General features: G+C 38.3%; 3 protein-coding genes, 1 long non-coding RNA gene and 1 other non-coding gene across 12 annotated transcripts; 3 read left to right on the top strand and 2 right to left on the bottom strand.

Moving 5' to 3' along the window:
* Positions 1 to 69,376: 69,376 nt before the first annotated feature.
* Positions 69,377 to 141,002, bottom strand: SS18 (SS18 subunit of BAF chromatin remodeling complex). 7 transcript variants are annotated; one of them, XM_043888958.1, is made up of 11 exons: positions 140,867 to 141,002; positions 137,599 to 137,675; positions 128,449 to 128,533; positions 106,867 to 107,020; positions 103,194 to 103,415; positions 89,478 to 89,645; positions 88,724 to 88,828; positions 85,795 to 85,887; positions 84,958 to 85,077; positions 80,425 to 80,558; positions 69,377 to 71,146 (listed from the first exon to the last, which is right to left on the bottom strand). In XM_043888958.1, exons 2-11 carry the CDS (start codon positions 137,673 to 137,675, stop codon positions 71,120 to 71,122), a joined length of 1,185 nt encoding a protein of 394 aa, XP_043744893.1. In that variant the 5' UTR covers positions 140,867 to 141,002; the 3' UTR covers positions 69,377 to 71,119. The 7 variants fall into 7 exon arrangements, with proteins under 7 accessions (XP_043744893.1, XP_043744895.1, XP_043744897.1 ...); XM_043888960.1 differs by having other exon boundaries at positions 140,953 to 140,989; XM_043888962.1 differs by lacking the exon at positions 140,867 to 141,002 and adding an exon at positions 140,624 to 140,727.
* Positions 93,643 to 93,749, top strand: LOC122685122. Its single transcript, XR_006338287.1, has one exon. It is a non-coding gene; the product is annotated as a U6 spliceosomal RNA (small nuclear RNA).
* An 11,997-nt stretch (positions 141,003 to 152,999) lies between the features above and the next one.
* Positions 153,000 to 173,770, top strand: PSMA8 (proteasome 20S subunit alpha 8). The gene is made up of 7 exons (XM_043889467.1): positions 153,000 to 153,170; positions 160,990 to 161,116; positions 162,679 to 162,803; positions 165,730 to 165,852; positions 170,913 to 171,032; positions 171,335 to 171,397; positions 173,358 to 173,770. The coding sequence occupies exons 1-7, from the start codon at positions 153,069 to 153,071 to the stop codon at positions 173,448 to 173,450; spliced, it is 753 nt and encodes a 250-aa protein (XP_043745402.1). The 5' UTR covers positions 153,000 to 153,068; the 3' UTR covers positions 173,451 to 173,770.
* A 4,338-nt stretch (positions 173,771 to 178,108) lies between these two features.
* Positions 178,109 to 195,208, bottom strand: LOC122685041. Its single transcript, XR_006338230.1, has 4 exons — positions 195,034 to 195,208; positions 181,840 to 181,963; positions 181,508 to 181,698; positions 178,109 to 180,631 (listed from the first exon to the last, which is right to left on the bottom strand). It is a non-coding gene; the product is annotated as an uncharacterized LOC122685041 (long non-coding RNA).
* A 548-nt stretch (positions 195,209 to 195,756) lies between these two features.
* Positions 195,757 to 285,254, top strand: TAF4B (TATA-box binding protein associated factor 4b). 2 transcript variants are annotated; one of them, XM_043889394.1, is made up of 16 exons: positions 196,127 to 196,215; positions 199,197 to 199,298; positions 205,218 to 205,363; positions 206,918 to 207,025; positions 212,846 to 213,007; positions 213,110 to 213,232; positions 215,948 to 216,037; positions 218,531 to 219,148; positions 225,542 to 225,677; positions 226,380 to 226,482; positions 239,136 to 239,305; positions 242,871 to 243,001; positions 247,611 to 247,736; positions 252,536 to 252,592; positions 262,444 to 262,554; positions 283,401 to 285,254. In XM_043889394.1, the coding sequence occupies exons 3-16, from the start codon at positions 205,253 to 205,255 to the stop codon at positions 283,566 to 283,568; spliced, it is 2,214 nt and encodes a 737-aa protein (XP_043745329.1). In that variant the 5' UTR covers positions 196,127 to 196,215; positions 199,197 to 199,298; positions 205,218 to 205,252; the 3' UTR covers positions 283,569 to 285,254. The 2 variants fall into 2 exon arrangements, with proteins under 2 accessions (XP_043745328.1, XP_043745329.1); XM_043889393.1 differs by lacking the exon at positions 199,197 to 199,298 and having other exon boundaries at positions 195,757 to 196,215.
* The last annotated feature ends 3,104 nt before the right edge of the window (positions 285,255 to 288,358 follow it).

Genomic DNA, 288,358 nt, shown 5'->3' with positions numbered 1-288,358 from the left:
CTGAAGTTCCCTCGATCTCCACACAATAACCTAATCAACTAGAACACACGGGTTAAATGGAGTCCACCCTATGGCGAGCCCAGATGATTAAACCCACTCGCAGGGAATTGCTCCCTTCAGGATACCTAGTGGTGAGCCATATTAAAATGCAGCCATGAAAATACCTCACTTTTAAGAGCACTTTTAACCTTCCCACTCACTTTCACAACTATTTATCTTACTGACTTCTGCACAAGGACCCTGGGAGGTAAGTAAAGTTATTGCTATTATCCCATTTCAATAGTTAAGGCAAGGGAGGCAGTAGGGTTTCACTGAGGTCCCCCAGTTAGTTATGGGAAAGACAGACTAAGAGCTCAGTACTGGTTAAAATAGACCCAGGCTGAGAAGATATCAGATGACTGACCTAAAAATTATAGTAGCATCTTCCTTATCCTCAGCTTCTCATTTAAGCTTCATATGAGCCTGAGTAAGTGGGAGAACTCAGCATTTGGCCCTAACTGAAAGTCAGGGTTCTGAAATTCATCTCAGCCTGGAAACACAGGAATATCAGAAATCTACATGCACACTGCCACAGTCAGTAAACTGAAGAAATATACCCCTTACTAAATTCATACTGATTCCTCTCAAAGCTAATTCATACTAGTTTCAGTCAGGGCATATTTTCTCAATCAGAAAATATTAAAAGTAGTAATGTGTGGGTCAGTTGGAAATTTGGGGAAAAAAATTTAGCCTTAAAAAAAGGCCCCCAGATACTAAAGGTTTAGAAATCACTTCAGACTATTTCTTTGCTGACCCTCCACTCAAAATTCACCAGCTCTGATTTCCATTCCTTCAGGGGCCCAATCTCCGCTTTAAAATGATAGTAAGCTAATATGATAATATAATATGTATTAATAATTTAATGCTTACCCTTGCTAGGTAATATATGTGCATTTTAAAATGGGTCTTTTTAGACAACACACTTTAATCCGAAGCAAACTTCCAAACCCATTGCTCTCTAGCTCTGACCTCTCACCTGAGTTCCAGACCTGTATATTCTTAGCTTACTAAACATCTCCACTCGAATATCCCAGAGGCATCAAACTCAATACGTCCAAAACTGATCCTCTATTTCCCTTCTTCATCTCAGTCAGTGACAATACCAACCATCCATTTATCAAACAAAAACCTGGGAGTTTTTCTAGGTTCTTTACTACCCCACCCCCAGTTTATAGCTGGATCAAGCCATGTAACTCAGCATTTCCCAAATTGTGTTCTCCGAATATTCTTTCAATAGTCAAAGTAGTTTCCTTGGCTAAACAAGTTTGGAAAACACTGAATCAAAGTTAAACCTTTATTATAAGATTTAAGAGTTTCTAATACATTGCCTTACATTACAAATATTCAAAAGGAAAACATACCACCTACTATTTACCAAACTCATTTGCCCAAGGAAACATTTTCCTTGCATAATTATCTTGCAGGATCTGTGTTTTATAGAATACATTTTGAGAAATACCATGATAAGATAAATTCAAACTGTGTTTTATTACCATGAACTGTCTCATGCAATGTCTGTGACATACATGAGTAATGTACATATTTTTTAAAAAACTGAAATACTAAGTAATTACATGATTTGAAAGCCAAAACTGTGAAAGAAAATATCTTTCCAAATATTTATTTGGAAATCCTAGCCAAAATAGCACCAATATTTTGAGGGCACTTCATGAAATGTGTTTGTACATAGGAATGGGAGAAAGTACAAATAGATGGATGCTCAACACAGGAAAATAGGAGTTGTCTCTGGGCTATGTTGTTTTAAAGAGGAAGAGGGACTTCCCTGGTGATCCAGTGGTTAAGATTATCCTTTCCATGTAGAGGGCAGGGGTTCAATCCATGATTGGGGAACTAAGATCTCACACGCTGTGGAGGCAAAAAAAAAAAAAGTGAAGAGGAAGAGAGGGAGGTTGTCAAGGCATATTTTGCACCTGTCTGTATGGTTTGTTATAGCAAGCATATGTTACAGCTGTAATTTGTTTTCCTGAAACATCAATATAGAAAAAAAAACAAATTAAATGCCTGGGATAGTAAGAACTATTTTTAAACATCGATCTGAAAGAATAAAAATGGAAGAAGAGCCAAGACGCTTCTTAAAAAGTAAAATAACTTGTGAGAAGTTGAAACACCAATTATTGTAATGGCTTTAGAGTCTTTGTCATTTTTAAAATGAGAGTGGCATGATTACACAGACAGACAAATGAGTGAAATCGAAAATAAATTCCACAAATAGAATCAAGGAGGTATGAAATTCAGTGTAGAGTTAGGGTGGTATTTCAAAGCAGAAAAGAAAGATAAACTCAGTAAATTTTATTAAAACAAAAGATTGGCTATTTCTCAAATAAGTATGCCTGTATTCCTAACTTTTTATACCAAAATAAATTCCAGATGGATCAAATATTTAAAAGTTGTACGCAAAACCATGAAAATAACAGAAGACAATATGTGTAACTATTTTTATAAACCTGGTTTATATTCTCTAAAGCAAAAATCATGGTAAGGTTAAAATACAAATAATACATAGAGGAAAATGCAACATATATGACAGAGGGTTAACATCTTAATGCACATAAGTCCCCTTTCAAATCAGAGAGAAAATGATGACTATCAACAGACCCCAAAATTATAAGCCCCAATTCTTAAACTTAATTTTAATTAAAATTAAAGTTAAAATCAGAAGTCACAAGCCTTTCATAGCAGGAATACTGGGAGAATATTGAGAAAACAAATTACTGAGCAGGGCTGTAGCATTTTTTTAAAAGATAAGGAAGAAACTGCAGGAAATTTAAAACTCAGATACTTATATTTAAAACTTAGATGATTATATTTAAAACTCAGGTACTTATATTTAAAACTCGGATAAAGATAAGGAAGAAACTGCAGGATATTTAAAACTCAAAGAAATTAAGACTAAAAATACTACCCAGGTTGGAGTGAAGGTTCTTTCTTATCATCTTAATGCTTAATCAGTGTCTTTTCATTGTAAAATTGAACCCTGGATAGGTCATTTGCAAGAAGCTCTCCTATGAGGGTCAAGTTTATAAGTAGTAGTTTATTATTTTATAATCTTTAATACAAAGATTAATATGTATGCTTATTTGCTTGTTATAGAAAACTTTATTCATTATTCGTTATATAAGAAATGAATTTAAGTTAATTTATCAATGTAATACTTAACCCACTGATATTTACTGACATTCTGAATAATTCAAATAAGAAGGAAGGGAAAAGGAAGGGAAGAAAAGAGGGAGGGAGGAGAAAGGGAAGAAAGGAGAGAAAGGGAGGGGGAAAAAAAGAAAAGTCTGTTTCAATCTTCCTAAAGTGAGAAAACCAGCTTTTTGTCTTCCTGTATAAATTCCAGTGCAAATAAAAAAGAATGGTAACTACAGTCAAAACAACACAAAATTTCAATTTTTTTCTCAACAGGCTTTAATACAAAAATTGGCAAATAGATATAGATATAGTATCAGTCAGGATTGCTTTTGGCTGAAAGCTACAGAAAATCTAACATTGTCTAAGCAATAAATAGATTTAATTACTTCAAAGGACAAGAAGTCTGTGACAGAAAATTCTAGGGATTGATTCACCCTCTCACTAATGTCTCTATGATTCTCTTGCAAAAACCACCTCCTTAAAAAAAATTCAAAGCAACTGGGAATCTGGGACACCCCTGTCAACCCCTAAAGGCTGAATCATATCCCTCCTTAAATCCCTAATGCACACATCTATCCTAGCACTTGTCACAGTGGTCTGTGATTCTCACTTTCCACTACTGTCTTTATGAAAGATAGGCAGAAAGGGGACTTCCATCTGATTTCTAGGACCAGACAAGTGTTGGGTACATGTGGAGGGCCTCAGTAACTGTTCTTTGGATGGATGAATACTAGAAACACCTTCTCAAGCAAGTGGAAAGAATTAAGGAGCCCATGCACTTTTCATCATCCCTCAGAAACTGCTTTGGACCTTGCAACTTAAGTGGGACAAAACAAAAGGGAACCATTCTGTAAAACAATAAGGGAATTGTGAAATTCTAAAGCCAAAAGCAATGGGATCTTTCAGAACATCAACTGGAAGCCCACACAATGAGACCAGAAAGGGCACAGAAACACTGGCCTTGCCAGGTAGAGTCTAGTAATAACCCTGAAAAATTAAACCCAAACTTGTCCTTGCTGCCAGCACTGCTTTTCACATGCAAGAGAATGTGTAAAACATTTAGGGGAATGCTTCATTCTCTTCCTTTGAGTTTCACAGGAAACCCTTTTCACCAAAATAAGACTGTCTTTTACCCTCTCCCTTCCTTTATAACCAGACCAGGGATCCCCTTACTGACCCTCTTGGAGAAAATTCTTAATCAATTCTCCATTATGAGAACTTTGCTCCTAAAGGTTTAGCACAGATTCAGACTTTGGAAATACAATAATCAGAGACTAGAGTCTGGCAAAGAGGGAGATCCTGCAAGGGTGGGAAAGATGAAAACAGAAATGAACATTGGTGCAAAATTTTTCTCACCGTGTTGTTCTAGTAAATCTTTGCCTTCTTGCAAGAGTTCCTCTAGGTACCCCCAGCAAACTGGATCTCTGTCCCACATTAGATTTTTGAAATAGTAATTCTCTCCAGCAACATACACCCATGGTTGTATGGGCACTAAACATTTCAGGCTTGAGTTGGCAAGCTCTTTTTCAGAGCAAATTTCTTATCTCAATGAAGTGGGGGTCACTTAACCTGGGAGACCCTCAGTATCTTCCTTCTGCATTTACAGCCCTCTTCACTAGAGTCTTACCTGGCCACAGGTAAGACTATTTCATGTCAGAGTTTGGCTTCAAGATGGTGAGTCTTGTGACTGGCAGCTCCCTTCCTCCTCAGTTAAATCTGGGAGGGTCCCTGGTGCCAGAGGTGAAACAATTCTCCCATGATTCTTGAGTCTCCTAAGTCAAGAAGCCAAGAGTCAAGACCTGAATCTGTCTTTCCTTTCCCAAGATCCCCCCAACCCTACTTTAGGTTTGTCATTATCAGCTGTGGTTCTCTACCAACTACCATGAAAATTTCACTTTCATGGAAAGAGAAAAGGAAAGAGGGGGGAACTTGTGTTTCTCAAATACTCGGCACTATCTTCAAAGTGTTGCACTTCCAAGCCTGAGCATGTTTTGCAAACAAGTCAGTCTCCCCCAGCTCACGGGCCCCAGGCTCCTGCAGTAAGCTGTGTGCCTGTTTGTGTGTTGTGTGTTGGGCCAGCTTTAAGAAACAGGAATTCCACCTGCTTTTCCAAAAAGCCCCAGAAGTATCCCATGGGAGTTATCTGTCGTCCCCATCAGGCTTGTCAGGAACTGTGGTGGAGCCATGAAGTTCAAGTCTTCTTCCCTTTCTAGAAGATTTTCCTGAATATCAAAAATTTAATCTCTTCTATGGATCCCATTAAGGCACCCTCCTTCTGTTTTACACTACCCACCCTCAACCCCTCCTCTCCTGCTTCCCGCTGCTACCTTTTCTGAGTCTGTCCCTGGGGATTAAAGTACTCTGTGACACTCTTAAACTCAATTTCTTCACAATCCACTTCAACCTCCATGGTTACTCCCAAGAGTCTCCCTCATTTTTGCCCACCCACTCCCTGCCCAGGTCATGGCATTTGCCTCAAAATAGTTACCCTCTAATTTGAGGGGGAAATCAACCTCCCACAAACTTCCTCAAGAGGCTTAGAAATCTTGGATCTGGTCCTACTAGTGGTAAGCACAAATTGTGGTTTATAACTCTTTATTTTTACAAACCCTTTATTATTTTTTTTATATTAACTGAATTTCTACATTGGTACCATATTCTTCCAAAGTGTTAGAAATTTAGTCTCACTCATTTTAGAACCCGCCTTGCTTCCCCAGGGTTGTGTTTAAATTCGAAGGAGGCCTCAGACAGTGCTAGCATGTTTAGTCCTCAGATGAAGCCATGAAGTGTCTGTTCTTCATTCTTTTGTGCCCTCCTTGGGCCCAATGGCTCTCTCCCCTGCTGCCATGGCACTCGCTGGGGCACAGGAACCCCTTATTTTTTAGGTATCACTCTGTGACTCAGAAACTTCTGCAAAGCTGTGCAGTCTCTGAAGACTGGCTGTCACCATCTCCCCTGGAATTGTCCAAACAGCAAGGCACTCAGCCCTTTCCTCCAGCACGCTTCACCATCTCAGCTCTCCTCCCTTCCCCAAGCAGTCCCTTTCATTCCCCAATCCAAGGAAATCGTCCTCTAGTCCAAGAGAAAACTCTACTCAAAACTCATTCTACCAAATCTTATCTGTATCCCAAATCTTCTGGGTTCTTTCCAGAGCTGAGATTTTAGAAACCAAAGCTACTACTTTCTCTTTCTCTTTGATACCTTGTCATATCCCTCCCTTTGGGCAATGACTCTAGAGGACTTAGTCAGGTAAGGCAGTACAGGAAAAGCAGAGAATCAAAGCAAGGGAGAATGAGAAAAAAACATCCGTTAATATTTTTAAATGCCATCACATTTGTATCTGCTTTTATTAATACCTGATTTGGGACTGTCTTGTTCTTAAATCTCAGGAGATATTAATTGAAAGCTGCCTTCCCTTCAGGCTCTCTTCCTTGTTCTCAGATCATGAGCCTTGCTCTTTGCTTATGCCCAGCCTGGAAGTCTTTTATACCTTCACCAAGAAGCCTGTACCCATTTTGATAGCAAACACCTCTCTCTCTGTTATTACACCAAGGCATTCTTCTGCCTACAGCTCCTGGACCACTTCACATTTCATTAGGCGCTTCATCAAGAAGGGAAGAAGTGGGGTAGCTCAGAATGACTGCCTTCATTTGCTGATTTCTTTGTTTTGCACCAGAAAGCATTTCTGCATCTCAGTTGGCTATTCAAGAGAAACCCCTCCTGTCAATTCCAATTCCACTCCATTTACTGGCAAACACAGTTGAATGAGCTGTTTAAGTGGAGTTGTTATGAAAAGAAATGAATTTGAATTTGCATTCCATATTCTTTCAATTATTTATGGGTTGGGGTAACCCATATCTGTGACTTTTCCCCTCTACCCTCCAGAATCATCCAGAGAAAGTAGTAGGAAAAGTAGCTCAGCACTTTTTGCAAGGCCTGACGGTGATTACTGCTTACTGTGCTGAACTGATCTTCATTAAAGACGCATGCCCTGGCTTCTTACGATAGCCTTCAGACCTGTGAAGGTCTCTGGGTCTAGGGGCACCGCTCTCTGGAACTAGAAGAGACCAAGCGTGATTTAAGAGGCCCCACCATATAACAGGTGTTCTACCCTCCTGAAATCCCGAGTATTAAAGTCACTTTTTCGGCTGCTTTCAGAAAAAGTCTTAATTATTCACTATTTGAGTGATTCTTTGCTGGGGTTGTTGCAGGCTCCTTAAAGGTCACTGTTAGAATGTACATTTGTGGCCTGCCTGCCAGGGGGCGTCTCCCCTAATTTTCTCTCATCAGCTTAACTAACCATCACCTAGGAAGGCTCAGAGAATCTAGCCTGCAAAGGAGACTTTTTGTAAAGAACCTCTGGACTATACCAGAACAGTGAAAGGACAGAGGTTGACTATCCATTATTCAGTCACCTAACTATTAAGTTCATGCACAGATTCCAGGAGAATGTACAAAACAGGTCCTTCTTTAGAAAACAAAGTGTCTGTCTCCTCAATTAAACCTAGGATGCTAAGCAAAAAGGGATCAAGGTAGTCACCCCCCCATTCCAGGACTGGACTTTGTTACTAAACCCATAGTGTTAAGCCAGTCATCTCCCCATTTACTCCATTCTTGTAACACTTATTTCCACCTAAGTTAACACAGCTGTTTTGGTGATTTTGTTATGCTGTTTCTTCTGGGTTTTTTTTTGTTTGTTTGTTTGTTTTTTTAATAAAGAAGGGCTATATTAGAAAATGAGGGTGGTGTATCTCTAAAAAACAAATACAAGGTTATAAAGAACTGACGTGGTATCTAAAAGTAGATTACAGAACAAAAGCCTAGAGACAATGAACATAAACAAAATTAAAGGGCAGCATTTGGAGGTCCTTTAATTGCATGGTAATTGGGAGTCAAAGCAGAATCTATTTAGAATCCACAAGGCCTATTAGGAGTCCAGAGGACCAATAGCAAGTCAACCAAAATTAGGAAAAGAAATCAGACTTTAATTGTAAACAGAAGACTAATCATTAGCTGTTCCCTTTCCCTGGAGTAGGTCATGGATAGCTGCCTGACATTTTACATTTTACTTTAAGTACAAAAAAAAATTACACAAGTGGCCTCCTCATTAGTAGGTTTTTCTGTGTTAGGAGTCATCAGAAATCCAGCTCAAGTCTAAGATTAGAAAACATCTTCCCAGTTTCTCTACAATAGCACACTCCTTAAATTGTCTCGTACCCACCCCAGGTCTGCAGGTGAACAGGGGAATCCACTTTGCATATGTGCATGACAGCTCACCTGTGGTTTCATGCCAAGTCACCACCTGATATGCAGACCAACTCCATGTACACTGAAAATATACTCAGTCAACCCAAAGACTCTTATAAATGTGTCTCACTGCTAAAAAGCAAAGAACCCTCTTCAATAGCTTCCAGGTTCATACAATACAGGACTTCCCTGGTGGCTCAGATGGTAAAGAATTTGCCTACAATGCAGGAGACCTGGGTTCAATCCCTGGGTCAGGAAGGGCCCCTGGAGAAGGCAATAGCAACCCACTCCAGTATTCTTGCCTGGAGAATTCCATGGACAGAGGAACCTGGTGGACTACAGTTCATGGGATCACAAAGAGTCAGACACCACTGAGCAACTAAGTACAGCACAGCATAGTTCATTAGAACAACCTGTTGTTGAGTTAGAAATGAAGTTATGACATTGTTGAAATAGCAGATTATGCTGGAAATTACCAACTACTAGTATATCGAAAACAGGGTCTTTCCCAGTGGCTCGGCAGTAAAGAATCCACCTGCAATGCAGGAGATGCAGGAGACGTAGGTTTGATTCCTGGGTCGGGACGATCCCCTGTAGAAGGGCATGACAACCCACTCCAGTACTCTTGCCAGGAAAGTCCTGTGGACAGAGGAGCCTGGTGGGCTACAGTCCACGGTGGGGCAGAGGGGGGGCAGGTGGCGGTCATAGAGAGTTGGACACAACTGAAGCGACTGAGCATACCTGTGTGCAATATAGGGAGAACTACCCCAATCTCTTGACCTTATTTGGTTTTACTTTAATATTCTACTGCTCCTTTGTCAGATCCATATACTAATCTGCTCTGTGTAGGTTCTAGGAACATTTCTATGGTGTTAAAAAATAGAACTAGGTCTACTTTTTAATTTTAGTTTACTAAATATTAAATTATTCATTAAGTGTTTTTTAAGCTTTTCAAGGGGGCCCACAAAATTCATATCCCACGGATTTTGTGTTACATAGTTTTAACAAGACTGAATCACCTCTTGGGTATAAGGTATCATGATGGGCACTGGAAAGACTACAAAAATGTATAAAGAGGCATAGGATTAATATAAGAAAACAATACCACAGGAGCTCAAAGGAAGAGAGATGGTTTCCAGCGAAATGATCAGGAAAGACTTCATGGAGGTGACAGAACAGGAACTAGACTGAGAAGAGTGAAAAGAGCTCCATTTGATAGCTGAGCAGATACTCTATTCATTTATTTAGTGGCTATTTCTTAAGCCATAACCTGTGCTGAAAATGTCATGAATGACAGTGCAGAGGCAGATACACTCAAGAATGCTGGCATAACTACTAGCAGACTGGCTAAATGAGGGCTGTGATGAGAGAGGCTGTCTCAAGGAAGTGACTAGACTTGAAGTGACTCATGAAGGGCCCTGAGTGCCAGCCTGAGGAGTCTGGGCTTCACTTCTGAATAATATGAAGCCATTAGATAATGACAATCAAGTAATCTAACCTCCTGGTTAGGTTTATAACTGGGAGAGGAACAGTAGTCTCAGGTTTAACTTAGGTAGAGAGAGGAGTCAAGGAAAGAAGGCAGAGGGTGCTAGAAATGTTTCTGGACATGAAGACATGAGAACTAGTGTTACCAACTTGGAAGTCATGAGGAGATGGTGTTTAAAGCCACCAATTTGCAAGAGATTATCTCGAGAGGACAACTGTGTAGACTAAAGTGACAAGAAAAGAAGATCAAAGAGACCACACTGGAAAACAGGAAACTGAAGGAGTAGACAGTGGTTAAAAAGAGGAGAAGTCGGGGGAAATGGTGTCTTGGGCATCCAGAAAGCAGAGTCTCATCAGACAGGGAGAGAACAACCCATCTTACGCTACAGAGAGGTCATCTAGGATAGAAACTGGAAATGAGCAATTGCGAGTACTTGATAAACCATATGTGAGCAGCTTTGTAGTTTTGTGGGAGCTGAAGTGAGAATATTATGAATTTTGAAGAGTGGGTGAAAGGGAGGAAGAGATAAAAACCAGGCAGAATACTCATTGAAGAAATAGGGCTATAATGGGCTCTAGCGAGAGACAGCAGTACCTTGGCCAAGGAAAGAATTATTTAAGATAGGGGAGATCTGGGAGCATTTATGTGTTTCTGGGAAGAAGCCAGAGAAAGGGAAAAACTAAAGATACAGGGAAAATCAAATCAACTGGTACAGTAAGAATGTATTGATAAAATCTAGGAAATACTTTAGAAGAAGCAATAAGAGAGCAAATGCCATGGTTTCCCAGGAGCCGTGATACCCACCACCCCAGAGTCAGGAACAACATCAACACATTGAGAAAAAAAAAAAAAAGACAAAGAGAAAAAAATGAAAAATTCTAATCAGGGCCAGGAGCATAAGACATGAAACACAGTTGTCCAACATTTGTGATGAGAATCCTCACCCACGGGGCCCTGAAGAACATTCTAGGATGACATCTCTGTACACGCCTTTTGCAGGCACCCCTTGAAAAGGGATTTCCCAGCTGGGGTTGGATGGATTTAGCCAAGTCTGTGGAAGTGACAAGAAGTAGGAGGAAGGTGCCTTTATCCCAGAAAAGCAATAAAGGGTAGGCTGCCTTGGTTTACCTACTTTTGGCCAAAGTGGTATAATTCTTGATGATATCTTAATTAAATAAAGGAGAATTAGTCAGTAAAATTTAGCACACTGCCTAAATGACTTCCAGTAAATTCCTCAAAAAGTAACCCCAAATCTCTCACAGAGAGATGCAGCAAGTTTACTGTTGAATTTCTAGGGTGAAAACTTTGAGGAAAACACAGGGCCCTACAAAATCTCCAGTTGCTCCCACTTTCCAAAGGACATCTTCCTACTGACCACTAACCAAGGTTAGTTATAAGAGATTCAGGCTGAGGAGGGGCCTGCAGGGAGGGCTACAAGCACTCCAAATTATCCCAGGGGCTCCTGGTCTTGCCTATTAGAAGGTTAACCCCAATTCCTGCAAATGAGCCAGATTTGAAAACAGGTGTTTAGGAGCAGAAGCAGCCCCAACGCCACGGCTCACAAAGCAGCCGGGCAAGTAGCAAGTTCAGTGCACCGTTCAAGGATAATAGGTTTACCGAGTGAAATAAAGGCTAAACTGGGGATGGGGAGAGCATTTTACCCTATTTGACCTCTTAGGAAAGTCACCCAGGGTGTCCTGGGCGGGAGCAGAGCAGATAGGAGGAAACTGTGGACACGGTGCTCCCTTCACCTCCCCTATGAGCTGGTGGCCCTTGTTACGGAAGTGAAAGAGAAAAGAGAAAATCCCCGTCACTTCCGCAGTTACTTTATTTGTCATCACTGTGTGTTTTGTGCTGCGTGCATGCTAAGTGCTTCAGTCGCATCGGACTTTGCGTGACGGTGTCAACTGCAGCCCGCCAGGCTCCTCTGTCCACGGGATTCTCCAGACAAGAACACTGGAGTGGGTTGCCATGCCCTCCTCCAGGGGATCTTCCTGACCCGGGGATCAAACCTGCGTCTCTTACGTCTCCTGCACTGGCAGGCCAGTTCTTTACCAATAGAGCCACAGGGGAAGCCCTTTTAAATACTGAAGTAGGTCAATATTTGTCAAGTTCTCCTGCTTGGCCTCCACTATTAGGACACATGGAGCTCACAAACACTACAGGGGCATCATCAACTCCTCCAAACCTCTCTCGGGCCACGTCTCTAAGGTCACCTTATGTCCCCCACAGACCACAGCTACACAGGGATTCACCCCAAAATCCTGACAGGTCTTTTCAACCAGAGGCTAGGAAGGAAGGATGTGAGTGGAATATACCACAACTTTGGAGGTCTAAAGTTCCAAAATTGCATGGCCTTGTTTATTTCACCAACCCCACATTTCTGCTTTTAAAAAATTAAGTCAATCTGTCTATGGAAAGAGAAAATTATATGGATTGTTAATTCTGTTTATGCCTTTTTGCATAAAGATCATTGAGTTTTCAGACCACTGGTTTTGCACATACATATACACATCACATTTTAGCAGCCTGCATGTGCTTCTTTGCAAATGTTAATGTCTCTTTGTTAATGGGAATTCTTGTAGTGGGTATATGCACTATATATGCACTATATATAATTTTTGAGCAATTTTTGCCTTACTTCCCGTTATTTTCTAAAATGTTTTCCCTACTTGCAAATAGAAGAGTTGTTTATTTTAGAAAGGAAAGGAAAGCACAAGGGAGAAAATAAAAATCATCCATAAGCCCCTTCCCCAGAACAAACACTCTCATTTTGGTGCACATACTTCTAATCTGGTTTTCTATGCATACATACACTTTTTTTCCTCCAAAATAGTATTATACTATGTATGTGCAAACAGTGGAAACAGTGTCAGGCTTTATTTTTGGGGGCTCCAAAATCACTGCAGATGGTGACTGCAGCCATGAAATTAAAAGACGCTTACTCCTTGGAAGGAAAATTATGACCAACCTGGATAGCATATTCGAAAGCAGAGACATTACTTTGCCAACAAAGGTCCATCTGGTCAAGGCTATGGTTTTTCCAGTGGTCAGGTATGGATGTGAGAGTTGGACGGTGAAGAAAGAATTGATGCTTTTGAACTGTGGCATTGGAGAAGACTCTTGAGAGTCCCTTGGACTGCAAGGAGATTCAACCAGTCCACCCTAAAGGAGATCAGTCCTGGGTGTTCATTGGAAAGACTGATGCTGAAGATGAAACTCCAATACTTTGGCCACCTGGTGCGAAAAGTTGACTCATTGGAAAAGATCCTGATGCTGGGAGGAATTGGGGGCAGGAGGAGAAGGGGACAACAGAGGATGAGATGGCTGGATGGCATCACCGACTCAATGGGCATGGGTTTGGGTAGCCTCCGGGAGTTGGTAATGGACAGGGAGGCCTGGCATGCTGCGATTCATGGGGTCGCAAAGAGTCAGACACGACTGAGCGACTGGATTGAACTGAACTGAACCATTTTATAGAGCTTTTGTTCATTTAACATGTAACATATTTTTCTAGGTATTAAATATTTTTAAAGCATAATTTTCAAGAGTTGCTTAATATACCATACTATGCATATACCCAAGGTTATTCAACCATCCCCTACTGTTGGATATTTAAGTTATTGCTAATATTTTGTTATTATTAGCCAAATTATGTTGAACATCCTCTTATCCTTGCTTAAATCTAAAATTATTTCCTTAGGGTAAAATTTTGTAAATTGAGTTGCTGAATCGTTGGAATTAGGCAATTATTAAGGCTTTCTATATATTGTAAAGTAGCTTCTCAAAGAGATTATATCAACTTACTTTCCTACCAGTGAGGTATAAAGTGCATTTCCCCCCATTTTCCAACACTAGATTGCCCACTATTTTGACCTTCTGTCTTCTTAGAATAGAACTTGTTCTGACCATTGTCTCTAAACCAGTAAATGAATGGCCTTAGACCTGTCAGGCAAAACTGGCCATCAACATAATAAATCTGATCACTGAACACTGTTCTAAGGTGTCTCTCATCCTCTCGCTTTCTATGGCTAATCTGTCCTTTTTCATCCACACAAAATGTTTCTGATCATCTATCTAAATGCTCTTAAGTAAAAATAAAGGCAATTTCAAACAGTTGGGGATAGAGATTCCAAATATGGTTCTATAAAATGTAATGAGGTTTTGAATTGTAAAACTCTCAGTTGAGGGGAGAGTTCTCGGCAACGACTGTGATACTAACAGGAAGATCTAAAAAGTAAACAGCTCAGATCCCTGAACGGACCTCTGAGGAATGAACACTAGGTAAAAGCTAGCAGGAGTGAACAGAACAATATCAGAGTAAATAGACTGTACCGATTCCAAGAGATAAGATTGATGAAATCCAGTGTGGCACTAATATATCCCACCCACATGGTTATATAAATAGGACTGTGGAACAGAGCTTATGGAAATGTGTGCCCTAGGAAAAAAAAAAAAGAAAGAAAAAAAAAAGTACTGGCTGTGTCAGGTCACGGCAGCGGGCTTGCTTTGTGTAATGAACAAACCGTCTTCCCCAAAGAATCCTCCTGAAGCTAGATTTTATATTACCTACCTCCTGGCAGGGTAATATAAAAATTGGATATATTGAAAATAATTTCTTTTAACTCGTAATGCTAGTACATACAAAGTTATGATCTACATCCAATTTCTCGTCTCAAACAGTTCAGAACTCAGTAATTAGTCTGAAAGGTGACTTCCAGAAACATTTGACAGAGAAACACATTATTTCTGTGGGTGGCTGCCACCTGGCCTCCATGTCTACTAAAGTAGTAAATGAGTCCCAGAATGCTTAGGAAAGCTGACACGCTGAACTAATCTTTAATTTATTGATTTGCTACCTCACTGCAAAAAAGTAGGATATCAATAAACGGCTTTAGTTAAGAAGTGAAGGTCCAAGAAGAAACGGTGAGGGTTTGCTGGAATACACGGAGTACAACAAGGTTTATAGAAAATGAAATCAAGGGCTTCTGGGAAAAAAATTGATGTCTGGTAAGGACACCAGAGTATCAAACAATATAAGCTTTAAGATCAACAACTTGAAGATCTATTTTATTATGTCCTTCCTTTTTTTGCTGTCTTCTTATTTGTACAAAATAAAAAGCAACAATAAACTGGAAGTTTTCAGATGAACTAATCTAAAAACAGTAAGTGGAATGAATAATTTAGAACTCTAGATCCAGCAAAATATGACTTCGTAACTTATGACTTTATGCTTAATTATAATGATCAATTAAAGAAATCTCTGTATGAAAATTAAAAATAGGGAATCCTAAAATGATAAAACTAAAAAGGAAAGTAAAAGAGAAAAGGCAATGATGTAAAATTAAAATAATCCTTAATTCTGAAGATGAAAATGGTCCCTGAACATATTTAAATTACTTCTTGCTCTTGTAGTCTTATATTACACTTTCATAAGAAGAAATTGTAAAATTTTCCTTTATACCAAGGGAAAATGTTGTTGGAACATATTTTCTGAGTATCTATAATATGACACATTAATAATTTAGAGATGTGCAAAATTATTTCTTTTTAATAAACATGGAAAGTTGATTTTGAATAAAATTTTAGGTAGATTTTATGTGTGTGGTATAATTTTTGAGAAGTTTTGATTAATGAAAAGCAGACTGACTCATGATGTCATACCTCAACATAGACATGAAAATTTTTTATATTCATTTCCAAAATTTTTTATAAACATTTGTTTTAATGTTTTTTGGGGCTTTCCTGGTGGCTCAGCAGAAAAGAATTTGCCTGCCAAAGCAAGAGATGCAGGTTCGATTCCTGGGTTAGGAAGATCCCTTGGAGAAGGAAATAGCAACCCACTCCAGTATTCTTACCTAGGAAATCCCCTGGACAGAGGAGCCTGGCAGGTTACAGTCCATGGGGTCACAAAAGAATTGAACACGACTTAGTGACTAAACAGTAACAAATTAATATTTATTACATAATTACCATGTGTGTGTGTGCTAAGTTGCTTTAATAGTGCATGACTCTGTGCGACTCCATGGACTGGAGCCCACTAGGCTCCTCTGTCCACTGGGATTCTTCAAGAAAGGATACTGCAGTGGGTTGCCATGCCCTCCTCCAGGGGATCTTCCCAACCCAGGGATCGAACTTGCATCTCTGTCTCCTGAATTTCCCAGGAGAAATTCGCCACTGGCGCCACCTGGGAAATCCCCATAGTTACCATAGGATTCATAAAACTGGGTACGTTTCTTTCACTTAACAGTATATCAGAAGCATTTTTAATGTTACTGCCTGAGAGGTACCAAATAGTCCTCCCAGTGTATCGTAATTTTTTATTGCTTTTTGTGGGACATTTGAATTACATTTATGTATTGTTATACTATAAAAGCCATGGTGATGAACATCTTTCATGCATAATGTTTTGATCGCCTATGTAGATTTATTGCAAAAATGGCAGCAGTCCTTCCCCTTCAGCGTCCAGGCCTCTCACCCTGTAACTGTGAGTGTCCTCCTGGTCTCCGAGCTCAGCTATGCAACTTGCTTGGCTAATGGGATATTAGCAATAATGAGCATCCAAGTGCTTTCACTTTCGAGCTTGGTCCCTTGCTCTCCCGGGAACTCTGTCAACATATCAACAAGCCCGAGCTAGCCTCCTGAATGATAAGACACAAGGCCCAGTTGCTCCCAACCCTTCTGCAGACCTGCCAACAACCAGACGTGTAAGTGAAGCCATCTTAGATCCCCCAGACACCAGCCAAATTTCCAACTAAACATAGAGATTTGAGCAAACTTTGCTGAAACCAGCAGAGTTGGCCCAGACAAGAAGTAATGCCAGTGATCCAAGAATCCAAGATCCAACTCTTTGTTAGTCAGATAGTTATTGGTTCAAATTAGTTTGTTTTGGAGTGGCTTGTTATACAGCCAATATCATTAATACAAATTTTATATATATATATTTCCTTATACTTCCCAGGTAGCGCTACTGGTAAAGAGTCCGCCTGTTCCATCCCTGGGTTGGGAAGATCCTTGCTACGATTTTCTTGAGACCCAGAACTCTGGTAAAGAGACATGTCCCAGGTCCCAAATCTGCTAGTTTGGTGGGAAGTTTCCTGTCCTTGGGTATCCACCCTTACTCTCAGGCCTGCTGAGGTCCACTCTAAAGCAGTGAAGCCACTCTATCTCTTCCTTTCTTTCACTCATTCACTCAAAACACATTTACTTAGAATTTATATATTAATGAAGCAGGTGTTGGGAGGCAGCAAGGAAATGGTTCCTACATTTAGGATGCTTATCTTCTAGAGGAAAGAATAAATATCTAAACACAGAGATTCTGGAAGCAATCTCTAGACTTTCTATAAATATATCCTAAAACATTCTGTTCACAGTCACCCAGCTGCTACCTTGATCCTAATTTAATATCTCTTGGTCTCAGTAGCACAGTTAAAGTGATATAGAATAAAAGTAATATTTATGTTGTTAACATGATGAAATGATAGTATTTTGGATATACTGAGTGAAATAAAATATATTATTAATTTCACTTGTCTCTTTTTAAGCGTGGTTCTTGAGAGTCCCTTGGACTGTAAGGATATCAAACCAGTCAATCCTAAAGGAAATCAGTCCTGAATATTCATTGGAAGGACTGATCTTGAAGCTGTAGCTTCAACACTTTGGCCACCTGATGCGAAGAACTGACTCACTGGAAAAGACCCTGATGCTGGGAAAGATTGAAGGCAGGAGGAGAAGGGGACAACAGAGGATGAGATGGTTGGATGGCATCACTGACTCGATGGACATGAGTCTGAGCAAGCTTCAGGAGTTGGTGATGGACAGGGAAGCCTGCCATGTTGCAGTCCATAGGGTCGCAAAGATTTGGACACGACTGAACAACTGAACTGAACTGATCAGTAAAATTTAATATATGGCTCACATTTGTATCTCACATCATATTTCTACTGGCCAGTGTTGCCCTAAATACTGTCAAAGTCTAGGTGAAAAGTATGCTAATTTAAACTATGTGTTAGTCACTCAGTTGTATCCGACTCTGCAATCCCATGGACTGTAGCCTGCCAGGCTCCTCCATCCATGGAATTCTCCAGGCAAGAATACTGGAGTGGGGTGCCATTCCCTTTTCCAAATTTAAACTGGAAAGTAAATAAATTAATTGAATGAGGTTAGCTGCTATTGGGCTTCCCTGGTGGCTCAGATGGTAAGGAACTTGCCTGCAATGCAGGACACCCAGGTTTGATCCCTGGGTCAGGAAGATTCCCTGGAGAAAGGAATGGCTACCTACTCCAGTATTCTTGCCTGGAGAATTCCATGGACAGAGGAGCCTGGCAAGTTACACAGTCCACAGGGTCACAAAGAGTCGGACATGACTGAGCAACTAACACACACAACTGCAATCTGGACAGGGGAGAAGATTCACATGAAATAACAAAATGGGGAGAATGTGGATTTGAAGTAGATACAGAGATTTGGAAGATTAGCTCACCATTTGGCTGGTGATACAGAATCATCAGAGATGCATGTAACCCTCAAGCCCCACATCCAATCCTCTCCCACCTCTGACCACATCCTAGCCAAGACTTGTCAACCCAATAACCAACTCTTCTCACCCACTAGAGGAAATAGTCTAATGGTAAGTACATTCTCCAGATTGGGAAAGGCTTAAATGAAATATAAATATAATGAAATAAATCAAATCCATAGTATTAATGATTTTGTGTTATATTCAGGAAAAGTTTTACCATTAGGACATTCAGTACATATCTGGTATTAAAGTATTTTAAAGAGAACTTGGTATATTGGGAATTCTGACAGGTTATTAAGCTTTGTGATTCCAACATAAAATGTATAAACACTTTTAGAATTGTTTTGAAAGGATTAAGAGAATTTTTCAAAACATACTAAATAATACCAGAATGGTTCAGAGAATTTCTTCATACTTCTCATTTGTTTTACCCTGCTTCCAAATTAATGTAATAGATTTACAAGAGGGAAGTGGGAAGTTTCCTCTTATTAAAGCCAATCATTTGCTCTGTGAGCATTCAAAATAAAATCTATTCAATAACTGGTGGATTTTTAAATGCTTAAGAATTTGATTAAACTAGATTTTTCAATAAGACTAGTTGCTTAAAGACTTCTAGGTTTTTCAACTTGAGTTAATGAAATAATACAAGAGTTATTTGTTCTTATTTTAATATATTTTTGTTTTTAAAAGCTTAACAAAATAGATTTATGTTTTTAAATTACTAAGTTAAAACTCAAGTATTATTAGTGGACATGAAAAGTCTGACTCAGGACATGAAAAAACCATGCACAGCAGCAAGAGAATATGTACAAAATTCTTGAGGGAAAATCAAGTTCATCCTTGAATAGAAATTATACTTGTTTACTGAGTAATATTTCCACTAAAGATTAAAAAACCAGTCTTCTCTTAGGTAAGAAATCTGTGTTAGATGTCACCTCAGACTTCATAAGTGCCTCAAAATGAAAGCAGTTGCCTGGTCATGCCCAGGAAATGGCTATGGGTTGCGGGCAAACCCTCTGTGAACATCTCTTCAACCAACAGGACCACGCTGGTTCAGGGATGCTGGGTGGCTTATACTGTGAAACATTCCACTTTTGGTAGAGGCCTTAAATAGTACCTTCATACTGCACAGAACTGGGAATAAAAGGACAATAAAAACAACATGAGGGAGCCTTTTTCTATCTCGTTATTATTAGGAGAACCAAAGTAGGACCTATCCCAGAAAAACGACTCATTTCTAATCATGGCAGTCCCTAAAATATCTTCTGTGTGCGCACCCTGGCCACCATGTCAAAATGTATGTTCACATGTGTCTCGTATTACTCTGATGCTCCATACTTCCAGAGGGAATCAGGAAATGATACTGAAAACAGTTTGGGAACAAAGAGCATTTACTTTATTTAAAAGGAAGTGAAGGGTTGGTTAAGGTTTTAAAGCAGAGAATCGATCTTTTCCAGTAGCTTTCATTCAGAGAGAACCTAGAGGCAAGAGGCCAGTTAGGAGGTATTGCAAGAGGGACTGAAGATCTGATCTAGTGTTGTGTATGTTGTAGGGTGACTGTCTCATCTATTGTCCTAACCAGGACAGTCTTCTGGGTAAAACAGGCTGCTAACAGAATGGGATGCTCAGGGTATAAATCCAAACCGTACTGAGAACAGTAGGGTATATGGTCACCCCAGCCAGTGGGAAGGTAAAGGAAGAAAGATGAGAGAGAAGCGTGTATATAAAAGCAAAAAGGGGGTTTCCTTAGTGGTCCAGTGGTTAAGATTCCACACTTCCAATAAGGGGACATGGGTTTGATCTCTGGTCAGGGAAATTCTGCATGCTTCAAGGTGTGGCCACCAAAAAAAAAAAAAGAAAAAAAAACAGCAAAAAAGAAAGTCAAATGTGACAGTGAGCTCTGGATAACTTGGGGAACACCTGGACCATTAACAAAAACAGGACACTCCTGGGTGCTGGATAGAGGGAGGAGGTAACCATGGTGGTGTAAAGCAAACCACAAATGCTGAATTAAAGCCTGACCAGGTGGGTTCATCTCCATAAGAAGAAAGGTAAAAGAAGACAGGAAGGAGTCTTGTAACTACAGTTATTGTCAGGGGAGAAAAGGAAGGTGAGCAGAGAAGGATAAGACAAAGCGGTCAGAGATACACAAGAGGAAAATTAGTCATGATCATTACAACCAAGGCTTTGAGCAAGTTTAGAGAAAACAGGAGAACAATGGTACCAGACATTATAGGAAACACAAGGTTGAGAAGAATTGAACCAAAAGCTACTGGATTAGGGATCACGGAGTTACCAGTGAATGTGAAAAGCATCTCTTTAAGGAAACGGGAACTACAGCCAGATTGCAAGAAAGTAAATACTGAGTGGTGATGAGAAAATAGAAACACAGAGGAGAGACTATTCTCTTTTAAATGTTTGATAGTGAAAGGAAGGAGGAAGACAGAAAGGTGCTGGGAGAGAATCCACCCTCTACAGAAACATAGTTTCAACAGCTAAATTCAGGTTCTCTCTCCAGGTAGACCTATTGTGAAAACCACCTGACTCCCTTGGGCTCTGCCTATTCATTTTGGAGAGAGCCCAACAAAGCCCATATAATAACCTACAGCATGTTCACTTCTGTTTGAAGTCTCTCAGTGACTGTAGATTCTGAATCAATTGTTTTGGTTGAATTCAAGTTAAGTGGTTCTTTATGTTACTGGAATTTTGTCAAAAATCTTATGTCTTATTCAAATTTCCATGTTATTGCTATCTAGAAGACTGTCAATTTAGGTTTATTCCGTCTTGTAAATATAATTTTAATTTGCAAGTTACCCAAGTAAAGCTTTACATTCACGTTAAAGGGAGAGTCAGGTGGGAAGAAAATAGAGAAGAATGGCAGCTCACTGCAACTTATTTTTTATATACTATATATATATATGAAATATATATATGTGAAAGTAAGCAAAAATCTCTCTAGATTTGCTCATTTAAAGACTGGGTCATTAATCAAGACAGTACCCCAAGAAAATTTAAATTTATTTACATTATTTATTGTCCTAAGTCCTGCCCACATATCCCCAATCTTTACCCCCTTTCCCTATTCCTTTCTAGCTCACAGTCACTTTCAGGTTACAGCTGAACATCACCTCCTCATGGCTGCCCTTCTCTGACTTAGGGTAACATGCCGTATGTCACTTTCCTAACCCTCAGCATTCTTTATTTGCATTGTTTTTTAACTAGCTGCCTTCCCACCTATCAAGAGTCCAAGAGGGTAGTCACCATGGCTGTCTTGGGTAAGCAGTGTCCACACTTTGCATAGTGCCTGGCAAACAGTAGGTGCCCAGTAATATTTCGCAAATGAATAAATGCATGAAGCTCTGAAAAAGTGATCGTGCAGACTTATGGTTGCTGAGAGGGGTAGGAAAGGGATGGACTGGGAGTTTGCAGTTGGTACATGCAATTACCAACTGAGGCACAGGGAAGCCCCCTAATACAGTTAGAAAGAATAAACAAGGTCCTACTGTATAACAGAGAATGATGTGCAATCTCCTGGGGTAAACCATATGAAAAAGAATATTTTTTAAAATGTGTGTATGTGTGTGTATGGAGTTGGTGACCAACAGGGAGGTCTGGCGTGCTACAGTCCATGGGGTCGCAAAGAGTCAGACATGACTGAGTGACTGAACTGAACTAATATATATAGCATTATGTTTTTAATTCATAGACTCAAAGATCATAGTACTTCCAAGCAGTAGTGACACTTAAAGATGATCTAGTTTAAACATCTGTTTTAAGCAATAGATCCTTTTTTAAAATACACACACCTGCAATCTTATAAAGGCTCTTATCTCAAAGTGAAGTAAAGGAGAACTGCTCCAGCTCTGGGTTGAGGGAACCAGAGCCCTGTCTGTTCTGCCTCTCATTTTCAAGGAAATACACCCCTACGTGCCTCACATAGCTCTGCAGAAACGGGGCTCCATAAAAACTTGGAGCTTCATAGACAGCAATTTGAAAACCACAGAACTAGATTAGTATCAATATATTAAAAGCACCTGGAAATCAGTAAGAAAAATGACAAATGCTAACTGATAGAAAAAAGGGTGTGAAGATTATGAAAAGGAAATTCACTGAAGAAGGTATACTATTGGCCAATAAAGACACATAAAGATGATGAACTTCTCTGCTAATTAGGAAAATGTAGGTTGAAACAGCAAAGAAAATGCAGATATTATCAAGAAGGTGAGAAATCACTGTTTAGAAGTGGAAATTGGGCAGCAATTCCAATTTTAAATTGTATTTACCATTAATTTACAAATGTTAGCTATTTAGACTACGTGGGCTGTTTTGGTTTTTTTTTTTTTTTTTTTTTGCTTCAGGACCTGCAAATGTTAGAGGCAAGTCCGCCAGCACATTGCTTGAATTTTTTTCTAACAACAATAATGTATCACTTTGGTCTTTTTTTGTGTGTGTCATTTTAAAACGACATTTTTAATTTTTAAAAAAGGAACTGATCTAGGTCACCTATTTAGTTTACGGATGAGAAGGCTGAGTTTCAGAATCACTGAGCACCTTGCTCAGGTTGCTCAGGAAGTCAGTGAGAAGTAACCAGGCCTCCGGATGAAGCTCTGCCCTCATCTGTTGACAAATGTCGCTTCCCAGTCACTCAGATCCTTTCTTGTCATTGCAGGCTATCCTGGATATCTTAATAGTCCTGATAAGGCCTAAGAGCTAAACAGCAACAAGGACCTGAAGAAACTGCGTTCAATTTGAGTATTTGAAACTTGGGGGGGAAATGTGTTTTTAGCACATAATTGTTGTCTAGGAAGCTAGTCTGCAATCAATATGTCAGAAGAGGTCATTTTGCACTTTCAGAATTAAAGATTTTTTTAGGAAAAAAAAAAAAACCTGACATGTCAGCTTCCCAACCCCCACACCCAACATTCTTTCAGCGCTCACCACTCCTCCAAGCTGCCTCTGGCTCTGACTTCTCTTCCTCTAACTCCCTTTTTCATTTGCACTTCATCTCCTCTGCTCCACCCTAGAGCCTGGAGCCCATCCTCATACTCAGAGAAGGCTTCGCATTACCAGATTTTCACATCTTTCTCCTTAAAATCCAGCTCCCCCTCCTATCTCTCATTCCCCCCTTCACACGCACAGACAGACACATGCTCACATCTGGGCTCAAGACTTTCAACCTCTCTCCCAGGTTCTCTGTACTCTACTCCTTTCTCTCAAAACACAAATCCTTTCAATTTCATCATACAAAACAATTTAGGGTCTCACCCACACCCCGGCTACTACCTTTGCACATCCAAGAGTCTGAAAGGACTGTCTTCTCTGGGACCCACAGTCGTATAAAAGAAAGAGAAGAGACTTTGTCACTTCAATTTTTTTCTTTCTGCATCAGTGGAAGGCAGTACTAGAGAGATTTCCTTTTCCACTGTATCACTTAGGATGATTTCAGCTATAAGTAATAGAAAACCCAGTTCAAACTGATTTAAATCAAAAAGGTTTACTGTGGTGCTGGAGAAGACTCTTGAGAGTTCCTTGGACAGCAAGGAGATCAAACCAGTCAATCCTAAAGGAAATCAACCCTGAATGTTCTTTGGAAGGACTGACACTGAAGCTGAAGCTCCAATACTTTGGCCACCTGATGTAAAGAGCCGACTCATTGGAAAACACCCTGATGCTGGGAAAGATTGAGGGCAGGAGGAGAAGGGGGAGGCAGAGGATGAGATGGTTAGCTGGCATCACTGACTCAACAGACATGAGTTTGAGCAAACTTTGGAGATAGTGAAGAACAGGGAAGCCTGGCATACTGTAGTCCATAGGGTCACAAAGAGTGAGACACGACTTAGCAATTCAACAACAACAATAAGAAGTCTAAGGTTTGGAGGTTTGGGACTGACTTCAAGGACAAAAACCCCTCCATCTTTTTTGCTTTGTCATCATCAGCTAACTGGCTTGATCCTGAGAGCTGTCTCCTTATGGTCACAGTATAGCTTCCATGGTTCCAGAAGTCAAATGTATGCTCAACAATGTCAGACTGAAAAGTGCATACATTTCCTCCCATAAGTCTCTTTTTTATCTGTAAAGAAATGTCATCCAGCATCTCATTGACTGGAACTAGTCAAATGTATTCCCCTAAAATACTTTGGCAAAGAGCTGAATCACGAAAATTGACTTAAACCAAACACGACTCAGTTTCTGGGACTGAGAAATGGCTCTTTTCCTGAGCATGTTTGTTTTGGTTGTCTATTACCATACAACAAATCATCCAAAACTTAGGAGTTTAAAGCAATTTACTATTATATCATTCACGGTTTTGTGAGCTGACTGGACTCATCTGGGTGTTTTGGGTTCTCGTGTGGCTGCAGTCAGGCTGGAGTCTCCTGAAGGCACCACGGGGTGCCTTCTCCACGATGGCTTCCCTGCTCACACATCTGGTCCTTCAAGATGCTTCCACATGCTTCTCTTTCTAGCAGAGCAGCCTAAACTTCTTACAGGGCAAACACAGATGACAGGAGGCAGAAACTGCAAGTCCTTTGTAATCCTTTGTAATCCTTAGGACTGTAGTCTAAGTCTGGAACTAACCATACTCTGTTACGTCACACGGTTCTGCCAAATTCTATGGATCAAACCAGCCCAGCCCTGATTCTAGAGAGTCCACTTCTCAAGGCAAGAGTGGCATTCATGTACAGGAAGGGAAGAATTCATGCCAGCCGTCTTTGGAGTCAAGCTACCAGAGGATTTCTGACCAACATTCAAATAGTATTGAGATTCGGTAGAAAAGGGAAAAGTGGGAAAATAGCTGTCGAGCAGGTAACCACTTTCTCCTTTTTTGGGGCAAATCGTCTCTGAGAAGAGGTGTATTTGTAATCCAGCCTAATCATGAGGCTCCATTATGAATCTCAAACCAGAGTGACCATCCATGAAATTACTACATAGAGTCCTTTGATGTGTCCAATTGTTCACTTGATTTTAACTACCATATTTTTTTAAATCATAAGATATTTTAGCTGTTAGAAATTCAGAAATCATTTCATCAACAAACCGTTTTGCAGGGATTCAAAGGAAATTATGTTATGCCTAAAGTAAAACAGAGACATAAATGGCAGCGCCAGCCTTGGGCATTTCTCAGTGCCACCAAGCCTTTGGCATTGCTCAGTCCTCCTTTCTGCCTCCACAATATAGAGTTCACACTGTCAGTTGTTTAGCAGAGTTGAAAGAGCCCTGGATTAGGAATTCAGAGTCCAAGTTCTATGTCTAGCTTTGTGTGACATAGACTGTTGGTGTTCCCCCAATATTCAGCCTCACATTTTCAATAGCAAAAGACCTCCCAATTTTATTTAGGGCATGTACTTTATTAGGGCTTCCCCAAGGCTCATCAGGTAAAGAATCCACCTGCAATACAGGAGACACAGGCGACACAGGCTCAATCCCTGGGTCAGGAAGATACCCTGGAGGAGGGCATGGCAACCCACTCAAGTATTCTTGCTGGGGAAATTCCATGGACAGAGGAAGCTGACAAGCTACAGTCCATGGGCTGGCAAAGAATCGGACATGACTGAAGCAACTAAGCATGCACACGTCCATGTATTTTACTAAAACACTGCATCTCCCAGACTTCCTTGGCAGTAGATGCGTTATGTAACAAAGTTCTGGCCAGTGAGATAAAAGGCACAGGTGCGTGCCTTCCAGGAAACCTCTTCACCATCTAGCCTTCACCCCTGGTCTTTGTCTTCCTCCTTCTTGCCCTTCCTCTGTTCTGATGCCTGACCCCACCATGCCAGCCAGAGCGCTGGCAGCCATTGGGACCACAAAGACAGGGGTCACACCCTAGGCAAGTGGAAGGAAACCAGGCTTCTGACAACTCTGCACAACCACCCACAAATGCTTTTACTTTCCTCCCCAAATTTACTTCCTGTCAGCTTCCACAGTCTCTAGGTACAGCTTTACTGCCCTCCCAGACACAGAACTGCTCACAACTCTGGCATCATCTTCAGCTCCCTTACTTCTGTCATCAGACAGCAAATCCTTCACCACGTCTTTCTGATTCATTCATCACTGCATGCTTTGGCTCTTCCCTCCTAGCCTGGATCTGCCTGAACGGCTATCTGATGGGTAGTGATAGTGACAGCAGCAACTAAGGCTCCTTGCCAACCTCATGAGACGATGCTTTGCTCACTGACTCAGCTGTATCCTCTGTTTTTGTCAGTCACTGTCCATTGTGTTCTCTGTGGGCACTGCATCTTTTAAGCAGAAAAGAAATGTCAGGGTAAGATCCTCCTCCAATGAATGTTCAGTGCTACCAAAGAGTCTGCCATTCACACAGTCAGTCAGTCAACTCTTATTACGTGTTTGTTTTGTATAAGGACCGGAGCTGGTGCCAGAGGGGGAGTAAAAGGATGACTGAGACATAGCCCCTGTCCTCAAGGATCACGGCTTCCAGAGGAGAAGGTAGTTTTGTATAAATAGAAACCAGAAACAAATAACTAGATGAAAATTTATTTTCCAGAAGAAAGTCCCAAAGCCAAGTTTCTGTTTGCCATTCAAGGAAGAACAATGCAAGCATCACCCAGAGTCTCTTAGGCCCAGTCTACACATTTGGAAGAGAGTCCCATAGAGCCCATGCAATAACCTACAGCATGATAACTTCTGTTGTAATCTCTCAGTGGTTGCAAAATGCCCATCTATCGTTTCAGCTAAGTGGGATTTTGGTGATTACATTCCTTCCAGCTCTAAATTTCTATGTTCTATGAAATACATAACTAATGACAGTTATGGTTACCCAGACACATATACACGAGTGCTTAGAGTGATACGAGTGTCTTGAGATGAGCAAGTTAATCTAGGAGGGTTTAACAGAGGAACTACCCACATAGGCATTCCAGTATGAATGAGAGCGCTTTCCTGTCAATAATACTTCCAAGTGAAGAGCAGCCACAATCAGAACCCTCACCTGTGCTTAATACAAAAGAGTTTCCACATATATGTTCTAGAAATGAGGCAAAACTATTTAACAAAATGCTATGGTTTCATTGCATATTTCTTTTTTATGTTCCTACTGTTTGTAAAATTGGATTAGAAACCACTAATAAAAAAAAAAAACCTATACAATAGGAGGATTTTGTAACAGATAAGAGAGCAAGAGACCTAGAAAACTAGAATGATGGAATTGATCAGAATATTGACCTCTGAGTTTCCGGATAGCTAAGGTAAGATGTGTTACATCCTGTGTTACGTCATTCTCATTAACTGATCATTTTTGAGAATTTGTTGTATAGATTTTTATGAAAGGGACATTGAACAATTTTCAAAGAATATATTCAAGAACAGGTTTTAAAATGCTTTAAATCAATGCTAAAAAAAAAAACCTCTGAAGCACAGATTATAGTCTGTTAGGACTACCTAATATAATGTTGCTGCTAACTACAGAACCCTATCTTCAGAAGGAGTAAAAATCCTGTCCTAGAGACTCTTTAGTAAAACTGAACATCTGAGGCTCAGCTGCCTACCTTGCTGAGCTGTCCCTTTGCACAGATATACTTCCGTGTGACTTGGAACTTTGCAACAGGACCACAAGGGGTTCTCTGACTTCTCAGGCAACACTTGCTGATCACCTGACCAAGGTAAGCTAGTCCAGTCCACCAAGTCCTAGCATACAGGATCACAAAGAATTCTCTGAAACAGCAGTGAGTTCATGCTGAACTCTGAGTGCCCTGAACTTCACTGAAAGCCGTTGGCAGCACTGGATAAGCTTCCCAAATGGACCAGGTGCATTTTCACAATGCCAAGCAACCAACTAGGGCTGCTGTTGCTTCTTTGTTTTCTTTCCAAAAATTCAAAAGCATGGATTCCTCCTGTCCACTGGATGGATGGTGGTTTGTCCCTTCGACATCTCAAGCTTGGTTCAATCCTGATCTCCAGATATCTGCCCAAGGGCTACCTAGCCTCTCATCCCTAAGAATGGAGCAGCAATGCTCAGCACCCATCATAATTCAAAGAACAGAGACTTTGGAGATCAAAAGTAGACTTCTGGAGTTAGGTGGAATTCCAACAACTGCTTTCTGAACTTGGTTACCCAAGAGCTTGTTGGAGTATCCAGAAGTCACTTTTTACTCTGAAATCTTCAGACTTGTCTAGATCCACAAGGCAGATGCTGATAGCTCCCCAGCAGGCTTTAAGCTTCTTTCCCTCAATCATTCTGGATCTCAAAGATCCCAAGTGCTGCCAGCAGAGGAGGGCAGGGTGGAAGTTCGGGAGAAGCCCCTGTACCTCTGCACATGCTCCTTCCACTTGGATGGACCTGCCTCTCTCTTGTTCTTCCATCAAAATCCTTTGTACCCTTCAAAACCCAGGTCAGGCCTTACCACTTCCGTAAATATTTCCCTGATGACTCCCTCTCTCCATGAGAATAAATCACTCCCAGCTCTGTACTATTTATCTGTATAGACTTTACTGTTGCCTGTATCATTTCATGTGTTTAGTTCTCATGTTCAACTCTAAACTCCACGAAGGCAGAAATTTTTTACCCCTCTTTGTAATTCTCAATACTAGCAGAGAGCTTGCAATTTTCTAGGAACTTAATGAGGGTTTGTTAATTGTCTGAGCAAGAGTTTTACCACTTCCCAGGTGGTGCTACTGGTAATGAATCCACCTCCCAATGCAGGAGACACAAGAGACTTGGGTTCAACCCCTGGGCCGGGAAGATCCCTTGGAGTAGGAAACGGCAACCCACTCCAGTATTCCTGCCTGGAAAATTCCATGGACAGAGAAGTCTAGTGGGTGACAGTCCATGGGGTTACAAAGAGTTAGACACAACTGAGAGGCTAACTTTCACACTTTTACTTTAACATCTTTGAAAAAAAATTACTTTCTTTAACATATTTGAAAAAAAATTATCTGAACCAGCAGGAAAAGCTTAAGGTACTTAACTACTTTAGGGGAAAAGAAAATCAACTAACCTAAATCCAAGGTGCAAGATTCAAATGCATACCTGCAAAGTGTGTTTTTCTGTTCTTGGAAATAAGAAAATATTCCCTCCTTAGCTGCAAATGGGAGAGGATAAGGGAAAGAGATCACAATAAGGGTGGAAGGTTGAAAAGAAAATTGCTAGAGCCAAGAGCACAGAGTCCACCCTCTCCTTCCTGTGTTTTCGGACCCCCAACTGACATCAGCCAACCCATCACCCAGGCATTCTCTGGGTTGGAGTGACTCTCATAAAGACACCAGAAGTTTCCCTACCCTCCTCTCCCCACCTACCCTCTCACACCACCCTCCTCCTCTGATGGCCCGGGATGTTAGTAAACTCTTCTCAGAATGAAGGGTGAACATCTTCACCTTCAGGGTGATGGCAGGAAGGGAAGACCCCCAGTAGGTAGGGACCATATGGAATCATTTGAAATCAGCCTCCCATCAGCACCCACAGTGGTGGGACACATCATTCCCATTACAACAGCCTTACAACTGTGCAGTGTTCTGAAATCTGGAACCATCCCACACCAACATCAGGCAACTCAGGTGCTGAGTTTCCCTTGGTCCCTGCAGGACTCTAGTTAAGTGATGTATGGCTTGAGGAGGGAGCCATTGTCTACATCTCCAGGCTACGTAGTTACTCCTGTGTTTGGGATTATGAAGAGTCTTTTAGAACCTATCATCTAGCTTCTAGCTAATACCCCAAGTGCTAACATTTTTAGTACTGGGGGCCACTTCAAAAATGTGCTTACAGTTAAAATCTAACCTAAAGTATACATTTTCTTACTTGGTGACTGAGGCGTGAAATGGAATCATGTGGGATAAGGAAGTGGCAGAGTAGAACAAAGAAACAATACAACAACACAGAAATCAGTGTTTTCTGAGCTCTGGGAAACACATGTTTGAGAAGGCGAATTCCCCAGGAAGTACTTGCTTCTGTGTTGTAGCTTGTTTTGTTTTTTTTTTTTCTTTTCTCCTCTACCACTTTTTCCTTGTCCCATGGGATTGGGTTTCATGGCTCAGTCACTGAAAAGAAAATGTATATTTTAATTTTGAAGTGAGAATTCTGAAATAGCTTTGAAGTGTGCGGTGATGCAACAAAGCTGAATCCCTAGGCCTGGCAGATCAGCCGCGGAGGTAAGACAATTGAAAAGGAAGTTGAGAGCTCAAAAAGTTGATTCAGCAAGAAACTAGGAAGACATTAGGTGGTAAGAAGTAAATAAGTGCCAAACTAACCTACTGTTGCTCAAAATCAGGTATATACTAGGAACACCAGAGAACAGCTTAAGTGCCTATGGAAGGCAACTGGTAGCAATTAACAGGAGAACAAAAGGTTTTTGGTTTTTTTTTTACATTGACTTTTCTGGAAAGAAGCATGGCGATGTCAAAGCCCAATTAAAAGAATTCTAATATTAATCACTTCACTTGTAAAGAAGAATAAATCCAAAGGAAAGGTGTATACAATAGGTGATTGTTGTTTTTTTAATCAGAAGTACAGCATTTTAAGAGTCCAGTCACATTTTTTAATGGCAAAGAGAATTACAATTGTTTTTCCAAGACAGTTATTCAATAATCTTACACTAACTGTTCACTGTTATAGAGAAAATCTTTGGAGAGAGGGAACTGATGGTCGTAGAGGGACAAGACCTGCAGAAGTTCCAACACAAAAATGCTCCTAACGTCCAGTTGATGGTTCTATCAAAGTCAACAGCCATCTGGGGCTTGAATGTCATTTGCTATTTGTGTTTCTGAAAGTTATTTATCATCATTTCTTTTTGTCTCTTAAAAAAATTTTTTTTTAATTTAGAAAGAAAAAGGTCAACTTTTTGGACCCTGGGAGATAAATTTCACCCTTTATGTTCATATGTTTTCCTTTCAATAACAGCATTTGTGTTACCCAACCAGCCTCCTTCTCAGCTCTATGATAAAAATCTATTATTCAAGGAGAGGCAGGATTCCTGAGACAGTCATCATGCTTCAGTTTATTTACTACACTACAGGGGAAAGAACACCAATCTCTCAAGTTTTTGCTGCACTTCTGAGGGGTCTCAAGATTCCAAAACTTCATTTGATGATTGTAAAAAGAATTCCTACAATGTTGTATGTGAAAATCGTGTTCATCTAATAGACCTGAATATTACAGTCACCAAAACAATGACACAACTGAAAAGAAGTCTTGGAATAAGTGACAAAGAATAAGAATTAAGAGAATAAAAGAATAAGAGACAAAGATAGCAATGGGCCAGCTGTTCCTCAAAAAAGGCCTTCAGTTGATTGCACATCTTTTTGGACTTTTTTAATAAACCAGTTCAATTATCTATTAAACCTCTCCTGAACCTTTCACTAGCAACTTTTCACTCCTCTCTTTACTTAAGAGAAAGTGAGATAAATAGCCCAAACAGGGCGGAAAAAATCTATAGTAGTGGTTGCTAAAATCAAGAACTTGGAGTTTTTCCCTTAAAAATGAATTACACAATAAAAAAAAAAAAAGAAGAAAAAACATGAATTATAAATTTTCCAAGTCATGACTTTGGCCTTTACCACTTTGATTTAAGAACAAAGTGTATAGAATTCTGAAGAATGTCCACACATGGTTCAGGGACCATATGCACAAATTCAGAGATTAAATCCCTTTACTGTTCCACATATCTGAGCTCACATAAGTCAATACATTTTGAGGCTATGAGTTTCAAGAGCAACAGGAATTTTCCAACTCCTTCATAGAGAATATTTTACACTTTTAAAAATACATAAGCAAATCCAAACTGAGAGACATTCTACAAAATAAACGATTTGTACTCTTCAATAATGTCAAGGTCATGATGAAGACAGACTGGAGACTGTTCCAGTTTGAAGGAAACTAAAGAGACTTGAAGCTGAATACAATGCATCATCTGAGGTTTTTGCTTGTTATAAAGAAAACTATTGGGAAAACCAGCAATTTGAAAAAGGTAGATAATGGGGACTTCCCAGCTGGCTCAGTGGTAAAGAATCCGCTTGCCAATGCAGGAGATATAGGAGATAACAGTTTGATCCCTGGGTTGAGAAGATCTCCTGGAGAAGGAAACGGCAACCCACTCCAGTATTCTTGCCTGGAAAATCCCATGGACAGAGGAGCCTGGTGGGCTACAGCCCAGAGGGTCGCAAAGAGTCACACATCACTGGGAGACGGAGCATGAGCTAGAGATTAGTTAATAGTACTATATCAATGCTAATTGTGTAAGAGAATGTCCTTACTTTAAGAAACATGCAACCATTTAAGAGTAGAGGAGCAAGGACTTCCCTGGTGGTCCAGTGGTTAAGACTCCACACTTCAGATTTCTTAACAAACTAGAAATAGAACTGCCATATGACCCAGCAATACCATTTCTGGGCATACACACCGAGGAAACCAGATCTGAAAGAGACACATGCACCCCAATGTTCATCGCAGCACTGTTTATAATAGCCAGGACATGGAAGCAACCTAGATGCCCATCAGCAGACGAATGGATAAGGAAGCTGTGGTACATATACACCATATTACTCAGCCATTAAAAAGAATTCATTTGAATCAGTTCTAATGAGATGGATGAAACTGGAGCCCATTATACAGAGTGAAGTAAGCCAGAAAGATAAAGACCATTACAGCATACTAACACATATCTATGGGATTTAGAAAGATGGTAATGATAACCCTATATGCAAAACAGAAAAAGAGACACAGAAGTACAGAACAGACTTTTGAACTCTGTGGGAGAAGGCGAGGATGGGATGTTTCGAGAGAACAGCATCGAAACATGTATATTATCTATGGTGAAACAGATCACCAGCCCAGGTTGGATGCATGAGACAAGTGCGTGGGGCTGGTGCACTGGGAAGACCCGAGGGATCGGGTGGAGAGGGAGGTGGGAGGGGGGATCGGGATGGGGAATACTTGTAAATCCATGGCTGATTCATGTCAATGTATGACAAAAACCACTACAATATTGTAAAGTAATTAGCCTCCAACTAATAAAAATAAATGGAAAAACAAAAAACAAAAAAAAGACTCCACACTTCTAATGCAAGAGGTGAGGTTTCCATCCCTGGATGGGGAGCTAAGATCCCACGTGCCACACGGCAAAAAATAAATAAATAAAAGATCATCATAGATCACTCATATTTTAAAAAAATTTGTAGAGTTCAAAATACAGTTCAGAAAAGCCTAATAAAATGCATATACATGTGTATATGTATATTATACACACATACCCACAGAACAGAGGCAGCATAAATAAAGCAAATGCAGTGTAGTGTAACAATGTGGAGACTGAGGGCATACAAGAATTCTTTGTACTATGCTACTAAATCCTCTGGAAATCTGAAACTATGTCAAAACGAAGAGCAAATACAAAATATTTTTAAATAAAAATATATAAGATTAAAATTTTTACTGCATTCACTCTTACACCACACTTACCCCTACTTAAAAAGAGAAACATATTAAGGGGTCAAAACTCCTACTAGGGTGTTTTACCCTAAAAATATATATGAAGGAGCACTACTTTAAGAAGGAAATATCTAACAAGTTTGAAAAAACAAAACAAAAAGCAGGGATCATTACATTCACAGCATGGTGTCTGGAAATACACTTTAGAATGTGGACAGGTTTCTTATGGGTTAGCAATAAATGTATTTTAAAAGTTGAGGCTTACTAATTTCAGAAAATGGAAGAATTAGTATCAAAGGCAAGAATTATCCTTTCCCCACATCAGTACCTTTTAAAAGAGGAAGATACCACCCGCTCCACTCATTGTCTACTATACTAAAGGTGGAGGAAGTTTGGGGAGAGGAATTTGATGGGAATGAAGTAGCAATACCCATCATTGATAAAAGTCCCTGCATAAAATGCCCTAAACTGGGTCCCAGGCTTGGGTTCACCAGGTGATTGCTTTAGTAAATGGTTTCTTAGAAACATGGAAGAGTTCGTCAACCTCCTTTGCACCAATCAGCGGATCCTTCCTTAGGAAGGATGGGGTTCACCTCCCCTTTATTTTAACTGATACAGAGAGAAGTATCAGTGCAGATGAAATGTAGTTGAAATAAGAAGTCTCATAGTGGTCCTAGACAGTCTATAAAATCCAGTGGCAAAAACAAGAAAAGCATTTGCCTCCTGTGTTATGTTTAATGTATTTAATATTAGTCATTTGGTCAGAAACTTAATGACTTTTCCAAATGTCCCTAGTTTTCAGATCAATGTCTAAAAGAGTGGGTTGCTCTCTTCACCTTCTTAGAGAAAGTTCAGGTTAAAATAAGAGAAATTCATCATAAAATACAAATAATATTGCTCTATTACTAATTCTTTCTTTCAATTTCAGTAAAATCTCAAACCAAAGTGCTTCATTTTCCAATCTAAACATTTTATCAATATATATTTTGCATTTAATTTCACGAGTATGGAAAGTCCTCAGCCAAAAATAAAAGCAAAGTTAAAGATTAATGAAAATACTGCCTTGTTTTAGCCTGACTTCAGTATCTCTAAAATCATGAGAATTATTGTGAATTGTCTAAATGTCTGGACACAGGCTTAAATTTTTAATACTCCCATCTAAAAACTATGAACCATTTTTCTTCTAATTTGACTTCATTTTCTTTGCTCAATGAGAACGCTACTCACATTCAATTTGAAGTTTATGGCTTCAGCTCTTTGAGTTATATAAGCCTCAAAAGGTCAGAGCACTTTTCTTAGAGCAGAAAGTAAGTTTTTTCACCCTCACATGACTCAAATATGGCTAAAGTGACCCAGCGGAAGCTTTAAAAAGACTCACATACCTGTTGGTTTGGAAAGTTTTAACCTAAGAGAATATAATCCATAACCTAAAAATGACTTTTCAATAGCATGTGTCAGGGAGGGGAAATTTCCTTCTCTACCCCTCTGGAGTTCTTGAGGCTGGACTAATAATAAAACTGATATAAGACAGATTAACAGGAGAAAAAGTAACAAATTTTAATTCATCCACATGTAGATCTCAAAGACACGGGACTTAAGAAGTGGTCATCACAGGCAGCTTTCATACCTTTTAGACAGAGAAGGAATAAACTTGTGAGGAACTGCCAAGACAAAGAAATTTAGGCTCTGAGTGCTCAGTTAGTGAAGAATCTGGAGCCTGGACTTGGGGGAGTAAGTTAAAGAAATCACAAGGTTTGTTTATAAACACCCTGTCTCTGGAGGTAAGGGTGTTCTTCCACCTCCAGACGCGTGAAGGGCACTTTTCACATGAGAGATATATATCCTCCTTTCATGAAGACAGAAAGGAGAGTCAGAGTGTCCCTTTTGAATTGGCTGTTACTTGAGTGGATTTAATTCAAAAATAACCAATGTGTGCTACATATATACAATGGAATATTCCTCAGCCATCAAAAGGAACAAATTTGAGTCCATTGTAGTGAGGTAGAGGAACCTAGAGCCTGTTATACAGAGTGAAGTAAGTCAGAAAGAAAAAAACAAATATAGGATATTAATGCATACATATGGAATCTAGAAAAATGGTATTGATGAACATATTTCCAGGGAAGGAATGGAGACACAGATGTAGTGAATGGACCTGTGGACACAGTGGGGTAAGGGGAGGGTGGGATGAATTGAGAAAGTACCACCGACATATGTACACTGCGTGCGTGCATACTAAGTCGCTGCAGTGTGTTGGACTCTGTGTGAGCCTATGGACTGTAACCTGCCAGGCTGCTCAGTCCATGGGATTCTCCAGGCAAGAATCCTGGATTGGGTTGCCATGCCCTCCTCCCGGGGTTCTTCCAGACCCAGGGATCAAACTACCATGTGTAAAACAGATAGCTAGTAGGAAGCTGCTGCATAGTGCAAGGAGCTCAGCCTGGTGCTCTGTGATGACCCACAGGGGCAGGATGGGGGTGCGACGGAGGCTCAAGCAGGAGGGTACATATATCATATATAGTTTTATATGTATATATAGTTATAACTGATTCTTGATGTTGTATGGCAGAAACCAACACAACATTATAAAGCAATTATCCTCCAGTTAAAACTTTTTAAAATAATAACAATAATAACCAATGCCATTATGGCATATTTGGGGCAGCCAAACATGTTTCATATTACCTTGATTACATGTTCTGTAGTAACATATACAATCGTTTATCGTTTTTTTTTGTTTTTGTTTTTTGCTGCAACTCACCACTTATGGGCTCTTAGTTCCCTAAGCAGGGATCAAACCTGGGCCCTCCACTGTGAAACTGTGGAGTCCTAACCACTGAACCACCAGGGAATTTCCAAAACTTACAAAGTTTTAAACTCACACATTTTAAGAATTTAATACAATTATTTTTGCTTGATTTTCAATACTTTTTCCAGAGGTAAAAAAGGAATTTATTAATGGATTAATAATGTTTTAGGTAAAACTATTCATTTGAACAAATAAGACTGATAGGCATAAAGCAACTATATATGTCTCCCACTGTCCTTCAATTTAATCCTATCCAAAGCTAGTTTCTCCTACCTCCTTAGATAAAAATTAGGGCAGTTTCAAGAGTTTTTCTGGATTTGCTTGGGTAAGAAACATTCCTCTCAAAAAAAAAAAAAAAAAAAAAGAAACATTCCTCTCATGACTCTGGTCCCCCAGTCTCAGTCCATTTATAAAATGTTCACTGATTGCTGTTGTTGTTTAGTCTCCAAGTCATGCATGTCCAATGCTTTTGCAACCCCATGGACTGTAGCCCACCAGGTTCCTCTGTCCATGGGATCTCCCAGGTAAGAATACTGGAGCGGGTTGCCATTTTATTCTCCAGAGGATCTTCCTGGCCCAGGGACTGAACCTGTGTCTCCTGCATTGGCAGATGTATTCTTTACCACTGAGACACCAGGGAAGTCCTCACTCTCTGCTGCTGCTTCTAAGTCACTTCAGTCGTGTCCAACTCTGTGTAACCCCAGAGAAGGCAGTCCACCAGGCTCCCACTCTCTGGTACTTGTTAAATTTTCAACTGTCCTTAAAGTTCTTCCCATGTGCAGCTGGGCCTGATTCAGGTTGAACACTGACAGTGACAAAGATGAGCGTGATGCTCTCACTTTTTCTCCACCAGCACCACCCCTTTCCTTTCACCATCCCCAACTCAGCTCTAGCCGGGCCCTCAGATCTCTCAGGGTTGGAGAGGAACGGAAGAGGAGGGTAAGAGCTACAATATGGTGTGGCACTGTCTTCTGAAGACCTGCATAGCTGACTCCCTCTCCTGGGCTCTTCAGTGCGTTCTTGGACAGCAGAGGACTTCTTAACTTGTAATCCCAACATGCTGGGAAAGGTGTCATCTTATACTGACAGCTTACACCTCCTCCCTCAACCGCCACCTGTCTGTGCTTCTCCAGGATCCTCTTGATGGACCCCTCCAGATGGACCTTGGGGCAGATCTCAGATGATCTATACCAGTTCTCTCTCTTTTGCTGCTCACAGAAACCAATGGCATTTGTTATTGCACAAATTCTGAGTGTATAGCCTATCCCCTACCCAGTAACCAATATTCCCCATTCTACCAAAGCAGGCAAGCAGTGCCAGACCTGAAGCAGTATCATTCCCTAGGCATGAGAGGGAGAGTCAACCCCTTCCTCCTCTCCCTTTGGAACTTCTTAACTTTCCCCCAAATTTCTTACATCCAACTCTCCTCTGAGTCTCTTCAACAATGCTTATAGGTTGGAGACAGGTGACCAGCTAAGGGTTACCAAACCATTTCTCAGACAACGTCTTCACAATTGCTTCCCTAGTAGTCTGGAACTCTGTGCACACCCATTGTTTTGGGACCTGAGCCAGAACTGATCACATTTTTAAACGTCTTGTTCTTAACACTGTTGCAACACCTGCCAAGAAGATTAAAACACCCTGGAATGTAACAAAGCCAGGACTGGAAAATGTGGTAGTAAGCATTCAATTTATACTGTTTTAAATCATAGTATCCGGTTGAGGAAAGATACATTCAGAACTTCATGCTATTTTCAGACCAGGGAATCCAGTGTTCCCAGATAACAAACCCAACTGGGACCATAGAGACAATGGAGAAGAGGTAGATGGCAGAGGCTGACTGATTATAAAAAATTTGATCCTGAAAGGGAATCTAGGCAGCAGGAAAGAAACTGTTAAAGATAAAGGAAATCAATCAGAAGCCAGTGGAAGACCCATTGGCACTCCTGGAGCACCTCAGGGAATGCCTGCCACTGACCCTGAGTCACTGGAAGGGAAGGCAATCCTGTTATATTTCATTTCCCAAAGTGTCCACAACACTAGGCATAAGCTTCCTACCTCTCACCTGGTCAAGGTTGCCTACCAGGTGTTTAATAACAAGACATAAAGGAGGATAAAAAGCCCGGAGGCAAGGCCACCTACTGGCTGTTTCCCTACAAGGTCAGTCGGTCAGCAGGAAAATCTGGACTAACCACCCATAGAGACTCTTGATTCCAGTGAGTAAGCCCTGGCTCCCATCAAGGGTCACCCAGCCAAGGAAATTAGGACCCAATCAGTGCACCCCATGTGAACAAGAGGGACACTGGGAAAGAGAACACCCTTGCTGTCCCCACATGGTGATGTAAATGGCAGATCCCAGCTACTACACTTGAATGCAGATGGTCCAAATAGACTAAGCACGATGGGGCTGGAGGCAGCCCTACTGACCCCAAGGAACCCCAGCTGATACTGGACATGAAGAAAGTCTGTCAAATTCTTAGTCGACACCAGTGCCACCTACTTGGTTTTGAACACCAGACTGAGCAAACTCAGTCATGATGGTTGTAAACCTACGGGGGTATCAGGGAAGGTCTAAGAGGAGGCATCCACAGAACCTTTAGAATGCCATCCTTTCCTGTATGTACAGGTCGGAGATTGGCATCCCCCTTAAACAAAGGGCACAGTATGATAATATTAATGGCTGAGGGCAAACCTCCATGGACAGAGCAAATCCATCTGCCCAGAGTAAACTCCAAGGTCAGGGCTCACAGGTAGGTGAGATGAGCTGCAAATGTTACTTCATGCAACTTTTTTTTTGTAATTTGAAGTAATTATTCAAATTACCTGTTTCACATGGGTGATTTGTAATAGGTTCTACCTTTACCATTTCACGTATGTTTTCAAGTGAGCAATCTATGTCTATACTCTACTCTATAGACATCGAGTGTGTGACAGTCTCTTACTAGCCTCTCGATGTCTATAGGTTTAGTGTAAAATAAAAATTCAATCCAGTAGATATTAAAGATCACATATATTAGCTTTATATGGTTTCTCTCTACAGTGGAGTCTTTTATTGAAATATAATTGATTATAACATGGCTCATTTTGGCTATACTACATAAAGAAGTATGTGCATGCATGCTAAGTCACTTCAGTCGTGTCCAGCTATGTTATCTATGGACAGTAGCCCACCAGGCTCCTCTGTCCTTAGGGATTCTCCAGGCATGAATACTGGAGTGAGTTGCCAGGCACTCCCCCAGGCATCTTCCCAACCCAGGGATCCAAGCCACATCTCTTAAGTCTCCTGCGTTGGCAGGCAGGTTGTTTATTACTAGTGCCACCTGGGAAGACCCACATAATGAGGTAACATTTGCATTTGCTTTATAATAAGAAGCCAATCCCATGATAGTCCATCAAACACCTGGACATTCACACCCACCAGACATGAGCATCTCTTTGTAGAGAGGACTTGTTTGGCACTGCCTCATGATACAGGGCCTAGTTGACCAGGGCCTTGTTACCTCAGGCCAGTCAGCCTGTTCTCTCTCCATTCTCCCCACAAAGAAATGCACTGGGGAATGAAGGGTGATATAGGACCTCAGTGCAGTCAGTGAAGACCGCCCCCCCCATATACACCAGTGGTCCCCAATCCCTACACCATGCTGGTTGCTCTACTGTCCACCAGGACCTGGTTCTGTATTAGACCCACATGAAGCTCTTCTTCCAAAAACCAACAAAACAACAATACGCCAGGGATATTCAGGCCTCAGCGCCAGGGCACACTCACTTCCAGGCAAAAGATGTAGATACCTTCATTTTTTTTTAGGAAAAATTTGACATGTGACCATTATTCCCTTGCTAATATTTGAGCCATGCATCCTAAATTGTCTAGAGTCCTTTGTCTTCAAAAGGTTAGACAGATGGTGTTTGCTCAGGGAGACTGAGGCCTGAGGACCACTAAACACGTCTGAAGGTGGCTGAGAAGGTCCGCTCCTCCACCCGCGGGTATAACGACACCCACACTCAGAAGGCTGGGACAAATTGAGGGCAAGAGGAGAAGAGGGCAACAGAGGATGAGATGGTGGGATGGCATCACTGACGGGATGGACGTGAGTCTGAGCAACCTCAGGGAGATAGTGATGGACAGAGAAGCCTGGGGAGCTGCAGTCCATGGGGTCCCAAAGAGTTGGACACGACTGAACAACGAACAACAGAAAATGCAGCTGCGTCCCTCAGCACCCCCTGAGAATGAGGAGCAGGACAAAAGGTAGAGGAGGGGTTTGTCTCCAGCAAAGCCCATTCACAGCTTCCAGGGACTCGAGTGGGAGTGATAAAGTCTAACCTTTCTCTTTTCCTTTGTGCTTAGCCTCTCTCACTGGCTCACGGGGCGCTGCGTGCTGAGGCCTCATACCTGGCACCTGACGTCAGAGCTCCTCTTGAAAATGGCTGCCCCGACACCTCACCTGGGCGGGCCGTGGGCAGAGACCGTGCCCACCACCCCGCAATCCGGGGTGGGGGTGGCGAGCCGTGTGCAGAAGCGCTGTGCCCGGCACTGCCGTCTGAAACCCGGGGCTGCGCACCCGGGCCTGCCTCGCGAGAACCGCGTCGCCCCACGAGATTCCCGTGAAGCAGCCTGTCCGCGCACCAGGACCCACGCCTGTCCACAAGAGCGTGTGCTCCCAGCAGGAGCCTACCTCTCTCCAATCTGCGAGGAAAGAATTCGGCATTTTTACCCTTTGCTTCTGAACCCAACTCTGTCTCGTTCCGCTGCCTCAAAGAACACGGGACAGGAGGACGCTCGTTGGGGAGCAACTCGAAAGGTTAGGTGACATTAATCATCAGCCCTCAGAATCAAACCAGTCTGGGGTCTTTGTGCTTTTCAGCACGTAACAGCATCCTCCACCTGGGTGGGGGGTCTTCGTTCCTGCAGAACAGCTCAAAGGTGTGTGTCAAGTTGTTCCTCTCTTGCGGAGGAACTAGATATCTGTTTTATCACCGAACTAGGTTCTCGACTGCTTTTCCTTTGTTTCTGCATTCACTCACTCTCCTAATTGCAACTGCTCCTGCCTGCTCTTTGGAACTCTGGAAAGGCCTAAGGGACTAAAATCTTTTTCTTACAAACATGAAGTGGGGGATCTAAGTGGGCTTTTATATTCAGGAAGGTTCCCCCAGTTTCAGTCACCTCCTCTTTGCTTTGATACTTCTCAATCCTGGGGAAAACAGAGGTGAGACAAGAAAAGGAATAAGGTTTTGGACAGAGAGGTTAATTATCAGCTCGGCAGAGGAACTCAGTTTTAGGGGAACTAGGTTTTGGTGGCAAGACACATACACAGCTGGGGAATGTTAAAGTTGGTAGTGTCAAACGTGACTATAAATATCAAGTTCAATTCTTTTCAAACTTTGGAAACACAGAATTCCAAAGAAATGCCTCAGGGTCCCCACCAGAAATAAAGGGACAACTGATAACGTGACTTCGGCACTTTCCTCTGCAGCTTTAAATGGAACAGCTTAAATTTAATGTTTAATTATGAGACTTCCACAAAATGTTTCATTTTTTTTTTTAAAGGGTCCTCATGCAGGAGCCTGGACTACCCTGTAGCTCAAATGATAAAGAATCTGCTTGCAATGCAGGACACTCCGGTTCAATCCCTGGGTCAGGAGGATCCCCTGGAGGAGGGACTGGCAACCCACTCCAGTATTCCTGCCTGGAAAGTTCCACGGACAGAGGAGCCTGGCGGGCTACAGTCCGTGGGGTTGCAAAGAGTCAGATGACCGAGCACGACAGCAAACAACTGGGAAACAAAAGCCTGCTAAAAAGCAGAGCACTTATTTACAAGAGCCACCAAATGGCCTTTGCTTTCTTATTGCATCACCATCGTGGTCTGCAGTACCAACTCCACACATGTTGGATGAGTTAGGCACTTGCCCAAGACAACACTAGAGAAGGCAATGGCAACCCACTCCAGTATTCTTGCCTGAAGAATCCCACGGACAGAGGAGCCTGGCATGGGGTCACAAGAGTTGGACATGACTTAGTGACTAAACCAACCACCACCCCAAGACAACACCACTGATCAGTGCTAAGCAGAGACTGGAACCGAGGTCCCCAGATTTGCAGCCCAGGATTATGACTGCTGTTGTCACACTACTTACAGTTCTTCTGGTCCTACGTTCAATAAATACTTGCTGAATAATTGCACTAATCTGCTCCATAGAAAAATCGATCTGCACTTCCAGGAAAATATATTCAGCCCCATTGTCATGGTTGGTCATGGCTTTTCCCCAGACTTAGCTTTGGGTTGATTTGGGACAGAGGGTTCCCTTGGTGGTGCAACTTGAAGAGGAGTAGCTATGGTGACACCATGGAGAACCCAATTCCAAGTCTTTTGATAGAGATTTCTGTTTATCGCAGACTTCTGTTCTTACAGTACAAAATTTTGCATCATCAGAAGTCCCTTTTTCTCATGCAAATGCTCCTGGGTAGACCAATTCATTGTCATTATCAAAATGAATTAGAACAGTGATTCAAAAAAATAGCGCACAGTTTTTATCTAGGGCTCTCCTTACAAAGTAACTTCTGAATCCGTCTTTCTGGAGTGAGGCCTGAATTTCTGCAGTTCAAACAAGCTCTCTGGTGCCTTGATCTGCCGCCCTAGGACCACGCTTTGAAATTAACCAGTCTCCAGAAAAGACTTGGAGGAAATAGAAGACAGGCATAAATCTAGAGGCAGAGCTTCTTCGTGAGTTCTAGATTCACAAAGGCCAGGTCTTGGGGGTTTCTAGCAGGGGAGATTCTAAACATTTTCCAAGAAGGACCTCAGTGTGGTCACAAAAGCACAGAAAAGGCAGGACACCGAAGACTGGCTAGAAGCTGCCTGGTTTGAAAAAGAAAGGAAAGCTGGGTTCAGCCAAGGGAATGGGTGAGTGTTAAAATGAGCCATCTCTATGCTTAGCACCCACCTGGGCAACCACGAGAGCCTGGCGTCCTGGATTGTTTAATAAGACCCACTTCCCAGGCTCCCTTGACTTTCAAGCTAACACCTCGCTGAGGTGACTAAGCGGTAAGCACGCACTGGAGTCGCACCTAGCTCCACCGCGGCAGCAATATTATCTGATTGGAGATGATCTTCATAAAGGCTGGGGGACAGGAGTATTGGCTAAGTTGGTTTCAGTGAGACTTTCACGAAGCTCCTTAAGCAGTTTGCCGCGTAGCAGGCAATATCCAGCCTTCCTCCCTCTGTGGCGTGATGCAGGGGCTTGGAGTTTCATTAGCCCCAGCTTAATTTTTACCAGATCCCTACTGAGCATACACAGAAGCAATTTTTTTAATTGGCTATTTTTTTTATATTTTGTACTTTTCTTTCTTCTTTTTTTTAAATTGAAGAAATACTATTGCACAAGGGAGATGAGTCATTGGTGAAGTTTGAAGTTTTATTTGTCAGAATTTTTTAAGGCATTATGGTAAAGCATATCTTCTCTTTTTTAGACCTATAAAATTTAAAAATATATATGTATCTTTTAAGGGTGGGGGATATCTTTGTATAACAAGATAAAGAAAAACTAGCTCTAAAATAATTTCCCAAACTGTGGCATATATAAAATTACATCATTCATTCCTTTGCCAAATAAGGTATAATTTTAATGTCTAGAAATGATAGCCACGTACTTTGTGCTTATCTTGAAAACATCTTTTCTCTAACTGAAAAAAAAAAAAAGAAACAGATTATCTTAATCATTTGTATCATTTGTCAGCTGCACACTGGAGGCAATTAATCTCGTTTTTAACTTTCTGAGTTTGTTGACACCACTTTGTTATCAGATAGCCCAGAAAAGGAAAATTTTCTTGTTGGTGTTCAGTCAGTACATTCTGCAGGGTCGTTTTCCTAGTTCTCATCTGCACTTCCCATGTTGAGGAGTGTTCCTACTTCTTTTCTAACATTGAAAACTTAATGTTATTTTAAAATGTCCCCTGTCACAGCCTAGATTCTCCAGAGAAACATATTCCTTTCCATAGAATGGGCATTTTTGCAACTTAATATCTTACATTTGATTACCATTGGTGCATATTTAAATATTGTCTTGCTCATCTTGTTTATTACATATATGTATTAAAAACTAATAAAAGCAAAATAAGACAAAAAATGAACATTTCATTTTGGCATCCTCCCTACTACAAAACCCTGCAGATGTTTGGCTGCCTGTGATATATTTTGGAGGATGGAATTTGCAACTGTTATAATTAAGCAATACCATTAAGTCACCCGAGAGTAAATTAGAAACTAAACTGGTGCTGTGTGCTCAGGAACCCAAGATTATGGGCTGAGATCTCTATTCAGTATCTGAAGTCAGCTCCCTTCAAATTGATTCTGAAATAAAAGGTGTTATTTCTATTCCCCACCTCCAAAATACGTAAGTGTATAAAACATGTCCCTAATATTGATTTGGCATGCCGGTTGTAATCTTAAATTGTAGGGGGGAAATGTTTTCGTAAATAGAGCTATTTCTGTTTTGCTACTACTGTTTCAGTTGTAATGGGCAAGAGAAATGTGTAGGTCTGGATTATTTCCAGGGATTTGGCCGAGATCCATGAACTCAGTTGTGGTTTAAAAAAATGGAAAGAAAGAAATCAAGAGAAAGAAAGGGGGAGAAAGGAATCTTAGCACATCCTGTTGCAGTTAGAATTAGATAAAGGTAATGTCATGTCTCAGAGTTTTCCCTACATAATACCATCTAGAAAGACACAATCAAATCCCAGCAACCCAAGATACAAATTGTCCATAATAGGAATAGAACATTGATACAATAGCTGTCATAAAAGGCAGCTTGAACAACCTATAAGCTGATACATTTAGAATCTTAACAACTAAAAACTTGTTAATAATTACCTAATAAAATTAAACTAGATAATCTTGAACACAGCACCAGGCTAAACTCCTCTTTAACAGCAATTTAAGTTGGTTAAACTAAGACATAAAGGTCCAATCCCTCGCTACTAGCTGCTCAAATTAATGGTCTTTGACACCAGCCCCTTGCTACTCTGGGTAATGCCCTTTGAAAGCCCTATTAAGAGCACAGGCTGGGAGTTTGTTGGAAATGCAGAATCTTGACCCCACCCAGGACCGAATCTACATTTTCACAAGATCTCCAGATGATTCATTCATATCTTTAAGGAGAGAAGCTCTGATCTTGGCTTCCTACCTGTTTTCAGGACCCAGGTCAGCCCAAATTCACAAAGGCTTTAGTCACAGGACAGGGGCAGCTTTCTTCTACTTCCCCACTTGTCAGTCATTTCCTTGACTTTCATGACGTGGCTGATCTCCCTAAAGCCACTGCATTTCAACAGTTTCCGAGAATTCTTTACAAATACCACTGGTGTAGAGGATTGGATCCCAGCTCTTCTTTTCAGTAGAGCCACTTTTACGGAGCTCCTCACAGACACGCTGACAAGATATTGATGCTATACATTTTCAGAGTAGTTCTCAAACTGATCTTTCCACACCTGAACTGTTGTTAGGATGGCTTGCTTTTCTCCCCAGACTTGACATATGCCTCCCCTGATCTAACAATCTGCTGCAACTTGGCAGCCTGAGTTTATCAAGTTTTCTATTCTTTCAGTTTTTCTTCTACAGATAGTACTCTGATTTTCTTCTTCATTCGTCTGGGATTAATCAGTTCTGAGGCTTCCCTCATGGCTCAGCAGTAAAGAATCTGCCCACAAAACAGGAGACACAATGTAAGAGAGACAGTTTGATCCCCGGGTCAGGGAGATCCCCTGGAAAATGGAATGGCAACCCCCGCCACTGTTCTTGCCTGGAGAATCCCATGGACAGAGGAGCCTGGCAGGCTACAATCCATAGTGTTGCAAAGAGTCTGACATGACTGAGCACATTGACCAGTACAGTAACCGGTTTTGATCTGATAGACTTGATGCAGAAGGAAGCTACTTGTAGAAGTAACACTTGTCCTTTTTAGATATGGCCTGTCAGGAATGTGTCCTTCCTAGGGTGATTCCAAAGGCTTTCTTTCATGGCCTTCTCAGGCTCCCACTTTTTCACTCTACCCTATCAACAGAGGTGGAACGGTGTTCACATTCTGTGTGATTTTGCTGCAAGACTGCAAAGGACATCAATACCTGAGGACATATATCTTCTAATGAACTTTAAGGAAAAGAAAAAAACAAAAATACAAACCTAGCTACATGAGGTCCATTGCACCATGTTCATACAGATACCAAATCATTTTATGGCAAAGTCCAATCAATCGCTATGGTAACTAGGGTATCAACCAAAAGGCCAAGATCTGCTTTGTCCTCCAGGCAGCCTCTAAAGATTCTTCTCCTCCTCCAGATAGACTTGCTTGTCAGTTGCCTCCACAATCATGTTCAATCCAAGATTTTGCTACATAGGGTTTGCTTTTATTTCTATTTGGCAATTTCAGTTCTGCTATGACTTCCACAAACTCAACATCATGAATCACTTGAGCAAATAATGAGCCAGTAAGCACAAATCCAAGGGAAATTTCTACAAAGCTGTCTTTTGACTCTTTTCACACGGACTGAAGTGTTTCTTGTCATGGGATAACAATCTGAGAAACAACATCTGGCCAGATCCACAACTTCGTTTCAAATTGCAAACTATTTTAATATGTTAGAATAAACATTCCTTTATGCAATCAGTATCTATTCAGTGCCTACTTAGATGCAAGAACAAAAGAACAAAGGAACAACTCTTACAGCCTAATGATTTTTTCCCCTTATTTCTTCAAGCCTGTGCTTCTCAAATCCATCAAAAGGGCCTCCTTAGTGAAAGGTCTCCATGGCTTCCCCTACTCCTAAACGGCTCACATCAACCCTGGGAGCACTATCAATTCAGAAGAGGCCTTGAACACTTTTCAACTCCCCATGGAGGCACTCTCCCAAGCATCCAGAAGAGAGAGCTCTTGATGGCAAATCAAACATAATTTGAGTTAATATGTTTCTTAGTCATCTCAGTTTAATTTTTGTCCTCCCCCCACACATGCACCATTTTTCATACTCCTTCCAATGGTAACAATTTCCCAGCCTCTTGAAACTCTATGTGCTCAGCACTGTGGGACCTAATCAGATTTTCTAAGCAGCTCCATGCTGTGCTCTCAGCACTCTGGGACAATGCAAGACAGCGCTGAAATAAACTGGGGGAAGTATGTTTTTCTTTCCCAATTCCCAAGTATGCAGTTGGTTCTCACCAAATTTGCTTCTGATATAGTAGCCAGGCATAAAACCTTGTGATCATATTGAGAATCACTGCCCCCAAGACGCATCCAAAGGTGAAGAGAGACTGCTGATACCAGGCGGGGATTTCACAAGACCAAGGAAGGGGCACTCAAGAGAGGCAGTCTCCACATCAGATGCTGGATTTGTGCATCATTGGCTGGGTGTGAGTGGAGAGATGTACATGAGCAAATAAAATCTCATTGTGTTGAAAACCCTACTGGTTTTGGCTACCTGCTCCAGTTTGGACTGTTTTCCCATTGAGATGTTCTTTAACTTGCAAGAGCTCTTCGTTCTATTTTCCTAAACATTCCTTGGTAAATTCTTCTCTTTTGCATGTGGCAAGTTTTTTTGTTTGTTTGTTTCCAAGGCTTTTCCTTCTAAGCCTTCCTGGAACTTCATACTACCTCTTTCAGGAAATACCATAAGAGAAAAGGCACAGAGAATTATAAAGTTTAGACCAATGCTGCCTGATTCTAAAACTAAAAACAAATAAGATTCAGCCATCACTGTCTTGGAAAATAAACCCTATTAATAATAATAGGATGCTTCTGGTACATCCCCTACTTTATACTTTGTAAATTAGTCTGCCATTCTCATCAGTCGCCCCTCAGCGTTGGCGAGAAGAGCACTGGCGCCCCAGGTAATATTTTTTTGGCAACCCCTCCCCAAAACAACAAAGCCAGTCCCCCACTGCTCTCTCCTCTCCAGTCCTCAGGTCGCCCCATGTCTCTAATTGGTATTCATCCAACGTGGAACAGTAGCTATCAGTACTTGATGATTAACAGCCTTGTGAGACCTTGTGCTAGCAGCAAGAGTTGGCTCTTGTAGCCACCATTTAAAAGGGACGCTCAAATGTGAGATTCTTGTTTCAAAGAGTTACAGATGGATGGCATTGTGTTTCCACCAGCTGAATGGGTCCTGGGAGTAAGGGATGTGTGGTGGAGGACATATACCAAAATCCCTCTGTGTTCCCTCCCGACTTTGCTATGTACTGGGCAACTTTTAAAGCTTGATCTGCTTCTACATCGCTCCAACATTAATAAATCACTGGACTGTTTAGTGTTGAGACACCCATTTGTATTTCAAAGGACCTTCTGATCTGTAGTCACTTTTCTCCTCCATGTTGATTTTTGTGCAATGCAACCCTCTTCACCCCCGCCACCCCCCACCAATCCGATTCAGGATTCCTCACTCTCTGCCTTTTGCCCCAACTTCACTGACTCATAGGAAACTGGATGATCATCTACATTTATACTAGAGAGCAACCCAGAGTTGCATACAGAATTCAACTTCTTTTCGGAATGATCCTAAAGGTCTCTAGTTACAAAGAGCTTTGCATGTCAAGATGATGATCCCACCATATGGGGCTCTTGGCTTTGCACTGGACCTGGGCACAAGGTTTCAGAAACAAGGTTTGGGTCTCATGGAACCACCAAGAATGTTTAGATGGCACCAGACTTCATAAGCCACAGAGCAAATTGTAAATACTTTGGGATACTGGTGCACATTTTATAAATAATTCTGGCAGAGCTTTAATTCTCTGGGACTTTAGGGGTTTGTTATATTCCATTTTTCATTATTTGTTCATTTCCATGTGGCCTTATTTCTGCAAACACAATTTCTTGAAAAATGGAATTAGGTCCAGATTTAGCAAATACAAAAGGATGATTTGTAACATTCCTCTCATAAACTGGTTCTAAGCAAAGGCAAAATGAACTCATTTATACTTAGTAGAACATAATTGTAAATTTACACATAAAAGTTGAAGGGAAAAATTGATATTCTGAATTTCACCAGTCTCTCCAGTTGCTTTCCTAACCTCTTCAGGGTGACGAGGCCTTTCTCGTTCCATCAGTATTATGCCCAGAACCCTACAGGGCCTGTGTACTGACCAGAGGAAGCAGTGATTCAGTGGCTCCGGAGATAAGTTCCTCTCAGTAGAACCATTTCTTTTCTGAGTGCTCCAGAGTGACCACTGTGCACTGGTTCTACAGTGTGTCTCAAGGAGAAAAGAAGTGGCTAATGTAAAAATAATATCTGAGCTATTCGTACGATTATGTTCTATCTGCCTGAAATCCTCTGAGCAGATGACATGACATGTGACTCACTCCCTCACCTCTTTCTGGTCACTTGGTTGCCACCTCCTAGAGAAGGACTTCCCTGACCACCTCTTTTACATTGCAACCCACCCATGCCCAAACCCGGATCCCCTCTCTCTGCTTTTTCTCCAGAGCCACTGTGCATGGACACAGACACAGACACACACACACCTCTAGGATGCCGGTGCCGTGAGAAAACAGATTTCGGGATGTTTGGTCACTCCTGTATTCCTAGTTCCTAGAATAGTGCCTTGCATAGGAGAAACACTCTGTAAATACTTGTCGAATAAACGAAGGTATACAAGTCCATAAACAATGCGCATTTAAACACCCTCTTGGCCACATTATCTGTGTAAAGTTCACTCTAGGATATTCACTTTTCCCTTAGACTCATTAGGACCAAGCGTACACCTAATATGCCTTTTAACCTGCTTTCACCTCTATAGAATCCCCCTCCTCCTCCCATAATTTCCTTTCTATTCTCCTTGAGCCTTGACTTCTTATTTGTCTTCACCAGAGATCTATAGTGTATTCATCTGTAGAACCCAGTGCCTGGAGAAGCTAATAAAACTGAGCTATCAGGGTTAAGAGGAGAAAAAGATAGAAAATTAGGATGCTCAGAAGCACATTAGCATAAACCAAGCAAAGAGGAGTCTGGATAACTGCCACAGAACAACAGAGATGTTCACATAATCTCCGAAATTTATATTTACTGGCTGTTCAGTGGGATTGATCAGAAAATGTTGGGGCTAGGACTCAAGTTGAGGTCCTTTTCCTCAAAGTCAAATACGGTTAACCTTTTTTTTTTTGTTTTGTTTTATGATATAAAGCTCTTGGTTTCCTTAATCCATTTTATGGATTGTAGATGTCATTCTCATCTAACAACTTAATTAATAACTTCCTTGTATAGCTCACTCTTGAAAGATGATTAGGAATCAAGAATATTTACTGAAGTAATTCATCTCCACGGTTCATGCTAGTTGCAAAAGAGTAAAGAAGGAAGAAAAGAATTAGAGGGTATACGGCTTCCTCAAATACCATGGCTAACGGGGGGAACACTGTACTCTCTGGAACTCAACAGGGCCATCACTTGCTGCTACTCTAGTTCTGAAAGAGCTGCTGAAGAGCTAGCTGCTAACGTCAGAGGTGTCATTCTTATCAAGCTTGCCAACAACGCACTGAAGCAAGAGGCAAGAAGACTGCCTTCCACCAAAGGTGAGCTATGGGGAGAAATGACCCCATGCTTCCTGGATGAAGGCAAAAATGATGGGAAGTATGAGTAAACACAACACAATGACAATATTTGGGCCCACTAATAATGTGGCCTAGAAGACTTTTTTATGATTCCTGTTTTGGGGAAACTGTTTTAAAATCTTTCACTGGCCAAGGCAGACCTGGTACTGTTAGCTAGACTGATTAATTTTACATCTGTTCTAACACAAATAGCCAACAGGCATATTATTTCCAGATTCCTAAAGGTTGGTGAATAGCAGTGGAATTAATTCTTGAGTACACATGAGAACATGCTCTCCCCCTACTTAAATACCATTGTGTTTTTTTCTTATAGACGACACACAGCAGAGCTTTGTTCCCAGTCCTCGAATTCTAAGAAAACCTGATCCTTTTGAAAATCTCAATTCAAAAGTTTTGGAGTTTCTATTGTACAATTGCTATAAAAATTGTGAAATTCATCAAAACTGTGATCCTGGATTTGATTTAGATAAAACTCCTAATAACAGAATTATTATAGCAAACTATGTGTTAAAGTTTGGTTTTCCTCATGGAATTTACTCTGAAACTATATTTTATATATATATTTATATATATAGCATGCATGCTAAGTTGCTTCAGTTGTGACCAAGTCTTTGCAACCCTGTGGACCTTAGCCACCAGGCTCCTCTGTCCATGGGATTCTCCAGGCAAGAAATACATACATATATATATATGTGTGTGTGTGTGTGTGTGTATATAATATTCATATATATGGGCTTCTCTGGTAGCTCAGGGGTGAAGAATCCACATGCCAATGCAGGAGACTCAAGTTCGATCCCTAGGTTGGGAAGATCCCCCAGAGAAGGGCATGGCAACCCACTCCAATATCTTGCCTGGAGAACCCCATGGACAGAGGAGCCTGGAGGGCTACAATCCATGGGGTCACAGAGAGTCAGACACAACTGAGCGACTAACACCTTCAGCTGGACAAACAGATGACACAGCAAAAACTCCCTTGAGAAATACTTGGGACTATTTGTGAAGTTTTATCACCTGACGTTCATCTATCCTTTCCCACTAATACACCTTTCCATCTCAAATGTGCAGACTAAAAGCAAGAATAACTTAAGATACAGGATTGTAACCCAGCAGAACTAACTGTAACCAAGGAGAGGGGCTTCATCTAGTACAAGAGACACAAGGGCTCTACACTTGAACTCCAACATCCTCAAGGGACTGCCTTCTACATCTCTCTGCATTGCCCTGCCGGTAAAATGGGGCTAATTCAGCTCATCTAGATAACCCAACAGACGTGAAAGTGAAAGTGTTAGCTGCTCAGTCGTGTCTGACTCTTTGTGATCCCATGAACTATAACCCACCAGGCTCCTCTGCCCACGAGATTCTCCAGGCAGGAATACTGAAGTGGGCTGCCATTTCCTTCTCCAGGGGATCTTCCCCGACTCAGGGATCAAACCCGGGTCTCCCACATTGCAGGCAGATTCTTTACCATCTGAGCCATCAGGGAAGCCCCACAAACATAAAGAGAAGATGAATTATTCAGGGTTCACTGAGCGCTTTCAATATGAAAAGCACGATGTATGTCACAGACAGAGGGCTCTGACTTCAGGGGAGGCAATCGGCAGCAGGCACAGATGAACTTTTAAAAAAACAAAGGCCCTATTCTCATGTAAATACTCCATAATAAAGGCTACGGAAAGGAAGCTGCAGGAAATATAAAATATAAACAGAATATTTTCCATGAGGAGTCAGCAGATTTTATCAAGTTAATAAATTATTACAATAGAGTATATAAAATCAAACTCATGCAGAATCAGACCAGAGACTATCACGTGTGGCTGCTGGGATCATCTGGTGGGAAAGATCCCATTGATTTTTGTAGAGCACTGGATCTGGGAGATTTTTAAATTAGGTAAAGATGATGACCTGGTTTGGGTGGGAAAAGCTTAGAGGTTCCCAAGGAAGAACACAGCCCAAGAAGTCGTCTCTGGAGGTGCAGTTATTTTTAACCTTTCAGACCTGCATGACATGAAAAGAATTCTGAAAACTGAATGCAAAAAGGAGACATTTTAAGAACTTCTATATCCACTTTTCCTTGTCATGACCTGGGCTAAGATTTAAAAAGGACGGGCAAAGTTTATTTACATTTAAATAGGGATTCAAGGAAGATGAAATTCAGCTTGATATTCTGTATTTACCAGTATATGAAGGAACAGAGCTGGGTGGATTTTCTCTTGGACAGTGATTGGGCTAAGAGAGCCCCGTAGGAAATAAAGGCCATGTGTAGTCGTTTCAGTTGTGTCCGACTCTTTTCGACCCCATGGACCATAGCCCGCCAGGCTCCTCTGTCCATGGGATCCTCCAGGCAAGAATACTGGAGTGGGTGACCATGCCCTCCTCCAGGGGATCTTCTCAACCCAAGGATCTAACCCACATCTCTTATCTCCTGCATTGGCAGGTGGGTTCTTTACCACTAGCATCACCTGGAAGCTACACTGAGATGGCTGAAGAATGTTTATTTTGAGACCACAGCAAAGTGCTGTCATCACCCACCATGATTTCCAACAGTAACTGGGGCCTGACACTGTCCAGGGTAGCCTCCCTTTCACTGCCTACGTGTTGCAGCTGCTCCAAAGCTTCCCACACTAGTCAAGTTCTCCACACCCCACGAGGATCCTGCCTACCCTCAGCAGCTAACTTGGATTGTTCTTAGAGAAGAATGCACTCACCAGGACCTGTCTCAATCTCTTCTCTTCCACCTCTCCTGACTTGCACTTCTGCATGTGTCCACACAACAGTGGATGCTGTGGGTGCCCAGATCCTCTTTACTGAAAGGTAATTTTGTCCCTTGGGCTTTCCATGTGACTCAGTTCAGTTCAGTTCAGTCACTCAATCGTGTCTGATTCTTTGTGACCCCATGGACTGCAGCATGCCAGGCCTCCCTGTCTATCACCAACTCCCAGAGTTATTCAAACCCATGTCCATTGAGTCGGTGATGCCATCCAACCATCTCATCCTCTGTCATCCCCTTCTCCCACCTTCAATCTTTCCCAGCATCAAAGTCTTTTCAAATGAGTCAGTTCTTCGAATCAGGTGGCCAAAGTATTGGAGTTTCAGCTTCAGCATCAGGGCTTCCAATGAATATTCAGGACTGATTTCCTTTAGGATGGACTGGCTGGATCTCCTTGCAGTCCAAGGGACTCTCAAGCATCTTCTCCAACACCACAGCTCAAAGAATCAGCTTGTCAATGAAGAAGACGTGGGTTCAATCCTAGGGTTGGAAAGGTCCCCTGGAGGAGGAAATGGCAACCCATTCCAGTATTCTTGCCTGGAAAATCACATGGACAGAGACTGGCAGGCAATAGTCCATAGGATCTCAAGAGTCAGACACAACTGAACAACTGAACATGCATGCTTTTGTCCCTCAGCTGTTCTGAGAGCTGGTTGTTTAAAATTCACGGCTACTGTCTTCCCCAGAGAATTGCCCTCAGATCAACTGTATGTACCTAGTCTGGAAGGCTATGACCCATTCCCCTGGTGGGCAGACCTTAACCAATGAGTAACTGGCAAGGGGAAGGCCAGTCTTCTGGCTCCAGGTGGGTAACCGCGTGTTGCAGCCCCTCCTTCTATTAGACTGACACTAGTTTCCAGTCAAGATCACACTCTTGCTTGGCTTTCTTCCCTACCCCATAGAGAAGATACAGAGTAATATCAGAAAAGAAGATTTTACAAGAAAAATGAACTGTTTTTGACGTGTTAAGTCTTCAATGCCTGTGATATTAAACTTGAGATGTTGAGTAGGCAATTGATATTGAGGGTTTCAAGAAGTTTTGTGTTGGTAAATATATAACCGGCTCTTGGTGGAGGAGGGGGACGCATGCATACATAAGCATTTATACATTTTCCTGATGTGAAGGATGTCTGGTGCCTAATTTACACATACTAATAAAATATAATATTCTATTGTAAACTTCATATCACCAACCAATTCTCATAAAATGTTTTTGTTGACTTTTATCAAGTGCTTGGATCCACAGAAAACCTATAAATGTAACTGATGAATGAGTGTTATGGTCAATATTTATGTTTAAGAGGAAGTGAAACAAGTAATTCCCTGGTAGTGCAGTGGATAAGAATCCTCCTGACAATGCCGGGGTCACGGGTTTGATCCCTGGTCCAGGAAGATTCCCCAGGCCATGGAGCAACTAAGCCCGTGTGCCACAATTACTGAGGCTCATGTGCCTAGAGCCTGTGCTTTGCAACAAGAGAAGTCACCTCAATGAGGAAGCCTTCAGACCACAGCAAAGTCCCAGTACAGCAATAAATAAATAAATAATTTTTTAAAAAAAGAGAAAGTGAAACAATAAAGTCGTAGGTCAGGATTTCTCTTGTTCATCAATGAAAGGACCAATTTCTTCGCTGAAGTGGATAATACTTTTTGAATGTGAGAAGACTATTTCCTCAGTTTTTTGGCATTACTATGTTACAGCTATAGACATGACACTATTACGCTTAACCTACATTATTAACATTTTCTCTATCACCTTCGTAAGTCTAGACAATCAACAAAACAATAAATTAAACCCTGATTTGAAGCATTTCCCAATTTCCATAGTGTAAATATTCCCACTGTGGCAGTTTTCAAGTTACCAAGATGACATCGCGGAATGTGAGTTGCAAGAGATGTGCAGTAATACGCCACTATCAAGTCCTTTCAATACATAAATACAAGAGACGCACAAAATCTCAAGTGCATTAATAGTTTTAAAATGTAGAAAAACTGTTAGGAAGTAATGGGTTTTAAGTATTTATTACTTTTGTTTTCTTTACTACAGTTTATTTTGTTGTAAATTTATAATAAAGGCTGGGTTTGGCAGCTGGCTCACAAAGTTCCTGAAAATGTAATAGTTGGCTGGCCGCAGCACACCATCAGTGTAGAGTGAAGTTGAGTGGTCCAGGCTGAGACATTTAAGTGCATAAGTAATAGCCCAATCAAGCATATGGATGAAATTCCCCCAGGGCGAATATTTTTCATAAAAAGGTAAGACAAGGTAGTGAGGAGGAAACCAACATTTAAAGGCAGGTAGTAGAAAGGTCAGTATGGGGAGGAGATGAGAAAGAGCCAAAGAACAAACGAGGCAGCAGAGGGTGGGGGGTGGCGGGGCAAGGGCGAAGAGTGATGTGAGAAACGGTATGGTCAACAGTGTGAAATGAGGCCAAAAACTGATCACAAGGAATGAAAATTATCCATTCATTCATGGGATCATTTGTTTACTCATTCACCACTAATAATTCATTAAAAAAATTTTTTTATCAGGGTAAAAGTCACATCATATAAAACATACTCTTTAAACCATATTTAACTGTACAGTTCAGTGGTCCTAACTACATTCACACTGTTGTGCAATTCTCGCCACCACCCATCTCCTGGATTTTTCACCTTCCTAAACTGAAATTGTTCCCATTAAACAACAACTCCCCATTTCCCCTCCACACTGCCACCACCCGCTGGCCCTTGGCGTCTACCAGTGTACTTTCTGACCCTGAGTTTGACTATTCTAGTTTCTCTGTATGTGTGTGTGCTAAGTCGCTTCAGTGGTGTCTGACTCATTGCAACCCTGTGGGCTGTAACCCACCAGGTTCCTCTGTCCATGGGATTCTCCAGGCAAGAATACTGCAGGGGGTTGCCATGCCCTCCTCCAGGGGATCTTCCCAACCCAGAGATGGAACCCGCATCTGTTATGTCTCCTGCACTGGCAAGTGGGTTTTACCACTAGCACCACCTGGGAAGCCCATCTCTGTATAAGTGGAATCAGACAGTATTTGTCTGCACCTGGGCTTCCCAGGTAGTAAAGAACATGCCTTACAGGAGATGTAAGAGATGTGGGTTTTACCCTTGGGTCGGGAAGATCCCCTAGAGGAGGGCAGGGCAACCCACTCCAATATTCTTACCTGGAGAATCCCCATGGACAGAGGAGCCTGGCGGGCTGCAGTCCCTGGGGTCACACAGAGTCGGACACGATTGAGTGACTAAGCAGCACAGCGGTCTGTGACTCACTCCAGGAGAAAGTGTCCCCCTGAGAGGCAGGCTGAAGTAGTCTGGAGTCTGGGTGCTTGGACACTCAGTCGTGTCTAATTCTTTGTGACCCCGTGGACTGTAGCCCCCCAGGCTTCTCTGTCCATGGGATTTTCCAGACAAGAACACCGGAGTGGGTTGCCATTTCCTCTTCTAGGGGATCTTCCCAACGCAGAGACGGAACCCTCCTCTCTTACCACTAGCATCACCTGGGAAGCCCTCTACAGCCAGAGCAGGAGGCTACACTTGAGAAGTACCACCTCAAAGGAGGACCTCAGCCCCTCTGAGTGCATCCTGAGTGCATTCTGCCAGAGGGCCCAGCAGTCTGGAAAATGGCTGGAGGTGTACATTTGGCTGCAGAGATCACAGCTGCCCGTTTACCGTATAAAATGTTCTTTCCTTTGTTTCTATGGCATAATATCTCCCAGTTCTCCTTTTGATTTCTCATTGTTTCACTAATCCTCCTTATCCACCCACTCCCACACCTGCCTACGTCCTTAGCCGTTCAGTCCTCCTTATATCACTGAGACTCCTCTGTAAAATTATCTTCAGAAAGAAATACTACTTCCTAGTTTGACCTGAATATACTATATTTCACCTAAGACTCGTGTTTTATCTGAGTTTCCAAACTGAAATTATAGAACATGGCTTATCTTTGTCAGCCTGAATTTTTATACCCTTTCCTTTCTCCGTTGTGGCAAACTTCTCGATGCATCAATCCAAATATGAATGTATAGATCCCACACGTGCTTACCAATGTATTCCAAGGAGCTCTTGCTATCTATTTCTCGTAGAAAAAGACAAATTATTAGTAACAGTAATGCCATGTCAGAAGCCCCTCATGTAAGGGAGCTGTCTACCAGAAGAACTTGGAAATGCTTAGAAGCCATAAAATGTTAATAAAGGAAACAGGTTTAACAGGCAACTTGATTGAAGATGGTTGAGTGAATATTATGCGGTAAGGAAAGCCACTTGGAATGTAAAGGTATGTTTGTGGAGGGTGATGGAGAGGTGGGGGAGAAGCTCTAGGAAACAGAAGGGGCATTGTTAAGGTAGGATGGGCACGCAGCCAAGGGTACAAGAGAGATGTGGAGAGGACAAAGAAGTATGATGGCAAGATCATACTGTGTATCACAATGGGCTACAATGGTGAAGGAAGAAAACTGCACTTTTTCCTAGTAAGCTGTAGAATCCTAATCATTTAGCTCTGGGCACAGAATAGAGAATAACAGAGACCAAAACAAAGACAGGAATGTTGTCATCAATGTCATCATTTTCCCCATCTAAACAGACATCCCCGAGATTTCCTTTTTTTTATTAACAAGGGGAAATAAGACAAAGTTAGCTTTGCTTATCATTTCATAACTATAAACTTATTGTAATTCTATAATTCATTAATAAGTCACCAATATAAACAGGCAACTACTCCTTGCCTACTTAAAAATGAAATGTATTGTTCTATTATACAGCTTAGGTGGCTCAGTTGGTAAAGAAACCTGCAATGCAGGAGACGCAGGTTCGATCCCCTGGGTTGGGAAGATCCCCTGGAGAAGAAAATGGCAGCCCATGCCAGTATCCTTGCCTGGGAAATCCCACGGACAAAGGAACCCGGAGGGCTGCAGTCCATGGGGTTGCAAAATAGCTGGACATGACTTAGCAACTAAACCACCACAGACATTGACACAGGTTCAGAATCCCTTATCTGAGACTCCTAAGACAAGGTATTTCATATACAGTATCTTACATCCACACCTCAAGGGGAATGTGAGTCAGATAAAGACAGGCCAGGCTTTGCAGGCAGATGACCTCAGGACAGGTCAGGACTGGGGAGTTTTGAAAAGGGAATTGTGAACCTGTGTTAATAATAATAAAAACCTTCTATTTTAACCCATTTGTTTCATTACTTCATTTATAATATGATTCCTAAATTTCTACATCCTAATTCATAATCAACATTCCTGATACACTTTCAACTAATACTTAGAATTTCCTTTACATATCAGGCATTATTCCACACACTGAGAGACCAGCAGTAGACAAAGTCCCTGACTTCAGGGAGCTGACAATGACTCCCTTTGAGCAACAGAAGATTCATAAATGAGTTATAAAGTGATGAAAGAATTCGGTTTCATTCCTAAATCTATTTTTTTTTTTTTTTTATTAGTTGGAGGCTAATTACTCCACAACATTTCAGTGGGTTTTGTCATACATTGATATGAATCAGCCATGGAGTTACATGTATTCCCCATCCCGATCCCCCCTCCCACCTCCCTCTCCACCCGATTCCTCTGGGTCTTCCCAGTGCACCAGGCCCGAGCACTTGTCTCATGCATCCCACCTGAGCTGGTGATCTGTTTCACTATAGATAATATACATGCTGTTCTTTCGAAACATCCCACCCTCACCTTCTCCCACAGAGTTCAAACATCTGTTCTGTACTTCTGTGTCTCTTTCTCTGTTTTGCATATAGGGTTATCATTATCATCTTTCTAAATTCCATATATATGTGTTAGTATGCTGTAATGTTCTTTATCTTTCTGGCTTCACTCTGTATAATGGGGTCCAGTTTCATCCATCTCATTAGAACTGATTCAAATGAATTCTTTTTAACGGCTGAGTAATATTCCATGGTGTATATGTACCACAGCTTCCTTATCCATTCGTCTGCTGATGGGCATCTAGGTTACTTCCATGTCCTGGCTATTATAAACAGTGCTGCAGTGAACATTGGGGTGCATGTGTCTTTCAGATCTGGTTTCCTCGGTGTGTATGCTAAGAAGTGGGATTGCTGGGTCATATGGCAGTTCTATTTCCAGTTTTTTAAGAAATCTCCACACTGTTCTCCATAGCGGCTGTACTAGTTTGCATTCCCACCAACAGTGTAAGAGGGTTCCCTTTTCTCCACACCCTCTCCAGCATTTATTGCTTGTAGACTTTTGGATAGCAGCCATCCTGACTGGCGTGTAATGGTACCTCATTGTGGTTTTGATTTGCATTTCTCCGATAATGAGTGATGTTGAGCATCTTTTCATGTGTTTGTTAGCCATCTGTATGTCTTCTTTGGAGAAATGTCTGTTTAGTTCTTTGGCCCATTTTTTGATTGGGTCATTTATTTTTCTGGTCATTCCTAAATCTAGTCATGACTCCCAAAGAAGCCAAAGACCACATCCTACATATTTTGCGATATTAATGCCAAATGTAAGAAGTTTATGACTAGGTTGGCTATACAGATCTTTTATAGTTCTAGCAAATATTTGGAATACACAGTGCATTTGTAATCACACTCCTTTCTTTTTCTCAAACTACTTGCTGCTGCTGCTGCTGCTAAGTTGCTTCAGTCGTGTCCGACTGCGTCTGACGGCAGCTCACCAGGCTCCTCTGTCCCTGGGGTACTTACTTGTACCTTAATATTTTTTCTTGGTCAAATTATAGCTCTGTTGGTTATTTTCAAAACACAGATGTGGTTCTTATTTGATGATCCTCTTATTTTTATTAATTTATGATCTTTATTATTCCCCCTAAAAATCTTCCTTAGATTGTTTTGTCTGTGTTTAGTTTTGGCTTCCTCATCCATTTTCCTGAGTTGAATTTATTTTCCACCTTTTTCACATAAAGACATTTAAGGCTATCAGTTTACTTCTAAGAACTGTTGCATCAACACCTCATGAGTTTTTATATTGACAACTTGTATTTTAGCTCAGTTCTAAATCTTTTAAATTTCCACTGCAATTTTCTCTTTAACCACAGATGCTTATTAATAAATTTTGCAAGTTCCTAGCACATGTACCGTTATCAGATAGTGACTCATCCAATATGGATTCTGTAAAATTTGATCAGACTTTATAAATTAGCATAAGGTCAATTTTTGTAAATATTACATATACTTGAAAAAGATTTATACTGTCAGGTACAAGACTTTGTATTTACTTATTAGATTTTCTGCATCAAGGCTATCCAGCATGGTAGCCACTAAGATGGGGCTGCTGAGCACTTGAGATGTGACAAGTGATGCACGCCAAGTGTGAAATACAAACTAGATTTCTAAGACTTACTTTGGAAAGAATGTGAAACATCTCACGAATTTTCTCTCTCTTGAAATAGCATTTGGGGTACTCTGGGTTACACAAAAGATATTATCTTCTCTGTTTCCATACTTTTAAATGTACTACTAGAAAACATTTTAATTACATATGGAGCTGATACTACATTTCTATTGGACAGAATCTTTCTCTATCCTTATTGTTGTCTGGATAGTAGACCCACGTTTCTGCTAGAAACAGACTAAAATCCTTCCACTATGGTCTTGCAGGTGTCCCTTCTGCAATGCGGGAGACCTGGGTTGGGAAGATCCCCTGGAGAAGGGAAAGGCTACCCACTCCAGTATCCTAGCCTGGAGAATTTCATGGGGTTGCAAAGTCACACACGACTGAGAGACTTTCACTCACTATGGTCTTGCAGTTTTACATTTTTGCTTGTAATTCTGTTTTTGCCTTATATATTCCAAAGTTATTATACCTTAAGTGGTTTTTCTATTTAATTACTTCAGATCCTTCTTTATTCTATTACTGCTTTTGCTTATAAATTCTACTTTGATATTATTACCTGTTTATTTTTCTACCTTTCTGTTACAGTTTTAGTAATATCTCAATAAGAATAGTTCGGGTTCCCAATTTAATATCCTATAATAAGCTTAATCCATTTATACTTACTGTGACTGATGTATTTAGATCTAATTTTATGATATTCTTTCATGAGTTTTTACCACCCCATCTCTTTTTTCTTCCTTCCACTGAGTTAACACATTTTGTCTATTTCTTCTTCTCTTTTTTCCTCTTCCCTCTTTCTTGGCTCTTAAATTTATTAATTTGTTTTTTTAACATGACTCATTTTTTTATGCTGACACTTTTTAACATTACTCTTACAATTATACCCTAAAAATTTCCAATAAAGTCTAAAGGTTTTCAGTCTATTTCCCTGAACATGAAAGAAAATCCACATGCTTCCTATCTTGTATCTTATTATTATATCAGCTATCTATTGCTGCAATAATGCTTCATAACAAAGAAACATATACTAGTTTCATACAAACAAAGAAACTATACACAAAGTCAGTGACATATAACAAAACAATGGCTTAAGAGCCTGCAGGGTCTTGTTGATCTGGACTAGACTTGAATCTAATCTGTGGTCAGCTGACTGGCTGGGTGGCTTTGCTGATCTTGCCTGGTGTTCACTGTTGATTCGGCTTTGCCTCTCAAGTCTCTCCCATTCCTGGGCTGGTTAGCCTGGGCAGATTTCCACAGCAAAGGCAGAGGTACTGAGTGGAAGCAGAACTGCACCAGTGTTCTGTAAGCACTCTATACAAGTTACATCTGCTAATAACCCATGGACAAAAAGCAAGTCACACAGCCAAAGTCAGAATCCAGAATCCAGAAAACGAACTCAGCCTCTTCAGTGAGAGGAAGTGCAACATCACATGGCAAAGGGGCACGAACTCAAGAGAGGGGCGCGAAGAATTGAGATCATAAATGCAACCAACCTACCACATTTATAAATTTTTTTTTTTAACCTTTCATCTTCACCTTTCCTTTCCATGGGCTTCCCTAGTGGCTCAGATGGTAAAGAATCTGCCAGCAATACATGAGAGCCAGGTTTGATCCCGGGGTTGGGAAGATCCCCTGGAGAAGGGAATGGCTACCCATTCCAGTATTCTGGCCTGAGAAATTCCATGGACAGAGAAGCCTGGAGGGCTACAAACCATGGGGTTGCAAATTATAAAGAGCAGACATGACTGAGTGACTAACACTTTTTCTTTTTCATCCCGTAAAGAAGCGATCTGCTTCCTATGAATAATTACATTTGACAAATTTTATGTAATCTCTTTTCATCATCCTATACCTTCTTCTGATCATTATTTCTTTGCTGAAGTACATCTTCCATGGATGATAAACTCTCTTGGCCTTTGTAAGTCTGAACATTTCTATTTTGCCTTCACTGAAGGCTAGTTTAGCTAGGAATAACATTTAGACTGACTTATTTTCCCTCAGTACCTGACTTCTCTGTATCTTTTAGATTGTTGCAGATTAATTCTCTTGCCAAAATTTTATTTCTTCATAGGTAATGTGTCTTTTCTCTCAGATAATTTTTAGATGTTTTGAACATCATCATAATTTAACTGAATATGGATTCACTTTCCTTTGCCCTCATTGGACCTAGGGCAAATTGATAATTCAAGTATTAATAGACTGAACTGTGGAAAACTGTCAGCTTTTATCTATGCATAGTTTTCCTACCAATCCCTCTATTTTCTTCTGGAGCTACCTTATTGAAACTCTGCCTTCACTTCCATCTCTCTTCAATGTTCCTTCGTTGATATACATATTTTAACGTTTTGTGTTCTTGTATGAGACAATATCTCACACTATCATCTAAATCACAAATTTCCTCTTCAGTTGTGCCCAGCCTACAGTTTACGCCAATTGAGCTTGTTTCAGTGATATTATTTTTTACTTGTAAGATTTCTCAGTGGTTTTTATGTATGTTTCATTTCTTCATGTTTTTGTTTTGTAATTTCATATCCATTCAAGGACGTGACTGGATAAATTTCCTTGAGCTGCTTAAGCATTCACATTTTAAAATGTCAGACCATTCCATAACATTTAATTTTATATAGTGGGAATACATATTCTTCCAAGTGATTCTGACATATCTTGAAATTTTAGTTCATGGGTTTATTTAAAGAAGGCTTTACTTGTACTTTTTTCCTCTCTTCCCTACCCTTCTTCTGTCTTTCTGCCTTTCCATTTGTACTCCTGGACCCTTGCAGAAAATTCAGAACCAAATCTCTAAAAGCTTCTTTCCCTACAATAATTATTTTAGGAATATTTTAGATCTAATTACCAAGTTTCAGAATACCTTGGTTCTGCTCCATATTAAGATGCTAAATATGTATTATCTAGCTTCATTATACTTAGCTGCCTGGAAAGAAGGCCCTAGATAGTGATCATCAGTAGATTTTTTTTTTTTAAACAAAACCTCCTTTTGGATGTGTGAACAGTTGGGAAGAGTCACATTTGAGCTTCTCTGATGTTAAACAGTAAACGTGGCTCCAGTGTCCAATCTTGTTATTACTTTTAGTTTTTATTACTTCACAGGAGCCAATTTCTTAAGTACCACTACCTGCTTCTAGACTCAAAACCCAGGTGCTCTGTGGTTTCAGTCTCACTCACCAATTCACATTTTTATTCTGTTTTTGCTCCACAGAGATACTTGGTTTTTTGAGCTTGACTATATCTGCTTTGGTTCCTTTTCTGTCTTATCTTACAGTAGCAGTATTAGTATGCATTTCGAGATAATACATCAAAACATGAACCATCCCTACTTGATCGAAGTCTACATGGAATATTCAAATCCATACACACCCTAAAACAAACCCAAAAAAATCCATACACATTCTTTCTGAGTGACTGATCTTAATCATTTTCCACTTCCAAAGAAATTTAAATATCAAGTGATCTATTTAGTGATATTAATGACATAAACTGTTACCTCCCAGAAGATTATTGTAAATTATGGTCCAAAGTCCTTTAATCATGGGAACATTGACGTATATTTTATTTCAAAGAACCAAAGAGTCAAGTGCCACTGATTTGCAACTTGGAATTCAATTTCTTCTTATAAAAATCCAGTTATAACTCATTAAAACTCAAAATGCTTATGGGAGGGGGAGGGGGCTGGAGGAGGATGAATGACTTTTAGAATAGCCTGAGAATCGTGAATAAAGAAAAACATTGCTGTGTTTATTTAGAGAGTATTACCCCTTGGAGCCAGCATTTGCACTAATGCATTTTACATTAGCGTGCCGCATCAGGAAATCCTGAATTCTGGTGCCAAGGGGGTAATTAATATCAGTTCATGTTTTCAAAATGGTTGTGTTTATGTGGGAATGAGGACTGAGCACTAACATGGTGAGTTTGAAGTATGAAAGCTTGCTGTGAAGCAAGATCTTGGGAAAGAATGGAATACTGAAATTAATGAATAGGAATAGGATTTCTATGGATAGACTAATATTAGTACTGAAAAGAAAGTCACTGCCACACTTCCTTGTTCTTAATTTACTAAGCTAACCATTAACAGAAATAATCCCCTGGTATAGTTGCATCAATAGAAGATAAAATCCTTGATAGCTATAAACAGTATTTTGTTCCATGATGTCAGGAGTCCTAAAAGTGCAGAAAACTTGATGTGTATGAAAAAGTATGAAAAATAATCAATATTCCAAGATATCCTTCCATAGCTAATATAGTTACACTTCCTACAGATATTAAATCCTTTATATTTGACCTGAAACTGAAAGATAAAAGCTATTACAGGTATAAAATTAGAATGCTTTTAGTACATCTTCCCCGCCCACCCCCCCAAAAGCAAAGTTGGCAGGTAAACTAGAATCAATGTATACACTTCAGATAGTCAAAGTCAGAAAGCTAAGGAAATAGCAAAAAAGCATTAGAGAAAAAAGTCCAAAGATCAAGTTAGGGCAGAAGAAGCCATAATAAAATTAAAAACACAAGAGATTTTATGAAGTCCTATCTAAAACATAATCCTCAAAGTAAGTATTCAGAAAACATGCTATTTATAAAATTTATAAATATGCCAAATGATAATAAATAGTAAGTATATTTTTACCAGTACTTTAACTACATCTATTGTTACTAAATATAGCATTCAGCTAATTCAAGTGGTGGAAAGCTGAATATGATATTAAAGGAAATATGGTGGGTTTTACCCTGTTTCACTAGTTAAGAATATGAACTAAATACAAAGTACACTACACACACAATAAAAACTTGTCACTTCTAAAAACTATGACTCCACACAGAATATGTACAGGGTAGTATGAACTGGCCCTCCCCTACGTGACCCTACATTAGAGTATGGGGTTTGCTGCTGTAACAAAGAGCCCCATGAGACAGAAGTGCTACTTCTCTCATGTCATCATCCAGGCAGACAGGCAGTACGGGGGTCCATGAGGCCATTCAGGAGACTTCTCATCTTATTTAGTTGCACTGTCATTCTCTAAGTAATTTTCTAAGATGTTAAGTTCAGATCTCCCCACTAATATGTGATAAGAGAGCCCTTGGGAACTGGAAGAGAGAAAATGGAGCATACTTTTAAAAATGTTATCTAGAAGTTACACACATCACTCCAGCCCCTCTTCCACAGGAAGCTGTAAAATGTAGTCACTAGGTAGGTGGCCATGTGTCACCCAAAACTTGGGGATTATTTTTAAAAGAAGAGAGGAGACTACTGATTGTCATCAGTATTTCAAAGAGACCAAAAGTGATGAAAAAAATCCTCATAATATTCAGGATTTTCCATTCACCTATTTTAACATTAAATAATTATTTATAATGTACCTCTCACAAAAAACCTCTCAGAATATTACCATAGTTACAAATTATAGCCTAAACATAAATGCAATGCTCACACATCTAAGTTCTTAAACTATAGATCTCTATCAGGAAAAAAATTTTTTTATATACATACATTTATCCACATGTATACAAATATATAATACATACATATATATGAATGTGTATGTGTAATGTATATTTCAATAATTCTCTTACTATTAAGAAGCCACTCATTATTTATACCATTGCAGTTAACTCTTACCCAATAGCAAAACCCTTGTGAGGGGGAAAAATTAATAACTTTATGCCAGCTAAATGAAGTTATATTTAAATAAATCTAACTAGTCTTTGAAATGGCATAAATCAAGCATGTCTTAGCTATAATTAATTTTTTAGGTAAACAAAATAAGGTGACTTCTCAAATAAATTGGTTTATTCAGTAAATGATATTGAAACAACTGGTTATCACATAGGATAAAAACTAATGCTCTAAATCATATCACGTACAGTAAGTTTTAGAAAAATTAAAATAAGTATGGGGAATATTCTCATAAATTTGGAAGTTAGGGAGGTTCTAAGAAGTTATGAAATTGAATATGTGAAGTCTTACAACTTTAATACAGTGAAAGATATCAATAGTATATCTACAGTTAAATAATAGAGACTAAAGAGATGGGCAATATAGAAAGAGAATTAACATTTGCATTTAGAGAACCATATATAATTTTGTAATTTGTGTATATGTATTTATATAATTTCCTATCTCTCTCATATGCCCAAAGAAAAATATACAAAGAATATTAAAAGCCATTTCACAGCAAAAAATAATAAACTCCCTTTAAGTATTTTGGATGCTCAAACTTACAAATAAATCAAATGTAATTCAAATTAAATTCTGAGATAGCATTTTTTAGAAGCCTATTAGAATTGCAAAAATTAACAAGGTTAGTAATCTCGTGTTAGCAAGGATATATCCTTTAGGAAGATAATAATGTACATGGCCTTAAACCTAACATACTAAAATTTATAGTTTAGAAATATTCCAACAATCATATAAAAACAAAACCAAAAACACCTTGCCAGATAGTTTATGAAAGCTTTGCTTTTGCAATTGTAAAAAAACAAACAAAAAATCCAAGATATTTTTTACCTTAAAAAAAAAAAAAAGCTGCAAAACAGTGTGGTTAGTTAAATTCCAATTTTGTTTAAAAAGAGAGAATAATATCTCAGCTTATGTGTATAAAATCAAGCTGGAAGAAATGTATCAAACCTTCTTAACAAGTGTTACATTTGAGAAATGAAATTAGGAAGACTGTACACTTAGTATACTTTTGCTAATACCTTAATGATTTAATATAAATGACTTTTTAAAATGAAAGAAAAGGTAGCAATTTGGCCATACATATTCTGAGATGATTTTTTATTCATTGCTAACAATGAAAATACAAAATTTCCAGAGCAGGAAGAATCCTGGTACCAAGGTGTTACTTTAAAAAGTATTTATCTTTTAGAGGGAGGTGGGAGGGGGGATCGGGATGGGGAATACGTGTAAATCTATGGCTGATTCATATCAATGTATGACAAAACCCACTGAAATGTTGTGAAGTAATTAGCCTCCAACTAGTAAAAAAAAAATAAATAAATAAAATGGATAACCAACAAAAAAAAATAAATTAAAAAAAAAATAAAAAGTATTTATCTTTTAGAGATACTTATTGAAAGAATCAAAGGACATAGTGTTTGCTTCAATTTGTGGGTGGGTGTAAAGACAACACAAGACTGGCCACGAATTGCTAAGTGCCTCATTCGGATTTATGGTACACCAAGATCCTCATGCCATTCTCCACACACACAGAAAATGCCATTAAAAAATTAAAAACAAAACCAAAAACAATTTGCCATCAAAGCTGTACAGACTACTAACATACTCTCAAATGCCGAAACTGGCACAGTTAAATAGTTTTAAATGTTGATCAATAACTGCCCTGCTCTTCTTAGTAATGTTTTGCTTCTGGAATTTCATGGGATGGTATGATTTCTTCATAATAATACATTTTGCTAAAACGAAATTTCCAGTTTTACAATATATGGTCTATATGGTGATGTCAAACTTGGTAGAAAGCTACTGGTAAAGTTATTCAGCTTACTAGGTATCAAAGGAGTAAGGTAATTTTTGTCACCACCAATTAAAAACTTCTACGAAACAGGACTGTTATAAAACAATTAAACCTTGCAAATGCGGTAGTCTCCAGGAAGAAAGTCCTAGAGGAAATTCTGCTTATTAAAATTGCAATTTTAGTTTCCATTAAAAGAAGAATAAGACAACAGAAGATGGGTTGGCAAGACAAATTATTTCTTAATGTCAGTTGAGCTTATTTCAAATGAGATAACATATCTACACCAGGTTGGGTTCAGCACAATTTCGTCTCCTCAACTCATTTATCTAATTCAGTCATCTTGATTATAGCCTCATGGACTTCATTTTCAGAGAAAGAATTCCATAACAAACAGCCCACACAACATTCTGATTACTGAACAGTTAATTCTAATTAACTTGGGCATGACAAGAGAATTTTGATAAAGTCCTAGAATACAAATATAGTCTGCTTATACTAGACTAACTTATATAAAAAACCCACAGCACAGTCTCCAGACAGAACAAGAGAGTCAAAGAGATCTAATTTAAAAAAACAAATGAGAAAATTAAAATCACAAATAATTTATTCTTCTGTTAGAGTTGATACAGTTTTAAATAGCAACAAAGTACACAGTGGTGGAAAATTGGCACAGAACCTAAAAGCATTTCAGTCACAATAAGGCTGTCCATGCTTTATCTGCTCAAATTTGATGTCCATTTTCTACTGACCATGTTGAAAACAGCCTTATTCAGACTTTAAAACACGCACACACTCTCTTTCATACACACAGAGACACATTAAAATTTCTCCTTTTGGTTACAGGATGTTGAGAACAGTACATTTTGCTTTTTCAAATTTATGGCACCCCTTCTGTTTTGTTTCCAGTTGTAAGTGGGAAAAAACAATCCAATTATAAAGAATATACCTTATTCCCTGGGCACAGGCAACTGTGATGAAAATAGCAACTTACCTTTGGGCTAGACGTTTTCAGATTACGCTTAAAGAATTGTGGTTATAAACTTCTCAATGCATGATTTCCTGCCTAATGCAAAATCCCTGAACTCAGCTCAAACAATCAGGCACAGGACAGTCTCAAGTATGATTAAATAGACCATGCTAATAAAACAGAGTGATCTGAAATGCAACCTCTATGCTTTTAATATAGATTAGAATAAACCTCATCAGCAAGCATTTTCCTAAACACCTCTGTGTTCTATTAACCAACATAAAAAAGGGGGAAACATAAAAATACTCCTTTATAAATGGCATTATTTCCAGTCAAGAAAAGTTGAAAGGAAGGTTTATAAAGTCTCCTGAACTATTCTTATTATAGAAACCAATTATCCTTCTCATGTTAAAAAATAAAATACATCACTGTTGACTCTTCTTTGCTATCATTTATAAAATGTTCTGATATTGTTTACTAGTGATTACTCAAACAAGGTAAAATCAAAACTTTCATGTTCAGTTATTGCTGTTTTAGGAGAGGACTTACACGCAACTGTTAACCAAGATTCTTCAGATCCCACACGAAGCAATTCTTATTGCCTCACATTTTAAAACAGAATTATAAATGATCTTTTATAAAAAAGGTTTTTGTCCATAAAACTGGAAAGCTTTTTAAAAAAATGTCTTTTTACTCAAAACTGTACCACAGTGCCCCTGATTAGCTAAGAGAGAAAAGGGGTCTGAATGTCCTCTGAAGAACCTAGTAGTGGACGTATGGGAGCTTTGTCTTCCCCCTCACCTTTAGCTTCACAGAACACCATTTTCAGACTAGCACAATCAAGCATCCAACGTGCTCCCATCCCCATGAACAGAGGATTTCTGATTCTGTCCAGCGCGTAGTGTACCGCCTTGCATATTCACCACATGAAATAAACATAATATACAAAATATTGCTGCTGTAAAAAGTGTACATTTCCCTCTTCCCCTTACAAAAGAATCTATGGAAAAGTATTAAATTCCCTTAACCTTCATAAACATACAACGCTGTTCACACCTTTCAGTCTGTAACAGTCCGTTTGAAACGCAGTTCCGAAATCATTGCAAATTGGGTATGTCATTGTATTTTCTGTCCAATGTTGCCATCTAGAGTAGACATGTGAAATCAAGAGTATTTTTGAGCTACTAAAGCCTTTTTATAACTAAGCCACACAGGCTGCTTACGGATGAAACAGCCGCTTATCCACAAGGTTTTTCCAAAAACTAGATGGAATGGAAGGGTCTCTTCACAGGAAGGTGTCCACAGTGCTGAGGCGACAATATGGCTGCTAGTAGATCCTGGCTACTGGAATGGAAGTACTTTTCACTGCTGGTAGTTTCCATACTGCCCCTAAAAGATAAATTTTAAAACGTAATTAGATGATCATTTGACCATAATAGTTTGCACAGAAAATCACAAGTAAGTCTTTACACTGTCATATGGCAAAAGCAGCTATTTTCACAACATACAGATATTGTTCTATATTTAGGTATATATAATATCTCTATAAATTTTTTCTGATATCACAGTCAACTGCAAATGGATTTCAAAATCTTTGAGCCTAGAACAGAACATAATGAGAATTTAAGTTTCTGGTGAATTTTGATGAACTGAATTGATCAGGAATGAGCGAGAAGTTCTGGCTCTAAACTCTGGCATGGTGTGTATCAGTGTATAAATTATGTGCTAGTATACAAAGTTCGTAACTGTTTACATTATTATAATTACTTATGTATTAACACCAAGTTAGGACAAGTAGCAAGGATGAAGAGATATCTGGGAGATAAGGGGAAAAGAACCTATAGCCTGTCTACAGAATTTGGGCCTCTCCCTGAGGCCAGTGAGGTATCAGCAGACATATTCAGATAGGCAGCTGGTACATAAAATCAAAGAAAGACTGTTGTGCTTTTGTTGCTTTTATTTTTATTTTTTTGCTTTTGTTGCTTTTAATAAGGTAGGTTTGAAGGGCCTGTAGGCTGACAGCAAGGGAAAGAAAATAAAGTATAGATATAAAAGAGGTAATGAATGAAATAGCAACATTCTACACGAGAGGTAAACAATGTCCAGTATACAACTGTTACAGCAGGTTTTTAGAAAAGAGAAGGAAAATATTTTTCTCCAAAAGAGAAGAAAAGTAGAAGCAAAGAGAGACCAGAAAAAATATACTTTAGTAAAACATCTTAAATGTGTTTTAAAAAGATGCTCATAAAAGCACTTATTTTCCAAAAACAGTACTCACTGGAAGCACATAATCAGCTATTTCCTCTGGCTAAATACCGCCCTCTAAGTCACATTAATTATTTTATATCAAGAAAGTATTCTAGAGTTGAACTCCTCCTATACCATAAGAAGTAGTACCCTAAAAGTTTACACTTCCATAGAAGTAGATATACTTGAAAATCTGCTGAATACCACTATATCTAAGCAGATAATGCACTATAAATAGAATTAAGGTTTGAAAAATTTTGATGAATTTTACATAATTATATTCAGAAAGATTTAAAGTCAGAGTTCATCTTATAATATGTGCAGGGCTTCCCAGATGGTCCCATGGTTAAGAATTCAACTGCCAATGCACAGGACACGGGTTTGACCCCTGCTCTGGGAAGATCCCACATACCAGGGAGCTACTAAGCCCATGGGCCACAACTACTGAGCCCATGCTCCACAATAAGAGAAGCCCCTGCAATGAGAAGCCCATGCACCACAAACAGTAGCCCCACTTGCCACAACTAGAGAAAACCCTGCAGAGCAATGAAGACAGCACAGCCCAAAAATAAACAGGCCATTAAAAAAAATAAAATTACAAAAAGAAATATTTATAGGTAGGATTTGCTTTAAAATACTCAACAAAATAGGGTGGAAAGTATATAAAACAACATTGGTAAAATGTTAATTGTTGAAGTTGGTTTGTAAGTACACAGGGATTCATGAGGTTCCTCTCTGCTGTCTTTGTTTAAAAATTCCTACGTGCTGTGCTTAGTTGTTCAGTTGTGTTCAAATCCTTGCAACCCCATGTGTCCATGGGGATTCTCCAGGCAAGAACACTGGAGTGGGCTGCCATGCCCTCCTCCAGGGGATCCTCCCAGCCCAGGGATGGAACCCAGGTCTTCCGCACTGCGGGTGGGTTCTTTCCTGCCTGAGCCACCAGGGAAGCACAAAAACTCCTACAGTACAAAGTGTGAGATAAGAAACGCTTACTGTACAGGAGCTTGCTAGTCAACTATAAAGTTACCTAAGTACTAAGTTTAAGTCCCAACTCTACTGTTAATTGTTTGAGACGCAGATTCTTCACCTATAAGGTGGGGACTGTAACATACTCATCTCTGGATCTCAATTTTCTGTTTAAGGTTACATGAGTTCTACCTCACTTGTTTGCTAGGACACTCAAATAAGAGAGGACATGAGAAAGCACTTTGAAAAATTACAAAAAAATTAGAAATAAGCAAGCCTCAATGCTGGAAGGAAACACTCTCCTAGTGAATGTGTATAATGAGATAGTAATGATGAAAGCAAGTGGCACGTATTATGAATGACATGAATGCAGAAGAGAGGTAAAAACTGATGTGCTATATAAACAGAAGCTATAATCTATCTACTATAGTATGAATTAATGATAGGGACTAGGTCTTATCCATTCTTAGGCCCCAAGTATTGATGAGTGCCTGACACACAAGACTTCTTCAATAATGTATGCCAAATATGATATTCAAGCAATTACAAACATTTACTGAGCAAATATTATATGTTCATCACTGTAATAAATCTGAAAAATAGGGAAAATAAGATTTACAAATAAAGTCTAGTTACAGAACAAGTTCTATAAGCATTCAGAAAGGAAAAGGTTAACACAACTAAAATAATTTTACAAATATGTCACAGAGACTGTGTGCCTTAATAAAATAGTAAAATTTGAATAGCAGAGAAAAGAAAAAAGGGGCAATTCAAATAGCAGACATAGCTAAAGCAAAAGTGGAGAAAAAATGGGTAAAAAACGCTTAGGGAACTGGAGAATAAAAAAGAATGTACAATAATAAGGAGTAGAAGCTACTGATTATTTGGTAACACACAGCTTGAAGTAATAGATGTAAGTCTAATATCAATAATAGCTAACTGTTAATGTGTCTCAATAAGATCTTAATTACCAGATGTCAAACACCATAATAAGTGCTTCGTGTTCATCTGTTACATATGCAGTACACATTATCTCCATTTTATAGATGAAGAAACTGAAGCCCTGAAAATTTAAGTAACTTGATCTACACTAAATCACTTCGCTAGGATAAAATCAAATCACAAGCAAGCCCCCCCAAATACGTATATTTGCAACCATTAGCAAATTCTAGGGTTAAAAGTAAAGGTTTTGGAGCCGGAAATCTATTTCTAGTTTTAACTCTTCTGCTTAACAGTTTTTTGTCCTTGAGGCCAGTTACCTACCTTCCCTTTCTTGATTTTCTCATCTGACAAGTGAGGATAATTATAATTCCTGCTTCAGAAAGTTATTCAAGAAGAAGAGCATGAAGATGCTCTGCACACAGCTGGTGTGGCTGGAGGCAGCCTGGTACAGGGAGGGTCCAGTCACTGGGTCTCTAGTCACTCAGGACTTACCACCCAGCTCCACCACTTCTCACCTCAGTCATCTTGGGTCAACCACGTCTACTCTCTAGGCCTCAGCATAGCATCTCTCTCTCTGCTTCTTCAATTTTTCTTTTTCTTTTTTAAATTACAAAATTCCTCTGAGTAAAGAATGAATGGGAAAGGATGCAAGAAGATAGCATGGGAGAATCCTTCATCCTGTGATGAAGTCAGGACATATTAATGGTCTAAACAAAGATAAGGCACTTTTAGAAGTGGACGGATACAAGAATGTTGAAGGAAACCAGGCTAACAAGATTTTGTCATTTACCAGATGGAGAGAGGGAGATGGAGAAAGACTTAAGCACCAAATGTGGCACATGGCATTCTAACTTGGCAATAGTACCTCTCTCTGATAGACAACACAGAAAGGAGGAATGTGTGGCACAGAGATTATAAATGTTTTGGTTATATGAAACTGATATGCTATTTCTAATTGCAGATGACTACTAGGTGCCTGATGTTCAGAAGAGAAAGTCAAACTAGAAATACAGATTTGACAGTCAACAGCACGGTAAATTGAAACCCTGTGAGTAAATGAGATTTTCTAGAGTGTATGGTGTGAAGAGTCCCTAGACTGAACAATAACTGAGTAATATCAACCATCTTTAAATTTCTTTTCTTCATTCACCTAATCATACAAAGGTCTTAAAATTACTGTCAGAATGCTTTTCAGGGGTTTCTTTATTCTTATGATCACCATTCAGATTTAGGAAGTAAAGGTCTTATATGTTCACTCACCGTATTTATTGACTACTTAATGTGTTCCCTGGAAGAAAAGCTATGACAAACCTAGACAGCATATTAAAAAGCAGAGACATCACTTTGCCAACAAAGGTCCATACAGTCAAAACTATGGCTTTTCCAGCAGTCATGTATGGATGTGAGAGTTGGACCATCAAGAAAGCTGAGCGCCAAAGAACTGATGTGTCTGAATTCTGGTACTGGAGAAGACTCTTGAGAGTCCCTTGGACTGCAAAGAGATCAAACTAGTCAATCCTAAAGGAGATCAGTCCTGAATATTCATTGGAGGGACTGATGCTGAAGCTGAAGCTCTAATACTCTGGCCACCTGATGCAAAGAGCCGACTCACTCGAAAAGACCTCAATGCTGGGAAAGATTGAAGGCAGGCGGAGAAGGAGCTGACAAGAGGACAAGATGGTTGGATGGCATCAAAAACTCAATGGACATGAGTTTCAGCAAGCTCTGGGAGACAGTGAAGGACAGGGAAGCCTGGCGTGCTGCAGTCCATGGGGTCACAAAGAGTTGGACACACCAGAGCAACTGAACAACAATAACAGCAATGTGTTCCTGGGTGGTGGAGACTCAACAGTGATAAAAACAGACATGGTGCTGTCTTTAAAGAACTGACAGTCTAGGGGAAGAGAGTATGATAATAAACAATAACTACATAATGTGTCACATGGAGATAAATACTATGCTAGAAAATAAAAGCATCCAACATCGTATTTAATGAAACTTTCCTGCTAAGATCTAATGAAACTTTTGTGCTAAGATCAGGAACAAAGCAGAGATGTCCCCTCACACCACTCTTTCTCAACACTGTACTGAAATTCCTAGCTTATGCAATTAGAAAAAGAAATAAAGATAAACAAATTGGAAAAGGAGAAATAAAACTGTCTATGTTTGCTGATGACATGACTGACTCGGGAGAAAATCCCACAGAATCAACAATAAAAAAAACCTCCTGAAACTAATAAGCAAGGTTGCAGGATACAAGGTTAACACAGAAAAGTCCCCTGTACACTAGCAACTGAGAGAGTCAATTCCTGGGCAGGTTGATAAGAAGTCCAGGGTCACCGAGGAGGAGGAGGAGAAGAGAGGGGTCTGGAATTCTCAAAGAGGAGGAAAGGACAAGCGTCTTTTTTTTCTGTGTTCCTTAGTCTGAGTCATAAAACATTTTTTTCTTTAAGCCTGGAAGTGATGATTATACAACAAACAACTCAGTTTAAACTCTGTACTAAGGATTATATAACAATGTATCCTGCTTGAGGACAGTTTCTCCTTCCTGAAAATCTTCTGACTAATCCTGGTATCTTAGAATGTATATTATGGGAGTGGGTCTGGTAAAATCCTTCTGTTTTTAAGTTCTAATCCTATTATCTTAAAATGTAAACTGTGGGAGTGGGTTTGGTAAAATTTTTACAACCTTGAGACATTCTTATGATTCATTGTAATAGCTAATTTAAAAACTATGTAACTCCCTTGCTAACACTAGCGAGGGGGCCACTCTCTGTCCCCCATCCGATGTCTGTCTTTGCATCCGATGTGATGTCAGAAGCTTTCTCTGTCCCTTTTCTTACTTTAATAAAACTCTGCTACACAAACGATCTTGAGTGATCAAGCCTGGTCTCTGGTCCTAAAGCTAAATCTTCTTCAGAGATCATGAATCTCACACCGTTCACGGTAAGTTATCACAATGAACAAGTGGAGTTTGAAATTAAAAACAATACCATCTACATAAGAATTCTCCCCCACAAGTTAAATTCTTAGGTATAAATCTAATAAAATATATATAGAACTGTATAAGGAAAATTTAAAAAGTAATAAAAGAACTGAATAAATGTAGAGATTCTCCATGTTCATGGATAGGAAACTCAATATTGTTTTGAGTTCTTCCCAACTTGATCTAAAGACTCAACACAATTGCAACCAAAATCTTCAAGTTATTTTTGGATACTGACAATATAATTATAAAATCTATATGGAGAGGCAGAAGACCCAGAATAACCAAGGAATACTGGAGGAGATGAACAATGACTTATCAGTTCATCATGTTCAGCTTCAAGACTTACTATCAAGCTATAACAATTAAGACAATGTGATATTGGTAAAAGAATAGAAAAATATATCGATGGAAGTGAACAGAGAACCCAGAAATAGATCCACTTAGATACGGTCAACTGATCTTTGGCAAACGAGCAAAGGTAATACAATAATGCAAGAGTGGTCTCACTCAACAAATGGTGCTAGTTAACTGGACATCCGCATACAAAAAAGTGAATCTAGATACAAATCTTAACAATCAAGGTTTTCTCAATTCAGAAAATTAACTTAAATAAGAACTTGACCTAAATGTAAAATACAAAACTAATAAAGCTCCTAGAAGGTAACATAAGAGAAAACATAGGTGACCTTGAGTTCTGTGGTGACTTTATAGAAACAACATCAAAGGTGTGATCCATGAAAGAAATAACTGATAAACTGGACTTCACTAAAATTAAAACTTTCTACTCTGAGAAAGACAATGTCAAAAAAATAAGAAAAGTCAAGAAAACAAAGAAGTACTCGAAAGAGACACATCTGATAAGGACTGTTATCTAACCTATACAAAGAACTCTTAAAACTTAACAATAAGAAAATAAACAACTCTATTAAAAAACGGGCCAAAGACCTGAAAAGACACCTCACCAAAGAAGATATAAGGATGGCAAATGAGCACATGAAAGGATGTCTATATAATATGTCATTGGAGAAATGCAAAATAAAACGAGATACGCCACACACCTATGAGAATGGCCACAACTCTGAACACCGATAACATCAGATGCTGATGAGGGTGCAGAGTGACAGGAACTCGTACTCACTGCTGGTGAGAATGCAATACGGTTGAGCCACACCATTATCAAGATGAAGGCCAAGCTCCCCTCTATGGCTGACAAGAGTCCTCCGAACCTGGCCCTAGCTTCTCTCTCCACTCTTGCCTCTTCCTCCCACACTTCTGCTTTACTGAGCCACATATCTTAACACTAGTCCTTCACGAGTGCACTTCTTTCTGACAAGAATACCATTCTGTTCTCTCCAACAAGCTAGCTCCTGCACTTATACTTCCCAAGGAACATGTATCTGAGTTAAGCGCTCCCTTTCACAAAAATCTTGCCTTCCCTCATACAAGTACCTTCTCACACTACATCATATCATCTACTTACTTGTCTGTACCCCACCTAGACTTCAGTTCACAAACACAGAGTCCATATTGATCTAATTTTCCTAACACGTTCCCATCTTGGCATATAAATGTTGCTCAAGAACCATTTGCTTAATGAATGATATAAGCTTAGGAGATTCAGAAACATGATAAGTCAGAAAGAAAATGATGAAGCTGAAGAAAATGGCAAGACACCCAGAGAGATGTTCTGTACACAGCTGAAAAAATGGAGCTGGAGTTGGGTTGAGAAGGGTGGGTTAAGGATACGGAAAATGTAAGACAGGAGGAATACAGACCGAAAAACTAAGCCAAGGATTGATAAAAGAAACTGATGGGGTAAAAGAAAGATGAGAAACAAGTAGAAAATAGAAAAGGAATCACTGGAAATGTAAGAGGAACGAAACAGTAGTCATGTAGAAGCTAAAAAACACCACTTAAGAATGAAAATAGGAACCTGAGTCAAAGGCTAAAGTGAGGTTAAGGAAGATGGAGGGAGTTTCTCCATGAGCTGTAAGGACCAGGCCTGTTTCACTCATCTAGGACACAACAGAGTGTCCAGCACACATGGGAAATTAATAAAAATCTGTTGAATTACAGAGTAAATGACAACTTTTCAACAGCTATCCTGTAGATTAGAATGAGCCTAAATTATATCTGCTCAGAGATCTTGTCCTTAAATACTCACTAGTCAACACTTATTTTACAATTAAATAAAACTTCTACCTAATCCTTTGACTTAATCTTAGTATATTCTTTTTAATATTACTTATCTGTCCACATCCTTTTATTTTTCCCACCTAACTAGAAAGTGTCAGTACAAGAGGGTTGTCGACTTGGGAGAGCATTGACGAAAGAGCTGCTCATGCCTCAGCATCTAACCAGCATTGTATATGACTTGTTCCTCAAACTAGATCATTCCTACTGGTCCTGTAACCCTGACATTAGAAAGTAATGTAATTTAGGCAGCTTAAGTGGTGAACAGATCAGATTCTCCTCACTGTAAAGTCATTAAACAAACCTAAAATCAATCAAAAAAAAAAAAATAACCCTGCCAACATAATAAATCATCTTAATAATTTAGAGCATGTATGAGAAGATTCATAAAACAATGACTGTAGCACAGATTATTAAGCCTGAGCAATTTACTGATGCAAAGGTTTAAGAGAACACAGACATCATAGGATGATACACTTATACTTATCTAAAGGAAGCAGAAGGAAGGATAACAGGGGAGAAAGAAAGAGTATTAACATCTGACATAGTGGATAGGGGTACAGGAGGCAGCAGAGACAGGCTGTGAGCATGAGCGGAAAGAGAAAGGCCATCGTGGCTGCTGAGGACGTGGAGTGAACATGCTGACATGAAGCTGAGAGCCAGTGAGTGCACTGACGCAGACGGACTCCACGTTTCAACAGGTCAGGTCTTGAGGAGTCTTGAACAATAAGCAGGAGGGAAATAAGAGAAATCAGGGGGTTTAGAATACAGAATAATGTTTGGAAGGGCTAAGGGACGCATGCCTGCAGGGTAAAGACTAGAGAGAGACTATAAACGAATGAACACGAATGAATGCTGGTGCCTGGAGAATGCCATGTTTTATACGCGACAGTAACCATGCTGCTGCTGCTAAGTCGCTTCAGTCGTGTCCGACTCTGTGCGACCCCATAGACAGCAGCCCACCAGGCTCCCCCGTCCCTGGGATTCTCCAGGCAAGAACACTCGAGCAGGTTGCCATTTCCTTCTCCAAGGCATGAAAGTGAAAAGTGAAAGTGAAGTCACTCAGTCGTGTCCAGCTCATAGCAACCCCATGGACTGCAGCCTACCAGGCTCCTCCGTCCATGGGAGTTTCCAGGCAAGAGTACTGCAGTGGGGTGCCATTGACTGTGCTAGCATTCTATGAAAAAGACTCAAGAGAAAATGCTTTTTTTTTGGTTAACTCATGTTATAAACAAAAGGAGGGAAAAATGAGTTGCCAACTGAAAAATATTTAAGCTAATCAAGAGTGAGCAAACAGTGGGGCAGCCACACAGCTGGCCAAGTAACTTACCTGGTCGTACCCATAAGGCCTCTGCTGCGGTGGCTGTGGGGGTCCAGGCTGTGCCGGTCTGTAACCCCCATACTGCTGACCTTGTCCCTGTGGGTAGTTAGGATACTGAGGACCTGGGCCACCCTGTGAAGGACCTGCAAAATAATTAACACAAATAAAACCCCAGAAGAAAATACAGCAAGTTCCTAGAATTCTAGAAAGGGTTTAGAATTAGATGTTACTATGCTCTCATTTTTAAACTCAAAAGAATAGTTTGCTATCTTGATTCTTCTCAAATGCTTTTTGAAATAAATTCCAAAATTTATAAGTAAAAATACTGTTAGGTTCAAGAAGGAGGGGACATAGGTATACTTATGACTGATTCATGCTGACATTTGGCAGAAGCCAACACAATATTACAGAGAAATTATCCTTCAATTAAAAATAAATTATAAAAAAATACTATAAGTTGTAAAGCACACGAACTCCATGATGTTAAGGAAACTTATCTGTATTTCTATTAGAAAGTTAACCAGTATAAGCAAGGGGTAAAAGAAAAAAAGCAAGCAGCAGACTCAAATTAAAGTACTGAAGAAATTTCTAATTAAAGTTTGGAAATCAGTGATAGTTGCAGCTGTATAACTCAACATTTACACTTGCAATCACTGGAAGAATCACAAAGAATGACTTTACATGTAAATTCCAGATTTACATTCACAATCACCAAAAGAAAGCTTTATGCTCTACACTGACAAACACTGACAAACAGAAACTAAAGAAGACTTGAAGAGCCACAGATTGCATGTGAAAAAGCACGATTCAAAAGTTACACTCTGTACCCATCACCTTTAACACTTAACATACATTAAGTGAATGATTTCAATGTCCAGTGAGAGACAAGGGACTAATTTGGCTTGCCAAACAAATATGTTTATTTCGTAAATTCTACTACTGTCTATTGTCAAGAATGCTTTATAAAGCATAAGCTGAAATACTTTCCTGCTTAAAAGTTTTCAATCACAGCCATTCAAAACCTATCATAGAAAACACTGATTATAGAGGAATGTCAAGAGAGTAAATTTTCAAGCTGAAATAAATTCCATCAGTCTACTATTTTGACTATGTAATTATTATGCACCCAATTATTAAAACTAAATTTTCTATTAGAATGAAGTTTGACAACTAAAACCTACAGATAAGCAAAGTGGGAACATTTCCATGAGGGTACCCAATGTCAGACAGAAAAGCATTTAACCACTTAAACCCAGATTACTAAATTTCTTTTACTCTCTCTTTCCACTGAAAATATTTCTCTTAACTCAATAAACTTGCCTGACTGATCCATGTAACATTTGTTTTCATACAAACACAATAAAACCAGAATACTCTATTTATTCAACGTACAAAATGTCCAATGGTCATGAAATGGAAATGCCATTTGAGAATAGTAAGAATATCCCTTCAAAAAGACAAGAAATACATGGAATATTTCTAAAGTCATATTTGGAATTACGGAACCAGAACTGATCAACGAGGGGAAAATACCTAACTTCCAATACTTGACTGAAATTTCAGTGCTTATTGGTAAAGGTGCAAGAGAATTTTAGCCTGATTCTGGTTCTCAGATTTGCTATCACAGATGGAAAGAGGTGCCCATAATAACAGCAGAGTTTAAATCAATGAATAAAAAGAGTAAGACGTTGTTGTTTTCAGTCACTAAGTTAGGTCTGACTCTTTGTGACCCCATGGACTGCAGCATGCCAGTCCCCTACTATCTCCCAGTTTGCTCACATTCATTGAGTCAGTGATGGTATCCAACAATCTAATTTCCTGTTGCCCCCTTCTCCTTTCGCCTTCAATCTTTCCCAGCATCAGAGTCTTGTCTAATGAGTCAGCTCTTAGTATCAGGTGGCCAAAGTATTGGAGCTTCAACATCAGTCCTTCCAATGAATATTCAGGGTTGATTTTTTAGGATTGACTGGTCTGATCTTGCAGTCCAAGGAGTCATCTCCAGCACCACAGTTCGAAAGCATCGATTTTTTAGTGCTCAGCCTTCTTTATGGTCCAACTCTCACATCTGTACACAACTACTGGAAAAACGATATTTTCAACTATACCGACGTTTGTCGGCAAAGTGCTATCTCTGGGTTTTTTTTTTTTTTTTTTATATCTCTGGTTTTTAACACACTGTCTAGGTTTGTCATAGCTTTCCTTCTAAGGAGCAAGTGTATTTTTATTTCACGGCTGCAGTCACCATTCACAGTGATTTTGGAGGCCAAGAAAATAAAATCTGTCACTGCTTCTACTTTTCCCCTTCTATTTGCCGTGAAGTGATGGGACCAGACGCCAAGATCTTAGTTTTTTTTTAATGTTGAGTTTCAAGCCAGCTTTTCATTTTCCCCTTTCACCCTCATCGAGAAGCTTTTTAGTTCTTCTTCACTTTTTGCCATTAGAGTGGTATCATCAGCGTATCTGAGGGTTGTTGATATTTCTCCTGGCAATCTTGATTCCAGCTTGTGATTCATCTAGTCCTACATTTTGCATATAAGCTAAATAAGCAGAGTGATAATATACAGCCTTGAAGTACTCCTTTCCCAACTGTGAACAGGTCATTCTATGTCCGGTTCTAACTGTTGCTTCTTGACCCACATACAGGTTTCTCAGGAGACAGCTAAGGTGATCTGGCATTCTCATATCTTTTAAGAATTTTCCAGTTTGTTACAATCCACAAAAGGCTTCAGCATAGTCAGTGAAGCAGAAGTAGATGATTTTCTGGAATTCTCTTGCTTTCTCCATGATCATACAAATGTTGACAATTTGATCTCTGGTTCCTCTGCCTCTTTGAAAACCATCTTCTGCATCTGGAAGTTCTCAGTTCACATACTGCTGAAGCCTAGCTTGAAGGATTTTGCACATATCCTTGCTAGAATGTGAAATGAGCACAATTAGATGATAGTTTGGACATTCTTCTTTCATTCAATGGAATGAAAATTGACCTTTTCTAGTCCTGTGGCTACTGCTGAGTTTTCCAAAGTTGCTGACATATTGAGTGCAGCATTTTAACAACATCATCTTTTAAGATTTTAAATAGCTCAGCTGGAATTTCATCACCTCCACTAGCTTTATTCATAGTAATGCTTTATAAGGCTCACTTGACTTCACATTCCAGGATGGCTCTAAGTGAGTGACCACACCATGGTAGTTATCTGGGTAATTAAGACCGTTTTTGTATAATTCTTCTGTGTATTCTTGCTACCTCTTCTTAGTCTCTTCTGCTTCTGTTAGGTCCTTACCACCTCTGTCCTTTATTGTGTACATCCCTGCATAAATGCCCCGTTAGCTCCAATTTTCTTGAAGAGAACTCTAGTCTTTCCCCTTCAATTATTTTCCTTTATTTCTCTGCATTGTTCATTTAAGAAGGGCTTTTAATCTCTCTTTGCTAGTCTCTGGAACTCTGCATTCAGTTGAGTATATGTTTCCCTTTCTGCCTTTGCGTTTCACTTCTCTTCCTTCCTCAGCTATTTGTAAAGCCCCTTCAGACAACTACTTTGCCTTCTTGCATTTCTTTTTCTTTGGGATAGTTTTGGTCACTGCCTCTTGTACAACATTACAAACCTCTGTCCATAGCTCTTCAGATACTCTACCAGATCTAATCCCTTGAATCTATTTGTCACCTCCCCTGTATAATCATAAGGGATTTGATTGAGGTCATACCTGAATGGCCTGGTGGTTTTCCCTACTTTCTTCAATTTAAGCCTGAATTTTGCAATAGGGAGCTAGCTCATGATCTGAACCACAGTCATTTAGACATATTGACGTAAAAAAAAAAAGACCCTGTTAGCAAAAGATGATATCTAATTAAGCAGCTATATCTCCTATCATAGGAACTATATTTTCCTATATCTCAAGTAGTCATAGATAATTAAGACTGATATTTCAGACTGATATATCAGGTCTGTATCATTCCCCACTCCCTATCTAATAGATAGCCAACTAGTAAATATTACAGTGAGAATATAATAAGAAAAAATGGCTATACTTCCTCCAAACTCTGTAAGATACATACCTGCAATAAACCTACCCCCATGGAAAATACACTGCTATTTTAAAAGGGCATGACAAAAACATTTTCTCTAGACATTCCAAATGGACCTCATTTGTACACTAAAGGATCAATGTTACTTTTCATGGTAACAGTCATTAGTTTTGGAAACGAATTTGCCAAGCAGATTATGTAGATACTGTTAGTAATCACCCAACTCATCAGTTTTCTAAGCACATGCAAAGCTACTGGCTGGTCATGAATGCCAAACAGGTTTAGGAATTGATTAATTAATGAATTCATTTCAAATGACTTTCTATACCTTACCTGTGGTCAATGAGCCATCTCCAGTTTTTGCTTTCTCTTAAACAGACTACTAGTTTTAAGAACATTTTAAAGAGACACTCCATGAGCAAACTGAGCTAAAGCTATGAATTTTCAAATGAACATTTAAATATCCACTTCCACATTTTGGGGGGAGGGACAAAGTTAAAACTTCCAGAAGCAATTACCATAGCCCTGCTGCTGTCCTGGGTAGCCTTGCTGCCCTGGGTACTGCTGCTGGGGTGGGTAGCCCTGCTGGGGAGGTGGTCCTTGGTAGGCATCTTGCTGTTGGCCATACTGTGAATTTCCTACATGATAATTGGAGAAGAGGACAAAAAGAAAATACTGAGGAGTTTGCTTAATTAACTTTTTTCCTCTAAGATGCATAGCCAACAACACAAGAACAAAATTAAATGCTATATTGATTTTTAAAAGTTAACAAAACAAAGAAAAAACTCAAACCAAACAGAAGGATTTCGGCCAAACAAACTGCAGTTAAAGCCAATTTTGCAAGGTTGAACTGCAGCATTTTCAGCGTCTCTGCCATACGAGCATTACATTTACTGGAACATCACAGTCATAAGATCATGACTATGCTAAATAAAATAAAAAAGACAAAAATTAAAGACAGCTACAAGAGCACACACTAGCTACACAAGATCAGCAAGCTGTTTCCTAGAGGCACTAAACTTATATGTAAAATTATACATATGTGAACACACAACAAGAAAAAAAAAATTGGATTGATGGATTTATGTTCAAATAGAAAATTTCCACCGGGGAAAAAAATTATTTTAAAATGTTTTAGTCTTTTTATGGTTGTTAGAAATGGCAAGTCATGGTTATACATTTTAAATATTTGTAAGAAAATTATTCTGATTGTTCTAGGCTCCCTGGAACTTTCAAGACAGCCAGCAACTAGTATTCTACGAGAGCTTTGCGTGGGTAGAAGTTGTCTTATGCAAGAATTTTTGTTCCTGTAGAAGGGGATATATATGTGTATGTGTGTGAAGGTATATAGATACCTCCTTCGTAGTAATGTTGTGAGGAATCCTCATAAGGCCTATCGTAGCCTTGTTCAGGATACGACGGTTGCTGATAACCGTAATCATTATGACCTACATCAATTCGACAAGAGACAGGAAGAAACGTTAATGGCCACTGAGTGAAAACCCTAAATATATTTATACTTTCAGATAAAACTGAAAAAAAAGAAAAAGAAATGGAAATACATAAAAAATAATTTCAATTGCATTAGCCAAATATTTACCAAATGTGATTGCTTTCATATTGAGATAACGTGCATTTTCTTTTTAAAGCAAAAAACAGTTTTAGAAACATTACATTTAGTCTTAACTCTGATAATCCTCATCAAGGAGGGGAAAAAAAACTCTATCTTCCATTTTTTTTAAAAAAAGAAAAGGAAAGCATTTAGGCCTTTCACATGTAAATAACCTGAATTAAATTAGAATAAGCAAAGGAAGCAATTATCATATTTTGTCAAACACCTGTTCTGCTGGTCGCCAATTCCACAGCATATGCTAAAACAATGCAAAATATAAAAGAGCTCATAAGTTTTTTTCCCCCTAAAAGAAACTTAAATATTTCACATTCTGTATTAACTTCCTTGAAGTATTTGTATCTCAAAGTATTTTCAGATGCAAAAATATATTGCTTAATGCTGACATTCTAGGAGCCTTTAGAAAATATTTCTAGAGTATCATAAACATACACCTTCATAAAATTAATACTGTGTTAAGTGCCAGAGCACACTTTTAATTTTAAGGCACAATAAGTTACACCTGCAAGATGACTAGGCTTAGTCCTTTTAACTTATTTGCTCAAAGAAATTGTGGGAAAAAACCTTTCCGTTAGCTAAAATCTGAACTAAATTTTAGAAGAATACCTAATTAAGGAAGGAAGAATATAGTTATGAATAAATATAATACTCATAACTCTAGTATTTCAGTGTTTCCAAACCACCTCCTAAGTATCTACATTATAGATTGGCAACCTACAGCCTGTAGTCTAAATAGAGCCAGTGGCTTGTTTTTGCAAATTAAGTTTCACTGGAACAGTCATACCCATTCATATTTTCTATAGCTGTTTTCATGCTACCACAAAAGTTTAGTAGTTGAGACCAAGACCATAGGACTTGCAAAGACTAAAATATTTACTCCCTTGCCCTTTACAGAAAAAAGTTTGCTGGTCCTTATCTACATATTTACTGGCATAAGTATCTAAACGTAGTAAGAAAACATCCAATGCTGTTCAAGAAAACTGACTGTTGCTATAAATGAAATACTCTATGTAAATATCAGAAAAATATATTAATACACATTTATGTAAAAATGATATACAGCTTAAATTTTTAAATTCCATTGTACAATAAAAGAATTATTTATAGCAACCTTAAAGTTCTGCTATTTATAAGAACAACATATCTATTTTGAATAGAAAGTTCATATTTATAACAATATAAATTTCATGTTTCACGAAATACTCAGTAACAGAATAACGGTGTTAAATTCACCTCAATTACTTAAAATGTATTTTAAAAATTAAACAAGACTATCATTTATTTTCAGCAGACTATACCTAATGTGTTTAGCAACCTAGATTTCATTTCTTTAAAATATCTATAGTATATAAATGTAACTAAAGTTTTTCAAGGAAAAAAAAGTTAAAACAATGTCTACATGTGAAAGGAAAACAAAAGAACTCCAACATTCTAAATAACTGAGGGCAAGTAAGAGATTTTTTAAAAAATATTTTCTAACCAAAATTATCCATATGTATCACTACCACTAAGAAACACATATTTTGTGTGCAAAATTCTATAAGGCGTGTTTGTTCTGCCTATATAAGCAGAATCTCTGCAGGAAAAAAACAATGTCCTTATACCACTTAGGATTTATACACTGACAGAAAGTGGCAGACAAAATGCTTTTTTAAATACACCAAGTCATATCCTCCTGCTAGCTTACATTAGCTTCTAGTCAAATGGTCTCAACATTTCAGCTTCAAGTTCTTAGTTTCTCCAAGTTTGTTAAGTAGTTTTACCTAATTACATCAAGGGAGCTTAATATAAATGAAGATTTTGGCAAATCCTTCCAAACAAGATAGATCATTTTGTAATGTAAACAGCCACCTCTATATGATCAATTTTATATGTCTGGATTATTTTTTCTTCAATATTGTATCATAAAATTTTCAAGCATACAAGAAAACAAAGAACTGTATGATGACAGTCTACTTGTAAACTTGGCTTACTACTAAACACAGTACATCTTTTACTGACCATTTTTTCGTAAGCTACCTTCTCGTTAAAAAATAAAATTACCATTAAACTAAATAACTAGAGTTAAAATCTGATTTTCAAATGCCTTTCTATTCTACTAACTCTATATAAATAGCTATATTATGGATACAATTTAGCCTCCAAAATTTTTCTCAAATGCAAATGATAACATATATAAACCATAGTTCTTTGAGACGTATGTAATATTAACTAACAGGATAAAATTTGGTAGAATACTCAAGAACTATATTCTCTTTGTATTTATACAATGAATAAAAGTAAATCAACAGTTGAACTTTATGATGTATGAATTACCTCAATAAAGCTGTTTCTTAAAAAAGCAAATCAGTAACACTTGCTTTGGTTCAAATGAACAATTCCAGATATAAAAGGATCTTCTTTTACATAAGATAGGATTCCAATGATAGAACATGTTGCCTGACGATACGAATATGGAATAACCAAGCAAAATATACTTTAAAATAGGTTATAAATTAATGCCACAATTGATGCTTTAGATTACTGAAGTGTTTCTAAATTTGGAAGAAACACAGTGTTAGTTTTTTCATTCTCATTACAGTGTTTTGAGTAGCTAGCTACATTAATACTGGGCAGGGATAGAAAACGGGAAAGTTAACATTAGGAGAGATTACCATCAGGGTAATATTGCTGGTTCATGCCTTCTGGAGGACCTTGTCCACCATGACTGTATTGGTCCCCATAATAGTCTTCCTGGCCTGAGTACTGCTGTGGTGGGCCTGAAAAACCACAACCAGTCAAGATGTAAATAGTTTGTTCTCTGTGTCATCAAAGGCATTCGGTCTAATCTGATGTTATGACAGATTATTTCTCAGCCGTAGATCCCCCTCCCATGCTCTGGCATCTCAGACACTTCTGACTTTTCTTATACACACACATGCATGAAACACCCAGCAACAACACACACCACATTTCACAGAAATCAATGTTAAGACCATACATGCAATATCAAACAATACCAACTCAAAAAACATAAACACTACCTTCCTAAAAAGAGATTCAAACTGGCAGAAAATTAATTTCCTGATATTAGGGCAGTTTGAAACAAATTAGGGTTTGTTTCTGATCATACATTTAGTAATTTCTCAAAAATAAAATGGTGTTTTCTGCTGTAAATTTAGTGAGCTTATAATAATTTGATGACACAACCTTTTCCCAGAAAAGAATAAACAAAACCATAAACCAGGGAGTTCATATCCACTTTTCGTGACCCTCTGTACCTACTATACCCATTACCTTTTAAGAAAAATAATAAAATATGATTTTCAAAATCAAGAAAGAAAAGGCTCTAACTTGGCCTATATGAAAAGTTCATTAAAATGGAAAGCCTTTCGAGCACTGTGAGAATTTCTCCCCGTGGAGGCGTACCCTGTTGAGGTGGTCTATAGGGGGGGATCTGCCTCTGACCCAGCATGTGATTGCCTTGGTTAACTTGACTCATCATCCCCATTGGTGGCTGCTGGCCTTGGTAATGCTGCCCGCCTCCCTGGGGCATGTTGTACTGTTGAGAAGGAGGCTGCTGGTGCATCACTGGACCTGAAAACAGACAAAACATTACACACATAATTGCTGGCACATAACTTCAACATCTTAAGAGAAATACAAACTTCTTGTATTGTCATATAATCCCTCAACTAGGTAATTTATTGCAAGATAAACTGACTTCAAGTAACATAAGCAAATCTTTTAACTACAGTTCACGTGCCTAAAATAATCTGCAAACTAGGAAAAACAAGCAATCCACAGTTTGATTTGAATTCCACTGGAGGAATGTTATACCAATTTCTTAAAAAACAGAGTGGTTATAATATATGAACTTGCTAAATGCATATATTTTTCATTATGTACTATGTAATATTTATCCAGACAACCTTTCCAGAAAAGACAGAATCTTGTGCTACATAAGAAAATATCTCAAAACAAAAAAAAAAACACAAAAATCACACAGCAAATGAGTATTTAAACAGAGGGAAAGAAATCTAATTCCTGGGTATGTCTTTTTCCTTTTTCAATGCCCAATCATTATGTAACAGTAGACAGGGAATCTACAAATGCATTTATAAATGTACTATTTATATCAGTGGAATTTCATACACAATTTTAAAACAAAAACCTAAGGGTCTTCTATTTTTCAACTTTGTGAATATGCGTGTTCAGTCATGTCCGACTCTTTGTGACCCCCATGGACTGCAGTCTGCCAGGCTCCTCTGTCCATGCAAAAATTTTCCAGGCAAAAATACTGGAGCAGGTTGCCATTTCCTTCTCCAGGGGGTCTACCTGACCCAGGGATCGAACTCTCTATCTCTTGCATCTCCTGCACTGGCAGGATGGTTCTTTACCAGTTGAGCCACCAGGAAGTTTTTTCAACTTTAAGATTTATAAACTAAAACAGTCTTCCTGAAATCAAAGGGCTATAAATGCTTAATAACCTCTAACACACACAGTCAAAAAAACACGTAGGCAGAGAATTACAATAAGCCATAGACTTAGAAATCAGAACTGCACAGTTTCCGGAGTGAGCAATATCCAGATAGTGGAACAACCACTGCTACAGTATCATCACACTGGCAACAGTAAAAATGTACCACATGATATAATCAACAACAGCCATGAAGTTCCCTGTTGCCATCTAACAAAGTAGGTGGCTCCTCAGAGGTTCACTGGGCTAAGTTAAGGTATGTAGAGCTCATCATTTGAACATTACAACCATCACTGCCTGAGAAGCATGTATGAGTTGTCTCCTAATTTCCTGCTTAAATAGCTAGATGCCCCACCCCGCCTTCACTGACTTGGGGAAAGAATTAGAAAAGTTTTACAGGAAAAATTGTCCAGATGAGCCAAAAGCTCACAATTTACATAAAAAATTAAAAACACAACACACCCACCTCTTTAAATATATTTCTGACTAACAACAGCAGGAACAACAATGTGAGCAAAGAGAATTCACTCTTTTCCAATATGAAGAACTGGCTATCTAAAGAAGTACTCTATTAGAGCGAAAAATTTTTTTTCTCCTATTTGCCTTCTTCTATTCTACTTCTTTTCAAATTTCTTTTTTCTTCTAATTTTGTCATAAATATAAGTCTTTCAAAGGTTACTCTGGGACTTTGTCTTCAACAAGGAAGTAAACTCAATCACAGGGATAAGACAGCTCAGTAGAGACTGGGAGGGGAAAACGGAACCCGACACAGAACGCACTTGCTACCAGAAGTGCTCTCACGTTTACTTCATGTAAATCACTGACTACCAGAGGTAAGGAGCCTAACTTTCCCATGTTCAGCCAAGAAATCCAAAGATCAAGATTACATAAGCTAATAGACATCAACTGGGAATCAGGCAAAACTCCAGTTAGATTTCAAAGCACATGTATTCCACTATTCTTCACTGCCTCTACTCCAGCTATAGCAAAGTTAGCAGTTCAGAAGCAAATTATGCAATGAAAAAGTTTCAAAGTACTAATTTAATTAAGGGTACAATTATTAAAACATTTTGTATATTGAACACCAGCATTCATAATAGAATAGGCAGCATAATTGACCATTTACAGAATTCATTTCCAGTAAATGAAGGTTTTGCCTTGTCTTTCTTCTTCAACATTGATTAAAGATCTCGTGTTTTAACAGAAGATCACTATAAAATTAAAGCATATAATATGCAGTGGAACCAAAATTAAAGGGGGAAAGAAAGCAAAAACATATCAGTTGGGGGAAAATCCAAAAAGACACAATAATAACAAAGTTCTAAGGTTTGCTATAAAGGAGAAAAGTAATTCTAGTTTAAGCCCTAGATAGAAAAGACCATGCCACTTGTGCTTTATCTTTTGGGACTGTCAGCAGTTCCAATCCCAAAGAGCTCAATTATCACCCTTCTCTTATTTTCTGTCACTTCTCTCCCTCTAAGGATCCACGAATCACTCAAGATCAAGCCTAAAACTGCAGAAAACAGAGCAGGAGAGCACTGCTAGACCATGGCACTTTTCATCTTTTTCCTTGAAGCCTTATCTATTAAAAAACTATGACTTAATTCTGATTGTTTAGGAAGCATATTATTTTTCTTATGATAATGAAATATGTCACACTGACAAATAAATGTGTATTGAGATACTAAGGGACATAAGAACACTAAACTCAAAAGGCTACCCCAAAATAAGTTCTAAAAATCTGTGCTACAGAGTAAAGATTACAAAATGAGTCTATTATAACCATTTTCTACAAAGTGTGACATCACACATTATTATATGCTTAAAGGCTATTTTTTATCTTTCACATAAACCTTTCCGACACTAAGAAGTACTATAAAGGATGATATATACAAAGATCCTACTATCAAATACTCTACAAAAACAATGTCCTATATTTTAATCATATCTTGAGATGCAAAATAATAAAACTCTAAACTCATATTACTAATCTATGAATAATTTTAAAAGATTAAAAATGACAGCTAACAATTAATGAGTACTTATTATGGCCCAGGCATTAAGCTAAGAGCTTTATGTCTATTATTTATCCTCCTCAAACCCGATGAAACAGGTAGTATTGTTGTCAATTTCACTTTACAAGTAAGAAAACTTAAGGCATACAAGCATTAAGACTCTTACCTAACGTTGTATGGCTAGGAAATGGTGAGAAATCTAAAGCCATGCTCTTAGCCATTATGTGTAACTCTTCTCCAAAGTCAAATCAGACTTCTCCATGTAATATCTCGGAGAAAAACAGTCCTACATAACATTATCACTATAATAATAAAATCCTAGAATACAGTAAGTTTCTTCTTTTCATCTATTATGTCTGTGTTATAGTAAGAATGACTACAAAACTGTGTAGATAATATCCACTCCAAGCCCATTTTCTTGTTCATCTGTCATCACCTATTGCTCACATTTTACTACTTGTTCCTTAACCATTCAGTCTCAAACTAAACCATTTATAGCTCTCATTTGAAAGTATTACTAATGGTTTATTTGCAAGAAGAAAATCCCTGTATTTCAGTAAATTCAATTAGCTAACCCACTATCTATTAAAATGCCATTTAAAGTGAATAGGATTCTTTACTTACCTAAAATCTACACCTGCCTTCATCAAGAGTTTTAAGTGGTTCATAAGACATTTAGAAAAAAACATCAAGGGTAAAAGAACAAGAGCTAAGTAAGAAAATCTCAGAAGTTTAGTGAAGTCACTGTTAACCAGTACAAACCGAGCTGCATTTCCTAGCAACCAATGAAGAAACAGAACCATGACAGCTTTTATCTAGTAAAAAGAACAATTTTTAGAGAAATCCCATGAAAGTATTTAAAAAGTACTGAAACATAACGTATCAATAACTTTTGTTATTGTTGTTAAGTTTCTTCAGTAACACAGACCACCCTTCCATGCAGTTCCGTACAGTAACCATTTCTTAAGGCTGTGACTCTGTCCCCAGGGGACTTTCAGTCAAGTTTGGAGGCATTTTTGGTTGTCTCCACAGGTGCTGGGGGTTGCCTACGGCCACCTAGTGGGTACGAGACAGAAATACTGCTAAATATCTCTGCACAGTGCTCGCTTCGGCAGCACATATACTAAAGTTGGAACGATACAGAGAAGATTAGCATGGCCCCTGCGCAAGGATGACACGCAAATTCGTGAAGCGTTCCATATTTTTTTAAAAAAGAAAAAAAATAAAATAAATAAATAAATATCTCTGCACAGGGTAGGCCCCCACAGGAGAGACCAATGTAACTCAACATGTCAATAGTGCTGAGTTAAGAAGTCCTGGATTCTCAAGGGCATAATTCTACATCATAGGCATCTCTACAAACTAGTCTGAGGATTAGATTGTATATTTAGCTTTCTGCTGATTGAAAATTAGGAAAGGGATGTGTTGTGGCTTCATAAATCTGGCAAAGCAAAAAGCTATGCAATTTCTCAGTCAACTCCTCTGAATAGTTTCAACTATACTATATAATAATATTAATTCAAAAACAAAGCCCCTGTAGACTGCATCTACTGTAAACTGAAAGGAATTCCAAAAGCTCTAGATTTATGGGACACAAGTGACAATCTACCGTGAAAGTAAAGGCCCCATCTTGTCCAAACAAAAAGCCATGGAGATGGGCTATATGAGAACATACAGCTTGTGTCAACTCAGCATGAAAGCTGAAAGTTATGAAGCAGCAGGTACAGGAGAGATTGTCCTGCCCAGAAAAACTTCAGATGGAATGGGCTGTATAAACAGGCATGACTTGGAAGATTTGTAAATTTCTAAAATTTACCCCTAGAGATTCTCATTTAGTGGGCATGGGGTGGAGCAGACAAACCTTGTTTTAACAGGTACCCCTGATGATTCTGATGCCGGTGGTCTTAGGATCACACTTTGAGATAAAGACTTCTAACAGAAAAAAGTAAATCAATCATCCCCTTTTATCATAAAAGAAGCGAGATTATGGTTAACACAAAACATTTAAACTGGAGTAAAACAGCATCCCATCAAGTCACCTAGGATGTTAGTTATAAAAGGAAGGCCAAGGAGTATATGTGTTACAAATACATCAAAACCCAGTGAATGAGACACTTAAAATTTATTTCATTGTATGTAAATGTTACCTTATTTAAAAAAAAAAAACTATTAAAAGAAAAAGGAAAACTTTTTTTGTTTGTTTGTTTTTTGTTTTTGTTTTTTTTTTTAAATTTTTTTTATTAGTTGGAAGCTAATTACTTCACAACATTTCAGTGGGTCTTGTCATACATTGATATGAATCAGCCATAGATTTACACTTATTCCCCATCCCGATCCCCCCTCCCATCTCCCTCTCCACCCGATTCCTCTGGGTCTTCCCAGTGCACCAGGCCGGAGCACTTGTCTCATGCATCCCACCTGGGCTGGTGATCTGTTTCACCATAGATAGTATACATGCTGTTCTTTTGAAACATCCCACCCTCACCTTCTCCCACAGAGTTCAAAAGTCTGTTCTGTATTTCTGTGTCTCTTTTTCTGTTTTGCATATAGGGTTATCGTTACCATCTTTCTAAATTCCATATATATGTGTTAGTATGCTGTAATGTTCTTTATCTTTCTGGCTCACTTCACTCTGTATAAGGGGCTCCAGTTTCATCCATCTCATTAGGACTGGTTCAAATGAATTCTTTTTAACGGCTGAGTAATATTCCATGCTGTATATGTACCACAGCTTCCTCATCCATTCATCTGCTGATGGGCATCTAGGTTGCTTCCATGTCCTGGCTATTATAAACAGTGCTGCGATGAACATTGGGGTGCATGTGTCTCTTTCAGATCTGGTTTCCTCAGTGTGTATGCCCAGAAGTGGTATTGCTGGGTCATATGGCAGTTCTATTTCCAGTTTTTTAAGAAATCTCCACACTGTTTTCCATAGTGGCTGTCCTAGTTTGCATTCCCACCAACAGTGTAAGAGGGTTCCCTTTTCTCCACAGCCTCTCCAGCATTTATTGCTTGTAGACTTTTGGATAGCAGCCATCCTGACTGGTGTGTAATGGTACCTCATTGTGGTTTTGATTTGCATTTCTCTAATAATGAGTGATGTTGAGCACCTTTTCATGTGTTTGTTAGCCATCTGTATGTCTTCTTTGGAGAAATGTCTGTTTAGTTCTCTGGCCCATTTTTTGATTGGGTCATTTATTTTTCTGGAATTGAGCTGCAGGAGTTGCTTGTATATTTTTGAGATTAATCCTTTGTCTGTTTCTTCATTTGCTATTATTTTCTCCCAATCTGACGGCTGTCTTTTCACCTTACTTATAGTTTCTTTTGTCGTGCAAAAGCTTTTAAGTTTCATTAGATCCCATTTGTTTAGTTTTGCTTTTATTTCCAATATTCTGGGAGGTGGGTCATAGAGGATCTTGCTGTGATTTATGTCGGAGAGTGTTTTGCCTATGTTCTCCTCTAGGAGTTTTATAGTTTCTGGTCTTACATTTAGATCTTTAATCCATTTTGAGTTTATTTTTGTGTATGGTGTTAGAAAGTGTTCTAGTTTCATTCTTTTGCAAGTGGTTGACCAGTTTTCCCAGCACCACTTGTTAAAGAGGTTGTCTTTTTTCCATTGTATATCCTTGCCTCCTTTGTCAAAGATAAGGTGTCCATAGGTTCGTGGATTTATCTCTGGGCTTTCTATTCTGTTCCATTGGTCTATATTTCTGTCTTTGTGCCAGTACCACACTGTCTTGATGACTGTGGCTTTGTAGTAGAGTCTGAAGTCAGGCAGGTTGATTCCTCCAGTTCCATTCTTCTTTTTCAAGATTACTTTGGCTATTCGAGGTTTTTTGTATTTCCATACAAATTGTGAAATTCTTTGGTCTAGTTCTGTGAAAAATACCGTTGGTAGCTTGATAGGGATTGCATTGAATCTATAGATTGCTTTGGGTAGAATAGCCATTTTGACAATATTGATTCTTCCAATCCATGAACACGGTATGTTTCTCCATCTGTTTGTGTCCTCTTTGATTTCTTTCATCAGTGTTTTATAGTTTTCTATGTATAGGTCTTTTGTTTCTTTAGGTAGATATACTCCTAAGTATTTTATTCTTTTTGTTGCAATGGTGAATGGTATTGTTTCCTTAATTTCTCTTTCTGTTTTTTCATTGTTAGTATATAGGAATGCAAGGGATTTCTGTGTGTTAATTTTATATCCTGCAACTTTACTATATTCATTGATTAGTTCTAGTAATTTTCTGGTAGAGTCTTTAGGGTTTTCTATATAGAGGATCATGTCATCTGCAAACAGTGAGAGTTTCACTTCTTCTTTTCCTATCTGGATTCCTTTTACTTCTTTTTCTGCTCTGATTGCTGTGGCCAAAACTTCCAACACTATGTTGAACAGTAGTGGTGAGAGTGGGCACCCTTGTCTTGTTCCTGATTTCAGGGGAAATGCCTTCAATTTTTCACCATTGAGGGTGATGCTTGCTGTGGGTTTGTCATATATAGCTTTTATTATGTTGAGGTATGTTCCTTCTATTCCTGCTTTTTGGAGAGTTTTAATCATAAATGAGTGTTGAATTTTGTCAAAGGCTTTCTCTGCATCTATTGAGATAATCATATGGTTTTTATCTTTCAATTTGTTAATGTGGTGTATTACATTGATTGATTTGCGGATATTGAAGAATCCTTGCATTCCTGGGATAAAGCCCACTTGGTCGTGGTGTATGATTTTTTTAATATGTTGTTGGATTCTGTTTGCTAGAATTTTGTTAAGGATTTTTGCATCTATGTTCATCAGTGATATTGGCCTGTAGTTTTCTTTTTTTGTGGCATCTTTGTCAGGTTTTGGAATTAGGGTGATGGTGGCCTCATAGAATGAGTTTGGAAGTTTACCTTCTTCTGCAATTTTCTGGAAGAGTTTGAGTAAGGTAGGTGTTAGCTCTTCTCTAAATTTTTGGTAGAATTCAGCTGTGAAGCCATCTGGTCCTGGGCTTTTGTTTGCTGGAAGATTTTTGATTACAGTTTCGATTTCCTTGCCTGTGATGGGTCTGTTAAGATCTTCTATTTCTTCCTGGTTCAGTTTTGGAAAGTTATACTTTTCTAAGAATTTGTCCATTTCATCCAAGTTGTCCATTTTATTGGCATAGAGCTGCTGGTAGTAGTCTCTTATGATCCTTTGTATTTCAGTGTTGTCTGTTGTGATCTCTCCATTTTCATTTCTAATTTTGTTAATTTGGTTCTTCTCTCTTTGTTTCTTAATGAGTCTTGCTAATGGTTTGTCAATTTTGTTTATTTTTTCAAAAAACCAGCTTTTAGCTTTGTTGATTTTTCCTATGGTCTCTTTAGTTTCTATTGCATTTATTTCTGCCTTAATTTTTAAGATTTCTTTCCTTCTGCTAACCCTGGGGTTCTTCATTTCTTCCTTCTGTAATTGCTTTAGGTGTAGAGTTAGGTTATTTATTTGGCTTTTTTCTTGTTTCTTAAGAAAAACGTTTTAAATGTTGTGCTCTAATGCTATGCATACTAAAGTGTTAATGGGCAAAAGTATAATAATATCTGCAAAACACTCGAAAATGCATTTAAAAAGAAGATGCCATTAACAGATGAGTAGAATACAGAGGGCAACGATACAGGTACAATTCCTTGAAGTTTTCTGTATGTTTGAAATTTTACATTAAAAAAAAAAACCCGGGAGAAAAATTTTAAATTAATCCTAAAAGAATATATGAAGACTTCTCAAAACTCAACAGTTAGAAAATAATTCAACTAGAAAATGGGCAAAAGACATGAAGAGACATTTCACTGAAGAGGATATACAGACGGCAAATAGGCACATGAAAAGATGTTCAGCATGGCCAGCCATTGGGGAGATGCAAATTAAGGCCACAATGAGATGTGATCTACTACTCATTTTTAGAACAGCTAAGATTAAAAAAAAATTGACAATACCAAATGCTGGCAAGGATCTGAAGAAAGCAGATCCCACATGCACTATGCTGCTGGGATGGTAAAATGGGAGAGAGACTTTGGTAATCACTTTGGCAGTTTCCAAAAAAACTGAATATATAACTGGTAGTAAACCACTGCATAATAAGAGTAAGTATAACAACCCTGGCTATGATAATTTTTTTTGCCCTTTATATTTATATGATAAAGGTACTGAAAGAAAAATTTCCCACTACTCTAATGTCAAGCTTCTAGATCAGATCATTATCACTTGCAACTTATGAGCTAAATGAATCAAGACTTTCTTAATACTGTTCAAACAAAACTAAAGCCAGAAATAAATTAGGTCTTATAGCTAAAGAAGACAATAGCCAATAAACAGATCTCAAGTTCTCATTTTCACAAAAAAACCCTTGTTCTCATTTGATGTAAATTATACAAATAATTATGGAATTAGGCTTTTTAAATGCATCATCTCACTTAATCTTACTTAAAGAAATTAAGAAAATTAGACAGAGGTCCCATACACAGTACTCATTGGGGCCAAGACTTGGATCCAAGTCTGAAGAATTATATACCATATCTGGAAGTTGTGAAATATATGCTTTAACACAAACATAACAATTTGTGAAAATCCTTACGTTTGAATATGTAATATGTAAGCAAAATGGTGTTAAAATCTGGAAAGCTATAATCACTAAAGCCTGGGAATGAAAAATATGCTGGTTCTATCAAATGTTAACTGTTGGTCCAGAAAGCCTACCACACTACTCAAATTAATTAGACTTTTAAGAAACATCTTTAAGGCACTAACTATGTATCTTTCTGGGTTATTATGTAACATTTGGTTTCAGTTCCCATTCACTGAAAAGACATATCTGCATGCCTACCCCCAGGTTTTGTTCTAGACACCAGGACAAAAGAGGCAAACCTCTGCCTCTTTGGAGCTCTCTGAATTGCAGTGGAGCCAACACTCTCTACGTAAGTGAGTGGATCCAACAAGTAAGAAGGTGATCAACTGTGAACATGAGCCTTACTCCTAAAGTTCAAAGTGACCATCACTGAACTTAATATGGGAAATAGTTAAAATAACACAGGAAGTAGATCGGATTAACTATCTACAACATTGTGCAGCAATTTAAGAAAGAAATTAACATTAAAAACTTGCTAAACCACTCATCTAAAAACAGCTGTCCTTATAAAAGAATATACACTAAATGCTAAATTTAAAAATATTTGCTTTCTCATAAAACTACAACTAAAAGTAGGCACCAACTGCAATGCCACTGTCATGTAAGTTTATTTAACTTACAATTTTTTAATGACCATGAATACAGAAATCAGTAAATTTAATGAGGCCATGTTTGGTATGGTAGGTCTACATGTTTTCACTATATTAGACTTTGCATTAATCTGGTTTGCTATTACTTTTCAATTTTTCAGTAAAAATTTAAAAGCTGCAAACAGCTTTTAGAGAATTAATGACATCCAAAGACATTCCATAATTTCATTGCCAGAAATGATACTTTTACTATAACACTGGAACACAATGTCCCCTTTTATATTGGAACTATGAGTATAAATCATCATGCTGCTTCTCCTTCCTTTTTTAAACAATCAAAATGATAAACAGAAAATGTATAAGATGTCTATCCTTTGAATTAATTTCAATCAGACTCCAAAATACATGACAAAATTTTTAGATGAGTACTTTTTTTCTCCTGAATTTCATTTTCAAAGCAGGGAGGAAAAAAAGAAGGAAAGGAAAGGAAATAAAGGAGAGAGGGTAAAAAACAAAGCCACTTCAAAACTACCAGAATAAAACACATCTAGGTCTTGACCAGCAATGTTCTCTTTAGAAAACTACTATGACATCATCAGATAAAGTACCCAAATATGTCACCTAAATAATAATTATTAACGTGACAAAGGTTAAATAATTGCTATTTGTTTTTAAAACACAATTATCACTGTGCTTTTTCTCCCCTTTGTCATTGGACAGAGATTTAATCTAAGAAATCCCACTATTTCATTGTTAAAAAATAAGGGGTTTTAACATTTTTTTCCTAATAGCTCATGATGTAGAGATATGTATACAGAAATAAGCAGATAGTCAAAAGGCCTCAACGTTTTGAAATCTGAATTAATTCAAAGAACAGCAAATAATATCTCAACAAATAATAACAAAAAATTTTTAAAGTAGAAAACATTTCCTTTTATAGAATATTGGTATTCTTCTAAGCTTTTCTTTATTTTAAAATGTAATCTCCTCTAATTTCTTTCACCTATTTATCAAAACAGAAAGAATTTAATGTAAAACATGTAGCTTATTTGTATAAACCTAAGGAAAGGTTTTATAATAAAATAAATATTAAAACTTCAAATAAAACTTATATCATGCTGAACAAGTTTTTAAAAATCCAACAGGTAACATGTAATTAAAGTATTTTTATAAGGAATTCCAAAATATTTTTATAAGGAATTTAACTGAAAAGTTTTTTATTTGTGATTAAGAAAGCAAGTATTGCTAAAAACTCATATAACTTTCCCTCCTTTTTTCCATGATAATTGTAATCTTCTCTGGTGGTTGTTGATTCTGAAATGTCAAAATTTAACTGAAAAGCTTTATATTTGTCCTGAAGAGATTTTTTAAAACGGCGGTTATTTCCTCACTAACATCCTCTTTTCTCTTTTGAAATGTAGCTTTTATTTCTAAATCAGATCCTCAAAGTCATGTTTTATACAGTCTATTTTCTATTCATAAATTCACAAATTATGAGAACAAAGAAAAAGTAAAATAAACTTCTAAAAGAAGAAAAAACTATACATTGATACAAATAGGACATTTTTCAGAAGAACACTGTGGGGTGTTGGGGATGATGCACAAAATAGGTGAAAGAGATTAAGAGGTACAAACTTCCAGGTATAAAATAAGTAAGTCATGGTGGTATAATGTACACATAGGGAATACAGTCAATAATATTTAACAATTTAGTTCAATAACAGATGGTAACTGGACTTATGGTTATCATTTCATAATGCATGAAACTATCAAGTCATTATGCTATACACCTGAAACTAATACTGTATGTTAACTGTAACTAAATGAAAGAAAAATGATTTTAATTTAAAGAACAGTAATAGCTGGTGGTTATGTTTTGAACAGAAACTCCTATAAAACTTTAATTCCTTTTTCCAAAAACAGTTAAAACTATTTTCTCCATACACATGGCTGCATATGTTATTTTTCTTCTTCAAATCTTAAGCGCATGCTCAGTTGCTCAGCTGTGTCTGACTCTTTGGCAGACCCATGGACTGTAACCTGCCAGGCTCCTCTGTCCGTGGGATTTCCCAGGCAAGAATACTGGAGTGGGTTGGCATTTCCTTCTCCAGGGGATCTTCCTGACCCAGGGATCGAACCCGGGTCTCCTGCACTGCAGGCGGATTCTTTACCACTGAACCACCTGGGAAGCCCCTTCAAATCTTAAGATGCCATATCAAACCATGCTGTAGCAACATCCATTTTTGCACAAGTATTTTCTAAGAAGTGAGCCACCATTACGGTGGTTGCTGTAAAGAATCACTATCGCTATTTTTTGCTCTCTTTCCTGGTAATCAAACTGTATAGGAAACATCTGAACCCCTCCTGATCTAGCACTGACTGGATCTTGCTGTGGTTTTGAACCTTTATTTGATATAACTTAAAAAAGGAAATATTCCATAATGGGCACTCAACAACTTTCAGGGGAAAAGAATGGAACAAGTGCCAGTTCTATGAAGCTATGTTCATGGACAATTTGTTCCATTTATTTGCCTTTGTTTCTGGTGTATTTTACCAAAATATAGACAATATTTGTAGATTTTAAAATCACAATATATTATTTCATCAAAACTAATGATCAACAGATTAACATTAACTTCCTTTATCTGGGTATATTTTGGTGATTTGTTTTTCATAAGCAAAATCTAGAGAATTTTATTGCAAATACATTTAATTTATCTGAGACTCTTAACCTCACCACATTTCATAATTGAAATAGCTTTAAGCTGGCAACAGGCCAAATGTTTAAACAGGCAATTAGCAGAACAGAGCGCCACTTACTGGTTTTTAGTTATTATTCACAAGAATACTTAAAAGAGAAACATGATAACAATTTCATTCTCTGAAATTGGTAATAAACTTTAATAGACTTCACACCACTCTAATAACACAAGAATACAGCAGCACCTCCACTGAACATTCTAACAACAAATTATCTTAAAATTACCTTTAATGCTGAAACACAGCATCAGAAAACATTAAATCAAGGAAGATTCAAAGAAAATTAATATATTCTTCACAAGTAAAATGAACCACAGAGCAGATGCTTTTTAAGGAATGTACTTAATAAAACAAAATTTTATTTTCTCAATTCTCTAGGTCTAACCAAATGTTCTGTTATTCACCAATTAGCTTCAAAATCCAAAAATACTGTCTCAAATAAACTGTCCAAACAATATAAAAATAAATAGGCTTGAAAAGCTAAACTGAGCAATTCCTAAATGTAAAAGAAAAAAAATATTTTCAGCTAGTTTCAAACTTGATGTTCCTTTTCTGAGTATGACTTACTTCAAACTTGTGTTTTTGAAAATCAGCTAACATTTTGAAAAAACTGATTTTCAAAAGCTAATGGAGCATGGTAGTCAAGAAGGGTATAAAGAAAGCTAACTTACCTTGGTTTGGTTGCATACTCATATTTGGTCTGGGGCCGTAGTTTCCCATGGGCTGCCCTTGACTCATGGTCATCTGGTTCTGTACCGGCATGCTCTGGGATGACGGCACGGAATGGTTGTAACCTCCCATGGACCCATGGCTACTTGAAGGCATGTTCATGGAACTGTTTGTCATATTAAGTTGATTGGGTCCAGGTCCCTGCATAGGCATATGGTTGGGCCCTTGAAGAAAAGTGATCAGAACCAAAATATGAAAGTTAAACAGATGATCTCTACAAAAGTACCTTAAGAAGCTATTTTTTTTGCATTAATGCAATAGTAATGACAAATGATAACTTGAGTATTGAATCAATAGCCAAAGAAGTAAATGCTTTACTTGAATGATAGCAAATACTGTAAGGTGGACTACTATTCTCATTTTACACATTAAGAAACTGATGCTTTTGAAAAGCCAGAAACATTCTAGAAAAATTAAAAAAAAAAACAAAAACAGTATGAAGGAGGACTTGCTTTATAAGAGACCAAAACATATGAAGCTGAATTAAAAGTGTGTAGTGCTAACACATAAATGAACAAATTAACAGATCAATGAACCTAGAGCACAATCTAAAAACTGACCCAAAAGCACAATCTGGTAAATGACAATGGTTCTGATACTAAGTATCTGTGAGCAAAAGAAAGATAATTCAGTAAGTGATGTTGTGACAACTGAGTAGACATCTGGAAAAACACAGGTTGGATCCCTACCATGTTTTTTCTAGCAAAACTAAGTCCAGATGTGTAAAAGAATTAAACATTAAAAAAGAAGAAAGAAAAAGTAAGGAAACCATAGAAGAGTATTTCAAACTGGAGAATTTCTAAAATAAACTTAGAGTGGAAGTGCTTTCTTAAGTATACAAAAAAAACTCAGAACTGTAAAAGATTTATAAACTAGAGTACATAAAAATAAAACATCTGCACATGATCAACAAAGCAAAATTAAATAACAAAAAGATTAACTGGGAAAAATTATTTACAAGAAATATCACAGACCAAACTAATTACTTCACATATAAACTAAGTAGGTAAAAGTCTACCAGCAGTAAACAGGCAAAGTACATATGAAACATCAGTTCACACAAAAGCTGCAAAAGGGCCATAGACATGAGAAAATTCCTTGTTTCATTTAATATAGCAAAAAGGCAAATTAAAACCATGAGATCCATTTTTCATCTTTTAGATTTGCAAAGATCAAAAGTTTTGTTCCAACCATATTATGAAGAAAAAAGCACTTTCATACTTCATTGGAAGACTATAAATGTAATAAGTACTATTTTTATGTAGACCAATATGGCAATAGCTACCATATTATAAAATGCATATACCTTTAACCTAGCAATTTCAGTTCTGAGACGTTATCCTATAAATATACAAGTTTTTGAGTGAATATGTATAGGATACAAAACTAAGTTTGTTTACTTATTTATATTTCATAGGCATATTCACAAAAGCGTAATTTTTAATACCAATAGACTAGAAATAACCTATATTTCTACCAGAAAGAAACTGTCCAAATAAATGAGAGGCATCCATAAAAAGAATGAATACAGTCATCAAAAACAATGAGGCAGCTCTTTATATACCGAGTGGTCTCCAAAATGTATCTTTATATACTCTTGGTCTCTAAGGGAAATTTTTTAAGAGGTAAAAATATGAAATATAATACTACCTAACATATGCTACCATTTCTGTTTAAAAAAAAAAAGGAAGAAAAAAGAATGTACACCACACGTTTTAAAGGGTAACTAGACACCAATGACTATCTGGAACAACGAGTCTGGGTAGATAGGAGCTGTGTGCCTTTTCGCACCTTTTGATTTTGGCACCATAGGTATATATTATCTAGTTTTTTTTTAATCTGCTAAATTTATTTTAAAGGAAGATACGTGACCAAGATCAAGCAGCATATAAAGAGTACTACCACTTACAAGACAAAATATTAAAAACAAAACTAAAATCAGAAATTAAAAGCCTAGATACAAATTTGTGTGCATAAAAAGGCTGGCTAAATACCATATGAAACTTATTAAATAAAAACAATATAACTAACTGGACTTCCAATTTCTCCTACACCTAACTGAAAACTTTCTAACTATGAGTTGTTTTAGTTGTTCTCCAGTATTCTGGACAACCTAGGTCGTAACTGGTTGAAAATCCCTGGCTCATAAAGAGATATCTTATTCCAGATGGCATTACACAAAAACCAAATGTCATGTTAACAATAATTATATTGCTGCTTGCTTGCTTCCTCAGCCTTTGGCTTGAATGTTACCTGGAAAAGTTGAATCAAATTCCTAATTAAAGGCACCACCATTAAAAAAAAAAAAAAAAAAAATCACAAAACTCCCCTGACTTGCTAACCTGCATTGGCACCACCCACAACGTGTCCTGATGATCTAAGTGTGGACAGAGCAAGAAGCTTCCTTCGACTACAACCAGTTCCTTCTGACTACAACCAGAAGGAAGCAAGAAGCTTCCTTCTAAGTAGCACCAACAAGCTGTTATGTCTTTAATCCTGCCTCCACGTGGGGTGAGGGCCATGTGGGCCATGACTGTGGAAGCCCCGGAAAGAAAGAGAAAGTTGCCACCAAACCCGCCCCCCCACATGACCAGTCAGTCACATGCCGACCTCCCATAAGCCAGGTCACCTGGCCTCTTTGCTCTGTGCTTTCTACATCCACCCTGAACACCAGTGCTACCGACACAGTCAGTTGATACTATCCTAAGGATGCTAATACTAATTTTAAAAATAAACTTCTCTGTGATTTTAATTTACTCTCACTATTGCTATTTGTACAATACTTTATGTTAATGAAAATAACCTTTGTTTTTAGAAAGCAAAAATATTCTCACATTAAATGTAGAAAACACCCCAGCAAAAATTACGGGTGTGTGACTGTTGTTACAAAAACAAGATAATTTAAAGATACTTTTCAGATTAAAAATTCAACCCAGCAAAAGGTGTGTAAATCAGCGCCTGACGGTCTGAAAGATATTTTAAGTAGCTCTAAACTTAAAATGGATAAACAACAAATGATGCATTATATAAGAAAGCTGACACTTTTCAGCTTTTAATTTTGCTCAATTTCCACATTTCCATTATGCTATAAACATATATATTCATAAAAATCCAAGCTCAGTTTCAACAGACCAATGAGGAAATACTAAATACACTAGCACTTTAGAGAGTGTTTCGTTTTTATCTCCCCATGTGTTATTTTTTTCAGCAGTACTATTTCTGAGATCAATAAAATTTCAAGTAAATACAAAACTCAGAGAAATGCTATAGTACATTTTTATAAACATTTTCATTCTTAAGCCACGACGCCATGCCTTTTTTCTCCCCCAAAAGCTTCTAAAGCCAGCTGTATTGCATAGTTTCAGACAGACTAAATTTAGCCAGTTCTGTTCATCAGAGGAATGCTGTGTGTCAGCTACATCAAAGCCCAAGGGCAGCCTGATAAACACTGAATACAGGTCACGTAGCTCTGTAGCTAACAAACTCTAAGAGAGCTTGGACTCGGGGGCATTCAAAGCAGTTTTGTCATCAACAATCTAAGTATCCCTTGAGCCCCCATGTCGTTTCAGTTGCTAAGCAACTCTGGTGTTAATGTCTTAGAGGAGAGAAACTTACCAGGCATCTGGCCGTTCATCTGGTTCTGCATGTGTGGTGCCGGAGGACCCCCACCTACCATCCCATCTGAAGGCATGTTGTGGGCGCGCGGAGGTGGGGGAGGGCCGCTCGGACTCATCCCTCCGGGACCCATAGGCATATTCTGTGTGGGTGGCTGAAAGAAGACAGTTTAGTAAAACAAGACAAACAGTCAGACTAATATATTAAAGATGCATATGGTGTAACAGTTGCCTATATTATTCAAGTGAACAGGAGCAAAAATACACAAGTGTTTCAACTTATTCTGCTGCATTTTAATCATGGGCTTATTCACATTGTGTTTAATACGCTCCAAAAACTTCACAGGATCATCAGCATGGATGTATCCTCTGACCACCTTAGACCAAAAGAAGAACCACAACTGAGGTATATTTTACTTTACAGTGAAAATTTAAAAACTGTCATTCAATACAAAAAGAATTCTTGTTTATCTATCAAGATTTCTAAGGTGCCCACTATTGCTATTTCAATTATACTCTAAAAATCAAGTCTCCTTTCATTACTGATATATGGGGGTGTATTTACTCTTAGTGATGTTATTTCACCTAAAAAGATACAGTAACAAAAGACTAAGGGACAGAAACTTCAAAATGTGATATATTTTATACTTTTGGGAGGGGGGTGGTTGTGGAAGGGGAATGTTTTAAACCACAGAGATGCAGCTCAGCCCAACATTTTTGTGCCGACTACTCCTATAGATTGGAAACATTACTGACGGCCTCCAAGGGTACACAGACAGCTGCCTCAAAAGGATGCCTTTGGCAAATTTCCTAATCCAAGTGTGAAGAAAATCACTGACTAACCTTGAGAGTTCACAAAAGGGCAAAAGGAAAAACACAGATATAAGGTAAGGTGGTCTGTAAACTTGGCTCCCTTCTTGGGGATTTTTGGGTAGAGAAAGCATATAGTTTCTTTCCAAACCCCAGTTTTTTAAGCCTGTAAGAGGATACGGACACCTTACCTTTACAGATCTATTTTGCTTTCTTTCTCTACTTGTCTGTGTTCTAAAAAGAGTGTTCATTTCTACAACTTCAGTCTTCCTCTGACATGTTTACTATGTCTATACTATCCAGATTTTGCAAACACAGTCCTCCCTAGCACACTGACCAGATACACATTGTTCTTTAGACATCACTTGTAAACACTCAAATCTCCAACCACCTCATAACCACCAACATTTACAAAATTAAACAGATTCAAAATCTTAAATTCATAATCTTAGTTTCTTCCACTACTGAATCCAATCCAATAACTGCTTATTAAATATTTCCTCTTCAAGTCTTACCTTAAATTCTTTATCCAATTTGTATTCTTTAAATACTTTGCTCCATTTCAAAAAAATTACCAAACATCAACTTGGTGTCACATATCTCACTTTTAAATCACCCTTTCTTTATCCTCCTTCAGTATGGCTGACTTGACCCTCTAGTTTGAAAATCAAATTCCTTCCTCCTATTATCTTGTCCAAATTTTTTGCTCAAGAATTTGTGCTCTCACTCTCAGTAGATATCAGTTTCTCATCTTCTTGTGATTCAACTCATAAAACATCAGTGTTCTCAGTTCCCATCATAATAAAGTAGCTGGTATCAAACTAACCCTCTTGCTAGTAAAAGCTGTAAAATCCAGATAGGCCACTCTCTCCTTCCGAGATGGCCCAAACTCTGTCTGTGGAGTGTCATTCTCTCTAAATCCATTTCTTACCCATCACCTGGTTCTCACAGAATTCTTTCTGCCATGAGACATCAAGAACCTGAGCTTCATCAAGTTCTGAAACCAGGAGGTGGATCGAGAAAGATCTTGCTGTGATTTATGTCAAGGAGTATTCTGTCTATGTTTTCCAAGATTCATTACTTTATATTTGTGCTTCTTTACCTGGTTAGTTATACTTTTTGAAAATGGCAAAGAAAAATTAAAACTGTTTCTCTAAAAAAAATACAATCTAGATAAAAGTAAAAATCTAGATAAAATCTAGATAAAAATACAATCTAGATAAAAGTAAAAATTTAAAGGCACTGAACAGTGATGTACACAGAGAGTAACAAGAGGGGCTACAACCCTTAAAAGAAGGGAAAATAGAAACAACACAACCCCACAGCCACGCTGGCTTTTCCTGACTTCACTGGGGAACAGGAAAACAGAGCCCACGTAGGAGGCGCCAGTTCTACACGACTAAGACAGAGATTTTTGGCTACCAGAGAGCTGGAAACTAAAGAACAAAGTCCCAGAGAGAAAGAACCAGAAAGAAGGGGAAGATTCAAGAAAACTAGCAGAAAACAGTAATTATAACAAAAAAGAGCTGAGAAGAGATTCCAGCTCTGCCCTGTTCAAGGGAGACAAAGATTGGAGTAGAGGTCCCAGTACATCAGAAAGGCCTTCAAACAAGTCCATTCCTCTGTTAAGATTTCAAAAGAGCCTTTATTTGGATCAAGATCAAATTTAAATAGATCAGCCCTACCAAGTCCAAAAGCCCTCAATTAAAATTAAAAGGCATTCTACAAAAAGTAAGAAATTGCCAACACTCATCAGGATGGCTACAAAAAAAAATTTTTTTTAACTACGGAAAATAACAAGTGTTGGTAAGAAAGTGGGGAAAATAACTCACATGCTGAAGGGATTGTAAAAGGGTGCAACTGTTGTGCAGAACACTTGAGCAGTTTCTTAAAGAGGTAAACACAGAGCTATCAAAGGACCTAGCAATTCCACTACAGGTATAGATCCAAGAGAATTGAAGACATACATTGACACCATATTTAAACATGAATGTTCACAGCAGCACTATTCATAAAAGAGCCAAACAGTAGGGAAAAAAATAAAAGTTCTTTAACCGATGAATCAATAAACAAAATGTGATAAATTATCTACACAATGGAATGTTTCTCAGCCACAAAATGGAGTGAAACACTGATATACACTACAACACAGACACATCTTGCAAACACTTATGCTAAGTGAAGATGTCAGACTCAAAAGTCTATACATGGTGTGATCCCACTTATACGAACTGTCTGGAACAGGCAAAGCCAGAGAGACAGAAAGTAGACTGATCAGTCTTTGCCAGGGGGATGGGCAGAGGGGAGAACTGCAGCTGATGGTCAATGGTCATGAGTGTTCTTTTTGGGGTGATGGACGTGTCCTGAAATTAGATAATGGTAATGGCTGTATACCCTGTGAATACACTGAAAACCACTGAGTTGTATACAATTCTTCACTTTATTGTGCTTCAAAGATACTGTATGTGTGTGTGTGTGTGTTATAAATTAGAGGTGTGTGGCAACCCTGTGTGAAGCAAGTATACTGGTGCCATTTTTCCAACAGCATTTGCTCATTTCAAGTTTCTGTGTCACGTTTCGGTAATTTTCATAGTATTTCAAACTTTTTCATGACTGTTGTATTTGTCATGGTGGTCTGTAAGCAGTGCTGTTTAATGTTACTATTGCAAAAAGATTACAACTCACTGACGGTTCTGATGCTGGTGAGCATTTTTTAGCAATCAAGTATTTTTTAATTAAGGTGTGTACACTGATGTTCAGACACAGCGCCAATGCACACTTCACAGACTACAGTACAGTGTAACACAACTTTTATGTGCTCTGGGAAACAGAAAAATTTCTGTGACTAGCTGTATTGCAGTATTCATTTTATTGTGGTGGTCTAGAATGGAACCCACAGTATCTGTACTTTAAAAGGTTAAAATGGTGAACTTCACACTATGTGAATTTTATCTCCATAAAAAAAAGAGAGAGAGAGTAGATGGAAGACCAACAGAAAAAAAAAGACACATAGGTCATTCACATTTTAGAGTTATATGAGAGACTTTAATAATGACTGATATGTTCCAGGCAAAAAGCAAACAGAATAAATGGAGAATTTCAGCAAAGCCTAGAATTCTTAAGAGAGTAAAATGGAGCAACAAAAGTGTAAAATAAAATCACAAATCAAGATAGAAAAAATGGAGAGAAAATACAACTCAAAAGTGTTAAAGACATGTATGCCACGTTAAAAAGGCCTCACACACATCTAACTGGAGTTACAAAAGTGTTCTCCACTTTTTGACACATAAGCAGTAAGAATGCTGGCCAAGAATTTTCCAAAGCTAACAAAAGACCTGAGTCTCTAGCAAACGTACGAAGCTCTACAAACCTCAGTAGGATATGAAGCAAACACAGCTAGACACATCAGAGTCAAAGCCCTAAAAGCCAAAGTCAAAGTGGAAACCTTAAAAGTAGCCAGGGAAAATAAGTTGCATTACCTTCAGGGAAATGGCAATCAGACTAAAAACCTATTGTGTATCATAAATAATGGAAACAGAATTAAAAAAATCAAGATCTTTAAAGTGCTAAGACAGAAAAAGAAAATAATAAATCAACCAACCTAGAATTCTACACTAAGAGAAAATATACTCCAAATACAAAGATGAAATAACAACAGTTTCAGATGAATGAAAGCTGAGATAACTTGTTCAACTGAAAAGGATTCATCCAGCTAAAAGAAAATGGCCCCAGACAGAAGCACAGAACTAGAGGAATTAACATAAAGGAATGGAAAGGTAAATATGTAAACAAATAAAAACATTAACATTTAAAATAACAGTAACAATGACTAGTATAAAGATATGTAGAAGTGTAAAATATGACAAGACTAACATAAAGGACAACAGAATAATAAAGTTAAATTGCTATAAATTTCTTGTATTTTTTTCAGCAAGTGTTAGAAGTACAAATTTAGACTAGAATCTACTAAACCAAGCTTGCACAATGTAATCTATTGGGTAACTACTTCAAAATGTCTATACACATATAAAGGAACAAATAATGCTTGATTAATTCAAAGAACGACCAAAAAAAGACAAACACAAAACCAGGATCAGGCTGACAAACTCAGACCCTATTATATCATGTTCTACATTAAATGTTTATGGACCTCTCATTTCAATAAAACAACGAATACTATTGAATTTTTAAAACACTCAACTATATTCTATTTACAAGAGATTTACTTTAAACTTAAGGACATATAGATGTTAAAAGAAAAAGAATAATATATAAACATTAATTAAATGTATGGTGATATCACTATATATCAGACAGTTGACAAATCAAAAACTACTACTACTAGAAATACTAAAGGGACAGTTTATTATAATAAAAGGACCAATTAACCAGGAATGAACAATCATAAATTTGCATACATCTTATAACACAGCTTCAAAATCTATATCGTAAAAGTTGACAGAATCAAAAGGAAAAATGGAATAATCCATAATAATGGTTGGAGATTTTAATATACTTCTAGTAACTGACAGGACAAAAAAACACCTAATAGAAAAAAAAAGCCTTAAAATATAAGATTTGACAACACCATTAACAACTCAATTTAATTAACATGCTTAGACTACTATATACAACAACTGAATAATACACATTCTTCTCAAACTCTCAAGGAATGTAGACCAAACTAGGCTATATACAGGGCCACAGAGGAAGTCAACAAACAGCAAATGATTGAAATCCTATGTTACATGTTTTGAGCACAGTGGAATTAAACTCTAAATCAGTAACAGAAAACTAATAACCTGTTAATGAAGAAATCACAATGGAAATCAGAAAATATGCTGAAATGAATGAATGGTAATGAAAATGCAACATTAAAATTTGTGAGACAGGGACTTCCCTGGTGGTCCAGTGGCTAAGACTCTGAGCTCCAAAAGCAAGGGGCCTAGGTTCAATCCTTGGTCAGAGAACTAGATACCCCATGTTGCAACTAAGGCACAGCACAGCCAAATAAATATTTTTTTAAAAAAAGAAGCAGCAGCAGCAGCCAGAAAAAATATGTGAGATACAGCTAAACCATGAAAATTTATAGCTTGAAAATGCATATTTAAAATGCATTTTTAAGAAAGGTTGAAAAATTAATGATATAAGCTTCCATCTGCAGTAGCCAGGAAAAGACAGCAATCAAACCCCAAGTAGTATAATGAAGGAAATAAAATAAGACAAGTACAGAACTCAAGGAGCCATATACAGTCTTTTAGAGAACAAAAAAATGGGGAACAATTTCCAAGTCTTAATGAGGTCACCAAAACTCTGATACCAAAACCTGACAATGACATCACAAGAAAGAAATTTACAGGCCAATATTTCTCATGAACAGACACAAAAATCCCAAACAAAATTTGCAAATCAAATTCAGACTGCATAAAAAAGATGATGCATTAATAACCAATGGAATTTATTTCAGGAATGCAGGCTAATTTAACTTTTGGAAATTAATCATTGTAACTCACCAAGTTACCAAAATAAAAGTCATATAATCATCTCAATAAAGGAAATTATCTTTCAAAATTCAACATCCACTAAAGACTTCAAGACATTAAGAATGGGAACATCATTAACCTAACAAATCTAGTTTACAAAATAAAATGTATACTCAATATCATCTTTTACTGATGAAAATACTGGACTTTCAGGAACAAGACAAGTATATTCATTAACACCATGTATTCAACAAAATAAACAAGCCATAGACAAATCAACAGTATAAAAAAAGAATAAAGTGGGGGAAAAATAAAAGATTGGTAATGACATATAATTATTATTCAATAATAATAGAAAACCCAAGAGAATCTTTAACGAACTGTTAAAACCACTAAAGTAACTAGAGACAAGGAATATATATATATATATATATATATATATATATATATATATATATATGTATGTATGTATAAAAAAATCCCCTGATGGGATTTTGATTGAGATTACATAAAATCTCTAAACCAACATTGGAGAAACTGATACATCTCAACAATATTTAGTCTTGCAGTCAATGAGGATGACATATCCCTCTGTTTAGTAAACCCCTTAATTTCTGTCAACAATGTCGCAGTGTAGAAGTATTGCACATCTCTTGCTAAATTTATTTATTCACCTTTTTTTGGATGCTGTTGTACATGGTATCATTTTCAAAATTTTAGTTTTCTAGTTTTTTACTGAAAACTATAGAAATTATATATATACACACACATATAGGTATATATACCTCGGTCTCCAGCAATGTGGGCATATTCTTTACCTTCTGAACTATCAAATAAAGGTACTCAATAAATAATTGTTACATGAAAAAATGGGGCTTCCCTGGTGGCTCAGACAGTAAAGAATCCGCCTGCAACGCGGGAGACCTGGGTTTGATCCCTGGGTTGGGAAGATCCCCTGGGGGAGGGCATGGCAACCCACTCCAGTATTCTTACCTGGAGAATCCCCATGGACAGAGGAGCCTGGCGGGATCATGATTTTTGATGTCAAAATTACCTACTCTTAACTCCACACTTCCATTTGTCAATCTATTAGACACCTCAAACTTAAAATTTACAACACTGAGTCCCTGACATCTTGGCCTCAGCCTCAAATCCCTTTGTCCAACATTATCAGCTGATGGCAATTTCATCTTCCAGTTGCTCTGCTGAAAACCAACAGGGGCATCCTTCACACCTCTATTCTTATACACTGCCTCCTACATCCAACTTTCAACATGTCCTTTGGGCTCTACCTTCAAAATAAACCCACAGTGTGACTTCTCCTACCAACTCCCCTGCTACCACCCTGGCACAGGCCACCGTCACCACTCACACTGATTACTGCAAGAGTCTCCTTGAGGACTCCCGCTTTGACCCACGCTCCTCCACAGCAAATTCTCCACAAAGTAACCAGAGTGAACTTGTTAAACATCAATCTACTTTGGCTCAAAATCCTCCTTGAGTTTCTGGTTTCAGAGTGAAAAACAAAGTCCTTACAACCGCCTACAAGACAGGCTCTGCTCACACACCTTCCTCACCTCATTCTGTTCCAGCCACAACCACCTTCCCGTTGTCCCTTGAACAAGCCAGGCACAGTCTCACCTCCGGAGCTTTCCACTGCTTGTTTCCTCTGCCTAAAACACTTTCTCAGGTCTTAGCTCAGACGTCACCTTCTCAAAGAGGTCTACCCTGACCACTCCATTTCATATCATAAACTCCACCCCAGCTTCCAGTATTTCCAGTATACCTCTTCTTCTCCTATTTGTTTTCCTTTTCCTTAGCTCTTTCCATCTCCTAACAGGCAACATGCTTTAATTATTTATCACGCCTGCCTTACTTGGTACAACATAAAATCCAAAAGAGCAGGAATATTTGTGTTTTGGTAAAGTAATTAACTATCGCCTAACACACAGTAGGTACCTAATACTTAGGGAACAAATGAAGAAACTACCAAATTTAAACAATTTACTATAAAACTAAAAATAATTCTGACTATAAAATATCTTCACTATTTCTTTAGAATATTTAAAAAAACTGAAAAATACAAATTGTAGTTTAATAATCTTTGGCCTGTATAAATATCATTAGTGTAACTGTCACTAAAATAGTTCCCCAAAGGAGGCAATCAAGTGACATACAGAAACAGATTAAAAAGAAACTATTCAAAATAGGCTACATATATTTTACATATACAGATAGATACATATACACATATAAATACTTTCAAAAACTGATAAAGAGATGATCCTTAGACACACACAAGAGTCTTGATGAATCAACCAAGACTGGATCCAAAAGCCCCATCCATATCATTATTTGTCTTACTTCCTGGTCCTAAAACCAGTCTCCCAAAATGAGTTTTACACATATCTGAAACGATTTAGGAAGGTCTCCTCCATTCCTTATTCATGCTATCCAGCAAATGGCTATCATGATTTTTCCTAGGAGTCTGAAAAGACACGACAGGCAACAATGTTGGCAAAATGCTCCCTATATTAACATAGTGAAATGTGTTCCCATAAATTAATTCTCTATGAAATGCACGGTTACCTCTTTTATGAAACCTTCTCTAATCCTCAATAAAAGAACTAATCACATCTATTATGTTTCAAATGTACTTGAAATATACATACTTCTAAAATAGCATATAATTATACTGCAGAATTACTGTTGTCTTTAATTTCATTTATAGAATGCTCTGGCATATAAACTACAGATACACATTTCAAAAGACCATTTCACCTGCAGTCTTGCTCTGTTTTTAATACCAAAATGTCTTAATTAGACACTTTTTATTTTGCAGCACTTATTAAGGTAGAAGAGAAAGAAGACAGCTGTGGCTGGTGAAAGAAAAGGGACTAGTCTGAGATGATCACTATGTTTCTCAGTAAAAGAACTCAGTGTTTATACTACTCACTTGAGATAGGAAATATGAAAACGCAGGCTGTGCAGCACCGCCCCCCCCCCCCACCCCTTAACAGCAGGGAACAGAGGAAACTGGAGAGAGATGAGTTTTGCCCACATCATGTGGTGAGCCAAGAATATGGAAGAAGTGAAAATGAAAGTGGCTCAGCCATGTCTGACTCTTTGTGATCCCATGGACTATACAGTCCAAGGAATTCTCCAGGCCAGAATACTGGAGTGGGTAGCCTTTCCCTTCTCCAGGGTATCTTCCCAACCCAGGGATCAAACCCAGGTCTCCTACATTGCAGGCAGATTCTTTACCAGCTGAGTCACAAGGGAAGCTCAACAATACAGAGGGGGAACCTCAAGAATATAAAAAAACAGGCATGTGAGTGAAATCTCCCAGAACGGGTGTGCATGGTAAAAAAATGTTCAAGGATAGATCATCAACATTTGACGGGCAGGTAAAGAGAGGGAGCTGAGTAGCGAGAAAGGTGAACAAAGAAAACCCTCCCTGAAGTTAAAGGACAGCAGTCCCAGCGTCGCCACACTGACCACATGAGCACAGCCATGCCCATCAGATGCTGAGAACACCCCGGGACTCAGAAAAGATGCCGATACTGAAGTACCATAAATCTAAATGAGATGTTAAACACTTTCATTAAAAAAAAAAACTGTAATAAAAAATAGGATAGTGTGTACAGCAAGGTTCTACTCGCACAGAAAAGAAGGGGAATGTATGTATTGGCTTTTATTTGCATAAAAGTACATTGGCTTTTATTTGCATAAAACACAGCAAGAAGACAAGTTGGAGATGGGTTTTGTATAGCTTTTGGAAGTCCTTAATGTTCTAACCACATCAAAGTATTATAACCTGTGCTAAAAATTAAGCTAAAATTTATAAATGAAACAGACCTTGCTAATCTTTAAAATATTCCACAGCTCTAACCATGTATTCCTTCACTTCACTTGGACCCTACCTGCAAACAGCTAATTTTGTAAACAGCAAATCCTATAATATCAAACTTTAGTCAGTGAAACATCTTAACTAATGAGTGCTCTGCCAGCATGGTCACTGACCTGAAGACAAATGTATGATCGTTATTACTGACACTTATCTAAGGAAAGGCTAATCGAGGGCCCAATGCTAACTCAGACTATCAAGTGTGGCATCCTCCAAAAACGCAATTTAGGAAATAAAAAAACAACATATAAAGTGTAAGGCTACTTTCTCTAAGCTGATTTTCAGTAACAATTTAAGACTTATTTTTTTGTACAGAAAATACATTAAACAAAAATTATCTTTAATACCTAAAATTACCTAGTTAAATTAGAGATTCTTTTTAAAACTTAATGCTCATAATGAATTAAGTGAAAAGCCAAGACAAGCAATTCCAATCAACTTTCGGCCTTCTTTTAAAATTAAATGCACACACACTCAAACTCAGTGAATGGCACGAATATCAGTTAAGTCTCCAAAGTCCTTCCCTTATCCTGTATATGTATTCAGTAACATAATCTCACCAATCTTCTTTCAAACACTAGCAAATCTGAATTCTCTTTCCATGTGTACGTTCCAATTGCGTACTACCTTCATTGTCATCACCATCAGTATTTCCTGAGTACCTCCTATACACTGGACACCCTGAATGCTTTATTTAGTCCTCCATGTAGTAGAATCATAGAGTAATTATAAATTCTCATAAAGTGGTCACGGTATACATCAAATGAAGGTAGATACTACAGAAAAAGGTATCATATTTTTCCAAAGTTTTACCTATCCTCAAATATCACTGGATATCCCATTCAAAATATATAGCAATATAAAATCCTCAATTCCTAGTTATACAATAGAATCAACTGAAAAGCTTTTAAAATGTGCCACCAAGGTAAAGAAACACTAGACAATAGGATTATCCAAGTTCCTTCCAGCTCTAAAATTTAATTCTGTAGAAATTCCAGACTGTATGTCTTCAAAATGAACTACCACAATAAAAAAAGACGATTTCCTCCCCAAGTTTTTCCCAAAGAAAAATTAAATCAATAGATAAAAGCTGTTTAAAATTTAAACTGTTCTCTCATAATTCTTTCCTAAATCAATGGTACTTGAAAGTGAAAGTTGCTCAGTCCTGTCCAGCTCTTTGCGACCCCATGGACTGTAGCCCACTAGGCTCCTTTGTCCATGGGATTCTCCAGCAAGAATACTGGAGTGTGCTGCCACACCCTCCTCTAGGGGATATTCCCAACCCAGGGATTGAGCCCAGGTCTCCTGCACTGCAATCAGAGTCTTTACCATCTGAACCACCAGGGAAGCCCGCTGTTGTTTTAGAAAGTAAATACCAACTCTGAAAACCAATATTCCAGTGATGCCTCCAACATCATAAGGCAGACAGGATACATACACATACTAAATGGCATCAGAATAGTGTGCACTTTGAACAATGCCCACTTTGTATAAATATTTGGCCTCTCTCAATGTCACCTCAGATGTCAGGTACACTGCTTTTAAATAAGCCTGTCCACAGACTACATTCTCTGAGCTCTGATTTGTGATTTGCTTTTTGGTTATGGGCTTAAAATTGAAAAATCAAACTTGTTAAAACATATATAAAATTAAGAATAGTTTCTGTTAGAAACTTACACTGCATTTGAAACAAGAAAAGAATACCCAGGGCCCAGACTAAGAAGTAAAATGCCTAATGGTTAGTACACTGGCTTTGTAAGTCATCTTTCTCCTTTTAGGTCTTTTTCCGTTTATTCCTGGTCTTTCAATTCTTGACTTTCATTCAAACAGAAGAAACTTGCTAGATATGGTCTAGTTTCAGATACATGAAATATTACTATAAACACATAATTCCTCTTTTGGGGGTGATATTAAAGACTGAAAGTTGAGCTTACATGTAAGTATGGGCACATTTCCAATTCCCACAACCAGTTTAAAAAAAAAATGAAAAACTCCATTCTGGAAAACTTGAGTAAAATCACCCTAAAACATAAGTCTTTTTTCAGGGTCAAAATTTCTCACACTACAGTTAGTAACTAGTATATTCTATCCCTTTTGGCTGACTGGTGATAGGTATTCTGCTATTTCAGTTTTCCCAAATTCACCTTTCTTCCTATTTCATCTCTAATCCAACTGCTTCCCTTGCAGCTGATTTTTCCCCTCTCTAGCCCCACTTTTCTTTATTGGTCCAACTCTCTGTTGCTCCCCTTACTATGAGGATCAATTTCTAGTTTCTCTAAAACCCTTCCTCCTTGCTAATGTTGCTTTTCAAACAACTTAAAGTTCAAAATACTCATTTTTTAAAATGAAAATTTGGTCACAAACTTCAATTAAAACTTTGACCAGTATTAAGAGGGAAAAATTTTATTTCAAAATACACAAATGGCAATATCTATATTCTTTAGCAAAATATGTAAAATGGTGACTCTGTTAAATGAATCTGAAATAATGGTAGGTCTGTAATGAAATCTGTGTCTTTCCTACGCGATAGTTCTTAACTAGGTGATGGTAAAATAACATTTGCCTTGAATACAAACAATAATAATTTTTACTGTCCTATTTGATCTGTAGGAAAAAATATAAATGCTATTTTTAAAAATTGCAAAAAATTTCAGTAAAGTATATAACTTAGCAACAGGTGAGAATGGAATAGTAAATTCTGAATCAGAAAATTTTGGGGTAGCTTAATGAATTTCTATGGTAAGCTAAATTTTACCACACTGGCTTCTCAATAATTACTACTTTTCTGAGGATGGGCAAGAGAAATGAGTAACTAAATCTCCAGATGCGTGCTATGAACCAACACTGTTGTGTTCTCCATGAAAGCTAGAGAGAATAAGGGACATGTGAGAAATTATAATGTTTAAGACTTTAAGGTATTTCCATATCCTATGAAGATTTAATTTCAAATCAAGACAAACTGACAAAATTCAAAATTGCACAGTATCGTAAGTTAGACTCTCCACTGGGTGGGCGGAAGGGATGTGGAAGGGGGAACAGAATCACCTGAGAGCACTGTGCACTGCTCACTCCCCAGCCAACCCCAAGATTCTGGTAACTGTCTGGGGGAGAACGTCCCCTCTCCACACTCAATGCCCTGACTTGAGAATCCTGTAATGCGTTACTGTTTTGACAAGAACATGACCAGAAAAGTGTTATATCTTTCAGGTGTACAAGAACAGGAGGAAAAAAAAAAAATCACCATGGTGACAATAAGCGAAATTCTTAGCTTACATCTTAAATCCACAGTATAGTCCCCAAACTATAAGCAGACTCATTCATTTAATACTTTTTCTACAAACTTAACACCTAAGGACAAGAACAATGCTAGACAAAAAAGAAACAAAGGTGACTAAGGCATTCATTTACCTAACACCACAACCAAACAATCAAGTCACTGCAGGCTGTAAAATCTAGATTCAAGCTCTAGAAAAATCTAGCCAACTCCTACCCTGATACACAAACTTAACAGCATAGGGGTCAAGCTTTTATTCCCACTCCATCCCAGTAGTCACATGACTGACTGATATAACGCATGAACTGCTTTCAGTAAGGCGTGGGCTCAAGGGTCATGCTACCACTTACCAAGACACCCGAATCATCCTGAGACTCAGTATCTTCAACCATGAAATGGGACTAGTACTTTAAAGAATTCTGAGGATGAAATACAGTATTCAAAGGACCCAGTACTTAGCAGTCCTTTTCTGCAAGTATGTTCTCTCTCCAGTGAAACAGGCATATCTGAGAAGCCATAAAAATAATTAATACACTATGGACAGCAAACAGAATTCTATGCCAATACTTAAGGAATCACACAAGGTGATGGCAGAGGAGGTCATTCAAACCCTCCATGATGGACAACAAAAAAGCTGGAGAAAATATTTTAAAAATATGTTTCAAGACATAGAAGAGCAGACAAAGCAATTAAAAATGCACAGGCCAAGCTCCAGAAGAAAAAAAATGCAGAGACATGGGCCCAAACCTGGGGCTACATTTGCTGTGGGCACAACAGGCAGTACAGAAAGCTGGTTGAGAATTTCCCAAAACTGATCAAAACTGATCAAAGATTTCAATCCACAGACTTCAGAAATCTCAACAAGCAGGATAAATAAAAAGAAAATAGATAAATAAAACACCTAGAGAGAACAGAGTAAAACTGCAAAAAAACTCTAGGCAAAGCAAAACTCTTCAACACAAAGAAAATAGTCAAACTGCCTTCAAAATAATCACGTTTACATCGACACAGGTGTCAATAGTTAAAGGTCAGAAAACAACAGAATTATTAATTTAATGTACTCATATGCCAACCTAAAATCTGTCCCTGGCAAAAGCATCTTATAAGAAGGATAGTAAGGAAAAAAAAAAAATTTTCAGATCACATATACAAAAAAAAGACCTGAAGATATTTGTCACCACCAAACCAGTGCTAAAAGGAAATGTTGAAATATGTTCTTTCAGGAGGAAAAGAAGAAATGACCTGAGAGAAAAGGCTGAAAATGAAGGGAGGAATGAAAAGCATCAAAAATGGCAATAATGATAATTCTAATGAATATTAACTTTAAAAAAATAATTGTGAGTAAACAGTCACAGATTTAAAATGTGTAACAACAGATAAGTCATTGAGAAAATGAATAGAAATACAGTTATCTGAGGGTTCTTGAATTAACTGTACAGTAACCTATATAGTAAAAGAATAGTAAGCATATAAGTATATAATTTCCAAACGAGCATTAAAAAAAAAAAAAAAAGGAATGATAAAAAAATTATCCAGACAGAAAGAACAGAAAAAAGGAATATAAACAGATGAGACAAACACAAAGTGTTTGCATGGTAGGTTTATATGATGGTAGGTTTAAACTCAGATATATGAGCAATTACGTTCACTATAAATGGATTTAACATTTCAAGTAAATAACAAAGACTGTTCAACTGGATTTTTTAAAAGCTTACGTATTATTCATAAAACAGGTATCTCTAGCACAAAGAAATGGTCATTCAAATGGGAGATACAACATGAAAATGCTAAAGAGAGCTGACTGAGCTACACAAAACCCAGACAAGTAGATACTAAGACCAAAAGCATAGTCAGAGACAACCAGGGGTACTTCATAACGACACATGTTACAAAGAATCAGAAAGTTATAACATTTCTAAACATATAAGCACCCACTGACAGTGCCTCAAAGTGTAATAAAATCTTAAAACTGTACAAGGGAAAACAGTCAATCTATAACTACACTTGGACATTTTAAACATACACCTGTCAGTAGCTGATAGAACACACACAAAAATGAAACGTCACGAAGTTAAAAAAAATCAGTAAGCCTATCTATGTATTAATAGAAGATTCAAACAAGATTAACACACTTGAAACAGTCAACATATATAGGACTCTGCACTCAGGAGCTAATGAATACATGGAACTTTTGTAAAAACTGACCATATGTTGGACCACAAAACAAATCTCGAAGAATTCCCAAGAACTGAAATCATATAAAGTGTTAACTACCCACAATGCAATGAAGTCGGAAATCATTAAGAAAAAGAAACAATAAAATCTCCTGCTTGCAAACTAAGAAATATATTTACCAACCCATGTATAAAGAAGAAATAACAATGGAAATTATATATGAATATACTACACAAAAGAACTAATTGGACAGAAATTTACACCCTCAAATGCATAAATGAGTATAGAAGGATTGAAACTGAGGAAGCCAGGATTCATCTTAAAACTCAGAAAAAGAACAGCAAGATACAGTGAAAGAAAATAAAATGAAACAATGAAGTAAGATCAGAAACGAGCCATAAATAAAAACAAACAAAAGAGTAATGTCACAAATTCTGGTTCTCAAGATTCTTTTAGGAAATCCAAAAGGTCAAAACTATTTCCATAATAGTACTAAGATAATGTTTGCTTTTTAGGCTATGTTGGTATTTATAATATCATGGTGCAACAGCAGAAGTGGACCTAACAGATGCAGCCTTATATCAAGGCATCAAAGTCTACTATAAATCACTGTATTATTGACTATCACAGACTGGCAATAAAAGAAAGTCACTTTCACTTAAGAATGTCCTTGATAAAGCAGTAAAAATTATTCATTTATTAAATTCTCCATGTCAGTTAAATACTCCATGTGATGACAAAGTGAGAAAATAATAAACACATCTGCCACAAATCAAAGTAAAATGAAAACACTTTGTGACTGAGCTGCTTGCTGATTTAGGCACCGTTTTCATGGAATACTGGGGTTCGTGTTTTCACGGAACACCCGTAGCTCAGATAAGAATCTGCCTGCAGCACAGGAGAACCAGGTTCAATCTCTGGGTCGGGAAGATCCCCTGGAAAAGGGAATGGCACCCCACTCCAGTATTCTTGCCTGGAGAATTCATGGCCAGAGGAGCCCAGCTGGTTACAGTCCAGGGGGTCGCAAAGAGTCAGACACGACTGAGTGACTAACACTTTCACTTCCCTTCATGGAACACCAACTTTACTTCAAAGAACAATTTCTAGACAAATTACCCTTATCCAGGCAGACATTTCCTCAAAACTGAACACAGTGAGCCTGGAAAACAATTGACAGTACTTGTTGCCAAAGACCACACTGCCAATGATCCTTGACTTTTCAAGGAAGAAATGGGAGTTTGGCAAACATATTTTCTATCTTGAGCTTGACAGCATCCCAACATATAAGAGACTTTTCTGATGAGACTGGCAGTAATTTCAACAAATGTGGTTTTTGGTATCACATAATGAAACATATTAGTACTCAAAATATGTGCAGAACTAAGTGAATTTATTATTTACCAGATGACCAAATCATGATGTTCTGAAATCATGCATGAGTAAAAGATCCATCCAAAAATGCAAGACAGACCAATGAACTTTAGGGTACCGGAATAAGATAAATGTACTGATAAAATTTCAGATTCCATACTGCAACTAACCTTAAAAAAAAAAACAAACACTTGTTAAGATGTGCTATACTATCAAATTATTCACAACATTCTGAAAAGGCTAAAAATATTCTTCCCTTTACGAACTTCCTATTTGTGTGGAACTGGGTTTTCTTCTACTTCAACCAAAACATATTATGTTAGGTCAAATTCAGAAGTAAATGTGAAAATACAGATGTTTTCTATTAAGCCAGACATTCAAAAGAAATTTGCAAAATTATTAAACAGTATCATTTACCTCACTAAATTAGATCTCAAAGATATAGTTGTTTTTTCTTTAAAGAATCTTATATGAACATGCAATGAGTTTAGTATTGTTCATTTTAAATGAATAGTAGTATAATAAGTAAAATAAAATATCATATATATAACATATGAAACTCCTCAGTGTTCAGTCATGTTTACATATGATGCAGTTCTGAGGACAGAGTTTGAGAAATGATGCAACAGAGAAAGATCAAAGACAAATGCTGATTCTTTAAAAAGATTAAGAGAATAAATACAAAAAATACTTGGCAACTGTGATCAAAAAAGATTTTTAACGAGAAGGCACAAATAAACTACAATGAGGATAAAAAAAGAAACTATCACTACAGATCCTATAGACATTAGGAAAATTCTATAAAACCCTAACAGATGTTAGGATTATTCTACAAACTTTATTATCAATAAATTTGAAATTTTAGATAAAATGCTAAAAAGCACAATTTACTGAAATAGGTATCTCATAAAATATAGAAATGCATAAACTGTCCTATAACCATAAAGAAATTGAGCAGGTAAATAAAAGTCTCCTCACAAAGAAAACTCCAGATCCAGATGGCTTTTCTAAATTATACGAATCATCTAGGAAATAGCAATATTATGCAAATTCTTCCAGATAAGAAAAAGTGGGAAAATTCTGCAGCTCATTTTATAAAGCCAGCATAACCTCAAAACAAAAAAGAGACAAAGGTATTATAAGAAAGGAAAGATAAAAAAAAAAAAAAAAAAGGAAAGATAAAAGGCAATTACACTCATGAACACACATAAAAATCTTGATCAAAAATTCAACAAACTGAATACAGCAATTTTTTTAGAAAGATCATGACCAAGTGGGTCATGAAAAAGTAGGTTAATTACTAAAAAAATTCAAGACTGAACATTAAGAAGTAAATCAATGTAATTCACCACAATAACAGATTAAAGAGAAAACTATGATCATCTCATTAGATGCAATAAAAGTATTTAATAAAACTTAACATCCATTCAATATATAAACTCTTGGCACAAAAGAAACAGAAGGGAACTTCCTTAATCTGATTAAAGGTATCTACCAAAAAACTAGAGGGAACATCATAGGGAATGGTTAAACAGTGAAAGTTTTCCCTCTGTGACCAGGAACAAGACTAAGATGTCCTCTGTCACCACTTCTACTCAGGAATGTACTGGAGGCCCTAGCCAGAGAAGGCAAAAGAAATAAATAAAAGGTGTAAGGACTGGCAAGAAAAGAACAAAACTCATTCACAAATGATACACTGGTGAATAGAGAAAACGAAAGTATCCACAGAAAAATTTTTAGAGATAAAAACTGAGTAAGACTATGGGATTCAAAACCAATTGTGTTTCTATGTAAACAGCAATCACAGTTACAAAATAAAGCTTAGAAAAAACAAAGATTCCATTTAAAAACTGCCTTAAAAAGACAATGTACTTAGCAATAGATCCAAAGAGAGGTGTGCAAATCCCCTCCAGGAAAATCAAAAAACTTCACTGACAGGGAGGAAAGGACTAAATAAATCAAAATATATGGAATGATCATGATTTGAAAGACTCAGTATTGCAGAGACATCAATTGTCCCCAAACTGACTGACAGTCAAAGTCATCTCAGTGAAAATCACAATGGGATTATAGTGAACACGCTGATAAGTTTAAGTGTATAAGGAAATGCAAAGGACCAGTACCCAAGATAGTCTTGAAAAAAACAAAAAAAGGAACATAAGGAAGAAGTAAAGAACTTCTCTAATATACACCAAGACTTATTACAAGTCTTGACTCTGACAAGTGTGACAGGACAGAGGAAATCATCAAAACCAGCCAATGGAACAGAAGAGGTAAGACACAGACCCCCAGGTTTATGGGCACTTGATGTATGCTATAGGTGTCATGACAGAAGTAGAGAAAAGATATTTTGCTTTGTTTTCCCAATAGATAATGCTGAGAGAGAATTATCCACCTGGAAACAAATGAAATCAAACCTATTTCTCATACTAGCTGGTAATCAAGATTATGGTTAAAAAAAAAAAAGATCATGGTAAAAAAAATCACATTATTTCAGATTCAAAACAAAATTTATTCATTATATATCTTTAGTGAGATTTATCTTAAGGACAAGCCCATTACTGTTAGTGGCAATGTTGCTATATTGAAATTATGTTACATATGTAGCAGTACAAAGTAAACAAGACTATAAAGTTGTTAAGATGTCAAGCTTTTTAGAAAAAGAAGAGACACTAATAGACAAAATTAAAGCTCAGTTAAAAAAAAATCTTTCCTGAGGTGAAAAATACCACCAATATTTTCTTTAAAAAAAAAATGTTTACTACCTCTGTCCACTGAAAATGCTCCAAACATTCATTGGAAGGACTGATGCTGAAGCTCCAATACTTTGGCCACCTGATGTGAAGAGACAACTCATTGGAAAAGACCCTGATGCTGGGAAAGACTGAGGGCAGGAGGAGAAGGGGGCGAGAGAGGATGAGATGGTTGGATGGCATCACCGATTCAATGGACATGAGTTTGAGCAAACTCCAAGATAGTGAAGGACAAGGAAGCCTGGTGGGCTGCAATCCATGGGTCACAAAGAGACAGGCACAACTTAGCGACTGAACAACAACCAAACGCAGTAATAACAAATGCCCCAAACACCCAAATTGTGGTCTCTAAATATCAACTCCAACAGAAAAAAAGGCTAGCTGAAAAAACAGCTGGGGCAGAATAGTTCTGGGGCAGAAGTATAGTCAGTCTGATCTCTCTCATAAATTCTAAAGTAAAGAAGCTCCACAAGAATACTGGGATCATGTCAGCAGGGCACAGAAGCCAAAGAAAGGGATTCCCACTGACCAAAGGTGAGAAAATTTGAGCATCACAGCGTCTCAACGGATTTAAACACATTAAAAATATAGAAATGTGTAAGTTCAGATAATAACAAAAACAAAGACAAAATCCTTGGTCATCCTTTGCAAGTTGCCACAGACCAACTTGTTATTCTGAAAATTGATAAAACTGATTAAAAAATTGATAAAGAATAAAATCAAGATTTTATCATGACTTTCCTATAGGAACTCTCTATTTTAAGATAACCAAATATTTGCTGAAATTCTCCTTTTTAAAAGAAGTAAAATGAGGAACTGTAAAATGAAAAATTTATCATCCTTAGATCTTAAGAAACAACGGACCCAACCAACAAGCACCAATGACTGATAAACCCATTAACTGAAAGGTAGATGAAGAACTTTATAATGGACTGATGAAACTGGTATCAATTGTAAGCACTGATCAACATTAACATCACTAAAAATTGGACAACAAAATATGTTCCTCCTAACAAAAAACAATAGGCTACACTCACATGGCGCAGTCAATGAAATATTCAACATAAAACTAATTCTGGTCGAGCCTCTCCACCTATAAACTACCAGTTTAGAGGAAATAGAAATGAGATGGAGGAACATGTTTAAGGATCATGAGGCTACAAACAGCCAAATCCAGAATGTGAGAAATTCTACAAAATAAGTGACCCTCTTTCTTCAGTAAGTAAATGGAGAATGAAAAAAACTGATACAGGTTAAAAAAGACCTAAGACACAGGTCAGCCAAAGCAGACAGTGGGCCTTGCTTGGATTCTGTGGCAAACAATCGGCAAAACATTCTAATTTTTTTTAGATAACTGGGGAAAACTGAAAACATCCTGATTATTATAAGACATTAAGAGATTCTGGCTATTTTGTTATGTGGGATATCAGTCCTTATCTGCTAGAGATGCATATTAAATTACATACATGATGGATAGGGATCTGCTTTAAAATATTACAGATTTGTTCCTAAACAATTTGTGTGATTACACATCAAAATAAATGAATAAATAGGTAGGTGGATGGGTGAATGAATAGATGGATGGATGTTAACTTCCTTGGGCAGTGAATCAATTCTAACTGAATTAATTCAAATTAAATATGAAGGTAAAATAATAAAGCTAATAGATCATGTAAACAAATATCTTCATGTTCTCAGAGGAGGGCAGGATTTCCTAAACAAATCTCAGAATCAATCAACAAAAATGGGTCCTTCTGTACAGAACTCTATAAAAATTATCTACACTTCCCACTACTTTAAAGGTACTTACTGCTGGTAAGAGAGACTGCATGTTCTGATTAGAATCTGCTATTGTAGCAAGGTAGACCAAGTTGGTATGCAACATCTGTTGATACCTATTAAAACAAAACAAATGTCAATATTAAAAAATCATTTTCTTCCTATCTGCTTACACACAAATAGCATTCTATTTCTCAAGTTTTTAGTAAGAGATTTCTGTTGCATGAACACCAGCAGTACTTCAATTTTTTCCTAGTTCTTCTGCAAAGTAACTGCAAATAAGTACATTCAAAGACAAAAATAAACACAAGGCTCTTGCCATGTGCTAGATATTCCTAGAGAATACATAAACATGCTTTATATACTTAAACGTCAAACCAACACTATGAGGTAAAGGTTCTTATTTTCTCCATTTTACAGATAAAGAAACTGACATTTAGAAAGGTTAATACCTTGTACAAGATTGTACAGCATAGAAAATGGAATACTAACACAGGTAAGGGCTCCACACAAACTACTGGGTTGGCCAAAAAGTTCGTTCAAGTTTTTCGTATTATATATAACACCTTATGGGAAAATCCAAACAAACTTTTCAACTAACCCAATACACTTACAAAGAGATGTAGGATAAAGGAGTCAACGAAACTGATATGTTTATTCCCTTCCCTCTGCCATTTTCGTGTTACCAAAAACCTCAAAGTCAAGTACAGTCAACACGCTCTGTTAACATGTCAGAAAGGAGGTGGAAACCACACTTTTTTATCCTCATTCCCGCACCAGTGACCAATAATTTATGCAGTTGTGCTGTCAAGCTATCAGGGCCTAGCATACAGAGGACAATAAATAGGTGTCTCCAATTAAAAAGCAGAGACATCACTTTGCTAACAAAGGTCCGTCTAGTCAAAGCTATGGTTTTTCCAGTAGTAGAGACTTGGACTATAAAGAAAGCTGAGCACCAAAGAATTGATGCTTTTGAAGAAGACTCCTTTGGAGAAGACTCTTGAGAGTCCCTTGAACTGCAAGGAGATCCAATCAGTTCATCTTAAAGGAGATCAGTCCTGAATATTCATTTGGAAAGAGTGATGTTGAAGCTGAAACTCCAATACTTTGGCCACCTGATGCAAAGAACTGACTCATGTGAAAAGACCCTGATGCTGGAAAAGATTTAAGGCAGGAGGAGAAGGGGACGACAGAAGATGAGATGGTTGGATGGCATCACCAACTCAACGGACGTGAGTTTGGGTAAACTCCGGGAATTGGTGATGGACAGGGAGGCCTGGCGTGCTACAGTCCATGGGTTTGCTAAGAGTTGGACACAAATGAGCGCCTGAACTGAATTACAAAAAAAAAAGTTACAAGCTAAAGCACTGAGATGGAGTAAAGAACAGAACACCAACACCATTACGAATTAACTTTAAAAAATAAAACAAATTCTCATTATTGGCATGAAGTGGTTTTAAACATGTTTATTGCTATTTTATTTACTTATGAATAATTTTTGCTAAGCCTCTCTTCATAATCTTAAAAATTAATTCCAATGAAACCAGAGTGAAATTAGCAGTGATTCCATTACTAGTGTTGGTAAATACACAAAATACAAACTTAAAATCTGCATCAGATCATTATTCTTTTAGAATTTCATTTACTAATGAATAGTATATAAATTAAAATTATGAAGTAAGTAAAAAAACCTTTATTCTGCTAAATAAAGCCTTCTAATGCAGATCCCAAATGCAGTAATTTTCTAAAACAGACACCATAAGAGGAATCCTAGCAAATTCTTTGCTGTTAGAAAAACTAGTAAACTCTTTTTCCTGTTAGAAAAACTGGTTTCATTACTTTTTTCTTATTTAGTGGGGAATTTCTCACTGAACTTGAAGTTTCTTAACTAACAAGATTATGCTTTCATAGTTTGCTTGTTTTTTTTAGATTTATTGAGGTATAACTGATATTTATAAAGAACTTCACATATTCAATATGTACAATTTGATGTTTGGACATACATGAACACCTGTGAAAATATCACCACCGTGGAGGTAAGACATACCTAACACTTCCCAAGTCTTCTTGTTTCCCTTTGTTATCGTTTTTTTGTTGTTTAAAAACAAGTCTACAGGTTCTTTACGTTCCTCCTCACATATATTATACACTACGCTGCTCAATCACACGTGACATATTGTTACAATGATCCTTATACAAACAAGGACCAAGAAATAATATTTTGCAGTTATTCACAATTAATTATGCCACTGAAGTTCTTCAAACAGCACTGACAGGCATGACCAGCTGGAACTACTTCATTATTCCACAGGGATCTTAAATGGAATTTAAGGTGCAGGGCTCCACAGTCTTGCCATTTTTAAAAAACCAACCAGCCATTTTTAATTAGAACATACAATGCATTTCAAAGGCTACTCCTTCAAGTTTTCCTCTTTTTCTGAGTACCAGTAAGGCTCTAATACACGTATTCAGATATGAGATTTGCTGACTGCCCTATCAAATATAAAAATGCCAACGTTACTAAGAACTATGGCTTACTTATGACCCTTTAAGAAAATCTGTAATCATGGTTACTGGTACTCAGTAAATCAGTATTAAAATATTTAATCTGCCACACTCTTGAGGCCCCATTTATAAAATACTGGCAATGAGAGTGGATCTATAAAGTGCTTGTAGTTCTAAATATCTTCAAATACAGCACCTTTTGTCAAATATGTTAAAACATTTCCCTAACTTTCAAATCTTAATTTTTAATCTTGAAATAACCTCAAACTCAATTTCAAGAATAGTATGAAGAACTCCCAAGTATCTTTCTCCCACACTCCCCAACTGTCAGCATTTTACATTTGTCTCACACTATCTCTAAACACACAAATCAACATACACGTGCATGCAACTACACACTTTTTTCCCAAAGCCATTTGAGAGTCAGTTACTGACATAATACTCATTACTCCTAATACTACATTGTCAGTTTCCCAAAAACAAGGATATTCCCTTACATAACTACAGCACAACCATCCTAAGGAGGAAATGAATGCTGATACAATGTTAATCAAATCCAAAGAACACAGTCAAATTGCTACAACCGTCCCAACAGCCAAATCTTTTTATCTAATGTAACGGGATAGGTAAAAACGAAAAATTTTAATGGGTCTTTTGTAAGTAACTTCGTTAGGTTTTCTTTCTGGTAAAACCTAGAAAATTTTTCTTTTGGTTTATTTCTGGTTTCTTTCTTTCTGGTAAAACCTAGAAAAATTTTAACGGGTCTTTTGTAAGCAACTTCATTAGGTTTTCTTACTGGTAAAAGAAAGAAATTCTTTTTTCTTCTTATTTTCTTCTTCATTCTTCTTACAACACTCACCAAATAAGCTTATTTTCAATTCTACAAATACTCTTCTGAGAAACTTTTTTTATTCTATAAATACTAATTTATCACTGAAGCAGTTTTTAATGTATATGCTTGTAATTTCTAAAGCAGTATATTTTATATGAGAAAACAGTACATAAACAAAGGGCAGATATAAAACATAATCAACATCTTATATTTGATGATGGTAACTGGCAGGTATTTCCAAATACCCTCAATTATTAACCTATTAAAAGTGAGGCAGTTCACTTCCCAAAGATTCCACTAAGAGCCACTACATCAATTACCTCGAATAAAGTTAAATAACCACTATTGAATGTACTGATATAATTATAAAATGAATCAAAAAACATGAGATTTCATTTTGAAAAAGAAATCTAGAAGCTATGAAGAGTATATTTATAGGTTAATAGGAATACAATGTACAGAATAAAAGTTATCTTCATAACTAGAGATTTTAACCAAAATTCATTTATATTATGAACACAAATTTTTCATTTGAGAATTGTTTATAACACATTCTGAAATAGATGCAATCACCCTGGAAAAAAAAAAATAAGGGCTGATTTAAGGAAATACATGGAATGATTTAGAAAATGCTCAAACCAAACACCACGAGAGAGCAATAATATATGCTTACACACATGTTGTCAGAATTTAAAGTGAAGAGGAGCTCGGTGTAGAAGCTCAACAGTGACTCAGTGCCTTATATGTGTGTGTGTGAATGTATGAGTGTGGGTAAGGAACGAGTAACATACACAAACAGAGCTTCCCAGGTGGCCCTAGTGGTAAAGGATCCTCTTGCCAAATAGGAGACACAATAGATGCAGGTTTGATCCCTGGATCGGGAGGATCCCCTGAAGTAGGAAATGGCAACTCACTCCAGTATTTCAGCCTGGAAAATTCCATGGGCAGAAGAGCCTAGCGGGCTACCATCCATGAAGTTGATGTAATCAGCAAAAAATCTTTGGGTGATGAGAATATGGTGTTCATTCTCTAAATTTTATATATCCGTGTTTCCTAATTTTCTACAATGTATATACTGTGTTCATAAAAATAAAGTTATTTTTTATCTTAAAAAACTCTGCTTGAGGCAGTTATCACATCTTAAGGAACTGTTTAATTAAAATTGAACAGTCAATTCCCAAATGGTTGTCATTGACATTTCTCTTTATTTTCCTTTCGCTTCTCCTCCTGTGAGAAACAAGAACATTTATTAACATTGAAAGGAGAGATTTTTTTTCTCTTCACTCCCAAACCAATTCTGACAACTTGAGAAACAAAGAGTACCTGGAAAACTCTAAGAATGAAATTAGATACAAGAGAAAGGGCAGAATTTAAGATTCTGTCTAAATCAATTTAGGCCCCATTTATACCAGATACATCTATGTGAGCAAATGAGGTCTATGCCAATAGGCCGAGAAAGAGGAAAATGATCACGTACACGAAAATGCTGAGAATATAAAGAATAAGACAGGATGAACTTGTGCCAACTAGCTGGAAAAGAGGGTTCTAGATCTGAATATGTCTTATCCCCGTCATTCACTGCCAAGGCCTGTAGGAAACTGAACCAACCCTACGCCCTCGGCTCTGCCTGGCATTTTGAAAAGCCACAGGTGTGGTGATCACTTTGTAACGTACAGAAGGGTCAAATCACTACGCTCTGCACCAGGAACTAACATAGTGTTACAGGTCAGTTATGCTTCAAAACAAACTCACAGAAAAAGAGATCAGATTTGTGGTTACCGGGGGCCTGGGGGACCGTGCGGAATGTGGACCGGGCAGAGGTGCTGGATGAAGGCAGTAAAAAGAAAAAAGCCACAAGTGAAAATGATTCTTCTCATCAGTGCCTCACAATCATTACTATTCCACAGCTGACTTGAGGTAGGGATCTCCTAACAACTGATGATCAGTCACAGTTAAGCTAAGGAAGTAGCTCCGCTGGTAATTTTCTTAGAAGAATGTTTCACATATAAACAGACAAGATTCATCAAAGAAAATACACATAAAAGAAATGGTAGTGGTCACATAAAATGCAAAATGCACAAGTGATTAGAAAATAGGATAGCCTAGCATTCAGATCTTAATTTCTGAATATAATTTTCCAAAAAAAGAACGAGGACCTGGAGAAATGGATGATTCCAGACTGGGGCAGAAAAAAATACAAGATAAGCCTGGAACATTTTGTCAGGCAAGAAAATTCTGTAAATGCTCAAAAAATAATAAGAGATGTATCAAGAAGCCAGCTTGAAGGGCTGCCAGTGGCCAGCATTTGGACAATTTGAAAAAGAAAATATATAGACTAACAAATTATAATCCAGAGAATACAATAAAAATCAGTAAGTCCATTCAGATATAAATCAATGAATGAATAAATGGGAGCAGGGCTTCGGAAATTTCTTCCTTACAGTAGGATTCCAAACAAGAAGGAAAGATAGATTCTGTCACCTTTTGGCAACCAATACAGTAGTAACTGTTTGAGTTAAGAACCACTGTTGTTACCGGCGTTTAGCACTATGTCTACTGCTGTTTAGTCACTAAGCTGTGTTCAACTCAATCCCACGGACTGAGGAGCTGGCAGGGATTTCCCAGACAAGAATACTGGAGTGGGTTGCCATTTCCTTCTCCAGGAGATCTTCCCAACCCAGAGATTGAACCCGCATCTCCTGCTCTGGCAGGTGGGTTCTTTACCAGAGTTACCAGGGAAGCCCCAAAAATCACTGGTGGATGTTACAATGAACATGTAGAAATAGGCTAAGAAACAGTGTTACATGTGTCTCAAGGTATCTCCCCAAAACATAGGTAGGAATCATAAAGGAAAAAATAGTAACTTTATAGTAAAAATCTTGGCAGACATGACAGCACCTTAACATAGTGGCCAAAGTTATCATGAATACTGGGACAAATCACGGTCACACAGCTACCGCGGATGCACTGAGAAGACAACAAAAGTATGTAAACAAGGATCTCATCAAGGAGCAACAGCAGTCAAACTCCACAATGAGGGACATCCCACGCAACCGTCCTGTACTCTTCAACAATGTAAACATCATGAAAGAGAACAGATAAATCAAAGGACAGGTCCAAATCAAAGTATTCTGAGACCAACCTAAACATATCATCTGATCCTGCACCAGACTGTGGACCTGAGCAAATACACTAACAGGAAAACTAGTAAAATTCCTAATAAGTTTGAAACTAGACAATGGTATTAAATCTTGATTTGAACAACTAGACTCTTAAGTTGTGCCTGTTTTCATGAAATATGTCTGAAATACACACGGATATTATAAAGGTGAGAGAGAATCATGCCTGCAACTTTCTCTCAAATGTTTCAGAAAAACAATGCGGGGAAGAAATGAATGACATAGCAAGGAGACTAATATGTTAACATTTGAGGAATTTCAGGGAAGGACATACAGGATTTCTTTTACTATCTTTGAAATGTTTTTTGTAAGAGTGAAATTATTCTAAAATAAAAAGTTTTAGGAAAAGATACCACTCTTCACCAAACTATGTAAAAAAAATTTTTAAGATGGCCACTATCCACTGCTGGCAGACACGGTTGAAAACTAGGTCTCTGAAACCTAGCTGGAGGAAGGCAAACCAATACAATACAATTGAGTAATTTGGAGATTCAGCACAGTTTTGGACCCAGCCATTCCTTTTATAAAACTCTAACCTACTAAAAACAAAATGTCTAAATGTGTTTATATAAATATGAGCACATATTTGTAAATGCACAGAAAAATGTTTGGAAAGACAGAACTAAACCACTGTAAGTAGTTACCTCTATGGAGAAAAGAGATAAGAGTGAGAAATAAGAAGTGTATGCCTATGGCCAATTCATACTGATGTATGGCAAAAAACATCACAATACTGTAAAATAATTACCTTCCAATTAAAATAAATATAATTTTTTACAAAGTTTCATCTCTACAAACTTTTATGCTTTATGATTTTAATTCAAAAATAATTTTAAGCACAGGGGAAAAAGTCATGGAGAAGTCATGAAGAAGGACTCAAAATTAGGAAAAGGGAAAAAAAAAAAAAAAAATTAGGAAAAGGGTTAATCAGATAATAGCCAAGAGACCAGCACAGCATGAAAGCCATGCAGAGCCAGGGTTGCTGAAAAACATCTTCCTGAGAGCAGACCAGTGAGATCTCCAGGAAATAAATGAATACCAAAACAACGGTGGGAGAAAAGTACTTGGAACTGAGTTGTCCAATACGGTAGCCACTAGACACACTGAACTTGAGGCTAGTACAAAATGATGTTAGTAGAATCAGATGCACAGTGGGTTTCAAAGAGTTGGTATGAAAACAAAAGAACATAAATTAACTGATTAATATTTTTATACTGGTTATATATTGAAGTGATATTTTAGAAACAATGAGTTAAGGAAGGTATTATTAAAATTAATTTCACCTGTTTCTTTCTACTTGTATAACGTGCCTACCAATGGCTGATGGTAAAGAATCCGCCTGCAATGCGAGAGACCCAGGTTAATCCCTGGGTCAGGAAGATCCCCTGGAGAAGGGAATAGCTATCTACCCGTATTTTTGCCTGGAGAATCCCTTGGACAGAGGAGCCTGTGGGGTACATTCCATGGGGTCCCAAAGAGTCAGACACGACTGAGTGACTAGCACACACACACAAAAGCAAATGTAGAATGACTTATGTGGCTTGCAATATATTTCTGCTGACAGTGCTGTTATAAAGATTTTTGATAAAATATTCAATTTGTTCCACTCTATCAGATCCTACTAGATATAGGGTACTGTTCACTTCGAAATATCATTACTTTAAAATAAATTCAGTTCTTATGAGTGATAATCAATTCTCTATTTATTAGATATAAACTTTACATTCTCAACCACATACAGTTGACCTTTGCACAAAAGGGATGAAGACACTGAGCCACCTGCAGTTGAAAATCCAAGTATAACCCTACAGTTAGCCCTCAGTATCTCATGGTTTCGCATCCATGTATTCAACCAACTGCAGATCATATAGCACTGCAGTACATCTACATTGAAAAAAAATCCATGTAAGTGCACTTGTGTAGTTTAAACCTATGCTATGCAAGAGTCAACAGAATATGCATGTAACTATGAATGTAAAGATCTAACTGTTCCAAAAATCAGACTATAGAAATTTGAAGTCATTTATAACACAGGATAAGTGTAAGGAAAAAACTGATATATCCTCCCGCCCAAGTAACAAATTTTTCTTTTACAAAAATCAAGTCACACAAAAAATTGCACATTCGCACAGCATCACTCATCATAGTCAAGAACAGGAAACAATCCAAATGTTCATCACTGATAGATAAATAAAATGTGGTACAGACATGGAAGATTATTTAGCAATAAAAAGGAAGGAAATATTGATATAAGCTTCAGCATGGATGAATCCTGAAAACACAATGCTAAAAGAAAGCAGTCAAAAAAGATCACGTACTGAGTGAATTCATTTGTATGAACTGTCCACAATAAGCAAATCTACACAGACAGAAAGCAAATTAGTGGTTATCAGCGGGTGTGGGATTAGGAGGTGAGAATGGGGAGTGACTGCTAATGATAGGGTTTCTTTCTGGATTGTTGAAAATGTTCTAAAATTGATCAAAGTGATAGTAATACAACTCTATGAATATACTAAAAACCACTGAATTGTACACTTTAAAACAGGTAAATTATATGGTCTGTGAATTGTATCTCAATAAAGCTATTCTTAAAAAGAAAGAAAAGTAAAAAACTAACCAACACAGAAAAAGAAATATCAAAAAACAACTTTCATATCAATCTTACTGAGAACACTCTGAGGTCTTTCCTTTATTCTGATAATCCATTATACACTGAATTAGATGGTTATTTTCATCCAGCATCTGAAATAAAAGTAAAAAAAGTATATTGTAAGTCTCATGCATCAAGTAAAATAAGAAATTAAGATTTCTAGAAAAGTTTATCTATTCAGGAACTGAATCCACAGGTCTTTTTTATACCTACAATATAGCCCTGCACAAAAGATCTTATTTTATATCTTTGGGATGTTTTGTTTAATCAACAATTTTTAATTTTTTTTTTTCAACCACTGCCGCCCAGCTTGTGGGATCTTAGTTCCCAATCAGGGATTGAACCTGTGGCCCCTGCAGTGGAAGCTAATCTGTCCTAATCCAGAATGAAGTAAACTGATGAAAATTTCAGCACAGGAGGCTTAAGGAGATAGCTGGCTAGCTTCCAAGTTTTATGTTGTTGTTCAGTCACTAAGTCATGTCTGACTCTTTGAGACCCCATGGACTGCAGCACACCAAGCTTCCCTGTCCTTCACCCTCTCCCAGAGCTTTCTCAAACTTTGCCCATTGAGTCCATGATATTATCCAACCATCTCTTCCTCTGTCACCTCGTTCTCCTGCTGCCCTCAATCTTTCCCAGCATCAGGGTCTTTTCCAAGTTTTATGCAGCATGGTTTTGTGACTTTCCAAATATGAAATCATTAATTCCAGTAATTTCTAGATAAGTATTGTAATATTAACCACAGACCCTATGAGCCAACCTTATAATTGTCCCAAAAGTTTAAAAACAAGCATATATTTATCATACTATGAAAACAATTCAAAGCAAAATTGGCTTTAAGGATTAAATAATTTCATCTAAGCAGAGTGGTACTGAGGAAAAAGCACTATGTAGCAATTAAAAAGCCAGTTTTACTGTCAGTTTTGCTATCCTGAGCAAACCACTCAAGATGTCAGAGGCTCAGATTTATCAAGGGACAGGAGTAGATGTTCCTCCTCAAACTGTCCCCACCCTTCCAGGATTTCAGGAAAGCTTTAAGTTTAATACCATAACCACTCTTTCTCACTAATTTAGTTAATGTAATTAAACACGAAGATCCATTTAAAAGTGTGACTTCTTTTCTGCATATGAATCAGTCTTTACTAGGTGGAAAAAAAATATTAATATGCCCTTCAAAAAAAACCAAATGCAGTTTTCTTATTATCTACTCATCAGATGCCAAAAAAATTTGTCTTTAGAATGTGTTTTAATACAATGTCCAACCTAACGATTTCACAACCTATCTTGTCAGTAGATTTCACGGCTTAACAATCTTCACCATTAGAACGTCTGGGTTTGTCTGGTATCTAACGTCATTCCCTCACACTATACAATCAGGCACTTAATGTGGATCCTTTTTCTCTCCTGAGCTGAGGATGAACACTTTAACTGATCAGCATCTCTTGAGTTAGTCACCCACGATAAATTATCTTAAGATGTAGGTAAGAACTCTTTATAAGAAATACAAACTCAGAACTTTTCTGCAGTCCAAAAAGTGAAGCCTTCCAGAAACACGTTTTGTGTACGCGTACTCGGAGCTGTTTGCCAGGCCGCAGACTTCGCCCAGCAACCTATACAAAAAGTACTGCATTTTCAGGCAATGCCAAGCCTGTCTCTTCATAAATAAAGCAACAGTTGGGCAAATATCAAACGCCACACTGTAAAGAGCCTGAGAGTCAACAGAAGCCTATTAACATAAACTACTAGGCATATGATGGTGTCTTGAGTGGTTTTAAAAGTTGACTTTTTTCCATTTTCATCTTTGTTCCGGTGCATAAAACAAAACAGAACTATTTAGGGTAAATTGCAAAATTTAGCAAGTAACTTTTCAAACTCTGGTTCACTAAAATTCAGAATGCTGCCGTGCTCAAAGACAACAAGGGGCAGAAAACAATAAAGAAACCTTTGTGTTCCCAACTGGCAAGTAACCGCGGCCACAGCGCAGCTCCCCGCGTGTGTATCACGTCTTCTGAAACTGATCACGAGGCTCAGACTGTCTCCACCACTCGACCCTAAGCTCCCTGAAGGCAGACAGGGACCATGCTCAGCACCGCAGCCTCGGCGCCTACACTTGGCGCTGCAGCTGTAAATGGGTCGGGGGTGGATCCGGAGGGAAGAAGGGGCTCCGAGAGAACCCTGAAGTGTAGAGGGTGCTCCCTCGTCCGCCTCGGAGCCTCGGCCGAGGTACCCCGCAGCATCCCCCAAGTTCTGCTGAGAGCTCCCCAACTCGGCCGGAGTTTGCAGCCGAGCGCCGAGAGCGAGCAGCGCTCCTACTTCTCCTAGGCCCACCCCCGGGCCCAGAGGTGGGGTCGACCCGGAGCGGCCGCCGCACCGCACGGGGCGGGGCGACGCCAAAGTAACTCCGGAGCTACGCGCGGGCCGCGGGGGGCGCGGGCCTCGGAAAACAGCCCTGCCCCGCGCGGCAGCCGCCGGGCGCAAGCGCCCCGTCGCGCGAACGCCGCCCCATCCCCAGAGAAATCGGGCGGCGGTTACTCGGGCTTTTGTGCCGGTAGGAAGGAGCCCGAGGGGGCGCGCAGGACTCTGCGAGGGGAGCACGTCGCCCCCTTCCGCCACCCACTAGGGCGCAGCCCCGCGGCTTGGGTTCCCACAGCCGCCCGCCCGCCCAGCAGGCCCGCCTCCGCCCCCGGCGCGGCCGAGAAGCCCGGCCCGAGCCCGACCCCCGGGTTCCTCCTCAACGCGGGCCAGGCCTGGCATCCGCGACGCCGCGCGGCTTCACCTTCTGAATCGCGGCGGGAGTAATCTCCCCCTTGCCGCGCTGCCTCGGGGCCGCGAACGCCACGGACATGTTGCCGCCGTCACCACTACGGGCAAGTCCCGAGCGCTCCGGGTGAACGGCAAACTGGGGGAGAGACGCCGGCCTCTCGGGCCGAACCACGTCGGGCTCGCGGGGAGGGGGGATGCTCCGGCGCCCGACGGGCAGCCGGCCGGCCCCGCCTGCGGGAGGAGCTCTGGCCGAACTAGTCCGGTTTCTGCGCGGTACCTGGGAGCCGCGGCCCCGGCAGAACGTCCCTGTTCTCGGCCGCCCTCCGGTTCCTCCGCCTGTCCTTCCTCGCCACCCCCGGCCCTCTGCGCTCGTGGTAGGGCCGCGCCCCAGCCCTCCCTCCGCTTCAGCGATTCAGGAAATGGTCCCGCCGCCCGCGGGAGAGGGAGCGGTAGGGCAGCCCCTGTCACAGGAAATGCGAGCGCCCGAGCCGGCCCGCCCCCTTCGCGCGGGGCCGCTTGCCTCCCTCTCCGCGCGCCCGGGTGTCCCTCGCGGCGTTTCGGCGCTCCGCTCTAGAGCTCGAGCAGTTTTGCCAACTTCCTCCTCACCCCCTCCTGGGTAGAAGTGGCCGCCCCGAGCTCTGCGGTACCCGGCCAGGGGAGGAGGAAGGTCAGGATCTGGGAGTTCCGTGCGCACCCGTGGAGCATCTGCCGAGACGGGGCAGGGGTGGCCGGACGAGGGGAGCGCCGATTCGCTGGTTTGAATCGCTCGGCTACGCCTCCGAAGTGCGCATCTCCGAGCCCACGGTCTCGTGCTCATACACAGGACTGCCGAACAATTAGAAAGTAAAGCGCGACCCAAAATCGGGAAACGAAGGCTGTGTCGTGTACTTCAGGGGCAGTCGGCCAATTTGGCTGGAGCGGCCAGAGTTCGTCTCAGGATAAACCCTTGGCGGAAATGTGGGTCGGTTTCATCTGACTCGCATCTTTGGAATTAGGTTTTGAAATAGGGCACCCTCGCGCTTTTCTTTTGCAATTATGTATTTAGTGGCTTGTACATTAGGCCCAAGCTAATCAGTGTGAGGGAAAAAGCCAAAAGTTTTCAAATTGTGGAAGGGACATGGGCAAAGGTCCGTAATATGGTGCAGGCTTTATTAATACACAGTAAAATTAGACTTTCATGTAACACGAAGGAAAAGTTTATATAAAAATGTCACCCAACATTAATGAGGCTCAAAAATCAATCCCTCGGTTTATATATAAAATAAGCCGGGGGGGGGGGGGTGGGGAAGGAAAATTTCCTTATTTTAAAATATATGTTTCAAATAAATGCTCTTCACAAAAAAAGCCATGAGTTTCACTCATTCAGCAAACTTGGGTCCTTTTTATGTGCTAGGCTTTATGCTAGGCACCTGGGATACAGCTGTGAACAAGATGGACGAGTACCTGTTCTCAAGGAACTTAAACTCTGACAGGGCTCAGAGACCAGAGACAAACAAATATGTACATATGTAAAGTATTTAGGAAGACAAGCAAACTGGGGACTGAGACTGAGAGAGACTGGCTGTGATGCGAAGTCCCCTTGGTTATATTTAACCTGAGACCTAAAGGATGAAGAGACTCAAGCCATCCTCAGAATAAAAGTAAGATGTTTTGTAATTCTGCAAATAGTAGTTTCTTTCAGGAATTGTCTTTCACTACCCTCAGCGTTGACAAAAATACACTGGTAAACTTGGACATAGTGCAAACACATCAATTTGGAAAACCTATTGAATTCAGAACAGAAACTAAGTCTTGTCTAAAAGCCTGGCTTCCATGGTGGTGTGTTGATGTTTACACAAATGTGCCTTAGTAGTTGAGAATATCTCAGTAGGAGAAATGAAACTTCTTACTGCTCCACTTCTATCTGCTAGGGAGATAGCATGGAAATTGTAGAAGAATAACATGAACCAGTAGCAACACTGTCTGAATTCCTATAGTCCAGGAAAAAAAAGTGCCAAGGAAGTACCCAGAGATAGGTAACTCTTTTGTCTAAAGTACAGCTTCCCAGCTGTAGGTAAGGAAAGAGATAACAGCTCTGCTCAAGTAGTTTATTCCTTCAAAGTAGCAGGGCAGGGCCTAGGACACCCACTACTTCTAGACATGGATAACCACAGTTTTCTCTGGTACCAAGGGCTTCCCAGGTGGCCCAGTGGAAAAGAAACTGCCTGCCAATGCAATAGACACCAGAGACATGGGTTCAATCCCTGGGTCAAGAAGATTCCTGGAATAGGAAATGGCTACCCACTCCAGTATTCTTGCCTGCAAAATTCCATGGACAGAGGAGCCTGGTGGTCTGTTGTCCCAGGGGTTGCAAACTTGGACACCACTGAGCATGCATGTGTATATGCCAAAAAGATACCAGTATTTTCTATGTGTCCATCCCATGAAATCAAAGGGCAAGCACTCGTGTAATGGTTCATCCAAAGATACAAATGATCTCCGTGAAGAATTCACCTTTTTAAAGGGGCCCTAAAATCCCACGGACGGAGAAGCCTGGTAGGCTACAGTCCATGGGGTCGGAAAGAGTCGGACAGGACTGAGCAACTTCACTTTCACTTTCATCTTACTCCTGGGCTTCCCAGGCAGTGCTAGTGGTAACCAATCTGCCAGGCGATGCAAGTTAGTCATAATAAATGCCGGTTCTATCCCTTGGTTGGGAAGATCCCCTGGAGAAGGAAATGACAACCCACTCCAGTATTCTTGCCTGGGAAATCCCATGGACAGAGGAGCAAGGCGGGCTACAGTCCACAGGGTTGCAATAGTGGGACACAACTTAGCAAACAGACACCAACAACAATCTTACCTTTAAGCTTTCATTATAAATCCAATCAGTCAGCTTGATCTGGACAAGTAGAAAATTCAGCAAGTGGTAAGGAAGACTGTAGCCTGGAGGAACTCTCTGGGAATTTTGGAGTCGTTGTACCTATAAGATTCCTGAGTTAGGGAAAAGATGGAAGCATCTAGTCTCATTTCACCATTAGTTAAGAGAGAGGAATCCCAAGGTAACTACAGAGCGATAGCAGGACTGCAAGGGAAAAGAACAGAGTCCCCAGAATTTAGATAAGGAGAAAACAGAGAATGGGTAGTTGGCCCAAGTTTGAGAAATGACTTGGAACTTAATGAGCTCTGCAGGCAGCCGTCTCCCCAACTAGAAAAATCCGTCCCATTATTTAAACTGCTCTTGGATTGAGACATCTGAAAAAGGAATTCAGCCCGGTAACAAAGAGGTAAAAGGTTTTTGAGAATCTACAATAGCTCAAAATAAGTAAAAATATCCACATGAACAACTGGTCTTTATTATTCACACTAATGAATGTAGACACACTTTTCAAAAATAATAATGAGGAAATTATCTGTGCTTGATTTTCAAATATGCTTAAATTCTCTATTTGTTTTACATGAATTTGTATTCCTTAAATGAATTTAACTGAACTGACTGAATCAAGTGCTACAGGAATATGTTCAATATTTAATAAAACTATAAAATCATGGCATTAAAATTATCTTAATCCACAAAAAATACATCATGAATTTTCAGATAATTGAGATAACTTTACTTTCATACAAGCATTTCTTTAGTACTTACTGTTTTATAATTAGTAGACTCTCTGTACTACCAAATTAGCTGGTATTTTACGCCCCTGTGCTGCCATCAATTCATATAATACATTGGGAAGGCACAGACCAAGCCTGTCTGCTTATAATTGGGCTCAGAGCAAAACCCCTCAGGTAATATCTTTCAAAATATTTCTGCTCACTGTCACCATGGCATTTGATGAGTCATTTTGAGTTGTGGCTTCCACAGATTTCAAGACTATAAGGAGAACAGCAGACATCTATATATAAAATCATTATTCTAGGCAAGAACAAATCACCTTTCCCAATCCTTCGTAAAAGACTTTATTTTCAATACTCCAGAAGATTTCATTCAGAGTAGACTATAACTTAACCTCTCTGGCACATTTCCATTTCTTCTAATGCTATCAAATATTGAATGAATTAAGGAGAAGCTGAATCAATTATATTTGGGGGTTTAATGTTATAAGAAAGCATTGCTTCCGAAAACTAGTTTCTGTGGGAAGCTCTGTGCAACTGTAACTCACTGTGATGAATGCACAAGTTTGGAGATCCCCATTCTTCCACCTATGGCATGATACTGGACAGAACACTCTTTATCTCATTCACCTTTTGCCACCCTATCTAAAAGACTACTAGGAATAATAAGATGTTTAATTATTTAGTTAGTATTTATTATGCACAGCCATCGTGCTGAGTGATTAAGATGTTGTCAATCTTAACTGGTAAAATATGCAAAAAAAATGTGATATTGTAATTACTAAATAAGGATAAGATTTGTACTTAATAGTCTAATAAGGAGAGAAATACATACTTCAAGACTAGAAATGGTCCAAAATACTTGATAGTGCAGCCTCCTCTTAAGATATTCTATAACTTAGGGATCACATTTTTTTCCTGTTGAACATGTTTCCTGACCTTGAAAATGATGTCCAGTTACTTTACCTTTAGTAAAAGAATATAATAACTGTCCTTGAACTACTTCACAATTTATAGAGAGGATGATGACATACTAATTTCCGTATGAATTGTTAACTAAGTTCCCTATGAATGGATGCGATAGGCACTATAATTTCATCCTCACAAAGATGACTACTTCCCAATCCTCAGAACTTGTAAATATGATAACTTACATGAAAACATGGTATTAAGGTTCCAGTTAGAATTGAGGTGGTTAATCAGCTGACCTTAAAATACAAAGATGAACCCGGATTATTTGGGTGAAAGTTAAAGTCACTCCATTTGTCTATCTCTTTGCAACCCCATGGACTATATAGTCCATGGAATTCTCCAGACCAGAATACTGGAGTGGGTGGCCTCTCCCTTCTCCAGGGGATCTTCCCAAACCAGGGATTGAATCTGATCTCCTGCACTGCAAGCAGATTCTTTACCAGCTGAGCCACCAGGGATGACCTTATTTGAGTGAGCCCAGTGTAATCACAAATTTCCCTAAATGGAGAACAGTGAGGTTGAAAAGTCATGATCAGAGATGGCAACTTGAGGAAGACTTGTCATTGCTGGCTTTGAAGAGAGAAGTGGTTCATGAGCCAAGGAATGTGGGTGGCCTCTAGATGCTGAAAAGGCAAGGAAGGAGATTCTCCCCAAGAGCTTCCAGAAGAAATAGAACCATACTAACACTCAATTATAGGGCTTCCCTGGTGGCTCAGATGGTAAAGCGTATGCCTACAGTGCAGGAGACCTGGGTCGGGAAGGTCCCTGGAGAAGGAAGTGGCAACCCACTCCAGTATCCTTGCCTGGAGAATCCCATGGATGGAGGAGCCTGGTAGGCTACATTCCTCGGGGTTGCAAAGAGTTGGACACGTCTGAGAGACTTCACTTTCACTTAATTATAGCCCAGTGAGGCCCATTTTGGGTATCTGACCTCTAAAACTGTGAAGTAATAAATTTGTGTTGTTTTAAGCTACTAAGTTGGGGATAATTTGTTCATGCACCTATAGGAAATTTCCCTATCTAACATTTATGGTTGAATTATGTAATGTGCACTAAAATATGGATGTTATTCAATATGTTACAAACTACTATCCTAATTACATACTAAGCTAACCTAATAGCATTTATTGTATATTTTCTTTTGAAGAAAATATTATAGCGCAGTCCTATAGACACTATGCAGAAGGCAATGGCACCCCACTCCAGTACTCTTGCCTGGGAAATCCCATGGACGGAGGGGCCTGGTAGGCTACAGTCCATGGGGTTGCGAAGAGTCGGACACGACTGATGTGACTTAGCAGCAGCAGCACAGACAATATAGTTTCAGCCTTCTGGCCTCCAGAATTGTGAGAGAATAAATTTCTATTATTTTAAGCCACCAGATTTGTGGTAATTTATCATAGCAGCCATAGGAAAACTAATACAGATGCCAAGATAATTCAGTGGAGGAAAAACTGTTTTGCAACAATTCATGTTTTAAAAAATGAACTTTGACCCTTTCCTCACATAGGGACAAAAATTAACTTGAAATATACTGTAGACCTAATGTAGAAAGTAAAATTATAGAATTCTGAAACAAAAAATTGGAGAAAATCTTCAGGACCTTGACTTAAATATTTCTTAGGTATAACAAAAAACAAGAAGCATCCAAGAAAGATTGATAAAGTGGATTTCAATCAAATTTAAAAGTCTTCAATCCTCTTCAAAGGATTATAAGAAAGTAAAAATGCAAGCTATACTCCAGGTGGAAACATATGAAAACAGAGAACTTGTATCTAGAATATTTAAAGAACCCTTACAGCTCAGTAAAAACGCAAACAACAAAAACGGACAAAAGATTTAAAGACACTTAAAACAATGATGTAGGAGCGGCCTGTACATAATGCAGCTTTACTGTGATAGTTTCTTAAAGTTGGTTGAAACTTACAGATTCTTACCAGTGAATTTTTATTACTCTTGCTGTTGTTGTTTAGTCACTCAGTTGTGTCTGACTCTTATTAGTGACCTCATAGACTGCAGCACACCAGGCTTTCCTGTCTTTCACCTTCTCCCAGAGCTTGCTCAGACTTATGTGCATTGAGTCAGTGATGCTCTCCATCCAACCATCTCGTCCTCTGTCGTCCCCTTCTCCTCCTGCCTTCAATCTTTTTCAGCATCAGGGTCTTTTCCAATGAGTCAGTTCTTCGCATCAGGTGGCCAAAGTATTGGAGCTTCAGCATCAGTCCCTCCAATGAATATTCAGGGTTGATTTCCTTTAGGACTGATTGGTTTGATCTCCTTGCAGACCAAGGGACTCTCAAGAGTTCTCCAGCACCACCGTTCGAAAGCATCAGTTCTTCTGCAATCAGCCTTCTTTATGGTCCAAATCTCACATCCATACATGACTACTGGAAAAACCGTAGCTTTGACTGTACAGACCTTTGTTGGCAAAGTAATGTCTCTGCTTTTTAATACACTAAGTTGGTCATAGCATTTCTTCCAAGCAAGCATTTTTTATTTCATGGCTGCGTCACCGTCTGCAGTGATTTTGAAGGCAAGTTTGTTATTACTCCAACTCTATTACATTAAAATCCATTGGTCTATGTAGTCTTTTATTTATGCAAAACTATGTATCTTGCTTTGGTCATTGGAAAATACTGGTTCACTGAATTATGTATAAATTCCAAATGCAGTACTACATAAAAAATTAGACTTTTTCATTGCCACTAGTCTCATAAGTAAAAGTTTATTTTTTTTGCCATTTAAGATTTTAATTTAAAAATAATTTTACATATACATTTTTCTATTCTTCTTTAATTTTTTTCCTAAATGGGTTATTGTAGAATACAGAGCAAAGTTTTAATTTATGGGGAAGTTGTCCAGTTCATGGTGATGTATGCAAGTCTTCCAAAAATTCTAATTTTTGCTTAAATGCTTGAATTTTATCTTTTGAAACACACACTATCTGGTTTTGGGGGTGGTTGTTTTGGACTTGCACTGGGAGTTGAAGGATCTTAGTTCCCCAACCAGGGACTGAACCTGCCCTACGCAGGGAAAGCACAGAATCCTAACCACTGGCATGCGTACCTGCTCAGTTGCTAGCTGTGTCTGATTCTTTGCTACCCCATGGACTGTAGCCCACCAGGCTCCACTGTCCATGGGATTTTCCAAGCAAGAATACTGGAGCGGGTTGCCATTTCCTTCCCGACCCAGGGACGAACCTGAGTCTCCTGCATCCCCTGCACTGGCAGGTAGATTCTTTACCACTGAGCCACCTGGGAAGCCCTCTAACCACAGGACCACCAGGTAATTCCCTGTATGCTGTTCTTTTGAGATGACAGGTTAATGTCACTCAAGAAATGTTTGCCCAAATATCTAACTCTGAAAAACCACAGCATGTCAATCATTCTTTCAAGAATAAATGATGTCCCATAAGAAAGGGGGTGGTTCAGCAAGCAACTCAAATATTTAAAAAATGCTTTTTCTCAAGCTAATTTGAAGGCAGGAGAGGTGTTTTATGTGTACTGCCCCTTACGTCATTCTGAATATTAAAACAACAGGTACTCAAGAGAGAAGATTTAATAAAATTCATAATTAAGTGCTTATTCAATAACATTCTAAAATGAATTTGGCATTTCTTCCCACAGGTGCCTACTGGTAAATAATATAGTATTTACTAGTACAACTTTGTACTACTGCCTTGATTTATTCCAAAACTCTAGAAGTTTTACCCATTTCTTTACACTGTCAATGTAAATATCCATACAGTGAAAGGGCAAATACAGTTTTAAAAAAATTTTTTATTAGAGTATAATTGATTTACAATGTTGTGGGACAAATACTGTTTCAGTGTTATCACTATAGGCTTAACATTGTGAATCCCTTGAAAGGTTTTGGGGTACCTCCAACATCTCTAAACCACAGTTTGAGAAACATTGCTTTATTCCAATAGGACTGAGATGATTCAAAGCTTGGTATTAGTCCCTATGAGAACAGGTCTATTTTTGTTTCACTCTTACTTCCGGTTGTGGCTCTCTGAATCCTAACAAAAGCCTAGGTGTTTTTCATGACCTCTGTACTCTGACAGACTTTGAACTCCAATTTTTATCAAAGGTCTCCTTTGCTTCTCATCTAGGAATAGGCAGATACTTTAAGAGGAAGATGCTAGGCTTACTCTCTATGAGTTTTCCTTCTCTTCTGATCCTGGCACCACAAACCCTAGGTGGAGTTAGCAAGCATGCATATATTTTTTAAATATTTTGTCCAACATTTCTGATTGTTCAATAAGATATTTGGCTCAGACCATCAAGATGTCATTGTTGGAAGTCTCTAGGCATTAAACTAGAAAGTTTAATGTTGCTTTTATTATTTAAGTATAAATTATGTTTGCTGTAAAAAATTTAAAATAACACATATAAAGTTTGGAACAGTATCTTCTCTTTTCTTACCATGTCTCCCCAGTCTCCTGCCAATCCTTGGCCTTTTGCAAAGAAAACCATTTGGTTGACTTGGTGTATGTTCTTTCACTCTTTCTTTTGTAGATTTAGAAATACATATATACATATGTATTTACACGTGTACATTTTAAATATGTACATATTTAAATACATTTAATATGTATGTATTACATACATATTAATAAATACATACATTTAATGTGTATATACACATGTACATTTAAAAAATATATAAATGGGTTCATGCTACATTTTACACTTCCTAATTTTCTCTTACAAAATAACCTTAACTTTTTACTTAACTCAATGATTAATAACAATGGTTATCATTTTTCAAGTGCTTGTATGTGTTAGGTAAGGTCTGGTATTCCCATCTCTAAGAATTTTCCACAGTTTGTTGTGATCCACACAGACAGAGGCTTTGGTGTAGTCAATAAAGCAGAAGTAGATGTTTTTCTGGAACTCTCTTGCTTTTTTGATGATCTAACAGATGTTGGCAATTTGATCTCTGGTTCCTCTGCCTTTTCTAAATCCAGCTTGATCATCTGCAAGTTCATGGTTCACATACTGTTGAAGCCTAACTTGGAGGATGTTGAGCATTACTTTGCTAGCATGAGATGAGTGCAATTGTGTGGTAGTTTGAACATTCTGTGCATTACCATTCTTTGGGACTGGAATGAAAACTGAACTTTTCCAGTCCTGTGGCCACTGCTGAGTTTTCCAAATTTGTTGGCATATTGAGGGCAGCACTTTCACAGCATCATCTTTTAGGATTTGAAATAGCTCAACTAGAATTCCATCACCTCCACTAGCTTTGTTCATAGTGATGCTTCCTAAGGCCCACTTGACTTCACATTCCAGGATGTCTGGCTCTAGGTGAGTGATCACACCATCATGGTTATCTGGGTCATGAAGATCTTTTTTTGTATAGTTATTCTGTGTATTCTTGCCACCTCTTGTTAATATCTTCTGCTTCTGTTAGGTCCATACTTTTCTGTCCTTTATTGAGCCCATCTTTGCATGAAATGTTTCCTTGGTATCTCTAATTTTCTTGACGAGATCTCTAGTCTTTCCCATTCTATTGTCTTCCTCTATTTCTTTGCACTGATCACTGAGGAAGGCTTTCTTATCTCTCCTTGCTATTCTTTGGAACTCTGCATTCAAATGGGTATATCTTTCCTTTTCTCCTTTGCCTTCAGCTTCTCTTCTTTTCTCAGCTATTTTTAAGGCCTTGTCAGACAACCATTTTGCCTTTCTTTTTCCTGGGGATGGTCTTGATCACTGCCTCCTGTAAAATGTCACAAACCTCCATCCATAGTTCTTCAGGCATTCTATCAGATCTAAACACTTGAATCTATTTGTCACTTCTGCTATATCATCGTAAGGGATTTGATTTCGGTCATACCTGAATGGTCTAGTGGTTTTTCCCTACTTTCTTCAATTTAAGTCTGAATTTGGCAATAAGGAGTTCATGATCTGAGCCACAGTCAGCTCCTGGTCTTGTTTTTGCTGACTTGTTTTTGCTAACTGTGGAAAATTCTTAAAGAGATGGCAATACCAGACCACCTTACCTGCATCCTGAGAAATCTGTATGCAGGTCAAGAAGCAACAGTTAGAACTGGACATGGAACAACAGACTGGTTCCAATTAGGAAAAGGAGTACATCAAGGTTGTATATTGTAACCCTGCTTATTTAACTTATATGCAGAGTACATCATGAGAAATGCCAGGTTGGATGAAGCACAAGCTGGAATTAAGATTGCCAGGAGAAATATCAATAACCACAGATACGCAGATGACACCACCCTTATGGCAGAAAGTGAAGAAGAACTAAAGAGCCTCTTGATGAAAGTGAAACAGGAGAGTGAAAAAGTTGACTCAAAACTCAACATTCAGAAAACTAAGATCATGCATCTGGTCCCATCACTTAATGGCAAATAGATGGGGAATAAATGGAAACAGTGACAGACTATTTTCTTGGGCTCCAAAATCACTGCAGATGGTGATTGCAGCCATGAAATTAAAAGATGCTTACTCCTTGGAAGAAAAGCTATGACCATCCTAGACAGCATATTAAAAAGCAGAGACATTACCTTGCCAACAAATTCCATCTAGTCAAAGCTATGCTTTTTCCAGTAGTCATGTATGGATATGAGAGTTGGACTATAAAAAAAGACTATAAAGACTATAAAGAACTGATGCTTTTGAACTGTGGTGTTGGAGAAGACTCTTGAAAGTTCCTTGGACTACAGTCCTTACAAGGAGATCAAACCAGTCAATCCTAAAGGAAATCAGTCCTCAATATGCATTGGAAGGACTGATGCTGAAGCTAAAGCTCCAGTACTTTGGCCACCTGAGGAAAAGAACTGACTCATTGGAAAAGACCCTGATGCTGGGAAAGATTGAAGGCAGGAGGAGAACGGGGGCACAGAGGATGAGATGGTTGGATGGCATCACCGACCTGATGGATGTGAGTTTCAGGAAGCTCCAGGAGTTGGTGATGGACAGGGAAGCCCAGCATGTTGCATTCCATAGGGTCGCAAAGAACTATCTGAACTATCTGTGTTAGGCACTGCCCTACAGGCAGTAACACATTATTTCATTTTCTCTTCATAACAACCTTATGAAGTAAGTATTGTTATCCTTGTTTTACAGGTCAGAAAACTATTTTCATCATCACTAAAAAACTATTTTAATGACCTGAAATATACTTGCCCAAAGCCACCCTGTTAGTTTCAGTGTCAGTGTGAATCCGTGAATGTGTCAATTAATCCTTGTCAACATTTTAATGCTATATTTATGAAATATGTGCTATAACACACTGCAACACTTTCAGAATGTCTCTCAGTCAGAGCTATGTAACTATTTTATACCAGTGTCAGTTTCCTGGTTCTGATATTGTACTATCATTAATATGATGTAACATATTGGGTAAAGTAGATGAAGGGTACAAGAGCCCACTCTTTTATCATTGAAACTTCCTGTGAATCTATAATTATCTTTTTTAAAAGTTACATCTGTAAAATATAAGGAGGGAGGAAGGGGAAGCGAGAGAAGGAAATTTTAGAATATGAAACCAAACATAAGAGATTGAAAACTAACTTACCACTGGTTCTCTAACAGGTTTGTGAAAAACAAAAATACTCAATCTTCTAAATTCTGTGTGTGTGTGTGTGTGTGTGTGTGTACATGTGTGCACACGCCTTAGCGTGCTCAGTCATGGCTGACTCTTTGCAACCCCATGGGCTGTAGTCCACCATGCCCCTCTGTCCATGGGATCCCCCAGGCAAGAACACTGGAGTGGGTTGTCATTTCCTTCTCCAGGGAAATCTTCCCGACCCGGAATCGAACCTGCGTCTTCTGCATTGGCAGGAGGATTCTTTACCAACGCACCACTTGAGAAAGCCCTATTCTCACTATTAAGCCCTAATCTTTGAGATCGTTTTCACAACCCCATCCTGCAGCAATACCAGGGTGGGAAAACCAGGACACAGGAACTAAGGTGAGCCCTAGAACAGGATCACAGTGGACTCGCACATACCACCTCTCACCCGCGGAAGGACTCGAGGACGCCTGGGCGTTACGTCAACACTTCCGGCGGTGACTTGGGGAGCACGCGCAAGCACTTCCGGATAGCACGTGGCCGCCGGCCCCGCCTCTCCTCGCTCCTCGGCTGCCATAGCGTGGGACGCTCAGCTGGGCCAGGGGTAGTGGTGCGCGATGGCGTCTCGGTATGACCGGGCGATCACTGTCTTCTCTCCAGACGGACACCTGTTTCAAGTGGAATATGCCCAGGAAGCGGTAAAGAAAGGCTCCACCGCGGTGAGCGAGCAACTTTTCTTGGCCATCGACCCCTGCCTAGTGTCAGGCCTTTATTACTCCACCGTCCCAGCCCATCGCTGGATGTGGAGGGACCGGAAGTGTCCCCTACGTGTGAAAATTGCCTCCTTTTTCTATCAAGGGAGGTGTTGTTTCTGAAATTCGGGTTGGAAACAGCGGAGTTAAAAGGTGGTAGACTTCTTAGGTTTCCGTTGTTGCAGCTGCCATTAACAGTCGCCGTAGATGCGTAGATACGTACCTGGGGCAAGGGGGCGGGGGCGGCGTGGAGGTGTGTGTTTTGTAGCCTTGACTGTAGAGAGACTTTTTTTTTTTTTTTCAAACTTCAAACTTTTTATTTTGTATTGAGGTATAGCGGATTAACAGTGTTGTGGTATTTTCAGGTGGACAGCAAAGGGACTCAGCCATGCATGTACATGTATCGGTTCTCGCCTAAACCTCCCCCCGCCCCCACCATGGAGGCTGGCACATACCATTGAGTAGAGTTCCATGTGTTGTATAATAGGTCCTTGTTGGTTATCCATTTTGCAAATAGCAATGTGTACAGTGACCTTCCCAAACTCCCTAACTATCCCTTCCCTCCCCCACCGAACATAAATTCGTTCTCTAAGTCTGTATCTTTCTGTTCTGTAAGTTCATTTGTATCATTTCTTTTTAGATTCCACATATAAGGGATGTCATATCATATTTCTCCTCTGCCTGTCTGTCTTGTGGAAGAGAGACCTGTTAAAAATGTTTGCCCAAAAATTTACTCCTGATTATTTAGCGGCCTTCTAGAGATTTTTAAGCCCCCAAGAATCTCCACTCTTTTGCCATTTCCCACTTTTGGTTTGATTGTTATAAAGGAGAGTATACCCTCCTTTAAATGGATACATCCATGGTTCTGAAAAACTTTCAAATACTGAGGGTAGCAGTTGTACTCCTACCAACTGTTTAATTACATTTAATAATCTTAGTGATTTATAAAAATTTATAAGGACAAAAATGGCCTGGTGACCCAAAAATCTGTTACCCCAAATCTTCCAAATCCTAGCCATGGGGCTTAGGAGGATCTGATGTTTTTAAATCTTTCAAATTTCATGAGCATGTTTGTTGTGTATCTTGGAAAAGGAGACACCAGCTATGAGAATACACAGTGCATTTCTAAGTCTAGCAATGTCTATATTTTCTCTCGCTTTTCATACCAACTTACTTATGGAAGGAAATAATTCACTTTTATTATAAATCTATCAAATGTGAAGTGGTAAAAAAAAATAACACTAGAAGGAATCTTATCATCATTTTTAAAGTATTTTTCTATTTAATTGGGCCCTCTAGTTTTACTTCTGTTTTGTAAGTAACTCTTTTAGAATTGTAAATTTAAGAAAAGCCTGATGTAGCTTAAACCAGAGGGGTACCATTTTGATAAAAACAAGAAGTTATATAATCCCCAGCATGGCGTGAAGCATATGGTTAGAAAATAATGCCCCAGTTTTAGAGCCTAAAATAAAGAGAGTAATGGGAGAAGACTGAGGTGTAATAAGAAGCCGCACTGGCTATTTAAAATGTTTTAAGAATGCTATAGAACTGATTGATAGTTCCTTTGTAATGAGTTGTAAAAGGGTAAGGATATAAAAATACCTATAGTGGGCATTTTTAAAGATACATTGCAAGGAGGAGACAGGTTTGTCTCAGGATTCTGAATTATAATTTGCATCTTTGTATGGAGTTATTCATTGTGTTTCCTTTAGGGTGCTATGACCTGTCACGTGGGGTAAAGTTTATAATGGCACTTGTTTATTAAGATATGTCACAGAAGATTCTGTCTGTAAATGACAGTTGATATGATGAGTTTTAAATAAGCCAAGGTTGGCCAGTTTTGACCAATATGAAGATGTGATATTATTTAGTAATAAAAAAAAAAGTTATATGGGCTGCAACTAGAGACCCTGGGTTCTGCTTTCTTCTTGATGATCATCTTACAGAATTAAGTGAGGCAAGAGGCCTGTTTTCTTTTTCCTTAGTTCCCTTTTTATATAAATGAAAAATATGTTTGAATAACATTTTAGAGAGGTAATACCTTTCTTTTTAGGAAAGAAAAAAAAATGAACCCCTCTAGAGTATTCCCATGGAAATGATAAGATTTATTATCGTTCTTCATTCTGTCCTTTCCCTGACCCCAAACTGTTATTAGCTCCATATTTCCTACTTTATCAAACCCCAGATCCACAGTCTGGCCATCAAAGTCTTCCATGATCCACTTTAATTAAGGGTAGAGCTTTGTGGTTTTACCAATATATGTTTCTGCCCTTGTAGGTAGGGAGAGCAGAAAACACCTCTGTCACTCTCTGTCTTAAGAATCTCTGCACATTTCTCTCCTTTGTGGAGCCATCTCTGATCCGCTCCAGTCATGGATCTCTTGGTTCTCTGAAATTATCATCTGTACCATTGTATCATCTGTGTATAGTATTTACTGTTTGGCCTCATGTGCTTCCCTGGTGGCTCAATTGGTGAAGAATTTTCCTGCAGTGCGGGAGACCTGGTTTCAATCCCTGAGATGGGAAGATTCCCTGGAGGACGGCATGGCAACCCACTCCAGTTTTCTTGCCTGGAGAATCCCCATGAACAGATGAGCCTAGTGGGCTACAGTCCATGGGGTCGTAAAGAGTACATTTGGCCTCATATTCTCTTTAATGTCAGACATTCTAATAGTCTTCTCACTTTAACTGGATAGTAAGACCTTGGTAAAAAATCCACCTGTAATGCAGGAGACCCCAGTTTGATTCCTGGGTCGGGAAGATCTGCTGGAGAAGGGATAGGCTACCCACTCCAGTATGCTTGGGCTTCCCTTGTGGCTCAGCTGGTAAAGAATGCAATGAGGGAGACCTGGATTCGATCCCTGGGTTGGGAAGACACCCTGGAGAAAAGAAAGGCTACCCACTACAGTATTCTGGCCTGGAGAATTCCATGGATTGTATAGTCCATGGGGTCGCAAAGAGTCGAACACAACTGAGCAACTTTCACTTTCGAGAATCTAAATGGTGTAATGCCTTTTGTACTTTTACTGCAGGATATACAGTGGAGGAGCTGAGAAAGAAGGAAACGACCATTTTAAGTAATGCTCATTTCCGCCACATGTTTCATGTACATTGTCTTACATTGCATGCTCAGTTACTCAGTCATGTCCAGCTCTTTGCTACCCCATGGACTGTAGCCCTCCAGGCTCCTCTGTCCATGGAATTTTTCAAGCAAGAATACTGGAATGGGTTGCCAGTTCCTACTCTAGGGGGTCTTTTTCTTAACCCAAGGATGGAACCTATGTCTCCCACATCTTCTGTGTTGACAGGTGGATTCTTTACCACTGAGCCACCATTAAGAACAGTGTTTAATCCCCTTTTTAATGTATGTGGAAGCTATGATTCAGAAGCTTTCATAACTTGGTAAGGGTACCCAGCCAGAAAGTCATAGAGTCCGTGTTCTCACTTCAGTTTTCCTGGTTCCAAAGCCTTTGCACTTTGTGTTGCACCATGTGATTTATTCGGTAAATGTTTGTATATTAATTATCTGTGAACATCTCAAATGTGGAAGCTAGATATGTATCATGTAAAGCAATTAACTTCTCTAAGCTTCAGTTTTTTAAATAGATGGGCATCAAAATAGTGCCTGCTTCATAGAGCTGATGCGAGAATTGAATTTGAGGCAGTCATATGTGTTCACCATTTTGCAGTGTCTGGTTCACAGCAAGTGCTTAGTAAATGGTAGCTATTATTCTTTACCATCCCTTTGTTTTCCCTTTTTCCTTCAATTTTGTCTGTAGTTCTTCCAGCACTTCCATTTACTATTTAAAGACATTTTTGTCTGACACTTACACCTGCCAAATGTGGTGCAAGGTCCTCTAGTTTCACAGTGGACAAAAGAGTCTCAGTCTTTGGCCTCAGAGAGCTTGCTAGCAGGGATGTTGGATGACTGTGAGTATGTAGTCCTAACAAGGCCTGTCTAAGTATTATAGTGGGAGATTATGAGGCTTTGTGGGAACTCTAAGGTCCTAGGTCCATGGTCCCCATGAGGAAGTATGTGATATTTATGTAGACACCTGAAAGATGAAGTTAGCCAGATGAAAAAGTGGAAGGGGAAAGAGAGGAGTATAATAGACAAAAAGAACTAACATGTGAGAAGACCATGTAGGAAAATACAACTATGGTTCACCAACTGAAAGGCATTCAGGATTGCTGAAGCAATGGAAAAATGGGAAGAGGTGAAGCCAGAAACAGGAGCCAGACTGTTGAATGCTTTTAAGGGAATAAGAAGACTTGAAGGGTTTTGATGTGGTTATTATTGTTCTGCCTTTCTAATAACAGGCTCCATTTGTCCCACCAAAGAGGTACTCACATGACCCAAGAAATGTCATTCATAGTTTCTGTCCTCCTGCAACAAGCAAGGGACAGAAATCTAGCCAGTATAAGTCCATAGAGCAGGACTTTTCTAGCTAGAGATACTGGTGGCTTTTTTCCTCTGGGAGAACTACTGGGATATGAGTCCAGGGTTCCCATTTTTTTTCCTGTACAGATAAAGCGTATCTGCATTAAGAGCACAGAAAGCTGATAATACAGAAATAAATATTACAGTCCCTAGATCCTTTTGTCCCAAGTCTACTTCTGTGTTATCTTGGTTTGCCTAGTGAGAAATGTTCCCCACTAATACAGATTTTAAGTGGGGGAGTGCAGCATTCCAATTTTCTTTTCTTTTTTTCTTCATATTTTTATTTTTCAAAGATTTCTCAGACTGCATCGTGGTCAGTGGATTAGATGAAATCAAGGAAGCAGGGAAACCACATAGGAGTCTCTGGAAGTAACCCAGATGAAAGATGATAGGAGTTGTTAATAGGGTTGGGGCCAAAATGGACATATGGCAGATTCTGGAGAAAATTCCATGGTATTGTTGATACGTTGGATGATTATTTGGATGGGTTTGGGGGTTGGGGAAAGAGAAAAGGTATTGAAGAGGGAGGAGTCAGAGAAGGTGCCTCTGTTTCTGGATTTAATATCTTGATATATGGCACTGCCGTTGTGTTTTTTTTAAGGTAATCTGAAGCACTAATTGACATGCTTATAGGATCTGTAGTTAGCGGCCTCCAAAATGGCCTTTAATGATCCGCATCTTCTGGTGTTCATTGCCTCAAGTAACCCTCTCCCTGTATGTGAGCTGAACCTAGTGAGTGGCTTCTGAGGAATGGAATGGGAAAGTGATGGAACGTCACTTTTCATGTTGGGTTTCAGATGGTGACTTACTTCATCCTCCTGCTTGCTCACCCTGGTGGAGCCCAGTTGGCATGTTGTGATTTGTCATATGGAAGGTTCTGTATAGAAGGAACTGAGGGAAGCGTTTCTGTTAAAAACCTGGTATGAACAAAGCCCAGTGTGGAACTGAGGTCCTTAGTCCAGCAGTCCACAAGGAACTGAATCTTGTTAACAGCCTTGTGAGTGAGCTTGTAAAGGTTCTCCCCCAGGAGCCAGGAGATGAGTGCAGCCCTGGGTGACAGCTTGGTTGCACCCTGGTGAGAGAACTTAGCTAAAGGTGAACTTAGCTAAACTGTCCAGATTTCTTACCTAGAGCTGAATATACATGTTTGGAAATCAAGAGACTGATCTAGGCTGGAGATAGTAATTTTAAAGTGTATCCTTTCTCTCCCCAGATTAAAACCTATGTTAAAGGTCAAGTAAATGAGTATTCTTGAGCATCCTTCTTCACTCAAGAAAATAAGATATAGACTACAGACCATGTAGAGGGTAGACAAAAGCCATAAGGGACCTTAATGACCTATGTGTAGTGCACCTTGGCGAAACTTTGGGAGGAGTGGGGTGGAAAGCGGGTTGCTGTAAACTGAGTTGATGACCGAATTTGGCCTTGAAAGGGTTAAGAGAGAGAGGCAGAATTGAAACAAAGTGGTCTCTAATATTCTGTTTAAACTAAGAGAGGGCTAGCCATGTGTTCAAATGTTGGTGAAAGTTGCTCAGTCATGTCCGACTCTTTGCAACCCCATGGACTATACAGTCCATGGAATTCTCCAGGCCAGGATACCGGAGTGGGTAGCCTTTCCCTTCTGCAGGGGATCTTCCCAACCCAGGGGTGGAACCCAGGTCTCCCGCATTGCAGGCGGATTATTTACCAGCTGAGCCACAAGGGAAGCCACAAGGGACTTCCCTGGTGATTGAGCCTGTAAAGTGTCTGCCTACAATGCGGGAGACCTGGGTTCAGTCCCTGGGTTGGGAATAGCTTCTGGAGAAGGAAATGGCAACCCACTCCAGTACTCTTGCCTGGAAAATCCCATGGATAGAGGAGCCTGGTAGGCTACAGTCCATGGGATTGCAAAGAGTCAGACACGACTGAGTGACTTCACTCACTTCAAATGTTGGTGAGAAAACCTCTGGAGAAAAAGCTGAGGTTTATTTGTTTTTAGGTTTGTTTGATTTATTTTAAACTTTTACATTTACAAAGATATAGAGGGAATAGTATAATGAACTTCTTGTATACCCATTACGCAGCACCAGTAATTATCAACATTTTACCAGTCTGTTTAATCTTTCTGACTTTTTCCTGTCTCCAGTGGAGTAATTTTAAATGAAATTTCTATTGAGATCATTGTAGATTTACATGCAGTTGGAATAAATAAAACATAGGGGTCCCTAGTATACTTTCTGCATTTTCTGCCAATAATAACATTTTGTAAAATGGTACAGTGTCACAACCAGGATATCGATGTTGATATTTTATTCAGAATTCTCCAGTTTGACTTGGACTCATTTGCCTGCATACTTCCTGCATCCACAGTCAGGATACTAAGCAGTTCCAGCTCCACAGTTCCATATGTTGCTCTTATTTAACCACCCCCAACTCTTTATTTACCTTCCCTACCAAACTGACCCATCCATAGCTCTAATCCCTGGCAGCATTCATCTATCCTCCATGTGTAAAATTTTGTAACTTCAAATTGTTATTTAAATGACATCATACAGTATGAAACTTTCTGGGATTTGCTTTTTTCCCTTGAGTTTCATCCAAGTTGTTTCATGTATGTGTTTTAGTGCAAGTAGTGTTCCATGATATGGATGTACCATAGTGTTTAATTAACTATTCATGTATTGGAGAACATTTGAGTTGTTTCCAGTTTGGAGTTTTTATGAATAAAGGTACATTCATAGCACACTTTTGTGTGAACATGCTTTTATTTCTCTGATAAAATCTCCCAAGTGCACAATTACTAGATTGTATGTTAATTGCCTGTTTTATAAAAAGCTGCCAAATTGTCTGCATATGGTCCCTAATCCTTATCCCTCCTAACTGAGATATATGGAAGAGCTTTCAGGATTTTATCTACTTGACATTCTATACTGCTTCTACTACCACCGGTACTGGTACTGCCCATTCTACAAGAAATGCATACGTATTCCCAGCATCTTGTTTCATTTGGGTAAATGTTGTTCTGTAAGGAGCCTGGTGGGCTACAGTCCCTGGGGTCTCAAAGAGTCGGACACGACTGAGCGAGTTTTCACTTTCACTCACCCTTAGGCGTATGAGATTAGGACAGTCGTGTAGTTTCAGCACTGGTGGTGTATTCTAGTTTATACCTATTTGTCTTTGCTTTGAGTTTGGGAAATGGACTTCCTGTAAGCCTATACTTGTGTGTCTTTAGTTTTCTTGGAAGTCTGTTTTTCTCTTTTATATTGAAAGTTTAAGGAAAACCCTTTTCCTGTAAGTCATTTGTTAGAATAATTTGCTTTTAGGTGTAAAAATGGCCAGCTCATTTTTTCTTATAATGACTCAACAGGTTGGAATTCGAGGTACTAATATAGTTGTGCTTGGGGTCGAAAAAAAATCCGTTGCCAAGCTTCAAGATGAAAGAACTGTGAGGAAGATTTGTGCCCTTGATGACCACGTCTGCATGGCTTTTGCAGGTACTTGTGGGCCTACAGTAATGATGCAGAGTGTGTTGGTATTTTAGGTAACACAGCGGGCCCGACTGTAGCTGTTACATAATATTCATCATAAATATACTATACGCCATTTCTCATTAAACATAAATAGTATGTCTTATATTTTGGGGGGAAATCACAACTCTATAAACCAAGATTTCTGATAATGAGTTTTCTACATATACTTTTATTTTTCTATAGTTTTGGATTATATCATTATTTACAATGTAAAGAAATACTGTACTTCAATATCTCCTTTCTTATCATATTTTTAAATGGAGTGAAGCTTTTAGCCTATAGGGTAGGCTAAGTCAATCTATCACCACTTCTTTCTCTCAGATAACCTTTGCGAAAAGAAAAGAATCCATTTCTTCTCTTTAATTGAGTGTCTGATTGTAATTCATACCCTACTCCTGAGTGTTAGAGTGGTTCTCAACAGTGGCATGTTCTGACAGCTGCTTCTTTGTTGGTTACTGTTAACTATCTTCAGGAACTAACCATTCTTTCAGGTTTGTAGAAACACATTTTGAAATGGCATGGAAAGAAACAAGAGCTTGTGACTGCAGAAGACTGATTGGTTATGTGAGAAACGGCTGTTTCAGAGATTTTGTGAATGAGTTTTTTGAGCAATATGATATTAAGAGAGTGGAGAGAAAAAAAAAAAAAAGAGAGTGGAGAAAGAAAGTAAATGGTGATGAAAAGGTCAAATGCCAAAGTCTTCAATAGAAATGTTTGTAATCATTTGTAATCCATTTAAGTTTTTGGTCATTTTGATAGAAACATCTTCTGTCTCCTCTTAGAAGTGTTAGGAATTCATCACATGATGTTTTGGTATGATAAAAGTAAGATGAATTTTTCTTTCCTTCTTTCTTGTTTTTTGGCTGTATACCTTTTGGCATCCTAGTTCCCTGAAAGGAATTGAATCCAGGCCCTCAGCAATGGACATGCCAGAGTCCTCACCATTCGACTGCCAGCAAATGCCCTTCTTTTTCTGTTTTAATGTTCTTGATTTTCAAACCCCTAATCTTAGACAAAAAGCTGACAAGTGGCATGTCATGGTTATGTTGAATGCAGATTGAATTCGTGTTTGATAATGAAGTTTCGTCATCTTCATAAGAAGAAATCCAGCTTACTTTATGGTTTAGGTAATAAGTAGCTTGATTCTGGAATCAGGATAGACGGTCAGCTTTTGAACAAATCTGCCACTGATACTGTCTCAAAAAAGCTTTTAAAATTTGACTACAGAATTGTTGTTTTTTTTTTAATTTAATAAAACCTAATAATCAAACCAGCTACTGTAAATTAAACCATCTTGATCTTTGGGAAATAGGTTACTTAACATTCATGTTTAAATATTAATTAAAACAATCTTCTTTAAAAAGTAAATAAGAATGGATCAAATGAAGGAAACAAAGCAACTTAGGATGAGTGATACTCTATTTCATAAATTCTTTATTATGGACATATATTGGAAAAAACAAAGAATGTTACAGGAAAAATATAATGGTGGCCAAAGCACTTTTCTTCTTTGACTGTTTTTATAGGGCTGACTGCTGATGCGAGAGTCGTCATAAACAGAGCGCGTGTGGAGTGCCAGAGTCATAAGCTCACAGTTGAGGACCCGGTCACTGTCGAATATATAACTCGCTTCATAGCGACCTTAAAGCAGGTAAGCCAGCATGCCAACAGATTCCCCCACGTGTTCTTTTTTCCACCGTGATGGGTCCTAGCATGGGAACACTAGTCACTCCAACCATTCAGCCTGTTAAAATGTACTGAATTCCTTATTATTTCTCACTTCACACTCAGATTCTTATACCAGTGGAGTAGATTGATTTGATCACTAGAAATCTCAATCAGTATCAATTCTGAGAATTAAATATTAAAAAAAAAAGTGTGACCTTTTAAGGAGATTTCTGTAGTTCAGAGATGTAGCAGTAAGACACCACTTTTAAAGTTTTCCATAGAAATACCTGATTCTTTCATCTACAAAGCTAAACACAACTGATCAAGTTTAGATATTATGTCTTCTGAATCCATATGTAGATACATGATTTGACTTTTAGTATAATCATGATGCATACAAATTTTGCTTCATTTATTATCATTTTCTTTGTTATTTATCCACAGCAACATAGTTCTTAACACTCGCCACCCTAACTATGTAGTACTGTTTCTAATTGCTGTCTCCTAATGATTTAGGTCGCTCCAGGTTTTTTCCTTTTCTCCTTCCCTCCCCCACCCCCTCTTTCTGCCTCTCTTGCTGCCTCTCCCTTTCAATCTGCTACTTTAATAACATTATTCTATCTTGGTCACAGTTTTTTCTTTTTTGAATTATATTGTTAAATTAACTTTCAGTCTGGGATTCCTAGATTAAAGGTTGTAATTAGTTTTAAGACTCTTGTTATATGTAGCTAAATTGCTTTCTAAAAAGATTGAACAAATTTTTATCGTACAACTAGCAGTACATAAATATATCCCTAAAGAATCATCAGCATTGGGTTTTTCATTTTTCTTTTATTTTGCAAATAAGTATAGCATAGTATTGTAATAGTTGTTTTAATTTGTATTTTATAATTAGTAGTGAGGTCAATTTTTCCCCCACATGTTTGTTTGCTATTTTCATTTCTCCTAGTGTAAACTATCTTTTCTTTTGACAGGCACTCTAGCAGTTAAGAATTTGCTCCCAGGAGCCAGAAATTTGGGGTTTAAGTCCTGGCTTTGCTACTTCTAGTTAATGCCTTGGGCAAACCATTTAGCCTGTTTTGCCTCAATTTCCTTATTTATAAAATTAACATTACAATAATGTTTGTTGAGTTGCAATATATAGTACACTTAAAGAATTTAGAATACTTCCTGGGATGAATTTAGTATTTGTTTTTACATAGAGATTTTTTATAGGTTCTATATATTCTAGATATTAAATTTTTAAATTTCATACTTATAAGAAATGGCCCTATTTTGTTTTTTAGAATTTAATTCATTTCAGCAAAGTTCAGCATTTTTATATTTTATTTATTTATTTATATTTTTCTTTCTTCATTGCTTTGATTTTCCCAAGTTAAAAGGTACTCACCAAAAGCCAAGAAGATTGTGTACAGAAGGTACAGAAGATTGTGTACACAAGGTTCCCAGTTAAGGTTTTTAGGTTTTATTTTGGAAATATAAAAACTATTATGCATGGAACATTTTTAGAAACATGCATTGTGAATCTGTAACAGTGGCGTTGCTACCGAGGAGAAGCCTGAGGCTCTGGAACAAAAGTTATCCTCATGTACACCTTTTGTTCTTTTAAATGATTTTTTTTTTTTTTTTAATGATTTAACCTTGTGCATGTATTTCTTCTTCATGCTGCTTCCATCCCTGGTGGAGGAACTAAGATCTCACATGTTTGGCATGGCCAAAACAAAACAAAAAAGTGGTTGCTTAAGCAAGCAAAGTAAAAGTTTCTTTCCTTTAAGGTGTATTTACAAAACATCTACATTTACAAAACATCTACTTCATACCTACGTGTGAACTAGGAACATTAGGGAATACAGAGAAAAAAAGACAAACCCTATTCTTTCAAGAGTTTCTGTTGTAACTCACTATTTGCATTCAAAATTTAAAGTGGCTTTGGAAATTCCCTGGCAATCCAGTTAGGACTCCGGCTTCCACTGCTGGGGGTCGGGGCATTTTGAACTAAGATCCCACAAGTTTTGTGGCATGGCTGAAGAAAAATCAAACAAAAAAAACCCAAATTTAAAGTGGCTTGTAAATATATATATAACAACATTAAAATAAAAAAAAATTAGACAAGTCCAAGAAGAAAGCTAGTCTAAAGCATCTCAGGCCAGAATTCATACAGTTGCCTACAAATGTGGTCCTGAGTTTTCTACCATAGCTGCTGCTCTGCACAACTTCTCTGGATGCCAGTCTCAGAATTTGCGTGAATTCCACTCCCTAGGACATAAATTCAGAAAGTTCCTTGCACTAAGTTAAAAGATAAAACTGGTTTCCAGTGCCCCATTGTCAGTGAGGAGGAAAACATGCTTTTTCTTCAAGAGAAACGAAAGTTTCTTGTTTTGAGACTGAAAGAAATGTCCTAGTTGGATTTTTATGGAGAGATAAGAGCGTAGTGAACAGAATATACTTGATAATAATAGTATCAAGTAAGAATACTTGATAATAACAACAGTGTCCCTCACAGCGAAACCAAGGCCGTGCTTCGCACAGCTCCTGAAATCAACTTTGTTGAGAACCAGAATGATATGACATGCACAGTTCTCTGCAATAGGAAAATGGTTACAGTTTATTTATGCTACCAAACTTACATAAGGCAACAGGAAAACAAATTTGAGACCATACATGAGAAACTTAATGATTTCATTTTACAAGACTGTCAATATTTACTTTTTAAAATTTTCATCATGGGTTGAGGTTACTACAGAAGAAATTCAGCAAGAGGATCTTGAAGTTATACAAAACAAATTAATAAAGATCATTTTATCAGGAATACTTTATTTACTATTAGAGACTGTTATTTGATAAGTAATAGTGTTGTCCTTTCTTTGGCCTCATACAGAGAGTAGCCATGAAAATATTTTATTTTTCAGAAATATACTCAGAGCAATGGACGAAGGCCTTTTGGTATATCTGCCTTGATTGTAGGTTTTGATGATGATGGTGTCCCAAGATTATATCAGACTGATCCCTCTGGTACTTACCACGCTTGGAAGGTGAGTCAGGAATTTGTTCGTGTCTTTTAGAATTTGAGGGTTATACTTGTTGGATAGCATCACTGGCTTACTGGACATGTGTTTGAGCAAACTGGGAGATAGTGAAGGACAGGGAGGCCTGGCGTGCTGCAGTCCAGGTCGCAAGAGTTGGACACAACTTAGTGACTGAACAACAACTGCTGAGAAGCATCTTTATTTCAAAGTCAGTTAGGAAAATAATGGAGATTGCTTAATTGTTGGCAAGTTTATTTATCATCTGGGTCTGAAACTGCTTTGCTGTGGTGTTGTAAGGCCAGGTGGTGGAGGTGGGAGGGTGTAAACAGCACGAGCATGTGGGCGCACACATGTACACCGTGTCATCATCATTTTACCGATTTTATGTATTGCACTTTCTTATAAGATTTTGGTTGAAGGACGCAGTATGCAACTTAAAAAAATCACCTATAACAAAAAATCTTGGAAACTTTTTTATTCTACGTGTTGGAAGTAATACTCAGGAGTTAAGTGATTTTTTTTTTTTTTTTAAAGTTTTCATCACTAGTTAATAGCAAGACTGGAATTAGAACTCAGGGTCTCCTGCTTCTTAGTGCAGGGTTCTGTCCTCTACTTCATGCTACTCCCTCAAGCCAAATGATCCTCTCTCTATAGTATATAAATTCTGATATCCAGCCTTTCAATGTGGAGTAAAATCTTGTGGTTTTATTTTTATTTAGGGGTGTGCCCTCTGGCACTTTGTTAAACATAAGGTCAAGTTTCTCTGTCTTGTTTTTTTTTTGTTGGTTTTGTTGTTTTTCACTCTGACCTAGTATACCACGCAGCCTGGTAAGATGGTGCTGTGGACTCCTGAGAACACGGCTGTGTCATCACCGCCTGATGACAACACTTTGCAGTGCTAGGTTGTAGTCTTACAAGGTGCAGTTAGAGGACATGTGAAATAGATAGTAGAGATTTTCACATATTAGAGTAACATGATCTGATTTATATTTTAAAAGTATCTCTCATTGAGAATAGATTGTAGGGCAGAAGCAGGCAAACAAGTTGCATGCATGCTCAGCCACTTCAAATCCTGTCCAGCTCTTTGTGACCCCATGGACGGTAGACCACCAGGCTCCTCTGTCTATTGGATTCTCCAGGCAAGAATACTGGAGTGGGTTGTTGCCATGCCCTCCTCCAGGGGAATCTTTCCAACCCGGGGATCGAATTCGAGTCTGAGTCTCTTACATTGCAGGTGGATTCTTTACCCACTGAGCCACAGGTTAGGGGACTCAATAATAAGTGAAATCAGATTTAGATCAGGGGCATTGGCCAGTGAAAAGTGGGGATAGATCCAGCCTAGTCTGTAAAGGAGGAGAACCCAGAGAGTAATATCCTGGATCCCGAGTGAAAACAGGATTCCAAGAAGAGTTGATCAGCCAAGTCAGCACCACTGATAAATCAAGTAAGAAAAGGACTGTGCTATGATTGAATTGGGCAACATGCAAGTCATTGGTGACCTTGGCGAGAACAGCCTGGATAGAGCGACGGTGATACGCTTAGAAGGCCAAGTTTTTGCTGTGTTGGTAATACTTTAAACAGGAACAAAGTTAGTATATTGTGTACTTCAGAACAGTGTTTCTCAAAGTGTATTTCTTTGGATGTTAATATATCTAAGTTAAGCTGTTTAAGGCTAATTAATTTGGGGAGATGTTTTTCCAAAGAAATTTAATAAATTTTCTTAAGTTCTGCATGTTCTAAAAGACATTGTAAATATTCTACAAGCAGTTTAAATAGTCCCCAAGATTACTTTAATTTGGAACCCTTTTATCTTAGATCCTCTCTCCACTGGTATTCTTTGGAAGATACCATTTGACCATCAGTAAAGGCCATTTATTTATTTTAGTAAAGGCCATTTAACCATCATTTTTACTAAGTGCTTTGGGGATCAGCATTTGTTGAAGGGAAGGGAACAAGATGAGGCTGAGGGAAAAGTGGGCCTGCAGTGCAATTTCAGTAACGGCCTCCTCAGCCCTGTGGGAAGCCCTGGGTCAGGGGTAGCTCTTTGGAGTTGTTTCAAGTTGGGGTGGGGGGACTGGGCATTAATAGCTGTTCATCAGTCAGTCATTGGATTTGGGCCAGCTCTGGAGAGTACAAGACCTTAGGCAAGATAGCTCTTGTTAACAAAGGCACCTCTCAAAGAAAGTTAAGAGCAGGGGCCATGTGCCCTTGGCACTTCCAGCAGCTGGAGGAATAAGGCTTTCATTTCTGAAGGGGAGTGGGGCAGCACATCCCAGGATCCACTCAGAGGTGTATTTGTGAATTACTGTTCTCGGCTCCTAACCACAGGGACGTGATGATCCTTAACACATAAGGATTTATCTTTCCTGCATAATGAGAAGGTTGGAGTAGGCAGTTACTGGTATTTGTCTCTTTTATTATCTTAGTCTTTTCTCATGCTCCCAAGGTAGTTACTAGACCTCCAGCCAACATGTCTGCATTATAGGCAGCAGAGATTCCTAGAAGGTTCATCCAGTTACTTCCACTTGTATATTCCTTTTGGTAACAGAGGGTAGGACATGACATTTTTCAGCAGGCACATTGCCTGGAGTTCTGTCACAGAGGAAGAATGAATACTGGGGTTGGCAGCTAATATTCTTCGCCACAGAAAATCATTAATCTGGACGGGCAGGCAGGAAAAACATTGCAGAACCATCAAAAGTCTGTTGAAATGAGCTTGAGTGGGTAATGGGGCTGGAGGGAGGGTGGGGTTAAAGTGTGGTAAGAAGCAGCTGGACTTTAGGAAACCAGTCAAATAGGTTCGGGGTTAAAGAATTTTGACATCAGCAATTGGAAGCAGTGGACAGGAAAGTCACCAGGCATTTACAAGGTGACTTTTAAAGGCTCAGTGAGATTTTTGGAGAAACCACTACTTTATGTACTTCCTGTCCAGGCAGCAGCCAGTTAGTTGACCAAAACAAATTTGAAGCTAATAAGCTCCAAAGTCACACCAGGCTGAAGGGTTTACCTTTATCTTAATGAAATTTCAAGGCCACAAACTCTGATTTAAAATTTCATAGCTATTTATTTTAATCTTCTGAAATATAAAGGTATGGTAAAAGTTCTGCGAAGTTCAGTTCAGATGCTCAGTTGTGTCTGACTCTTTGCAATCGCATGGACTGCAGCACACCAGGCCTCCCTGTCTACCACCAACTCCTGGAATATACTCAAACTCATGTCCATTGAGTCAGTGATGCCATCCAACCATCTCATCCTCTGTTGTTCCGTTCTCCTCCCACTTTCAATCTTTCCCAGCATCAGAGTCAGTTCTTCGCATTTGGTGGCCAAAGTATTGGAGTTTTAACTTCAGGATCAGTCCTTCCAATGAATATTCAGGACTGATTTCCTGCAGAACTATATGTTCATGTAGTACAAAAGGTATGTTTTCATACTCACTTCCTAAAAATCTCCTTTGCAGTCTCTTTCCAGTAACCATAGTACATACCAGTTAGAACTGGGACATTCCCTATTTACAGCCAGAATCCTTCAGTGAAAGGATGGGCCTTTCTGCTGGTTCTTTTCACTCTCTGGAGCCATCACAGCAAAAGGGAATATGGCAGCATGGTGTATAGAGCTCAAAGCTCGGACTGATGATTTGGTCTACTTGGTTTCAAAGCTCATATCTTCTGCTTACCCCCTATATGATCTTGGGCAAGATTACCTAAGCCAGCGGTTCACAAATAGCGGTGATTTTGTCCCAGCATAGGGACATATGGCAATATCTCAAGGCACATTTGGTTGTCATCACTGAGGTAGGGGATATAACTACCATCTAGTGAATAGAAAGCTGAGCGCCGAAGAATTGATTCTTCTGAACTGTGGTGTTGGAGAAGACGCTCGAGAGTCCTGTGGACTACAAGGAGATCAAACCAGTCAGTCCTCAAGGAAATCAGTCCTGAATATTCATTGGAAGGACTGATGCTAGAGCTGAAGCTCTAATACTTTTGCCACCTGATGCGAAGAACTGACACTGGAAAAGACCCTGATGCTGGGAAAGATTGAAGGAAGGAGGAGAAGAGGATGACAGAGAAGGAGATGGTTGGATGGCATCACCAACTCAACGGACATGAGTTTGAGCAAGCTCTGGGAGTTGGTGATGGACAGGGAAGCCCAGCATGCTAAAGTCCATGGGGTTGCAAAGAGTTGGACACAACTGAGCGACTGAACTGAACTAGTGGATAGAGGCTGCTAAACATCCTGCAATGCACAGAATAGCCCCCCACCACAGCAGTTATCCGGTCCAAATTGTCGGCTCTTTTAAGCTTTTCAACCCTTCATTTCTTCCTCCATGAATTAGAGTTAGTAATGGTACCTTTTTGATTGTTTTTGTGATGGTTAAGATGAGATAATCCATTTAAAATGCTTAACATAGTGCCTGGCACATGAAGTGTTCTGTTAATAAAAATTACTGTTGTTATCATTATCATCACTAGTACTCATGTGGATATTTACACTGAATGGAAAGAACAGGCTATATATTACCTGTAGCCATGCAGCCAGGGAGATGCTTTTGCCTCTTCCTTTCATCTGCTGAAAATTTCTGAAGAACGAAGAAAAATGGGGAATGGAACAGAAAGAAGCAGCCCTTCTTGCTTATAGTCAGAGGAGATAAAATGATGCACAGTCCTGTTCAAAGAAACACCTTTCTTCTTCACAATGATGTCCTTTTATTTTTCTTTTTGCATCATATTGCAGTTATATCTCCTTTCCTCTTTCCATCTTTTCGAGTTTCAACTCTTTCAATCTTTTTTGACTACTAAGGACTTGGGAACCATTAAGGAAATAGGAAGCACTGGCCAGGACAAGGCATTGGTGTATTTGAAAATAAGTCATGCCATCATCTCAGATTATTCATATAGTAAATCAAATGAGCTGTTGAAATGTTCACTAAACCTTCGAACTACAATTTTCATTAAGTAATTATGCTAAGTAATAGTGGAATAAACTCTAAACCCCTAAACTTCACTTAGTAACCATAAGTTCATTCATATTACAATGGCATTAATAATTATCTTCTATCTTTCAAGGCAAATGCAATAGGTCGAAGTGCCAAAACTGTCCGAGAATTTCTGGAAAAGAATTACACAGAAGATGCCATAGCACATGACAATGAAGCTATCAAATTAGCAATAAGAGCTTTGTTGGAAGTAAGTGATCTAATAAAGCATATACAGAAAATCATGGTTTTTTCCCCCTCATTCAGTTGCTTATTAAAACACAGACTTTGGAGAAGGAAATGGCAACCCACTCCAGTATTCTTGCCTGGGAAAGTCCATGGACACAGAAGCCTGCGGGCTGCAGTCCATGGGGTTCCATGACTGAGCATGTGTGCACGAGGGTGGAGGGAGATGGGTTGGTAGCAATAAAGTGGTAGAACTAAAATAAATAAATAAATAAACAAAACAGACTTTCCTGAAGTAATTCTAAAATTGCACTTGTTTTACATTAGGTTGTCCAGTCTGGTGGAAAAAACATTGAACTTGCTATAATAAGAAGAAACCAACCTTTGAAGGTAGGTCATTAACCAAAGAGGAAAAATACCTGTAGTATAAGGCATTTTGACAAAAAACTTTAGTATGTTGCTGACACCTGTGAATCTTTATTACAAGCCTGAAACCTCCATTTGCATCCATTGACACTGTGATGACTTCTGTTTTGTTTCTGTAGGCTGACAGTCACTAATCTGCACATGCTTACTGCACAAGCAGTTAGCTCTCCCTAGCCCTCTGTGAAGTCCTAGGGGTGCTGAGATCTATGTATAGGCCTACCCCACTTAGTACATGTTCTTATAAGTAGGAATCCCTACTGAGTCCGTCCCATATAGGGCAGCGTACTGTATTCCCTGTGGAGATTCATTCCTGGCACCATATAGTGAACAGTCCTTCGTGGTGTCTTTTTAGATCTGAAATCAAGATTAGCTTCGTGTCATTCAGCTGCCATTTATATAATTGTTGGCCCTCTAGGCTTCTAACATAATGTTATCCTTCATTATGTTAAAAAACCAACCTTTCTCGATTGCCTACTGGTTTTTATCTGATTTCTCTACTTTTCACTTATGAGTGCGTTAAGCTTCTGTAAGACTTACATTTTAATATCTAATTGTGATCATCTTTTCATATTTCTTTATGTCAAGTCTAGCGTTATTAGTTGTACACCTTAGTCAGCCATTATGTGTTAAAATTGCTGGACCACAAAGTAAATTGTGCAGAACACTGCAGTAAGTTGTTCCAAACATTGTGATGGAGAATTCATTGGTGAAGAGTATTTGAAATGTGACAGACTGTTCGTTAGGTAGAGCTCCACACTCTGTGCCAGCTGGGTCTTTAGCTGAGTGTACAAAAGCACTTGCCTGGGAAACTATATGAAAAATGTGCCCTAAGGCAGTATTTTACGTATGCCCGTTCTTTTGTGTTAAGGAAACCATTTCAAGGGGAAACAGTGTTAAAATCAGTGCTGTGTGGAGCAGTGGTTTGGTTTTCGGAGTTTTGTTGTTGTTTTGACACCAGTGGGTTAGGGATGCAAGGACAGGGCAGGAGCAGGTTTCAATGAGTAAGAGAAGTGGGGCCACAGGGGCTGGGCCGCCTCTGTAGGGCTCCACATAAACAGCCAGGGTGCCGAGCAGAGTATGGAGATGTGGGGGGCAGGTTGTCGCCTCTGGCTTCCAGGACTCAGGGACAGCTGTGCCAATACCACAGGGACACAGAACCACTGAGTCCAGAGTCAGCTCTCCAGCCCCAAGACATCCATGTGTACACAGCTGGGTAAGCGCACACACACAGATTCACGTGTCTTTATTTTTGAGTGGTAGGATGGTATGCATCCTGGCAACAGAGTTACACTGTCCCTCCACATGACATTTCCCAGTAGGCTGGGTAGTTAGTAGAGCCTGTGCTTCAGAATTAGGTAGATTTGGGTTTAATTTCCAGCAGATGCATGTGTTTAACAGTATGATCTTAAGCAAGTTGCTCCCATCTTTGATTTTAAGTAAAATAAAACTGATTTAAGTAAAATCAAAACTCTTCTGTTCTCTGCTTAGTTTGGCAGTTCTAAACAGAACACCATGAAAATCATCATTTTCCTACCTCTTTGGCTAGTTCTGGAGCTGATAAAATAAACAAAACCTAATGAGAATCACAGTGGGATGAGGTGGGAGTTCAGTAATCAGTTATTTTTTCATGAATAGAATAAGCTTTGAATTCAAATGTGTTCAGAATTATATCCATATATAGTATATGGAATCCAATATTGCATTTCCTGGCTTTTTATTTTAGCACAATGGTAGTAGAATTCTGGTTTTGTCCATAAATGTTATAATTAAGCTACTTCTGAAATATTTCATCATATACTTGAAGTTATAAGATAAAAAGTTATAAAAAATAAAATTATAAAATATAATTGGGTTCATCGACATAAATATTTAGAAATTGTTGCTATAAATGAAATTTGCTTTTTAAAATTTTTTCTCTTTTCAGATGTTTAGTGCCAAAGAAATTGAATTACAAGTAAATGAAATAGAAAAGGAAAAAGAAGAAGCAGAGAAGAAAAAATCAAAGAAGACCACCTAATTCTTAGGAGAAACACTGGGATCTTTTAATATTTCCTTGTACTCAGAATTGCTTAGTGAAATTTTAAAGGAAATAAGTTAATATGCAACATTACATTTAGTAGTTACATGTGTTGAGAATGTCATACTTGTGGCATTCATCTATGACAAACATACATGATTATGAAGATTTTTTTTAAGAGTTCAGTAATTGTTGAAAGCAGTCATGACTTTACATAAACCTGAGACTATATTTTATAACTTTCTCAGTATGTTACTTTTTTCATATATGCAAATTCAATTAAAAAATTTTAAATTAAAAAATAATTTGGTGCTATTCAAGCATTGACTGTCAGGTAGAGATAGCTATTCCAAAATAAACAATATAATAATTGAGTTGCATTTCTAGATAAAAACACCCTTGTGTTGGTGAAGTGCCAAAATTTTGTCAGTGCCTTATTTTTAAGCAAGCTTTCCAGGCAGTGCTAGTGGTTAAGAACCTGCCTGCAAATGCGGGAGACATGAGACATGGGTTCAGTCCCTGGGTTGGGAAGATCCCCTGGAGGACGGCACGGCAACCCACTCCAGTATTCTCACCTGGAGAACCCCATGGACTGAGGAGCCTGGTGGGCCACAGTCCATGGGGTTGCACGGCTGGACAGAACTGTAGCAAATTAGCACGTGTTGTCATAGTTATCTTACAAGTTGCAGTACAGTCATCTGTTGGTGTCGGCCCCTGTGAACACCAAAACCTGCAGATGCTCAAGACCCTTGTACAACAAAATGGTGGAGTATTTGCATGAGCCTACACACATCCTCTTGTATACTTTATTATTTCTTCCAATTTTATTGAGATACAATTGATAAGGGCCTGGTGGCTCTGCTGGCAAAGAATCCACCTGCAATGTGCGAGACCTGAGTTTGATCCTTGGGTTGGGAAGATCCCCTGGAGAAGAGAATGGCAATCCACTCTAGTATTTTGGCCTGGAGAATTCCATGGACTGTATAGTCCATGGGGTCGCAGAGTCGGACACGACTGAGCAACTTTCATGTAAAAACAGAGATTCTGATTATGCATTATGGGATTCCCAGGTGGTGCTAGTGGTAAAGAACCCGCCTGCCAGTGCAGGAGACGGAAGAGACCCGGGTTCAGTCTCTGGGTCTGGATGATCCCCTAGAGAAGGAAATGGCAACCCACTCCAGTGTTCTTGCCTGGAGAATCCCATGGACAGAGGAGCCTGGCGGGTCACAGAGAGTCAGACACAACTGAATGACTTAGCACAGCACAGATGATTAGTGATTTTGAGCATCTTTTCATGTGCCTGTTGGTCATCTGTATGTCTTCCCTAATGTCTTTTGCCCTTGTTGAACATAGAGTGATGGGAAGGCACCACATAATTGTTGAATATGTCAACGTATTGCATGTATGGTCCCTGAAAGTGGATTCAGACCCTGGTTAAGTCAAAATGGGGGGACCTCCAGAAAGAGAGGGATGTGTTGCTAGCCCACACATGGCCCTGGGAAGCGATCTCATGAAAGTGCATTCACCTACTGCTCATCCTCACCAAACATTCTCTTCATGCTAAGTGAAAGTCAAAGTTGCTCAGTCGTGTCCAACTCTTTGTGACCTCATGGACTGTACAGTCCATGAAATTCTCTAGGCCAGGATACTGGAGTGGGCAGCCTTTCCCTTCTCAGGGCATCTTCCCAACTCAGGGATTGAACACATGTTTCCTGCATTGCAGGCAGATTCTTTACCAGCTGAGCCACAAGGGAAGCCCAGGAACACTGGAGTGGGTAGCCCATCCCTTTTCCAGTGGATCTTCCCGACCCAGGGATCAAACTCAGGTCTCTTGCATTGTAGGCGGATTCTTTACCAGCTGAGCTATCGAGAATTAAAAAGATATGGTCCTTGTCTTGAAGAGGTCACAGTACCAAATAATTGAGCCCATTCTTATGAGTTATATGAATAATGCAAAGTCTATTTCGCTTAAATCTGTGGATTTAATAGGGAGTATGGAGTATGTTGCTAGTAGTTTCTGGAATAACATTTAAGTCTTAGTAAAACACACCCTAGTAAAACACACAACACTAGACCTTAAAGGAAATAAGACGTATTTTTTGTTAATCAACAAAAAAGAGAAGATACCTTCCTCTCCCAATTTCCACCTCTAATCTGAGGACAGGGCCTTTTCTACCTCTGGGTGTGTTTGGCTGTACATGGATACAGTACAATGTTAATTACTCTGTTCTGAACCATACCTCAGCTGTGGGGGTCCCATGCTTCCTAGGTGTGGGGTGAGGGGAGGAATGGGGACACATCATCCTAATGATCTGTTGTAATTCCACCCCTTACTTTTACTAAACCACCACTCACGCACTGTTTACTACATGCCAGACACTGTCTTGAGTTCCTTGAAAACATTAACTCACTGAATTCTCTTACCTCTAATGAGACACACTGTGTGGTTTATACCCAAAGACACATTTCTCCCCAGTCTTCCTCACAAGGCTGTATCATAAGAGGCGAAAGCTTTTATATCTCATTGGCTTTATTCCGCCTGTAACTGGCATGAGCATCAGATTGTTTTTGACTTGATTGCTTTGTTTTACTTTGGAAATCGAAGTATTGTTTTGGTCTGGTTTTGCTGATTTATACATATATCTTTTTTTTTTTTAATGTGAAGTTTTAACCAAAATATGGGGCTTCCCCCTGGCTCAGTGGGTAAAAATTTTGCAGTGCAGGAGACACTGGAGACCCAGGTTCAAGCCCTGGGTCGGGAAGATTTCCTGGAGGAGGAAATGGCAAACCACTCCAGTGTTCTTGCCTGGAGAATCCTATGGACAGAAGACCCTGATGGTCTACAGTCCAGGGAGCTGCAAAGGGACATGACTGAGCGATTAACTTTAACCAGAATATACTCAAACATTATTGCTATTTAAAATGTCAGTTTTCTTTTGTTGGAAAAATGCAATATGCAGTCACTTTGTGCTTTTTCTCCCTTGTATCCTCAAACTGAGATGATCACAAACATTTGGTTCTCGGGATCAGCTAGACAACTTCTCTTTCCATCGTTAGGTTATCATTAACTAGGTAGTCTGAAAAAACTCTCTCACTACAGGCAAAGAAACAAACACTGGATAAAATCTAATGAATCTAAGTATATGCCCTTTAAATGCAGAACTGAACTCACCGGAAGAAAGGGAAATCCCTGAGGCCAAAACCAGAAAAAGGTTTGAAACACTTAAGAGATGGATAATTCAACTACCTGAAAATGTAAGCTTCTCTATATCAAAAGATACCATAAAGAACGTGGAAAACTAGGAATAAAATAAATTAAAAAAATAAAAATATATAAGATAAAAACCTTAAAATACTAGGAATAAAGCCACCATATGTCCCAGAAATCCCACTCCTAGGCATATACCCTGGGGAAACCAAAATTGAAAAAGACACATGTATCCCATTGTTCATTGCAGCACTATTTACAATAGCCAGAACATGGGAGCAACCTAGATTTCCATCAACAGATGAATGGATAAAGAAGTTGTGGTACATATATACAATGGAATATTACTCAGCCATAAAAAGGAATGCGTTGAGTCAGTTCTAATGAGGTGGATGAACCTAGAGCCTAGTATATATACAGAGTGAAGTCAGAAAGAGAAAGGTAAATGTTGTATTCTAATGCATATACATGGAATGTAGAAAAATTATACTGAAAAAATTATTTACAGGGCAGCAATGGCAAAATAGACATAAAGAATAGATTTGTGGACATGGAGAGAGGGGAGGAGAGGGTGAGATGTATGGAAAGAGTAACATGGAAACTTACATTACCATATGTAAAATAGATAGCCAACAGGCATTTGCTGTATGTCTCAGGAAACTCAAACAGGGGCCCTGTATCAACCTAGAGGGGCGGGATGGGGAGGGAGGGACATGAGAGGGAGGCTCAAAAGGGAGGGGGTATATGTGTGTAACTATGATTCATGTTGAGGTTTGACAGAAAACAATAAAAGTCTGTAAAGCAATTATCCTTCAATTAAAAAGCAAATAAAAAAAGAATGTGAAAAGACTGGCCCCATGGGGGAAGATGTTCCTAACATGTAACTGATAAAAGGTGTGTATCTGGAGTTTATACAGGACTGGTTCAAAGGAATAAAGAACACCATGCAACAGAAAAATGGACCATTTAAACAGACGTTTCACAGAAGAGGACACCTGAACGATTTTCTCTTCATGAGGAGCTTATTAAATGAAACTCTACCCTAATCCAGTAAATACATATTGTAGCTGTGATGAGACACTATTTCACAGCCATCATCAAGCTGGCAAAATCTAACACCGTATAAAATGTCAGTGAGCATTTAGAGCCCAAGAAACTCCAGTATACTGCTCCTGGACTTTGGACTACTACACCTGCTTTGGGGAGCAAGGTGGTGAGATCTAGAAAGTCAAAGAGGCATGTGTCCTTCAGCCAGTAATTCTACTCTGAAATATGCAGCCTACAGAAAACTCCACTATATGTGCATAAAGACAATCACCGGCAAAGGCATTGCTTGTGATAGAAAAAAAATTAGAAATAACCTAAGACTCATCAACAGGAGAAGGACTGAATAAATCATGATTTATTCATACAGGAGCATACCATACAGCAGGGAAAAGAAGGCATTACCATTACATGTATCAACAAGGATGTGTCTCCAGAGCAAACACTAAAGCCAGTTGTGACAGAGTACACAGAATGGACTGTTTATAGAAAGCTTAAAGAGCTACAAAACTAAAGATAGTGTTCAACAGACACAGCCAGGTAAAACTGAAGAAAAGCAAGGGAAGAGTTGTTGCGAAAGATAAGACAGTGAGTCCTTCTGTTGGGAGCCCGGGAGAGGAATACACAATGGTGAGGCTTTTGCAAAGCTTGGTGGAGAGAATGTGTGTGTTCAATTCATTATTCTCTGAACTGTGAACGTCAACTACCTATACTTATTATGTGTCTCACAATTGTAAATCCAAAGAACATTCGATGCAGAAAAAGTTTAAGGAAGTTTAAACATGCATACCTTGCCTTTAAACACACATACTTAAACAGAAGCACACTGTTTAAGAAAAAATGGAAAGCATGAATAACTATAACATATTGTGTTGTCTGTATATTCATCTGTAGTAAAAATAAAAAGCAAAATCAGTAGGGTTGGAAGAGAAGGGAACACAAAGGGCTTCAACTGTATTTGATACATCATATTTCTTTATTTCTTGAATAGCGGATGGAATAAGAGTTGATTACAGTATTCCAGAGACAACTTGGCTTCTTTACTAAGGTTAGAACTTAATCCTCTCTAAAAATTTCTTTCACCCTCATTCCTGGTTATCTTGAGGAAGATGATCAAGAGAGTGAAGTAATGAAAGACAGGACAAGGTCACCATCATCTGAAGTGAAATCATGACTAATTCTCTTATGAGCAGATCTGTAGTTTGCACAGTAAGTTTCAAAAGACATTTGAAAGTGTTAGTCACTCAGTCGTGTCTCTTTGCAACCCCATGAACTGTAACCTTCCAGGCTCCTCTGTCCTTGAGTTTTTCCAGGCAAGAATCCTTGAGTGGGTAACCATGCCCTACTTCAGGAGATCTTCCCAACCCAGGGATCAAACCCCAGTTCTCCCGCATTGCAGATTCTTTACCATCTGAGCCGCCAGGGAAGCCCCCTAGTAAATTTCTACTTGTTCTTTGGAAAAGGATGTGATTGAAATAAATACTCTCTTAAGTTTGAAAAAAAATCTCATATTTCATATTTCCTTAGAGGGTCTTCATTCCAAGTATCCCCATGCTGTATGTAATTTAATGGAATATATATATAAATTATGTATTAAGATTCCTTTAGACAGAAATTAAACAATTTATCATGATTCCACATACATTTTCAGTGGTTATTGATCAGGTCATAAGAATGTCTCATCTAATTAAAAATTAAAAGAAGGCTTTTCACTGTATTTTTAATAGACAGTTATAAACATACATTGTGCTTTACATAAAGTGGAGAAAAGAGATAACAAGATTTTCTTTCAGGAGGCGTGTATCAGAAATAAACAACATAAGAAGTGCATGTAATAGTCTCATTGAAAATGTTTATACTATTAACTCTTACTTTTAATAACTAATATATGTGTGGCTCAGCTAGTAAAGAATCCATCTGCAATGTGGGGGAAATGGGTTCAATCCCTAAGTTGGGAAGATCCCCTGGAGAAGGGAAAGGCTACCCACTCCAGTATTCTGGCCTGGAGAATTCCATGGACTGTATAGTCCATGGGGTCGCAAAGAGTCGGACACAACTGAGTGACTTTCACTTTTCACATGATACATAATTTTTTAAAAAACTGTATAGTCAAATACAGTATAGTCCATCCAATTTTTGTCCCCCAGAACAGAGTTTCTCTTCCTGGAGGCAAACCACATTATCAGTGTGTTCCCATTGATATTTTCAGTTTACTTCTATTGATATTCTGTACATATACAAACATGAATACCTCTTTCAGTGAAAATGGTATCACACTGTAGATACTGTTCTGTATTTTGACTTTTTTCACTTACATGTCTTTGATGTCTTCCCATGAGAAGAACATTCTTTCCAATATACAGATGTAAAGTTAAGGTTCTTAACCAATCTTCTACTGATGAACCTTACTGTTCATGGTGCTGCTATTGCAAATAATGTTGCAAAGAATGAACTTAGGTTTGTCATTCCCCACATGAGACGTATATTTTCAGGGTAAATCACTAGAATTAGAATTGCAGGGATAAAAGTATTGTACACAGTTATACAAATGTGTGTTTCTCCTAACAGTGAGAGAGGGTCCCCCTACTATAACTTTCCCATTGTTAGTTGCACTGGCTTTGTATGGTGTCAACTCAGCTGACCTTGGAATGACTTCCCCAATTTTTCTTTCCTGTAGGGAAATTTGCACAGTATTTGAAGGCAGAAGAGAAGGAGCTCAGAGTAGGGCACTGGTACTAGAGCAGCTTGCACGGGATGCTGGTTTGCTGGCTCACTTTACTGGTGCGGGGAGGCATCCAGGCTCACAGCTACTTAGCTCCTCCAGATCCTGCCAAATCTCCTCCTTCACATTCTTCGCTCACGGATTCTTTGCTTGCAGCTTGATGGCAAAGGACCCCAGCTTTCCTGCAGGTCACCAGCAGCATCAAGCCTGCAGATGGTGAAAGATACATGAGGGCACTTTTTGTCCTAGTGGGTTACAGCTTGATCTCATCCTCCCCATTTCACATCCAGCTTATCTTCCTGACTTCCAGAATGAGCTGACTACAGAGGCAGCAGCCTTGCACAGACCTCTCCCTCAACTCCCACAACTGTGTGAGGTCTACTTCCTCTAGAAAATTGCTTACTCGTTATCACAGTGATTTTGCCTCTCTAACTGAACTCAAACTGATAACAATGGTACGTCCAACTTTTTTGCCCAGAAATAGGTGAATCTCAATATCTATTTACTTTTTGTTTTTAAAAATTTCCCCAAATAATTTTGATTCGCATTTCTCTTATGAATGATGTAGAACATCTTTGAAAAGTTGAAAGTTTAGCCGCACAGTCATGTCCGACTCTGCGATCCCATGGACTGTAGCCTGCCAGGCTCCTCTGTCCTTGGAATTCTCCAGGCAAGAGTCCTGGAGTGGGTTTCCATTTCCTCCTCCAAGGGAGAACATCTTTATGTTTGTCTAAATGCCTTTTGAGGGCTTCCCCTGCTGGCTCCACGGTAAAGAATTGTACCACAATGCAGGAGACCATAGGTTGGATCCCTGGATCAGGAATCTCCCCTGGAGAAGGAAATGGCAACCCCCTCCAGTATTCTTGCCTGGGAAATCCCACGGACAGAGGAGCCTGTGGGCTATAGTCCATGGGGTCGCAATAGAGTAAAACACAACTTAGCGACTAGACAGCAAAAAAGCCTTTGAATTTTCCTTTCATTGATCCTTCATATCCTTTGCCTAATTTTTCCAATAAGTCTTGGCTTTTTCCACATCAATTTGTATGAGCTTTTACTATATTTGGGAAATTATGTTTTGCTTACATGTTAAAACAATGCTAGCTGCTACAGTAGATGACCACACACAGAAGTTTCTCGATAACAAATCCCATTGCTGCTTGCAATCCTCCAAGCAAAAATCTAGGAACCATGATTCTTCCCATTTTGTGGCTCTGGCATCTTCAACATGCCATTTTCAAACACTCCCAAGACTTCTGTGTCCATCTAGATTTAACCTAGCAAATGGGGAAAGAATTTGGAGTATCAATTGTAATTAAAAAAACAAACAAACAAATTGGTATACTAGAAACAGAAGAGAACTTCTTCAACATGATAAAGGATGTTTTTAAAGGACCCAAAGCTAACATCATACTCACCGAAAAAGCTTTTCCTTTAAGATCAGGAATAAGACAAGGCTGCCCACTTTCACCACTTCTATTCACCAATATATAGGACAGTTCTAGTCTGAACAACTGGCCAAGAAAAAGAATTAAAAGGCATCTATGTTGGAAAAGAAGACATAATATCAATTTTGTTGCCAGATGTTTATTAGTTCTAACATTTTTAAAATGTAATCTTCAGAGTGGAAAACAAAGACGCAGGATAAAAAAAATAAATAAACCCAGATGCATTTTCTTAAAGATTTTTTTTTTTGTGACGTGGACCATTTTTAAAGTTTTTATCCAATCTGTTACAATATTGCTTCTGCTTGATGTTTGGCTTCCAAGTATGTGAGATCTTAGCTCCCTAACTAGAGATTGAACCTGCACTCCCTGCATTGGAAGGTGAAGTCTTCCACTGGACCACGAGGGAAGTCCCAAGTTAGATGCATTTTATACACTGACAATGAACAATTCAAAAAGAAAATTAACAAGTTCCATTTACAATAGCATCAGAAAGAATATAATACTGAGGAATAAACTTAACCAAGGAGGGAAAAGATTTGTGTACTGAAAACTGCAAAGCACTGCTGAAAGAAATAACACACAAATAAATGGAGAGACACCTTGTGTTCATAGACTGGAAGACTTAATATTGTTAAGATGTCAACAGTACCCAAAGCCATCTACAGAGGCAATGCGATCTCTATCCAAATCCTGGTGATTTTTTTTTTTTTGCAGAAGTAGAAAATTTCACCCTACATTGAAAATTCAAGCACTAATCATGGTTTCTGTTTTCATTAAAGACCACCCAGGTGGCTCAGAGCTAAAGAACCCACCTGCCAAAGAGAAGATACAGGTTCGATCCCTGGATTGGAAAGATCCCCTGAAGAAGGGAACGGTAACCCACTCCAGTATTCTTGCCTGGGAAATCCCATAGAGGAGCCTGGAAGACCGTGGTCCTTGGGGCTGCAAAGAGTCTTTGTTAACTAACGTAAACTAACAAGTATTTCTCATACTTTAATGAATTTATAAATTTAGGATCTTGTGAAAACACAGGTTCTGACTCAATCAGTCTGAGGTAGGTCTTTTCTGTCAAGTCCCCAGATGATGCCTAGACGCACTGGCATCACCTAAGTACTTACTATGCCTGATTACCTCAGGATTTAGGAGACATCTACCTACATGGAGCCTTACTCTGGTCTATGAGACCTGCCACCCCTCACCCTCCCCATACCTATTTGCTTCACCTCTTGCCATTCCTACCATCCCTCATTCACCTCAAGCCACACTGGCCTCCCTGCTGTTCCTCATAAACAAGAAGCTGTCTCAGAGCTTTGGAGCTGACCGTCCTCAGCCTGGAGTACTCTCCCCACATGCTCCGTGGGCAAGGCTTGCTCCGGGGTGTGCATGCTAAGTCACTTCAGCCCTATCCAACCGTTTCAGACCCCGCGGACTGTAGCCCACCAGGCTCCTCTGTTCATGGGACTCTCCAGGCAAGAATACTAGAGTGGGTTGCCGTTCCCTTCTCCAGGGGATCTTCCTGACCCAGGGATCGAACCTGCATCTCCTGTGACTCCCACATTGCAGGCAGATTCTTTACCGCTGAGCCAGCGGGGAAGCCCGGCTTGCGCCTGTACTTCCATTTGTGCACAAATGTCACTGAATGGGCAGGTTGTCTCTGATTGTCATTTATAAGACAGGACTCCCGCTACCCCCAGACCTAACACCTGAAATATGTTTGTGTTTACTGACTGTCCCCCATCCAAATTGTAAGTTCCATGTCTATTTTATTCATTAGTGTATGGCCAGTGCCAAGAACAGTCTGAGCTTACAGTAGGTAGTTAACACATACTAAATGGATGAATATTAGACAGCCATTTACTTATATCACAATGTAAAACCCCCAAATCAGATACCACTTGTCTCCATGTTTCTTACTTAAAATCGCTGGCTAAGATGAGATTGTTTTTTGCTTATTTTAGTATAATATCATATTTGTTGACAATGGCATAAAGTTATAGGAAAGAAGTTTTGAAAAGTTCTCCAAATGATGTGTTTGGTAAGTTATCATTCTGTCTTCCAAATGCATATAGCATGTGAGTGGGTTACATATATGAGGCTGGCCCACCTCCACTAGGAATTCAAGGACAATTGAAGGCCATCTTTTTTCAGACATGGTATTTGGAATCTGCTGACAGTGTCATGTGTTCTGTATGCCCACTTCAGTTAAGATCTTTCGGCTAAAAGAAACAAAGATTGACTCCAGCAAGGATTCAAGGAAAAAAAAGACTCTTGCTGGGAAATATAAAACTGGGAAAAAGAGCACCATTTTGCCTTGTAGGGACGGCACTGCTAGAAATCTCAGCGTCAGGAACTTTTGGATCTTAATTCTAACATTGAAGCAGGAATACGATCACTTCCTTTCAGCACATCTGTTCTCTCTCTGCTGTCTGACTTTCTCAGCCTCGTTTTCTTTCTTTAACGCACTGCTTATGCTAACTCATGGCTTCTTTTCCTTTATAACCTTCTGGCTTATACATATGCATTATGGCCCATCTCGCCTCTCTTTCCATTATGATCGTGTAGCTTCAGCTCCCATAGTTAACTTCTCTTCTCTTTTCAGGCTCCCAACAGCAATTCTGCATGAGTAAATGTGTTTGCACCAGCTGATATTTTTTGCATCTGGCCTGGGTAGGATGGCTGCCTTTGGGCCAGCTTCCTGTTGCTTGTCCAGCCAGGAGTGGCCAGTGGCCAAGTGGTTCCACCCTGTGATGACCTTTGTATCAGTGAAGCAGTTCTCTTTCGAGGGGCTGCATGTATGACTGAGGTGGGGGAGTACCCACATGCTTCCTCAAAACTTCTTTCCTTCTCCTTTTCATAGATGGGAGCTGACTCTGGAAATTTCTTATGACTCACCCCAGGTCCAAGAAGCCTTTCCTCAGGCTGGTTAGAAGCCCGACCTCTGTGAGTTTTTGTTGGCATCTGTCTCATACTGTCTAATAAGTGTTTCATACTTGTACCTTCCACTTTAGTGTGAGCATCTCTGGCTAAGAAAACTATACTTGTTTTTCATTTAAAATATTTATGAAATATCAAATGTTGATGGTAATTGGTGATAATCATCAATTTCTTGCCTCTTACACATCCAGCTTTTTTTGCCCCTTTTCATGACAGTAGAGCTGGTCTCTGGAAACATCTCTCCTTTGCCAGCTATGAAATGCCAGACTTCGCCAATAGAGGGCGCCGAAGACACACTGCAGAGCCACAGCAACAGGCTTGTGGATTCCGGTGAGCTTCCCAGGTGTAGAGAATCCGCCTGCCAGTGCAGGAGAGGCAGGTTCCATCCCTGGGTCGGGAAGATCCCCCGGAGGAGGAACCGGCAACTCACTTCAGTACTCTAGCCTGGAGAACCCCACGGACAGAGGAGCCTGGTGGGCTACAGTCCTTGGGGCCGCAGAGAGTCAGACACGACTGAGCGCACACACACTCCCAGATCCGCGGTGGCCCTTTTCCTCTGGCAAGTTTCTCCATCACTGCCAGGCCGTGTGCTCCATGCCCTCTTTGAAGAGTTCTGAATCTCAGCCACGGGGAGTCTCCTCTGGTAATCTCTGGGTCTTTCAGAGTCCACTCTTCCTCTAGCTGGAGGAAGTAGATGCTTCTTCTGCACCTGCTACTCTGAGGATGCCTTAGAGCACAGGTCCCCAACCTCTATGAACCTAATGCCTGATGATCTGAGGTGGCGCTGATGTAATAATAAAGGGCACTATTAATAAATATAATGCCCTGAATCATCTGGAAACCATCCCTCCTACCCCTCGTCCATGGAAAAACTGTCTTCCACAAATCTGGTCCCTGGTGCCAAAAACGCTGGGGATCACTGCTAAGAGTTCTGCTTCTTTCAGCAGTAAACCACCTTCCAGAAGTTAAAAATTCTTTACATTTTCCCTCTTCAATTAGCTGAGTAATAGCTGTCCTCTGAATGGACCCTGGCTAATATAACATGTAATAAGGCTTTTATGGTGTTTTTAAATGGACCCATAAATAAATAACATAATTTTCTCCATTTTAATTTCTAACATGGTAAATATTGACAGATATAATCCACACAGAGAAAAGGTTTTAGGGGTCCTCAAAAAGTTTTAATAGTTTAAATGTTTCCTGAGATAAAAATGTTTGAAAACAGCTGCTTTATTTCAAGTCTTCTCAGTGTTTTGGGTGTTTTTTTTCCAATATTTATTTATTTTTATGACTGTGCTTGGTCTTTGCTGCTGCTGCAGCTACTCTCTTGCTGTGATGCGTGGGCTTCTCATTGTGATGAATTTTCTTGTTGGGGAGCCCAGGCTCCAGGGCACGTGGGCTTTAGTAGTTGTGGTGCACAGGCTTAGCTGCACCCAGCATGTGGAATCTTCCCTGACGAGGAATCGAACCCATGGCCCCTGCATGGGCAGGTGGATTCTTAACCACTGGACCACCAGGGAAGTCCCTTCTCAGTGTTTTGCCATACTAATGCACATTGCATATCTGAATTTAAACCCAGGTCTAATGTATATAAAGCTGTAGGTGAGGCTGACAATGTTTAAGTCTTGAAAACTTGAAACCTTTTTTTCTCAATCAGAAGTTTCTTTAAAAAAAATTTAAAAAGAGATCACCCCTTAACAGTTAACAATGTGGTAGTGGTGGTTTAGTCACTCAGCTGTGTCCAATTCTTTGCAGCCCCTCGGACTGTAGCCTGCCAGCCTTCTCTGTCCATGGGATTTCCCAGGCAAAATACTGGAGTGGGTTGCCATTCCCTTCTCCATGGGATCTTCCCCGCCCAGGGATCAAAACCCTCACCTCCTGCTTGGCAGGCAGATTCTTTACCCCTGAGTCTCCTGGGAAGCCCAGTTAAAAATATAATTAAAATGAAATACATCAGCTGGGATTACTTGACATGATATGGAAGATATAAGGAAGAATTTGGTGAAACTTAGAAGGCAGAGAAGATTCTCTGGGAAGGATACCTGGAAACAAACTGAGAGGTGGTGGGTGAAAGCTCAGTCTTGACTGAGATCTTGACTTCCTTCCTTCCTACCACAAAAAACTCATGATACTGTGGCAGAAACTGCAGGTTAAATGGCAGGTTAAACGGTAAAGTTTCTGAAAGAAACTTAAGAGTCTACAGGGGAGACTGGGAAGTAAGGAATATACCAGGAGAATCTAAAGGAAGATCAACCAAGAGGATGTGGGGATATTTGTTGGGGAGAGGGTCATAGGAGACTTCTTTGGGAAAGTTCTTCCCCCACCTCTTTGCCTGGCAAGAGGCGCCTGGCATCACAAGAAGTCAGGTGTGGGAAAAGGAAGGTGGTAGCCAGAAGTGATGCCAACCAGTGGTCACATCACGATGGGATGTCTAGTTCATGTCTGTTTTATTCTGGGGACACTGAGGGAGAGGGAGGGGCATATGGTGGGTGGGAGGAGGGCATGGAACATTTTTAAGTATGCAGGAAACCACAAATTTTTGTTTTGTAGAGGCAAACATCAAACAAACCACGTGAGGAAATATTACATCGAGAACAAGACTAGGAAGCATATCATTGTTATTACTTGACACTCCCTTGGAGGTCATATCTAGCCAGTGCAATAAGACTACAAAAACACATGATCTACAAATCCATTCATTCAGTTGAAAATATTTATCAAACACCTACTATGGGTCAGCCATTGGCCCATATTTAAGGATATAGCAGTGAACAACAACAAAAGAGCCTTGATTTCATCAAGCCTCCTTCTAGAAGAGCCAAACTGAAATCTGACCTCTCAGCATTTCACATAGTTCAACCCTTGGTTCTCGACTTCAACTCTTTTTTCTTTTTTTCTTTTTTTTTTTCTCCTTGGTATCCTGACTTCACACTTTTTGTTTTTTCCCCCCTATCTCTCCAGCCTCTCTCCTCCTTCCCCAGTTCCAATTTATTGGCTTTTATTCCTATGCTACCATGAAATGCTGATGTTTGATATGGGCTCTTCTCTCTTTACTGTACTTGCTTTCCTTCCATGATAATATCCAGTACTATACTGTGTCATGAAGTGCAGCTAGAAAGGTAATATAAAACCTAGTTTTGGTTTCACTTTCAAGTTCTATTCAATCTTCCTTGAACTCTTGATCTTTGCCATCTCCAATCTTCCCCATTACTGTGAATGCAATCACTATCCACCCAGTATCTCAAGCTATAAACCGAGAGTCACTCTTAACACTTTTCACTCCCTAAGCTACTTGGCTCAATTTGCCACTAACACCCACAGATTTTTACCATCAACATATATTTCAAATCTGCCCACTGCTACTACCCTATTTCAGTTCAGTTCAGTTCAATTCAGTCACTCAGTCGTGTCCGACTGTTTGTGACCCCATGAATCCCAGTATGCTAGGCCTCCCCGTCCATCACCAGCTCCCGGAGTTTACTCAAACTCATGCCCATCGAGTGGGTGATGCCATCCAGCCATCTCATCCTCCTCTGTTGCCCCCTTCTCCTCCTGCCCCCAATCCCTCCCAGCATCAGGGTCTTTTCCAATGAGTCAGCTCTTTGCATCAAATGACCAAAGTACTGGAGTTTCAGCGTCACCATCAGTCTTTCCAATGAACACCCAGGACTGATCTCCTTTAGGATGGACTGGTTGGATCTCCTTGCAGTCCAAGGGACTCTCAAGAGTCTTCCCCAACACCACAGTTCAAAAGTGTCAATTCTTCGGCGCTCAGCTTTCTTTATAGTCCAACTCTCACATCCATACATGACTACTGGAGAAACCATAGCTTTGACTAGACGGACCTTTGATGGCAAAGTAATGTCTCTGCTTTTATTTTTATTTTTTTTAATGTCTCGCTTTTTAATATTCTGTTTAGGTTGGTCATAACTTTCCTTCCAAGGAGTAAGCATCTTTTAATTTCATGGCTGCAGTCACCGTCTGCAGTGATCTTGGAGCCCAGAAACATAAAGTCTGCCAGTATTTCCACAGTTTCCCCATCTATTTGCCATGAAGTGATGGGACCAGATGCCATGATCTTAGTTTTTTGAATGCTGAGCTTTAAACCAACTTTTTCACTCTCCTCTTTCACTTTCATCAAGAAGCTTTTTAGTTCTTAACTTTCTGCCATAAGGGTGGTGTCATCTGCATATCTGAGGTTATTGATATTTCTTCCGGCAATCTTGATTCCAGCTTGTGCTTCATATGCAGAGTAATTGTTATTATATTATTACAAACTAATATAACGTGTCTCCTAATATGACACAGAGGGTATAATATCACTTATGCAGTATTTCAGACAAAATGCATAACCTGACTCTGCTTATGAGGAAACAATAAACAAATGCAACGGAGGGCACTCTACAAAATAAATGGCCTGTTCTCTTCAAAAATGGCAATATCATGAAAAAGAAAGGCAAAAGAACTGCTCTAGATTGAAGGGGACTAAAGAGATATAAAACTGTGCACAATGAATGAGTCTCAATTGAATCCTGGGTTAGAAAAAAACTTGCTATAAAAGAACAATATTGGGAAATTGGCAAAAATTGAAAAAGATATGTTGATTTAAGATTTATTGACTAAATAGTTGTATCAATGTTAAATTTCCTCATTTTGTTAATTGTACGGTGGTTATATAAATCCTTGTTTTTAGGAACTATAAATTGAAGTATTTGGGGGTAATGAGGCATCTTCAACTTAATTTCAAGTGGTTCAGGGGAAAAGTGTATATAGAGTTCATTATTTGTAGTGATTATGTTCTATTAAGTTGCAGAGCACTGAATTAGCAAATACTCAAAAAATTGTGCCTAGGGGAAACACACAGTTAAGTTCCTGTAAGCCTCTAGTTTTCTTCCCCCACCCGTCAATATATTAACTTGTTTCATGTGTGTTTCTGTTTCTGCGTGTGTGCATACTAAGTCCCTTCAGTGCGTGCAACTCTTTGTGACCCCATGGACTGCAGACTCCCAGGCTCCTCTGTCCATGGGATTCTCCAGACAAGAATACTAGAGTGGGTTGCCATGCCCTTCTTCAGGCGATCTTCCCAACTCGGAGACTGAATCCGCCTCTCTTGCATCTCCTGCATTGGCCAGCAGGTTCTTTACCACTAGCGCCACCTGGGAAGCCCATGTTTAAAGATATCTTATTCAATGCATATTTAATATATACTGTTGATTCATTAACACTGAACTCAAAACTAACAGTGCCTACTCTTTGTGACCCCATGGACTATACAGTCCATGGAATTCTCCAGGCCAGAATACTGGAGTGGGTAGCCTTTCCCTTCTCCAGGGGATCTTCTCAACTTAGGGATCAAACCCAGGTCTCCCGCATTGCAGGCGGATTCTTTACCATCTGAGTCACAAGGGAAGCCCATGTTTCTATTTAAAGATACCTTATTTAATATATATTGTTGATTCATTAACACTGAACTCATAACCAACAGCACTATTACTCATGCCTGGAATTGACCAGGGAGAATATGTTTCAGATGGGGAAGGCTTTTAAAGGGAGGTGAACCACTGTATGAAAATGCATTGGTTTTCATACCAATGAGGTTTGAGAGAAAGTTTGGGACATCTGGGAAGTTCCTGTAGTTGTATGTGGGGCCAGTGGAAGGTGCCCAGCTTTGTGAATTCAGTGAAGTTTCCTGGATATTATGGACAGGAGATGAGGAAGAACTTAACTCTGTGTACAGATTTCAAGTGTTACTAAGAATACATATTTTAAGAAAAAGTTTGTTAATTTTTGATTATTTAAATACTATTCATTCATTGTTTAAAAAAAATTAGAGCATACAAGAGAAATTTTTTTTAAAAAAGATCACTTGGACTATCCCCAAATAGAGACGTCCTCTGTTAACAAGATTGGTGTATAATCTAGATTTTCTTCTGAGCATCTATCTGTTTATTGGTTACAAATATTTTTTAATTTACAAAAAAATGGAGTCATACTTTGTATCAGTTCAGTTCAGTCGCTCAGTCGTGTCAGACTTTTTGCGACCCCATGAACGACAGCATGCTAGGCCTCCCTGTCCATCACCAACTCCCGGATTCCACCCAAACCCATGTCCATTGAGTCGGTGATGCCATCCAACCATCTTACCCTCTGTCGTCCCCTTCTCCTCCTGCCCTCAATCTTTCCCAGCATCAGGGTCTTTCCAAATGAGCCAGCTCTTCGCATCAGGTGGCCAAAGTATTGGAGTTTCAGCTTCAACATCAGTCCTTCCAATGAACACCCAGGACTGATCTCCTTTAGGATGGACTGGCTGGATCTCCTTGCAGCCCAAGGGACTCTCAAAAGTCCAGCACCACAGTTCAAAAGCATCAATTCTTCGGCGCTCAGCTTTCTTTATAATCCAACTTTCACATCCATACATGACTACTGGAAAAATCATAGCCTTGATTAGACAGACCTTTGTTGGCAAAGTAATGTCTCTGCTTCTTAATATGCTATCTAGGTTGGCCATGACTTTCCTTCCAAGGAGTAAGCATCTTTTAATTTCGTGGCTGCAGTCAGCATCTGCAGTGATTCTGGAGCCCAGAAAAATAAAGTCAGCTACTGTTTCCCCATCTATTTGCCACTAACGTCTTTTTTTCATTTAACTACATGCCATGATCATTTTTTTTTTCATAAATGCACCTCTAAAAGTATATATCTTAATGCTGATTAATATTCCATAGTGTGAATAGATTTCTTACATTAGGATCATTCAGCTGTATCCACTTTATCGAGGACCTTGACTTTCAAATATTAAAAATTTTTTAAAGTGGCTCAGACTTCATTAACCTTTAATGAAGCCACCCAAAATTGAAATTATTCACGAAGTCAAAACTCTTTAAGAGTTTGAGGAATTTCCTCGTGGTCCAGTGGTTAGGTCTTGGAGTGGTGGGGTGGGGGGCAGGATCCTGCAAGCCATATGGCAAGACCAAAACAGAAAGAGAGTGAGCCACATTCCTTTAAGAGGAAAGGAGTGATACAGTGGTGTTCTGTTGCAGAAAGTATTTAAACAATCTGATGCAAAACACAGATACTGGACTAGGCTCAAGGTACAGAACTTGAAGGCACACAGTCGTTTCTGGCACAGTTTGAAGGTGAGGCCACAGCCATCTTAGTCAAATAGTTGTTTTCTTAGGCAGATTTTTCAGCTGATCTCATTTCACAAATAAAGAAGGTTTCCTATTTAAATCCTAAAGAGTAATAAAGTTCTACTCATTTTGTGGAGACTGTAGGTACTTGGAAAATCAAATGGCCAATAAGAATAATTGACACATTAAAAAAAAAAAAAGAAGAAGAATTGACACCTTCTACTTGGTAACTGTGTGTGAGTGTGTATGCGCCCAGTCATGTCTGACTCTGTGATCCCAAGAACCTGTAGCTTGTCAAGCCACTCTGTCCATGGAATTCTCCAGGTAAGAATGCTGGACTGGGTAGCCATTTGCTACTCCAGGGGATAACTATACCTAGTTAAATTGTTTGTGTCTGTGTGTTAAAAAGGGCTCCCAGATGGCTCAGTGGTAAAAAAAAATCTGCCTGCCAATGAAGGAGACATAGGTATGATCCCTGGGTTAGGAAGATCCTCTGGAGGAGGAAATGGCAACCCACTCCAGTATTCTTGCCTGGAAAATCCCATGAACAGAGGAGCCTGGCAGGCTACAGTCTATAGGATAGCAAAAGGTTTGACATAACTGAGTAACTAAGCATGCATGCAGTATGTAAATAGTAAAATATTCAGAATATAGATTTTATATTTGTTCAGTTTTATCACCTGAGTTAATAAGCAGAATATCTGGACAATAAATGACTTAATCCCTCATTTAGAAGGTGCTAAGGGCTTTCCTGATGGCTCAGCAGGTCAAGAATCTGCCTGCAATGCAGGAGAGTTGGGTTCGATTCATTGGTCAGGAAGTTCCCCTGGAGAAGAAAAGGCAACCCACTACAGTATGCTTGCCTGGAGAATTCCATGGACAGAGGAGCCTGGAGGGCTGCAGTCCATGGGTTGCAGAGTCGGACATGACTGAGTGACTAAACACTCACTCACACTCAAGGGATTCCCAGGTGGTGCACTGGTAAACAATCCACTTGCAAAATCAAGAGACATAAGAGACATGGGTTTGATCCCTGGGTTGGAAAGATCACATGGAGGAGGAAACGGCAACCCACTCCAGTATTCTTGCCCAGAGAATTCCAAGGACAGAGGAGTCTGGCAAGCTATAGTCCATGGGGTGGTAAAGAGTTGGACAGAACTGAGTGACTGAGCACATACATACATGATCTGAATGTTTGTATCTCCCCAAAACTCATATCTTGAAATCCTAATGCCCAAAGGTGACGGTATTAGTAAGCCAGGGCTTTGGGGAGGTGTTAAATCATGAAGGTGGAACCCTCATGAATGGGATTAGTACACTGGACTAAGGCAAATGAACAAGGATTTTCAACATCTTTAATTTCACAAATATTTTAACAGCTAAATCTAATAAAGTGTTAGTCACTCAGTCATATCTAATAAAATCAAGATTTAATCTTCCCCCTACATTTTTCTTTTCTTACATAGAATGCATTTTGCCTCACTATATGTACTGTTTTATTATTATAAATTTCTATAGAAAGGAAATGTAATAAACACAATTATTGCTAAACTCCAAATTCAGGACAAGTATTATAGTTACTTGAACTGGGTAAAGAGGAGTAAATTTTTAAGTAGAAAATTAAAGCTCCCATTAGCACAGCAAATTACCAAGCAAATGTAATTAAAAGAGAAATGTCCAAGGTCACCTTAAAGAGAAAGTATACTTCCTCAGTCAGGTCTCTTTGTAACTTGATAGAAGTTATTTACATACCTAAATACAGTATGTGAGTTGGGGGTGGGGTTTAATGGAGTTTTAGAAAAGGGTAGTTCTCAGAGCAAACTTCTGACCCTTTCTTTCTTCAGCTGAACAATTTGTCCAGCGTGGAAACAGCAGGTCTGAGATTCAAATCCACTAGGTGGTTTTGCTTCCCTGAAAATGTTGCATTGTTGTCATTTAGTCACTAAGTCGTGCCGACTCGTCCAACCCCATGGACTGTAGCCCACCAGGTTCCTCGGCCCATGGGATTTCCCAGACAAGAATACTGAAGTGGGTTGCCATTTCTTCTCCAGAAAATGTTGCATGGCTCCATTTAATTCATTTACTTAGCAAATATTTACTAAATACCTTTTCAGGGCAAAGTACTTTGCCAAGAGTTGTGTGTGGGGGATATAAGATTCACTAACGGAGTAGTGAGAAGAGATGTGCTTTAGGATCAAACAGACTGGTTAGATTCCCAGCTTCATGGATAAATTACTCCTTTGCAGTTTTTAAGCCAGTAAACTGAAGTTGTTTTTGTTTTTTTTTAAGGAAGAAAGCAAGAAGGAAATATAAGTATCTGTGACCAGGACACAAGAAGTGCTCAATAAAACTGCTTTTCTCTCTTCAACTCCACTTGGAGTTTTCTATAAGGTAAGTGATCAAGTAAGCCTTCATAAAATGGGGAAGGGTGTAATTGATTTGGGTCTTAAGAAGGGTTCTTGATTTGGACTGGCTGAGATATGGGAGAGAACAAACTCAGCGACTGACGTGTTTGAATTGGAAGTAGATCCTGTTCTCTGGAACAGACTAGGAGGGTGAGAACAGGAAGCTGCAAAAGTCAGGATGCCTTTTATAATCTCATTCAGTATAGAGCAGGTTCCTAAAAACACAAAGTTATGAGGACAACAGTCTGAAATCAAGGCATCTTCTCTGATTAGATCTACGCGGCAAGTTTTTCCGTATTTGATTGTATTATTGATTCATTCACCACACACTTTTGATTTATTCAAAGAATAACACAGCACTTAAAATCTAAACACTAGAATGTGACCAGGAATCAAAAGACACTGTCCCAGTTTTGAAGCAGACACATAAACAATTTAAATACGTTTAGAGGTGATAGAGAGTCAGGTAGAGCAGCTCTGAGAAGGAAAAGATTTTTTTTTTGGGTCAGCTCAACTCTAGTTATACGAAAATAAACACATTTTAAAATTATACGCCACGCTTAAACATTAAAAAAAAGAAAGGGACATTAAGTTTTGTTTTTTTTTCCCCCGAAGTGTCAAACGTAAAGCTCATTCTAGCGATGCTTTTGGAGCTAAACCCGCAGAAAAACACTGAGGAAGCGTGACTGAGTTCTTACTGTTACTGCTCTCCGAAATCGGTCCTCCACATCGTTTCCTTAAAAAGTAGAAGCTTATGGGAAACACAATCTTGGCTCTTCAAGGAACACGCAACTAGAGACACCAAGGAGATAGCAGAACGCGGATGCCGCAGTTTTCCAAGTGCTGTCTGCCGTTCCCACGTGGTGGATTTTTGGCAACTCGCCCCGCCTTCCTCCGGATTCAGAGGAAGATTCTAACGCCCTCTGGAGCCGTCCCTAGTGACGTCACGAGCGCGATTCCAGTCTGCGGCCAATCACGCGGCCGGATTCCGGGGGAAGCCCGGGGCGGCGGTGGCGGCCTGTGCGCGTGCGCGAGGTCTCCGCGTGGCTATATAAACATGGCTGGCGTGGCCGCGCGGCGGGGCCGTGCGGAGCGCGCGTAGGGGGCTTCGGGGCGCTCTGGCTTCGTAGGTTTGAAATTTCTGGCGGGGGATCTGCCGCGCCGAGTTTCGGTGGGAGGTGGGAGCCGACGTGACGCCCTTCCGGGAGCCGCGCAGCCGGGCTCCGGTGCATCTGGTCCCGGGGCTGAGGTGCCGGGTTGAGCCGGCGCACGTGTGAGCGCCGCTGAGGAAGCGGCGAGCGGCCGAGCAGGTGTGGCAGCCGGCGGGGCCGCGCGGACGGGAGGAAGGTCCGGGACGCCGGGTCCCGCTGTCCAGCGCGGCGTGGGTCACTGACTCCTGTGTCGCGGCCCCGGCGCCTCTCCCTAGCGATGCTGTGGAGCTGGAACTGCACCGGAGTCGGCGGCCGCTTGTCAAGCCTCCCCTCGCCTCTGCTCCCGGAACGGCGGCGCCGCGGCTGCCGCTGATCCACCTGGGGGGATGCCCGCGGGCCTCACGGAGCCGGCCGGCGCCGCTACCCGCGCCGGTGTGGGCGCCTCCGGGACCGTGACGATGGCCCCCGCCGCGGCTCTGCCCGTCCGGGTGGAGAGCACTCCGGTGGCCTTGGGCGCCGTGACTAAGGCTCCTGTCAGTGTCTGCGTAGAGTCCTCGGCGTCCCAGCCGCTGCGGTCCCCCGTGGGGACCCTGGTGACCAAAGTGGCCCCTGTCAGTGCCCTTCCTAAACTCAGCAACGGCCCTCGTCTGCCATCTCCTCAGATTGTCGCCGTGAAAGCCCCCAACACCACCACAATCCAATTGCCTGCTAATCTGCAGCTTCCTCCAGGTACGTGGCTCACCTTGATAGCTTTAGCGGGCCAGCTGGCTGTGACAGGGGAAACGTCGCAGCCCCCGATCGCGCCTTGTCGCTGGGAGTTCCAAAGCACTCAGCCCAGAGAACCTTTCAACGTCTCCACTTTGAGGGGAGGTGATTTGGCTTGACAATGGGGATAGCCTCTTTGAGTCCTTCCTGCATAGTTTTTCTTTTCATATTTAAGGAAAGCATTTTTCACCTAAGGGGCCACAGTAAAAGCTGGAGCAGCATGTTCAAGAGGCCTTTGAGGCACTGGCTCTTACATTCGGGAAGATAGAGATTCGCTCAAGTTTTATTTCGTGTGGAGAAAGGACCAGTTTTTATATCCACACACTTACATTACTGTGTAAAAAAAAAAAAAAAAAGTGTTTTTAAAAGGTTCTTCTGTGTTAAGACCGAAAGAGAATTTAAATTGAAGCAAGCCTAGATAAGTTTACTGCTTTCTAGTACCAGAAATGAATAATGTTGCTTCCCGAACAATCTTCAGAGGTGTGATGATTGTAACCTGCCGGAGTTGACAGGTCAGAGCCAGGAGGTTATTTGTGAAGCAGTGTGTGAATTCTGCAGTTAATGAGCCTGTGACTACTTTTTATACTAAAGTTTACTCTGTAGGGCTGTTTTTCTTGACTGAGGCAAAGTTTTTGCTTTGTGATGACTTACGTATTGTAAATATGCTGGAAGGTGTGTAAGTATTTTATCTTGTTTTCTTGCCTCCAGTGAAAGTCACTTGGAATTTCTGTGGGAGGAAAAGGCACATTTTCTCTTCTTTGGAAAAAAAATTCTGCTGGTAGTTTTATTATATTCTATGTGTTTTGCTTAGCAGTGGGAGCTCTGACCAGCAAAGGTGGTAAAGATATGGAAACCTTTTGGTTCACATGATGTCAGTTTCCCCTTAGAATGAGGAGACCTCTTTTGTAGCTAATGTTCAGTTTGGTCAGGAACATTGTGGAAAGATTAGTTCTTAACTTTTGATGAACTTGTGTTTTAGTTCTGTATGGTACAGGGGGTACTTACATTTAAGACTGTGTGCTCCACTGGATACATTTTTTTTTTTAATGTTTTGGAAGGACATCATCTATTAAGAGAATCATCATAAATTAACCCTGTACAGAACACAGGAGCTGGGTGGACAGAGACTATAGTCTTTTGTAAGACATTGCTTCCTACTAATCAGTCCCTGCAGGGCTTGCTTTTTTTCTTTCTTAACTTCTATACAGGGTTACTGTGCAGTTGGAAAAATTCTTTCTCAAAAGAGCTGATGTCAGTTTCCCACTGTCTACAAATTCCAACAAAAAGTAAACCCAAGTGTGCTCACAAAGTGCTCTTAGTCAACATTACTACTGGTATGTAGTTTCAAGGTCTCCCCTCAATTGGTAAAATAAACAAAACCTTACAAGAGGAACACTAAAATATACATGAATACTTTGCTCAGTATCACACAATAAGTTAGGTTTCCAATTCACATACTCTATGACTGTGCGATCCACCTCATCCATACTGGTTCCCAGGACTGTGTCCACTTGGAGGTTTAAAATAAAGAAAATAAGCCAAACTCTGTGGCTTAGGAGTCCTCTCTGGAAGACAGTACTGGCCTTCTGAATGCTGGGACTCACGGACTTGTTGATGTGGCTTCCTGCTATGCCAGGATCTCCAGGCAGGTCCTGTACATTTCAATCTAGCAGTTCCACTGAATATATTTTGTGCTGGTTCTAAATTGTCACCCTACATACCCTCTTATAAAGTAGTTATGAATGTGCTTAGATGAAGTACTCCTGATTTGTTAAAAACGAAATTCCTATCTAGTCCCCAAAGTTTGTTTAGAAATGATAAAAAAGTATTGAGAGGAAAACTTTCCAAAGTGGGAACTCGCTGGTGAGAGGGACCCGATCACTTATTGAGAACATACTGTGCTATAAAAATTGAGGTAAAGTTGACATACAATATTATATCGCTGGGCACTTTTTATACATTTCCGTTATTTTGTTTCTTGGTCAAAATAGATAGCAAATAAGGAAAAAGTTGTCTAAGGGTAAATAATTTGTCCAGTGCCAAACAACTCATAGATATCAGAGGGAAATTGAACCCAGCTTTGTTTGACCCTTTCTACAGCGCTGCGCTTACCACTTGATGTGCGTGTATGATATGCCTTCTTGAGTAGCAATGTTAAAAGGTGATTTATAGAATTTTAGAGCCTAATCTTTTTATTACACAGAGAAACCAAAACTGAAACTTGCTAGAGCAAAAGAGCAGCAAGCCAGGACCACAGCTTAAGTATGCACCACGCTGACACTTGTTATGCCGTGGGAGTGCTGTGCTGTGCCTAGTCACTCAGTCGTGTCCGGCTCTTAGCGAATCCACAGACTGCAGCCCGCCAGGCTCCTCTGTCCATGGGCTTCTCCAGACAAGAATACTGGAGTGGGTCGCCATGCCCTCCTCCAGGGGATCTTCCCAACCCAGGGCTCGAACCGAGGTCTCCCGCATTGCAGGCGTATTCTTTACCTCCTGAGCCGCCAGGGAAGCCCATGCTGTGGCAGAAACATCCACAAAAGAGAGGAGATAAATTGTCTCTAGGAGTTACTTAGCGAGGAGATAGGATGGTACTTTGAGGAGCAGCTTTTGGAATTTCTGCTTAAGTGTAGCAGAAGAGCATACTCAGGTTTGCACTCTTGTAGGTGCACAATAAGATAACTGATAACCTGAGGTATGACATAGAAACACTGATTCAAATAACGTTTGGACACTGATTAAAGTAATGTTTTAAAGAGTTTATCGGTCTTGTACTAGTTCTTTTATAGGCCAAGGATTAGCAGAGGATTACTCACAGATGCTTAAATTACATAGGAGTCAGCTCTGATTTTTCCAAGGTAATGAATTCTTTGTGTTTGATTTCTCTTTACTTCAAAATTTCCTCTGTGAACTGAACTATTTTTTTAAAATGTACATATGTACCACAGGTTTTTCTTGGGAGCAGGAGCTGGAAACAAAAAGAGGGGCATTGTGAGGAAATGAAAGAAACTGTAGCAAAGCCCTGAAGATTATTCTGTGGAATATTTTTGGTAATCTCTTCAGTCTTTTCTCTTTTATGAATTTGTGGGATTCAGACCAGACTGTGGCTCTTTGCATTTTTGGTATCCTGTGCCTCTTCTATCATGTATTTGAGAGTGATGAGGAAGGACTTGATTGCTTCTTTTATGCCACAGTTCTTTTACGAACTGTGCTTCATAAATTCTGCTTCCACAGTCTTACTGTACAGAAGTTTGTGAAAGTTACTGGTGAAATGGATCAGGTCCTTTTTCATCAACTCCTTCATGGTGAGACATGGCGTAGGTTTTGCATCTTTCTAGAATTCTGAATCAGTACCTAGATAAACTTGTGGTTCTTGTTTTTACCCCAGCTTTATCAGAGGGATATTCCATGATCATCTGCTCCCATGGTTGTCCCAGTACTCCTGGACGCCATGGAAAGAGTTGGCAGTTGTCGTCAGTGGTCACCAGTGTCCCGGTGACTCATCTGGTAAAGAATCCGCCCGCAATGCGGGAGACCTGGGTTCGATCCCTGGGTTGGGAAGATCCCCTGGAGAAGGGAATGGCTACCCATGCCAGTATTCTGGCCTGGAGAATTCCATGGACTGTATAGGCCATTGGGTTGCAAAGAATCTGACACAATTGAGCAACTTTCACTTTCAGGGCTCACCGTATGTACCAGCCACAGTTTGGATTTCAAGGGCTGTGAAGTCACTTTGACTCACATTTACCCTTGCAGCATTAATAACAACTACTACTGACAACTTTAAAATTCATAAATTTGCTCAGAAGTATTGTCTCATTTGACCTGTTTAACAATCCTGCAAAGTAGGTATGTCTCTCAGTCCGCAAACATGAGATGTCTTTCCATTTATTTAGATCTTTAATTTCTTTAAACAACATTCTGTAGTTTTCAGATATTGCTTTTGTACTTTTTTTTTGTTAAATTTATTCCTAAAGTGTATTATTTTTATCTTATTGTAGGTGGAATTTTTTCTTAATTCTCTTTACAGTTATTCATTGGAAATGTATGGAAATGCAGTTGATTTTTGTTTATTGATCTTGTATCCTGCTTCCTAGCTGAACTCATTTTTTTAGTTTTAATAGGTTTTTTTAATCATGGATCTGTTTGGATTTTTATATACAAAATCATGATATATGTGAATAGATAGTTTTACTGTCTGTTTTGGATGCCTTTTATTTTCTTGTATCATTGCCCTGGTTAGAATGCTCAGAACAATGTTAAATACAAGTGGTAGTGATTGTAGGCATCCTTGTCGCGTTTCTCATTTCAGGAATCCTGATCTTAGGGTAAAAGAATTTAGTCTTTCACTGTTAAGTATGATGCTAGCTATGAGTTTTAAACCAACCTTGCATATTGAGATAAGTATCACTTGATCATGGGGTAGAACACTTTTTAAATGTTGCTGAATTTAGTTTGCTAGTACTTTGTTGAGAATTTTTGCATTGGTATACATAAGATATTTTGGTTTTAATTTGAGGGTAATACAGACCTTACAGAATGAATTGACACGTGTTTTCTATTCTGTTTTTTTAGAAGAATTTATGAAGACCTAGCATTTATTTTTCTTTAGATATTTGGTAGAATTCATCAGTGAAGCCACGGGGACCTGAGCTTATCTCGTGGATACTATTTTATATTATTCATTCAGTCTGTTTGTTAGAGGTCTGTTTGGGTTGTCCATTTTCTTAAGTTAGTGTTAGTAGTTTATTATGTGTCTAGGAATTTGTCCATTTCATATAATTTATCTAATTTATTGGTTTATAATTGGTCATAGCATTCAACTAGAATCCTTCTTTCTGTAAGGTTAGGGGTAATATACCCTCTTTCATTCCTAATTTTAGCAGTTTGAGCCTTTTCTTTTTTTCTTGATTAATCTAGGTCAAGATTTCTCAGTTTTTTGATCTCTTCGAAGAACCAACTTTTGATTTTTTTTTCTCAGTTGTTTCTCTATTCTCTATTCTCCTGACCTCTGCTCTAATCTTTATTAATTTTCTTTCGTCTGCTTGCTGTCATTTTTATTTAGTTTTTTCCCAGTGTCTTAAGATAGAAGGTTATAAAGCTATTACTTTAAATTATCCTTCTCTTAAAACACAGGGATTTACTTTCTGTAGTCTGTTTTCAACCTGAAGAACTTAATTTGGTATTTTCTGTCTGATGCTAGTGCCCAGTCCTCTCTGTTTTTATCTGAGGATGTCTTTTCTTTTTTTCACTTTTTATTGGGGTGTAGTTGATTTGCAATGTTGTGTTAGTTTCAGGTGTGCAGCAGAGTAAATCTGTTATACACACACGTATGTCCACCCTTTTTTAGATTCTTTTCCTGTATAGGCCATTACAAAGTATTGAGTAGAGTTCCTTGTGCTATACAGTAGGTCCTCATTAGTTATCTATTTTATATATAGTAGTGTGTATACGTCAGTTCCAATCCAGGATGTCTTTGTCTCCTTTTCTGAAAGATATTTTCTTTGAATATCTGATTGTTGGTTGATAATCGTTTTTGTTTTTCTTTTTCCCCAGCAAGTGGAATATGTCATACTCCTGATGTCTGGCCTCCATTGTTTCTGATGGGAAGTTAGCTGTCAATCCTTTTAACACAGTTCTCTTGTATATTTTTCTCTTACTGTTCTCAAGATTTTGTCTTTGTAGATTTTTATCATGATGTGTCTTTGCATTTATTTTATTGGGTTGACCGAAAAGTTCATTCAGGTTTTTCCATCTTATGAAAACTCAAATAAACCATTTGGCCAATTCACAACTTAAGAGTTTGTTTGGCTACTTCGATGTTTATTTTTCAGCACATTTGGGAAGTTTTTAGCCCTTATGTCTTTGGATGTTTTTCTGCTCCTCTCTCTCTCTCTCTCTCCCTCCCTCCCCACTTCTTTTTTTCTTTTCCCTCCCCACTTCTTCCCCTCCTCTCCGGTGTTCACATCAGGCCTGTGTTGATGTGCCTGTCACTGTGCCAGGTTTCTGTGAAGCTTTGCTTGTTTTTCTTCATTCTTTTTTCTCTCCATTCTTTGGATTTCATAATCTCTATTGAATCGTCTTCAGGTTCACTGACTTATGCTCATTCAAGTTTGCTGTTGTTGATCCTCTCTAGTGAAATTTTTATTTTAGTTTCTGTACCTTACAATTACAGAATTTTTTTTTTGTAATATCTGTTTCTCTAATAGTATTCTCTACTTAATGACAGAATTATCATCATATCTTCCTTTACTTCTCTAAGCATGATTTCCCTTAGTCTTTTGACATATTTATAACAGTTACTTTGAAGTCTTCTAACGTCTGATTTCACTCATAGGTGGTTTCTGTTGCCTGCCTTTCTCTGTGTGTGATTCTTTTTTCTTTGCATGTCCTATAATTTTTAAATTAAAACTAATATATTGAAGCTTCCAGTGGCTAAAGCTCCATGCTTCCAATGCAGGGGGCCCAAGTTCGATCCCTGGTCAGGGAACTAGATTCCACATGCTGCAACTAAAGATCCTATCTGTCGCAACTAAGACCCAGCACAGGCAAATAAATAAATATTTTTTAAAAATTAGCAGAGTGACTGGAGGTATTGGTTTACTCCCTTGAGTGGATTATTGTTGTTTGTTTTTTAAGTGTCTGGCTGAACTATTTTAATGAAGTCTGTTTCCCTCAGAGGGCACAGCTTTAGGCATAAGCACAGCCTCCCTGGGATGACAGAGGTTTTAGCAGGGCTCTTTTTGACTGTTTCTTTCTCTGATAGCTCTGTTAAGCTTTCTGCCTCTGCTGGTATCATGCTGGTATCATGAGACTCCACTCACTGCCAGTTACCCTCTTGTTTTCAACAGCACCCTAAGGCCTAACTAGCTTCACAGTCTAATTCAATTAAATATGGACTCATCTGTAGGAAGTAGTTTTTTGAGGTCATTACTTGAGGTTCTGACCCCAGTGAAGTGAAGTGAAGTCGCTCAGTTGTGTCCGACTCTGTGACCCCATGGACTGTAGCCTACTGGGCTCCTCCATCATGGGATTTTCCAGGCAAGAGTACTGGAGTGGGTTGCCATTTCCTTCTCCAGAGGATCTTCCTGACCCAGGGATCGAACCCGGGTCTCCCGCATTGTAGGCAGACGCTTTACTGTCTAAGCCACCAGGGAAGCCCTTGTGACCCCAGTAGGGCCGTTCTTAGTTGTTTCTTTGTCTTGTTCTCTCTGGTAAACCAGAGATAGACCTGTGACTTAGCAAAGCCTGGATCTGTTAGGAAGATACCAAAAGCCTTTCTTTTAATTGGTCATTGTATTTGAGAATGCCCTTAGTTTGACCTTTCCCACACTCTGAAATAAAGTCAGTTTCTCTTGGGAGATGCTTGGAGCAGGTACTCAGGACAGTGGCATGCTTCTTTCTGAGTGATGTCTCTGCTTTAGAAGTGGGGTACTGGGCTTGGGTGGTAACCTCTAGTCTGCTCTGCTTACCTCTTCCATCATGGAACTCCCACCCCATGGAAGAGCTGGGGTGAGGGTGATGGGGGCCCAAGTATTCTCAGTCGAGCCTTCCCTTTATGAGTAGGATGAGTCAAACAAGAAGCCTGGAAACTCTGGGATGCACTTGTCTCCAATTTATTCTCTTCCGTATGCAGCTTGAGGTGGCAGAGATGCAAGATACTGTCCCTGAGAAGTAACAAAGCCCTCAACTGGAAGCTTGGGAGAGAGGGACACCCTATGTTGGCCACATTACCTAAACTGAGGGAGAGGGGGTGGGTCATGGTTCAGATGCCACAGATTCTTGTTGTTCTTACTGAGTTTTAGTAGATTCTCTCTAATAAATTGTCTAGTCATTTTCTGTATGCCTTTGGGCAATTTCTGAAGACTTTAAATAGTTGTTTTTAAAAACAATTTTCACCAGTTATGGGGAATGGCTTTATGGAGCTCTTCATGCTGCCATTCCAGGAATGGAACTCCAGCTATGAATATTCTTGCTTGTACCTGCTACTTATATGGACAAGAATTTCTTTACAGTAGAAATACTGGGTTAGAGGGTATGCAAATGGGAACCAGTTTGGCACAGTCGTGTAGAGTTAAATGAAGCAGTTGTACCAAACTAGACTACCAGCGTCAAGATTTTAAGAGTCTTTGTTGCTACACATCTCTCTAATACTTAATATTGTCAATGGACTTATTAATTTTTGTCTGCCTAGATAGACACAAAGTGATATTTCACTGTGGTCTTAATTTACCTTTCCCTGTCATTGGTGTCTGTGTTTCTTTTGTGCATTTTGGATGTTCATTCTTTGAATATATGTGAGTTAAATTTTTTTTCCCAATTTTTGTGCTTTGTCTTTTTACCTCATGGTATCTTTGGCTGAGCAAAAGTTTTAAAAATATAGTGGTATGTATCAAGCTTTATTTAGTTAAGAAATTCTTCCCTGTTTCAAGTTCAGAATGACAGTTTTCTACATTGTTTAAGAGGTTAAAAGTTTTTATTCTTGTATCCTTGATGTCCTTGGGTTTTTGTGCATGGTGTGGAACATTTCATCTTTTCCGTATAAGTAACTAATTATATAGTAGCTCTTTTTCTCACTGATCTGCAGTACTCTTAGAAAAATTTCATATGACGTGTCTGGAGGCTATTTGGGATTTTCTATTCTATTCCATTGGTCAGTTTGCATAGTCTTGTGCTGTTACCATACTGTCTTAACTGTAGCTTTATAAATAGTTTGATGGCATGAGGAAAAGTGTTTTGCCTTTTTCAGGAGTAGCTCATCCATACATTTAGACTTTTAATATGTTAAATAGCTTTGAGTAACAACATTTTTCTGTATTATATATTGTAATTAGTAGACATCGAATTCAGTATGTACTAACTGTTCATTTATTCAGAACATTTTACAGCATTGAAAGAAATGGGAGAACAAAATATATGAAGATTATGCTTCATTTATTAGCTCACGTTTTGTTTTCTGTTAACTACAGGAACCGTTTTGATCAAAAGTAACAATGGTCAGCTGATGTTGGTATCTCCTCAACAAGCTGTAACAAGAACCGAGACCACAAGTAACATAACTTCAAGGCCAGCGGTGCCAGCAAATACGCAAACCGTCAAAATCTGTACCGTGCCGGTAGTATACCTTAATGTTTTCTTCATCCTCCTTAGTTTTCTAGCAATTACCTTCATATAAGTGTGTATGTATTTGCCAGTAAAAATAATAGAAGAGATGATTCTGCTCAACTTGTTGAATTAAGCTACTTTCCTTGAATATGTTAATTTTATCAAGATGTTTGGTTTTGTCATTTGGTAAAATTAAAAATTTAATCTTCATGCTCAGATTTTGTTGTCCTCAAGGGAGTGTTCAAAGGGCTATTTGCATCTCTAAATGGGAAGAAAATAACCATTCTCCTTCTATTTTAATTTGTGGTAAGACATCAACACTACAGTTTACAGTATTCCTTTTTATCTATATCATACAGGAGTTATCTTTAAAAAATTATAAATCTACTGTAATATTTCATTAACTTGGCATTGTTAAAAGATGATTTATTTTACATACATGATCATCTTTCTAGGTATCTAAAGCTTATCCTGTGTGTGTCAGAGTTAATAAAAAATATTTTTATGGGCATCTTTCTTTGGTTAAACAGAAAATACAGAAGGTAGTATAGTAATTCCTTCATGAATCAGGCTCATCCTGATAAAAAGGTTCATTGTATTCTATGGTAATATCATCTCTGCCAGCCTGTCCCAACCCGCTGTGTTCTGTGCTCCCCTAATTTGATTCTAGGTGCTCAACCAGTCATTTTCTCTATTTCTGTATCAGTGATAGCTACTCCTTCCTTTTCTTGTTTCCTATGGGTTGAGAAGATACGTTAGCAGACTTTTGTTTATAATCACATATTAAATAAGAATCTAAAGGGGAGGGGCATGATAGTGGTAGAAGATTTAAGAGATATGAACTACCATGTATAAAGTAAATAAGCTACATGGATATATCATACAACACAGGGAATATAGATAGTATTTTAAAATAGTTGTTAATGCAGTATAACATTTAAAAGTTGGGAATCAATATATTGTAAGCCTAAGACTTATATAATATTGTACCTCAACTATACTTCAATACAAAAGGAATAATAATTATGTGATACGATGTAGATATTAGTGAATGTTATGGAATCATTGCATTATATAAATGCATTATATAAACTCCCATTCATGTTAGGGAATCATATTGCATTATATAAATGTATCAAATCAACACATCACACACTTTAAACTTATGCAATGTTATATTTCTATTATATCACAATAAAAAAAGCTTAATTAGTGATATTTTTTTAAAAGACTAAAAGGATATCAGCAATGAAAATGGCAGAAAAAAAGAATCTATGTTTTCTGTGAGAATCAAAGAGTAAAATTCAAGTTTTTAATGCTGAAATACTGTAATATTTAGGAATATTAAATCAACTCTTCACCTACTGAGCCATCAGGAAGCCATAGTAACAATTTACTAGTTAGGTTAATAGTAGAAAATATGCATAAAGTTCATAAGGTTATAAAGCAAGTTATAACAAAGAAGTTTCTCGTGTTAAAGTGTTTGGATGTTTGCTATAATACTGCTGATTGATTTTAAACTACTAATATTGATGACTCTCTCTCATCTCCCCCTTCCCCCAAGAATTCTAGTTCGCAGTTAGTCAAGAAAGTGGCAGTGGCGCCTGTTAAACAGTCGGCACAAGCAGGCACTACGGTGGTGACCTCTGCTCCAAAGCCTGCCCCGGTGCAAGTGAGTGTGGCGTGTGTCATGTGCGCCCTGCTTATAGTCTCATGTTTCGTTATTATTTATTGTCTGCTATTTCCTGAAAAGAACAATCCACTGATATATGAGGATACTTATTAAACTGGGAACTATTGGAAGTATGGGAAACACAGATGAACATGGTATATAGTCTTGGAATATCATGTTTATTTGAATGTATTAAATTAATACAAGCGTGTCTAATGTTTATGTGTCCCAGGGTCTATAAGCAGGTGCTGGGACAGAATTTTGGTGTCTGGGATGTTTATAAAGGATTGATAGCTGTGGAATGGAAGGAGAATAGTAATTTGAACTAAATGCAGGCCCAATAATGCCTTGGCCACCCTAATGGGGAACTCTGGAGCAAGCGTGGCCTGTCAGGAGTGTCTCACTGAGTGCCATCTTGGTTGGGTGAATCACAGTTCCCCCCCTGTGATCAGTCACTTGATGTGGACTCTCCAGGGAGAGTTGTGTTCATGGCAGGGTAATGCTCTGTAGCTGAGACAGATTCTGAAGGAACTGACAACTGTCATTTCTCTAAATAGCATCCCCAACAGCTAGGATAACATATATCTTTCTTTCTGATGGTATATCGCAGTCTCCACCTTGAAGCACTGGGACATACATGTTGGAAACCAACTCTCCTTGGATTCTAATAGGTTTCTTCCTTGGGGAAGCAGAGAAGAGGAAGTTAGTAGGGTGGGCTACAGTCCCCACCGCTGCAGCTGACATCATCATTTCCCTCCACCATCCATTGTGGATTCCTCCCACTCTTACCTACCAACTCTGTTGGGTCTTAACTGGTAGCGTGATCAGACTTTTATCCCTGAGGGATCTGAGGTCCAAATTGCAGTTTTGTGTTTTTTTAACTAAGTATGTTTATTTCTTTATGGTTGTGCTGGGTCTTCATTGCTGTGCATGGGCTTTTCTCTAGTTGCAGAGAATGGATGCTAACTCTCTAGTTGCGGTGCACAGGCTTCTCATTGTGGTGGCTTCTCTTGTTGCAGAGCACAGGCTTTAGGGTGCGTAGGCTTCAATCACTGTGGCACGTGGGCTCAGTAGGTGGGATCCCTGGGCTTAGAGCACAAGCTCAAAAGTTGTGGTGCACGGGCTTAGTTGTTTCTCAGCATGTGGGATCTTCCTGGGTCAGGGATCAAACCCCTGTCTCCTGCATTGGCAGGCAGATTCTTTACCACTGAGCCATCAGGGAAGCCCCACCACAGTCTTTTTAGGCAAGAGTTGTGGCCCTTGTCCATTTATCACCATAATTGGACAAGGAAATAACCAAGAGCCAGTAAGTGAATCACCTAGATTCACTGCATAAACTCCTTGACCTTCACTGTATAAAAGCAACCTTCCCTATTCCAGATGTCAGGTCTGTTACCCCTGTCATGATAATGACTCTTCTCTTTCCTGCTGGTTGGTGGATAATTCGACCTTGAAGCCCCCAGGAGGCAGCCGTAGTGTCTGCTTCCTAGGGACTCCTGTTTCATTCTTGGGTGAAAGTGTGCACGCTGTAGGCAGGGATGGAAAGCACAGAGACCCCCAGTGGGTTTGGGGAGTAATAATAAGTAGATCCATTCATCCTTCTACTCTTTGATTTTTTGGTTCTTCATGTTTTTGTCCATATAAAATTTTTTGATTGAGTGAGTACACCTAAGTCTTAGAAGATGGAGGATGGAATTCTGTCTTCATAGAGTATTGTCTCTGAGTTCGCACTTCACCTGGTTTCTGCAGGCTGTTCTAAACTAAGCAGGGTCCTGCCAGATGTGATACAATCAGTGGATCTCGAGGTCACGGGCCCACTGTTTCCCTTCCTTTGCTGTATAGAAGGTACATCTTCCTGGAACATGTTACGTGAAATCCCATGCTGTAGATCAAACTTGGTGTTTAAGGTTTCAAAATTGTTTAACCATATTACTTCCTCTATCATTAGAGATGATGAGCAGTGAATCTGATTTTAAACATAGTTTTTCTTTTCCCTAATAATGGCTACCATTTATTGAGCACTTAATATGTTGAACACTTTAAGAGTTTTACATCCCTCACCTCATTTCATTTTGTCCTGTGACTACTCTATGAGGAAGTATTATCTCCATTTTATGTGTGTGAAAATAGGTTTAGAGAAGTTTAGAAATTTGCATGATTTCTGCTAATATGTAGCAGAGGGGCATTTGAGTCAAGGTCTCTGTCTGACTCTGGAAACTGTTCTTTATTACCTCTATGCTGATTGTCCCAAACTCTAGGTCCCCCCAAACTTGGGTTATTCTAAGGAGCTCATTGGGCCAAAGAGCATAAATTGAGGCCTATTGATGTCTGCTCTGTATTGTAAGAAATAATTATGTGTCTTAAAAGGGGATTTTCTTTTCTGATGATCAGTCAGATGTAGGCACCAAATACCACCACAGAGAGGTATGTGGAAGTGAAAGAGATTTATTATACTGGCAGGTCTTAGAAAAGGGGGCATAGCATGCCATGCAGAGGGGCACGTGGGAGGAGACCTGGGGTAGACTCACCAAACAGGTGGTGTCTGAGAGAGTGAGGACCTGGGGGACAGGTGCCTGTGTTGAGAGTTCGTATGCATTGAATTTCACTGGTGAGTTTAAATGGCACTAGGTCACACTCAGGAGGGCAGAAAGAGAACTTGTGGCAGGGACCAGCCTTATCACCCTGGGTCACCTGGGCGAGGTGTTCACAGCTTCTTTGTGGGATGTTGAGGCACCAGGAAAATATGAAGTTGAAGAATTTATAAGATTATTTTATGAAAGATTTTCTCTTCTGCAGTACTTGGAGTATGTAATTTCTTTTATCTTTTTGAAAAATATTCATCTTTTATTTTTGGATATGTTGGGTGGTTCTTCGTTGCTGCATGGGCGTTTCTCTAGTTGTGGCCAGCAGGGGCTACTCTTCATTGCAGTGCATGGGCTACTCGTTGAGGAGCACAGGCTTTCGCAGTTGCGGCACATGGGCTCAGCAGTTGCGGCATGCAGCCGTAGTTGTTCTGCAGGAGGTGGAATCTTCCTGGACCAGAAATCAAACCTGTGTCCCTTGCATTAGCAGACGGATTCTTATCCACTGCACCACCAGGGAAGTCCTATCATTTTTTAAAATTCTATTTCTTAAAGATTTAGTACATGCAGTTGTTCCAAAATGATATATATGTGTGTTGTTTCATTCTTTTCTACCATTGCTCTTTCCATGTAGTGTGTGCATAACTTTTCTTAATTTAGACTGATGTATATTTCAAGCTGGGTTGCTCCTCAGTGGAAAGCTAAGGCAGTAGAAATATCAGTGAATTAGAGAATAATATCTGTGTGCACTTTGAGAGGCCAGTCAGTTCAGTTGCTCAGTCGTGTCTGACTCTTTGCGACCCCATGAACCACAGCACGCTAGGCCTCCCTCTGCATCACCAACTCCCAGAGTTTACCCAAACTCATGTCCATTGAGTTGGTAATACCATCCAACCATTTCATCCTCTGTTATCCCCTTCTTCTCCTGCCCTCAATCCTTCCCAGCATCAGGGTCTTTTCCAATGAGTCAGCTCTTCGCATCAGGTGGCCAAAGTATTGGAGTTTCAGCTTCAACATCAGTCCTTCCAATGAACGCCCAGGACTGATCTCCTTTAGGATGGACTGGTTGGATCTCCTTGCAGTCCAAGGGACTCTCAAGAGTCTTCCCCAACACCACAGTTCAAAAGCATCAATTCTTTGGCACTCAGCTTTCTTTATAGTCCAACTGTCACATCCATACATGACTACTGGAAAAACCTTGACTAGCCTTGACTAGACGGACCTTTGTTGACAAAGTAATGTCTCTGCTTTTTAATATGCTATCCAGGTTGGTCATAACTTTCCTTCCAAGGAGTAAGCAACTTTTAATTTCATGGCTGCAGTCACCATTTGCAGTGATTCTGGAGCCCAAAAAAATAGTCAGCCACTGTTTCCCCATCTATTTGCCATGAAGTGATGGGACCAGATGCCATGATCTTAGTTTTCTGAATGTTGAGCTTTAAGCCAACTTTTTCACTCTCCTCTTTCACTTTCATCAAGAGGCTCTTTAGTTCTTCACTTTCTGCCATAAGGGTGGTGTCATCTGCATATCTTAGGTTATGATATTTCTCCCGGCAATGTTGATTCCAGCTTGTGCTTCTTCCAGCCCAGCGTTTCTCATGATGTACTCTGCGTATAAGTTAAATAAGCAGGGTGACAATATACAGCCTTGAAGTACTCCTTTCCCAGTTTGGAACCAGTCTGTTGTTCCATGTCCAGTTGTAACTGTTGCTTCCTGACCTGCATATAGATTTCTCAAGAGGCAGGTCAGGTGGTCTGGTATTCCCATCTCTTTCAGAATTTTCCACAGTTTATTGTGACTCCAGTTTTAGGCATTTCTTAGAAATGAGGGTCTAGAACCTGGATGACTCTGTGTAGTCTGTTAAATTTGCATACAGTTCATTTCACTGACTAGTATAAGTGATTTTTCACAATTTGTTTCACATATACCCAAGCATTTTTCTCTCCTGTCCCCTAGACATGCCTATCAGTGCCAGTGTGGTCTTGAAAAGCATGGCAACAGCATTACCTGGTCTAGCATATGGAGAGTTTAGTGATTAACACAGTTCATCCATTATAGCAGTGTGATTACACATAGTGTAAGGGTGGAATCATATAACTCTCCATGCCTCTTAAGAGGTACAAGTATCAGGTGAGGTACAGGTAGTAGCTATATTAGTAAGAGTTACAAAGGACAGATTTTGTGCTGGAGACAGGATAAAATATTGACAAGGAAAGTAGAAATGCTATAAATGCTTCTACTCACAAAAAATAGGACTCTTCCTGAGATTTTCCTTATTTTGCTTCATAAGGAAAAGGGACAGTAGTTCCCCTGAGGAACTCCTCTCATCGGTCCTAAAGCTGAAGTTCAACATCACTTTCTTAAATATACTAGTACAGAGAATTAATGGCAGAGTACAAAACATTCACTGAAGAAGTATGTATTTACTGTCTATAAACCTAAAAAAGTTTATTAGAAAATCTCCAAAAGGAGTCAGAGGAAACTGTATAGTACTTTATCTCAATATGGTTGTCTCAAATATTTATTACCCAATTTGTGATTTCTTGTATTAAACTTTTTATCCTGCAGGTGGTGCTGTAATCACTCTTCATTTAATTGAGGCTAGAAGAAACAACTGAGATTCTTTTCCATGTGAAAATAACACAATCACATAATATTTGTTATTACAAATTTCAAAGATATTACTTCTCTAAGAAGTCTACATAAAAAGCAGCTCTTCTGAATATAAGATGATCAGTATATCTCTCAGCTTTATACTTAAATAAAAAGCAAAGTATTTCAAAATAGGAAATTGTGTATTTTCATATAAAAACTTACTATTTCACATCCTTTTTGGAGACATATTAATATACTTGAGGACTGTGCGCTTGGCACTGTTTTTTAAAAACAATCCCAGGATAGTAGGTACCATTGCTATCCTTGTTTTCTTACAGATAGGAATCAAGAGATTAGCAAGATTAAGTAATTTACCTGAAGTGGATGCTTGGGTGTCAATGAAAAATAATAGGTAGTTAATGAAACCCAGAAATGAATTGAAACCTAAAATAGGTGAGAATGAAACCCAGAGGTACTAGAATCCAGAGCTGGTAAATGATTTTACATTGCCTTAGACTAGTAGAGCATAATACAAAAGCACGGAAGTCAAGATCCATCTGTAGTCTTAAGTGTGAAATGAGGCGCCCACGTGATACACAGCATAGTAATGCATATCTCAGTATCTACTGCTTTCAATTTCAGTCTGTGGCTGTGCCAACTAACGTGGTCACAGTTACTCCTGTAAAGCCTGTGAATACTGTAACGACCCTGAATCTTTCAAGTTTGGGAACAGCATCTGCCCCCTCAAATGAGCTCAATCTCAAAACAGAGAACTCGGCCGCTGCTCAGGCTAACCTTTCTCCGGTAAGCTCTCACTTGCATCTTACCTAAATCAAGCATGCTACACATTTTCTTGAATTCTGTTTTCTAGCCAACATTTGTGTGTGTTTGTATTTCTGCATTTAGACGATGCTAGAAAATGTGAAGAAATGTAAGAACTTCCTCGCAATGTTAATAAAACTAGCGTGTAGTGGATCCCAGTCACCGGAGATGGGGCAGAATGTGAAGAAGTTGGTAGAGCAACTTTTGGTAAGTTCGGACTATAAAAGCTCTGTAAGAATCCATACAACTGAGGGAGGTGGGAGGGGGGATCGGGATGGGGAATACGTGTAAATCTATGGCTGATTCATGTCAATGTATGACAAAACCCACTTCAATATTGTAAAGTAATTAGCCTCCAACTAATAAAAATAAATGAAAAAAAAAAAGAAAGAAAAAAAAAGAATAATAAAAAAAAAGAATCCATACAACTGGTTTTAAATGGGGAATAAATAAATATATATATATATATATTTTTTATTTTGAATGGCTTTTTTAGGTCAAAATCACATAAAATGAATAATTGTGAGAATTATTGTGATTTTACAATGTATAGAAATATCAAATTGTTGTTGTACAATTAAACTAATATGTGCCAATTATACCTCAAATTTTTTAATTAAAAAAAATTCCATGGCATTTAGCATATTCACAGTGTTGTACAACCACCACATTTACCCGGTTCCAACACATTTCCAACATCACAAAAGTCCACATTCATTAAGCAGTCGCTCCCTTTTCCCCAACTCAAAACAACCTTGGCTACCACCAATCTGTTTCTATGAATTTACCTATCCTGGATATTTCATACAAGTTAAACATACAATATATGAATTTTTGCATCTGACTTCTTTCACTTAGCTTTTTTTTTTTCAAGGTTTATCCACACAGTAGCAGGTTTCAGCACTACATTGGAGCATTCCTTTAGTGCTTAGCTGCTGCTGCTGCTGCCAAGTCACTTCAGTCCTGTCCGACTCTGTGCGACCCCATAGACGGCAGCCCACCAGGCTCCCCCATCCCTGGGATTCTCCAGGCAAGAACACTGGAGTGGGTTGCCATTTCCTTCTCCAAAATATTTTTAAATGAAGTTTATCTTAAATGGATTTTTGGATAAACTTTACTTTTGCTTCTTGAAAACTCTGTAATGATTATAAATCTTAGAGTCGTAAATCTAGGCTATCCGGCTGTTGCCCCGTATCCATGGGGGTTGGTTTTAGGACCCACTGTGGATACCAAAATCCCCGGATGCTCAAGTCCCATAGTTGACCCTCCCTGTCTGTGGGCTCCACATCCGCGATTGGACCAATCACGGGTTGTAAATCTTATAGTACCCCATCCTTAACTGGTTGAATCTGCATATGCGAGTCTGCGCACACGGAACGCGGGGATCCAGAGGGCGGAGTGTGTATTACTTTTTGTTTGCTAGTTTTGCTTCTCTTAGCCTAAAAACATCTTTAGAGAGAAGGTTGATTTTTTTTTTTTTGGTCAGGTAAACTTATTTGGGGAATATTTGGCCTCGTGGAAAGAGATGATTGAGAAAGTATTTTGAGAGCTTTTCTCCAGGTCATTCATTATAGGTGTTGTTTATAGTCCACTGGTTTATCTTGTACCTTGAATGGATCTTTCACTCATGTATGATTTTTGTAACAGCTCACATTTGGTCGTCTGGAAAATAACTGGTTCAGTGGGTTGTATAGATCTTCCAAATGTTGACAGATCTTTTTTAAAATATCAAAAAAATCATACTTATAATCTAACAATCCCATCAGAAAATTTTTTCAGTACAGGGAAACTATCAAATTCAGGATTATGGTTACACATTTTCCAAAATTTTAATTTTGACTTGAGAGTGCTGATTTTTATCATTCATTAGCAGCAAAAACTGACAGTTGTTTTCCTCACAGTGACAGGCTTGCTTCATTTGTTTTTTTCCTTTTGAGAGAATGTCTCTCAAAATACCCCAATGTGAATAACCACAGCTGGTTTGATATTCTTTCCAGTAAACGAAAAAAATAGCAACAAAACACAGCTAATTCAGCTAGCAGCTCAGTGGAAAAGTGCTTTTCCTTGAGTATCTTACTTTGGCCTGCTCTGTGTGTGGTTCCCAGTAGGTTACATGTAATATTTTAAAAAGATATCTACTAAAGTGTTGAGATTTGGTATTTTACTGTTTGGTCAAAGACATTTTCAAGTGGAGCTGGTTCTGTTTTTTTGTTTTTTACCATACCTGGTTTGCAATGTAGAATATGACAACTATTTAAAACTGCCAGCAGTTTTATTCAGTGTTGCTTTTGTACCATTTGTGCAAATCTCAACACAGTGAAAAAGGCCCCCAAATGATTAGTATTAATGTGAGAATAATTTAGACCTCATAGACCCCTGCAGTGTTTAGAGTCCAAAGCGGTATGGAAGGGTTCCTAAGCCCTTTGAAACAACAGCATGTGTATTATTGTGGCCTTGTAATAGCATTCTAAAAATACAGTCCAGTCACAATTAAAGTAATTTAAAAATTGGGAAGGCAAAGCAAAACAAAATCCAAAGCCCCCACACCAGGTAACTTTTCAGATTTCTGCCCTAAGTAATGTAGGACTCCTGTGTTTTTACTTCTTAGTTTGTTCTTAACAGACTGTGGTCTTAATACTGTCACTTTACCATTTAGCCAGCTCTCATCTCACTTTCACTTTGCTTACTGAGATCTTAAAAAATAATAATAATTGCTTCATTGTACTCTATATGAAAAAAGCATCTGTTTATTCACTTTGTAGGGGACATGAAAAAAAAAAAAAACCCACCTGTATTTAATGATAGACTTTGACTTTATCATTGTTGAAAGCTTGCTATATCTCCAGTCATGAATTACACACACTTTTCCTCTTGTAAAATATTTGTAGACCTAAAAGTGTCTTTCTTTTTCTTATTCTTCAGGATGCAAAAATTGAAGCTGAAGAGTTTACTAGACAACTGTATGTTGAACTAAAGTCTTCACCTCAGCCTCACCTAGTTCCTTTCCTTAAGGTAAAGTTATGTGTTACTTTGAAGAAATTGTTTGGATTAGATTACTTTAAAGTAATTGAAAATCTGAATATTTCAATATGACAGCAACTTAATATGAAGATTATAACAGTAGGAGAAACCGCTCAGGGCTGTTGTAATCTGTAAAGCACATTTATAATCCATATTCTTTGGATTGGAGCATGCTGGGAAAACAAAAGTAACATCTCATTCATGAATATAACTTAATGATTATATTATTTAATGCTTGTATCCTGAAAGATTCTTAACTTTAAAAAAATAGGGTCTCTTCTTTGTCCTGTTGATTCTTACTGTCAGAAATAGTCAACCTTGTGGTGCCAAATTTAGTGGGAAAACTGTTACGTTTTGGGTGGGGTAAAGCTATTATTTTTAAAAAGTAATTTATAATGTTAGACATTCTCTTCTCTAAGATTTATTGAATTAAATAGATTTTGATGGAGAACAATATCTTTGATAACAAGAACTTTGTTTGGCAGACTGAAAAAATATGTTCCTTTTGTATATTTAGTAGCTGAAAAAGAGTTGAATTGAAAGTTATAAAGTTATTAAAGACCCAGGGTTATAGTAAACCGAAGAGTCCTCCCATCCATTTTGAAATAACAGAAGGAAGAGTTGCCTTTAGAAGAGTTTGGCATGGTTGTCTAGGGGAGACGAGCGAGACTTCGTGAAGATGAAAGAAGAGTGGGAAAGGGGGTGGGGCACCACACTTTCTCCTAAGGCTATTAAGATAGTAGAAATTGTCACCAGGAGGCTGATCATGTTAATTAGGAGGGTGCCAGACATCTGATCTGAACTGAGTGTTTTAGCCTGAGCAGACTTGGTCTGGGGAAGAGAAGATTAAAGAATCAGCACAGTGCTGAACATCAGATAACGTTTCCAGGTAGCCCTCACGACTGAGAAGTTAGTGCCCGTTCTTCCTTAGGTGCTTCAGTGCAAAAGGTTTGTGAGCTGTAGGTGCTGTGTGTGACACTGGCAACTCTGTGTAATTTGAATCTGTGTTTCATACTCATTGGAGACTGTAGGGGAGAAGAAGGGAATAAGGAAGTACCCACTATGTGTTCTGTGCTTTGCTAGCTACTTATGTTTTTTAATTTGTATTGTTTGGATTTAATTTTCCATTTCGGAGGTGAGAAAATTGTTCAAGTTAACTTTTGATTAAACACACAGGCCTAGAATTTAGCCTGACTCTAAGGCCTATAAAACACTACCTTAAAGTTATCAAATATTACCATTAAGTTTTTGCACTTTGCATCAGTTTTGTGAGGACTGTAACAAAGCCTTTTTTTTTTTCTGGAGAATAGTTTTTTTTCATATCCTTGGGCACTCTGGCAGTTGGATGGTGCACTGGGATGAGGGATTTGGCATTTAAGCTTAACTCTGGCCAGATAATCAAGAGATAATATAGCATACATATTGTATTTATTTAACATACATATTTTTATTGCTGTTTTTTTAAGTCATATTACTTTAGCATGTCTCTCCAATGTGTTTTTCCCAGGTCTTCTCCATCTTTGATTTCTTACTTAAATTTAATTAATCACATGTTCATGTATTTTCAAAGCAGCTTATTTTCTACCATTTTTAAAGTTTTGGAAAATAGTGTTGAGAGACTTTCTTTTCTTTGATACTATTTGTAGATATATAACTGAAAACCTTCGGTTTAAAATTTTTTCAGCCTTTTTAAATAAAAAAAGTAAAAGAAGTAACTGAAGTAACTAAAAAGAAGGGAAGAGAAGCCATAGTTCTCATTTGCTTCTTAAGTAAAGGTGGTCTGATTGAATTTAAGTATCAAAACATGGAAATCTTCCAGAACAGCTCAAGAGTACACCAAAAGATAGCCTATAGCCTTCTCCTTTTTTATCTTTTTTTCTAACTTAAAAGCAAATAAAAATCCCAGGGATGAAAAGGGAGAACCTTCTACTTTTTAGTTTAAGCTGTTTTTTTTTTTTTTTCAGCAAGATACAAAGAGAGACCCAAACTTTCAATCCAGTCAGAAAATACTCTAGCTCAATTAAGAAAATTGACCTTGTTTCTGTTAGTTTTATTTTCATGTAAAGACTGTTTCTATTCAGTTTGGAAGTTATTTAACAAAAACTTTTTTTTAAGATTCTGCTGTCCTGTAAACAAACTTGTAGATACTAAAGTTATGGGTGATCTGTTAATGGGGTTTAGATAAATACAAATAAGTAGGATAAAGTGTTTTATTTTATCATACTAATATTTGATACCAAATTGATACTACAGTCTATAAGCTTAATACTGAGACATAATACTTATGAATTGAAAAATGAAGCACTTTGGAGCTTTATTTGTATCCTGGATATTGACAGAAGGTAAATGATTGATAACAGATTTCCTCAGCTGAAACATTGATATACTTTTTATGTTGTCGAGATAACGGCACACAAAGTAGTTCTATTTTACTAGAGCTCACTCAGTTACCAGTGTTGTTGTTTTTTTCTTTCCTGTTTCTAGAAAAGTGTGATTGCCTTACGACAACTGATGCCTGATGCCCAGAGCTTTATTCAGCAGTGCGTTCAGCAGACTTCTAGCGAGGTGGTCACTACTACCTGTACCACGACATCAACACCTTCTCCCGTGGTAACAACGGCAGCTTCCTCCATCCAGCCTGAGAAGCCTGTTGGTGGTTCGGAAGCCGCGGTGCCCGGAACTGTGTCCGTGCAAACTCTGAAACCACTTGCTGGTCCAGGGGGAGCAAACACTGGAGTCGTGACACTTCACTCTGTGGGGCCGGCTGCTGTGCCTGGAGGGACCACGGCTGGCACTGTCGTGCTGCAGGCTCCAAAACCTCTGGTGACCTCCCTGCAGAACACGGTGACAACAGTCTCTCTGCAGCCTGAAAAGCCGGTTGTCTCCGGCACAGCGGTGACGCTGGCGCTCCCCTCGGTACCTTTTGGAAAAACCTCAGCAGCAGCTGTTTGCCTTCCGTCCGTGAAGCCCGTTCTTACTTCCGCTGGGACCACGTCCGACAAGCCCGTCCTTGGCCCTCCACTCCAAATCAAACTCGCACAGCCGGGCCCTGTGCTTGCCCAGCCAGCCGGTATCCCACAGGCAGTCAAAGTCAAACAACTAGTGAGTAATTTTTCTTTTCTTCCTCAGTTTCTTCTTTAGAAAAAGTCCAACGTTCTGAAAACTGGCAAGACTAGTAAAATCAACCCCTGTGTACCCTTGACCACGGTTGGTGAGTTGGTAACGTTGGAACATGTTGGCTTTGTCTCATTCCCCTCTAGTCACAGGCACAGACACACACATAATTTTTTTCCTGAACCATTTAAGAATTGTTTGCAGAAATTGGGACTTTGCACCATTAAATACTGTGTATCTCTTAAGAAAAAGGGTTTCTTTTTCTTTGCATTAACTGCAACATACTATCATGCATGGGAAGTTAATACAGGCACAATATTTTCTTTGTTGTCCCAACAGGTTCCTTTATAGCTAGTTTGCTTCCTGATGTTTCCAGTAAAGAATTGCATATTACCCTTGTCATTTTTTTTTCCAGACTCCCATAGTCTAGAACAGTTCTCAACCTTTTGTGGTTGTTCGTTGTGTTGTAATAATTTTAAGTGCTTGGGGCTAGTTGTTTTTCAGAATATCCTTTTGTGTAATCGTTTCCTCAAGATTAGATTCAGATTAAATATTTTTGGTAGGCTTGTTATTAGTACATAGGTGATGTTATGATAACATTTCTTTTAAAATTGCTAAGGAGAGAAGGTGACAATGAGGGGAGCAGATGAGTAAGAAGTGGTGTTTTCTCCTGAACTCTGTAAGTTGGGAAGTTCTTGGGTAAAAGAACTTGAGTGAAATCTGTGCTGTTTATTTATTAATGTTTAGATAAACCTTACTCAAGACAAGTTTTATCAGGAGACTGAAAGTACTGTTAAGCTGTGGGAGACAGTACATGGTGAATTAATTGAAAATTATGTTTTTTAAATAAAGTTCTCACCTACCTTATCCTATAATAGAACTAACTGTTCTTTTTTGATTTTTGGTGATTGCACTTGTTCTTTATAAACCTCCATGTTAACGGCTGTGTTTTGAGTCTCTTTTTTTTTAGTGTTTTCTGCTTTTTTGGAGTATTAAAATTAAGTAAACTTCCCATCCTTGTTTATGTGATCAGAACAAAACATTAGTATCTATGGATGATGGTCTTTGAGGCAGAGGGCAAACCTTGGGTATAGAATGAAGGTGTAGAATAAAAGAGGAAAGATCAGTTTGGACACTAGTCAGACTCTTAATTTTTTTTTTTTTTCATCCCTTCCTACTCTGGCTCTGATTTTTAAGTGGAAAAATGTACCTGCCTCATGGTGTTTCTCTTGGGTGTCTGAATTTAATCTAAGAGATAAAACCTTTAGAAGCAGTGATTCTTAAACATCTGTCTAAACATCCAGGTTTGGGAGGTGCTGGAACTGTAAATGCCCCTGTGGAAGGTTGTTTTTTGTAACACTGAAGAGAATGGAGACCCTAAATGCCCCAGTGGAAGGTTGCTTTTGGTAACACTGGAGAGAATGGAGATCCTCTTTGTGTGTCATAGCTGATTCTTGAATCAGTGCTCATCTTTATTGAAAATCTGTAGCATATCCACCCCTCAGTGAAATAACACTTCATAGCTACATAGAGTTTTAAAAACATACCTTGTATGCAGTGTGGAATTTGAAATAATTTTGATGGAGGTAAGATGGAGAAAACTAAGAATCCCAGAATTTTAAGGGAACAGTCTGCTGACACTCAAGCAATAGATCTCAAAGTAGAATACATTGTCTTCCCCATTAAATTATGGTGCTCATGGCAAGAACTTCTAGGTTTCTAGAATGTCTTGAAACAGAAAACTGTCAGGTAATAATATCTTGTGGCCTCCAAAATGACTCAGTGGTAAAGAGTCCACCTGCCATGCTGGAGGCACAGGTTCAATCCCTGGGTCAGGAAGATCTCCTGGAGAAGGAAATGACAACTCACTCCAGTATTCTTGCCTGGGAAATCCCATGGACAGAGGAGCCTGGCAGGCTACAGTCCATAGGGTCACCAAGAGTTGGACATGACTTAGCAACTAAGCAACAATAATATCTTGACAGCATTTACACTTCATAAGCTTGAGTTGTTATGCATTAGAAACTATTTCAATCAAGAAAAACATAACAAAATCCATTGGTACATTTCAGGGATTTTTAAACTTCTACTTTGATTCTTAAAAGAATGGAAATGTTTTAGTTTTCTTATGAATTCTGCTTTCTTATTTGGCCTTTGTTTCAGTTTTAATCAACAGATTTAATGTCAGTATTCCTACCTTACTGTTTAAAACAGCAAAATCCAGAGCAGCTAGACTCTGAAGATGCATTGTAATCTGTTTTACAGCAGATTTTTACCTGGGGCACAAAACAGCATAAGCTGTTCTATATGGTAATGCCACAGAGAGGATTGAACTTGAATGCTCTTTCAAATCAACTAATTTAGAACATTAGTATTACTTAGGTTGGAAATAGTGTTACTCAGGTAGTTTAAGAATATCATTAGTGAGTTCATTACAAACTAGTCCAATTTAATCCTAGGTTGAAGCGAGGAGGAAGACACTCAGCGTGCTAGAAATAAGATGGTATTCAATGCAGCTTATAAGAAACATGATGAATAATTATTTAAAATGTGAGAATTGCCACACTGGATCAAATCTGTGGTCCATAAAACTCAGGATACAGTCTCCAGTAATGGTCTGAACAATGCAAATGTGACTGTGTTGTTCAGTGTCAGGTGTAAAAGTTTGTGTGGTTTATTTCCTTTAATAATCATGAATTTTAAAATTCCCGTTAGTACTTTATCCTTTTCTAGCTTGTACAGATTTTTCTGAAGAATTCTATAGGTTTTCTTCCTTCTTGATAAAATGTTTTAAATGTCACACTTTTAAGTTACAAGAAGCTCCTTAACCTACCATTGCAGAGTTTAGTTTTATCATAGATATTTCCCTTATTTCAGATGTATATTTCTCCAGGTGACTGTATTACTTGCATTTCTCTCTTAACAGAATTGTAGACATTTGATAAATAAGTGGCCAAGTACATTCAACAAATCATTGTCCAACTACTATTGTTTTGTCGATATAAGGGAAAAATAACTAATTAGTACATTATTAATGTGGTAATTTTCATTTTTATTATACTGAAGTGAAACTGATCTCCTAAAATAAATTAACCCAGAATACTAGGAAAGATTTGTTGTTGTTGAATAGGATTTTTGTCCCATAACTAACTGTTTTGAAGGAGAAGCATAATGAGTAGGAAACAAAACAAGGGTTATTGTTTTGTTGAGTCAAATGGTTCACTCTCAGTTTCTTATTGGACCGACCTAGATCTAAACTTGAGTAATCAGTTTGTGGGTTTGGTTTTTTTCTCACCTTTATTTGCATGCTGTTAGAAGAGTGAGAGGAGAGGTAGAATTCAATTGTTGATTGTAACACCACTAAGATAGGACTAATGAAAGACTGGGTGAAGAGGCTGAGTCCAAATAAAGCCTGCTGCCCTTTAATTGCCATATATAATTAGGAATTGCATAGAAAAATCTTTATAGGCTATAATGTGGTCAGAGTTTACATAACAATAGTCTTAACATAGATTGATTAATGCCAGCTCATTTAAATTTACTTGAAGAATATATGTTTTTTTAGGTTTTATTTTAATACGGGGGCATCAGAATTCATGGAAAATAAACTATTGAAACTATATTTACAGTGTATATGTTGTCTTATTTTTGCCTTATTCAAGAAAATGTTTTATTATGAAAATTTCCAAACATAGCAAAGTTGAGGTTTATCATGAACACTGTATACCAGCCACCTAGATTCTACTGTTTACATTTGCTCTACTTGATTTATTCATTCATCAATTATCTTAATTTTGATACATTTCAAAGGCTTCTTCCTAAAATATTTTGATATGTGCATATTATTAACTGCCAATCAATATTTCTTTACTCTTTTTCTTGTTTTTAGTTACAATGTATATACTGTGGCATGCACAAATTTTAAATCTGTCATTGGATAAATTCTGACAATGCTTAAAAGTGAAAGTGTTAGTCTAGTGGCTTAGTTCATGTCCAACTCTTCGAGAGTCCATGAACTGTAGTCCTCCAGGCTCCTCTGTCCATGGAATTCTCCAGACAAGAATACTGGGGTGGGTTGCCATTCCCTTCTCCAGGGGATCTTCCTGACCCAGGGATCATACCCAGGTCTCCCCCATTGCGGGCAGATTCTTTACCCTCGGAGCCACAAGGGAAGCCCCTTGATGATGCTTACCTCTGTAACTCAAGTCTGCTTTTCAAGATATAGAAATGTTACCATCACCTTGAAGTTTCCTTCTCTCCCTTCCCAGTCTGTCTCTACCTGCATACCTCCAGAACCACTGACTCTTCTAATAATAGCTCTTTGTTTCGCTTGCCAAGTAGGAGCAGATCTATCATCCTTGGACCAATTTCCATCTCTCTCAATATCAGTCTCTGTTATATGCCTTATATTATAGTCTAAAACTGTACTTTCTTTGAAAGAACACTGCTGCTGAGTTGTTTTATATTTTCTCACTAGTGGTATTTTATTTTGTTCAGCAAGTGTTCAGGAATATGCTGCACATATGCTCCCAAGTGTTACAGTCATTAGGACGAGGAATGATGGGGATCCAGGATTGTTAAATCAGTGGACGCATCTGCCTCCTGCCGTGTACATGAACTTGCACTGGATTGGGCCTAGACTGGGCCATGCACAGCCCCGGTCTTGGAGCCCATGTGAAGGCTCATCTCCCTACTTGTTCTGTGTCAGGGTCACATGCTGATGCTGGGTTCCTTTGGCCTTCCTACCCCATGCCTCCTGGCTGGTCCCCTAGAGGCCTGGAGCCTCCATTCACCTTAGGGGCCAGCCTCTATGCTGTAGTTATCATTTTATATATATATATATAGAGAGAGAGAGAGAGAGAGAGAGAGAAAGTATCAAAAGTGGTTTGAAAACTAACTCAAATTTCTAGTAACATTTTATTACTACCTTTCATAATCAAAATATGAAAACAATACCAAATAAAAGATAGCAGGGAAGAAAATAAACAATAGGGAGATAAGTCAGAGTTGCTAGGAGTATTTGTTTTGTTTTGAGTTTTCATCTGAATGCATAAGTGGGACTCTGAATGTATATTACTTTGTAGAATTGAAATCTGATTCCTAAAACTTTAGGATACAAAAGTATGATCTCAACTGAAATACATAATTGTTTTCAAGGGTTCTTTCTCTCTTTCAAGAGTCAGTTCTCATAGAATCATGACAATCGAATTATTCCAACTTGTATTTCTCCTCTAGGGGCATTAGTTCCTATATGATTATTTACTGGGACATTTTGGATTTCTTGTAAATTACTTTTGTTTAGTAATATGCACTAGATTTAATTTTATTTGTAAAAGAATATAGAATAAATTATGGGCTTCTCTGGTGATTCAGACAGTAAAGAAACCGCCTTCTATGCAGGAGACCTGGGTTCAATCCCCAGGTTGGGAAGATCCCCTGGAGGAGGGCGTAGCAACCCACTCCAGCATTCTTGCCTGGAGAGTCCCCACAGACAGAAGAGCCTGGTGGGGGTTGCAAAAGAGTCGGACACAACTGAGCGATTAAGCCCAGCATATAGAATAAATTAACCTCCAGAATTCTGTTATGAAACTAGATCATTTATATTAGCCATGTATGAGTTTGAGGACTTAAAAATAGTTCGCTATGAATAGCTGGCTCAAATACATAGTGACTGTTTTTTTTTTCTTTGAGGTGAAAGCATGAAACTCTACTATTCTGTTTTTTTCTTCTTTGAAGCTGAAAATAAGGCTCTGCTATTACTTTAATTTCTCTTCTTTTATCCCCAACCCTCACCCTGTGGATTTCTTGAACTGTTATCTTGGAGAATGCCTTTAGCATTGCTATCTTTCAGATGCTTTTAAAAAACAACTGTTTGAAAGTCATTATCTTTTAGAGGTATATTTTGAAATATTTATGGATTAAAAGATATACCTGAGATTTGCTTTAAAATAATTGAGGGTGGGGAGAAGTGGGTAGGAATAGAGATGAATTAATCATTGCTGAAGCTGGGTAATAATGCTATAGGTGTTTTCATTTTTTTTTTGTTGTTGTTCCCTCTGCTTTTGTATGTCTTTGAAATTTTCCATGGTAAGTTAAAAGGATGAAAATAAGATCTATTTGGAGATTTAAATTGCGCCGTGTGTAAGTTTGAATTCCACTCTGAAAATTACAGTGTGAGATTATCATGGTTTTCACTTTTGAGCTAGGTAAATTTACAACATACAAATTTAAACTTTTAAGTAGGCTTTCTTATGATGCTAAGGTAAAGGTATGTATGGTTAAATGAGGACAATCATTTGTTCTCTTGTTGCAGTTGTAGTTTTGTTCTTTTCTGAAGCAGGTCTAGTTGAAGGACTGTATTAATAGTTCTCATTGTTTCAGGTAGTCCAGCAGCCTTCAGGAGGTCTTGCAAAACAAGTGACCACTCTTACCCATTCCCCAGCATTGACCATCCAGAAACCTGGACAGAAGAAGGTGGCAGTGAGCACTACAATACCTACCAGTCAGTTTTCCCAAGGTAGATTTATAACTAATCTCTGCCCTGTCATGTTGGGTTTGCAACATGATGGGTTTCTATACTTTTTTTTTTCACCATTATATTCAGAGAAGAGAGATTTCTATTAAGTTGAGACCTATGAGAGAAGACTGAAAAATAGCTTAATATTATATTCTTTGTACATAGCCACTTTTAGGGATGTATGTTGTTTTAGATTAAATCAACACCATTCATGGTGTTTTGTAACTAGATAAAACAATCTACTAGTAAATATAGTACTTTTTTTAACATAAATTTTGCTATTGCCTTATTTCTTTTATTAAAATTGTGCTTTTTTCCCTCTACATTTGGAAGTCAGTCTTACAAAGGATAAGAGTCTTTATGTATTTTTTAAATCCACCAATACAAAAGATATAGTATAACATGTTTCTTTTCTTCATAGTATTTTTCATAGTATTCTTCATAGTATTTTTGTAATGCTGGTAATTCTCTAGACAATTTGGGGAACATATAAAAAGAAATGGAGAGGTCTTGATTTTGTGATTTCTTGTGCAGGGAATAAATTAATTGTAATGTTTGAGTTTAAATATAGTTCTAGAAAGCTTTGAAATTTTCTTTGATTATTCTTTATGCATTGAAAATAGCTATTGTCCTAAATTTTTTCCTGATGTGTGATTGCTTTTTTTTTCATTTTACTTTTTCTGGCTTCTTTTGTTTTTATAGCTTCCATTCTAAAGCAAATTACTCTTCCAGGAAATAAAATTCTGTCACTTCAATCATCTGTTCAGAAAAACAAAATAAAAGAGAATGGAACAATATCCTTCAGGTAAAGAAATTCAATGATCAAAATTTTGTCTGATTTAAGAAATTAATATTCTTTTTAAAAACACGAAAGAGATGATGAAATAATACTTACATAAAATAAATTTAATGATGCCTTTTGAAAAAGCTAACAGTGCTTTACTGAATATAATTTATAAGTAGTAAAGTGCACAGATCTTAAGTGTAGAGCTCAATGAATTTTGACAAACATTTACCTGTGTAATCTTAATTCAGACCAAGATGCTAAACATATCCATCATCTTTATGCTCCTTTCAAATCAATTACTTCCAACCTTGCCTCTGGCAGCCACTGTTCTTATGTCCATCACCATAGATCATTTTTGTCCATTCTTGAACTTTACATAAATGGAAAATTACATTATCTACTCTTTTGCATTTGATTTTTTTCACTCAGCATGTGTTTGAGATTCATCTACATCATTTTGATTATTATAAGGTTGCTATTTTGTTCTGGTGAACAGTATTCATTATCTGAATGTAAATTTGGTTGTTTTCCTGTTGATGGACATTGAGTTGTTCCCAGTTTTCAAATGATTCTATAAAGTTGCTGTAAACATTTCCACACAGATTTTTATGAACATAGGTTTCATTTCTCTGTAGTTAACATCTAAGAGTAGTATTGTGGGGTCACTAGGTAAGTATGTGTTTTACTATTTAAGAAGCTTTCAAACTGTTTATCAGAGGGACTGTACCATTTTTCATTTCCACCAGCAATGAGGAGACTTGCACTCCAATTTTAGTACTTGTTATTGCCAATTCTTTTGACTTTTACCATTCTAAGTATACAGTGGTTATTGTCACTCTCATTTTAGTTTATATTTTCCTAAAGTCTTAAGATGTTGAACATCTATCTGTTCTTGTGCTTATTTGCTATCCTTAACACTACCTTCTTTGGTGAAGTAATCTTTTGCCCATTTTTCTTTTGAGTTGTTTGTTTTTCTGTGCTTGCATTTTTAGAGTTCTTTATATATGTTCAAGATCCAAGTCATTCTCTTACCAGTGTCTTTCACAGAGCAAAAGTTTTTAATTTTGCTGAAGCCCAGTTCATTAATTTTTTCTCTTGCAGATTATGCTTCTCATGTTTTATATAAGAAATGTTTGTGTAACCAAAGGTTATAGAAATTCTCCTGTTCTTTGTTCTAGAAGTTTTACAGTTTTATGTTTGTCCTTCTTGGATCGATACTTTTTAAAATTTACCGGTTGCTTACTTAAAAATCTGTGTGTGGATATTCTATTTTCTTCTTTATATGCTCCCATTTTTAGTTGCATTATTTGTCATAGTATGTAAGCATTTGTACATTAATCCCCCCTCCTCATCCCCATCAATACTTTAGTTGTAGTTCTACTTTTATATTAAAATGCTCACCTTCACTCTGTTCTCTGGAGTTTTCTCAGTCATCTCTTGTTTGGATGAAATTAATTGAATGTGGTCCATGCTTTGATCTACCAGGACACCTCTTTAGTATTTTTTGACTTGGGATGTACTTATCTTCCTGCCAGTGGTATATTTCATCCTTTATTCTGCCACTAGTTCTCTGGTCTCTCTCCTGCAATTTTTATTCAGTCTGCTTTTGCCTAAAACCTCTTGAGATAGGGTGAGTGAGTTGAGGAATCGGTTGCCATTGGACAAGAAAGTGTGCACTGGAAATTGTTGTTTTGCTTTTTCATTTATTCTTGTTTTGAAGGTTGGATATTCTTTGTCTTCAGGTTGTGCTGAGGCTGTGGTGGTGATTGTTCTGTATTGCTTGGGGGAAGTAAATGTTGGAAGATGATGACCTAGGCAGTCATCATTGTCTTCCAATGCAGTGAGTTTTGACAAAAGACTAAATTCATGTACCAAGTGCCTCAGTCAAGATACATAGAATATTTTCAATACCCTGAAAGCCTCCTTTGTGATACTTCCCAGCCAGTCCCCTCATTATACCTTAGGCAACCACTAACTGGCTTCTTATCATTGTTGATTTTTCTTTCCTAGGGTTTTAAATAAGTAGAATTGTATAATTTGTATTCTTCGCTTGGTGTCCTTTGCTCAGCATAATGTATTTGATATACATCCAGTGTTGTTGCATGTATTAGTAATTGTTGCCTTTCATTGCTGAGTAGTATTCCACTGTATGATGCACTGTGGTTGTTTGCACTGAATTGTTTATCTCTTTAGCCATTGGTGGATATTCAGGTTGTTTCCTGTTTTTGGCTATTGTGAGTAAAGATGTTAGAAACATCTGTATCCAAGTCTTTGTATGGACATAAGTTTTCCTTTGTGTAAATATATGAGCAAAATTGCTGAATCATTTAGTAGGTTTATGTTTAACTTTATAAGAAGCTGCCAATCTGTTTTCCTATGTGGTTGCACCACTACGGTCCTACCACAAAGTATAAGAATTTGTTACAGTTGTCCTATATCCTTGCTCGGTGGATGGGTAAATCAGGTTAGAACTGACAGCCCGCTGAGTTTGCTTTACTCCAGAGAAGATCTGTGACTGTCTCACAGGAACCAGGGAGGATTTGGCACCACGTAGCACCTGCTCTGGAGAACCTGACTTAGTGTCTCCACTCTAACAGAGGCCAGGAAACTAGTGCCAGCCTCGGGCATTTGCCCTCGAGGCAGTTCTAGCTTTAGAGTGTACTCTAAAGTTCTAGCTTTAGAGTGTGCTTGTTTTTACTGATACTTTTTGACAACTTCTGTGCGCCCAACATTGGAATGAAAAAGTCTTAAACTTGTCTAAATTAGAATGCCAACCTAATTTTGGCATTAGAAATTATATAATTTCTAATTTCTCATGGGTACATCTAGTCCACTTAATGCCTGATGCAAAAGTGTCACCATTAGCAGATTTTAAATCACAAAACTAGCTTTATCAGTCTCCTCCTTTATAACTTTTGAATTTTGCATTATTCTAAGAAATCTTTTCCTATCCTGAGCTTATAATGATGAGCTTGTGTATTTTCTTCCAAAATATCTATACAAACTCCATATATGCAGTAGACCTTTACAAAATCAGCAGTAGTGCTTGATTCTATCTTTGTAAATAGCTGAAGCAGAAATAACCTTTTCCTGGCTGGGTTGCTTACATCAACAATAGTTACTGAAGATTTCATCATCATTACTTTTCTGATATGAAATGCTACTTTACCTTTCAGTAAATCCCCATTTGTTCAAGAGTATATTTCTAAAATTTCATTTTACTGCTGTTTTTGTTTTATTTCTGTGTTAATATTTTTGCATTTTGATTTCTGTTACTTTCATTATTTTTATATCTGGATAAATTCTCTATTCCTTTCTTATCAAAAATGTCTTGACTTGTTCTTCCTTTACATATAAATTTCAAAATCAGCGGGGCAGTTCTTTTAAAAATTTTTCACTGAGATTACCTTGAACCATAGTTATATTTATTAGAGTTCAGTAAGGTTGTAGCTGGCAGAAAAACTGAAGAATAGTGGCATAAGCAAGATAAGATTCTTTCCCATATTTAGGAAAACTGGAAGTAGGCAGACCATTACAGGTACAGCATTCTCTTGGTGTTAGGGACGGAGGAGTTCTGCTCCCTTCCTTTTGGTTCCTCATACATACTAGTCAGGCCCGCTGTACAGGTTTTAGATGTGGTTATTTCCTGCATTTTCCTTCCCCATCTTCATATGGACCAATCCAGTTTAAAAGCTTCTGTTTATAACAGTTATTATTAATATTTCAGTTTAAAAGTTATCTGACTAAAGAGTCTTTGCTTGGCCAACCCTGTAAAGTAGCTTTTTCAGTCACATCTGCTGTCTTGAAGCACTTATCTAAAGTTACTCTATTTATTTGTTTACCCTTCTTTATACTCCCCAATCTCTCTGAGAGTTCGTTGTAACTTTACCATTGTGTACTTAATGTGTAGAAAAATGCCTTGTTCATAATAAGCATTCAGAAATTTATTGAAATAATGAATTTCAAAAAAGAACAGGAATATCTATAATCTTAGATATAATCTATTTTTAAGATAAGTTTTATTTTAGCTCTAATATGCACTTTTCATTTTTGTATAATATGTTCTAGTTATTTGGGTCATATGTGACTTTATGCATATCTTTTTATAGTGATGTCTTTTTGTTAAGTTTGCTTTCTCAGATACGTAGTATTAATATCACTTCATTTACTGTTTAAGTAAGAGACTCTATTTAGGTAAGAGGATGTTAATAGTGTATGGCATTAGATCTTGTCTTGACTTAACTGGATGAGGTTAATAGAGTGATATCCTTCTGTATTTTCAAAACTACTTAAGTGAAAAGAAAATTTTTGTGACTTTTTCCCTGCATAAATCATATTTTCTGTTGTGCTTGTCAGTACATCTGGGATGAATAAGGGAAGCTATATAGTGTTTAAACACCAGAGGGTGCCAGAGATTCGTGTTTTATTCTTTATATTTCAGAATCAGAAGTGACAAATATTACAGTACCTCTGCATGTTTGTGTAGTTAATTTTATTTAAACTGGAAACTGGAAATTTGATGATCATAAGGAGTTATTGTTGATTTTTTTGAAGAGGTGATACTGTCTTATGATTAAAGTTTTTCTTTAGAATCCTTATATTTTAGAGAGAGAATAAAATATTTGTGGATGGATGTTATATATATGTGGATATTTATGTATACATGTATAACTTAGGACGCATTATAACAGCTAGAGGTTAAGTGGCTTTTTTAAAAATTTGCCTTAAAAGACACTTAGAAAAAAACATAGGACAAGGTTACATACTGTTTGTACAGATATTACTCCACCAACTTTAATGTCCCATTTTCTTCTTATTGCAGGAATCAGATTCTCTAGTGTAGGTTAAACATGTGCTCTATCTTGATTCGTATGTAATTAATTGTTTTATTACGTATTTATACATAGTAACAGATGGTTAATCATTCCAAGGAAGGACTTAGAAAACTGTCTCTGGTGATAAAATCTTGGAAGGACAGGAGACAGAAGAAACACCCTTCTGAGCTGTGCAAATTAATTCTAAATCTAGGGTTAAATTCAACAAAAAAAAGTCTTGGAGGAGTTGCCTTTATGCTAATTCTTGTTAGACAGTAGGTTCTTAAATATTCCTCACAGCAAAATTACATGAATGAAAACTTAGAGATGTGATTGTGAAAGCTTGCAAAATTATTAGCCAGATTTTATTATAGTAAAATGCTATTTAGGAAAAAATTATCTTTGTGCTTACATGCAGAATGAACTGGGAAGGAATATACTCTGAAGTAGTTCCTAAAGTCACTAAAGTTTGAGAAATACTGCAATATTCTATGCTATGTTTCTTAAAAAGAAGAAAGATTATTTCCCATGGGGAAAAATACCTTTGAAAAAGCATAAAAGGAGAGTAAGCAGGATGTTGTGTGAGTTTATATAATGGCTGTGGTAGGTAACACAGAGATTATGCTGAAAGGTGATGAAACAAGAATATTGAAGGTAAACTTATTTTACCAGGGATTAGTAACCTAAAGGAAGAACTTGATCTTCTTAAAATAAAAAGAAATGTACCCTTGGAAGTTCAAAAGTTGTAGTAATTGGACAGACACTTTAAAATTATGAAAACAAACTAACATTTCCAAAGTAGGCAATTGAAGTCGATCTGGACTATGCATGGGGCATTGACAGCTGAAAGATAATAAAGCAAAAGGAGCTGAAGACTAGAACAAGAAAGGGAGAATAGCCTGAGAAAGGCCAGGGTCGGTAGGAGCTATTTGACGGTGAGAAATGGGAGAGGAGAGTGTGCTAAGTTAAGGTCATTACCTGGAAGACCTTGAATATCAGGTTGAGTTCATGGGATCATGAAATGTTTTGTAACAGGAAAGTAATGTGATTTTTTTCTACTAGAGAAGATTTAGTTTGATGCTATTATAGATCTTAAGAGGGTTCGGTTCAGTTCAGTCGCTCAGTTGTGTCCGACTCTTTGTGACCCCATGAACTGCAGCACGCCAGGCCTCCCTGTCCATCACCAACTCCCAGAGTTTACCCAAACCCATGTCCATCGAGTCAGTCATGCCATCCAACCATCTCATCCTCTGTCGTCCCCTTCTCCTGCCCTCAGTCTTTCCCAGCATCAGGGTCTTTTCAAATGAGTCAGCTCTTTGCATCAGGTGGCCAAAGTATTAGAGTTTCAGCTTCAACATCAGTCCTTCCAATGAATACCGAGGACTGATCTCCTTTAGGATGGACTGGTTGGATCTCCTTGCAGTCCAAGGGACTCTCAAGAGTCTTCTCCAACACCACAGCTCAAAAGCTTCAATTCTTCGGCACTCAGCTTTCTTTATAGTCCAACTCTCACATCCATACATGACCACTGGAAAAACCATAGCCTTGACTAGACAGACCTTTGTTGACAAAGTAATGTCTCTGCTTTTTAATATGCTATCCAGGTTGGTCATAACTTTCCTTCCAAGGAGTAAGTGTCTTTTAATTTCATGGCTGCAATCACCATCTGCAGTGATTTTTGGAGCCCAGAAAAATAAAATCAGCCACTGTTTCCACTGTTTCCCCATCTATTTGCCGTGAAGTGATGGGACCGGATGCCATGATCTTAGTTTTCTGAATATTGAGCTTTAAGCCAACTTTTTCACTCTCCTCTTTCACTTTCATCAAGAGGCTTTTTAGTTCCTCTTCACTTTCTGCCATAAGGGTGGTGTCACCTCCATATCTGAGGTTATTGGTATTTCTCCCAGCAATCTTGATTGCAGCTTGTGCTTCCCCAAGCCCAGCGTTTCTCATGATGTACTCTGCATATAAGTTAAATAAGGTGACAAGTAGAAGCAATTTTAAAAAGTAGGCACAAGCGGTAGTTAACTGTATTAAAAGCTGAAGAATTAGATCAGTTTCAGAAGCCAAAATGCAAGCCAGGTGATTGGGTAATACTTCTTTAACTTTTGCATAGTAACCTATTGCCCCGACAGAATCTTAATTTGGAAGCCTTTCACTGTTAAATTTTCTTCTTGTGTATCTTTTAGAACAAACAGGCTTATGTCTTTCACACCTTCGTTAAAAAATATACTGCATCAGACCAGAGGTCTTGAAGAATGATTCAGAGATTCTCACTTTCTTTGCCTCTAAAATTAAACCAACCCAGAATCACAAATTACCTCAGCAGCAAAGCCTTTGTTCCTGCCTTGGCCTGTCTTTTTAGCCTTATCAACAATGCTGCTGTGACACTGTGTTGTCTTTGCTTTCCTCTAGTCTGCCTTCTCTCTAAGAGGAAGTTTTAAATGGTTCAGGTACTGTTGATCGTGGTACTCTTTCCTCTTCCCTCCTTAGGGTCTCCCTCTCTTCATGCGGCCTTCTGTAACCATAGCAGCTGATAGCTGGACTAGAGGGAGCTGTGTTCAGCTTGGGGCCAGATAGAAGGGGCGGGGATGGCCAGGCAAGAACAAATCTTATTGGGTGGTTAGCTCCCTGCTGATTTCAGAGAAGGGCTGCAAGAAGATTCTGAAAGACATGGGACAGTCTCTTCACTGATGAATTACTTTCAGTTCTAGTACTGTGCATGGGACTGCTAGTAATAGGAGGCCTGGTACTGGTCTCTCCAGTCTTTATGTGAGATTTCAGCAGGGGCTCAGCGGGAACACCCACCTGTGGAAGCAAGGTGCCGTGTACAGGGCCTCTGTACCTGGCACACAGCTGACATTGTGACCATACCATGCTGTGTGCATGTGTGTAAAGGCCACGTGCTGTATACCGTAAATAAGTCTGGGGGTTTTTTAAGGAAAGAATGAGGCTATGTTCTGAACTTCATTATATTTCTCTGTCTTCAGTTTTCTTTTTCTGTTTATTTACATATTATTTTTAAGATATCACTAACCATTTGATTGAGTAATCCATGTATATAGTACAACATTCAAAGGGTAGAAAAGATAACATGTTTGCATGCGAAGTCACTTCAGTTGTGTCCGACTCTTTGCAACCCTATGGACTGTAGCCCTCCAGGCTCCTCTGTCCATGGGATTCTCCAGGCAAGAATACTGGAGTGGGTTGCCATGTCCTACCCCAGGGGGTCTTTCTGACCCAGGGACCAAACCCGTGTCTCTTAATGTCTTCTGCGTTGGCAGGCGGTTTCTTTACCACTAGTGTCACCTGGAAAGCCCCTAGAAAAAGAGTATGATGTGATATAAAATGTCTTCTTTCCTACTCATGCTTCCCGATTTCCCCCTCCAGAGATGAATTTCTTGTGTATCCAGAGATATGCCCATATAAGTGTGTATTTTTTTTTCCCAAGGTACACTCTGTTCTATACATTGTTTTGTTTAGTTTTTCCCATTTCGTAATACACCTTGGCATTTGTTCTCTATCTGGCCAAAGAGAGCGCCCTTATTCTTTTAAGTGGCTGAGAGTGACATTAGAAAGTACCCTAATCAAAGTTATTCATTGTTTTGAGGAAGAAAATTTTGTCCTAAAGGCGATAAGTAACTGGTTGGGATTCTATTTCAGAGTAAACAGATTCTGTTTAGGAGTGAACAGAGTTTTTAGTCGAATGTACTTGGCCCCTTTTTTCTCTTTTAATAGATGATTTTTTAGTGCAAATTTAGGTTCACAGGAAAATTGATTGGTATCTTGTAGAAAATTCTAATACATACATAGCCTCAATCATTACCAACATCCCCCACCAGAGTGGTTTATTTGTTATGCTTGATGAATCTGCACTGAGACATCATTATCAACCAAAGTTCATCATTTACCTTACAATTCACTCTTGTTGTGTGATGCAAATTCACTCTTGTTGTGTGATGCATTCTGTGGGTTTTTACATTTTCGTGTGATGACATATATCCCCCATTATAGTGTCATACAGATACTATATATTTCACTGTCCTAAAAAGTCCTCTGTTTTCTGCCTAGTCATCCCTTTCTGCTAACCCTTGGCAACTCCAGGTCGTCTTATTGTCTCCATAATTTGCATTTGCCAAGGTGACATATAGTTGGAATCATCAGTATGTAGCTTTTTCAGTTTGGCTTCTTCACTTAATAGTGTGCGTTTAAGTTTCCTCCACATCTTTTCATGGTATGGTAACATTTCTTTTTAGTCCTCAACGATATTCCATTTCTGGATTTACTACAGTTTGTCCAGTCACCTGCTGAAGGACATCTTGGTTGTTTCCAGGTTTTGACAATTAGGAGTAAATCTGCTAGAAACATCCATGCACAGCTTTTTGTATGGATGTGAATTTTCAGTTCCTTTGGGTTAGTACTGAGGAGTATAATTGCTGGATCATGTGGTAAGAGTATGTTTAGTTTTGCAATGAACTGCCAAACTGTCTTTCATGGTAGCTGTACCATTTTGCGTTCCCACCAGCAGTGAATGAGAGCTCCTGTTTCTCCACAGCCACATCAGCACCTGGTGTTCAGCCTTGTGGCCATTCTGATAGGTGTGTGGTGGTATCTCATTGTTTTAATTTGCATCTCCTTGACAACATAGGATGTGGAGCATCTTTTCATATGCTTGCCATCTTTTTGGTGAGTTGTCTTTTAGGTCTTTGGCCCATTTTTTAATCTGTTTGTATTCTTTTTGTTGTGTTCTAAGGGTTCTCTATATATTTTGGATAACAGTCCTTAATCAGATATGTGTTTTGCAAATATTTTCTCCCAGTCTATGGCTTGTTTTTTCATTTTCTTGATACTTGATTTTTAAAAAGTATTTTTTTACTTAGACCTTTTAAAATATTTTTTTAACTCGGATCTTGGTCCATCTTTAGGTTTACAGTTTCTATTGTACTTACATTTAAGCTTTAAGTGTTCAGATGTTTCTGGAATACTTCTTTGTTTACATAGGTGGTAAATTAGTTCTTAGAACCATTCTCAGCATCCCATACCTCTGACAGTACCCCTGTGACATTTGATAAGGTGGAGACCAACCATTTTTATACAGTTTCTTTACATTGTATATTTCATTTGGTTGATTTGAGATACTAATTTTAAAAGTTTTCTTTTCCCTATTACAGAGACGCAGTTTTAAAGGTTAGGCTTTTAAATATACTGTTCAGGTTGTGGAACCATATTTCTTTCTCTTCACTTGCAACTGCTGTGTCTAGCACTTAACTTTCTTTCATTTAGTTTGAAACTCTTATACCTATGTGAGTGGGGTCTCTTTCCCTCTCTTAGCCCTAACATGCTGCTTTTTAAAGTTGAACACCAGAGGCTTTCATATCTTAAACACTTAACTGGTATAGTTCATTTCTGTTTTTTGTACACAAATGCATTACTACAGGGAGATTCAAATCTATTGATATGAAATCACATGGTAGATCATTTGGCCCATGCAATAAATAGAAACAATATCTTTTTTATATAATCATGTTTGTGTAAATTGTTATGCACTGGTACGTGAGTTACGGTCAGTGACATGCCTCTTATTATGTATGGTGTTAAGGATGCCATTCAGTTCAGTTCAGTCGCTCAGTCGTGTCCGACTCTGCGACCCCATGAATCTCAGCACGCCAGGCCTCCCTGTCCATCACCAACTCCTGGAGTCTACCCAAACCCATGTCCATCGAGTCAGTTACACCATCCAGCCATCTCATCCTCTGTCGTCCTCTTCTCCTCCTGCCCCCAATCCTTCCCAGCATCAGGATCTTTCCAAGTGAGTCAGCTGTTCACATCAGGTGGCCAAAGTATTGGAGTTTCAGCTTCAACATCAGTCCTTCCAGTGAACACCAGGACTGATCTCCTTTAGGATGAACTGGCTGGATCTCCTTGCAGTCCAAGGGACTCTCAAGAGTCTTCTCCAACACCACAGCTCAAAAGTGTCAATTCTTCGGCACTCAGCTTTCTTTATAGTCCAACTGTCACATCCATACATGACCACTGGAAAAACCATAGCCTTGACTAGATGGGCCTTTGTTGGCAAAGTAATGTCTCTGCTTTTAAATATGCTATCTAGGTTGGTCATAACTTTCCTTCCAAGGAGTAAGCGTCTTTTAATTTCATGGCTGCAGTCACCATCTGCAGTGATTTTGGAGCCCCCAAAAATAAAATCAGCCACTGTTTCCACTGTTTCCCCATCTATTTGCCATGAAGTGATGGGACCAGATGCCATGATCTTAGTTTTCTGAATATTGAGCTTTAAGCCAACTTTTTCACTTTCCCCCTTCTCTTTCAGCAACAGGCTTTTTAGTTCCTCTTCACTTTCTGCCATAAGGGTGGTGTCATCTGCATATCTGAGGTTACTGATATTTCTCCCAGCAATCTTGATTCCAGCTTGTGCTTCTTCCAGCCCAGCATTTCCCATGATGTACTCTGCATATAAGTTAAATAAGCAGGGTGACAGTATACAGCCTTGACGTACTCCTTTTCCTATTTGGAACCAGTCTGTTGTTCCATGTCCAGTTCTAACTGTTGCTTCCTGACCTGCATACAGGTTTTTCAAGAGACAGGTCAGATGGTCTGGTATTCCCATCTCTTTCAGAATTTTCCACAATTTATTGTGATCCACACAGTCAAAGGCTTTGGCATAGTCAATAAAGCAGAAATAGATGTTTTTCTGGAACTCTCTTGCTTTTTTGATGATCCAGTAGATGTTGGCAATTTCATCTCTGGTTCCTCTGCCTTTTCTAAAACCAGCTTGAACATCTGGAAGTTCACGGTTCACATATTGCTGAAGCCTGTTTTGGAGAATAAGGATGCCATTAGAATTTTAGTATTTCTTTCGTCTTTCTCTTCTCTCTCCTTAAACATAATATACTCATCTTAGTACCCATAGCCATGTAGCAATTCTATTAGATAAAACCAACTAATTAATTTTGCTGGCACAATGCAAGGAGCCCAAACATATTTTGTGTTCTTATATGTGTGTCTTTTACATATGTGTGTATAATTTTATATCTTAAATATTAGCCCTTTGCAGCCATTTGCTCGAGGAGGTGGTTTAATGAATTCAATTGGTACAGATGAAGCACACCAAAAGTCTAAAGCAGAAAAACAAAGCTGGTTTTAACCATATAGTTTCAGAATAGCTAGTCTAGAGAGATTCTTCTCAAGGGCCTTTTCACGGGTATGGACCTTTCAGGATCGAAGGGTTTCTCCTCCTCAGTGGACCAGTGGAGGGCAATGGGGATATTTCAGGGGTTTTTAATCATCTTGGGTGAAAAAAAAGAAACCTGTTTTTATTTCATTGTCTTTCATTGGAGGCAGTTTGTGGATAACTTAGACTAACTTCCAAATCCCTCTTTTTTGAAAAAAAATTATTTATTTTAATTGGAGGACAGTTTTTCCACAGTATTGCATTGACATCTGCCATACATCAACATGAATTGGCCATGGGTATCCTGTCCCTGCCCCCACCACAAACCTCTCTCCCACCCCTCTAGTTTGTCACAGAGCACTGGACCAAATCCCTCTTAGTGCACCCTATTTACTAAACTGAGAGAGGGAGAGATGGGCACCAGGATTCAAAGGTGTCTGTGATCGATCTTTCTGATATTAAATGTACTAGACGTTAGAGACACCAGTTAATTTTAAAGACTGACAGAGAGGGATAGCCATGCCTCACTTCTTCTCTTGCTTAGATAAATTAAGTAAGATAATGTGTTTAGTTATAAGGAGAGATCTACACTTCCTTGCTCTTTGAAATCACTCATTCACATACCACCACCACCACCAAACAGCTTTCCTTTTTTTTTTTTCTATTAGAGATGAAGATGACATCAATGATGTGACTTCCATGGCAGGGGTCAATCTCAGTGAAGAAAACGCCTGTATCTTAGCAACAAATTCTGAATTGGTTGGCACCCTCGTTCAGTCCTGTAAAGATGAACCATTTCTTTTCATTGGAGCTCTACAAAAGCGAATTTTAGACATTGGTAAGTATGATCATTGACCTGGTAAGACTGTCTGATCCAAGGAAAATGTTATCAAGAGTTAGATAACCTGAGTTTGTGTTTCTGGAAAGTCTGAAGCTTAACAAAAGCTCTGCAAGTAGTCAAGATTTCATGGGTGTTACAGTAATATTTTATTTTAAAAATTATTAAAGTAACTTAAATCATACAACCTGTGGTTTCTGGTATAGGTAGTGGTTAATATCATAAGTATATAGATATACTTAGGATATATTTTTTTTTTCTGTGCTGTTCTTCTTTGGTTGGTCTTTAGGCATGTAATTTATGTTACAAATTTGTGTTTATGAAACAAAAAAATAGCCAACGAGATTAAGTCCCTTTTTCCTCATCTCCACCCTGGAACTCAGACCCATCCTTATGGTAAAAGAGTGAAACTAGAATATCAGGGTTCTCTCTGGCCAGTAGTTGTTAGATGGCCTGAAGTATGTGAAAGGAAATGGTAGAGAACATACCTGTTTTATTCTGGAGCCAAACATTTTTGTTGTTAATAGCAAACTCACAGTGGTAACTGAAAAAAGAGACAAATTGAAGAGAGACTGTTGTGTGTGTGTCTTCTCGTTTCTTGTGTCCTGACCCAGGGGCTGGCCAGAGACTAACTCTCCTCCTTCACCCATGTCCACTTGAGAGGCCAGCACCAGTGACCTTTTAGTATGCTTGAGTAAGAACCTTTGCGTTCTGTGTTGAAGGCTTCACACAAAACTGTGGAAGTTTCAGATGTTTGATACATCCATGGTATATTTAAGGACTGTTACATATTCTAAGTCTACTTGAAAATTACCCAGTAAATATTTGAGCTCCTACTGTATGCTATACAAATTATCACTTTTTTCACCTCAGTATATATTATCCTTTTATTTTGAAAAAGTAGAACTTACATTAGTTCAAAAGGATTGGAATTCAGAAAAGCTAATTCTAAAATGTTTGTTTGCTGTTTGCTTGTGTTTTGTTTGCTCTCCTCTCCAGCCCTCCCTCCCCCTCTTTCTTCCCTCTCTCTCTTTCTTTCTCTTTCGTTTTCTTCATTGCGTCCTGTTTTGTACTGTACAGAAGGCGGTTCCTTAATTTGGGATTAAGCCTAAGCACATACCTTTCTGTGATGGCTTGGGAAATTTGCTGGTGTTTTAACTGCTTTTAGCCACAGAATTATTTAGAACTCTGGTGGAGCACAAGTCGATTCGTACTTAATTTTATCAATTCCCTGCCCCCGTATAAATTTTATTTCTAGCTTGATTTAGACCTTGACTGTATGATAGGAGAATTTTAGTATTGAAAGAACATTTTTGATCTTTTAGGACAGAGATTGACAGGTGTTTTTTTTTTTCTTGCAAAGGACCAGATAATAAATATTTGCTACTTTGTGGGCAAATATAGTCTGTGTCACAACTGCTCACCTCTACTGTTATATTACAGAAGAAGCTGTAGACAATATGTGAACTAATAGGAAAGACTGTATTCCCATCAAACTGTATCTATAAAGAGAGACCAGGTTTAGTTTGCTAACCTCTGCTTTCAAGGAGAATTCTGGGGATATATCTTTGTATTTTCAGTTCTTAGTGATAAAACACAAGCTTGTCATTTAATATGATGGAAAATTGCAAAACTTCTTCCCTCTAAATTACCTAAGCTTTTAAAACAAAAACCATAGAGTGAATGGAGTTATGTATTTCTAGGAATGTTCTTCATTTATAATAAAATTCCATGTTCACAGAACAGGTCAGAACCAAGATCATTTTTTAATAACAGGAGTTATAAATTAACCCAAAGAATTTGGGGAGGAAGATTTTCTTACTTGAATATGGTGGGGGAGTAAACATGCCAGTGTTCTTCCTTTTTTGCCAGTTACCTAAATTAAATTACACAGACTTTCTGTAAAATCACATAGTAAGCTTTCAAACACCAACTTGATCTCCTTAATCAGTTAATGATGACTTTACCAAAGAGAGTGTTTTATTTTAAAGTGAGACTTTAACTTTGTAATTGTGTCATGTTTTATCGTCAGTTTAGTGAGGATATTAGAAAATTTGATTGTTCACTAAGCCCTGAAATTGTTTGCAACTCCCAACGCTTGTTTATTTTTAGTATTTTAGAAATATGGATTTTTCTTTAACTTAAGCTTCTGTTTTATACTTATGAAATTATTTTCAAAGTTTTTTCCCAGACACTATATATTATTAAATGTTCGTTTTTCTTAAAGTATCAACTGGTATGTCATCCTCTACATACCCATGTTTATTCATAATTTTAATCACTGGATTGTTTTGAAATTGTATTATTGCTGCTATACAAGGCCCCACTATTTATTTATGCTGACGTTTCAGTAAAGTAGATTTGACTTTCCGGTTTTTTCCCCTTGCTTGAATTGTATATTGGTGATGAATTCAGTTTTGCTAAAAAGTAATGAACTACGTTTTGAAGGTTTGGTACAGATGAAGCTGAATCGTTTTATATCCTTTTTCTGTCTGGTTTAATATAGCCCACGTTTTGAACTAAAGTTCAGTGTTTCTTATGGCAGCATTTCTTATGATCAAACAGTATATTTAAGATTTGTTGGCTTTTTAAATTAAAGCTTTTTTTTTGCAATCTTTATTCACACTTTGAGTATATAAGAATGTATTTCAGATAGAGTGCAAGTTAAATATTATATTTTTAAAATTTGTGTAAATACATATGTTAAAAACAAACACAATAGCACTTAGAAAACTCATTTAGATGAGATTACATAATTGCATGTATCTTTAGGGTTTTCATCTCTGATGATACAGGTGGTTTCACTGAGCTGGAGAACTGCTATTTAAATACTGATGAGGTTGATTTATAAATGAGCTTCTGCTTTGCAGTATGTGGTCGAAATTGTTTTCTTGAAACTTTCTTCCTAGTTAGCAGAAGGAAGAATAGAAGTTTGGTTTATTTATAGAAAGAGATATAGTGAAAGAGAAGTTTTTTAAAATTGATGAGTAAAATGATGAGGCTTTGAACTCATTTCAACATGTAAACTAATTATCAAGTCAATTTATAGAATATGAGTGCAAAGTAAGCATGATTGGTATTGGACAGAAAAAGTATAGGTGTGTCGTGTAGACAAGCTATTAACAGAGATTCACAATCTGAATTCATGGAAACAAATGTTGTAAATTGCTACCAGTGTCAAACAGGGCAAAATGTAATTTTCTGTTTTTTTTAATTACTAAAATTAACAGAATACAGCACTAATTTCTGCAGTTACCATTTTCCTCCCTGAACACTAGACTTGATTTGTGTTCTTATTAACTTTGTCCTATAAATGACCTTGCAAGGAGAATGATTCTAGAGGCTAAGTGAAACAATGTCTATATTTTCTGAGGCTCCAGGCTAGGTTTTATTAATGTAATGTCTTAAGATCTTTGAAGTTGTGACTTTACCAGGAAAATCATAATCTCCAAACCTTTATTCATAATGGGTATGACTTCCAGGGGGAACAGAATACCTGCTGTGCTAATTATTTCAATTATCAGCCTCTACTAAAACACGTAATGGATTTTCCCTGCTTCCACAGGTAAAAAGCATGACATTACAGAACTTAATTCTGATGCTGTGAACTTGATCTCCCATGCAACACAGGAGCGATTACGAGGCCTTCTAGAAAAACTGACTACAATTGCTCAGCATCGAATGACAACTTACAAGGTAAAGGAAATCGTTAGAGAAGACCAAACTCTTCTCGCCCCTTTGTTCTGTTAAAGGTAGCTGTTTGATATAGATTCATATTCTAGGTACATTTTTCAAGGAAATGGTTGAGACATAATTCATACTGGTAGAAAATCAAAATCTCATTCCTAATGTGCCTTATTTAGATATGTTTACATGACAAATAAATAGAGTTTCAGTAGTATCCAAAGCTTCTATGTTAGTGTAGACTGAAATACGCATCTGTCATGCCTGAGGCTTCTCTTCCTAAAGCTCTTGACTGGAAAGGGGAGGATGTGTTAGAAGGAAATATTGGGTAGCTGTGTTCTCTTCAGTGATCCGTACTCTGCTGGCAACTCCCGTTTCCTTTCAGTGAGTTAAGCTATTGCATTGAGGACTTTTATTTAAAAAATTACATGCACGAATAGCCTTGTCTTATCCCTAGTGGTGTGAACCAAATCACTTGCCATCATCAAGATGAAAGCACTGGATTTATTTGTATTATGGTTTTGATGAAGAACAAATATATTGGTTGATGAGGGTTAAAAAAGAAAAAGATAACCTTTCCCCTCATAGCAGGAAATGTTCACAGCTAGATTTTATACATGTTACATGGGTAACCTTTTAATGTTTTGAGTTTGCAAGAATGGTCATTGTCATGATGTCCTAGACGTAGGTTAAAAGGAATCTAGAGAAGTATCAGCTATGCTTATGGAAAATTTCCTGGAGGAAATAATTCTATTTTCTCCCCTTTCTGCTTCATTTAGAATTTTGGGAGAACTGTTTATAGTTGTTGAGGTGCTCACTTGTGTGTTTGAGGTGCTCACTTGAGAATTTGCTAGACTGACTTAAATATCATCAGAAAAAACTGCAGAAAAAAAGACCCCTAATGTCAGTATTTATTTCTGTGTACTTCTGGAATTTGTCCATTTCTTTTGGGTTATTTAATTTATTGGCATACAGTTGTTCATAATATTCTCTGGTAATCCTTTTTATTTTTGTAAGGTCCATGACAATGATCCTACTTTCTTTTCTCACTTTGTTTCCTGAAGGTATAAGGTTGGTTACTTATTTACAATCTCTTCTTTTAATGAGGCATTTCTTTATTGCTATAAAATTCCCTCTAAACACTGCTTTTGCTGCATTCAATAAGTTTTGGTACATTGTGTTTTTGTTTTCATTTATCTCTTAGTTATTTTCTAATTTCCCTTGAGATTTCTTTTATCTATTGGCTATTTAAAAGTATGTTGTTTAATTTCCACATATTTGTGAAATTTCCAGTGTTTCTTCTGTTGATTTCTAGCTTCATCGTTGTCAGAGAATATTCTTAGCACAATTCAGTCATTTTAAATGTAGTGAGGCTCGTCTTGTGGCCTAACATATCATCTTTCTTAGAGGCTATTCCATGCGCACTTGAGAAGCATGTGTATTCTGCTGTTGTTGGGGAGGAGTGTTCAGTATGTCTGTTAGATCTAGTTGGTTTATAGTGTTAGTCCTCTGTTTTCATATTGATATTCTGTCTAGCTATTCAATCCAGTATTGAAAGTAAGGTATTAAAGACTTCAGCTACTGTTGTAAAACTGTCTCTTTCTGAATTCTCCCCTTTTCCTCACCCTGTTGTTTCAGAGATACACAAGTGTACTTTCATTTACAGTAGACAGTTTCTGTACAAAATGTAGTATGTACATTTAGTATGGGATAAAATTTTTCCAATGATTGATTGTAATGGAATGCTTTCCATTGCACTTTCCAGTGTAATGTTTACTATCCCAAATACCATCCAAAGCTTTATTATGTGTAACCTTCAGATGGAGTAGTTCTTGTAATGTACATCAGCAGCACATATTCCAAGGATTTAGTTGCCCCAGGCTAAATGGATAGCATCTACTCCACTTAGAAACTCAGTAAGACTTCCCTGGTGGCTCAGACAGTAAAGCGTCTGTCTACAATGCGGGTGACCTGGATTTGATCCCTGGGTTGGGAAGATCCCCTGGAGAAGGAAATGGCAATCCACTCAAGTACTATTGCCTGGAAAATCCCATGGACAGGGGAGCCTGGTAGGCTACAGTCCCTGGGGTCCCAAAGACTCGGACTCGACTGAGCGACTTCACTTTCACTTTCAATACCTCCTTAACTTCCTGCCTTGACATTGTCTGTCCTGATTTATTTTTCCCCCCTCTGCCTTTCCCCACTCTTACTCTTTAATATAGCTAATGCCACTGTGTGAGTTCATGCATATAAAAAGGCAGCTACATGATCATACTTCTTTAAATAGAAATGATAATCATTTAATTATTTTTGATTCTAATTCAAAATTATACTTATTTTGTAGACTCTGATTATGATAATCTTTGTGTCACAGATTGAGCCTTGTCTGTATATTTCAGTTCATCCTGATAGGATTTGTTTTTATCTGTACAGTGGGAAAATTTACTCCATGAATTTCATAACAATGAGCTACTTTTATTAAAAGCAAAATCCCACCATCTCTTTCGATTTGAAATCCATCTACTTTTGATAATCTTTCACCTGGTTAGATATAATTCTCTAATTAATCATAGTCCATAAATTGAGATTTAAATAAAGAAGTGGAAAGTAAACACATGTGATGCAAAGCTTCTGATCTTGCTGCCAGGTTTTTTCCCACTGAAGATATATTAGAGTCTTCTAGTGCCAGTGGCCGTGGAAAAGCTTCAGTGTTTTCCAGTTGAAAGGGACTGTAGTGCTTTCTTTAGATGGGATTCACTTGATGATGTTGTCATTTGGTCTGAGTCCTTGTATTTTCATTACTAAACCACCCTCCTCTGTGGTCCAAGAAGACTTCAATTAGACCAGCTGGATAGACAGAAGGGATCATGATAAGACTGGGGTTACTGTTATTTAAATACAGTTAGAGACTCAGTAGAAATAGGGAAGACACTCATTTGTTTAGGATCTGGAAGAGTAAAGGAAGGATGCATTAAGCAAGAGGTGGTTGCACTGAGCTGGAAGAGAGAAAGAGAAGGAATCTTAGCATGGAAATGAGATTGGGTTCAAATTTAGAAACTCTGTTCCCCTTTTTAATTTAGCATTTGTTGTCCTTTTAAATTAAATCCTCTCAGTAAACTATCTCCAGAGTGTATGAACACAAAAATGGTAAAAATGAAGTATTTAAGAAGCCACTGGTTATTTTGTTTATGCCTGTATGGTTGGCCCATAATGTATTCCATATTCTATCTTGTATTATTTAACTTTAAAAAACATTTGAGAATTCTTTTTTGTATTAAACACAAAGTAAAATAAGTAGCACTAATACATCCTTGTTCGTTATACTATGTAATACTCCTTTGATCTGGTTAAATACCAACAATAAAAATTTAATTTAAAAAGAATCTTGGGCATATGAAATCTCTCAGTCCCAGTTAATTAAATCAGCCATGAGCATGGGATAAAACAAAGATGGGAATGGTACTGTAACTAGATTTCCAAGCCAGGCACTGACTGTTGGACTAAATGTTTAAAAACATTCAGTTTTCCTGTTATAGTCTCCCTCCTATAGTTTAGATGTCTGAATTACTGAAATGAGTAGATGGCAGGAAGTCACCCCCCACCCCCACAAGCATATATATATTAATATTAAGAGAGATGGGTGGTCATATCAGATGAAGAAAATAATAAAGTATTTAGGTTGTAAAGCACTGTTTTAGAGTTTAGCATATTAGAATAAATGAGACTGTAAATTTTATCCTTTTATGGAACATTGAAGATGAATAATTATACTTCTTGTTATGACTCTGATTTATGCAAGTTTCTGCCCAAGTCCATAGCTTAAGGAAATCCTCACAACAGGGTTTAGGATTTTAAGTTTGCCATTTGATCTTACGTTGTCTTTTGATAGAAGTTGCATTTGCTTGTAAAAGTTAGACCAATTCAGCAATAGAAGCAAAGGTGATAACTTTCATCTTTGGTATATTTTTCAGAGAGGTGATTATTTATTTTTTTATCTTTTATGGGCCTAAGATTTAATTAATCATTAAGGTCTGATGAGATTGATAGTAGTTTAACTAAAAAGATTTAGATGATAGGTAAACAGTACACTGTTTTGCTTTCTATTCCTATTATCAGGATCTGCTGGGCTTAATTCCTTTTTCCTCCCCTCTGGAAGAAGCTTACTAGGAAATCTCTTTGAAATTTTTGCTTAATCGCCTCTCGGATTTTAAGAATGAGGGCTTCCCTAGTGGTTCTGACAGTAAAGAATTTGCCTGCAATTCAGGAGACCCAGATTCCATCCCTGGGTCAGGAAGATCCACTGCCGGAGGGAATGGCAACCCACCCCAGTATTCTTGCCTGAAGAATTCCATAGACAGAGGAGCCTGGTGGGCTACAGTCCATGGGATTGCAAAGAGTTGGACATGACTGAGAGACTTTCAAACTTCTTTTTAAATTGCCTCTCAGATTTTAAGAATGATTAACATACTTGCTTTGTTGTTTGTTTAGCAGAAATAAAATATTACCTCCTGAAAATTTACCTCCCTATGTATCTTGGTGTAACTGTCTTTAGTTGATTTATAACAAGACCTAATGTAGAATGTGTTGCCTTAGATCATCAGAAGACTTTTTTTTCCCCCAGGCAAGTGAAAATTACATCCTGTCTAATGACACCAGATCACAGCTCAAATTTCTTGAAAAGCTAGATCAACTGGAGAAGCAGAGAAAGGATTTAGAAGAAAGAGAAATGTTACTTAAAGCAGCCAAGGTAAGATCCTGTGTGATTTATGAGTGAACATGGCCTGTCAAGGAGGTCAGAATCAGCTTTATCATTGGTTGACTGTCTTGGTTTTGTTAGGCCATTAGGTGTCTCTGAAGGATTTCTTAAAATGGAATAGTTTTTAAAAGTTTATTTATTTTGAAATCATCCCATACTTACAGAAAAGCTGCCAGAACAACATATCTCCTTTTCAGTTGAGGTTCCCATTTTTAAGATTTTAGTGTACTTGCTCCATCTCCACTGTTTCTGGAAACAGGTACACACTCCCATCATCATTATTCTTTTCTTCTGTTCTTTTTCTCTTTCAGTTCAGAGATTTCTTGTACTGTTTTCTCTAGTCTTTCTCTGAACCTTTGAAAGCAAGCTTTAGACATGACATCTCATCATCATTTCTGAACATTCTAGCATGTGTTTGGAAAATCAGGGACATTCTCCTGTGTAACCTTCCAAGTCAGGATGTGACTCATATGACACAACCCTCTAAATCCTTAGACCCCAGCCAGGTTTCACCGGCTGCCTCAGATCTTTTTCCTTCAAGGCCCGTTTTCACGTTCAGGTGTATGTGTCTGTTCAGTTGTCATCTCTTTTCAGACTCCTTTCAGATCTCCTCACTCTTTCCCTTTCATATCTTTGACAGGTTTCGAGAGTACAGGACTTAATTCTTCTGCAGGTGACTCTGGACCACAGTTCATCTTGTGTTTGTTTCCTCACGTTTCATTTAGGGCATGCATTCTTGGTGGTTATACATACATAGAAATGATGCTGCATTCTTCTCAGCTGATTCTTTCAAAAGGCAAACTTAATCAGCTCTCTCTATTTTAAACTTGCCCTTTTCCCATTTGTAATCAATTAGTTTTTTGTAGAAAGGTATTGTAGGATTATACCAATAATCCCATACCTTATCAAACTCTACTTAGCAACTTTAGCATCTATAGATGATATCTGTGAATCAGCTACATCTACGATGGCTGCCAAATGGTGATTCTTTATTCTTGTCACCTCTTCCACATTTGTTAGTACTGTCTTCCGTGGAAGAGCCTTTCTTTCTCTGATTCATTCACTCATTTTTATCAGTATGGCCTCTCAGATTTCTGTTTGATTCAACAGGTTGTAACCTATTACTGTCATGATCTATTCTGATGCTCAGATCTCTTGAGTGGGAGACCCTTCCAGCTGGCACCTCTGTCCTTTTGTCTTATTAAGATCATTCACTGAACATGCCCTTGCTTTCAGGCACAAGATACTCCAGGCCCAGCTTTCATTCATCCTCCCCAGCCATAGAATCAGTCATTTCTCCCAGGAACCCTATATTTTTTTAGTTGAGGATGATACCCAGAAACAAGATTAGAGCCTCCTATGTGCTCCTTGCTCAGAGGGTATTATTACATTAGATCCTGTCAAATAGACAGAGGTAGGAAGTCTAAGTATGGTATGTATATATGTACACATATGTGTATAAACACACATAGATGAATAAATATTTTTCTGTGTGTGTATAAAACCATAAATTTATATTCTAAAACTATAATTTTTATATGAATACCTTTGACTTTATTTCATATCTTAGGATTCTTCCTAGCCTTGACCTTTCCATGTTTATAAGTATTTACTCTGTAGTCAGAAACTTGGCTCTCATTATCCTTGATCTATTTACTTATATTCGCTATTTACTTATTTGATCAATGTAATTAATCTTCCAAGCAGCCATGTTGACTGACTCTGTCTGCCACCACTGTTATCCCTGCCCTCATTTCATGGCCCATGTAATTGGCCGCCATGCCTGCTGGCCCTTGCCTTGGCGAGCCTCCTCAGCCCTTCGTCTCCCTTCTTTCTTGGCCTCTGGTCTACACCTTCATGTGTCAGGGTGCACCAAAGCCATGTGACTGAGCAGCTCCTCACTGCCCACAGTCTCAGTCCCCATTTTGACCCCTCTTACACTGGGAAAGGCAGCTAGGACAGGCAGATGCTCTTTCCTGAGCCCGTGAGTATTATAAGCAAGCATGCAGCCGCTGTAACGAGGTGGTTTATTGGGATTTTATTTCCAATTACTATGCTGTAAACAAGGTTATAAACTATTAAATACTTGTTTAGTTCTTATTGGATGTAGTATATTATACTTGCTCTCACTTTCCCTTCTTTTCACCTTGCAGTCTTGCAGATTTTCTTACTCAGTAAATGACATTGTTACTCATCCAGATGTTCAAGCCACAAAATCTAGGACATCATCGTTAACTCCTTTCCTCTCTCCTTGTCCTGCATCCAGTCATTTCCTGTTCAATTCCCGAAGTATCCGCCACCCTCTCTTCATCACTGTTGTCACCACTCTAGTCTAAGGCATCTTGCCCTTGAACATTTATAATATCTTCTAACTAACACCCTTTTCTTTCTACAATCCATTTTTCATACTGTTGTCAGGATAGTGTTTTCATAACAAATCATGTGTGTGTCTCTGTTGCATAAAATTCCTTCAGTGGCTTCCTCTTGCACTTAAAATCCAAACTTCTTACCAAATTTTAAAAGGCACCCACCTCCCTGTCTGACCTTGCTTCATGCTTTTCCCTTCTTCGCTCATTCAGCCCCAGTCACAGTGACCTTTCATTGCGCTCCAAGTTTGTATCCTAGACTACTGATGAGGCATCCAAAACTGAACGCTGAGTTCCCTTCCCCAGATCTAGTGCGGTCTTGACCTTCTCGGAAAATTGGAACAATCATCCTTCCAGTTACTTAGACCACAGTCCTAGGCGTCATCCCTGACTCCTCTCTTTACTTCACACCCTGTGTCCAGTCCTTCTGTAAATCTGGTTGGCTCTGCCCCTAACATATGTTTCAATCTAATTATTTATTGTCACCTTCTCTGCTCTGATGCCGGCTCAGGTCATCCTCATCTCTGTCCCAGTCTTGTATTCACAACAGTTGTCTTAGAACAGTCTCCTAATTGCTCTGTGTTCCTGTGCCTCCAGTCTTGGGTCCCTTCAGTGCACCCTGTACACGGCCTCCAGGGGCCTTTCAGAAGTGTCTTGTCGGAGGCATCTCACACCTGTGCTTCAAATCCTCCAGTGGCTTTTTCTTAAAACAAGAATCAAACCCCAACTCCTTACTGTGGCCTGTAAGGCGACACCTGGTATCCAGCCACAGCAGCCTCCTTTTTTCCTCAAGTGTGCCAAGCAGATTCCCATTTTTTGGCTTCTGCAGTGACTTCTGCCTTCTGCTTGGGATGTTCTTCCCTCAGATATTTGTGTGGCTGCCTCCTGCTTGTCATTCAGATCTCTACTCAGTTTTTGCTCCTTAGCGATGGATTCTGTCCCATTCTAGCTATAGAAGTACTCCCCTCCTATCACATGATCCTGTTTTCTTTATAGTACTTACCATTCTCAGTCATTTTTTTCTTTTTCCCCATCATAAATGTATTATATTTCACAGCTGTGTTTAATTTCTGTAAATTTTATTATTTTTATCTTCTTAGGCAGGGACTTTGTCTTGTCATCTCATTTCTGTATCTCCAAGGCCTAGAACAGTGACAAGTCAAGTAGGATATATACTATGGGTAGTCAGCAAATGTTGGTTGACTGACAAAGACTTGATAACAAAATGTGCCCATTTTATACTGAGGCAAAGCATTATATGCACAAACATGTACATGCACACATATACACACATGTTTTTGTGTGAATACATACATACACATACTCATTCTCTCCTAACATAGATATAATAATAAAAGAGTTTTCTTAGTTTCAGTTGGAGTGAAGTTGTTCTATTAGATTGGACACAAAATGAAGGAAAAAATTACTTTGAACAGAATCTTATGTAAGTATTAAGGTGTTTAAAATTGGAAGGCACTCAAATCTAAACAGTTTCTAGTGCTTTCCTTTAACAAAATTCTATTAAATTCGGAAAATACCTTTAGCTTTTATTTTGTTAGCCTATCTTTAGTTAGCTAATGTTTCATTTTATAGAATAAATATTCAGATTTATAAGGAATTAGGTAATTTTGTTAGAATGAGAAAAAGGATATACCTGTCCACAGCATCTTTTTCAGCAGACAAATGTCCATGGTGTCAAAAATAAAATTCCTTCCTTACCTCTTGATGCATCATAGCATTACATGTAGAAGGTAGCTCTCTTCTTATAGCAGTCTTCTAGGATTATTCATTTTTGGAATGTTGAACTGAATTAGCATGGAAAGAAACATTCAATAAACAGTTTTTGAACTTTTACTTGGGCACAGCATTCAACTAAGTGCTATAGAGAATCCAAAGAAGATGACATACTCTAGTGAAAACACTGGGATGTATTTCTTCCTTAATTCTTAAAAATTACACATTTGAAGAGAGAGAAATTCAGTTCAAAGTTCATCAGTTTCTTGGTTTTAATAGTCTTTGAAATACCATGTGTTTTACCAAAATGACTTCACCTGAGGATCAGCCAGTGTTGATTGTTTTCATTCATTTAAGCCAACAGTTATCCTCCTTTGCTTTCCTTCCTCTGTACCATACATTTTTCAGTTTTTAGTGTTCCAATAAGAACAACGTCATGCCTCAACTGGACCTGACCGACATTGTTAGCATCATTTTCTGTATAAACTTCCTCCAGGCTAGAACTGCAGCAGCCAGCCCAGATGATGAGGTGGGAGGAGGTAGGGGGAGCACGGGACTGGATTGAGGCATTTTCCCCCAGAGCTAAGGTTTTCAATCACAAGAGAAAATTGTCATTTATTAAATATTTAACGGCAACTATGGTGTTTAGCTGCTAGTAATTTCTATTAAAATTTTCTTTTCCTTTGATAGAGTCGTTCCAATAAAGAAGATCCAGAACAGCTGAGATTAAAGCAGAAAGCCAAAGAGGTAGGACTTTCAAGTTACCATGCTGTCTTTGTGTTGGAGGGAAGGTTGGCAGCTCTCTCCTGGCAATTAGGTCAGGGTTTATTTTGCTGTTGCATACCATTTGCCGAAGCCTTGGGGAAGGACAGGAACTGCTGAAGGCAAGGGCAGTGCTTCAAATGAGGTCAATGAGTTATGTGCTCTCTTTTTAAAATTTATTTTCAAGGCTTAGGCCTGTCTAGAAATGGCTCTTTGTAAACTCCAGCAGCCCACTTGGAGGAATATAATGTGGGATTAAAAAAAAAAGAAAAAAAGAAACTTCTGAGATTTAGCATCTGGGACTGTACAATAGGCTACATTTTTCCAGGGTAATTGTTCGTTTTGTAAATCTGATACTGCTTATAATTCTTTGGCTGGGAGGTGGTACTGGGATTTAGTTTTAAATGGAAAACGCCTCTGGCTTTTAATTTTCTGGGCCCAGCAGTTTTCTGTTCTGGAATGGAGCCCTTGTTTCACACAGTTCATGTTTAGCTGCAGGGGTTTTAGTTTATAGCTTAGACTGGTTAAGCTTTTACTCCCAGAGGCCTCTGCATAGCAACTGTAGAAATCAACAAATAAGTTCATTTATGTCTGCAGCCTCCTCTCAGTAGCTGACTTTTTACATTTCCCAATATCCATTTCCTGACTTTTCTAGCCCCAGAGAAAAAAGCTCCACTAATTGGAGCTTATTTTAATTGAGCCTTAATATTGGATCTCACTGGAGTTGCCCCCAGAGCTGCTGAGAACAGAAGGAAATGAAAGTACCTAAGGTTGAAGATGGGGTGTGTGTGGATGGGGGTGTGTGTGTGTGTGTGTGTGAAATTTTTCACTTGACCTACAGATTCTTTTCCCTGCTGAATAAATCATCAAGCCTGTTCACATTTCTGATTAAGGATCTGACAGCAGACGATAATAAAGACAATTGAGGTGTGAGACGTGTGATATGGAGCTGAAGAAATTGGTTTCTATAGTTACTTGACTGATTTCATGCAATTTTTAAGGATCTTTGTGCTAAATAAGAGTGATTTCCTGAGCAACCTTTTTCCTTAACTGTGCCTCTTGAACTATGAAATTTGTTGTTGCTTAACATTGCTGCACTCGGCTCCTAGGTGCCAGCAGCAGCAGGTTATTTATGAATGTTTTAAGGGCCCTTATTGTTTGGATTAATGTAGGAGCTGAGGCAAAACAAATGGAAATCTAGTAAGATCCTTACAATCAATGTAGTGTGTTTTCACTAAAACAGAAAAGGAAGAAAACATGAACTCTGGATGGAGGAGTTTCTGGATTGGGGGGAAGAGAACTATGAAAGGAGAACATTAAAAATGATTTGAAACCAGAATCATTTTATTTCAGCAACAAAAAAATTTCTGGTACTCATTTCTTTCCAGTGGAAAACTTACCTAAAAATGTCACGTGAAAAAAGGAACCACAAGAACTATACCTATACCCTTTTAGCAAGCCTGGCTTGATGGTAGATTGTGTGGGGATGCGCACTCTGTGGCTGCTCTGAATCATGAGTGGTCCTGTTTGTTTTCATTAAGGACTGATTAGATGCTTATCTTGCTTCGAATTCCAGCCACTTTTGGAAAATATATATCAGAAATCTTACCCTTTTATCATTAAAGGCCTTTCCTGTCTGTTCTTCCTTCATAAACTTTCAAACATCTGGATGATTAGATTAAATTTTCCTTCAGGTTTATATGGAGTGGTTTTGGTTGGTTGGTTGGTTTTTCTTTTATGTGTGTGTGTGTGTGTGTGTGTGTTTGTTTTAAATTCCCTGAGGGATGAATAGTTGGATAGGATTTTTCGAAGAAAAGTCTAAGAGCAAATGTGAAGGGAAAAACTTCTCCCTGAGAGCAGGTGGTGGCAAACCTGTTCTTTTTCCTCCCCAATCTTTTCACAGCTCCATTTATTTCTTTTTCCTAGCAAGATTTAAAAGACCATATATTTTCTTTCCAAAATATTTGGAAAGTTTTCTGGTTGCTTCCTATTCTAAATCCTCTTTGATTAAAAAAAGAATCAAAGACATTGGCCCAGTTCCAAGAACAGGGCCACCCTGTATTCATTGCAAATGCTTGATAAAAGTAAAATATTGTCATTTTTGTCATCCCTTTGCCCCCTAGAGCTCTTCATAACTAATATTCTTAGGGCCTCTAGTTTAGAATCAAATATGCCATATTTTTTTAAGAAAAAACTTTTTGTTTTGTAATGGTGATATAGCCAGTTAACAATGTTGTGGTAGTTTCAGTGGACGGCAAAGGGACTCAGCTGTATGTATACATGTACCCATTTTCCCCCAGCACCCCTTGCATCCAGGCTGCCAGATAACAGAGTTCCGTGTGGTCTTCAGTAGGTCCTTCTTATTTATCCATTTTAAATAGAGCAAAACACCATATTTTGTTTGGGTGCAATAATCATTGACACTGTCTTATAGAGTTGAATTGTTGTATGGTAATTTGTAAGGTTATCATTTGGGATATGCTAACTGCTATCACACTGGTGTAAACTATAAAGCTTTGGTTTGTCCTGTTTCGGTATTTGGCTGTTGAGGGAGTTTTCACTGTCCAGTCCCGAAAATTAGCACAGATGCCTTCCAGTGTCTCAGTTAAAACTGCTTTGCTCTCCTTTTCCAGGTAATTACCTACCTACCAAGGTGGGCACAGGAAATAGATTAATGACCGCATTTCACAAATATAGAACTCCAAAGAACTATTGAAGGAAGCTGTAGGCTTTATTGATCCTGAGAAATGTTTCAGCAATGATGTCTGTCATATAAATATTAAATCTCAGCTTGAGTCCCCTTTGCACATAGGCTTATACTTCATGATTGCCTCTAGCTGTTAAGGGCTAGAGTTTTGGTCTTGGTCATTTCTCCCCTTGGTTTTCTTGTCTCTAATACAGGTTTAGAATCTATGCATTCCCTCTTGACAAACTGTTCAGTTGAGCAGGTTTTTGTAAAGGTGTCTAATTTCTCTTCATCCTTCCTGTTGATTTCTTCCAATGTTGTCATTCTCATTCAGCACATTAAAAAAAAGTAAACTGGGTACTTCTCTGGTGGTCCAGTAGCTAAGGCTCTGCGCTCCCATTGCCAGGGGCCTGGGATCGATCCCTGGTTGGGGAAACTAGATCTCATATGCCCCAACTAAGATCCAGTGCAGCCAAATAAATACATATATACATAAAGTAGGCTGCCTTTGGGTTTGCCTTCAGCTTAATCTCAGTACAGTGAAGTAGCTCCTGCTACATTCTATTCTTATTGACCTGACAGGTTATCTGTCTATTTGAAAACCTTGTTGTCTGGCTAAAATGTCTGTGGATATCAGACTTTCTTTAAATTTATTTTTATTGGAGGATAGTTGCTTTACAGTGTTGTGTGGGTGTCTGCCATACGATGACGCAAATCAGCCATAAGAATACATATATCCCTATATCCCTTCCCTCTTGAATTCTAATTCCAACTTTGGGGCCATCTTTTTCCTGTTTTCTATTTTCGCCTAGAAAAACATCATTATATGTGTCTTCTCTCTTTATTGCAACTTTATATTTTAAATATGGACACTTTTAAATTGTGATGGCTTTTTTTCCCCTTAGATACTTTTACTAAAATGTAAGTACTGACTTCTTCCATTTCACTGTCCATTTGTGAAGGGTTTTAAATAGATTACTAATTGCCAGATTGTGACTTCAAACAAGCAGGGGCATTTTTGTTCAGTGCATCTGCAGACTTGTCTGAAATGTGTGCTGTGTGTCCTAGATTACCATCTAGCCTTGAGTGTTTTCCTTTCTTACCACATCATCCAGAATTCTATGGATCAAGCCATCTGACCTTGGAGTTCAAACACCCTGATTCCTTAAACATTTGTTATATATATTGTGACCCTTATTTCCTTTTAAATATCTTCTTTCTCCTATGGGAATGTGAGTTCAGTACATCTGTGCAGAGTGAGACAAAGATTCATTTTCTTTGTAACAATTCCTAGCATTCCCATTTTCATTTGTTATCAGACAATAGAAGAAAGAAAAAGGAATGCAAGACGTGTACCTACTGGCACCTTAGTTTCACAGTACTTCCTCTAGAAACTACAAAAATAAGTATTAAATTATTAAAATGCGTAACAGTACCCTGAAGTACTTGGGATTTTTGTTTGTATAAGATATAAGAACTATAAGAAATACAATTCTCCATAAAACATTATTGTACAATAAATAGAATACTGACTCATAAGACTCATTACTGATTAGAAAATATATTATTTAGGTACAAGAAGGGTAAGGGACTTTTTTATAATGAAATTTTAAAAGATATAGAGTCAATGAAATGTGATGGTAAAGGCTAACTGTTAAATTATAGCAACTTGTGTTTAAACTTTATGCTGGTTCTCCATGAGCCAAAATTCGTGGAACACTGAACAGGGCAAAATGAAATTTGTCATTAAAAGTACATTCGAGCAATCAAATTAATGTAGTATGGAGAAGGTGTTCTTAAAATGACAAGTTATAAAGAACTTGTATACATAGCAGAGAAACAGAATTGCCATGTTTCAAAGCATTGGTAGTCTAAGTGGTTCTCAAACTCAGGCGTACATAAGAATTATCTGGAGGACTCATTAAAACACAGATTGCTGGGTCCCAGGCACCTATGATACAGCAGGCCTGGGTGAGGCCTGAGAATTCACATTTCCGACCAGTTTCCACTGATTTTGCAATTGCTGTTGCTGCTTAAGAGACCACACTTAGAATCCTTGGTCCAGGAGGAGAAACAAGGTGGCCTTTAAAAATCTATCATTTTTATTTTCCCATTGACTATATAGTCATAGAAGGTTAAATTAAATACTATGATTTGGGGAATCTGAGAATTGGCATCTTGAATTGGCATAGTTCAGTCACCATCCAGTTACCATTCACTTGGTTCTTTCTTGGACACAGGAAAGCTACAGTAGGTTTTTTTAATGGATATTTTCACAAGAGACCTTTATTGGTTATGTCCCTGGATTGGTGTACATAAAAAAGACGACATTTTAGTTTTTATTTAGAGCTTCAGAAGGGAATATGCATCTTTAATTTTGAATATGGGATCTGTGTGTCTTGAGAGACATGTTTTCCTTTTGCGGGAAAATGTATATATTATAGCGGAGGGAGCATTGAGGTAGGAGTCAGGAGTCTTGGATGCTGATTCAGTCTACCATTGTCTCAATTCCACTGTGGGAAAATCACTTGACCTCTTTGAACTTACCCAGTTCCTTGTATTTAAAATGAATGTAGCAGTACATGCTCTGCTTGTGTTACAGAGCTGTCATAATTTAGGGAAGGGTGAGATATTAGAGGGAAAACCAGTAGCTTAAAAACATTGGCTATGGAGATGTTTAAGAAAGATGCCATCAGGCAAGATTGACCATGAGCCTGAGATTGACCATGGATATGTCTGTTTCCAAAAACTAACATACCAATTTTGTATGTGTGTGTTGGGGGAGTGGTTTCCTTCCAGAGGTTGAGAATAAAAAAAGACTATAAAAGTAAGAACTGGGGGGAAAGTTCTGTAATCATATCAATATAGTACATTATATTTCTTTTCAACAATATATAAAGTACTGTGTTTGAGTGTAAGGGGGAAAGTGTCCAGTTGAGATTATGTGGAATATACTATTTTCCTGAAAGGTGAAGTTGAATTATAAAGGCTAACTAGCAAGATAGCGCCTCTAATTCTGCCTAGTAAGCTTTTGGTTTCTGTTTTCATACTTGTTGCTTGATCCTAGACATGGACACAGTCACAGAACTACATGGCCAAGAGGAGTAACTAAAGCCCCAGCCTTCTAGCCAGAGAGACAAAAAGAGGAGTCAGCCCCAAGGAACCAGGATTTACTGGGAAGAGGAGGTAGAAAGGGAGGAGCTCAGGAAAGCAACCCCATATTCTTATGTTTATTTCTTGTTCCCACTCGAGCTACACTCTTGTCATATGTGACCTTGACCTACTCTGCATACCAGTCAACAGTATAAATCAATATGCCTCATGAACATAAGTGTAAACATCTTCACCAAAATATTAGCAAATCAAATCCAGTGATACCTAATAATAATATATCTTGACCAAGAGTTTACCCCAGGAAGGCAAAGCTGGTTCAGTATTTAAAAATTAGTAAAATCTAACATAATAATTGTCTAAGAAAGAAAAACCATGTGACCATATCAACTGAGGCAGAACTATGTTTGCAGATTTCACCATGCATTATTAATAAAACTCTAAGCAATCTAGAAATAGAAGGGACTTCCTCAGTCTGATACAGGGCCTCTGTTAAAACCCTCCCACTAATACCATTCTTAATGATGAAAAGTCTGAATGCTTTCTTCTAAAGATTAGGAAACATTATATTGCTAGTACAATAAGGCAAAAAAAGAAAAAGCATACAGATTGAAGAGAAAAATAGTGTGTCCTTTCATTCTATTAACTGTCTTTTACAGAGCAAAAGTTTTTAATTTTTATGAAGTCAAATATGTGAAAAAAAAAAAATAGACCTGCTTTGGCTGTCAATGTCTGAGAATTCTTTTCTGGGCCATAAGTCATGAAAGCTTTTCCTTATGCTTTTTGCTAGAAATTTAAAGTTTACATTTTGAGGTTAATTTTTGTATAATGTGTGAGGTTCAAGATTCATTTTTTTTTTTTTGCCTGTGAATGTTCAGTTGCTCAATTTGTTGAAGTAATTGCTTTCTCAATTGAGTTGTTTTTCACCTTGGTCAAAAATAAACTGGCCATGTTTATGTGAATCTGTTTCTCGATTCCCTATCTTGTCTCATTAATCTGTGCCCATTCCTTTGTCAATACCACATTATTTTGGTTACTGTAGCCTTATATAAGTAATTCTTAAAATTGCATGGTGTAATTCTTCCAATTTTGTTCCCTTTTTCCCCCCAAAATTGATTTAGCTTCTGATTTCAATTTCCATATAAATTTTATTATCAACTTACACATATCTACAAAAAAATTTTTATTGGAATTATGTTGTCTGAAGGTCAGTTTGGAGAGAATTGAACCTTTACTGTTTCTTACAATCCAAAACAATCCATAGATTGTTAAATCTTGCAGTCCATGAACACAATGTATCTCTCCATTTATCTGTTTTTTTCTTTTATTTCTTTCATTTGCATCTTGTGGTGTATAGCATACAAGTATCTGTATGTGTTAGATTTATACTTATTTCATTCGGGGGAAAGCTATTTTAAGTGGCATTTAAAAAAATTTTAAGTTTCTGACTTTACTTAATGGTATTTAGAAATGCAATCATTATGTGTATTGACTTGCATCTTGTAGCCTTGCTTAAACTTGTTATTAATCCTAGGAAGTTCTTCAATTTTGTTTTTTATAACTACCTTGAAATTTTCTGTGTAAATAATCATGTCACTTGCAATCCTGTTTCCACTAGGAAACCTCTAATTCAGTGCTTTTATCACGCAGAAAGTTTACATGTCTTCATCCACAGTGTATTATGCTGGCCACAATACATTGAGTTTAAGAAAGTTTATTGTAAATACAGGACCCACCAAACTATGGTCAGTTTCTATTTTTATTAAGAGTTTTGCAAAATTTTCTAAAACATTGTGTGTGAGATTTCTGGAAACCAAAGTACAATTTGCAGAAAGAAAATGTTTTACTTTATAGGGAGAGGAATCTGATGACAGAGGTCAGTTTTAAAACTGTTTGGTGCGACTGTCTTGCAGATACCATTTCTCTACAGGGAAAGACTTTAAAATATAGCTTGTTGTTTGATTTGTGCTGCAGGGTAGATTAGCTACAATTGTATTTTGTCACCCTGAAGTTCTATATTGTGACAGCATCAGACTCTAAAACTGTATATTTTATTTAAAAGACCATCCTCAACAAAAGATAGTTTACAACTCCCGAAAATAGTTTTCTAACAGTTTATATATATATAAATACACAGTTTAAAGGACGGATTTCTGCCCTGTAATTTGTGGAGCAAAAGGGAAGTGGTTCCTAGTTCATTTTCTTCAGTTAAGTCAAACTTTTCTGCTTTGTTAGACTCAGTTACCTATAGCTTACTGGCTTATTCTTTGTTTTTCCTTTGATATTATAAAGTAATTTGAAATGATCTCTCTGAAATGGCCTACTTCATCCCAAACTGTTTTCTGCTTTCATCTGGTCTTTTTTTTTTTTTTTTAAGTGTTAAAAATTTGGTTAGTGTTCTTTTAGAAGAATATTCTCAGGATATATTTATGGTTCCCCAGTAGGTTACTTCAGTTGACTATCTTGGAGTCTGATCTTGTTTGAATATTTATCTAGCAATCACTACCTAGTTCTTTCTCCCTTTTTCTCCACAGTAACAAGATTTTTGATAGGAATGGAACATTATTTCTCTTCTGGAAAAGCCCAAGGATCTGTGTAGTGATATTTTATTTTGACTTCTTTACCTTGTTGTTTTTTAAAAAAAAGAATACCATTTGACACTTGCCTTGGTGAAATGATGCAATGTTTCATACATTTATTTCTCAATTTTAGTATATTAAATTTATCTACCTTAATGGGACATCTTTGATAGATCCTGTGTACAGCTTAGTGCCCAAATATCAAAAAATTATACCTTGTAGATTTCATCATTCTGGTTTAAGCATAGTGATAACAGTACACCAAAACAATACTGACTCACTTTCAATCTTTTGACATGAAGATAAATATAGAGTAAATCCATAAAAAATGTGATATATTGAAAAGGCTTTGATGGCTCTGAGTTCTGTTTTTATCACTTCTTAATTGTGTGACCTTTATGATGTTTTCCCAATGTCTTTAAAGCCCCACTGTCTCCCTTAGTTAAAAAAAAAAATACATGTATACTTTTCATGTTATTATAACAATATATACCTTTCAATGTGATTGTAAGAGTTAAATGAATTAATTTGAAGGAAGCGCTTTGTAAATCATATAGAACTGTTTCCTATAATACATAAAAACTGTCTGTTTTTAAGTACAGTTGACCTTTGAACAACACAGATTTGAGCTGTGTGTGTTCACTTACATGTATATTTTTTTCACTGAATATCTAGTACTACATGACTTGCAATTTGTTGAATTAGGGATATGTAGATATGCAGAAACCTCTATAAGTTATATGTAAATTTAATTATGTGTTATGTATTAGCTGCTCAGTCATGTCCAACTCTTTGCGACCCCATAGACTGTATCCTGCCAGACTCCTCTGTCCATGGAATTCTCCAGGCAAGAATACTGGAGTGGGGAGCCATTCCCTTCTCCAGGGGGTCTTCCTGACCCAGAGTTTGAACCCGGGCCTCCTGCATTGCAGATTCTTTAATTTAGTTGTATGTTAGTTATGAGGTATATGGAAGACCAACTATAAGTTAATGAATTTTCTATTGCGTAGATAGTCAGCACCTCTAGCCTCACATTCATTGTTCAAGGGTCAACTGTAATTCGCTTTTAATCTGAAAAATTTGACTGTCATTTGGCTGCTTTCGCTCCAATTTACAGTTCAGCTTATTCTTCAGGCATTTCTTATCTGTGGTTAAACTTAAGGAGAGGTTAAGCTCTAGATGTCTTTCTTCTGTTCTATTCTATACTTCTTCCTTACCTAAATTCTGCCTCTTCTATTTAGAGATTCAGGACTAAGGAGTTTATCAGAGCAAAGGAATCAGAATATGATGTATACTTGGCTGTTAGGGAAATCTGTTATTTATTTTGATCTGATATTTATTTTGCACTGTCACATATTTGGGAAAGAACAGAGAAGTGGGCTTAGTGGTCAGTTTCTTTACCCTGTCTGAGCATGGCTCTGTGTAAACACCGATTTTTTTTTTAAAATTCTGTCTTCTAGTTACAACAGTTGGAGCTTGCGCAGATACAGCAGAGAGATGCTAATCTCACAGCTCTTGCAGCTATTGGACCAAGGAAGAAGAGACCACTAGAGTCGGGGTCTGGAAGTGAGGTATGGAAACAATGTTTGTCCTTTTATTTATCATGTCAAAAAAGCAGGCCTAAAGGAAGCAGAGAATGCAGATAATTTACTCTACCTTGCACACTGTTGCTGCCAAATGCTTGTTAAAGCTCTCCTTTGCCTATTTTATAAAATCTTAATTTTTGTTTGTTCTTGAAAATATATATTACCTTGAACTTTCCTCCAATTTGCTACCTGTTTTATACTTCCCATCCCCCACCACTGGTCATATTGAGTTTCACTATCTCAGTTTTTTCCTGTACATTCTTTCAGGCAGTTTTATATAATTTTCTCCTCTCTGGGTGTCTAAATCCAGCTCATCTGTTAAGATCAAGTCTGCCCTCTTTTTTCCACCATGACCTTGATTCTGCATACCCACACTAACTTCTCTTTTTTTCGGCATGTAATGTGTTTGCATGGCATTAACCGTTCTCTGCTCCTCACATGAGTATTTTCTCTTCAGTGAGTTTATGAACTTCTTGAGCAAGACTGTAATCCTTTCCTTTGAATCTCCCACAGGACCAGGTACATAGTCATATATATTCAATAAATGTCATTAATTGTTTGATTAACACCAAGAAAGGATCTTACATCTTTAGAGCAATTATTCTAGATGAATTAATCTATAATGCTAGATTTTCAGATTGGTCATTGGGGCTAAGATACAAGAGTGAGAAAGAGCCCTGAGTTAGGTCAGTAATAAAGAAACTGTGGCTCCTCTGTTGTGCTCTATAAAACTTAAATGTGCTTTGGGACAAGCTCTTCCCAGCACTGACCCTAAACATTAACAGTTCCTGATGAATGATAGTCATCTCTATAGAGGAAAGATTTTAAAAGTCTAGTTCTTTTTATTAATAAAAATGTAATGGATATAATACATTCACATGCAAAAAAAGTCATAATATAAAAATGTTTGAAAAGATGAGTTTCCTCCTCCCAGATTTCTAGTCCCCCATCCCCTGCCCAACCAGATGTAACCACCGTTCAGATTCTCACATATCCTTCTAGAATTTATTATGAATATGGACGTGTATCTATTGTTCTGCTCTTGATACTTTTCCCCTTTTCCATAATCTCTCTCATATAATTTACCTCAATGTTTTTTAAAGGTGTTACATCACTGTGTTTAGATAAACAATTATTCAGCCAATTCTCTAATAGAAATTTAGGTTGTTTCTGGATGCTTCTGTTACCTCAGAGTGTCCTTGTACTTCCACTGTTGTGCTTGTTCAGTGTATCTATAAGCTGAATTCAAAAAAATGAAATTCCTGGGTTAAAGACTGTGCATGATAGGAACAACTTTGGAAAAATTCAAACATATTCAAAGATAGAGTAATATAATGAATCCCCTACATACTTACCATCCTGATGCAACTACTATCATTTTATGCCAAATTTTGTTTTATTTATATCTGCACCAACTTTCTCAGGTAAGTTTTTTACTCCTCGGGTTATTTTCAACACAAACCCAGATTCAGTATCATTTTACCCATAAATAATTTGTTGCTTTTCATTTTTGATAAATATTTAAAAATTGCCCCTGAATGATTTGTATCAGGTTTTGCATCCATTCGTGCCTGTTTTTCCACACAGTCATTAACCCAGGGGATTATCTTTTCCATCTGATGACTGGAAGTACAATTTTTAATAGTGTTTAAATTCCAAGTGAAATTGAGCAATTTTTTCATGTGTATATTGACACTTTCAATTTATTTTCTCCCACTCCACACCCCCCTTCTCTTTTCCTTCAGTTTGTCTGGGCTTTATTCATATGAAAGTTTGTATTTTGTTAAATTAAAAAAAAAGAAATCAGTCATTTTCTTTTGTCCTTCTTGGATTCCATTGTGTTTGGAAAGCCCTTTCTTAATGATTAGACTTACGAGTTAGTACTTTTATCATTTCAGCTTTAAAGTATAAATCTCTGATTCATTCAGAATTTGTTCGGAATAATAGGTGAGATCTGCATTTAGCTTTACTCCCTTTCTCCCTCCTCATTCTCCAGACGAGCAGATTGTCCCAGCACTGTTTTCTCAATAATTCTTTCCCCACCGATTTGTTGTGCCACCTTTATCACAAGCAGGTTTGTGTCAAATACAGATTCCTATATGTATTTGAGTCTGACCCAGTGCTGTCTAATAGAACTTCCTGTGATGAACACGTATGGAGTTTGAGCTGCCTTCAACAGCTACATAACAGCTGTTGAGCAGTTGAGCTGTGGCTACTGTGATTGAGGAAATGAAATTTTAACTTTAAAAAGTTTATGTAAATTTTAATAGGCACACGTGACTAGTAGCTGCATATAAGTGCATGGGGCCAGTCTACTGTTTATAGGTTATTTATATCTGTTTATGATTATTTATGTATTGCTGCCGAATCTTTTTTCTTAACCATCTCAACCATTTTTAAGTGCACAGATCAATGGTGTTAAGCATACTCACATTGCTGGGCCCCACCCCCCCAGAACTTTTTCATCTCGCAAAACTGAAACTCTATACCCATTAAACAACTCCCCATCTTCCCCTTTCCCAGCCCCTGGTAAGCAACACTCTGCTTTGATTCTATGAATTTGACTACTTAGAGTCCTCATGTAAGTGGAATGAATCATACAGTATTTGTCTTTTTGTGACCTCGAGGTTCCAAATCTTAGTATATTTTTAAAATATGGTAAAACTAGTCCAGTAGAAATTTTTATGTTCCTAACTTCTCTACCACAGGATGACCCACTGTCCTTTATTATTGGTCTATTTGTATATAAATGTGTGCAAATATTTTATTAAAAGTGAGGCATGCTGTTTCATCATTAAGCACATTCCTATAAATATGGCCTTGGTAGCATACTTTTTTCTTTTTGGCAGGAACAGTTGTTTGTAAATTTGTTCATCCACATAGTTATTCTTTATAATATCATAACTCCTTTGAGAAAGATAGAGGAATGTCTGAGCTCCTGCCCTGCTTGTTGATTAATTTTTTCAAAGCTTCATTTTTATGTGTCATTTGAGTTTGTCACAAATCTCAGAAACATAAAGGTTCCCTGGTTTCTAATAATCAGAGATTGTAAAGTACTTTTCATTTATTGTATGTTTGAATCTGAGAAAGTCTATAGGTTACAGGGGGCAGAAATGAAATGTACTATTGATATTCAAAATGGTGATTTTTAAAAAATCAGTTTCTATCAGTATTAAAATGGAAATTATTTAATTTTTATTTGTTTAGTGGAAATTTAAATTTAAAAATTTAATTTAATTTTTAAATTTCAGAACAGATATATGTTCTAACTTGGCTATAAATATACTGAAGTGTTTGTCTGCTTGGTGCTTCTTCAGGTTTGAGAATTTAGGCACATGTATTTTCCCCTTTATTCCTGTATTTTTAACTTAGATTGTTGTCAGACTTTTTCTGAATTATAAACAGACAGTACTTTAAGTAATCCAACCTGAATTGAAAATGTCCATTTCTTTATTGAGTTGGTGACATTTTAGTACAATCCTTATTTTGAAATTAGCTGAAAACTACTTTTTTGTGTTGATTTGTATTCATGGTTTCTAACTTTAAAGGCAATTTTCTTTGAAAAATGGGAAACTGGAGAGAACCCTCCTATATGCTCTTTCAGTGTTTACATAAACTGCTGATTGATTTGCCCCTCCAGTCACTTAAATTGCATGAATCAGGATTGTTAAAAACCCTTTAACAATTTGATTTTTTTATTCTCACAAATAACACAAAATTGATATTTGAAACCATTTATATTTTTATTATTCTGTACCTAAAAATTGAGGGTCTACTTATTGTCTGCCTCTTTCTTTATAGATGGAAACCTGAAATGTTATCTATTTGGTCTGAATTTGCTGGAATAAGCATAAAATCCCAGAGGGGAGTGAGGTGGAGTCTTGCTCTTTGAGCAGTAAATCCTTGGTTCAAATGCAGGTTTTTCTAGTACCTAAGGGGAGAGCTTTCAGTTTGGAACACTGCATACAGTGGTGGTGATTTTTAAAAATATAAACTTCAGAAAATTAAACTTAGAACATTCAGCATTCATAGCTTATCCTTTTTGCTGATAACAAATCAACAAAAATAAATTTGAAGAAATTTGTTTTAGACCTTCTTCCTTTAGTATTTTTTTCTGTTATGCAAAACTCCCTCTTATCCTTCAAAAATCTTTCTAGTTGTACAATTTATATATTAAACTATCCTCTATGTAGATTTACATTTAATATTCTCAGAAGTCTTGCTAGAGTTGAATAGCATCAGCCACTGTCTCCGGGTGTTACTCTGGCAAAAAGCAACAAGTACCAATTATCATTTAGAACCAACTGTTTATTCCATAAGCCTGTTGCATCTAAGGGAGGGGGACTGTTAAAATTTACTACTTTGGAGTATTTAATTTCTCCTTAATTTACTTCTGTACATTGAAGTTATATATAAGAATATAAGTGTATGAAATCAGTTCTTAGATCCACATAGACTGTACAGATACCTCTGCAGTAATCTAGAACCTACTTAAAGATTTAGAATGTTTGCATGTTTGTGTTTTGTATGTATATTGGTTAGGTGATGTCTTTGGAATGTTAAGTCATGAATAACTTCACTTTCTCCATTAATTTTAGGCCCTTGGATTAGAAAGAATCTCTCTTCTGGATTAGCAATACTTTTAAAAAATTATTTATTTATTTATATTAATTGGAGGCTAATTACTTTACAATATTGTGGTGGTTTTTGCCATACATTGACATGAATCAGCCATGGGTGTACATATATCCCCCATCCCGAACCCCCCTCCCACCTCCCTCTCCATCCCATCCCTCTGGGTTGTCCCAGTGCTCTGGCTTTGAGTGCCCTGTTTCATGCATTGAACTTGGACTGGTCATCTATTTCACATATGGTAATAGAATTGTTTCAGTGCTATTCTCTCAAATCATCCCACCCTTGCCTTCTCCGAACAGAGCCCAAAAGTCTGTTCTTTATATCTGTGTCTCTTTTGCTGTCTTGCATATAGAGTCATCATTACCATCTTTCTAAATTCCATATATAGGTGTCAATATACTGTATTGGTATTTTTCTTGCTGACTACTTCACCTGTATAATAGGCTCCAGTTTCATTTACCTCATTAGAACTGATTCAAATGCTTACTTTTTAATAGCTGAGTAATATTCCATTGTGTATATGTACCATAGCTTTCTTATCCATTCGTCTGCCGATGGACATCTAGGTTGCTTCCATGTCCTAGCTATTGTAAACAGTGCTGCAGTGAATATTGGGGTACACGTGTCTCTTTCAATTCTGGTTTCCTCAGTGTGTATACCCAACAGTGGGATTGCTGGGTCGTATGGCAGTTCTATTTCCAGTTTTTTAAGGAATCTCCACACTGTTCTCCATAGTGGTTGTACTAGTTTGCATTCCCACCAACAGTGTAAGAGGGTTCCCTTTTCTCCACACCCTCTCCAGCATTTATTGCTTGTAGACTTTTGGATAGCAGCCATTCTGACCAGCATGAGATGGTTCTTCACTGTGGTTTTGATTTGCATTTCTCTGATAATGAGTGATGTTGAGTATCTTTTCATGTGTTTGTTAGCCATTTGTATGTCTTCTTTGGACAAATGTCTGTTTAGTTCTTTGGCCCATTTTTTTATTGGGTCATTTATTTTTCTGGTATTGAGCTAAACAAGCTGCTCATAATATTTTTGAGATTAATTCTTTGTCAGTTGCTTCATTTGCTATTATTTTTTCCCATTCTGAAGGCTGTCTTTTCACCTTGCTTATAGTTTCCTTCGTTGTGTGAAAGCTTTTAGGTTTAATTGGGTTCTATTTGTGTATTTTTGCTTTTATTTCTATTACTCTGGGAGGTGGGTCATAGAGGATCTCGCTGTAATTTATGTTAGAAAGTGTTTTGCCTATGTTTTCCTCTAGGAGTTTTATAGTTTCTGGTCTTAAGTTTAGATCTTTAATCCATTTTGAGTTTATTATTGTGTATGGTGTTAGAAAGTGTTCTAGTCTCATTCTTTTACAGGTGGTTGACCAGTTTCCCCAGCACCACTTGTTAAAGGGATTGTCTTTTCTCCATTGTATATTCTTGCCTCCTTTGTCAAAGATAAGGTGTCCATAAGTGCGTGGATTTATCTCTGGGCTTTCTGTTTTGTTCCATTGATCTTTATCTCTGTCTTTGTGCCAGGACCATACTGTCTTGATGATCATAGCTTTGTAGTACAGTCTGAAGTCAGGCAGGTTGATTCCTCCAGTTCCATTCTTCTTTCTCAAGATTGCTTTGGCTATTCGAGGTTTTTTGTATTTCCATACAAATTGTGAAATTATTTGTTCTAGTTCACTGAAAAATACCATTGGGAGCTTGACAGGGATTGCATTGAATCTGTAGATTGCTTTGGATAGTATACTCATTTTCACTGTATTGATTCTTCCAATCCATGAACATGGTACATTTCTCCATCAATTTGTGGCATCTTTGATTTCTTTCATCAGTGTTTTATAGTTTTCTATATATAGGCCTTTTGTTTCTTTCAGTAGATTTATTCCTAAGTATCTTATTCTTTTCATCGCAATGGTGAATGGGATTGTTTCCTTAATCTTGCTTTCTCTTTTCTCATTTTTAGTGTATAGGAATGCAAGGCATTTCTTTGTATTAATTTTACATCCTGCAACTTTACTATATTCATTAATTAGCTCTAGTAATTTTCTGGTGGTGTCTTTAGGGTTTTCTATGTAGAGGATCATGTCATCTGCAAACAATGAGAGTTTTACTTCTTCTTTTCCAATCTGGATTCCTTTTATTTCTTTTTCTTCTTGATTGCTATGGCTAAAACTACCAAAACTATGTTGAATACTAGTGGTGAGAGTGGGCACCCTTGTCTTGTTCCTGATTTTAGGGGAAATGCTTTCAATTTTTCACCATTGAGGGTAATGTTTGCTATGGATTTATCATATATGACTTTTATTATGTTGAAGTAAGTTCCTTCTATGCCTGCTTTCTGGAGAGTTTTTATCATAAATGGGTATTGAATTATGTCAAAGTCTTTCTCTGCATCTATTGAGATACTCATATGGCTTTTATCTTTCAATTTGTTAATGTTGTATATGTATCACATTGATTGCTTTGCAAGTCTTGAAGAAGGCTTGCATCCCTGGGATTAAGCCCACTTGGTCATGATGTATGATCTTTTCAATATGTTGTTGGATTCTGTTTGCTAGAATTTTGTTGAGGATTTTTGCATCTGTGTTCATCAGTGATATTGGCCTGTAGTTTTCTTTTTTTGTGGCATCTTTGTCTGGTTTTGGTATTAGGTTGATGGTGGCCTCATAGAATGAGTTTGGGAGTTTACCTTTCTCTGCAATTTTCTGGAAGAGTTTGAGTAGGATAGGTGTTAGCTCTTTAAATTTTTGGTCTAATTCACCTGTGAAGCCATCTGGTCCTGGGCTTTTGTTTGTTGGAAGATTTTTGATTACAGTTTCAATTTCCGTGCTTGTGTTAGGTCTGTTTTTTATTTCTTCCTAGTTCAGTTTTAGAACGTTATACTTTTCTAAGAATTCGTCCATTTCTTCCAAGTTGTCCATTTTAGTGGCATATAGTTGCTTATGATCCCTTCTATTTCTGTGTTGTTCATTGTGATTTCTCCATTTTCATTTCTGATTTTGTTGATTTGCTTCTTCTCCCTTTTTTTCCTCAATGAGTACAGCTAATGGTTTGTCTATTTTATCTTCTCAAAGAACCAGTTTTCAGTTTTGTTGGTTTTTGCTTTAGTCTCCTTTGTTTCTTTTTCATTTATTTCTGCTCTAATTTTTATGATTTCTTTCCTTCTACTAACCCTCAGTTCAACCCTAGGGTTCTTCATTTCTTCTTTTTCTAGTTACTTTAGGTATAAAGTTAGCTTATTTATTTTATTTTTCTCTTGTTTCTTGAGGTAAGCTTGTATGCTATGAACCTTCCCCTTAGCACTGCTTTTACTGAATCCCATAGGTTTTCATTTTCATTTGTTTCTATGCATATTTTGATTTCCTTTTTGACTTCGTCCTTGATTTGTCAATTAGCAATACTTTCAAATAGTTTACCTAACTTACTAATGATCCAGCCATCATAACTATTTATTTTGTTGAAAATATAGATTTTATTTTGACCTTATAACACATTGGCTTGAAAATCTGGTATTTCTCTTAAGATTAAGTGGTTACAGTGTCAGATCAACTACATGGTGCTTATAGTATTTATATGCCTAGTCTGTGTTGCTTTAAAGAGTGTTCATTTGCTAAACAAAGCAAAGAAATTATTGCCACATAGATCAGTGTATACTCTTTCTGTCTAGAAACTGGTTAGAGTACTGCCCTGTAAAATTGTGAAGATTTTAGGGGAAGAAAAGGGACTTTTTTGAAACTTTGCTTGGCAATAAATACAAATTTTATTGAATCAGAATTGCTTTCAGACAAATATATTTTTTTCCACAGTTGAATTCTAATTCAGAAATTAATGTCAGAGAATGATAACGTTTTGCTATTTCTCCCAGCTATTAAAGATACATCCCTAAAATTCATTTCTTCTTTATTGTACTTTTTAAGTGTGTGTACCTTCAAAATAAGGCATTTAATTTAAGCAGACTTGTAACTAGTATTAAACCAAGGATTCTTTAAATATTATTAGCCAAGCAAATTTTATTTGGACAGAACTATAAAATGATTCTACAGCAAAACTGTAAATCTATATGCTTAACCATTTATTGGTTAATGGTGTCTCTGTAACATTAATAATGAAATCATCACATTGCAGTATTTTGTGAGTAGACTTATAGGGGAAAGAAGGTGAAAAAGGATCATTTTAGAATAGTATGTTGACAATACTATAAAGCAATTATGCTTTAATTAAAAATAAATAAATAAAAAAAGAAATATTGGAGTCCATATTTGCCTGCTTATATGCCAGGAATTGTTCTAAACATTAGGAATATAACAGTAAGTAAAAAAGTTAAAAGGGAAAAAGAAATAGGGTATTGAATTCCATTGGCAAGAATATTTCATGCCATAGCTTACAGAAGTGTGATTTCTGAGAAAGTTATATTAATTTTTATGTGTATTTAGAGATGAACTTTTGAAAAAATCCTATACCTCAAATAGTGTTTCATTACAGTTTGCTATAGATATTATTAGAACTTTTTTGTACAGAACCTGAGAGTCTTGTGATAGTATCTATTGTAGCACCCTGCCTTTCTCTTTGGCTCCAATTTGATGTCTAAAGTATTAGAGTACTTTGATTTGAGGGGGAACAGGGTATGGAGAAGGAAGGGAATTTTCAGAAGACTGTGGGCAAACAGCAATGAAATAACTCAGGGTAAAGAAATAAATAATGATGGTGTAAAAGAAACAAAAGTGCTTTAAGAATCTTTCCCGTATGTTTTCTTTTATTTTAGTCTGTGTCTGGGTGCCCTAAACAAAGAGTGGCCCTACTCTGCTAGAAGCCCTAGTCCTCTGAAGGGCAAAGTACATTATTAGGGCCTGGGCTGTTTTAAGTAAAGATATCTCAGGGCTTGAAAATTCACCTGTGTTTATTTTTTTGGCACCTGGTATAAAATTTTAAAAATCAAGTGGGAAATAAAGCTTTTTTAAGAAAAGAAACTGAAATTGTTTGAAGAAAAATCACAGTGTCGTATGAAGCAGGGCTGAAACAATGTAACAAGTAATAAAATGCCTTGTTTTGAAAAGAATGTTCTAGAGCTGTTACATTATAAGTATGTGACAAGGTTTGAGAAAACTCAGAAGAAATAATTTGCATTAACTTCATAAATTTATATTAAGTGCTTACTATTTTGAAATTTTCATTCTTATGAAAAATAAAAGTAATGATAGTCACTTCATAGATAGCCTGAAATCACTTGAGCATTCTACTAATTTGAATATACCTGAGAAAAAATTTACCAGAATCATAGTGGCACAAACATTTGCCTTTCCTCGTGATTTAATATTAAATCCTCAGTGTCTTGAGCTTCCCAGGTGGCTCAGTGGTATAGAATCCACCTGCCAGTGTAGGAGAGGCAGGTTCGATCCCTGGGTCGGGAAGATCCCCTGGAGAAAGAAATAGCAACCAACTCCAGTATTCTTGCCTGGACAATCCCATAGACAGAGGAGCCTGGCGGGCTATAGTCCATGGGATTGGAAAGAGTAACATGACTTAGCAACACTAAATAACAACACCTCAATGTCTTAGGATGCCTGCACCTATTCAGTAAAAGAATAGCTTAGTGGAGTCCAAGAACTATCTCCAAGATTCTGAAAAAATCTGTGTGGTGGGTAGCTATTTTTTTCCCTCCATGCTAATCCCTAACAACAGTATTTCCTGTCCCCCTCCCATTATTTCTGTTCTTTGCTGATATGCGCCTTCAAGGAAGTGAAAATTAGCTAGTTAAGTGCCAGGTAATGATGTACCTGTTTTTTTAAAACAAGGACTCAGCAGCAACTTCCTGCTCATAGCCACAAATGAAGTCTGGGAAAGGTGGGACATCCTGGAAAGGCAGTGATGGTACTTACTGGAAGGTGTTCTGTCCAAGAACAAATGGAACTTTGGTGGTTTGTGTGTGTCTTGTCAGATGAGAGGAAATATCAGGAGGCAGAGTGAGATGGGTTCCATTGCTTTGTCTTCTTCAGAGAAGATGGTTAGGGAATTTCTGGATTTTATTACTAATTATCCTAATTATTACTTTTCCAAGAATCATTCCAGGATCTTCCCTGGTAGTCCAGTAGCTAAGACTCCAAACTTCTAATGCAGGTGGCTTGGGTTCAATCTCTGGTCAGGGAACTAAATCCCAGATGTTACAACTAAGACCTGGCATAGTTAAGTAAATAAATAAAAATTTTTTAAATAAAAGAATCATTTCAACACGGAGCAAGCTAGGGCTTCCAAAGCACTAGGCCTGTGGTCTCGAACACAGAGTGCCCCACTAATTTCTTTGTACCTGTCAGAAAATATTATTTTGTTCTCATTTCTTGACTTTTCTTCTCAATTCCCACCCACTTTTTTTAAGGATAGTTATATAGAATTATTAAAACCAAAGCTCTTTGGAATATAATATTAGATAGATTTCAGTGGTAACTTTCTTCCATTGTTTAAACTAGTATGAGTTTACTTAGGTATGTAATCTCTTAAGATCCTTTCCAGGACCTACAAGTTTCTTATGAAATGAAGAAGACACAGTTTCTAGAAGAGTACAGTCGAAAGGTAGATTATTGATTGAGGGGGTAAGAAAGAGGTCTCCTGTGTCTGCTAGAGTAAATAGCTTTTTATTTGGGAGAAGGAGTGTTAACTCTGATCATGTTGAAAAATGTCAAAATGATATAAAAGAGTATTAAAAACAACTCTTATGTTTCTTGGGTTACCCTTTCCAGAAATATCCATACGTATATTAGGTTAAACCCTATGAACCTGCCATTTTCATAGATGAAAATCTATCAGGTATTGGCAACTCCATACCTATGATCAAATATATATATATATGTGTGTGTGTGTGTGTGTGTGTGTGTGTGTATACACACAATTGCATATTAATAACTATAGTTTACCTTTATCAAGCACTTAGAATGTATTACCTTTGTTAATTTTTGTTAACTCCTCTACTATTGTTTTCTCTAAATGAAAAAATTAAGGTATAAGGAAGATGACTTTTCCAGAGTTCCACAGTTAGTAAATGGAGAACCCCAGATACATATCAAAGAATTTGATGTTTGTCTGTGCTCTTAACCACTATAATGGAATCATCCTAAAAGTACTGTTTTACAACTTGTGGAACAGTGTATATTGGACATTTTCCTGCGCTGGTTACATACTTTTGTGCCATAGTTCTATAATCCACTGATAGACATTTAAAATATTTTCATTTGGTTATTTTAAATAGTTAGCATTCTCTATCATCATGTACCCATTTATTTTGCAGACTTGATTTCTAGAAGTGGGACTCTGGGTCAAAGGATATTCACATCTTAAATTTTAGTAGATATTTCTGTGTTACTTTCCAAGAAGTTTATGCCAGTTTCTACCACTGTGTGAATGCCTATTTTCCCATTCCTTTGTTAGTAACAGATGTGATCAGACATTTCAAAATGTTCCAGTTTCTACAACTTTTCATTTATTATATCTATACCATTTCTCTCTGCCCTCTTCAAAGGTTAAGGTTCTATTTATGTATGGAACATGGTGCAGGAATGTGAACTTCTAAGGTAGCCTATAAGGAGAATACTTGGGTTTTTAAATTTTTATTTAAGCATTAAAAATTATTTATGGACAATTTTTTTCATACCTTAGAAATGGGTGTATTTTGAAACAGACAACCGAGTTGAATTCTTAAGGGTATTTGAATGATCAATCTTACATAGATGTTATTTTGTTTACCAATTTAGTAGTTTTCATGATTTTTGAGGGTCTAAAGTAGATTATAATTGAAATATTAAGTATGAAATGATTCAGGGAACACAGCAGTTTAAAATCTACTAGGGGACAAACAGAATTAGATATTTCAACAGATTTGTTTCTATAAATATCATTTAGATACATTAGAATTGAGAGCATGTATCATTTTAGATAAAGAAGCAGCTTTTTATGTTTTGAGGTATATTTTTTCACATTTAACTTTGTTCACACTTTCATTAACAAATCTGCCTCTCTTTCATAAATGACTTAAACATAAATCTGAATTTTAGTTGGATCTTTGAAATTTTCCAGAGATTCAAAGGCTGACTCTTTGTCAGCTATCTTCAGGGACTGCCTGTGAAATAAGTTGAATTGCACATTACAGGTTTATCTTTCATCCTTCCCAAATCCCCTTTAAATGATAGTAAAGGAGAGAAAATGACATAAAAACACAAGAATAAAAAAAAAGAGAAAACAGCAATACAAGTATTTACTTAGTTAAAATAACACTAAATTTCTCTGTGAAATATTACTAAATAAAATGTTCAGATTTTCAATTAATGTTGTCAGTTAAAACCCAGGTTTTCATGGAAAACAGTGTATCTGTCTTAAGTATTGCAGCAGTACCTAGTTAGAGTATGTTCTTAAATTCCTATTTATGCAATTTCTACTAAGAATTATAGACAGTTTTGAAAACAGTAAATATAAGTTGTTATTGAAATGTTTACTACAACTTGTTTGTTTGACTTATCAGACTGTGCCAGTTGTTTGTATTTTTCGTTGTGATAAATTCACATACCACGCCAGCACTTCTTATGCTTAGTATTTGCATGATTTATCGTTTCTCCATTCTTTTACTTCCAGCCTATCTGTGTCTTTATTTAAAGCTGATTTCTTATGGCTAGGGCTAGGTCACTTCAGTCGTGGACTCTCTGCCTCCCTGTGGACCTTTCAGTCGTGTCCTCTGTCCATGGGGTTCTCCTAGAGTGGGCTGCTGTGCCCCCCTCCAGGGGGTCTTCCCAGGGATCAAACCTGCATCTCTTCCTCTCCTGCATTGGCAGCGGGGTTCTTTACCACTAGTGCCACCTAGAGCAGCATGTAATTGAGTTTTGGGTTTGTATCCAGTATGAAAATTTATGTGGACAGTTGAGTTCATTTATGTTTAATGCAATTATTACTGTGATTGGACTTGAGTGTACCATAGTGCTGCTTTGTTTGTCCTTGTTTTTGTTGTTGTTATTGTTTCTCCTTTCTTTTCATCTTTTGAGTCAATCAAGTCGTGTTTTAGTATACCATTCTATATCCTCTTTTAACTTTTTAACTATACCTCTTTTATTTTTTTTTTAATGGTTGCTATACAGATCTGTCTAAAGGTACAGTATGTATTGTTAACTGCTTACACAATTTTCAATTAATGCCACTTCACATACCATGTAAAAACCTTTTAACTGTAGAATTCCATTATATAAATCCCTCCCATCCTTTGTGTTATTTGTCTTCACCTGTTTCACTTCTGCATGTTTTAACTTCCATAGTACATTGTTATTACTTGGTCATATGTCTCTTAAAGAACTTATGAAAATAAAAACAGCTTTTTAACATTTATCATTTCTAGTGCTCTTTCATTTTCCCTGTAAATTCATATTTCTTTCTAGTATCATTTTCCATCAGTCTATATGCAATTCGTCAACTCTAGAATTGCCAGTTTCAGTTAAACAAAGCTGCTATTAATACATTTAAATATACTGGTAAACCTACCTTTGCTCGTGAGGCACAGCAATCCTTACAGATACTGTAGCTTTTTTTTTTTAAACATTTACAATCCTGAAAGGATAAAATTAAAGCTGGCTCTGAAAGAAAAATCTTTTACTGGCAGTCCTTTAAAGAAATTCTTATAGAATAATAGATAAAACTTGTTTCTAGACATAGTTTACTTGAGTTTTTGGAGGACTTTGTAAGTGTCTTAATTAAAGGTTAAAGAAAATAACCAGAGTATGAAGAGGACACAGGCTTATCAGCTTGCAGTAAGTTACTGCTTTTCAGAATTGACATTTATTTGGTTACTTGGTGTTCTTGTGTGTTGTATTACTTGGTGGGTTGAAGACTTGCTGACTGTTTGGAGAAAGTGACAGAAAATAGCCTTTTGAGTAAATGCCATCTGGTGGCAGCTTGGTGGGGATGAATAATGTAGAAGAACAAGTCATCAAAAGACTTTACCTTTCAGCTCTTCTCCCAGATTTATTTGGCTTAAAGGTAAGAATAGCAGCAGGATCTTGATTTAAAAGCCCATAGTATGGCTCATTTTCACTGTTTTGGTCATTCACATAACTGATATTATTGAGTCATACTTTGTGCAGAAGTGTACAACATGTAGATTGGATAGCAGTAAGTGCCATATATATAAAATATTCACAAGTCTAAAATCCTTCCTTTCCAGTGAGTGGGCAAGTTATTAGAGAAGTAGTTGTGTTGCATTAAATACATGTGATGGTAAAGTAGAGAGCACTGAAGTCCACGGGAGATGCCCCTCATCTCAGCCAGGGCTAAGTGTGTTTGTGACATTGGAAAAACACGTTACCTGAGTTGAGTATTGAAGAACTTAGTCAGGTGCTGTGATTGAAGGATAGGACAGAGATTGGAGAAGGAATCCCAGGAGGAGAGAAGTAACTCTCTCGAACAAACTGGAAAACATATTCTATGGCATGATCAATAATTTGAGTAGTAAGAAGGAAATGAGAGATGAAAATGTGGAGAGAAGCTTTGGCGTGCTCATGGTTGACTGTGTCATGGTTAGATACTTGGACTTGGTCCTGGAGAAGATTTTTAGCCACTGGAGCATTTTAAATAGGAAAATGGTATTACCAGATTACTTATTTGAGAAAGATCATTCTCACTGCAGTGTGAACACTATTGATACTGAAAACAGGAAGATTTCTTAGAAGGCTGATGAAGTAATCTCAGGCATGGAGGTGAAAATGTAGAAAGATGTGGATTATTTGGAAACTATTAAGGAGGTAGAACTAATAAGAAATGATAGTTGGGATATGGAAAGTAGGTTTGAGGGTGACACCCAGTTTTCTGGCTTAGGCATTGGAGGTGAATGGTTTTACCATTCCTTTAAGTGAGAAAGAGAAGAGGAAAACAGGAGAAGTAATGACTTAGAGCTGTCTTCCCCAGCCTCTGGTAAAGAATCCACCTGCCAATGCAGGAAACACAGGTTTGATCCCTGGGTTGGGAATATCCCCTCGAGAAGGAAATGGCAAACATACTCAAGTATTCTTGCCTGGGAAATCCCACGACAGAGGAGCCTAGCGGGCTACTCGCAAGAGTCTGACACAACTGAGTGACTAAACAACAACAAAAATGACTTGCCGCATTCTTTATTAGGGAGTTGAACAATGAGGTCTAGAATTTAAGAAGATGTTCTTTCGGAGATAAAGATGAGAGTGGTCATTAGCACAGGACATCCAGTATTGTCTTTATAGCTCTCATAATTGCACAACTAGAAGTAGAATTCAGCTTTACCAGCTGAGCCACAGTGGAAGCCCAGAATTAGGATTCAGAACCCAGGATTACGTGTCACATCAGTCCATTTAGACATATAACTTCTGTAAAAGACTGCTGAAACACAGAAATTTAGAGGTGACAAAATTCGAGGGTGGAAATTAACATGCAGAGTTGTCTGTGTTCTGAAATAAAGGTGATAGAGGTGAAGGATCTATTACCTCAAGAGTTCTGCTTGTTGACCAGCAGAGGGCAGGCAACAACACGGCTCAGTATCCATAATTTCTGCTCTGTGTTGCCCCTCAGGCCTGGAAGTTCAGGCCTTCTAGAGGTAAAAATGTCCAATTTTTGTTCCTAGTTAACTGTTAAGATTCAAGGACACGTTTGTGTTTTGCTTGGTCTTACGATTCAGAGACTGGAGTGGAAGGAATGGACATTGGTTCATGGCGATGGTGCTGATGAGCCTGGTTGGTTCTGTAAGGCAGCACTGCCACTCTTCCACTATTTGATTTGAGGAGCTTGTGAAAACCTTCCTATCACAGTTGGGGTGGCAGGACAAATTATCAGTATTTCTTTAACCAGGACTTACTTACAAGAATAGGATTTAGGCGGGAACATTTAATTAGATTTAACTAGGGGATGCAAGAAAGATCTTGGAACTAGGGTTATACTATTTCCGATTTACAAACCTTCAATGCCTCCCAGCTGACAAATGACATTTATAGAGAATATACTGTATGCCAGGTATTGTTCCTATTTAATCCTTAGGCCAATCTCAGTTACTATTCCTGTTTTGCAGATTAGGAAACTAAAGCACAGAGAAGTTAAGTAATTTTTCTGAGGTTACTATGGAGGAGACAACCTATATGCACCACCATTCAATCCCCCTGTGTATTTTAATTTTTTAATTTATTTATTTATTAAACTAGTTTATTTTTGACGGTGCTGAGTCTTCGTTGCTGCATGTAGGCTTTCTCTAGTGGTGAGCAGGGGCTACTCTCTCACTGCAGGGCCCGGGCTTCTCATTGCAGTGGCTTCTCTGGCTGCAGAGCATGGACCCTAGGGATGAATGGGCTCAGTAGTTGTGGCATGTAGATTTAGTTGCTCCACAGCATGTGGAATCTTCCTAGACCAGGGATCAAAACCATGTCGCCTGCATTGGGAGATTGATTCTTAACCACTAGACCACCTGGGAAGTCCCCCAGATAACTTTTGAATTTAATTAGTACATGGGCTAGCATGAATTCGCTAGAATAGCAGTAACATAATTTAAGAAAACATAGGTAGAGACGCTTATAAAAGTTTTACCTCACAGCATCTACCTGCTGTATTGAGAAATATGGATAATTGGTTATTTTTAATTACTTACTGATAACTGACAGTGTTCAAGTGTTCCTTATTAGATCAAAAAAGTTCCTCTAAAAATATGAAGCTTTGATTACTGATATAATTGAACAACTTAATGAAAGGCTAACTTAATTGACCTGGCAGTTTTAGAGAATGCTTACATTTAGGTTTGGTTATGCTTCTGAAAACATCTGTTGTACACTTAGTAAGTGAATTATTTCTTTCATCTTCATTGAATTTCATCTTCTATTTTATCCTCTTTTCATCTAAATGAAGAATACAAATTAAGGAGTATGTTCATATAGAAAGTCGATTGGGAAAACCTTCTGTTTCAGAAACAAATAGTACATTGTCCCAAGAGGTTTTTATTTTCCTTCTTACAACTTCTCATCTCCTAACTACATTTGTGTTCTTTGGCATTGACTGAATAGCATAACCAGAAATCAGTCCTAGACAACTTTGGGCAAAAAGACTTGGTGAGAAAGAAGAAAATGAAAACTGATGGTGAGGGCAGATTTTGAGTTTTTATAGCTCTGGGTTCCACCCTCCTTACCGTGGATAATTAAGAGGTAGCTGACTGTTCTGGCCAGGTCAGTGGGAAGCTGACAAGTCAGACTGTGGATTTTCCCACATCATCAGCCTAGGAATAAAATTGCTATATATTTGTATCTAAGTTCAAGAAAGACTGACTTTCCAAGCCAGCCACTGGTTTGGGAGAAGAGAATGCTGTCACCTTCATAGAGTTGTGAATTATAAAAGACATTTCTGTTGGGTTACTGCATGTCCCTTGGGGTTTGTTTCATTTATAACATTGCCTCAGGCCTTTCGCGGCATCCTGTTGGAATGACCTCCTTTTCAACCCTGTGCTGGCAGCTGCAATGTGGCTCTTTCCCGGGGATCCTTCAGGCTGCTCACGTGACCAGCATGAACTGCGACCCCTTTGTTCCTTACCCAGATGATCAGTTTTCCTTCATTTTTTTTTCTATTTAATAACTTTGCCTTATTTTCTGTCCTCTTTTTCCTCTTCACTTCCCTTTTTATTTCCTACATACACAAGACTTTGGGTGGCAATTTAAATTTTTTTTATTGAAGTATAACATCAATGCAGAAAAGTACACAGATCATAAGTTAGCTCACTAAATTTTCATAGCATGAACATACCCATGCAGACAGTCCTCAGGTCAAGGAAGAGAACAGCACCAGAATCCCAGCAAACCTCTCCTGTCCCCTTTTCTGGTTACCATTCTTCTCCCTTAAAGAGAATCCTTATCCTGACTTCTACAGCTTTGCCTGTTATTAAATCTAGAAATGGAATCAAACCATGTGTATTCCTTTCATTGATCATTTTTGTGACTTGTCCACATTACTCTTTATTCCTGCTATGTAGTATTCCATTTGTGTGCATAGTCCACAGTTTATTCTGTTCTTTGTGGGCGTTTGGATTGTTTCTAGTTTAGGGCCATTATGAATAGTACTGCAGACATTCTCATACATGTCTTTTATCAAAAGACATGACATATTTCTGGATATTTACATAGAAATGAAATTGCCAAGGCCTAGTGTATCCATCTAACCATTTAATTTAAGATTCATGTCAAACACTGCATGGGTGATTTTTGGTGAATTCTTGGTAGGAAACATTTGTAAACATATAGATTCAGCTTCAGCAAGTCTAATCTTTGGCTATGAAAAATGCCTTTAGTTAAATGTGTGGTAGTTTTAAACAGATGACTCCTTTATACAACAAAATTGCCGCCCAGTCATGTGTTTCATTAACTTTCTTCCTAATGTGTCCTTTTATCCAGCATTTCAAAGCTGAGTTGGTGGGCCCATTCTGTAAAAATCTTATGTATTTTGACAGTAATAATTTACAAGAGTTAAGATTTCATGTTTGTTACACGGCCTTTAAGTAACAGTGCAGGGGAGAGTGATGTACTGGTGCTTGACTGTCATGCTCAGTCAGAGCTACAGAGGCTGGCACTTGTATTTGTATAAATTTGTACCAAGACACCTGCAAAGGTGATGAAAGACAGGCTCTACACCAGACGGTCTCCAGGAGAAGTAACCAGGCAATTGCGTAGCCGAGGGTAGTCTTCTTGTTCTTTTTTTAAAATCAGGACTTTATAAAACTTGTTTCATGGATGCTTCTGAATAAGTTTAACCTAATGATTATAGAAATGTGATTGTGATATCATATGCCTTCAAAAGGGAATAACATCTTTGAAGGAAAGTTTATTTGTGAAATAAAATGTTCCCAGTCATTCTCTGAACATGTATGGGGTTAAGTTGACTTGCTTTGACCATAGTGTTTTGGAGACCTTCAAGAGAATTTCCTTACCTTCCATCAAAATAAAACAAAGCAAAAAAAAAAAGAAAGAAAGAGGGAGTAATTAAAATTTGATGGTTATAAAAATATAGTAATGGAACCATCAGATTCACTTCCCATGTTAGGTAGATAGCTTTCCTTTAGAAGAAAGTCTTTTGAGTAGGGAAAGGAGGATTGCCATTCCAGTTGAGATGGTTTTGAAACAAAGTATAGTAAAAATAAATAAATAAAAGAATGAGAGAATAAAGGATTCATTTCTGCCAAGTATTCTGTCTGAGTATTCTGTATTATTATTTCTTCCAGTCTTTTTTTTAATAGTGATGTATAGACATACTGATAAGAGAATTTAATATCTTAATATAGAAATATTGGGTTTCATTCTATTTTGAATGACATTTAGAACTCACACTGAATTGTTCAATTGAGAAAGTATTGCTGATAATCTGTGTTGTCCTGTGTACTTGGCTAAGCCCTAGATGACATAGAAATGATAGTCCCTGTCCTCAGAAAGCTTACAATCTAGTGGGTATGGCATGTACAAATTACAGTGTAAAGCAATGGCCACAGTGAGAATTCTTGAAGGAAAGGAGAAGGCAAGTAGACCCATTTGAAATGAGTCTTAAAGGATAAGTCGTTTGGCCTGGAATGGCCTCTTGCTGATCTTGGCAGTGAGAAGTAAGGCTAAAGGGAAGCAGGTAATGAGTTTGTACCTGATATGGTATCCCAGGTGACACAGTGGTAAAGAATCTACCTGCCAAGGCAAGAGATGCAGGTTCAATCACTGATCTGGGAAGATCCCCTGGAGAAGGAATTGGCAACCCACTCCAATATTCTTGCCTGGGAAATCCCATGGACAGAAGAGCCTGGGAGACGACAGTCCATGAGGTCGCAGAATTGGACACGATTAAGTGACTAAGCAGCAACACAACACAGAACAGACCAAGAGCATTCACTTTAGATGAAGTTAAAAATTGAGTCTTTGCTCAGTGTTGCTGTCTGGCCTTAAACAGGTTGTGTCAACCTGTCCCAGCTCAGGTTCCTCATTTACTTAGTGGGGACAGCGCCCATGTCACTTGCCACAGCGTTGTAGGAAAGATGAGATCCTGTGCAGAAGTGTAGCTGCACTGCTGGAGGACCGGGTCGAGCTCCATCGTGATGTAACCTCCAGCACCTAACTCAGGAGCCAGAGGAGAGCAGGCTCTTGCTGAACTGACAGATTCTCTTTGAAAGATGGCTTACTTTATACTTGCTTCTCCCTTTATTTTGTTTAGGGTTTAAAAGACAACCTGTTTGCCTCTGGGACATCCAGTCTGACAGCCAGCAAGCAGCTGGTTCGTCCAAGAATCACGAGAATCTGCCTCAGGGACCTGATCTTCTGTATGGAGCAGGAGAGGGATATGAAGTATTCCCGAGCTCTATACCTGGCCCTCCTGAAGTGACCACAGCCCTGGCATCCAGACCCTTGCTACTTACTGCCAAAGAAGACGTCAAGAGCGTTGTTGTGCAGTCCTGACATTTCGTTTCTAGAAAATAATCACCAGTAGGGGAGACCATTGTTTACAGTTATAAACTTTTACTAAATCGTGCTTATATATCCCATGAGGTTCTTAATGACTAGGATTCAGCTTTGTCTCCTGAAAATTGGTTGTGACATACGGTTTCCACCGTAGTAGGCCTCTGCCTTCGTACATGTTTAATTACAGCAAGGCTCTGTTTGTTCCTGCCTGCTTCACTTGTTAACAGGTAAGGTGTCTCTCCCTGTTACATCCTGCACTGAGAGGCAGGGGGACAAGAGGGGGAGTCTTTACTTACCAGGAAACTATGTATTTCATCCTACATGGAACCTGACTCAAAGCATTAGGTTTTCTGAGCTGGAATCAGAAGTTGCTAAGCTAACTGTGACAGTCACCTTCTGTGGTTGAAGGTGACAAGCCACAGGGAAAGATGCCATGGTGGTGACTTAGGTCAGCTGAGACCCATTGATGTCAATACATTGACAAATGGTGATAGTTTGTGCCCGAGGTTCCCTGGTTCACGTCACTACGTGCTGCTTCTGATACCAAGGGGACATCCTTGTCAGGGAAGGATGCTATACATTGAAGCTGCTGGTATACCTCATTGAAAAATGGAAAAGAAGTGAGTATACAAAGGAATGATGGGGTACTGCCTCCAAATTGATGGAGGGAAAATGAAAATGGACTCGTAACAAGAAATATGCTTTATACACCTAAGAGGAGGCAGATCTAATTAGAACTCCAAAGCAGCCAGTACATATTTTGTTGACAGGGAAAAAAAAAAAAAATCGCAGCCCAACCAAAAAGGAAAATGTGTCAAACATTTTCAAATTACAGTATTTCAAAAGAAAGAAGTTATTCTTTGTTTTGTGTATTGCTTTAAATCTCAAGAAGGATAGTTTTATAAACTCTTTTAGCCTAAGTTTTAAGCATCTTGTTGCATTTAAAAAAAGTCCTAATTGATGATTAGAAATTTTTAACAATGGATTCCATTTTGGGTTCTGTACACAAAAGGTAATGTCAGCATCTTACTCTTGAACATCTTGGCTCTGCATATATATTATGAGAAGCATGTTACATGTATACTCCTCTGAAGAGGAGGCTGACATTTTTCAAAGCAAACCCTCTAATTTTTTTTAAAATTCGACTTTTGTGGCATGTAGCTGGTGAAAAATAATAACTGTAGTTAGAATCACATACAGAAAAAGTGAGTAAATCCTCCAAAGAAGGTTTTTTAAAAAGGGGTTGGGGGAGGAAACTGTGCTTCTTAGAAAAAGAATTCAGGGGAGAGAAAAAAAAACCTCAAGTATGTTATTCTTCATCCTGTTCTTCCCTTTGGGACTGTTATGGCCATATTCTGACTGTAGTAAGTTTTAAATTGGCCACATTTTCTGTTTCAGCAAGTTATTATGTAAAAATGCTATAAATTATGTATATGTTAAAAAAAGTCCTGTAAGAAGAGATCTATACCTAAAGTTGTTTTTGTATATTGAAAACAAGCTTAGCTTTATTTTTTGGTAAAGTGCAGCACACTCCCATATTTGTGTATAATCTTCTTGATCAGATGTTTAAAATTATTGCAAATACTTCATTAAAATAATTATTTTATTATAAGAATAACGTTGCATAATCACTGACTTGGGCAACATCTCTGGAAGTCCGCCCATGAAGCTGGGGGCTGGGCAGTGAATCTTTCTTGGCTCGGATTGTTACTCTGGAGAATGAGCATTCTAGAACCTCACTTCATATCCAAGCTCCTGTATCACTTTCTTTGACATAGTTGTAAATTTGCATGGTATTTGACTCACAGTGAAAGCTACGCATATTCATTACAAAAGCTTTTCTTGGCCCATCAAAGTTTTCTTACAAAGGTATTCCTTTTTCCAAATTTAAATTTATTACACATTTTAAACTTTGGGTCATGGAGTAGATCTTACACACAAAAAGACACACACAGTGGGCCCAAGGTATTCCTCCACTCACTTTGCAGAATGGTGTCCCGGGGCCAATTTGATCTCTTAAGTGAATTCTCTGTGACTCACATGTTGCTGCCAATATTTTAATTCCCAAAAGTATATTTCCAGTTCTTTTTAAAAATTAGATGATCTGGAGTCGTTAGTTGTACCCGTTTGTGTGACGACCTTCTGGAGTCAAACCACTGGCTGTCTAGATGTGAGGGGATTGCACAAGTTTGCAATCCCTTGCCTGATCCCTTTAAGCACTGATGTTGGAGGCTCTCTGCCTTCATAATATATTTACTTTGTGGGATGAAAACTAAAAGAGCAAAGTGCCAGAAATTCTCCATCTATTTACTGTTTTTTAGCAACTTTATTGAGACATGTTTTACATATAAAATTCACCATTTTATTCGTTTAATTTTAATATGACTAATGGACCTTTTAAATTATTTCTTCGCGGATATCTGTAAGATTCTTCTCTTTAAAAAAGTGAATTTAACTTTCTTTCAAAGCCTATATTTGTCTTTTTCTTTTTTTGTTTGAATTGAATGAAAGTTTCAATTCTATAGTGCTTTATTGTTTTACAGTTTTCAGAAGTTTCACATATATGATTTCAAGTAATCCTATAGTAACCCTTTTTTCCCTACCCCTTTATTGCCCCCTTCCCTCTCTCCACTGGTAACCTCTAGTTTGTTCTCTATATCTATGAGGCTGCTTATTTTTTGTTTTTATTCACTAGTTAGATTTCCATTGGTAAGTAATATCATATGGTATTTGTCTTTCTCTGACTTATTTCACTTAGCTTAATGCCCTCCCATCCATGTTACTGCAAATGCAAATTTTCGTTCTTTTTATGGCTAAGTAGTATTCCATTGTGTGTATACATATGTGTGTACACACACACACACACACACCACATCTCCATTCATCTATTGATGAACATTTTGGTTCCCTCCATACGGAGTTGGTGATGGACAGGGAGGCCTGGCGTGCTGCGATTCATGGGGTCATAAAGAGTCGGACACAACTGAGCCACTGAACTGAACTGAACTGATACCTTGGCAATTGTAAATAATGCTGCTTTGAACATTGGGGTGCATGTATCTTTTTAAATTAGCATTTTGTTTTTTTGGCTCTATACCCAGGAGTGGGATTGCAGGGTCATATGGTAGCTCTGGTTTTAGCTTTTTGAGAAACCTTCATTTTTCCACAGTGGCCGCACCAATTTCCATTCCCACCAACAGTGTATGAGGGTTCCCTTTTCTCCATATCCTCACCAACATTTATTACTTGTGGGTTGGTTGGTTGGTTGTTTTTTGGGGTGATACCCATTCTGACAGGTGTGAAGTGATATCTCATGGTGGTTTTAGTTTGCATTTCCCTGATAACTAGTGATGTTAAGCATATTTTCATATGCCTGTTGGCCATCTGCATTTCTTCTTTGGAAAAATGTTCTTCTGCCCATTTTTTAATTGGGTTTTTTGTTGTTTCTGTTGTTTTTTGATGTTGAGTTATATGAGTTGTTCATATATGTTGGATATTAATCCCTTATTGGTCATATCATTTGCAAGTATTTTCTCCCATTCAGCAGGTTGTCCTTTTATTTTATTGATGATTTCCTTTGCTGGGCAAAATCTTTTAAATTTAATTAGGTTCCATTTGTTTTTTTTTTTGCTTTTGTTTCCTTTGCTTTAGTAGATGGATCCAAAAAATATTGCTGCAATTTATGTCAGAGGGTACTCTGCCTGTGTTTTCCTCTACGAGTTTTATATATTCAGTCTTATATTTAGGTCTTTAATCCATTTTGAAGTTTATCTTTGTAAATGGTATTAGAGAATTTCTAATTTCATTCTTTTACAAGTAGCTGTCTGGTTTTCCCAACACCATTTATTAAAGAGATGGTCTTTTCTCCATTGTATATTCTTGCTGCCTTTTTCATAAGTTAATTGACCATCGCGTGTGTGTTCATTTCCTGTTCTGTTGATCTGTGTGTCGGTTTTTGTGCCAGTACCATACTGTCTTGATTACTGCAGCTTTGTAGTATGGTCTGAAGTCAAGGAGTATGATTCCTCCAGCTCTTGTTATTTTTTTCTCAAGATTGTTGTAGCTATTTGGGATTTTTTGTGTTCCCTTACAAATTTTAAAATTATTTGCAGTTGTGAAAAATGCCATAGGTATTTTGATAGGGATTGCATTGAATCTGTAGATTCAGTGCCTTGAATAGTATGGTCATTTTAACAATATTAATTCTTTCAATTCAAGAACATAGTATATCTTTCCATTTGTTGGTGTCATCTTCAGTTTCTTTCATCAGTGTCTTATAGTTTCCCAAGTACAGGTCTTTTACCTTCTTAGGTAGGTTTATTCTTAGGTGTTTTATTGTTTTTTATACAGTGTTCAGTGGGCTTGTTCCTTAATTTCTGATAGTTCATTGTTAGTGTATAGAAATGCAACAGATTTCTGTATATTAATTTTGCATCCTGCAAATTTATCAAATTCATTGGTGAGCTCTAGTTTTCTGATAGCATCTTTTTTGTAATATATCATCTGCAAACAGTGACAGTTTTACTTCTTCCTTTTTAGTCTAGATTCTTTTTATTTCTTTTTCTTTTATGATTCTGTGGCTAGAATTTCCAAAATTATGTTGAATAAAAATTAAAGCCTGTATTTCTTGAAATCTGCTTTGAGGTAAATTTTGTTTCATTAGAATTTTGGCCAAACTTTATTTAGAATTAAAACCATTTATACTAGTTATGT

This window comes from Cervus elaphus, chromosome 27 (assembly GCF_910594005.1).
Source record: "Cervus elaphus chromosome 27, mCerEla1.1, whole genome shotgun sequence".
NCBI lineage: Eukaryota > Metazoa > Chordata > Mammalia > Artiodactyla > Cervidae > Cervus > Cervus elaphus.
Note: the sequence above shows the minus strand (reverse complement) of the source record. Positions and strands in the feature narration are given on the sequence as shown.

Bases quoted from the DNA above. Each gene is read 5' to 3' on its own strand.
- SS18 (XM_043888961.1), bottom strand. From the start codon at position 140,428: ATGTCCGTGGCGTTCGCGGCCCCGAGGCAGCGCGGCAAGGGGGAGATT. The intron at 89,646-103,193 runs GTAAGTTAGCTT...GTCTGTTTTCAG, and splicing joins GAGTATGCAACCAAACCAAG to GTCCAGTGATGCACCAGCAG. The intron at 88,829-89,477 runs GTACGCCTCCAC...GTGGTTTTTCAG, and splicing joins CTATAGACCACCTCAACAGG to GCCCACCACAGCAGTACTCA.
- PSMA8 (XM_043889467.1), top strand. From the start codon at position 153,069: ATGGCGTCTCGGTATGACCGGGCGATCACTGTCTTCTCTCCAGACGGA. The intron at 153,171-160,989 runs GTGAGCGAGCAA...ATGACTCAACAG, and splicing joins TAAAGAAAGGCTCCACCGCG to GTTGGAATTCGAGGTACTAA. The intron at 171,398-173,357 runs GTAGGTCATTAA...TTCTCTTTTCAG, and splicing joins GAAGAAACCAACCTTTGAAG to ATGTTTAGTGCCAAAGAAAT.
- TAF4B (XM_043889393.1), top strand. From the start codon at position 195,873: ATGCCCGCGGGCCTCACGGAGCCGGCCGGCGCCGCTACCCGCGCCGGT. The intron at 207,026-212,845 runs GTGAGTGTGGCG...TTTCAATTTCAG, and splicing joins CAAAGCCTGCCCCGGTGCAA to TCTGTGGCTGTGCCAACTAA. The intron at 219,149-225,541 runs GTGAGTAATTTT...TCATTGTTTCAG, and splicing joins CAGTCAAAGTCAAACAACTA to GTAGTCCAGCAGCCTTCAGG.